Here is a 288,358-nt window from a genome sequence, read left to right as displayed (position 1 = left end):
TTCCCTGGTGGTGCAGTGGTTGAGAGTCCGCCTGCCAATGCAGGGGACACGGGTTCGTGCCCTGGTCCGGGAGGATCCCACATGCCGCGGAGCGGCTGGGCCCGTGAGCCACAGCTACTGAGCCTGCTCTCTAGAGCCCACGAGCCACAACTGCTGAGCCCGAGTGCTGCAACTGCTGAAGTCCACATGCCTAGAGCCATGCTCTGCAACAAGAGAATACACCGCAATGAGAAGACCACACACCACAACAAAAAGTAGCCCCTGCTCACTGCAACTAGACAAAGCCTGCGTGCAGCAACAAAGACCCAATGCAGCCCCCCCAAAAAAAGAATATATATCCTATGATACCATTTATGAAAAGATAAACATCTATATTTGCAATGAAAAAAACTGAAAAGAAATAGATCAAAACAATAACTTGAGTGGGATTACTGGTGATTTTCTTTCTTGTGCTTTTATAATGAGAAAAATACGAGTAATCCAGTATTATTCAACCATTTGCAACTTAGTCGTGTTGGAGGCATCATTATTCTTGCTTAGCTGGATCAGGTCCTGTTTTCTTCGAGTACAATAAGGAACATCCCTGGGTGATTCAGTGCATTAATGCTAGTGCTGGGGGTATTAGCTAAAGGAGACATGGAGGGAGTTGGTCAGATATCGGTACAGGAAGTTCTTTATGCTTCCAGGACTCGGCTCCTTGGTGTAGTCCTTCCCACCTCTGACCTCCAATATTAAACAAGTTAAATAGTAATTGTTAAAGTGCTCCTTACAAAACTTTTAGAAGACTTTTTTTTTTTTTTTTTGCGGTACGCGGGCCTCTCACTGCTGGGGCCTCTCCCGTTGCGGAGCACAGGCTCCGGACACGCAGGCTCAGCAGCCATGGCTCACGGGCCCAGCCGCTCCGCGGCACGTGGGATCCTCCCGGACCGGGGCACGAACCCGTTTCCCCTGCATCGGCAGGCGGACTCTCAACCACTGCGCCACCAGGGAAGCCCAGACCTTATCTTTTTAAAGAGTGAATTATTAAGGATTAGCTCAGCTGTGTCTCACAACCCTCCCCTACATCCCCGCCTCCACCCTCCCCCAGAAAACACAATGGTCATTTCCTCACTTTTAGGAAGTCCGGGGCTGTTAAGGCATTCTGAGGGTTAGGGATTTCAGTGACTTCTATCTAGTGGCTTTCTATCCTCAGCACATTGATTCCTCCTCGTAGTCTAAGCTCCAGCCATGACTGATGGGTAGGAAGGCAGAAGAGGAAATGAGGAGGGGCATGCCCAGGCTCTAAAAATCACAGGCAAGACTCCTGTTACACCCCATTGGCAGAATTTGGTCACACAGCCACTGCAAGGGAGTGTTATAGGAATCTGAGAAATGCAGTCTTCATTCTACCTGGCTCAACTAAAAGTTAGAGGTTAATTTTTTACGGAAAAAAAAAAGAGAAAATGGATACTGGAGGAGTAGTAGCCTCTCCAAAATAAAAGCCATACGTGTGGACATCACAGGATATTACTAGGCAGAGAACACAAATCAAGTGTAACTCTTTCAACATCTTTTACATTCATTCAACCCAGAAAGCATTCCCTGGTGCTTGCGTTTATTTGAAAATAGTCTACATGCTGCAGAATTCCGAGATACAGTCTCTGGGGAAGAAATAAAACAGCTGCAGCAAATAAAGCAGATGGGAATTAAGAATGCTGGAGAGTCTCCAAAATATGATCCCATTGTCCACTAAGTGCCAACTCTACAAAGAATGTGTGCTCCAAAATAGAAACTTTATGAAACTTTGAAGCATTTGATTAATGTAAACCATCATGAATAATGCAAGGCTGTGCACCAGGGCTTTTTGTGAAGCACAGATAGTAGAAAGATTAGCATGTTCATCTTGGCTTTTTAAAAAATTAAGAAAAATTCACAGAGAGAACTCAGGCATTTTGGGGTGATGGGTGTGCTATGAAAACGGTCACTGCTGACATGATCCTTGGGGCAGGGGGTGCTCAGAGCAAACACCAGCCAGCTTGCCAAGGAGATTTCCTCCAGAGGGTAGGCACAGCTTTCCTTCTTAGGGGCCCCCCAGGTCCAGCCCTGTATGCCATTGGGTAGAACTGTCGGGGCCAGTCATGCATATGTGACTGCAGGCAGGCCCCAAAGACTCTTCTTTGCCCTGAGATATCTTTCCCACCTACAGGTTGCTGGAAGTAGACATTCCTCCAGCAGACATTCTCTACTTTATATTAATTCATTATCTCCTGAATAAGCAAAGATCTCTGGGAGGAATTGCACATGCATTATGTTCCAAAATATTTCCCTTTCTATTCTGCCTCTAAAATGTTTTTTGCAAATTTTATTATAGGGACTTCCCTGGTGGCTCAGGGGTTAAGAATCCACCTGCCATACAGGGGACACGGGTTCAATCCCTGGTCTGGGAAGATCCCACATGCCGCAGAGCAACTAAACCCGTGTGCCACAACTACTGAGCCCACGCACCACAACTACTGAAGCCCGCGTGCTCTAGGGCCCACATGCCCAAACTACTGAAGCCAGTGTGCCTAGAGTCTGTGCTCTGAAACTAGAGAAGTCACCACAATGAGAAGCCCACGCACCACAACAAAGAGCAGCCCTGGCTTGCCGGAACTAGAGAAAAGCCTGTGCACAGCAATGAAGACACAACACAGCCAAAAAAATAAAATTTATTATAAAATATTTAAGATTTACAAAAGGTAAAGGATCACCCATCACCCAGCTTAATATATAAAATATTACCAATGGAGCTGAGGCCCCTTTGACCCTTTCCCCAATCACAACCTATTCCTGGCCCCTAGAAGTAACTACCATATTGAATATAATGTGTATCATTCTCAAGCATGGGTTGTCACATGAATGTATAATCTGCCACCAATCCCACATATCCTGTCCTTCTACTTGATCAGGCCATTATCATTTTTAACCAAAGCATTCATTCAGCACACTCTGAGTACCTACTATGGTGCCAGGCACCATAACAAGAGTATCCTTGCCTCCAATGTCTCCCTCCAACCATTTAATCTCCCACATTGCAGTCACAGTGTTGTATTCCTGCTTAAGAACTTCAGGTGGCTTCTTATTGCCTATATGATAAAGTCCAGCCTCCTTAGCACGGCATCCAATGTCATGTGACCATATTGCTAGGGTCCCTCCCAGAGCTTTGGAAGGGTTAGGGTAAGGATTAATGTGGACATAGGGTTATCATTAGCTTCACAGCAAACAGGGCTCTGTACATGTTTGCATGGCTGCAGTAATAGATTCCCTGTGTGTGTCTTCTCATTTTTAGTAGAAGGAATTTATCAGACATGTGTTCAAATCCCAGCTCTGTGGCTTGCCAGACCTTGGGCAAGTTACTTCACCTCTTTGAGTTTCTATTTCCTATTGCGGGTAAGACCATCTATGGAAGAGACTGCTAGCTAATCACCAAAGTCCCCTTTGCCCTTCTTCTATAGTTCTAGAATTGTAGCTAGTACACTGCTACCCAGCTAGGGGCCACATTTCCCAGCTTCCTGTGGAATTTGATTTTACCTTCTTACAAACTAATATCAATACATTAACTTGATACTGTTTAATTGATGCTGATAGAAGACATGAGACTCCTAGGTTAGAGACAAAGGATTTTATTACTCATTATATAGCAAGTGCATGAGCATATTTGCATCAGTTCCTCTTGCCCCCAGGTCTCATCAGTATGATGCGATTGACCCAGATGGATGTTATGCACCCAGTGGGTTTGTGTTACAACTGAGGAACACTGAGCTTGGGGAAACCACCATTTTTGTTTTTGTTTTTGTTTTTTTTTTTGCAGTACGCGGGCCTCTCACTGCTGTGGCCTCTCCCATTGCAGAGCACAGGCTCCGGACGCGTAGGCTCAGCGGCCATGGCTCACGGGCCCAGCTGCTCCATGGCATGTGGGATCTTCCCGGACTGGGGCACAAACCCGTGTCCCCTGCATCAGCAGGCGGACTCTCAACCATTGCACCACCAGGGAAGCCCCCCACCATTTTTATAGTAGGGAATAAGCAAGCCTTCTCATTGTCCTTAGCAGTGTGTGTGTGGAATGGGTAGATGTTCTTTCATTTCTTAAGGTTATTGTCTGCATAAAACAACCCTGAGAAATGACCTGGATAAAAGAGCAGTCAAAGCCTTACAGTCTTGGTGCACCCAGGAAGACATGTAAGAATGCAAGAGACCCAAGCTGTATTCTCCTATCAGCTCTTTTGAGATTAGATGTGACCATGTGAATTAGCTCTCTGCAATAGAGTATAAGAGGGGAAGAGGTGTGTGCCTTCTGGGGTGACACCTTAAGACCAGGCCATGCCGCATCTACTTCTCCTTCTTTCCCCTTCCTGTTGGCTGGGCAGTTGGAATGGAATGTTAATAGAGATCCCAGAAACCAAGTATTGAAGGAAGTAGAGCTGCCATCAGCCTGAGTCCCTGAATGACTGTGTGCAGCAGAGTTGCCCATCAACTTAGAACACTCACCTCAAATTGTCATGTGAGAAAGAAATAAACTTTTTATTCTGTAAGTCATCTAAAGAGTTAATTTGTTAGAGTGACCCAGCCAACCCTTCAGTAATACAGCATCTAGCTCAGAAGGGTTATGAGGATTAAGAAAAATTCCAATGGTTAACATTTATGCAGAGCTTACTGTGTACTGGGCTCCATGCTAAACACTTACATACATGATTTCATTAAATAATCAAAATAATCTTTCAAGGTAGTTTTCTTCATCTCCATTTTATAATTGGAGATCAAAGAGATTAAGAAATGTTCTTAAGGTTCAAAGACTAGAAAGTGATAGAAATGGAACAAATCCAGGTCTGACAAATACATGATGGTTTTGGTATGCCTCATGCCCCCAGGGTTTCAGTTGCAGATTCTTCTCTCCTTCTCTCTCCTTTCCTGTCCCATCTGCCCTTGATCCCCCCCTCTCTTCTTCCTCTCCCTCTTTCCTCTCTTTCTTAATATTGATTCCATTTTCATGCAAGATGGCATGTTATAATGCAATAAATACTTCAGTCAGGAGATCTGAGTTACGGTTTCAACTTTTGCAAGTCCTAGCTGCATAAACTTGGTAAATCATCTTATCCCTCTGAACCCCAGTTTCTTTGTCAGAATAATAGTTATGTCAATAATGGTTGCCTTATCCATCTTAGTTGATGACCAAAAGAAATTGCAAAGGTCTTTACAAACTGTAAAACACTCTAGAAATGGCAGGTGTTGCTCCCCACTCTACCCCCATCCCATATGCCAGTAGTTCACAAAGTACAGTCTCTGGACAGCAGCACCAGCATCACTAGGAACTTGTTAGAAATTCAAATACTCAGGCCACACCCAGACCTGCTGAATTAGAAAATCTAGGGGTAGGGCCTAGAAGACAGTGTTTAGCAAGCCTTCTAGGTGATTCTGATGGACACTCAAGATTGAGATCCACTGTCATATATATGTACACACACTCACACACACACACACATACTCACACTCATATCCTGATGAAATTAAGTTAAAATAAATATTAAATAGAAAAGAAGTTATATAATAGCAGCCTGAAGATAGCGTTTGGGAAAAGAAGTACCAGCAGTGCTAAGGATATGCTTGGGAGAGAAGGGTAGGATGAAGACATGGTTAGGAGCAGGACTTTTTTAGTTCAGTGGAATTTCTTTCTTCTTTCAGAACCAGCGCTGTGATCCATGGCTGAGCTATGTCAATGGAAGAAGAGCAGGAAATGTGAGTCTTGAGGAAATAACTCAATATTTATCAGGACTTCTTCAGTTGCAAGTAAGAGAAAGCCATCATAAACAGTTTTAAACAAAAATGTAAAGTCATTGTCTTACAAAATTTAAAAGTCCAGGAGTAGATTGGCTTCATTCACAACCTAGATTCTTAGGCTCAAACCTTGTCACTGGGATTCTCTGTTTCTCTCATTTTCTTGGCTCTAGTTTTCCCTGTTGTTTTCATTACTCTCAGGGTCTCCTCGTGTGGTGGTATAAATGCGTGGAATCGCTCTAGGCCCATATTTTATCTGCTTAGCAACTCCAGTGTAAGGAGAGTGCCTGGTTCCCCATGGTTCCAACAGAAATCCAAGGCTCCTGGATCCTTCTTGGGGCACATGCCCACCCTCGGGCTGATTAGGCCGACTCTGATCGGCCAGGCCTAGGTTACATGGCCAACCCTGGAATCCAACACACCCACATGCACTGAAAAGGGGAGCATGATTCTCTATGAGAAAATATGGCTGCTGTTACCAAAAGAAGGGTGGGTTGGGCTTCCCTGGTGGCGCAGTGGTTGAGAGTCCGCCTGCCGATGCAGGGGACACGGGTTCGTGCCCCGGTCCAGGAAGATCCCACATGCCGCGGAGCGGTTGGGCCCGAGCCATGGCCGCTGATGAGCCTGCGCGTCCAGAGCCTGTGCTCCGCAATGGGAGAGGCCCGCGTACCGAAAAGAAAAAAAAAAAAAAAAAGAGAAGGGTGGGTTGACACTGGGCAGGTGAAAACAACAGATGTTTACAAGAGACCTTAATTTGCTACCTCTGGGAAGACTAGGATTATGTTAGCCACAAACTCCTGCCAAGGTTTCCACCTTCTCTCCGTGTCCTGCGGAATTATCTGCGACAACAGTGACTGATACCAAAAAGGGAGGGGTAGCTCCTGGGACACAGCAGCTAAAAAAATCAGGCCTGACCATATCTCACAGTTTCAAGTTTGACTCAACTTCTCCAGTCTCAGGAATTTATCCAGAGTAGAATCTTTAAGCCTTATCCCTCAACAATTTCCATCTCCTTTTACAATGCTCTCCGGTAAGTAAAACTCCAGTTTCCTTACAAAGAGAGGCTTGGAAGCTTCACGGTGTTTTACGTTTGGATCCACAGTCTGTAGACCAGTGCTATGCAATAGAACTTTCTGCAGTGATATAAGTATTCTTTATCTGCACTAGCTAATGTGTAACCATTAGCTGCGCACGGCTAATGAGCACCTGAAATGTGGCTATTGTGACTGAGGAACTAAATTGTTCATTTTATTTAACTTTAATTTTCATTTTAACAGCTGTATGTGCCCATGGCTACTATCTTGGACACTGCAGCTTCAGACTCTGGGAAAGAAAGCTAGTCAAAAGCTCCGACATTCTGACTTCTACCAAGGTCAGTAGACAGGCTACAATTTTAGGCTACTCACCACCTGTTTGACTCTTTTTCTTAGTAATTAGGACTCCTGAGTTTTAGCTGGACCCATGCCCTCCTAGTAAGAGATTCTATTTCTCAGCTTGTCTTGCAGCTGGGAGGGGTGTGGGGTTGGAAGTCACACGTTAACATCAGGTTACTGGAATGTGGGGAGTGTGTGTGCAACTTTTTGGTTATCTCCTTAAAGTTGAAACTACATGCCCTGGACTTTTCTGTCTTCTCCTAGACCAGAAGGCGGATGTGGAACTGAACCAGCCTCAATTCTTCTAAGACAACACCTGAGGAGATGGTGGACCAAAAAGATGGAAAGATTCTGGGCCCCTGGGGCTTCCCTGGTGGCGCAGTGGTTGGGGGTCCGCCTGCCGATGCAGGGGACATGGGTTCGTGCCCCAGTCTGGGAAGATCCCACATGCCGCGGAGCGGCTGGGCCTGTGAGCCGTGGCCGCTGAGCCTGCGCGTGCGGAGCCTGTGCTCCGCAACGGGAGAGGCCACAACAGTGAGAGGCCCACGTACCACAAAAAAAAAAAAAAGATTCTGGGTCCCTGAATTATCTAATGGAGCAGAGATATCCCATCAGTCTTGAACGTCTCACCTTAGGACCATGTATTGAGAGATAAATAAAATGCTCCTTTATTTAAACCGTTGTGTTCTTGGGTTTCTATGTTAGCTTAGCCTGTTTGCTAACGTACCACATCCACCGAGGAATCCATGTGGGACAATGGACTGGGTATTTACAGACCTAGGTTCTCATTAGTTCTACAACTTGCTACAATGTGATCTTAAGTTTCAATTTCCTCTTGTGTAAAATAAGGCATCTGGACTGAATCTGAGACATGAAAATGGAATTCATCTTGAGCAAAAGAGGGAGAATAACAGCAGCTACTTTGTAGCGTTGTGAGGGTTAGAAGAGATAATGCATAAACTACACTTAGCCCAGTGCCTGAGACATAACAGATGCTCTATAACTATTAGCTATAATTATTGTTATTATTATTAAGTTCTGACCCTGACAGATTGCAGAAGGCTGCCTGGAGTGCTGTGTTGACAAGGATATGAGACCACTTCAGTGCTCACTGGAAATGAACGCCATAATCATCTAGCTGTGTCTTCCACAGGCAGAGGAGGGGGAGTTCCCTGTAATGGAGGGGATTCCTGGATTCCTAAGTCCTCTTCTTCTCTAACTTTACAGAATTTTGTCTACCTATACTAAGCTAGCACGTAAGAGTCTTTTCCCCTCTCTTCTCTACACCACACACACCACCAGATATACCAAGTAAAACACAAACACTCATGTCTTTGTCTCTCTGGCTGGCCTTCTTCTCACCCACTTTCTCATCTTCTGAGCCTAACCCCTGAATCTGCAGTCGCCAGACTTATGAGAGATGCCTCGGCTTCTCAGACTTCTGTATTTTTAAGTCTTTTTTTTTTAATTTTCCATTTGAACCATTTTTTAAATTTTTATTTATTTTATTTTTAGCTGCGTTGGGTCTTTGTTGCTGTGCACGGGCTCTCTCCAGTGGCAGTGAGCCCGGGCTACTCTTCATTGCGGTGCGTGGGCTTCTCATTGTGGTGGCTTCTCTTGTTGCGGAACACAGGCTCTAGGTGCACAGGCTTCAGTAGTTGTGGCTCGCGGGTTCCAGAGCACAGGCTCAGTAGTTGTGGTGCACAGGCTTAGTTGCTCCGCGGGATGTGGGATCCTCCCAGACCAGGGCTCGAACCCGTGTCCCCTGCATTGGCAGGCAGATTCTTAACCACTGCACCACCAGGGAAGCCCCCCCCCACTTTTTTTTTTACCTCCCTCTCACCTGACTTAATGCCTGGAAATTGCTGTGTTAAAATGACATTGTTCAGCCAGGCCCTTGTAGGAAGCATTTGGAGGACAGTGGTACCCAACAGGCACAATCCTTCTGGGGGTGAGTCTGCTTCCACTGGCTCAATCAGCCTGATAAATGTGGAGACCCAGAGAGAATTCTGATCCTCTGGGAATCCAATCACTAACACAGCTTAGAAAATAACCCAGGTCAGAGAATCCAAATCTGCATTCACATCCCCAATCCCAAGTCATTTCCAGGGAGAAATCTTATCTTGACCATTTTCAAAAAGTCACTGAAAGTAGAGAAATGATGTACGGGTGAATCAACTCTGGAAAATAGAATCCACCTAGTTTAACCAGTGCATGGCTTGAAAAGGAGAAACGCACTCTAACGCTCCTGTTCCTAAGTCTTTGTATCCCTTCTTTATTGGGGTCAGCAAACTATGGCCTGCTTTTGTAAAGAAAACTACCATTTTTTTGTAAATAAAGTTGTATTGGAACACAGCCAACACCTGTTCATTTACATAGAGCAGCAGCCTATGGCTGCTATAGCGCTAAAACAGCAGAGATGAGTGACTACAACAGAGACCGTATGGTCTTCAAAGTCTAAAACTTTTACTTGCCTTTCCCTTTACAGAAAAAGTTTGCCAATGCCTGTTCAATAGTATATCAACTTCATTTAGTACAAGTCACTATTGATTTCTGGTTTCAGTCAACCAACCAATCTAATGCAACCACCCACATGTGTCCATGTGGTGCACTTATTCCAATGGATCCATAGCAACTATTTCACTCTGGTCTATAATTATGTTCCTCCTTTCCTGGTCTAGCACCCTCAAAATCCATCCCCATACTCATGGATAGGAGAGATAAGGGGTTGTATCAGGGAAGCCATAGGTACAGCCTGCTTCTCAGACAGAGAGAGCCAGGAATTATAAACCCTGAGCCTATGGCTGTCTTTTGTAAGTTCCCTTGTTCTGTTAGATGAAGCCAGCCTACCCCACAGTATTGTTGGCAGTAGACATCCCTCCTCTGTTGTAGGGAGAATACACGAAAGGTGGAGATGGTCCAACTGAACAGTCCATGCTAATCTGGTATGGACACCACGACTCTGCTTGAGCTGATTATTGCTGTGGGGAAACAAAACCCACATTACCTGATGTTCGAATTTTTCAAAGAGAATTTGGAAATCTTTTTTGTTTTGCTTCCTTTTAATAGACAATCATAGCACACTGAGGTTTGGGCCTAATAGCTGGTGAGTTTGGACAAGTTCGTTAGCTTTTCTCAAGTTTGGTGTCCTCAGCTGTCCAGTGAATGGAAAGAAGGAAGGAGAGGTACTCTATCTCTGAAGGGTTTTATGATGATTGCCTGTGATAATTCATGTAATGTTCTATGATGGAGCCTGGCTGGCACAGAGTAAGTGATCAATAATTGTTAGTTTTCAGGGGTTTTTCTAGACACCGCAGGAGGCACTAGGTTGGGATCCCATCTTTCTTGCTCACCTCAGTTCAGAGTTTAAAGTGTCCTGTCTTCCAAGGCAGGGACAGCAGAGCCCACCCAGAGGAGAGATCCAGGGTTCAGTAGGAAGTCTCTAGATCCCCTTATATGAAGGGGTGAGGGAGGCCAGAGATACTTCAAAGAATTGCCCCAAACAACATCTGCTGTGGACCTCTTCTATTGGAGGGAAAATGAAGAAACAAGTAAAGACAAAAACGTGGAAGGAAAGAAAGGGGGAAAGAAGGAGAAAGAAAGAAGGGGAGAAAAGGGAGGGGGAAAATTAGATTTAGTAAAAACTCAAAGCATAGACCACACGGTAATTAACACAGTGGAAGAGGACCTAGAATTATGATATAAAGATATAAAAAATTGCTAAGCAAAAGTCATGTTGCAGATTATAATTAACGACATGCAAAAATATTAGACATATTGTTAATCCTAAAAATTAGGCTGTCGAATAATGTGTACTGAATGAGACTAATAGTGTATATGAATTTACATATATCTAAGTAGAAAAAAGACTGGAAGGATGGAAGGAAAGCCAACAAAATATACACGATGGTAATCTCTGGGTGACAGGATTGTGAGTGATTTTTATGTTTTGTTTTAATTGTATGAACCTCTTAAATTGTCTTCAAAAACATGTGTAACTTGTGTAATAAGATGAAATGAGAATTATTACAAATAATCACTAGGATTCTGAAGTTACTAGTTACAGCCAAACCATGAATTTCAGAGTCTTTTTCCAAACTTCCAGCAGGTGGCGCAATGGCGATGTCAACTTCTGGCTGGGTTTCTCTCCAGTTTAACACAGTCTCAGATGCTTTGCTGCTAGGTCCTGGCCCAGGGTGTTCATGAAGCAGAGGGCATTGTTGCCTGGTGGGGAGGGGCACTTGGAAGAAACCATCCAGACACAGGGGCTGCCTGCACTCAGATCCCTGGCCCAGGGTTCCATTTTTCCCACACTAGGAGAAACAATGTAATTAGAAATGCAATGATAGACTCTAGGTCCCTCCCTCCACTTACTTCCTCCCCATAATCTGGTCTGGGGCAAAATTCAAATTAGTCTTTTTATTGGGCATTTCTGGATTGGACTGGATTTGCAGCTCGTCCAAGCCCTGATATAAGTGAGATTTTGAGCTCAAAGGTGAAAAAAAAAAAAGGTAATTTTCTTGTCCACAAGAAAGGTGATTTTTTTAATGAACAGCAAACCTTGTGCAAAAAGATGATGGACATTTTGGACCACTGTCAGTCATGGGGGTGGGAGGGCAGGGAGCCTGGCACCCTGACTAACCAGCCTCCAGAGATTAAAGGGGACAGGGTCTCTCCAGGCCTGGACACCCCCAGGCGAATGAATGGGTTACAGCCGGGGCACGGCCTTTGCCTGGTCTGGAAGGGGAACCGTCCTTAGAGGAAACAGATCCACTTCATCTTTTTGACTTTTGTTTCACATCTTAAATTGTCTATCCCCAAGAAAACTACTCTGAATGGAATTCAGGGTTTAAAAAAGCCATCAGAGTCCACCAAAATGGTCCCCATTCCACCCAGACCCACAAAGATGCACACATCTGGAGACATGGAATGTTCTGAGTCCTCACTGCTATTTCTCACAGGCTCTTCAAGAAGCCTCCAGTGCCCTTCTTGGTGTTGACTTGGAGAAAAAGAAGGAAGGGAGGGAGGGAATGAGGAACAGAGTTAGGGACAGAGCTAGCAGGCTCCTCCTGCCTGGTCCCGGAAGTTTTCACTTACTGATTCTTATTCCTCTATTGTGGTACTTAACAGAGGACTTATTACTATTGTGGCCTTAACAGAGGACTGGCTTTCATGTGGCACCCATATGGGTTCTGAGTAAGTGAATCAAAGCCCTTGACATAGAGTAGCTTTCAATCTTAGACAACCCGGGCAATCAGAAGGAACCACGTAAAATGATGGGGAACAGGGACCTGGCAATAACTGTATGTGTATATGCAACATCACCACACAGATGTCCATTCCTGTTCTCTCTCTCTCTCTCTCTCACGCACACACACACACACAGGCATTCCTAAGGGCGCTAGAATGGTGAAGATTATATAACAACAGCAAGAAGAAGATAACTAACATGTATGAGAGTATATACCAAGTCATTTAGCTTCAAGTTTAAGAGCTTTGGAGTCACTCAGCCTGGGTTTGGGTCCCAGTCCTGCCACTTTCTAGTGTGATACTTTGAACAAATTACCTAAACTCTTTGAATCTTAGTGTCCACCTGTTAAATGATAATTAAAATGCCTACAAGTCACAGTGTTGCAGAGGGGATTCAGTGAGATCCTGCACGTAGAGCTATTAGAACAGTGCCTGGCATTGAGTAGTACTCAGTACTTGTTGGCTGTGATTATTTTCTGAAAGCATGAGGATAAAGGGGCAGTTTGAGATTGCTAAACTAGAGTTTGTCCACTCAGGGGAAATTTCATCTTGTCTAGTAACAAGACTTTTGTCGCTGAAATAATTTTTTAACGATGTTTAGTATGTTTCAAAGTATAACCCAAAGCTTTTTCCTTTTCTTTTTTTTTTTTTTTTAGTATACGTAAAACTGAGGTAAGAAACTTTAATTACACAGGAGATCTGTAGAAGGATTAATCATTTTAAGAGAAGAATCATTTTTCCAACAGCCCCACTGCTATGAACGATACCTTCATGAGCCTGGGCCACCTTCTCCAATGGATCCTGGGGACAAATTACTGGTCTCAACCAACCAACTTCCATTCCAGCTTGAAGGACTGCTGCAAACTGCTGAAATTCCTCCTTGGTGGATGAATAGAGAGCAACTTCTAGTATGCTAGATTCCTTTGCCTTGGTGTCCCGTGAGTTTATTTCAATAGGACCTCTGCTGCCAACAGCTATTACTCATCCTCCATGTGACAAAAGATTCAAATCATTGCTAAGATTTACATTAGCTAACGTTTCAGTAATCATATCAACTCCTTTTTCACCAACAGATTTCTTAATTTTATCAATGTAATTAGCTCCTTTGTGATTAAACACTTCGTGGGCTCCATTTTGCAAAACAATCTTTTGTCCTTCCTCAGTACCAGCTGTGCCCAAACCTTTAAGCCATAAGCTCTAGCAATCTGGCATGCTGCTATTCCAACCCCTCCGCTAGCCCCATGAACCAGAACACTTTCTCCAGCTTTCACACGGGCACTGGGCAGCAGAGCTCGATAAGCAGTAACATACAGCATCCTGACAGCAGCTCCTTGTTTCAAGTCCAGTTTTTATGGCAGCGTATAAACAGTGGCATCGGCTGCCAGAGCCTACTCTGTGTAGCCCCCAGAGATCGTGCCGGTAGTGAAAACTCTGTCGCCTTTCTTGAAAGCAGATACACTCTCTCCAACAGATTCTATTATCCCAGCCACATCTAAGCCAGGAGTATAGGGTAGAAGTGGTTTTCTACTGTTAAGTGCCAGAACGAAGATATGTGTCCACTGCGTTTATACCACATGTTTGGACTTTAATTAGAACTTCACTCAGTACGACAATCTCTAGGTCCATCCATGTTGCTGCAAATGACATTATTTCGTTCTTTTTTATGGCTGAGTAATATTCCATGGTATATAGGTACCATACCTTCTTTCCCGCTAGTGTTGTGCATGGATTTCTCAAATGTCGAAAATGAAAATATATTCCATAGAGAGGTCAGTATTATCTTGAAGCTACAGGGTCAGGGTAAGGCCGCTTGACCCACACAAAGGACTTTGTTTTGGCAGGAGGCAAAAAATGTTCTCTCTCCCCAACAAGCAGTCTGCATGGTAAAATAGGATAATTTTTTTTTTTTTTTTTGCGGTACGCGGGCCTCTCACTGTTGTGGCCTCTCCCGCTGTGGAGCACAGGCTCCGCATGCGCAGGCTCAGCAGCCATGGCTCACAGGCCCAGCCGCTCCACGGCATGTGGGATCTTCCCGGACACAGGCATGAACCCGTGTCCTCTGCATCGGCAGGTGGACTCTCAACCACTGCACCACCAGAGAAGCCCAAATAGGATAAATTTGAAGTGGCTATTTCCTTGACTGTTGCCCCACAAATACTGAGTCATGTCCCAGAACAGCTCTCATTGGTGGGATGTTCTAGTTTTAGCCAGGATGCCAGAGGAACTGCAGGAGGGCAGTAAGATTGAGCAAGCAGGCTTAGGCTTCAAGGTACCCCCAAACTCCGGAATTCCACACTCCACTCTCCTCTTCTACACAGGTCCTAAACAACCCAATGCTTTTCTTGTCACAGGTTCTGAAGTGGCTATCTGGGGGACAGCTGCGTGATTAGTTAGCTGCAAGGGTTGGGACGATCTTCAGACCAATTACAACCAGCATGGCAGGAGCACCAGCCAATGGAAAAGAACCCTGGCCCCAGTGCTGGAGCAGAGTCTAAAGAACCCCTGGGGGGCCAGGCCCCTTCTGTTGGATTGTAGGGAAATCCAGGGGACCCAGAGGACCTGGGCAGCAGGGATGCAGAGGGGCGTTTGGAGGTGGCTATTGACCAACTGCTACAGAAATATTTCAGCATGCTAATGACCTGTGTGGACATGCTGGTGCACCCTGGCTGAGTATCAATTCTAGGTCAAGGTGTAATGTTCAATCCCACCCTCATCTGAGCATCCCTTTGCCCATTGGCCAAACTGGGCAGCCTGTTTATAAATATGCCTCCTTTGGCACAAGAAATCAGTGGAGAATGTATGAACCTATTAAGAAGAAATCTCTTCCCAATTCTGAAAGGACAAATGGATGTCAAAATGGCACAGGGTTTGTTCTTCTTCTTCTGTAGCTGATGGAGGCAAAAATATGTGGGATCCCCACCTTCTAGCTGCTGGCAGTCTGGGAGGAAGCCTATTCCCAGTAAGGATGAAAGGAGAATCCGTTAATGCGGAGAGGAATTTCTGAGGTGGTCTTGGTGAGGGAATATCCCATGGGTTGTGAGCTCTTGGGGTGGGGACCATGACAGGCTCTGTGTACCCCCAAAACAGAGGGTACCCAGTCAGTACTCAGCGAGGCCAAGTGTAAGTGTGGAACTCAGGCTTTGGGTGGAAAGCAGTGATCATGTATCAGGGGGCAAGTTTCAACAGAGGTGAGGGAGATGAGGGGAAGGAATGAGAGCTCTGAGAGAGAAGACTTGGAAACCAGCCTTCCTGGTCATGTGTATGGTCTCCAGAGGGAACAAGGCTACCAAGAGAAGTTTGTCCACATATTCTTTGAGAGACCCTGGGAGAGCAAGGCAGTTGTCCTTCAGAATTGACAAGGATGGGGGAGGGCGAGAGAAGAGATCACTCCACCACTGCGGTGGCCCGGGAAGAGCTGGTACAACTGGGCCTTAAAGCCAGCAGGAGAATGGAGCCTCGCCATCCGGAAGGAGCTGTGGGCAGCAGCAACCGTGGAGACACCCGCTCTGGGCTTTGGAAGCCGTCTGGGGGCTGAGAGTCCTTGGCTGGCAGCATTTTCAAGATTTTGCCTAGGGCATCCCCCAGAAAACCTGTAAGGGATTTGAGGCAGAAACCAGAGGACCTGCGGCAGTGGGCAGGCTAGCCAGAGAAATGCCCGCTACTCATGACGTTTGGACGGCATCCTCCAGTTGACAAAGCACTGTCTCAATCCTAAATCTGTCCAGCAGAGATGATCATCCCTATTTTACAGATGAGAAAGCAAAGCCCCAGAGAGGTTAAGAGGTGGATCCAAGGTCCATCATGGTGATGCCAGGGCACACTGTGTCGCCATTCAGGTTCCCTGACTCTCAACTAGGTCTCCTTAATCGGAGTGGGATGCGAGTGAGGTGCCTGGGGTGCAATATGTAAGGAAGTGTGGTCCTTAAGAGGGAGGTGGCTGGGACACAAAATTTAAGGAGTCTGAAGTGGCTCCCCGGGTCATGTACATGCACGGGCTGCCTTCTCAGATTTAGCTCTGGGATGCCTTGCTGGCCTCACGTACATCCAGACCTTCCTTTAATCACCTGTCTCATTCCAGCGGTGGAGGGTTTTGCCAGAGAAGCGCACTGCTGGGATTGCAAGCAAGATTCCCTGGCCCCGCATGCTTGCTGAGCAAGCCTGGGGCTTCCCCACAGGCTACACGCTCACTGAGAAGTTGCCTAGAATCTCAATCTGTTCCTGCAGCGAGGAGAGGGGGAGAGGAGGAGAGAGTTGCCACCAGATACGCCGGGCACCACAAACAAACAACAAGAAAGATTCATGTGCTCAACGGAGCTGAATTTTAATTGATACTTTCCTCAAACAGTGATTCTGAACCAACATCCCTCAGCCCCCAAAGATGATGAAGGGGGTGCGGCTTAACGCCACAATTAGCAGACAACCCCACAACAAATACAGTAAACATTAATCATATTAAATATTGAACGCAGACCCTGGTACAATTGAAAAGCAATGGGTTTTTAAAATTTTATTTTACAGAAGACAAAGCAATGATTGTGGAGGAATTATTCCGATGTCAGTGCTGAAGGGAAATAATGTAACATTCCGGAATTTATATAAAAATTACAGCTTTGTTGTGTTTCACACTATGTATAGTAATTTAATCATTTGCAGCTGATTAATTTCACTGAAGGAAAGTGTAGCATTATGCATCCCTAATGGAGTTCCAAGGTTTGAATTCTAATCGTGAGTTGAGAACAGTTTAAGTCTAAATTAGCAATTAGCTTGGGCAAGGGACATTTAGGTTAAAATGGAGTCATCTATTGACATGTACTGAGTCAACAAGAGAGCAGGAAGGAAAATCACCAGAAAAGTGTTTGCCACAGAACACTCTTTGCTGGGTTAATGATTATAATTCCATACATTAGCAGAATGTGGTTGCACTTTAGAAAACATTTTCTTGTACATTTATCTCATTTGCTTTGGTCTTCATAAGTCTGTGAAGTGGGTATTTGTGCTCCATTGTACAGTGAGGAAACTGAGGCTCAGAAGAATTAAGGTCACAGTGAGGAAGAACATGTATTGTGGCAGGAGTTGAACCCAAGTGTTCCAGTTTCAAAGCCAATATTCTTTCTACTGCAAGGTAGTTTCTGGGGAAATTTGCTCTACCTTGAGATTCTCCAGAGGGAAGTGCAAAGGTAATAACAATATTAAATAAAAGTGAAACTTGGGCTTCCCTGGTGGCGCAGTGGTTGGGAATCTGCCTGCCAATGCAGGGGAAATGGGTTCGGGCCCTGGTCCGGGAAGATCCCACAGCCACAGAGCACCTAAGCCTGTGTGCCACAACTACTGAAGCCCATGTGCCTAGAGCCCGTGCTCCGCAACAAGAGAAGCCACCGCAATGAGAAACCCGCATACCGCAACGAAGAGTAGCCCCCGCTCACCACAACTAGAGAAAGCCCACGTGCAGCAACGAAGACCCAATGTAGCCAGAAATAAATAAATAAAATAAATAAATTTATTAAAAAAGTGAACCTTAACGAAACTCTCACTGTGTATCCAGCTCTGTGCTAAGCACTTTACAGGTATTAGCTCAGTTAATCTTCAAACACACCTTCAAGGGAGGTACCATTAATATCCCCACCTACAGATGAGGCTCAGATGGGTTAGGTTTCTTGTCCAGGGATGCAGCTGGGATTACATAGATAAGATTCTACCAGAAATCTACTAGAGCTAATCAGTGAATTTGGTAAAGTTGCAGGATACAAAATTAATGCACAGAAATCCCTTGAATTCCTATACACTAACAATGAAAGATCAGAAAGAGAAATCAAGGAAACAATCCCATTCCATTCACCACTGCAACAAAAAGAATAAAATACTTAGGAATAAACTTACTTAAGGAGGTAAAAGCCCTATACTCAGAAAACTATAAGATGTTGATGAAAGAAATCAAAGATGACAAAAACAGATGAAGAGATATACCATGTTCTTGGACTGGAATTGTGAAAATGACTATACTACCCAAAGCAATCTACAGCTTGAATGCAATCCCTATCAAATTACTAGTGGCATTTTTTACAGAACTAGAACAAAAAATCTTAAAATTTTTATGGAGAAACAAAAGACCCCGAATAGCCAAAGCAGTCTTGAGGGGAAAAAACTCAGTTTCTTCACTGAGTTGGAGGAATCAGACTCCCTGACTTCAGACTATACTACAAAGCTACAGTAATCAAGACAATATGGTACTGACACAAAAACAGAAATATAGATCAATGGAACAGGATAGAAAGCCCAGAGATAAACCCATGCACCTCTGGTAAACTAATCTATGACAAAGGAGGCAAGGATATACAATGGAGAAAAGACAGTCTCTTCAATAAGTGGTGCTGGGAAAACTGGACAGCTACATGTAAAAGAATGAAATTAAAACACTCCCTAACACCATACACAAAAATAAACTCAAAATGGATTAGAGACCTAAACATAAGACTGGACACTATGAAACTCTTAGAGGAAAACATAGGAAGAGCACTCTTTGACATAAATCACAGCAAGATCTTTTTTGACCCACCTCCTAGAGAAATGGAAATAAAAACAAAAATAAACAAATGGGACCTAATGAAACTTAAAATCTTTTGTAAAGCAAAGGAAACTACAAACAGGACAAAAAGACAACCCTCATAATGGGAGAAAATATTTGCAAACAACTCAACGGACAAAGGATTAATCTCCAAAATATATAAACAGCTCATGCAGCTCAATATTAAAAAATAAACAACCCAATCCAAAAATGGGCAAAAGACCTAAATAGACATTTCTCCAAAGAAGACATACAGATGGCCAAGAAGCACATGAAAAGCTGCTCAACATCACTAATTATTAGAGAAATGCAAATCAAAAGTACAATGAGGTATCACCTCACACCAGTTAGAATGGGCATCATCAGAAAATCTACAAACAACAAATGCTGGAGAGGGTGTGGAGAAAAGGGAACCCTCTTGCACTGTTGGTGGGAATGTAAATTGATACAGCCACTATGGAGAACAGTATGGAGGTTCCTTAAAAAACTAAAAGTAGAATTACCATATGACCTAGCAATCCCACTACTGGGCATATAGCCAGAGAAAAACAATAATTGAAAAAGACACATGCACACCAATGTTCATTGCGGCACTATTTACAATAGCCAGGTCATGGAAGCAACCATTGACAGACAAATGGATAAAGAAGATGTGGTACATATATACAATGGAATATTACTCAGCCATAAAAAGGAACGAAATTGGGTCATTTGTAGAGACATGGATGGATCTAGAGACTGTCATATGGAGTGAAGTAAGTCAGAAAGAGAAAAACAAATATCATATATTAACGCATATATGTAGAACCTAGAAAAATAGTACAGATGAACTGGTTTGCAGGGCAGAAATAGAGACACGGATGTAGAGAACAAACGTATGGACACCAAGTGGGGGAAGCGGTGGGGGCTAGGGGTGGTGGTGGGATGAATTGGGAGATTGGGATTGACATGTATAGACTAATATGTATAAAAGGGATAACTAATAAGAACCTGCTATATAAAAAATAAGATAAAATAAAATTCAAAAATTCAAAAAAAAAAAATACCTCGCTCTTTACCCTAATACATAGCTCCTCTCAAAGATGGCTCTTAAGTGCCAGGTTAAGGTGTCTTGATCTTGTAGACCATCGGGGCTTTGGTGTGTTTGGTTGTGAAGCCACATTTTGGAGCAGAAATGAAGCAAAGCCCCTCTGCTTCATACCCATTCCCCCTTCTCCACCGTGCTCTGTGCCAAGAAGAAGAAACTGGGGGGATCTGCTGAGTTTCGCCAGTGGGAGCAATGACGGGAGATAGGAGGGAGAGAGGTGCATGGGGCCGGAGTGTTTATTCTTCTGGTTTCCTCAGTACAGAGATGCCATGAGCTGGTTGTGTCCCTCACCCAGAGGTCACAGCTCTCATCAAGTGGCTACACTGCCCTCTTTGTGTCCAGGCTTAATAATGCCCCCTCTCCTTGCCCCTTAAGGCCCAAGGTGGTCATGGTGCCCACTCTTACCAGCCTCAGGGCACTGCCTGTCCTTTCTTGAAGTTTCCCTGCAGCCTGCTCTTCCTGTGACCAATGAACGACACAGAGAAGACCTGCTCCCAGTACAACCAGGCAGAGGTCGTTTTCAAGGAACTGGACACCGGAGAGGTGGAAGATAGGAAGTCATTCAGTATTTTATTTAAGCAGCCAGAGAAAGTCAAGACAGGAGTAAAGAGCCATAGCCGTGTTACACCCTTCAAGCAAATAGAAGCGTAGGTGGCGAGTCTCTAGATCCTCTCATCTCTTTGCTCGTGCAAACTGCTGACTCCTTGTGCCATCCCCGAATATCAGGGCTTTTTGGATGCAATGACACAAACTCAATTTAAATTGACTTAAGGACTTCCCTGGTGGCACAGTGGTTAAGAATCCACCTGCAAATGCAGGGGACATGAGTTAGATCCCTGGTCCAGGAAGATCCCACGTGCCGCGGAGCAACTAAGCCTGTGCGCCACATCTACTGAGCCTGCGCTCTAGAGCCCACGTGCCACAACTACTGAGCCCGCATGCCACAACCACTGAAGACCACGCAGCTAGAGCCCGTGATCCGCAATGAAGAGTAGCCCCCGCTAGCCGCAACTAGAGAAAGCCACACAGCAACAAAGACACAACACAGCCAAAAATTAAAAATAAATAAATAAGTAAATAAACAAATTGACTTAAACCAAAAAAGTGAACTTATTGGTTCATGGATTGAAACTGAGGAAGAAATAGAGTGGATCTGGGCTGAGGGAAGCCGGGATCCAGGACCTACAACGCCAGGAGGATCTGCCCTTCCTTTTTTATTTTCTCTCCCTGAACACTGTCTTTACTCCTCTGACAAATGCAGCCTTGTCAGTGATGGCGATTGACAGAAACAAAATTAAAACCCTACCATTCAGATCAGAACTGGTAATTTGGAGTGAAATTCACTGAATCAGAGTCCCAGCAGGAAGCAGAATTTCTCAGATGGTTTAATTAAGGAGATTTTTAATAAAGGGACTCTTTGTAGCAGTGTGGACAGCATTCAGTACACAAACAAGAAATATTAGAAAGTAACACACCATTGTAAAGCAATTACACTCTAATAAAGTTGTTAAAAAAGAAAAGAAAAGAAAAGAAAAGAAAAGAAATGTTGAAGCACCCAGACTGGATGAGGAGGAAGCTATTAACATGGTGCTGGGGCCAAGGAGAGCTGCACAGTGGAGAGTCACCAGGTGGGGACTCAAGTGATCAGGGAGGGATGCAGCTACTGACAGCAATGAGGGCTGAAGCAAGGGGGTTGGGGCACCCTGACCTTTCTCTTCTCCTGCCCTTGGATGTCTTGCCAGTAAACATTCTCCCATGGGCTGCACCTAACCAGAAACCCAATTGCAAGGGAATTCAGGTGGTGCAGGGTTCAGGGTCAGCCTCTCAGGGTGACAAAATAGAACAGTTAAGGCAGAAAGTGGAATTCAGGGGACAAAGAGAGAATAACTTGCATGTTCATCTTGTACATTTGCAAGAGTTGGAGGATTGGAAAAGTGAACATACTTAAGAGTGTTTTAGGGCTTCCCTGGTGGTGCAGTTGTTGAGAGTCCACCTGCCGATGCAGGGGACACGGGTTCGTGCCCTGGTCCAGGAAGATCCCACATGCCGCGGAACGGCTGGGTCCGTGAGCCATGGCCGCTGAGCCTGCGCATCCGGAGCCTGTGCTCCGCAACGGGAGAGCCCACAATAGTGAGAGGCCCGCGTACCGCAAGAAAAAAAAAAAAAAGAGTGTTTTAGTTTTAAGAGAATTTCCTAATCATTTCAACTTCAATGAAATAATTGACTCAAGCAGTGATCATCCACAGATGCTAAAATCATTGAGTAAAATTTTGGTTGGCCATCAGGAGGTTTACATGATCTCAGAGTGTCCTCCCAAAGAGTCCTTGTTCATTACAAAAGGGAAGGTATCTTCACAATGGAGAGATCTGCCAGAGAGCTGCTTAACGAAGCCATCAAACTTAGCATCACTCAGCGATCAAGGGACACAATGACACTATGTGCCTTCTCGTGAGATGCAACGGGAAACAGACAACCTCACCTTTGTTGTGTTCTTGCCAAAATGTTTAAGCTGAGTCTAATCCAGAGGAAATGACCAGATAAGTCCAGATCACAGGGCACTCTTAAAACAGTCAATGCCCTGAACAGCAGCAACCACGAAACACAGGGCTAAACAGAAAAGAGTACTGCACACAACTTGGATGAATCTCACAATGTTGAACAAAACAAGCTAGGTTCAAAACGTGTATGTAGGGCTTCCCTGGTGGCGCAGTGGTTGTGAGTCCGCCTGCCGATGCAGGGGTCATGGGTTCGTGTCCCGGTCCGGGAGGATCCCACATGCTGCGGAGCGGCTGGGCCCGTGAGCCATGGCCGCTGAGCCTGCGCGTCCGGAGCCTGTGCTCCACAACGGGAGAGGCCACAACAGTGAGAGGCCCGCATACCGCAAAAAACACCAAAACAAAACAGAACAACATGATAGGTATTTTTAAAAAAAAACAAAAATGAGGTCAATCTATGTGTTCATATATGCTGAGAAAAAAAAAAGAAAAAAAAACGTGTATGTAAAACATGTTTCTATTTACATACAGTTGGAAGACAGACAAAACCCATTTAGGTATTAAGAGTCAGGATAGTGGTTTCCCTCGCGGGGTGATGTGAGGAAGGGCACCCAAGAGAGAATTCCAGGGTGCTGATGATATTCTGTTTCTTATCACAGTGCCTGTTACAGGCATTTATTCACTTTGTGAAAACCTGTTGTAGTGAGTACACTCCGTGTGTGTGTGTGTGTGTGTGTGTATTAGGGAGAGAGATAACATTAATGTGGCAAAATACCACCAACTGATGAATCTAGGTGAAGGATCTATGAATATTCATTATTCATTATATTGTTTTTTACCTTTTCTCTAGGTTTGAAATTTTCCAAAATAAAAAGTTGGGGGGAAAATAGAAATGAGTTCAAATTATTTTTTAAATGTTCCACGATGTATAAATGGCTGGCATATTATTCATCAGCAATGTCCTCTACAGTGAGTTCACATTATTCACACACTTATTTAAATACAAGCAAACTGTTCACACTTAGCTAAAATAAAACAAGGAACAGAAAACACAGCTAGTTTGCATTTATTATGATTCCTAAACACAAGCCGAATATCTCTTCTGGTGCTCATGTACAGAAATAGCAACCTAGTCCCATGTTCACAGAAAAACTGCTGTGTTGGACATACTATGTTATAGCCTGGGATCCACAAAACCATACCAATGGGGTTTTGAATTCTCAAGCGTTAGTTTAATGGCAGGTAACCTTTAGTACGTTCACTGAATTTAGAAACCAACCAACTTAAGCTGTGACATCACTGGCAATGTTGACCAATATTAGAAGCTTGTTTTTCCTTTTTTTTATTTTTTATTTTTTTGCTGTATGCGGGCCTCTCACTGTTGTGGCTTCTCCCGTTGTGGAGCACAGGCTCCAGATGCGCAGGCTCAGCGGCCATGGCTCACGGGCCCAGCCGCTCCACGGCATGTGGGATCCTCCCGGACCGGGGCACGAACCCGTGTCCCCTGCATCAGCAGGCGGACTCTCGACCACTGCGCCACCAGGGAAGCCCAAAGCTTGTTTTTCCTTTAACAGTCTTGTTGGGGTACAAGGAGGAAGAAGATTCAGCTCCCCACCCTCCGATGTGTTCAGGCCCAGGCATGGATAGAAAAATCTCAGAAGAAGGCAAACAAAAGAAGAAAAGAGGGAGAAGCTCTACCTGTTTTAATTCACCTCTGTTCCAAAATAGCACACTAGCCAGAAGCCAGCAGAAGCTCCAATGTAGAGAGCAGTACACATGGAAGCAATGGTTCTTGCTCTCAGAGGTCATCATTGCATAATCCTTATGTATCCCTCCTGTCCTCATCCCTTTAGCCGCCAAAGCTTCAGGAGAGCAAGCACTGTGACCTCTTGGCACCTGGGTCTGAGGAAGAGGCAGAATCTGCCCGACTGTTCAGTCTTCCAACACCAAAGCAATAGACACCTTTGGTTCAGCCCAACTGCCAATTATCTGTGAGCCACTGTCTAGCACACTGCTGGAACATAGTAGATGCTCATTAAATATTTGTTAAATAAATGAATGAGCTGTGGAGAGAAAGGCTGCAGAAGAGGCTGAAGGAGTGGTTTTCATGGAAGAGTCTATGCAACTTGGAGGGATTTTTGCCCACCTCTGCTTAAAGTTCAGCTCCTGATTCTTTGAGGATGACAACCTGGGATCAGTAGAGACATACCCTTGGCATTTGTAGGGGACGGAGGCTCTGGCAGCATATGAGAGAAAAAGTCAGTGAAACTGCCAACTGCAGGGCTTGAGACTTCTCAGCCTCTGTCATCATGTGAGCTAATTCCATGTATATAAAAAACATATATGTGAAACATAGAGATTTATTATAAGAAATTGGCTCACGTATATACACACCTCTGTAACTTTAACTCAGTATTTCCTCCATTTTTTAACGTGTGTATATATATTTATTTGTGAGTGTATGTGCGTGTGTGCCTATGTGTGAGTACAATATTATCATATTCTGTTTCTCTGAAGAACCCAGACTATGCACTTAGATCACACAATTGTATGATAAACACCCCTGGTTGCCTGCCTACCAAGTTTCCTGAGACCCCCCACTTCCCCTTGCTAGTAGGACCCACCTCTCACAATGGAGACTCAAAATGGCAAACACTCCCCTTCCCAGCTGCCATTACATTCAGGCACAGGTGTGCAACCCAAACCCTGCCATGTGACCCTAAAAGAGAGCATACCAGTGGCTACAGGGAAAGAATTTCTTTCCTGAAAAAGGAGCCACCCAGGAGGAAATGTTTTCCTCCAGCTCTGTGGAGAGTTGCATATGCCCAGTGCCAGAAACCGCAGTAACATCCTGCCATCAGGAGGGAGACATTGCCTTTGTGCTGAGCAAAACAGAGCAGAAAGAAACAAAACATCAGCATTCATAAGAATACCGTAGAGCTGCTGAATTAACCAATCCAGAAATCACCCTGCCTCCAGATTTCTTATGTGAAATAATAGACAGTCTTATTGTTTAAGTCCTCTTTAAAGGGAAGTCTGCTTCCTGCACCCAAAAGCATCCTAATCTAATTAGCTGATTTTATTTTCCCTGCAAGAGCTCACATCAAAGGAGGTCTGTTTATCCAGTCAAAGGTATACTTATAGGTTCATTTAGTACGCTTCTTTATTTACAAATAGTCCAGTGAAATGAGAAATATATTTATATATCTACACCCATATTCACCCTTCATCTTTCCATCCCTCCATCCCTCTGTCCATCTCTTAATCTGTCTGTCTATCTATGAGTTCCATGGTCAGAAAAGTCTGGGAAGCTGTGATTACTGCATACTTCTGAAGAATCACAATCAATGTTAAACTATTAGAGCCTTTGAGAAGTTCTATAGAGAAGAACCTCCTTTAACTCAGTATTTCCTTGATTTTTAGTTTGTTTGTTTGTTTTTTAATCACAGAACACTTCTTTGAACACACATTTTAACAGCAACCCAATTTTGGAAACGTGAACATGACTGCATGACTATCTCTCTCCTAAGATCACACACACACATTGTAAGAGGACAATTGCTCCCTCTGAAGGCAACACTTGTTATTCTGAAGCACTGAAGCGAAACCTCCAGCACACTTGGAATTTGTTTAGCAGATGTTTACAGGTAGCTTGACATTAATTTCTATACAAAAGATATATTTCTGGGCTTGGCTTATCGTTCATGATTCACAACCACATTCTAGGAACCTCCAATCTCGCTCATCATCCTGTTTGAGCTAACCATATCTGACACAAACAGTTCCCATTCATGGTGGCCCCATCCCATTTACACCATCCGCAGTCCAAGAGGCAATCTTGTGCTTGTGTTTTAACATAAACTTCACATCACATGCATACTAACACTACTTCATGAGCAAGGAATTACCACGTCTGGTTCATTGACATTTACATCTGGGAACCATTTCAATCAGATTAATCCGTTTATCTAAATAATTTTCCACTCACTTCACAACATCAGAACTCACCAATACATTTTCTGTGGATGCTTCCAACCTTCCTTTTTGTAGACTGAGGTGCAAGATTCATTATTACCTGGAGTTCTGCAGTCTGGACCCTTATCCGGGTGTAAGGGAGACCAAATAATAATCTCTATCCCATCAGAGTTTTAGAAAAGGGAAAAAGAGTAGGGCAGATGGAGGTGTCACTGTCAGCCTCTTCCTGATAGGGCTGCTGGAGAAAGTGGCTTAGATGTGCAGTAACAATAGGCTTTGTGTTAGGACAGGCAGCTTATACTGCAGTAACAGCTCAGGAATGTTGCTGGCTGATAAAAACAAAGGTTTATTTCTGGTCCCCATTACATGTCCACTGTGGGCCGGCTGAAAGTCTGCTCCATGGCATCTTCACTCATGGAACCCAGTACTTAGACCGTTGCCAATCCTGGTGGCAGAGAGGAAAATGCGAGAACGGCAAGCCTCACACCGACTCTCAGAGCTTCCACCCAGAGGTGACCACATCACTTCTGCTCACGTTTCATTGGCCACATGTGAGCTGCATTACCACAGGCCCCCTAAGCCTGAGCCCCAGAGCAAGACAGACGTCTTCCCCGAGAACAAGCATCACTGGAAAAGCCACAGGCTTCATCCCACTGCCAGGTTTAACCTTCGGCAAAGAGGAAAGCCACGCATATGCTCTCTGCAGATAGGCAGATCCCAAAGAGAGTGGGTGATGGGGGTAAACTGCTTAACTGCCCAGTCAGGTGAGAGGGCAGATGATGACCAGGCAAAAACAGTCAAATCACAATACGACTTTTGCAAAACAGGTTTTCCACTTACTCATTGTCTTTCAGTTTCAAGTTCTCTGTTCACTCTTGAGCCCTTTCTTCTTCAAGTTCTCCACTTTATTCTTTGTTTGCTTTCCCATCATTCTAGCCTGCTTCATCCTCCTCCAATAAGAACCATGAATCCCACTCTACTGCTGGATGCCCAGCTACCTGAACCAATAATCCCACGCCTGAGTTACGAACAGAAAAACTTGATGTTTAGATCAGTCTGAGAAAGGTTTGTCCATGACTCGCCACCAGAGGCTTCCTACGGAAACACTGAGCAAGTGGATGAATGAAGAGACACCATCCAGTGTCTTCAGCAGGAGAGCTGGGTGGTCAGATGTGGTCTGGAGAAAGTCTGTCTGGATTTGAACCCCGCACTTGCTGCTTGACCTTGGGCAAGTCACTGACCCTCTGTCGTAGGCTGAATAGTGACCACTCAGTGATATCAGGTCTGAATCCCTGGAACTCATGAATGTTACCTCATGTGGTAAGAGTTTGGCAGATATGATTAAATTAAAGGTTTTGAGATGAGGCCGTTTTCCTAGATTATCTCCTTGGGCCCTGAATGTCATCACCAGTATCCTTGTAAGAGAGAAACAGAGATTATGCCCTCACATAGAAGACGGAAGGTGAAGTGATGATGGAAGAAGAGAGAGATGAGAAGATGGCTTTGAAGATGCAGGAAAGGGCCATGAGCCAAAAAAATGTAGTTCCGGAAGCTGGTTGAGGGAAGAAACGGATTTTCCCTAACAGCTTCTGGAGAGAGCACAGCCCTGCCTGCACCATGATTTCAGCCCATTGAAACTGGTGTTGGACTTCTGGCCTCCAGAACAGTGAGAGAATACATTTCTGTTGTTCTGAGACACCAAGTTTATGGCAATTTGTTACAGCGGCTTTAGGAGTCATGGTACGTACATGTGTGGTACATACATCCTCTCGGAGCCGTGGTGTTTGTGACCACCAGACACAGGATGGACGGGGGCAGGGAGCTGATGTGGAGGAGGGGTGGCAGTGACAGATAGGCTGAAAAGTGAGATAGGGAAGCTGCCCGCAAACTCCATGACTGGGCAGTTTCCCAAGGATACAGGACAGAGGTCCATGTATTCATTTAGCACTTCTTGAGGGCAAGACCCCAGTGTAACTCTCTCCACAAACCCTAGCGATATGGACTCTTCAGTCAAAACCTCACTCCGCCACTGGGTGACCTGGAGCATATTATTTAACCCTTCAAAGGCTCCATTACCTGAGCCTTAAAACATGCTGAAGAGGTAACAGTACAAAGTCCTACCTGGCACCGAGCAGGCACTTAAAGCTGGTTTCTGTCTGGTCCTCTCTGAGAACTGATCTTCCTCCCCCCTCGCATCCGCTTGGACACTAGCGAGAGGAGAAAAGACATGAGCCGTGATTCCTGCGGCTGTGCTACGGGGGACTGCCTGTCCTCACGGTCCCCCATGTCAACCTGCCGTCTGGGAATGGCCCTTGACGGAGCTCCTGTCAGCCCTTCAACAGTCAGTGAACACATATTCATTGAGCACCTACTACGTGCCAGGCACCGGTTAAAGCACAGCCCCCAGTGAAATGTTTTACGGTAGAACAGTGTAGTGCAGGGCTGCTGCCAGCTCCAGAAGTGCTTTGCGCAGGTAACAAAAGGTTGCCCTTCCTGGGCAGACACAGCCCCATCAGTACACAGCTTGGCAAGCAGGAAGCCCCTTGGTGTAAAGAAAAAAGTGCCCCTTCATTGGAGTGGACACAGCCCGGGCAGGGCGTGTGCCTTGGCAGGGAGAGTGAGGACTGGACTTAGGCCCTGCAGGCACCTCACCCAGGCAGCCTCGCCATGCACGAGCGTCCCACTAGGCACAGTGTCCCCACAGCCATGCACTTTCCTTAAAGATAAATGTGCTCTGTTCAAGGGCTTCTCTTTTATTCTCTCCTTCAGACATGTGAAAATGTCCCTTCTTGTATGAAATGTTGGTAATAGTAGATGGCAGTTGTTTGTCTTATCTCTTTTGTGAACTGTTCTTAGCAAAATAAAGTTGGCAGCTTTATGTCAGTACTCTGCTTTGGACATTTTTCTGGCCCATAAAATTAAAAACTTTGGGAATCACCTACTGATGGGAGGTGTTGTGTGGGAAGAAGCCCTCTGTTCGAGCAAAAGAAAAGCCCCTGTAAAAAACACAGAGCTGGGCAGGTACTATACTGCTGTCAGTGTCCTGAGCTGCAGTGATCTGCAGGACATGACATCTCAGAATCGCTGGGTTGCTATGGTTATCACGATATCTATGTAGTTACCTTGGAAGTTGCTGTCTTTGTGACATATGAGGTCCATGCCAGGCAGATATTCAAAAAAGAAAGATTTTTGTGTCTGAGAAATGTACGTGCTGTCAATAAACGGCATTGCTTGAACGCAGCTGCACGTACACGTGAAAATACTCATGCACATGGGAGAACCATTGTCTCTTGCATGCTTTGGTGATTTGGGACCTCACGTGAGGTCCACACAGCTATAGGAAGGCAGGCCTTGGCTCCAGTGATAAATCTGGACTTTCTCTCTTAGCCAGGATTCTCTTAGTTGCTCCAAACAGAAAACCGGTCTCACTTAAAGTGGAGTGTATTGGCTCACCTCACTGAGAAATGAGTGTTTGTGTCAGGTACAGCTTGATCCAGGGTCTCAGGGACAGTATCAGGACTTGCCTTTCTCCCCACCGCCAGGCAGTCTGCTTTCCTCTGTGTGCTCCCCCACGAAGGCCTCACCACACAGTCAGGTGGCTGCCAAAGTTCTAGCCTTGGATCCACCAAAAAAAAAGAGAGCTTATCTTCCCAATTGTTCAAACAAACAAAAGTTCGACACCTGGGTCTCAGCCTGAACTAGATCATGAGCCTATCCCTGGACCTATTGCTGTGACCAGGGACATGCCCAAACCTGGGGCAGAGGTGTGGGGAAGGGTTAGTTGTCTAGAATAAAGTCAGGGTCAAGGGATGCAGCTAGCCAAGCTTATTTTCTCTCCCTAAAGGAGTGAGTTCTAAGAAGTTAGTCCCCAAAGAGATAGCACCTGTGCTGCTTGTTCTCCGTTTGCCTCTCCCCAACCCCGCCCACCCATCTATTCTCCCCGCTACCCTTGCCCCACCTGCTCCGTGCTCTGTGCTCTGAGATGCTGTCCCTCCGGGGGCTTCCTCACCAGGCCCCTTGCCACTGGTCACTGATTGGATCAGACAAGGGGAGGCATAAGCAGATCTGAGGGAGGGAGGAGAAAGTGGTGGGTGTTTCTTCTCTGCCCCCTCCCTGCTCTAGTACCTCCCAAAGCCCCATTCTCACCACTCACACCATCTCCTCCCCCTGCCCCTCCAGGCTTTGAGGGAGTAACAGCTTCCTGTTGCTATAGTCTCATACCTCAATGCCCCTTGTTTGTTCCCCTGACCCTGCCCACGTATCTGTACATTGTTCCTTAAGGTCTTTTTATCTAAATCAGGAGTCAACAAACTTTGGCCCACAAGCCAAATTACCCCTCCCAAACCCCCTCCCAGTCTCTTTTTGTTTAGTTTTTTTGTTTGTTTGTTTGTTTGTTTTGTGGTACGAGGGCCTCTCAACGCTGCGGCCCCTCCCATTGCGGAGGCTCTGCACAGGCTCTGGATGCGCAGGCCCAGCGGCTATGGCCCACAGACCCAGCCTCTCCGGGACCCTCCCGGACCAGGGCACGAACCCGCGCTCCCCGCATTGGCAGGCAGACTCCCAACCACTGCACCACGAGGGAAGCCCTCCCAGTCTCTTTTTGTAAAGACAGTTTTACTGGACCACAGCCCCACCCATGGCCCATCATCTAGGTGCTGTCTGTGGCCAGTTGTGACAGAGATGGTATGTGACCTGAAAACCAAAAATATTTACTTTCCAGTCCTTCACAGAAAAAAATTGCTGACTCCTGGACAAACCATTTCTGATGGATTTTGTTTCCTGCTGGGACCCTGTCTATTATACTTCCTCATAAAATTTAGGAAGAGAATGCTACTTTTACTGTAAGATTTGTACATAAATTTTGAGAGGAAACTAATATAAAAGGTGAACCCATCTGGTTCAAGGGGAAACCACACAGGGGAAAGAGAGGTGTAGTAATCTTTTTATACAGTGAGCCTTGCTCTCTCCCAGCTTTTGAGTTGAGAAGTCTCAGGGCAGAGAATGCCCCCAACACTGCACCCCCAGCCAGCACTCATTCAGACAGCACACCTGGGTGCTCCGACTTCATCGGAGAATGCCAGTGAACAGGAAAATCAATGTGTAAAGAACCAAACCAAAGTGCCAGATGAAAAAGATGAACATTGCTAGGTTTAGAAAATAAAAATGTTCTAAACAGATAAACAGTAAGCAAAGTACTTTCATTTGTACTGTTTTCCAGTCCATAAAACCCTAATATCCGCCAACGTTTCATTAAGAGCTTCCATGCCACTCGGCACGCCTGCTGCAGCTTGAAAAGATTGCTGCACACATGTTATCCAAGCTGCAGACCCAATCGTTTGCAATGTTTTACATGGGTGCTAAATGGGGGAGAAGTCTGATCAATCGTGAACAGAACTCTGGTTTAGGGGAAAAGTAAATGTTGGAGTTAAATGAACAATATCTATCATTCTGCAATGTGGTTTTCCCAGTCAATCAAAAAAAAAAAACAAAAAACTTTGGGGCTTCCCTGGTGGCGCAGTGGTTGAGAGTCCGCCTGGAGATGCAGGGGACACAGGTTCGTGCCCCGGTCCGGGAAGATCCCACGTGCCGCGGAGCGGCTGGGCCCGTGAGCCATGGCCGCCGAGCCTGCACGTCCAGAGCCTGTGCTTCGCAACGGGAGAGGCCACAACGGTGAGAGGCCTGTGTATCGCAAAAAAAAAAAAAAAAACCAACAACAACAAAAACGGTAGGCAACAGCCATGAACACATGCAACCAGATCCTTTGGCTTTCAGAAACAGGAAGGATTTGTGTTTTGAATAATTTCCAGTGAAATAAATGTTCAAATTATGTTGGAAAATGGTTCATTTGGAGTCCTAGCCTTTTGTAATCTCCAAACCTAATAATAATGCAGTTTATGAGATCCCTTACTAATATAGCAAAGCCTTTTCATCTATTGTTACACTCATTCCTGAAGTGGCCCAACTGGTAGCTTTCTGAACCATCAGCCAGAATTGAAGGCACTATACAGAACTCTTTTCCTTGACGATTTCCATTTTGTGACTGCAAGGAAGAAGAAAAAACTCTAAACAATAAATCAGCAATGTTGAAGTGGATTCTGGACTGCAAAGCTGAGAAGACTTGGACAAATTCTTTTTATTTATTTATTTATTTGGTTGCACCGGGTCTTAGTTGCAGCAGGCAGCCTCCTTAGTTGCAGCTCGCCAGGTCCTTACTTGCGGCCTGCGAACTCTTGGTTGCGGCATGCACGTGGGATCTAGTTCCCTGACTGGGGATCGAATCCCGGCCCCCTGCATTGGGAGCATGATGTCTTAACCACTGCGCCACCAGGGAGATCCCCAAATTCTTAAATCACTCCCTGATCCTCAATTTCTTTTTCTGTAAAATGTAACCAACACTCCCTCCCCACCCCTGCCACCCAGGTTCTCGCAAATTCATCCATTCCCATTTGTTGAATACTTACTAAGCACCTTTTATGTGTCAGGAGGGTGCTGGGTGAAGAGGAAGATGCAGCCCCTGAAAGATGCCTCTTGAAGCTCATACGCCAAGGAGAGAACTGCCAGTGACAGTGTGTTATGATACGCTCTAGGACAGCAATAGAAACAGTTCTTTGAAAGCACCCAGGAGGTACCTGTGGGCCAGAAAGAGCTGGAAGGAAGGGATGACTAAATGTATTCTGAAGAATGAGTCAGAGGGGAGGGGTAGAATGGAGGATATTATCACCACAAGGGAGAAGAGAGAACATGACCTCTTAGGATTACTGACAGCATTTTTTTTCTTTTTTTCCTTTTTTTTTTTGCGGTACGTGGGCCTCTCACGGTTGTGGCCTCTCCCGTTGCGGAGCACAGGCTCCAGACGTGCAGGCTCAGCAGCCATGGCTCACGGGCCCAGCCGCTCCGCGGCATGTGGGATCTTCCCGGACCGGGGCACAAACCCACGTCCCCTGCATCGGCAAGCGGACTCTCAACCACTGCACCACCAGGGAAGCCCTACTGACAGCATTTTTGCTTGGCCATATCCTGAGCCTCAAGGTGGGAGAGGCAAGAGCCCTGGGGAGGAGGGTGAACTAAGCAAGACCAACATACCAAGGGCCTCCTGGCACTACTGAAGAGTTTGGACTTTTCCCTTGAAGGCAATGGGGGAGCCCACTGCAGGGTTTCTGCTGGGGGACGTGGCCTGATTCAATATGTTTCAGGAAGGCCATCCTCACTGCCAGCAGCAGCCAGGTAGAGAAGGAGTCAGAGGGGAGACTGGAGACAGGGAGGCCGTTCATCAGGGAGAGACGGCAGTGGCTGAAGTGGGATAGAGGGAGTGGGGATGAGGCAGAAGAGGAGGATGTGCCAGGAGTGAAGCTGATGGGGCAACTTGACCGACTGGGGAGAAAAGGCAAGGAAGGTGTCAAGGACACCTTTTGTCCAGGTTCCTACTTGGACAAAAGGGCAGGTGCTCGTTCTATGAACCGAGAGAGAGAGCACACTTGAAGGTGATCCTGGCACCAGGCAAGGTACACAGTAGATGCTCAGTAAGTGTTGACTCAAAGCAGAAACTTTCCTCTCCTAGCTTCATTCTCCCCTCTCTTCCGTCACCCCTCCCACCCCCCATGCACACACACTCTGTTCCCACCCACTCTACCTCACCCTGCACATCACTGCCTGGTAAATCTTCTTAAAACACCAATTTGTCTGTCAGATGTAAATGGCTCGTTTAAATGGCTCAGGATTTCCCCAGGCACCATTCAAACCATCTCCCCTTGCTCAGCTTCCTTAATCCAACTCCCCATGCCAAGCCAGCCCTGCTTCAATCCGGCTGTCCAGAGAGCGGCCCCCGTGATGTGCTGGCCTCCAGGGCTTTATTCATGCCACGCTCCCCTCCGGGAGCATTCACCTTTCCTTCACTCTGCCACTGCGAATTCAAATCAGAGAGTCACAGTGGAGACCAGGAAAAAAGAAAGCACTTCTGTACCCCTGTTCTGTTCATTCAAGACAGGCTTAATTCTTTGACATCCAGGCAACACATAAGAGTCCGCGGCTGAGGAAGTTTCAAGAGAAGAGGAACAAGAGGTAAGGTTATCTAGATTATAGATAAACCAGCTAATAAAATTGGTCTTATTACATCCTTCTAGCACATTCCAGACTCTCAGAGTCCTTTTGATTTTGAAATGCATTTTGAGAGCATGAGTGGATTATGATTGTCAGGGAAAAAAGCAATTTTCTTTCAAGGCCTTAAGCTATAAAAACTGCTATTCCTGTTCTCTCTCCAAATGAGCCCACTTTAGTATGTCCCACTGGGAAATGAAGGCAATTGCTTGATGCCTAGGAATTACCAAAGATTTACTTGAAAACGCTACCTCACACTTGGTAGGAAATAAGTCTAAATGAAAAGGAAAACAATTAGACCAAATGTGCCAACTTCAACAGTGTTGATTGGTTGGTCTGTTGATTTTGAAAGCCCATTTTTATTTCTGGAATCAAAAGTTGCAAAAACAAACAAACAACAATACCTCCAGTCTTGACAGTCCCTGGATGAGAAGCCCCTGGGGCAAGCACAGACAGGGTTACTTCGAAGGCCACCCACCTTTGGGTTTGAGCCCTTCCCAGGACTCTGGGAACGGTGTCTTACTGGACAAACTGGGCCATCAAATTGTAATCCCTCAGGCCAAGGAAGCTACAGAGACACCTGGAACAACAGAGGCACTCCTGTCCAGCAGGCTTCCCCATTGGAACATGACAGGCTTCCTGCCCCAAGCCAGCTGCACTCCCTTTCCAGACCCTAGGGCAGCATTTCTCAAACAGTGGCCCTAGAACCACCTGCACCTGCATCAGAATCACCTGGACCCTTTAAACATGCAGGTGCAGGCTCCCTATTCTGCACTTCCTGAGACCACATCCTTGGAGGTAGGTTCATTCATCAACACCACCAGTATAGCCAGATTAGCAAGACTTCTCTTTCCTCCCAACCCATTAGAATTTTCCTTCCATTGTTCTCCTTATCCAGCTAAAGGTCCCTGGTCTATTGTTTTATTCTAAACTTCCTTGCAATTCCACTCTGTTCCCCCCACTAAATTCACTCCCCACCCACCTGAATAACTTTGTCGTATCTCTTCCAACTACTAGTTCGCTTCCAACTACAATTTCCTGATTACCAATCCCATCATCTTGTAGCATTTGACCTTGCTCCTAATCTCTGAAGATTTAGAGGCTGCCCAATGAGAATCCCCTCCTCCTCTAGGTTCCAACCCCCCTCCGCCCACCCACACACATCTGTCTCCACTGGACCCATCCCTCTCCTTGACCCGGATCCCGGATCCCACCTCACCCTCCTTCTCAGAACTTTGCACTATCAATATACCTTCTCGCTCCTGTGTGTTCAGTCATATCCTTTCAACTCAATCCTTCCCTCTGGCTCTTTTTTTTTTTTTTTTTTTTTCCCATGTAGATATCACTGGAGTAACAAATTAGAATGGGGATTCTCTCCAATGTCCTAGGAGGAGAAGCATACATCAATAGGACATATTCTAGACTCAGCTACCACAACTGAGTGTTAACCTGATTGTTATCTATAAATACTTACTAGAATGAAGAATATGTTTCAGAACAGTTTTTAAACCTTTTGATTGTAGAAAATTTCAAATATATTCAAAAATAGAGAAACTGGTATGATGAACCCCTCTTACCCATCACCCAGTCTCAACAATTATTACCATTTTACCAATGTATTTTTTAAAGAAAATCTCATATACCATAATATGCATCTCTAACCAATATAGACTTTTTTTGGGGGGGTGGGGGTTGCATTGGTTCTTCGTTGCTGTGCGTGGGCTTTCTCTAGTTGCGGAGAGCGGGGGCTACTCTTCATTGCGGTGCGCGGGCTTCTCATTGCAGTGGCTTCTCTTGTTGCGGAGCACTGGCTCCAGGCGTGCGGGCTTCAGTAGTTGTGGTGCACGGGCTTAGTTGCTCCGCGGCATGTGGGATCTTCCCAGACCAGGGCTTGAACCCGTGTCCCCTGCATTAGCAGGTGGATTCTTAACCACTGTGCCACCAGGAAAGTCCCCAGACATATTTTCAAAGAGCATAATCCCCATGCCATTATTGTAGCTAAATAATTCGTAGAGATTCCTTAACATCATCCAATACCCAGTCCATATTCCATTTCCCCAGTTGTCTCAAGGAGGTCTTTTTATAGTTGTGTTGTTCAAATCAGGATTTAAACAAGATCCTAATATTGTATCACACTGTTATGTCTCTTACGTTGTTTTTATCCTATAAAAGTCTCCTTGCCATTTTTTTTAAAGTCATTTATTTCTTGGGCCATTTGTTACAGAGACTATCCCAGATTCTTGATTTGGCTGATCACATTGTTACAGGGCTGACAACCTGTGTCTCTATCCCCTGCATTTCTGGTAAACTGGTAATTACATCGAGGCTTGATTAGATTTGGGTTCAGTCTTCTTTTTTAGTAAGAGTACTTGATAGGCAGTACTTTATATATATGTATGTTTCAGGTGTACAGCATTATAATTTGACATCTATACACATGAAGTGTGACATGTATACACTGCAAAGTGATCACCACCGCGAGTCTATCTGCCATCTATCACCATACAATTGGCCCCCCTCACCCATTTCACCCCCCCTCAACCCCCTTCCCCTCTGGTATCCACCAATCTGTTCTCTGTGGCTGTTTGTTTTTGTTTTTATTTTGTTTATTCACTTTTTTTTAGCTTACACATCTGAGTGAAAACATACAGTATTTGTCTTTGTCTGATTTATTTCACTTAGCATAATGCCTTTGAGGTCTATCCATGCTGATATACATATATCCCATCTTCTTTATCCATTCATCCATCAATGGACACTTAGATTGTTTCCATATCTTGGCTATTGTAAATAATGCTGCAATGAACGTAAGGGTGCATATGTCTTTTTGAATTCGTGTTTTTCACATTCTTTGGATAAATACCCAGAAGCAGAATAGCTGAATCATGTGGTAGTTATATTTTTAATTTTCTGAAGAATCCTCATACTGTTTTCCATAGTGACTGCACCAATTTATAGTCCCACCAACAGTGTACGAAGGTTCCCTTTTGTCCACATCCTCTCCAATATTTTTGATTTCTTGCCTTTTCGGTAATAGCCATTCCAGGTGGTATCTCATGGTTTTGATTTGCATTTCCCTAATAATTATAATGCTGAATTTCTTTTCATGTGCTGGTTGGTCATCTATATGTCTTCTTTGGAAAAATGTATATTCAAATCCTCTGCCCATTTTATAATTGGGTTGTTTGGGTTTTTGTTATTGAGTTGCATGAGTTCTTAATATATTTTGGATATTAACCCCTTATCAAATATATGATTTGCAAATATCTCCTCCAATTAAGTAGCTTCTCTTTTCATTTTGATGATGGTTTCCTTCTCTGTACAGAAGCTTTTTAGTTTCCTTCTCTGTACAGAAGCTTTTTAGTTTGACGTAGTCCCATTTGTTTACTTTTGCTTCTGTTTCCCTTGACTTTGGAGTCAGATTCACAAAAACATCACTAAGACCAATGTCAATGAGGTCACCACCTATGTTTTCTTCTAGGAATTTTATGGTTTCAGGTCTTACATTCAAATTTTTAATCTATTTAGGGTTAATTTTTCTATATGGTATAAGATAGTGGTCTAGTTTACTCTTTTCCACGTGGCTGTCCAGTTTTCCCAACACCATTTATTGAAGAGACTATCCTTTCTCCATTGTATGTTTTTCCTTTGTTGTAAATTAATTGTTCATATATAGGCGTGTTTATTTCTGGCCTCTCAATTCTCTTCCACTGATATATTTGCCAGGTTTTGTGCTAGTAGCATACTGTTTGTTTGTTTGTTTTTTAAGAACGTGTTGTTTTTTAAATTTATTTTTTATTGAAGTATAATTGATTTACAATTTGTGTTAGTTTCTGGTGTATAGCAAAATGATTCAGTTATACATATATATATTCTTTTTCATATTCTTTTCCATTATGGCTTATAACAGGATATTGATCATAGTTCCCTGTGCGATACAGTAGGACCTTGTTGTTTATCCATTCTTTATGTAATAGTTTGCATCTGCTAATACCGACCTCCCAGTGCATCCCTCCCCCACCCAGCCCTCCCCTATGGCAACCACAAGTCTGTTCTCTATGTCTGTGAGTCTGTTTCTGTTTCGTAGATAAATTCATTTGTGTCATATTTTAGATTCCACATGTAAGTGCCATCATATGGTACTTGTTTTTCTCTTTCTGACTTACTTCACTTAGTCTGATAATCTCCAAGTCCAACCATGTTGCTGCAAATGACATTATTTCATTCTTTTTTATGTCTGAGTAGTATTTCATTGTATATATGTACCACATCTTCTTTATCCATTCATCTGTCGTTGGACATTTAGGTTGTTTCCATGTCTTGGCTATTGTAAATAGTGCTGCTATGAACATGGGGGTGTGTGTATCTTTTTGAATTTTTTTTAATGACTTATTTTAAACATTTTATCAAGAAGGAATTTTTTTTTTTTTTTTTTTTTTTGTGGTATGTGGGCCTCTCACTGTTGTGGCCTCTCCCGTTGCGGAGCACAGGCTCCGGACACGCAGGCTCAGCAGCCATGGCTCACAGGCCCAGCTGCTCCACGGCATGTGGGATCCTCCCGGACCGGGGCACGAACCCGTGTCCCCTGCATCGGCAGGCGGACTCTCAACCACTGCGCCACCAGGGAAGCCCCAAAATTATCCAATTTAGCGTGTCTAATCTGAAGTCGAAATGGACCGCTGCCCCCAACTGGGGCCTCTTCCAGAATTCTCCAGCTTCCTGGAGGATAACTCACTTGGCACTTAGTGGAATTGCCCTAGTTTTCCCAGTTGTGACCGTCCTAAAGGAGTTGTTAACCAGTCAGTCCCAGACATATGAGCAAGTCAGAATGGGCTCAGCCAACCACAGCTGACTGCAGGGGCAGAAGCGAGCCCAGCAGAGAACAGCCAAGCTGGCCCAGATCAGCTGAACCCCTGCAAACGTTTATTTTTGTATGCCACTGACATTTTGTGGTTTTCTCACTACATAGCATTATTTTGTCAATGGATATCCGATACGCTGCAGTTTAAACACTCAACAATTGAAGAATGGTGCAATGCCATGCAGCCTTTAAGAACTCTGTGTAGATATACAGTCATCCCTCAGTATCGGTAGGGGGATTGGTTCCCAAACCCGCCTGGAGATATCAGAACCCGATAATGCTCAAGTTTTTTATATAATATAGAGTAGTATTTGCATATAACCTACACATGCCCTCCTGTGTACTTTAAATCATCTCTAGGTTACTTATAATAACTATACAATGTAAATGCTATGTAAATAGTTGCTGGCACATGGCAAATTCAAGTTTTGCTTTTTGGAATTTTCTGAAAAAAATGTTTTGAAGTATTTTTCAGTCTCCAGTTGGTTGAATCCGTAGACACAGATACGAAGGGCTGACTGTAAACTGACCTGAAATGTTCACAATAAACTGATAAATTGCAGAAGGGAGAGAAGATTGAAAAAAATGTGTATAATATGACTCCATTTTCATAAAACATACATTTCTATATTGGCATATGGAAGTGTCAGGTCTAATATACAACAAGATGCTGACATGGTTATCTCTGGGTGATAGGACTTGGGGTAATTTTCATTTTATGTCACTAGTATAATTGTTCAAAAGGGAGAAAAACTCTTTGCCATAGAGTACATTTTGTTTGATTATCCTTTGGCTTATCAGTAACCACCTGAATGTTTTTCAAGTACCCTTTGCAGAGAAGGGCACTGGTGGTTATTCCTGCAGCATCCTATGCAGGCAACATGGAAACATCACATCTTCCAAGACTCACTAAGGACTGCAGGTAGCTGAACACACCTGTCGAATCCTACCAGCAAACCTGAAAAGAAAAGCTCTGTGGGTGGAGGTGGCTTCACACCAGACCAGTCTTCCCAGCCCACCATTAGAGCCAGGGAAGCCTTAGAGGTCCCTCCTAGTTGGGGAAACTGGGAGCAGAGTAGGGCACCTCCAGAACCTTCCTGCCTACAGGGCTTAGTTACATGCCGTGGGCAAAGAAAAGAGATCTTTTTCTAAGTTCCTTCTAACAGGGTGTCAAATTTCATATATTCGGAATAAGAAATCCAATGCCCCAGGGCAGGCCAAGGATATCTAATGTTCTAATCCTTCCAAAGGCTAAAAGGACTTTCTTTGTTTCTTTATTTTTCTTCCTTCCTTCCTTCCTTCCTTCCTCCCTCCCCTGCCCCCTCTCCTTTCCCTCCCAATCACTCACAGAGTCCCCTCTCTCTCTCTCCTTCCTTCTTTCTTTCTTTGTTTCCTTCCTTATCTAACATTTGGCAGGTAGGCCTTCATTTTAAATAATTCCTAGTTTATAGCAAATCTATGCCTGTACTTTCCTGGTCAATGCTCAATTTGCAGTAAACACCAAATCCTTTTTTTTTCTGCCACTACTGCTGCTGTTGCTAAAATCCTCCAGATAAAGCTGGTGAAAATGATACACCAGGCTGATGGACTGTACAGCAATCGTATATGATCTGATCCCAGCTGGCTGTGCTTAAGACACAGGATTTCCTTTCCTCATTCCTACTTATGTCCTCATCCTTTTCCCTAATGTGAGTTCCATCTTAATCTTTTCCATCCTTTTCATTCCGCAGCACCTCACGCTCCATGGAGACCCTGACTCCTAACATGTGACGTCCAACAACTGCCCTTCCTCCTCCTCCAAATGTCTCCGCCCTCCTGGTTTCCTGTTATCACACCCTCACCCCCACCCCGCCCAGCAACAGCAGCTCCCTTCAAAGCTCTTGGTCTCAGCCCACCCTAGGACTCCCCTAGGACAGAGGTTCTGTAAATGAGGGTCCAGGGGATCATGTGGAGTCCACGAGGCACTCCACGTGATCCGTGAATCTTTTGAAATTAATGAGGAATTTGGTCTTTTTGTCAGTTTCTAGGTGAGAGTCTCTAGATTTCCTCTAATTTCCAAAGGGCCCTGCCAATCTAAGACTTTTCTTCATCAGTTACTTGCTCTTTCCTGCATTCTTAGGCTCTCTGTTTTTCAACTGGTACCCTCTTCATCTACACACAACCTAGGTGTACCATGAAATATAATTACCAGATGTATTAGTCTGCTCTGGCTGCCATGGCAGACTACCACAAGCTGGGTGCCTTCAATAACAGAAATTAATTTTCTCATGGTTCTGGATACAGGAAGGTCCAGGATCAGAGGGCCAGGATGGTTGGTTTTTGGTGAGAACTCTCTTCTTGGCTTGCAGATCACCACTTTCTCACTATATCCTAGTATGGCCTTTCCAGGGCGGGTGCATGCAGGAGTGGGGGTGGAGGAGGTCTCTTCTTATTATGATGCCACCAATCCTATTGAATTAGGGCCCCACCGTTAAAACCTTACTTAATCTTAATGACCTCCTAAAGACCCTATCTTCCAATATAGTCACACTGGAAGTTAGGACTTCAACATATGAATTTCAGGGATGTTGAGGAGGTGGCACACAGTTCAGTCCATAGCACCAAGGATAAAATAATTTGATTTAAGATGTCAAAGTTGTGATCTTTGTTACAGTGGCAAGAGTTTCCTAACTCATCTTCCTGCCCTTTAAAATACCCTTCGCGCTGAAGCCAATCATACCTTTCAAAATCACAATGTTAGGAGAAACTTCTTCACTCTGATGTGTTCTGCTATGTGGAGAAGCAGCCACTAGGTAGCACTCCGGGCCTCTCACTATCTACTGACGCCCAAGGAGCCCCACATCAGTGGTCCAGTACCTTCCTCTCCCCTGCTTCTTGGGAATGAGCTGCCCACATAGAGCATCCTTTTTTCTCTGATCCTGTGTGCCCAGAGTCTTACAGGAACTCCCCAGTATTTTAGCATTTCCTTTTGGAGGTTTCCATCTCTCTGCCATTATTACCCACTCTTCTTGCATGTTGTCTACTTTTTCAACTAGAGCCTTTAACATATTAGTCATAGTTATTTTAAATGCCCTGCATCATATCTAAACCCTGTTCTCATCCTTGCTTTGCCTCTTCAGACTGTGTTTGTCCTTCCCTTTTGTCATGTCTTGTAATTTTTTCATTGAAAGGCAGGCATGACCTATTAGGTAATAATAACTAAGGTAAATAAACATTTAGTGAACTTTTATGTAAATCTGGCCAGCAGTTGAGTTGTGTTTCATGCTTGCTGTACCTGTAGGTGCCAAGGGCCTCAAATTTCTCTAGGGTCCTTGTTTTTATCTCCTGTGTTGTCTTTGGGTTTCCCTAAGAACTCCTTCTTAAATAGAGTCTGAGTCTTACAGTTCTTTCAGCTACAATCCACTTATTATACAAGAGCCCTGTTAATATGGTGGTAAAGAGTGGGGGAAGGGAAGTGTTGTACAAACTTATGATTAAATTTCAGTCTTCCTGTGGGTTTGCATCCCTTTACAAATTTTCTTTGCCACCCCTTCTCCCTTAGTTGTTACAAGAAAGCCAGAGGAGGCTGGAGACAGGAAACTGCTCTTCTCCCAGGTGAGATAAGGCTCTGAAAAGTCTTTTCCACTAGAGAGTAGTCCTGTGTAATGGAGAACATTCTGGGCATATTTCAAAATGGTTACTTTCCTTGTTTACCTGCCAGAGACATAGGTGATTTTTTTCTTGGCACTTACCATGAGAACCTGGTGGGGTTCTTGGAGGTAAAACCATGAAACGTCTGACCCCCTCCTCTCAAGACTACAGCCCCCAGGGGCGTCCCCGTCTCCCTTTAGTCCACACACAGCCTCAGCAATTCATCAAGGTTTTGGTTCCAGCAGCTTCCCCTCCAGGTCAGCTGATCTTGACCCTTGTTTCTCTGCACTTCCTTGTCTCTCCGGATTTCATGGTGGTGGTTCACCCTGCAACCTCAGTTTTCTGGCGGGTCCAAGAAAAGTCCCTGCTTTTCAGCTGTTTTCTTGTTGTGCGGTCAGGAGTGACAACCTCTAAGCTCTTTTCTTGTTGGAGCTGAAACTGGGAGTCCCAAGGCAGGCTAGTTTTTTTTGTTGTTGTTGTTGTTTTTTCGGTACGCGGGCCTCTCACTGTTGTGGCCTCTCCCGCTGCGGAGCACAGGCTCCGGACGCGCAGGCTCAGCGGCCATGGCTCACGGGCCCAGCCGCTCCGCAGCATGTGGGATCTTCCCGGACCAGGGCACGCACCCGTGTCCCGTGCATCGGCAGGCAGACTCTCAACCACTGCACCACCAGGGAAGCCCCAGGCTAGTTTCTGATTGCCTGAAGTTAGTCTTTTGACTGGCTAGTTTTGCTTTGACTGTGAAATCCAACAGTTGGTAGTAACAGGCCCATCCATCCCAAGAACAATACTTCATATTACTTGAATCCATTTAAATTTATTGAGACATTTTATAGGCCAGAAGATGTTCTATCTTGGCAAATTTTGTGCACTTGAAAATAATGTGTATTCTGCTGTCATTGTGTAGAATTTTCTAAAAAGTCAATCAGCTCAAGCATAGTTAGTGCTATTCAAGTCTACTATTTGCTGATTTTCTGCCTACTTGTTCCATCAGTTATTAAGGGACCATTTTTTAAAATCTCTGACTCTAATGGTGTATTTGTCTATTTTTCTTTGTAATGCTTTTTATGCTTTATTTTGCAGCTCTGCCATTAGGTGTATCAACATTTAGGACTGTGGTGCTCTCTTGATTAATTGACCCTTATGTGATTATGAAATGACTTTCTTTTCCTTGGCAATATTCTTTGTTCTGAAATGTACTTTGTCTGATACAAATATAGTCATTCCAACTTTCCTTTGATTAATGTCGGCATGTTATTTTTTCCCATCCTTTTACTATTAAGCTCATTTGTGTCTTTATATTTAAGATACATTTTCTGTAGGCAGCATATAGCTGTGTATTGCTTTTTTACACAATCTGACAATCTCTGCCTTTTAAACTGGGGTGTTTATATGATTACCTTTAATGTGATCATTAACATGGTTAGATTTGAGTCTTATCATCTTGCTCTTTGTTTTCTATTTGTCTCACCTGTTGTGGGCTCCCCTGTTTCTCTTTTGTCTGCCTGCTTTGGGATTAATTGAGTACTTTTTATGATTCCATTCTGTAGCCATTGTTGGCTCATTAACTCTAACTCTTTGCTTTGATATTTTTGTGTTGCTTTAGGGTTTAGGGTTTAAAGCACACTTATTCACACTACTAATGAAAGTTAAAGAGTTGATTGCTAAAGACTCACAGGACCCAAAATAACAATGTTTACAAACCTACAGGGAAAGGATACAATATACAACATTAAAGTAAAGACGTGTATCAAAACTAAGGCTATCTCACAGTCCTGGGTCTGGAAAAGTCAGAAGGAATCTCCTGTTGTACCCCTTTCCGTAAAAGCCATAGCCAAATGCACTTAATCTTTTCGGTCAGGAGCCACTGTTGTGTATACAGAACACCTCAGAACTAATGAGCCCCAAAGGGCACGCTGCCTGGTCCTATAAGCATATTCTTGCTACATAACAGCAGAGTCCTCCAGGAATCTCAAAAAACAGTGCTGACAACTGGTAAAAATCCGCCCCTCCCACCACCACCCCCGCCCAGATTCCTCAGACCCTTGGTTTCAAGACAACACAATGAATGGGTATGTTTCATGGTTTCATTAGGAGTCAGTGCTATGCAGAAACTTTAGCAAAACGACTCAGCCTAACCTGCTGGAATTAACCCTTACCACACAATCTTTAATATATCACAGTTTGTGATCAAGTGATATTACACCCTTCATATATAATATAAGAACCTTAAAACAGCAGTCTTCCATTTCTGTCCCCATGGCCTTCATACTATTGTTAGTATGCATTTTACTTATGCATATGTTATAAACCCCACAATACATTGTCATTCATTTTGTTTGAGCAGTCAATTATATTTTTTAAGGTTTTAAATAGTAAGAAAATATTATATAAGAAAGGTATCTTGGGACTTCCCTGGTGGCACAGTGGTTAAGAATCTGCCTGCCAATGTAGGGAACACGGGTTCAAGCCCTGGTCTGGGAAAATCCCACATGCTGCAGAGCAGCTAAGCCCGAGCGACACAACTACTGAAGCCCACACACCTAGAGCCTGTGCTCCGCAACAAGAGAAGCCACTGCAATGAGAAGCCTGCACATGGCAACAAAGAGTAGACCCCGCTTGCCACAACTAGAGAAACTCCCCCATCCAGCAGCAAAGACCCAACGCAGCCAAAAATAAATAAATTAATAAAAAAAAGAAAGAAAGAAAAAAGAAAAGTATCATATATTCATCGTTTCAGTTACCATTTCTGGTGACTTTCATTTTTACATTAGAACCAAATTCTATCTGGTAATGTTTTCCTTCTGCCTTTTTTGTTTCTCTAGTCTTCCTTTACAGCTTTCTTTTGTATTAAGTGAATGTTTTCTAGTATAACATTTTCATTCCTTTAATGATTTTTTTTTTTTTTTTTTTTTTTTGCGGTATGCGGGCCTCTCACTGTTGTGGCCTCTCCCGTTGCGGAGCACAGGCTCCGGATGCGCAGGCCCAGCGGCCATGGCTCACGGGCCCAGCCGCTCCGCGGCATATGGGATCCTCCCAGACCGGGGCACGAACCCGTATCCCCTGCATCGGCAGGCGGACTCTTAACCACTGTGCCACCAGGGAGGCCCCTTTAATGATTTTTTAATGATTTTTTTCCACTATTCATTTTTTAGTTTTTTCTTTAGTCCTTGCCCTGGGGCTTACATTATACATTTTAATTCATCAGGATCTACTTTAGATATACTAACTAAAGATATAAAGGTATACTATGTTATGGCTGAGTAGAGGCTCTACCTTATGAGTAGGGGTGCATGGAAGAAGAGACCCAACCTTTCAGCTGCAGTTGCCTGGATTTAGCTTCCATAATGTATAGTTAGGAGAGATGAGAAATGCTGATGGCCTGTTTCTCCTGAAAAATACCATACCCCTCTACTGGGAGCTGTGGGAGAGCCTGTGTTCTGGTCTGTGCCTACCTGGAGTGGAGTTTCTGCCATACTGAGCTGGAAGAGGAGCGAGAGGGAGTGGTTCATGGTTCAAATGCTACAGACTCTCCCTGTTTTTACCTTGATCCTTATCACATGTTTTTAAGTTTAAGTTTAAAAGTTTAAGATGACTTTTTTTCTCTGGCTGCTTTTAAGATTTTCTCTTCATCACTGGTTTTAAACAACTTGATTATGATGTGCCTCAATGGAGTTTTCTTCATGCTTCTTGTGCTTGGGGTTTGTTGAGCTTCTTGGATTTGCAGGTTATAGTTTTCATCAAGTTTGAAAACTTTTGGCCATTATTTCTTCCAATTTTTTTTTCTGTTTCCCCTTCACAGACTCAAATTACTCATATCATAGGCCACTTAAAGTTGTCCCAAATATCACTGATTCTCTTTTTATTTTTTAAAATTTATTTATTTATTTTTGGCTGAGTTGGGTCTTCATTGCTGCGCGCTGGCTTTCTCTAGTTGTGGTGAGCGGAGGTTACTCTTTGTTGCGGTGTGTGAGCTTCTCATTGTGGTGGCTTCTCTTGTTGCAGAGCACAGGCTCTAGGCACTCAGGCTTCAGTACCTGTGGCACGTGGGCTTCAGTAGTTGTGGCACGCGGGTTCTAGACCGCAGTCTCAGTAGTTGTGGCGCACAGGCTTAGTTGCTCCGCGGCATGTGGGATCTTCCCAGAGGGCTCAAACCTATGTCCCCTACATTGGCAGGCAGATTCTTAACCACTGCACCACCAGGGTAGTCCCCTTCTTTTTATTTCTTAAATTCATTTTTCTCTGTATATTTCCTTTAGGATAGTTTCTATTGCTGTGCTTCAAGTTCATTAATATTTTCTAATGCCATTGTGATATTGTGATTTATTTTGTGAAATATATATTTGGCCTTTGTCTCCTTCTTGACACAGAGCTAAGTGATAAGAATGATAAAGGTGTCCTTTGTTATTCATAACAAGCCCCTTTCAACTACCTCTGAGTTTATGTTAATAAAGTGACCTTTGGAAAGCACCTAAGGGTGAGGGCTGATTGCCAGGGCAACTAACCATGCGATTATAGGATTGGAACTTTCAGCCTATCCTCCAACTTCTAGCCTCCAAGGAGGAGAGAGGGGCTGGAGCTTGAATTAATCACTCATGGCCAATGATTTAACCAAGCATGCCTATGTAGTGAAGCCTCCATAAGTCCCAAAAGGACAGGGTTTGGTGAGCTTCTGGGTTGGTAAAGACATGGAGGTCCTGGGAGAATGGCAAGCCCAGGGAAAGCATGGAAACTCCAAGTCCCTTCCCACATACCTTGCTCTATGCATCTCTTCCATCTGGCTGTCCCTGAGCTACATCCTTTTATAATCCAGTAAATAAAATGTTCTCCTTGAGTTCTATGAACTGCTCTAGCAAATTAATTGGACCAAGGAGGGGGTTCAACCTACAGATGGTCAGTCAGAAGCACAGGTAACAACCTGGACTTGTAATTGTCATCTGAAGTTGGGGGTGAGACAGTCTTGTGGGACCGAACCCTTAATCTGTGGGATCTGACACTATCTCCAGGTAGATATGTCAGAATTGAGTTAAATTGTAGGACTCAGGTGGTGCTGCAGAATTGCTTGGTGGTGTGGGGAAAACCCCAGACACATTTGGTGGTCAGAAGTGTCAAAAGTGAAATACGGTAGTGGTATTCAGAGAATATTGTATGTGATGTAAATGAAAACAATAGTTTTTCTTTATGTCCATGCAGTGTATTTTTCATCTCAGGTAACATTTTTTAATCTCTGGACTTTCAATTTGTTTTTTTGTGTGTCTTCCTTGTCTCCTCTGAACCTTTTAGATATACTGAATACAATTATAACGGTTTCAATCTTCTTCTCTGTTCATTCTAACATCTTGATGCCAAAATCTTGGATCTCTGTGCACCAATGTCGAACTGAAATATGGAGATAGAGTTTTGGAGGAAGAGAAAGGATAGCTTTATTCTTTGCCAGGCAAAGAGGGAACACAGTAGGTTAGCACCTCAAGAACTGTGACCACCCCCTCCCTGGGGAATAGGAAGAGGTCTTATAGTTGGGGCTCATGGTCAGGAGTATGTGATAAGGATTAAGGCAGTAACAGTCTTGCATTCTTCTTTCTTCTGCAAAGTTTCAACACAACACTGGGTCTGGTCATCTCCAAGGGTGGGGTTGCTGACAAGATTAAGGTGTGTGCAGCTTCTCAGGTGGTTGATGAGCTTCTCTGGTCCCCTTAATCTTTCCTCAGGTGGTTTTGTGGCTGCTCCTCCCTTGATTAGCAACTGTTCCAATCTTCCCTTTGGAACTCAGGAGAGGTCATGGAGGCTGGAGTCTTGCCTCCAAGAAATGGGGAGCAAAAAGGCCTCCATGCCTGGGAGCCCCACAGGGCCCCACTTGGTTTCAATCTGTGTCAGTTCTGGGCCAGTTTTTATTGACTGATTATTCTCTTCATTATGGGTCATGCTTTCATGTCTTGCTGTATCTGATTGGATGCTAGTAATTGTGAGTTTTACCTTGTTGGGTGCTGGATAGTTTTTGCATTCCTGTAAGTTTTTCTTGAACTTTTTTCCTGGGATGAAGTTCAGTTACTTGGAAATGGTCTGATTTTTTTCAAGTCTTGCTTTTGCGCTCATTAGACATTTTCTGGAGTAGTGCTCAGCTTAGGACTAATTATTCCCCATCACTGAGGCAAGACCCTACTGAGTACACACTTTACCCAGTGCCCCATGAACTAAATTTCCAGTCTGGCTGCTGGGAACAGGCATTGTTCCTGGTACTCACTGTTCCTTCTAAACCCCCTTTCAGGTGGTTCATTCCTCAGGCTCATGGATGCACTAATCAGCACTCTACTGAATACTCAAGGGGACCCTCTGCTGATCTTTGGGGTTCTCTCTTTGTGCAGCTATGTGTTCTCTGGTTCTCTCTCCTAAGAAATGTGGCTGATTTGGTCCCTGGACCCTCACCTTTCTCTTTTCAACTCAGGGAATCTGCCAGGCTTCATCTTAGTTTCCCCTCTCTGAACCATGCCCTGGAAAATACGTGAAGGCAAGTAAACTGGGGTAATTGTAGAACTGACCTTACTTATTTCCAATGTCCTTCATTGCTGGTGTCCAGCGCATTGAAAATTGTTGTTTCATATATTTTGTCTGGTTTTTTTTTTTTGTTGTTTGTTTATTTGTTTCAAATGGAAAGGTAAATCCAGCCCCTTCCTTCACCCACCTTGACCAGAAGCAGAAATTGGTAGTTATTATTATTCTACTATTTATTCAAAATATCTGTTGGGTACCTACTTGCATGAGGCACTGCACTTGGTGCTGGGTATACAGTGATGAATCAACAATAACAGTCTCTGGCCTCAAGGCTAATCTGTCTTATGGGGATCAACTTGTGTGGAAAGGCAATAAATGTGCTGGTCCCTGGACTTATGCGCATACACACGAACCATATGTGGTCCTTCCTTTCAATGAATTCAGAATTAAGGGAGATGGAGACAGATTTGTTAATCCAAAGCAAACTGTGAAAGGTGTTATGTGTGAGATACAAAGCTCTGGGCATATTTAGGGAGAAGTAATAAGTTCTGACTGGAGGTGTAAGGGAAAACCTCATGGGGAAGGTGACATCTGAGTTGAGCCTTGAAGACTGTGTGCAATTTTGAATGGAGGAGTAGAAAAAGGTAGAATGCTCAAGGTGCTTTTAAACCTGAAAGCAGTTAACCATGATTGCTCCTAGCAGACACAGTCAATGGCTTGCTCTTCCTTGCCAACAGAACACTAATCACGTGCTTCAGAGGAAGCTACATATCTTCCAGCTCCAGGAAGTGAATCTTGATTTGCCTAAATCAGCACTGGAAATTCCATTCCCCTTGCCTGTCACTGGATCAGGCATAGGCCTGTGACACAATTCTGGCCAGTGAGATGTGAAGGAATGTCTGCTGGGAGAATTTTCTTCTTAATAAAGAGAGGAAACACTCCTTTTTTTCCCCCTGCTTCTGAGAGAAAAAACACAAAACAGAAAATCTGGTTTCTTGATGATGACATCAACCCACTTGGAAGAAAAAAAAAAAAGCACCACTTGAATTAACCACTCTGAAATGGATCAAACATGAGACTTCTTGTTCCATGAGACGACAAAGTTTTCTTATTGTTTTAGTAACTTCTGGTTGGACTTTGTTATCTTTGATGATGTTACTTGCAGCCAGAAATAATAGATCAGCATACCCCAACCGATCAGCCCATCTTCTTGAAATTTGCTTTTCCTTTCCACTGGTACAAACTGCTGCTAAATGTCACTCCTCTTGCCTCTGGTTCCTTTGCCTCATCAATAATAAAGATTAAAAAAAAAAAGAATAAAGATTAAAAATGACAATATACTTAGTGATACATGCCCATAGGAAGAAATAAAAGGCAATTTTTAAAATGAAAGAAAGCAATTACACAATGAAATACCTTGACTATTTAATATCATCACTTATTCCTGATCCTTTGGTTGAGAGGACTTGTTTAACTCTCATAGGACAGTAGAGGAATGAAAATATAAAAGAATAGAATGTAGGCAAGCCCAGGGGAAATGATATAAACTTCCACATTCACAGCAGTGCTGGAATTCTCTGGTAATTCCCATGGGAGCCAAGACTACCCCTGGAACAATCTAACTGTTGGAAATCACTAGTGTCTGGCAGGAAACCAACTAGAACAGGGTCAAAGGATGTGCCATTCTCATTCCTGAGAGTCTGCATCAATCCCGGGGGCCCAGGCCTGCCGCTAGCAACATTGCAAATAAGCAAAGACTGGCTCCAAACTCCACCCACTTTCTCATTCCCTTCCTTATCCTCCTCCTCTTTTTCTAGCTTTGATCTTCTTGGCTCTGTGCCTCCTCTCACTCCTCCCCCTCACCCCCCACTCGACAAATCACATCCTGCTTGCCAGATGAGCACAGAAGGTACTAAGCCACCTGCCTCGGGGCCCTTGCGTTTCAATCCGGAGCTCTTACACACCCAAAGAAATGCTTCGTATTGCTTGAAATCCAAGCCTCTGGACAGGCAGTGGGGGACAAGCCACTCAAGCATAGCACTTCCTGTCTCATGCAAAGGCAGTGCAGGTGGGGTGAGGCACCAAGGAATACATCCAGGTCTCGCTGCCAACCAGTGGGGATGCACAGGATCACAAGGACTTTACCTCAAACTCTAATGCTCTCTGCCCATTCACACAGAACTTATCCTCCTCTCATATATTCAAACCCCTGCTGTCTGGCTTATCCCTCTCACCTTCTGTCTCAGTTTAGATGTCCCTTCCTCCAGGAAGCCTTTCCAGATCGATCCCCTCTGACATAACCCATGACACTGAATGCCTACCTCCCCAACAACTTGTCATGCTGATTTGCCATCTGTGGCTACTCAGTAAACCAGTGCCCAGCGTAGCCCTGACATTTAGCAGGTGCTCAGTATATTGAATGAATGAATGAGTGAGTCAATGAATGAATTAATATTTGTTCACATATACTATAGTTCTCCAAAAAACATGACTGTCATGTTCCCCAGTGTACCCTCAACACCCAGTCCAGTGCTTAGGCCATGGAAGGCACACAATCATTATTCACTAATTGACTGAAAGAAGTCTTCAAAAGACAGGTACTTGGACCTATACTGCTGTTGATAATGTCCTGTTATCCTTTTTTTTTTTTACTTTTTATTTTGAGTTAATTATAGATTCACATGGGTTGTAAGAAATAATAGAGGTTTCCCCCTAACTGGAAAACAATATCTAGCCAAACTGTAGTACAATATCTTTTTGTTTTTCTTTTCTTTCTTTTTTTATTATTAGTTTCTGCTTTATAACTGTCCTGTTATCCTTATTGCAGGAGCAAGAAGCACAGCCCAGTGACCTTTTCTAGAGGATCAGGGATGGGGGACGGAGCAAGATGAAGGAAAAGCTCTGGGAGTTCAGCTGCCCAGGGCTATAGGGGAGGGCTCCTCTTCAACCATAATTTTAGATTACTAGAGGTTCATAACCTGGGGCACACAGTGGGGCTTCAGAAGATCCGTGCACCCTCTGACACTTTAATCAAACATCCAAGCCTGTAGCTGTATGTACATTTTTCTGTAAGAGGGTCCATGGCTTTCAGTGAGCCTCAAAAGGCTGTAACACACAAAGAATCATTGCTCTACCTGAACCGTCCAATATGACAGCCACTAGCCACATGTGGCTATTTAAGTTTAAATCTAAGTTAAATTTTCAATGCCTCAGTTACACTAGCTACCTGTCAAGTGTGCTCACTAGCCCCTCCCTATTGGACAGCCCAGATATAGAACGTTTTCATCACTGCATAACGTTCTACAGAGCTTTTCTATAGCGGTAGCATTACTCCGGATTCAACGTACAGACAAGATTTGTTTAAGACATGTAGTCCTTTTGTACAGTGAGTTGCCATCCTTTAGAAATGAAAGCAGACATCCGAGATCCTGACTTCTTTTGAGACCATCTGCCAGCTTGGGGCCAGGACTCCTCCTGGCAGCCGGAGTGCACAGGGCTGCTCTGTTTAGATGGTCCCTCGTCATGTTGACGTCATCTGCTTGGCCCTCCACATTTGAGTTTGCGACCCTTGTTTCTAGGAGACCTCGCCCACCTGGGTCTCATTCCAGTCTCTTTGCGTTTCTAATCACACTCCAAGCTTGGGTAAGTGGGGTTGAATTTGTCTTAAGAGCACTTCTTGGGGCGGTGTCTGGGGCTGAGATTCGGGCTCCCAGCTGGAAGTTGGGGAGAGCCAGTGCTTCCCTCCGTTCAGTTCTCTGGAACCGAAAGGGGAGAGGGAATTTTACCCCGAACATCTGTTGCTTGACAAAGAACTTCCCGGTCTTCTTACCAGCCCGCCAGTCCCCGGCCAAGTCCGCCTGGGCCCGCCCCTCGCGACGAGATCGCGGGGAGGGGCCGAGTCGAAACCCGAGCCCTGCGCCCACCACCCGGGCGGGCGACGTGGCTCCGCGGCCCCGGCTTCCCCCCGCAGCCCGGCGGCCAATGGGCGCGTGAGCAGGGCCGCCCGGCGCTCCCCTGCCCGCCGCCTGGGGCGCGCCCCTCCGCTCTGGCACGGGGGAGGCGCTGGCCGAGGGGCCGGCCCGTCCCCTCCCTCTTCGCGCTGGCCCCAGCCCCGCCGCCGCCGCCGCCGCCGCCGCCGCCGCCGAGCACGCATTCCCGAGCCGCCGCCGCTCTCGTCGCTCGCTCGGTCCCTCCCCGCGGGCCGCTCTCGGCTCCCGACGATGGCGCGCGGCGGCCGCGGTCGCCACCTGGGGCTGGCCCTGGGGCTGCTGCTAGCGCTGGTGCTGGCGCCCCCGGCGCTGCGGGCCAAGCCCACGGTGCGCAAGGAGCGCGTGGTGCGGCCCGACTCGGAGCTGGGCGAGCGGCCGCCCGAGGACAACCAGAGCTTCCAGTACGACCACGAGGCCTTCCTGGGCAAGGAGGACTCCAAGACCTTCGACCAGCTCACCTCGGAGGAGAGCAAGGAGAGGCTGGGGTGAGGCCGCGCTCGGGGGCTCCGCAGGTGCCCGCGGGGCCACTCGCGCGGGAGCCGCGCGGACCGCCCTCCGCAAAGCGAAAGAGAAATCGGGCGCCGGGACCCAAGGGCGGGGGCCCGGCGGGCCCGGCGGCTGGGCTGGGGCAAGGTTGCCCGCGGGCGCCGGGACCCTGCGTGCTGATCGCCGCCGGGGCCGGGGTGGCTTCCCGCGGGGAGGCGAGAACGTGGCAGCGGTCGCGGGAGCCAGGACGGCCAGGGCCCGCCCCCTCCCCTGGGTTGCATCAGAAGGGAGGGGGGAGAGCGTACAAAAGAAAAATTTGTCCACGGTGGCCTTTTGGTGACATGAGTTCTTCCCCACCCTCCCGGTTTCTCTCTTCCCCCCGCATTCCAAGAGAGGAGGGCATGAGACACTGCTAAGGTCTCAAGGATTATCATTAAAGGGTAAAAGATGAGGGGGCAGCCGAAGGAGAGGGTTGATTCCTGACCTATGTCCCTGGGCCGGGACTGGAGTGTTCTTGCCTTCTGCTTAATCGCCCCAATATCGGAAGTAAGGGGTATAAAAATCCTGTTGTTAAGAAGGGAGGGGCATTTGGGGATGGGGGGGTGGAAATGGAAACTGGTCCCCTCCTTTCTGTTTCCAGCAGTTTCTGATGGCAGCAGAGGCACCCAGTCTTTTGGCAGCTGAGGGCAAAAAGCTGGAGGGTGGTGTGGTGACAGGTTGTGAATTTCACTGTTCAAGGCAGTTGAGTCAGGAACCAAACCTGGGAAACATAACTTGGGTACATCTCAGTGCACCCTCTCCGCAGCCCCTGGGGAGACACTTGAGCTTTGTGCAAAGGTATCTGGGAACCCTTCCACAGAGGAATCAGCAGTCAGCCTTATCCCAGATGGAGTAGGGATGGTCCCAAGAGCCCTGCCTACTGGGCGCCAGGCCTCCAGGAATCTGGTTCCTGGGGGTGGAGGGTCTTTCTGGCCTGCTACACAAAAAAAGAACACAGCCATCCTTGTGCTGATGGGGGCTACCAAAGGCCAATGTGATTGGTCAGAATATGAGGCTAAGTTATACCTATTGTGTAGGTGCACCATCTGCCTGCTCTGATAAAAACATCTTTGAACTTCAAAGTCATCTCCCAACAGTCACCTTTTATTTTGCAGAGAAGTACTTTCTCTTCTAGTTTGGGCTTTAACAAAGGGAGCCATTGATGAGTTCAGTCCGTTGTATTGCCTTGAGGCACTTGGAAGCTGATTTATTCTGGGGCCCTGGGTGGCAGCCGTTTTTCACCGGGGAGAAGGAGGAGAGGTTTGAGGGATTGGAGTAGGGAACTCCACTTTTCAGTCGTAAGGCTTCCAGTTTAATGCCTTCATCATGATGAGTAAGAGAGCAAGTGGTGATGAGCAAGTGGTAATGGAGTTGGTCTGCATTTGACCCTTGTATGAACACCTTAGCTGCATTCGTTTATTTTTTTAAATTTAATTTCATTTTTTATACAGCAGGTTCTTATAAGTTATATATTTTATACATAATAGTGTATATATGTCAATCTGCATTCATTTATTCATGCAACAAACATTTGAATGGCTACTGTATTCCAGGTACCGTGTTAGATACCTGACAACTACAAAAATAAAACCTTACGTTCTAGGCCATAAAGTACTTATAATCATATGCAGAGGAGAGAGATTCAAGCAGATGCTATGCATAATTGCTGTGATGGTGGCATGTAAAAGCCACAATGACTGCATCTAGGAGAAGGAGCTCCCTAAGGCTTCGGGTTGGAGAAAGTAACTTGGGGGTTTGGGAAGCCACCTGACCAGAGCTTGTGGCACGACTCAAAGGTTACCAGACGTATGAGCAGGGAAAGGCATACTGAAGAGAGAACAGCCTGCTTATACAGGTTTTGAAATCTGTTCTTGTGGATTCGGGGTGTTGGGACAGTAAAGGGACAGGGCGGGAAGGACCTCTGTGAGGTGGAGATCAGACATTATTCTGTACATGGTAGAAATGTCATCATCCCCAAAGTTTATTAGGAAAGTTGGACTGGCAGTAGGGCAGAGAACATAACTGAGCCACAGATGGCAAGACCAGGGGCACAGGGTGGCCGGGAGCGCCTAAATCAGGCACAGCGGGAGAGGGTAAACCCAGAGCCATGTTGGAGGTGGAACTGGCAGCGCTTGCTTTTGGCTCAACGTCGGGGTGGGGGAGAGGAGGGGGCAACAAAGGGTGGCATCCGTTCTCTGGCCTTGAGCCACTGGATGGGTAGTGGACACACCGCTCACCAGTAAGGTAAATCTGGGCTAAATGCAGAGGAGGCCGGAGCGTTGGAAATGATGGGTGCGGTATGGGACTGGCAGAGCACGAGAAGCCATTTCTCTGTCCACAGCTCCTGGTGCAACAGTCCCCTCCAAGTCCGGACTGCAGAGGCAGGAGCATGACTGGATCCAGGCAGCTTTGTCACCACCATCTGCCCATAGATTCTGAAAACGTGACAGCTCTAAGGCCCCTGGAGACAAAAAAAAAAAAAAAAAAAAAAAAGTGGGGACCCAGAGGCTTCATGCAGTCACCAATGTGCTGCACAGTCTGAGAAAAAAATGTAAATTACTTGCCAACATTTAACATCAAAGCGATTCCACATACAGCCCCCGATTTCCGGCTTCTCTTGACACCCGTGGCCCATTTTTCCATGAGGCCGTCATTGTCTAGAGCAGAGCTGGGCAGCCTTGTTGGCAGCTGTCAGGGGATCCCCGGGCTCCCTGGACGCTTTGCTTACTTCCATTACCTGTTACCTGTTTGTTGAGTTCTCCATCCACCTGTGGTGGGGACCGTCATCCTTAGTGAGGAAAGGCACACATTCTCTCCTCTATTCCTCACAACATTCCTTGTAAAGTAGGTGTTCCATTTACAGATGGGGAAACTGAGACTCAGAGAGTCAAGTCAGTTGCCCAAGATCACACAGGACTACAGTCCAGGTGTTCTAATTATAGCGTTTGGTCTATTTACATCATAGCCTCCTTTCCCTAGAGCTCATGTTTGATATTTTTAAAGAGAGAGGTTAAGATTATATATGCTTCCAACAGATATTTATTGAGCTCCCACTACGTGTCAGGCTGAGCTATGTCCTGGATATTTCTTTGGCATAGATTAGATGCTGTCCTTTCCAGAAAAACAGGTTGTATACTGTCTGACGTCGTTTGGTCTTTGCTGGTTTGAGATTCTGCTTCTCAGTTGGCTTTGGATAACCGATGGGCATGTCACCACTGTGTCCCCAGGACTGCAGCAGTGTCTGGCGCACAGTAGGTAGGCTGAACACTGCACTGTGTGGAAAGAATTCTGCTGTGTCTAGCTGTGATTTCCTGGAAGGAAGATACTTGAGGTTTAGTCTTTCGGTCTTGAGACCTGTTAAAATTGCAAATGAAGGGACAAGTCAAAGCTGTTAGTAAAGTTTCCACCTTCCTGAGAAAGAGGAGCTTGGGCTACCCAGGTTCGGGTAGGAGTGGAGATTTAAGTGCTAATGAATTCATTTCCATTTCTAATTGATCAAAGAGTAACTGCCGATTTGAACTTCTGTTCACAGTAAGAAGGATAAAATTCCAGCCCAAAGCAAAGAAACAAATCCCTAATTAGCCTGTATGACATCACCCCAGGTAAATGGACTACTAGGGTAAAACCTTCTTAAACATTGGAAGTAGCTTGCAGGTGTCTTGGAAGTTTCCTTCAGGGATGGCATCCCTAGCTTGGGGCCCTTTGGCCTACAGATGGACACTGTTGAGTTCCCAGCCTGAAGTTTGCTCTGGACAGGGGTTTGGGGTGCCTTAGTGAAGTCCAGTGGGGAATTGCTGGAACCTGGGCCAGCTGTGGAGCAGGAGATGCCAGTGGGCATAGGGGTCTTCAACCTAAGAGCAAGGGGCTGAGGCTCCTGCAGCTGCTTAGCTGGTCAAGTTTCTTGAATAGGTTCTAAAATGTCAAGGCTCTTTCATCCGTGACTTTTTTTTTTTTTTTTTTTTTTTTTTTGGCTGTGTTGGGTCTTTGTTGCTGTGTGCGGGCTTTCCCTAGTTGTGGTGAGCAGGGGCTGCTGTTCATTGCAGTGCACAGGCTTCTCATTGCAGTGGCTTCTCTTGTCGCAGAGCACGGGCTCTAGGCGCGAGGGCTTAGTAGTTGTGGCTCGCAGGCTCCAGAGCGCAGGCTTAGTAGTTGTGACACACGGGCTTAGTTGCTCTGCGGCATGTGGGATCTTCCCGGACCAGGGCTTGAACCCGTGTCCCCTGCATTGGCAGGCAGATTCTTAACCACTGCACCACCAGGGAAGCCCCTCATCCCTGACATTTTCTGCTTTGTCCAAGATCTGGTCTCCTCCTGCTTTAAGTTTCAAGTCTTCGAATCCAAAGTGGTGAGCTAAAAAAAATAAAAAAATAAAAAAACACTTATTTTTTGGTTGGTTTAGTTAGAATCTTCCATCTTTTTCATTGGGCTTAGAGTCAGAGGACATGAATTCTTACCCCAGTGGTACCAAATACTCCCTCATTACTCTAAAATGAGGGAGTTAGACTCTATCAGGGATGACTGCTAGGTTTCATCTTACAAACCAACTCACTCAGTTTCTGCAGAGCACTGTGTTGAGAAGGATTCTGAGGCCACATCAAGGTTTTTTATCCGGACAGAAGGGCCTGATCCACTAGTAATGTCTGCCATTGGCATTGGGTGGTTGTGGGGAAGGCATATCATCCTTGGAAAAGATAAACTTCAAGATCCTTTCCAGCACCGTCGGATCATTGACTTTATTTTAGCATTTATGCATCTTAGATTCTGCAGGTGTTTGATCTCTTTCTGGAACAGGATCACACAAGCCTTGATAATAGCCTTTGTGGGTTTTTTTTTTAACTACAGGAAGATTGTCGATCGAATTGACAGTGATGGGGATGGCTTTGTCACCACCGAGGAGCTGAAAACCTGGATCAAACGGGTGCAGAAAAGGTACATCTACGATAATGTCGCCAAAGTCTGGAAGGATTATGATCGGGACAAAGACGATATAATTTCCTGGGAAGAATACAAACAAGCCACCTACGGTTACTACCTAGGTAAGAGGTGCTGCAAGAGCGATCACACAGCTGGGGCCTGTGTACCAAGCTTCTTGTGGGAAACTGTACTGTCTTATCATATCTACCCCCTCTGGGGAGACGTCTCAACCTCCTAAGTAAAAACTGCTGTGTAACATCCTGCTCTGCTTACTAAGAATACACCAAGTTGCTTACTGTGAGTGAACTTGTAGGTGGAAGGGGGCAAGGGTCTAATAAAAAATAAACTGCTGCCTAACCTGAGCTTACAATCTCAGAGGTGCACCCAGAGAACAAAGCAGAGAGGAAGCATGTTTTGTGTTACAGTTTCAGAATGCTGCCGAGTTTCAGGTAGCAAGGACCGAGTAAGCTGGAACAGTCCAGGAAGGCTTCCTGGTGGAGGGTGGCTTGGGAACTGGGCCTTAAAGAATGGATTTGTATCTGGAGAGGTAGAGACGGGTGGGGAAGGTGGGTCAGCTGGAGGGGCAAAGGTGCAGCCATGCATTCAGCAGTGGGCAGGGTTTGGACATAAGTCATGCTTGTTTTGGGGGAATCATGGAGGGGGTGTGTGCCCAGCACTGGGTGCAGACCCGCTGGGTGCCTGGCGGAGCCGAGAGGGGACAGGCCTGAGGAGAACCAAAGACACATACACTCCCAGCCAGATTAAGAGAGGTCTTGAAAAGAGTCGAAGGAACATTTAGAATAGATGTCCTGGGTACTAGGGAGCCTCTGTATGTTCTGGGTCAAAGAATATGATGAAAGTAGGGGTCTGCAGAGAGAAGTATGGCCTTAATATGGTCTCAAGCCTATGCTTTTCACCACTTGCTGTAATACCCCTGACAAGTCTTTAGGGCATGGACTGTAGGGTGGTATGGAGGGACAGACACTAGAGGCATTCTGAAAGAAAATGTTTCAGAGAACTCGATAGGTCAGGACCTTTTGTCTTCTATGTACCATTTGGCGTGAAGGAGGAGTGATCTGGAAGAAAATGCCTTAGGAGCCCGGTTTTCATGTTTCTGTGTACATCCTGCAGGAAACCCCACAGAGTTTCATGATACTTCAGATCATCACACCTTTAAAAAAATGCTGCCACGTGATGAGAGAAGGTTCAAGGCTGCAGACCTCAATGGTGACCAGACAGCCACCCGGGAGGAGTTCACCGCCTTTCTGCACCCTGAGGAGTTTGAGCATATGAAGGAAATTGTGGTTTTGGTAAGATATAGAAAGAGCCTGTGCTGGCAAAAGACCAGGACAAAAGCTGCACGGAAACCTTGTCCCTTCTTGCAAAGTGAGAACGTTCTTCAGCCTGAAGGGAATGGGACAAGGACCCTGAAGTGGAATACACCGGAATACCTGTGTACCCAGGAGATGAGTCAGGGCAGGGTAGCTGCCGTTGCAAGTAGCCCCCAATCCCAGCCATTTAACACAATCGAAGGTTATATCCGGTCCTGGGCAGATGGTCCCAGTCAGGTGGATCTCCTGGGCAGTCCTTCTCCAGTGTTATCAGGCTCCCAGTCTACTTCCATCTTGTCCTCCACCATCCTGTGGCTTTGAGGTCATCCTGGCCACTACCAGCTGGTAGATAGAAGAAGAGAAGGACTGAGGAGGAGGCGTGGCCTGCCTTTACTGTTCCGAGGGCTCCTGCTACATATAACAAGGCAGGGGAAGGCAGTCTAGGTGTGTGCCCAGAAGGAACAAATGCATTTAGTGAGCAACTAGCTAGCCTCTGTCCTATCTGTCAGCTCTGAGGGAACAACAGAAAGACTCAGAAATGGAATGCATTGTACTGTTAAATCATATGGAAACTTAAAGTCGGACCATGCTTGGAAAGGATGCTCCCCTTGGAGTATATTTGCTTTCCAGTGTCTTGCTGGGTCCCACCTGTCTTCATTTTCCACGACAGTAAAATAAATGCCATCACCTGTTTTCAGGACAGATATCCCAAGGCAGTTCCAATTGTTTTGATGCTGGGGGACAACCAGCTCTGGACTATTTTAGTTACAGAGTCATGGATGGGTTCACTCTTGCCTCATGCTTCATCCTTATGACTACAGTGACCCCAAAGACTGGGCATTGGCTTTAAGAATCATTCCTTTTTACCACCCAACATCTACTTAATGATAGCTAATCTGCCAGAAGACAATGAAGATGGGGAAGTGGATTAGGGGCTTCTGGATTGGCTCTGTTCTCAGGTTGGCCATTTTCTTCAGGATGCCTTTGAGTTTCTGTGACTCACTTAATTACTCACCTTAGCAAAAAACCTAGTTAAGAAGTCAAATGTATTGATACTAAATACACAACATAATACATTCGAAAGTCAGATATACTTTTATTTTCTAATTGCCCACAGTTCCATATTTTTCTGACACCAACTCGGTGTTCATGGTCCCTTTAGCACTGGAATCTGTCTTTGTGATCATTTTAGTCCAGCGGTTCTCAGGCTGGGTTCCTCACAGTACACAGAGATGATCTGGCCGGAGGGTGGAGACGGTTGACCTGGCAGGGCTTCCTGATATAATTAGAGTTCCTCTGCGCTTGTAGGTACATTTTCAGTTGCAGAGAGGATGCTGCTTTTAAAATCTCCCCCCGCTTTGCTTCCTAGGAGACTCTGGAAGACATCGACAAGAATGGGGATGGCTTTGTAGATCAGGATGAGTATATTGGTAAGTGCTGGCCTGGAGTCTTGCTCCAGTGTCCTAACTGGGCAGTGTCCTCCACCCACATGTCTGGCTACTTTCCTCAGATGACTTTTCAGCAGCAGCTGCAAGTCTGTAGGTGTCACTCCTGTGACTTCCCAGTGAGAGGGGCTTGTCACACCAGCCCCTAGCGGTGCAGATTCAGGGAGGCATTCCTAGTGGAAAAGAGCCCAAAAGGCTGGCCACACCCCAGGGCTGGCCAGCAGTTGACCCCACGGCTCTGAGAGGTGCCCTTCATCACACCGTGTAGTTCTACCTTTGCGAAATGGGACTGGAGATCCCAGAGATGTACAGTGAAGCCAGAGCGGACAGTCTCAGGGGACAGACTTTACAACAGACTGTTAGCCAGCGGGGCCTAGAAACTGGGCAGACGGAGCTGTGGTCAACAGAACTGTTTACATGCCCGAGTTCTCTGCAGAAAGGCATTCCTTCTTAGGTAAATCCTTTTACAAAGTGCACGATTGCCCCATAATATAGCCGTCTTACGCCTCTGGTTTTTGGTCTTTCATTGGGAGTACTGTTCCTAGTTTTTTGTTCTGAAGGGCTCCACTTAAGCAGCATCAAGAAGTGTGTTTGGGGCTTCCCTGGTGGCGCGGTGGTTGAGAGTCCGCCTGCCGATGCAGGGGACACGGGTTCGTGCCCCGGTCCGGGAGGATCCCACATGCCGCGGAGTGGCTGGGCCCGTGAGCCATGGCTGCTGAGCCTGAGCGTCCGGAGCCTGTGCTCCGCAACGGGAGAGGCCACAACAGTGAGAGGCCCGCATACCACAAAAAAAAAAAAAAAAAAAAAAAAACAAGAAGTGTGTTTGCAGGTAACTGAGCCCTGGCTGAATGAGGCTCCAATTAGTGCCCCGGGTCACGCCGCCCAGGAGCCCTCCCAGCATGAAGGACTAGAGGAGGCGGCAGGGGTATTTCCGTTTTGATCCTCAGCGGCTGCCACTTCAGTGCTTTGGTGCGTGGCCCCAGCTGCAGGCCACCTTCTCGTGATAGCTCTTCTTTTCCCAAGTCTCAGTAAAGTAAAAGCTGGAAAATCATTTGAAGGATGGGATGGATATAATCTTTGTGCAGATATTTAACAGAGGCAGTTAATTACCTTTCAACATAGAAGAAGAGCCCATGTTGCCGTCGGTCTCTGGTGTGTGGTTGTACTACTTTGCCCCCCCATACAGAAGAATAAGTGCCTTCTGTAATGCAGAGCAACGTTTCTTCTAATCATTTGGAATTATATTTGGTCTGAAGAACCAAACGCTGTCCCCCTCTGTCTGTGGTAACAGACGGGCAGCTCTCGCCACAGTAATTAAAGCCATCTCGGTGGCACTACCTTTCTTTGTAGAATAACCAAGGCTGACAGCCCCGTCATCGGTGCAAGCAGCAGAGCCTGCCTCAGGCCTGGTACACGTGCGTGTGCGGGAAGGTTCAGAGCCCCGGACACCTTGACAGTGGTGGCGGAATTAGACTGACAGGGAAGGCTGACTGATTAAAACGATGTAGCACTTTTGATTAAAACTAGGTGCTCTCCCCACCCTCCTCCTGATCTGCATTGAAAGGGTGCAAAGTCAGGGGCAAACTCTTTGAGTGGCTTTGTCTAAAAGAAACATTCCATTCTTTACACTGGCAGAGAGGGAGGTCGGCTCATTTTTCTTGAAAACTGAATTCTAGGGGCTTCCCTGGTGGCGCAGTGGTTGAGAGTCCGCCTGCCGATGCAGGGGACATGGGTTCGTGCCCCGGTCCGGGAAGATCCCACATGCCGCGGAGCGGCTGGGCCCGTGAGCCATGGCCGCTGAGCCTGCGCCTCCAGAGCCTGTGCTCCGCAACGGGAGAGGCCACAACAGGGAGAGGCCCGCGTACCGCAAAAAGAAAAAAAAAAAAAAAAAAAAACTGAATTCTGAGTGACTTGCAGTCAGAGAGACCGGACGTCCAGACTTGTCTAGCAAGTGACTTCAATTTACGGAGGAGCCTTCTTGGCAGGTGATGTAGCGTAGTGGGAAGAACACTGGAATTAACAGTCCTGGCTTCTCCGCTTACTAGCTCTGAGACCCTTTGGGAGTCGTGTAATCACTCAGTATAAGCCTCAGTTTCCTCATCTGTAAAACAGAAAGACACAGCACCCATGTTTCCAGGGTGGTGTGGGTCTACTTGTAGCTGAACGCAGGGTCTTGCCTCTCTTTTTCCTTCATTCACTACCTACTGTCTCTACCACCTGACATTTCCAACCTGTTTCCATCAAAAGAGAAATTGCCCTCAGGGTATTTCTCTCTTCCAAGAAGGTCTAGTGGCCCAGCAAACAATGGATAAACATTGCCTTCTTTTTCCTTTCCCTGCCATTTTCTAAAATGAGGATATTTATCTACCTTAGAAAATTGCTATACGGATGAAATGAAATATATGTGAAAGCCCCCTGGAAATGATATAAACAACAATTGTAGTAAACACAGTGGTTAAGACTATGGGTTGGAAGCAGAGTGCCCATGTTCCTGTGTAGCCTACTACATTCTCATACTAGCTGTGGGTCCTTGGGTTAAGGCTGTGCCTCGGTGTTTTCATCTATAAAGTGGGAATAACGACACCTAACTTCATAGGATTGTAATGAAAAATCAAATTTAAAAAAGTATGTGCTTTACATAGCATCTGGACCATAGAAAGGGCTGATATTGGTCATTGTTATTAGTTTTCACCTGTATAGTTCCAGGCTGGGTTGTAGAGGGCTTTCACATTTGACCTTCATAATAACCTTCTGAGTAATAAGTTATTGTCCCCACTTTACAATTGAGGCACTGAACTAAGTCAAAAGCCAGGATTCACCTTCTGGCTCCCAAGCACGGTTCTTTCTCGCCCACTAAGCGGCCTTCATAGTGGATAAATCATTGCATTATTTACCCAAGAGACTGCCCCCAGGTGTCTGGTTAGGTCTCTTGATTGCTAGAGGTCAGGTTTTCTTGGACTTACCTTCCCACTTGTCTTTATAACCAAGAACAGCCTTTCCTTCCAGCTGATATGTTTTCCCACGAGGAGAATGGCCCTGAGCCAGACTGGGTGCTGTCAGAACGGGAGCAGTTTAATGAATTCCGAGATCTGAACAAGGACGGGAAGCTGGACAAAGATGAGATTCGCCACTGGATCCTCCCGCAAGACTATGACCACGCACAGGCTGAGGCCAGGCACCTGGTGTATGAGTCGGACAAAAACAAGGTATTTCACCATCCTCTGGAATCATTCCTTGAAGGGAGACAGTTTACGTAAGATTGGTTCTGTTTGCTTCTTTGATGTTTGCCTTGGCCCATGTGGCCGTGTCCTTATTGACTTCTCTCATTCCTGCCCTACATCAGAGACCTGTGAACTTGAGCCAACACCGTGATAACCCACGGTGAGCTCATTAGGCCCAGATGTTCCTGTTCCTGGAAAGTCTGCTGTGGGTCACACTTACGTTCACTGCCATCTCCTAGGATCGCAGAACCGGTCACTTTGTTGGCTGTGGGCAGGCATGGATTTAAGAGGTGTGCCCTGTGTTGCCCTAGGATGAGCTTGTTCATCCATTCATTCAGTCAGCAGACACTCATCAGACACCTGCAGCATGTGAGGCAGGAGGAAGACCATCACATTAAAAGTCTCGGCATCCTCAGGCCAGCTCACCGTGCTGGCTCCGAGCCAATATCTCTTGGTCAGTATCCAAAGAAATAAAGAAATAAGATGTAGAAAGAAGTCCTGCCTCTTCCCATTTTGATCACAGCTGCAAATTCTCGGGAGACAGTCAAGTTTTGCAGTCAAGCCATAAAAGGGAAGTAGAATTCTTCGGGGCCTGTCTTGGGAATGCCAGCATTGTGTGTAGACATAACAAGACTCTGGCTTCTCAGTTCCTTGAGGACTTTTCTGATATATTTTAGCACAGCTATTGTAGCAGGAGGCTGTTCCAATTTGGGGTTTTGCAGGGCAGTGATGGTAGATGAAGGAGGTACCTCATAGCTTATTATGAAATGTAATATCTTAAATGTTGCAGATCAATGAAATAACATGAGCTTCATGCTGCGATGACTCAGAATGACCAGAGTTTCTGTGACAGAGCTCTTTTCTCTCTCCTACAGGATGAAAAGCTCACTAAAGAGGAGATCTTGGACAACTGGAACATGTTTGTTGGAAGTCAGGCTACTAATTATGGGGAAGATCTCACCAAAAACCATGATGAGCTTTGATGCACATTCACCATAATATGACAGACTGTCATAGGCTTTCTTTTATTGTCCTGGATAATTGCTACAATTATCTCATTTACAGCAGTTGTGTCCCCCAAAAAAGCAAGTTTATCACCTCAGATTGGGGTTAAAATTATTTTTTACTCAATATTTGCTGGAAAATAGTCATCACTGATCTTTGAGTAAGGTTTCTGTCCAAACACATTAAAATCTTGGTAAATTGCAATGCTCTATGGGGATACATTGCTAAAACATGACTTTTTAGCTTTTTCCATTAAATTTGAACTGAAGGGGAATAAAATTTGAAAAAGCCCTATTATTCAGAAGTTGGGTGAGCGGGGAGAGGGCAGTATATGGAGTGACTGCTATGTATTTTAACTGCAGAGTTGTTACATTTGCCACTGTTAAATAATTGGTGAGGGAAAATTCTCATTAAGCTTTGGTGGTATCTCATCCTACACAGGCTTCTTTCAGAACAAGGCTGATATTTCAGATTCTTCTTCTTGACTTTGTACTCTGAGCTGTTACTGTAAATGGCATATAAATCTCTGTGCATTCTTCTATATGGACCTGCTAATGTGCACGACAGATCCACCCATCTTTGTTTTTTGTTTTTTGTCTTTGTTTTTTACAGTAAGAAGCAGTTAAGAAAGGTTATGTGAAAAAGAAAGGAATATTAAAGGTAGGGAGAAAAGATGAATGTCAGGCATTTGAAGAACTATAGGAAAATGGTAAACACTTTATCATACTTGAGAAATTTTTCTTGACATGTAAATGAAGCAGTTCTGATCTTTGAAAAAGTGAATAGAAATCCAATCCATTTCCTTGCTGATCTCTGATAGGAATAGGGAGTAGGGTCCTAGGAAAGCCTGCTTAGTGGAGCTCTGGAACCCATCTCATCCAGTCCTGGTGAATCCACAACCCTCAAACCTGCCCCGGGACCACTTACACCATGTAATTGACAAAGCAGTGTTCCAAGCCACTGGCTGAACTGGAAGAAATAACTTTTACAGGTTGAACTTCCACCTTTTAAGGAGAAAGTGAATGAAATAAAGGATCCCTCTGAGGATTTTCTACTGTGTCCTGTGGTGTTTGACTTCATATGTACCATTTGTGACATTATTCACTGTTGATATAGAATTTAAACCATTTGTGACATTATTCACTGTTGATACAGAATTTAACAGTGGGATGAGATGACATGAGTAAGATTATAAAAGTTTTACATTTTAAAAATCCAACTATTAGAATGTTCAGAACATATTCATATTTACTTATTTAATACATATATACTTCTCTATGCTAATGAGAGAACCTGCAGGTCATTTTAATGGTAAGACCTTTCAGAGACAGGTTTCAGTTGGAGGAGAATCTGGACTTCTTATCAAGGCCTAGGAGGCCCTATAACAACTGGTCCCTTCCCAACTCATCAGCCCCACTCCCTTTCACCTCCCATAGCAGCCCCACTGACTTTCTGGTCCTCAAACACACCAAGTTCATTTCCAGGTTGGGCCCTTTGCACTTGCTATCCTTCTGATTTGGAACCCCCATCTCACACATACTGGGGTAACTCAAAACATACTTCCTCAGCAGGACCTTCCCGACTCCATTATTTGTAGCAGTCCCATTTGAGTCCCCGTCTCATTTCCCTGTTTTATTTTCTCCTTGGTATGTACCTATTGCCATTTATATTTGTTTCCTAGGGCTGCCATACAAATGACCACAAAAGAGGGTGGCTTTCAACAACAGAAACTCACAGTGCAGGCTGGAGTCTGAAATCAAGGTGTTGGCAGGACTGGGCTCCTGAATGCTCTAGGGGAGAATCCTTCCTTCCTTGCTTCTTCCTGCTTCTGCTGGCTCCAGGCATTCCTTGGCTGTGGCTGCATTACTCCACTCTGCCTCCATCTTACGGCCTTTTCTTCCTCTCTCTGTGTCTGTCCTCTCTGTGTCTCTTATAAGGACACTTGTCATTGGCTTTAGGGCCCACCTGGATAATCAAGGGTGATCTAATCCTAGATCCTAAATTACATCTGCAAAAAGCCATTTTTCCAAGTAAGCTCACATTCACAGGTTCCAGGAGTTAGGAGGTAGACATATCTTTTGCGGGGGGTGCCCCATTCAACCAAATGTACCATTTGACATTATCTTGTTTGTATGTTGTCCACCTTCCCCGAGCTAGAACATAAGCTCTATGACAACAATAGCCTGATTTGTCTAATTTACTGCTGCTTCCCAGGACCTAGAACTGTAGAGCCTAACCTACAGTAACTACTCTGTAATTATTTGCTGAATGAATGAGAGGTTGTAGCTTTAATCAAAGAGAATACTCCTGGGGGGATACTACAAAAAAATTTTACAAAATAGCTAATATTTGCTGAATGAAAAGTAATTTGCCCAAGATTCCAGAGTGATTATATGGCAGGACCAGAACTCGAATCCAGGTGTTCCTTGCTCCAAAATCTCTGCAGTTCAACACTAAATTTTACTGCTCCAAATCTCTGAATCTATGTTCTCTTTATTTCTTTGCTCACCCACAGTATATGTGGTCAGGAAATGAGAATAACTCCTCTTACCTAGAAATCGGCTGACACATATTTTTCAAGCAATGAGAACCTGTCTTTTAAAAAATGAGAAAATAATATAGTGTAACCCAATTATAAGTGTAACACTTTTAAAAGGTGCTAACGTTATTTTTCCCCCAAAAGGGAATACTGGTTGGTTTATTAAGTTATACATAGTAAGACATTAAATATATTTTGAGCACTAAGTTTTTCCTTTCAAGTCAGTGCACATAAGAAGAGAACCCTCAAAGAGACTAGTGCTTCTGGGGCTGAATTTAACACTATTTAAGGAAAGAAAACCTTAGCTAGGGGACATAGCTGTTAACATGGTGATTTGTAAAGCCTTAGATTTCTAATAGGGTCTGACTGTTTCAAGGAAAACATATTTTGTTTCTAGGTAACATTTCAAGTCTGATTATGAACAAATGCTACAAAATTGATCTGTAATGGGAAATACTGTTATGTCACAAAGCATTATTTATATGCTTAATGTGACTGAAAGCATTAATTGCTAGGAGCCACAATCTGTCCAAGCAAAACATGAACACATATTTTGTACCTCTTGTCTCTTACTGTAGATTTTTGAACGAATTCGAGTGTAACAAAGATGTAGTTAGAAAATCTGCACACCTGAAGGTTTTCTTTACCCGCTTGGATTACTACTGTACTTGTTCCTCGTTAGCAAACGCAGGAGTCATATCTGCTCAGAAGTGCCCAGCAAACAACAGCTACATGCCTACTTGTTAGCCGCTCAGCAAAAACATCGTGTGGCGTAAAGTGGTGAACCGCTGACTGGATTTTTAAAAAGTCTAGATTTATTTTGCCACCTTTGTAGTAAAATCTAGCTTCCTCCAAGTACATGCAACTAAAGATTTGGCTCTCTCAGTAATTTTTTTTATTATTATTCTTTCTGTATTCTTTTTTAAAAGATTTTTTTGATGTAGACAATTTTTAAAGTCTTTATTGAATCTGTTACAATATTGCTTCTGTTTTATGTTTTGGTTTTTGGGCCCCGAGGCATGTGGGATCTTAGCTCCCGGACCAGGGATCAAACCCGCCCCTCCCACATTGGAAGGCAAAGTCTCAACCGCTGGACGGTCAGGGAAGTCCCTCTTTCTGTATTCTTAAAACAAGTTCATAGTGCTAGAACTTCCCACTAAAAACCAATGAGTGCCATAACACCCACCACTTTGGCTCACATTCAAGTTTTAAAATTTTGAACAGTGGAAAGATTGTGTCATCAGCACTTTAACTCATGAGATTTACATGAAATTGGAGCTATTTCCAAGAATCCATCTGCACTCTCAATTCTGGTCAGTTCCAGGGTCTGGGTCTGGGGAAACACTCAAACTGGATTTGAGGTAGTTATAAAGATGAGGTAAGTAATGCACATGCAAGAACTGCAAGGACTGAGTTTTCCCTGATGACCTTCCTCAGGTGGTCAAATGCCAGAGGTCAGATAGATCAATGCCTGCAAACACCAGGCTGCTGGTTAGTGGTCTTGCCAAGATTTAGAATTCTTGTGGGAAGTGTTTTAAAACCTGAAAACTGATCTATTACTGAGTGAAACCGAATGGATTAAATGACAAAGGAATAGCTTTTATTTTTTTATAAATTTATTTATTTATTTTTGGCTGTGTTGGGTCTTCGTTGCTACGTGTGGGCTTTTCTCTAGTTGCGGAGAACGGGGGTTACTCTTCGTTGTGGTGCTCAGTCTTCTCATTGTGGTGGCTTCTCTGTTGAGGAGCACAGGCTCTAGGCACACGGGCTCTAGGTGCATGGGCTTCAGTAGTTGTGGCTCGCGGGCTCTAGAGCGCAGGCTCAGTAGTTGTGGTGCACGGTCTTAGTTGCTCCGTGGCATGTGGGATCTTCCTGGACCAGGGCTCAAACCCGTGTCCCCTGCATTGGCAGGCGGATTCTTAACCACTGCACGACCAGAGAAGCCCAGGAATAGCTTTTAATGTTGTTTTTGTCACGGTCAGGGTATTCCAAAGCTAGTTATATGTAGTAGGGATTTGGAATGTAATTCAAAAGCAGATCAAAGACTCTCTGCACATTCAAAAACATTCAGAGACCCAGCTGGGAAAGGTTATATTTTATGAGGAGGAAACTGAGGCCCAGAGAAATTAAGCCTGTGCTTTTCCCTTTCTCAGGACTGAGGCAGAGGTTGGACTAGAACACCTTCGCCAACTCCAGATGTTCCCTTTAAAGCTTTAACGTTCTCATCTGAAAAATGGCGACAATAACTCTTACCTTGTAGAAGAGAAATAGGATGAATTAAGGTAACGAACATAAAGCATTTTGTGTGGTCAGTGCTCAGGAAATGGTAACCATTTTTATTATTACACCAAAATAAGGTCCTTACGTATTTCAGCATCAAAGATTTTGTTTATTTGTGGTTAATTTTAGATTTCCACGTGTGGCATTAGTGACTGATGGAGGTTGTGGATTTATCAGAAAATTCTCAAAGGTGTTTGCTGTTTTAAATATACGAAAGAAAGTTTTTGGTTTTTTTTAAAGTTCACAACTTAAAAATGAAAGAGTTCACATGGTTATTAAGTATAAGAAGCTGAGGACATTTGATGACTCACATCAGATTAGCGGTCCTAAACTACAGCAAGTATGTGGCCGTGCTGCTAAGATACTTGAGACAAAGAAAGATGCCCGTAGAGAGCACGCCCAGGTGACTTGAGAGTCAGACCCACTCACTAGCTGAACGACTTTAGGCCAATTACTTCCACTCTGCAAGCCTCCTTTCCCTCTTCTGTAAAAGGAGGCAAGAGCAGCACCAGCCCGGCTGGGTGGTTGTGGGGGGCTCAGTGAGGCCCTGAGTGTGAAGCGCTTTGCCCAGGCCTGACGCAAGGAGATGCTTGATCGGTGGAGCTAGGTGACTCTCATAAAGGGTAAAAAATACCCTCTCCTAAGGGTGAAAAAACATGCTAAGGAATAAAAAGAAACCGTCTGGAGAATGAAATACTGCCATTTGCGGCAACATGGATGGACCTAGAGAATATTATACTTAGCGAAGTAAGGCAGACAGAGAAAGACAAATATTATTTGGTATCACTTAATAGTGGAATCTAAAAAATAATACAAATGAATCTGTATACAAAACAGAAACAGACTCACGGGCATAGAAGACAAACTTTTGGTTACCAAAGGGGAAAGGGAGGGGGTAGGGATAAATTAGGAGTATAGGATTAACAGATACAAACTACTCTACGTAAAATAGATAAGCAACAAGGATTTACTGTGTAGCACCAGGAATTATATTCAATATCTTGTACTAACCTAAATGGAAAATAATCTGAAAAAATATGTATATGTATAACTGAATCACTTTGCTGTACACCTAAAACTAACACAACATTGTAAATCAACTATACTTAAATTTTTAAAAAAAGAAACTGTTTAGAGGATCATCTACACTTTATTTTCTGGCAGGCGCGATTCCCATACAAACCTTCACACTGGAGCCGGGCTCATCAGCCACAGGAGGCCCCGCCGGAAGTCTTCAGGAAGGCCCACCAGCTTGCTGATGGCTGGATTCACAAAGACATGGACTGAAGACCCAGTGGTACAGGCCAAAGCGGCAAACTGCGCCAGCTTGGGGTGGCCAAAGAAAAAGCCATCACTGAGGTGCCGGAGATCGACGGAAGGCGGCTCCTTGGTGGGCTTGGGGGGAAACAGAGCAAGGCGGTAATGCACGCTGGAATGACCAACTTTCTCCATGACCAACACAGCCACTGGGATCTGAGGAAAGCCGACTGGTGAGTGGAAGGTGCACTGATTGGTCACTATGAACCCCACCATGGGGGACATCAGCAAGCCCGTTTTCAGGCCGCAATACCTGGAAAGTTACATCACAATGCTTAATCTGTATATAACATTGTATATATTGTATACATTTAATATATTAACAGTTGTTATACATTGTATAACATTGTGTAACATTTGTTATATAATTGCATATACATTGTGTATACATTGTATAACATTTAATATACTAACAGTTCACAGATATGGTAAGTTCTCATTAAACATTGGCTATTATTATTATTGCATCCATCTTGTCCTCGCTTCTTATGGTAAAATATCAGGTACTTTTGTGTAAATGAAAGAGAATTATTGTGTCTCTTTTATCTGCTACTAGATTGTAATCTCTTTAAGGACAAGGACTTTGTCTTGTTTCTGAAGTTTGTTGATGAGAAATGAGGCTGTGCTTGAGATAAATGTGGAGGTTGAGCAGAATCGGAAATAAAAAGCATCAGGCTGAGTTAGTTTCTTCCCTCCTCTCCAAAGAGGCCTCCTTGTGATTTAAAATTTTTAATCACATTGTCTTATTGTCTTCTTTTTTTTTTTTTTTTTGAGAAAATTAAGACTGAATGTGAGAATTCACTGTAAGGAAACAATTGTGGGTTGTATTAAGTTCGACTACAAAGCTGCTCACTGAATCATGGTTCACAGAAACAAACTACAAGTCTCCGTCCAGGGAGGGCACCATGGGTGCCTGTGGCTGGCTACCTGAGCATCCACTGATGTCATCCATCATGACATTAGATACATTCATTTACTGACATGGAAATCTGTCCATTGAAAAAGATCACATTACGGAACAGTACGTACCATTTGATCTTGTTTGTTATTATAAGAATATACTGGTTTATGTCCTTATTGCTTAGAAAAAACTTTGAAAGGATAGCCTCCCAAATGGTGTCAGTAGTTATCTAGCAGTAGAATTTGGATAATTTTTTTCTTCTTTTTGCCTCTATGAATTTTCCAGAATGAACATGATTTGCCTTTGAAATTAAAAAAACAAAGTGTTATTTTTTTTTAAATGTCAGCATATGAGTTTCATTAAAGCACTGGAGAGAGAAGCAGACTGGAGGAGCAAGGCTCCTTCTTCTGCCCGTTGGGATCCTGTCTCTGGCTGCCCTCCCTGAGAAGCCTCCCTCCTGAGCAAGTGAGAAGGAAAAAGGAACAGGAAAAGAAATCGCTGCTCTTCAGTATGACTCCGAGATCCCGTGAGAACCAAATTCATTTCCCATGCTTCTTTGCTGCAGTTGCCTTCCTAAGTGTCCTGCCAGCTTTTCCTCATTCTCTTAAGGCACTGACAGTAAAGACATAGCGCCTCTTCCCACCGGGAGTACAGTATGACCTGAGCTCCCTGTAACTCTGAGCCAGGCCGCGAGACCTTTAAATAATTAAAATGCAGGAGGACTTTTAAACAATGCCATCGATGAGCACCTGGTCACCAGGGCTGTGCTGGGTCCTTTACATTCTGTATTCAGTCTTCAAAGCCATCCTGCAAGGTAGGTCTCATTTCCCCCATTTTACAAGAAAGAAAGTAAAGCAGGGAGGCTGAATAAATTTTCCAAAGGCATGCATGCAGTAAGTGGTGGTCTAGGCCCAAACCTCAGGCTCTCTACAGACCAAGTTCACATTTTCTCCTTCATTCTGGCTTACTAGGTAAAGCCAAAATCTACATTTTAGTCCAGTGAAGGAACTGCATTTTCTTTAAGTGTTCCTGTGACTTTAAGAATTATATTTTCGGGCTTCCCTGGTGGCGCAGTGGTTGAGAGTCAGCCTGCTGATGCAGGAGACACGGGTTCATGCCCCGGTCCGGGAAGATCCCACGTGCCGCGGAGCGGCTGGGCCCGCGAGCCATGGCCGCTGAGCCTGCGCGTCCGGAGCCTGTGCTCCGCAATGGGAGAGACCACAACAGTGAGAGGCCCGCATACCGCAAAAAAAACAAAAAAGAAAAAAAAAACAGAATTACATGTTCTTGGACTTCTCTGGAGGCGCAGTAGTTAAGAATCCGCCTGCCAATGCAGGGGACACGGGTTCGAGCCCTGGCCCGGGAAGATCCCACATGCCGTGGAGCAACTAAGCCGGTGTGCAACAACTACTGAGCCTGCACTCTAGAGACCGGAGCCACAATTACTGAAGCCCATGCGCCTAGAGACCGTGTGCCTAGAGCCTGTGCTCCACAACAAGAGGAGCCACCACAATGAGAAGCCTGCGCACCGCAACGAAGATTAGTCCCCGCTCGCCACAACCAGAGAAAGCCCGTGCACAGCAACGAAGACCCAACGCAGCCAATAAATAAATAAATAAACAAACAAACAAACAAACAAATAAATAAATGTTTTTTAAAAAGCAAAGGTTAAAGTCAAAGAAACAGATCCAGGGTGGAGTCTGATTTAGCTCTTCCCTGTGACAATCCAAGAGACAACACAAATCCCAGATGGCTGGAATGCAGACTGCGGGGGAGGCTGGGGAGGAAGCAGGAGCCAGACTGGGGAGGGTCTTGGTAAGGAATTTGGGTTTTATCCTGGGGCCCTGGGAAGCCACTGCAGGCAGGGGAGAGGCAAGATCAAATTTATTTAGTAAAACTGTTGCAGGAAAGGGGACCCCTTCCAGGCCCCAAGAGTGGTCTCTGGTCTCACACTTGGAAATGAACTGTCTGAGGAGACACACATGCTGACAAAGCAAGAGACTTTCTTGGAAAGGGGCCCCCAAGGCGGAGAGCAGGAGGGCAAGGGAACCCAGGAGAACTGCTCTGCCACGTGGCCTGCAGTCTCAGGTTCTGTGGTGATGGGGTTAGTTTCCAGGTTGTCTCTGGCGAAGCACTCGGACTCAGGGTGCTTCCTGGTGGCACACACATCACTCAGCCAAGATGGATTCCAGCGAGCAGGATTCTGGGAGGTTGGCAGGACATATGGACTGGACTCTCCTCTCTCCTTTTGACCTTTCCCAAATTCTTCCATTTGGTGGTAGTTGTTGACCTCCTGTTGTAAGGTAACTCATGCAAGTGGTTACTATAGTGCCTGGCGAGGACAGGCAGTTTCAGTCAGTGGTTCCCCTAACAAAACTGTGGCTTCGGGGCTTCCCTGGTGGCGCAGTGGTTGCGAGTCCGCCTGCCGATGCAGGGGACACGGTTTCGTGCCCCGGTCCGGGAGGATCCCACATGTCGCGGAGCGGCTAGGCCCGTGAGCCATGGCCACTGAGCCTGCGCATCCGGAGCCTGTGCTCCGCAACGGGAGAGGCCACAACAGTGAGAGGCCCGCGTACCGCAAAAAAAAAAACAAAAAAAACTGTGGCTTCGAACTGAACAATGGGTTAGATGGAAACAATAATGTGTGCAGGAGAATAATTAGGTAACTACATAGTTCTGGCAAAAATGATGCTGTCTGGGACTAGAATGGTGACAGCAGAGATGGAGAAAACTAGATGGAATCAAGAGAGATTTTTCATAAGCTGTGATGATGAAGCAGAATGAAGGAGACAAAAGAGCCCAGGGCCACTCCCAGTCTAGGTGACTTAATGATGAGATCATTTGTGGAAAGAGGAAACGGGGAGAAGAGGCTTGGGGTGAAGGTGAGGAAAGTGATGAGTGCTGCTTTGAACAGGTTGAGCTGAGGTGCCTGTGAGACCCTAAGAAGAGGTGCACAGCAGGGATAATAACACCCCTAGCTAAGATTTATTTAGCCCTGTACTACACGCGAGGCCTTCTGTTAAGTACACAAACTGGATTATCTATCAAGAGGCATCTGGATCTATGGGGCTAATGTTCAGAAAGAGGTTCGGGCTAGACACAGGAGTTGAGCTCAGATCTGACGTCAGGGTCTAGGCAGGGAGGGCGAAGAGCTGAAGCCACTGGTGTAACACACTCGGGGTGGCAGGTCCAGGGTGAGCTGGAAAGCAAATGCCCAGTCTGACCCCGCACAAATTCAGACTTTTAAAAAAATACTGGCATGAAAAAGAAAGCTCAAGCCCCAAATGGTGTCATTTGCCCCCTCAGACAGCAAACCAAGGCTTAATTGCAGTTTCAATCCTTCCTAGAAATTCGACCTTTGAAACAGTCAATCTGAAACAGTCACTCTATGGGAACAAGGTTATCTGCCTGATAAAGACCCCTGCCATTCCCCTCCCCCCAAAGAAGACAGTCTGGCCTGAAACAGTCCTTTCTTTTCTCCTGCTAATACCTTCCTGACCCACCCTCCTTTCACCTATAAAAACCTTTCACTTTGTACAACTCCTCAGAGCACCCTTCTATTTAACTACATGGGATGAATAAAGCCAATTCGATCTTCAAATTCACTCAGTTGAATTTTGTTTGTTTAACACTGGGCGGACTAAGTAAAACTCATGTGTGGCCTGCCTGGATTTGTCTTTCTGGTCCCCGGTTTGTGACCGCTCGTAATTAAACCGGGGGACAGGGAGGGATGTGGGAACAGATGTATATGTATGACTGGTTCACTTTGTTATAAAGCAGAAACTAATAAAAAAAATAAAAATAAAAAATAAAAAATAAATAAAAAGAAGAGGGTGAAATCAAGCCCAGAGTTTCAGCCTAACATGCAAAAAGCTGGCTTTGAATAAGCTCCCAACTGATATTTCTCAGGATGCAACAAGTGACTGATAAAGTGTCTGATTCTAATGCTGCCTAATAATTGAGGTGAATGCCTGTCTTCTATGCTTTCTTCCACCTAGTTTAGTAAACTTTAGCATAAAGGGACGTTTGAGCTGGAAGACCCCTTGGGGCTCACTTCGTACAGGGGCTCTCCAACACTGGTGTGCGGATCAGAATCTCCTGGGGAACCTGCAAAATGTCCAGACCCCCAGGATCCTCCCAGACCTTCTGAATCAGTGTACAAGGAGGGCCCCAGGCACCCTGATTTTAACAAGGTCCCAGGTGATTCTGATGCACACACCTAGCATGGGAGTTGTTCCTCTAGGTCTACCCGCTCAGATAAGGAAATAGCCCAGAGAGATGAAGTAAGTTGCTCACCTGCAGGCGGCTAGAGAGGGGCAGGGTCTGTCCACACTCTGCCGGTCACTCTAGCCCTTTCCATTAACCTCCCCATCCCCAAACTCAGGCCCAGGCCAGGCTTGGAGATCAGTGGGTCTCTGGGGCATTCACAACTCAGAATCAGATCTGCAGTGTTCATGATCTCACCCTGATTTTGCACCCAACTCCAACAACTGGGTTTGGTCTTATCTTACTCCCACTCCCCAAGCTCCTTCCTTGGGTCTGTTACTATGTTCTGCCTTGACCCCAGGGCTGAGGCCCTGCCTTGGTGCCTCCCTACCCCTGGCTGCCTCTGGAGCAGGAGGCGTGCACACAAGAGGGACACAGTGCCTCTGGGTCAGTGTGAGGAGACAGTCCTGTTGCATCCTGAGGTCTGGAGAGACGTGCCTGTCAGATGGTAGGAGGCCAGGGGGTATATGGCACAAATACACCTTTCAGAGGGGTGAGGTTATTTTTGTCACTTGCTATAAATAGTATAGGATGGGCCATGGCTTGTGGTCAGTTACACGGCATGCCAAGGCAGGATTCTGGCAGGAAATCCATCCCCACACTACCTGAAACTAAGAATAAGCACAAGCTGGGCAGCATGACCCCATGACTGTGCTGAGTCCCCAAGGAGCATCACATGAGCAGCTGAAGGGAAACTCAGGCCTTGAGAGTCTGCACAGGAGGCCCCTGCCTGGGTGGTGTTAGGAGGTTATGTGGTTACAAGGAGAAATACATAAACATTTAGAAATACAGACCTGGGGAGAAAATGCCTTAAATGTGAGCATGTATAAAGTTAAGAGATTAAGATGATGAAACTAACACTTAGGAATATACTCTGTGTATCTTTATATAAACAATCTATCTTCAGTCAAGCCTCTTTGGATATTGCCTTTACAGAATGATTTTGGCCTACAAGGGCTAATTGAAATTAATTGTATGCAAGTCCCCATGTCAGCCATTTCCGGTGACCTTGGCCTGCAGTATAAAATACTGGTTAAAAGCTAAAGTCATTAGACCTGGGTTTGAATCATGGCCCTGATGCTGTTGGACTTCAGTGAGTCACTAAACATCCTAGAGCCTCAGTTTTTCTCATCTCTAAAATGAAGACAGTAGCACAGACATGATAGGATTTTCGTGACAATTAAATAAGGCAATGCATATCTCATACATCTTGGCTGATTAGGGCAACTTAAAGATTTTTGTTGTTATTTTTGTTTTTTAAGCTTTTTGAACAGTTTTGGTCTCTAGCGGTAGAAACTTACATTTGTCTTTGGGCCAAACATTTCCTTTATTTGGGGAAGACCCCTTGTGTCAAAACCCTGGTAGCCAACCGGGGTGTGGATATGGTGATCTCACAGGGGGACTACTGACAAGGCCACTCTGTTGTTCCTTCAAGTGGTTTCCAGAACACGTCCACTGGGACATGAGAATCAGGTGAGTAGAGCAAGAGGGAAAGGACAGGATGGATGAGGCGTGGCAACGGTTACACTTTAGGAACTTCCAGGAAGAGCTGAGAGATGCTTTGAAGGGGAGAGAGGACGGGTGCAGCAGTTGAGCCAGAGTAAGTTCGAGCCAATGTAATTTGCATAGTAAATTATTACAGAATTTAATGATTGCCGCATTGTCACAACAGACAGGAATTTACTCAAGAGGTACAATGGAAGGTGCTTGGTCCCTTTGTGGCAATGATGCAATCATACCAATTTGTGGAGCTAATCCTTCTCAACAGAAAATGGTAAATCAACCTAGACCTCACCTTAAGTTTTACTGACTTAACCAATCACTGGGTTTGGTGCCGGTGATACGGCAGTGATGGATTCTCTTCCTTGGCAGAGCTTACACTTAATCAAAGAGAGACCATGAGGAATACATCAATACACACTGAGGGGAAGTGCTCTGCAGGAGATGGACATGGTTGTGTGAGATGCTATAACAAAGGAGCCTGACCCAGATGGAGGCAGGTGGGAGGATAGAGCTTCTGAGGAACTGAAGGGAGGCCAGTGAGGCCCCGTGGCTGGACCACAGAACAGGAGGGGAGAATGGTAGTGGATGAGACAGGATAGAAAGACTGGACCCATTCCTGTACAAATTGGATTTTAGCCTAACAGAATGGGAAGCTGCTGTGGAGGTTTAAAGAGGAGAGAGAGTCATGATCATGTTTGCATTAGCCCTGTAGGGAATGGACTGGTGAAGGCAAGAGTGGATGTAGAGAAAGGAAACTACTGAGTTAGGAAACTACTGAGAACTGGATTTGGTGGCAGTAGTGGGATGAAAGCTCGTGGCTCCAGAGATGTTTAAGGAGGGGCTCAAAGGACTGATACCTGGGCCTTTCCTGGCTGACTCGCTTCCACCTCTTACAAAGGTCAGTGTTTGACAGTAACAGTACCTATAGCAAAAACAGGGGCCTCCACCATCCTTCTAGTCTTTGAGGCTATGATGAAATGGGTTCCTCACTGTAACACCACACTCTCCAGGTTGATTTCTACCTCAGTTACCTATTGTAAGTACCATTTGCATCTCCCCCACCTAAATGTAAGCAGCTCAAGAAAAGGCACTGTTGCTTTATCCATTTTTATTTCTTGACATCCAGCATAGAGCCTGGCCCAGAGCAGAACCAAGAGTTGTTTGAAGAACTAAACATGATACTAGGAAAGGGATGACTATTTTTGTAAAGAATTATAGCAGTTCAGTGCAGAAATGGCTCTTGGAAATCATCCAAGTCAGTATCTCCCTATCCAGATTCCAAGCCAGTCAGCCAGTAAAGGCACAGGTATCAGTCCTTTGAGCCCCTCCTTAAACATCTCTCTGGAGCCATGAGCTTTCATCCCACTACTGCCATCAAACCCAGTTCTCAGTAGTTTCCTAAATGGTACCTCTGCATCCTCAGTTACCTATCACTTGGCATGGCTATACCTGTGGTCTTGTCTGACTTTCTCTCTGAGTATAACCTTAGGTCTAGGTTTTTCACGTAGTTAAGGAAGATTATTCCAAACCCAAGGGAAATGACTACATAGACAAATGAATTTATTTGCAAACTTTTAAGCTGTTTTGCTCCTGAAAGGGATTGGAGGTAGTTAAGATAAAAATAGGAAGAAATATTTTCTGACCACTTCACATTTTGAACAACCATGACCTGAAGAATACTGAATTTTTCCTTTGGTTAGTTTCATGTTGCTTTTAAGCACATTTTGGCTTTATTTTATAGGACAAATGATATCATAAGTAATAAGAAAGATTTCTAAGAACTAAAGTTGAGTAAGATACGAGATTGAATAAATAAACAAGGCTTTACCACATGCTATGTTTACTTGCCACTTGGCAATATTTTTTTTAAAAATGAAATCTATATATAAACTCGGTTGCCTATCTCCAAACATAAGAAGCTAATATAATGAGCTGGCAATAGGTCACATTAGGAAAATGCCCAGACCCAGCTGCCTGCAGATCATCGCTACTGCAATTTTCAAAGTGCCCGCATTGGGTCTCTAAACTCAGCAAAACTAATGAAAATCATCTGCTGTCAGAGTGGAACAATTTCTTCATAACACTGTTCTCCCAGGAAGTTCATTCTGGTAAATCAGTGTCAAGATGACAAGAAAGTCCAACATATCTCAAGAGGCACAATATATAACAAGCAAAAATCTTTAAATCCGTGCTCAGAGACTGAATATTAAAGGGTCTGATGAAGAACTCAAGACCCAGAAATGAAGGATGTGAAACAAATTCATTAAAACATTTTGAATAAAAATAAGAAGACCATGACATGATGCTCAATTCACAGGAAAACACCATCTTAAAGGGTAAATGTGGTAGATGATGATCTGATGTTTTTGGACATCCAGAAGTAGAGTCAACCATGAGTGACGGCCCTGAGAGAGTGGGTTAGAGGGACACATTAATGATATCACAACTGCTGTGCTTTTTGTCTTTGTTGTAGTTGCTCTCTGAGTGAGAGAGTTCAAAGAAAGCATCTTTGAAAAGTGACTATTAGATCTTTCAGGCCCTCCCCTGAAATTCCTCGCCAGGAATGTGGCGATCGTTCCTGGGCCTGCTGAGAAAAAGGGAGAACGGAAGTTAAGGAAGGTGCTTATTCATTCCATGAGGTCCTTAAAATCCAACATCTTCCAATTAGTTATGGAAAAGTCCAGGAGCCTGTGAGGAGCAGCAGTTAAAAACCTATTTTAAATTGACCAGGGAGCAGAAAACACTTAAAACACGTGGAGAACAGTTTAGAATACCAAATACACCAGCAACAACTCTCTGAGAGCTTTCCATCTAGAGAAAGCCAAGTTGGAGAAGACAGAGGATGGAAGATAAGGAGTTTTTTCTTTTTCTTTAATTCACCACAGTGTGATTTTGGAAGCTGAAAGGACTTGGAGCTTCTGCCGCAGAAAGAGGCTACTAAAGCATGCAGGTACCCAGCTCAGAGGGTTCCCAATCAGTCCACACACTTGGGTGGCTTTAAGTCTTTTTTGTCACTTGTTTCTTCAGGATTTTAAAATAATTTTTATTACATAATTAATGCATGCACATTGTAGAAAAAATAGAAAATATAGATAAACAAAAATAAAAAAATTTTAAGTTCCCTTTATTCCGTAACTCAGAGATAACCAAAATTAACATTTTGGTATACATCTTTTCAAACTGTTTTTCAGAAAAGGAGATTTTTGTTTTGTTCTGAATAAAACAGATCATACTGCAATTTGCTTGCTTCAATCAATTATATATTATGAATTTGTTTCTATGTCAATAAATATATTTTTAATGGCTGTCAAATATACCCTTGTATGGATATAACAACATTTATTGAATCAACCCCAAGGCAATTTAAAAACTTTTTTGTTTAGAAACACTTTCAAACTTACAGAAAAGTTTGCAAGAACAGTACATAGGACTCCTCATGTCTTTTATACGGAGTCATCCATTCTTAACATTTTGCCACATGTGCTTTACCATTAATGTTTATTACTTCTGAACTAGTTGAGAGTAGGTTGTACATACCATGCCACTTTTCCCTAAACATTTCAGTGTGTGTTTCCTAAAAACAAGGATAGTCTCGTCCATAACCACAGTACAGTTATCAAATTCAGGAAATTTAACAATGGTCTTAGCAATCTACAGTTTATATGCCAACTTTACCAGTTGTTCTAATAAGGTGCTTTACTTAATAAAAAGAAGAAACTTCTTTTTCCTGGTGCAGGATCTAATTCAGGATCATGTATTACACTTAGTTGTCATAGCTTTTCAGTCACCTTTTAATCTGGAACAGTCCGTCAGTCTGTCTTTATCTTTTATGACATTGATATTTTTCTGATGAATACAGGTCAGTTATTGTATATCAAGACCCTTAATTTGGGTCTGTCTGATGACTCCTCATGGTTGGATTGATGTTGTTTTATGCTGAATGAATTATGCAGAATGCTGCATAAATGCTTTTCAGGCATCACATCCAGAGGCACAAGATGTCCATTTGTCCTTATTGGTGATGTTAATTTTGATCACTTCATTAAAGTATTTATTGCCTAGTTTTTCTATTATATAGTTTACCCCTTTGTCTACTTTTTAAATTGTGGTAAAATACACACAGCACAAAATTTACCAGTTTAGCCATTTTTAAAAGTGTATAGTTCAGTAAGTACAGTAAGTACATTCATATTCTTATGCATCTGCCCCATAGTGTTTATTTTTCCTTTTAATAAGTAATTTGTGGAGAGACACTAAGATGATCTTAGTCTCATCTTCAGATACTGTCCTTAATAACCTTTCCTCCCACCTCCTACTTCTCGATCTAGGACTTGCGGATGATTCATGCTAAGACAAAAGATTAAGGCCTTACATCAACTCCTGCCCTTTCCCCCTTGCCTGCCCCTCATTCCAGAGAAAAAGATACAAAGTGTTCATAGTCACTGGCTCTGGATCTGGAGAGGGAAATGCTGACCTGGATAGTTTCCAAGAGCCATTTCTGCATTGAACTGCTATAATTCTTTACAAAAATAGTCATCGCTTTCGTAATATCATGTTTAGTTCTTCAAACAACTCTTGGTTCTGCTCTGGGCCAGGCTCTATGCTGGATGTCAAGAAATAAAAATGGATAAAGCAACAGTGCCTTTTCTTGAACTGCTTACATTTAGATGGGGGAGACGCAAATGGTACTTACAATGCAATGTGGCAAAGCAACGTGACACTCTGGGCATGGAGGTGGCCCAGAGTACAATGGAAATGCAGGGAAGGAGCAAATCTCACAGCCAGAGTCAAGAGTCATGGAGGTGAACAATGGCAAGGATGTGTGTGTACATGTGCATGTGCGTGTGTGTGTGTGCGTGCGTGTACAGGTGGACTAGAGGGGAGCCAGGGCCAGAGCATGAGGGCCTGACCTAAAGCTTGGACTTGATCCTGCAGATGAGACAGTGTCCACAGGAGATAACATGACTGACAAGGTTTGATGGATCAGACGGGAGGCAGCAGAGAGGCTGGGTCTGAGGGCAGCAAGCCTGGAGGCAGCCGATCAGTTGGTAGGATCACTGCAATGAGCCTGATGAGAAAGGAAGAGTCTGGCCTGACCAGGACAGTGGGAGTCGGAGTTGTGAGGAGACAACAGATTTGAGAAATACCTAAGAGGTGCCTGAGTGTGATGATGATGATGAAGGAGGGATTCAGGTTGACTTCCAAGTTTTCAACTTTCCAGAGAAGGAAAAATTATGAACGATAGTACTTATCTCAGGTTGATCTCTTTAACAACCCTGTCAGAGAGATAGGGCCAATCACTATTATTCCCATTGTACAGATTAGTAAACTGAGATTTAGAAAGTCAAAGTGACACAACTATGCAATGACACAGCAGAGATACCAAGTTCATCCTAGCGCATGTACTAATGGATGATATAAAATTATTCATAATGCTGGAAGTGGAGAACCATATGCAAAAAATGAACTTGGATTCATACCTCATATCCATATCCATACATCATATACAAAAATTAACTAAAAACTAATTATAAATCAAAACTTAAGAGCTAAAACTTAAAAACCATAACAGAAGAAAACATAGGAGAAAATCTTACTTGTTTGCAGTTTAGCAGATTTTCTTAAATAGGACACAAAAAGTAACAAGCTATCAAGAAAAAAAATCAATAAACTGTACTTCACCAAAATTAATAACTTTTGCACTTGAAAACCCACTATTACAAAAATGAAAAGGCAAGCAACAGACTGGGAGAAAATATTAGACAAACCTATCCAAAAAAGGACTTGGATCTAGAATATATAAAGTACACTTACGAGTCAATAATAAGAAGACACAAAACAAAATTTTAAATGTGCAAAATATCTGAATAGATACTTGACCAAAGAAGACATATAAGTGGCATAAGAATAAGAAAAGATGTGCAATATCATTAGTCATTAGGGAAATGATAATTAAGACCACAATAAGATACCCATTGCACACCACCTTGAATGGCTAAAATGAAAAAGATAGACTGTATCAAGTGTTGACAGTAATATGGAGGATGGATTGGAGTTCTCATACACTGCTGATGGGAATGGAAAACGTTATAGCTGCTTGGAAAAATACTTTGCCAGTTTCCTGATGAAAAGGCAAAAATACACCTACCATATGACACAGCCACTCCATTCTTAGGTAATTACCCAAGAGAAATAAAAGCATGTCTACACAAAGGCCCATACATGAATATTCACAGCAGTTTTATTTGCAATAGCTGGAAACAGCCCAAATGTTGGTCCACAAGTCCACAAAGTGTGGTACATTCATACTACAGAATACTACTCATCAATAAAAAGAAATGAATACACAACAACATGGATGAAACTCAAAGTAATCATGCCGAGTGAAAGAAGTTAGACCAAAACAAAAGTACATACTGTATGATTCCACTTACATACATTTCCAGAAAATGCAAACTAATCTAGTGAAAGAAAGTAGATAAATGGTTACCTAGGGATGGGGGGTGGAGAGGATTGGGAGGAGGGATTGCAAAGGGAGCGCCAGGGAACTTTGGGTGATGTTCCTTTTCTTGATTGAAGTGATGATTTCACAAGTGTGCAAATATGCCAAAACTCATCAAATTGTGCACTTTAAATATGTGCAGCTTATTTTATGTCAGTTATACCTCAGTAAAGCTGCTTGAAAAAAATCATATAATGGAGAGAAATATGCCAATATCTTAGCGATAGCAAATATACTAATATCTAAATAAAATCAGTCTCTGATTATGGGATGGTGGGCTTATTAACAATGATCATTTTCTTCTTATCCTTTTCAGAATTTTCCAAATTGTCCAAAATGAGCAGGTTATACTACTTAAATCAAAAAAAGCTACTTTGGGGACTTCCCTGGTGGCGCAGTGGTTGAGAGTCTGCCTGCCAATGCAGGGGACATGGGTTCGAGCCCTGGTCTGAGAAGATCCCACATGCCGTGGAGCAACTAGGCCCATGAGCCACAACTACTGAGCCTGCACTCTGGAGCCTGTGAGCCACAACTACTGAGCCTGCACGTCTGGAGCCTGTGCTCTGCAACAAGAGAGGCCACGATAGTGAGAGGCCCGTGCACCACAATGAAGAGTGGTCCCCGCTTGCCGCAACTAGAGAAAGCCCTCGCACAGAAACGAAGACCCAACACAGACAAAAATAAAAATAAATAAATAAATAATTTTTTTAAAAAAAAGAATCCACCTGCCAATGCAGGGGACACAGGTTCAATCCCTGGACCAGGAAGATCCCACATGCCGCAGAGCAACTAAGCCCGTGTGCCACAACTACTGAAGCCCGCGTGCCTAGAGCCCATGCTCCACAACAAGAGAAGCCACCGCAATGAGGAGGCCGCACACTGCAATGGAGAGTAGAACCCGCTCGTTGCAACTAAACAAAGCCCGCATGCAGCAACGAAGACCCAATACAGCCAAAAAAATTTTTTAAAACAAGGCTACTTTTGCAGAAAAAGAAAAAGTTAGATGTACAGAGAAATTTGGAGAAAACAGTCTGTACTTATGAAGTTTAAGACTATTGGGTAAAATAAAATCAAAGACATGACACTTTTCAAATGACAAAAGATCCTCTATTCTTTCAGAAGATATGGTAGGCCAGAGGGGACCATGAGAAGGTTTATATGTAGCACAAGAATAAAAATATCTAAGTCTAAAGCCACCTATGGAAAAGGTACCATATTAACAGAATGGATCATTTAGCTGGACTGTCCAGCTCAAATGTCTTTCAAATACATCAGTAGGAGGCAGACGCAGGGAAGCAGGAAAAGGAAGAGAGAATGCCAGACAGCAAGGAAAGGTGAATTTTTACATGATGTCATGACCCATCATTTCTTGAGTTCACTCAGGAGTATAAGGATTAAGGAACAATCCAACATAATTAGCAAGTAACCTGAATTGTATATCCTTAAAAAGAATACATACTGCAAAGGACAAGTTAGGCCATGGAAAATGCTATTCCACATCTGACCAAATACGGTCAAGAATCATTAATCTGGGTTTCCACTCTTGGAAATGTTTGCTAAATCTGTCTGTACTGGGCTAAGGATTCACTCTGAATTTTTATTAATAGTGAAAATAATAATTTTACAAGCTTTCAGGGAACATATCTAACCTACTTAGATGATAAATAATTTTGTAAAGCCCTCAGTGCATTAATTATTTGAATATCAAGGACTGAGGCTTATCAAGTAATTTTTTATGTTCATTTATTCAACAGAAGTCACTGTCAGCAACTATGCTAGGTCTTAGGTTATAAAGAAACAAAAACAACCCATGCACTCTTAGAGCTCTTAATCTAGGGACTAAGAAATCTGTAAACAGTTGCAATACAAAGTGTCCATGGCTTGGGAGAGTGAAAAAGTTAGAGAAGCTTACAGAGAGGAGGTAACACTTGAGGAGGATTTTGAAGGCTATGTAGGAGTTCTCTGCTTAGGAAAAGAGGGACTTCCTTGGCAGAGGATAGCATGAGACAGAGAGGCATGAGAAAGCTGGATTGTTTGGTAAATGGTGAGAGCTTCAGTGAGGATTATGAATAGGATTCACCTGGAGGGGAGAGGCCCTGAGGATGGAGGCCCTTTACCCCATCTAGAGGAAATGAGGAGGTGTGTTGGTTACAACTCTTTCATTTTAGCAGAAATGAATTTGTTAGAGAGAGAGCACGCAAGCATTGTTCCTCTATCTTTAGAGCCCTCTAGGACTTACTGCAGTCAGGCCTAGAAAGGGGATGGACTTGGGGAACTGGAAAGTTAGAGTAGTCTCCTCTACCTTTTGTCTTTTTTCTTTCTCTTTTTTCGGTCATAAGTGACAAAAATAACCCAAGTAATTCAAGCCAAAAAGGGAATTTATTTACTCTGTAAAGTGAGAAGTCTAGGCACATGATACAACATAGATGAATCTTTTTTTTTAAGCTTTTATCCCCTTCACCCATTTCTCCTACCCCCCACCTCCTGCCTCTGGCAACTGCCAATCTGTTCACTGTATCTAGGAGTTTGGGCTTTTTGTTGTTGTTTGTTTGCATTCCACATATAGGAGAAATAGTATGGTATTTGTATTTCTCTGTCTGACTCATTTAACTTAGCATAATGCCCTCGAGGTCCATCCATGTTGCGAAAATGGCAAGATTTCCTTTTTTTTTTTTTTTTTTTTTTTTGTGATATGCGGTCCTCTCACTGTTGTGGCCTCTCCCGTTGAGGAGCACAGGCTCGGGACGTGCAGGCTCAACGGCCATGGCTCACGGGCCTAGCCGCTCTGCGGCCTGTGGGATCTTCCCAGACCGGGGCACAAACCCGTGTCCCCTACATCGGCAGGCGGACTCTCAACCACTGCACCACCAGGGAAGCCCTTCCTTCATTTTTTCTGGCTGAATTATATATATATATATATCACAGCTTCTTTATCTATTCATCCATTGATGGATACTTAGGTTGTTTCCATATCTTGGCTACTGTAAATAGTGCTGCAATGAACATGGGGGTGCACATATCTTTTCGAGTTAGTGTTTTTGTTTTCAGATAAATACCTGGAAGTGGAATTGCTGGGTCATGTGGTAGTTCTATTTTTAATTTTTTGAGGAACCTCCACACTGTTTTCCACAGTGGCTGAACCAATTTACCTTCCCACCAACAATGCACAAGGGTTCCCTTTTCTCCACATCCTCACCAACACTTGTTATTTCTTATCTTTTTGATAATGACTGTTCTAAAAGGCGTGAGGTGATATCTCATTGTAGTTTTGATTTGCATTACCCTGATAATAATGTTGAACACCTTTTCATGTACCTGTTGGCCATCTGTATATCTTCTTTGGAAAAATGTCTATTCAGATCTTCTGTCCATTTTATAATCAGATTGTTTGTGGGGTTTTTTTTCTATTGAGTTGTATGAGTTCTTTATATATCTTGGATATTAACCCCTTATCAGATATATGATTTGCAAATACTTTCTCCCATTCAGTAGGTTGATTTTTTATTTTGTTCATGGTTTCCTTTGCTGTGCAGAAGCTTTTCACTTTGATGTAGTCCCACTTGTTAATTTTTGCTTTTGTTGCTTTTACTTTTGATGGCAGGTTTTAAAAAAATCATCACAAAGACCTATGTCAAGGAGCTTACCACTTATGCTTTTTTTTTTTTTTTTAATTTTTGGCTGTGTTGGGTCTTCGTTGCTGCATGAGGGCTTTCTCTAGTTGTGGTGAGTGGGGGCTACTCTTCGTTGCGGTGCGCGGGCATCTCATTGTGGTGGCTTCTCTTGTTGGGGAGCATGGGCTCTAGGTGCGCAGGCTTCTGTGGTTGTGGCACACAGGCTCTAGAGTGCAGGCTCAGTAGTTGTGGCACACGGGCTTAGTTGCTCCACAGCATGTGGTATCTTCTCCAACCAGGGCTCAAACCCGTGTCCCCCGCATCAGCAGGTGGATTCTTAACCACTGTGCCACCAGGGAAGTCCCACCACTTATGTTTTCTTTTAGAAGTTTTATGGTTTCAAGTCTTATATTCAAGTCTTTATTTTGAGTTGATTTTTTTGTTTGGTGTAAGATAGCTGTCCAGCTTCATCCTTTCAAATGTGGCTGTCCAATTTTCCTTACATATTTATTGAAAAGACTGTCCTTTCCCCATTGTATATTCTTGGCTCCTCGGTCATAAATTAACTGACCATATATGCATGGGTTTATTTCTGGGCTCTGTTCTGTTCCATTGATCTATGTGTCTGTTTTTATGCCAGAATCATACTGTTTTGATTACTATAGCTTTATAATAGGGTTTGAAATAAAAAAGCATGATGCCTCTAGCATTGTTCTTCTTTCTCAAGACTGCTTTGGCTATTCAGAGTCTTCTGTGGTTCCATACAAACTTTAGTATTGTTGTAATATTTCGGTGAAAAATGCCATTGGAATTTTGTTAGGGATTGCATTGAATCTGTAGATTGCTTTTCTATTTCTATTTCTTCATGATTCAGTCTTGGTAGGTTGTATGTTTCTCAAAATTTATCCATTTCTTCTAGGTTTTCTAATTTGTTGATGTATAACTGTTCGTTGTCATCTCCTACATAGTAGTCCTTTGTACTTCTGTTGTATCAGTTATAGTAGCTCCTCTTTCATTTCTGATTTTATTTGAGTCCTCTTTTTTTTAATAGTAAGTCTAGCTAAAGGTTTATTAATTTTGTTTATTCAAAGAACTAGTTCTTACTGGTTTGAAGACATTTTGCTATGTCAAATAAGCTACTCACAAATGAAAAATATTGTATGATTCCATTTACATGAGGAGTTGTCAAATTTATAGAGACAGAAAGTAGAATGGTGGTTTCCAGGGGCTGGGGGAAAGAAAAATGGGGAGTTATTGCTTAATAGCTTCAGTTTGGGAAGATAAAAGTTTCTGGAGAGGGGCTTCCCTGGTGGTGCAGTGGTTGGGAGTCCACCTGCCGATGCAGGGACGTGGGTTCGTGCCCCGGTCCGGGAGGATCCCACATGCCACGGAGCGGCTGGGCCCGTGAGCCATGGCCGCTGGGCCTGCGCGTCCCGAGCCTGTGCTCCTCAACGGGAGAGGCCACAGCAGTGAGAGGCCTGCATACCGCAAAAAAAAAAAAAAAAAAAAAAGTTCTGGAGATGTATGGTGGTGATGGCTGCACAACGATGTAAATACACTTAATGCCACAGGACTGTATACTTAAAAGTGGTTTAAATGGTAAATTTTATGTTATGTATATGTTTTTTTAAATACATTTATTTATTTATGGCTGCGTTGGGTTTTCGTTGTTGTGTTCAGGCTTTCTCTAGTTGCGGCGAGCAGGGGCTACTCTTCATTGCAGTGCACGGGCTTCTCATTGCGGTGGCTTCTCTTGTTGCAGAGCACGGGCTCTAGGTACGTGGGCTTCAGAAGTTGTGGCACACAGGCTCAGTAGTTGTGGCTCATGGGCTCTAGAGCGCAGGCTCAGTAGTTGTGGAGCACGGGCTTAGTTTCTCCGTGGCATGTGGGGTCTTCCCGGACCAGGGATCAAACCCGTGTCTCCTGCATTGGCAGGTGGATTCTTAACCACTGCACCACGAGGGAAGTCCCTGTTATGTATATGTTAACAATTTTTTAGAAAGTGGGAAACCTAGGAGGAAATACAACTTCAGGAACTGCTAGATTCATGTATCAAGGGACATCATCGAAATTCTGTCATTCTCTATTTTGCTCCACTTTCTTCTGTGTCGTCTTCATTTTCAAGAAAGTTTAGTGGAGGTAAAGATGGTCACTCTTATCTTAAATTATCTATAGAGCTAAGGACCAGAGTCAAAAGAGAGCCTCTTGCCTGACAGTTCCAGCTGAACTTCAGGGGATGACTGATTGGCCTGGTGTTGTGTCATAGAACCATTCCCGAACCAATCACTGCAGCCACGGAGTAGAGGACTATGATTGGCCAAGCCTGGGTCATGTGTCCAACCTTGAATCAATCACTATAGCCAGGGAGTAGAGGACTATGATTGGCCAAGCCTGGGTCATGTGTCCAAACTTGAACCAATCACTGTAGCCTGGGAAGCAGAGTCCTCTGGCAAAAGCCAGCTCCTCTTGAACCACATGGACTGAGAATGAAAGAAAGGTGATTTCCCAAGCAGATACTGGGTAGTCAAAACATGTCCATCACAACTTCTTCCTTCCTTCTCTGCAGAGCACTTTTCTGTCTTTTCAATCAGTATGGCAAGAGAAATATTGCCACCCTCAGCTCAAGTTACACCTTCCTTATTCAAGAACTTTTAGCTCCAATGCAAAATCCCTGGGAGCATCTGACTAATGCAATTTGTCAAATTAACTGTTTTGGTGGGAATGGAAATAGTCTTAGGGATAATATGGCTGCTACAGGCCCATTTCTGTGAGTATATAGGGGTAAATTACAAGGATCAATAGGCACAAGACAGATACCTCAAAATGTGTCTTTCACAACAAATAACAGACAATTTTTACAGGAATCTGATGTGAACAGATTGTATGAAAACAGTTCTGGCAGCTAAATGTAGGATGGGTTGGAGCAGGAGAATTTGACTGCAGGAGGACTAATGATAGGGCTATTGCAAAAAGATGACTTTGAAATTTCTAGCTTGGGAGAATGAAAATATGGTGATGTCATCCACCATGAAGGAGACTATAAAAGGAATGTCTGGTTTGGGGTGGGCCGAGAAGAATAAGGAGATGAGTTTAGCTTCGGAAGTGTTTCCTTCAAGATGCCTGTGGAACACCCAGGTGACGAAGCTCAGTAGACAATGGGAGATAGAGTTCTGGAGCCGAAGAACGAGGGTGTATGTAGTTGGGGATAGAAATTTGGGAATTACTAGTATAACGCTGGGTGCTAAAGTCATGAAAGATATGAGATTGCACGTGGAGACCACTGAGTATAAGGAGAGAAGGCAGCAGAGGAGAAAACCTGCATTTAAGGGACTGTGGCAAACGCCCTCAGTGCCCTGACCATATGTGCTCAGCACTTACTGTTTCCAAATGTGCCAGGGGCATCCCACTGAAACTCTCCTCCTGGGGGCTTTCTCCCAGGTTGAGGCTGGTGCAGGCTGGAAATGCATCTTTTGCCAGAGTAGCTGCATTGGACCGGAGTGGATTAAAGTAACAGCTGCCTGAAGACCCCTCCCACTTCTCTCCTTTGCTTCTCAGGCTCTGGGACTGCGTCTGACACTTGCTCCTTAGGGAGAATTCTCTTTCAAGGGGCCAGTTCTCTTCCTTTGCTACTAAAACAAAGTAATAAATATTCAAAGCTCAACATGCTTAATTAGTTTACTACATTTCACTATTACGTATGCCCTTGAGGCTATTTACATCTACGGTCTCTGTATAGCGAGGATGCTATATAATGGGATGCTGCACATCTCTTCCCAGCTCTGTCTTCAGTAAAGTTAAGTTAGTCCTTGAACTTATTGGCCATGGTGGGAGTATTTACACCACAGAAATCAGCAAACACTACAAATTTATTGTTTTGATTTCTTCATTAATTTATCGTTTTATTGATTGTCAAGACAGGGAAGGTAGGCCAGCAAACATTTTCTGTGAAGGGCTGGGTGGTAGATCTTTTAGGCTTTGTGGGCCTCTTGGTCCCTGTTACAACCACTCAACTCCACTCTTGCATCATGGAAGTAGCCATGGACAATACCTAAATGAAGGTGCATGGCAGTGTTCCTATAAACTTGATTTACAAAAATAGGTAGCAAGCCAGATTTAGCCCAAGGGCCATGATCTGTTGATCCCTGGGCTAGACTAAAGACTTGAGACCATGTTAATAATACAGATTAAATTTTAAAGTACATCATGTCTGTAGTGTGAGTCATGCAAAACTTGAAGAAATATTCTTCCAGTATTCAAAAACTCTTATTTCTTTTAGCTCACAACATACTTCTTACTCGTTAACATGAACAAAAATATCAACCAACATTCATGTCAGAACTAGACTTGTCAATGCAGCTAAAGGTTAGCTAAGAATAGAAGAATCTAGTCAAAGATGAATGAAAGCATTCTGTGAGAACCAACTGGCTCTATGGAATTTATAATAAAGAGGATTGTATATTTTACTACAATTTGTACTTGCGTGCCAAGAATCTTTTTTATCAGTAAAATGTATGATGAACTTACGTATGTACATATATGGTGGTTGTTAAAAACATTTACCAGCACGTGACTCAAAAGGCATCCAGGGCCTCCCTGGTGGCGCAAGTGGTTAAGAGTCCGCCTGCCGATGCAGGGGATACGGGTTCGTGCCCCGGTCTGGGAGGATCCCATGTGCCGCGGAGCGGCTGGGCCCGTGAGCCATGGCCGCTGGGCCTGCGCATCCGGAGCCTGTGCTCCGCAACGGGAGAGGCCACAACAGTGAGAGGCCCGCGTACCGCAAAAAGAAAAAAAAAAAAAAAAAAAAAAAGGCATCCAGTCCTGATGCAAAACAGTAGATGTAAATAGATCCAGGAGGAGGGAGCGGTTCCCAAATGTCACAAACCAACTATATCTGAACCTCCTCTCAGGCCTGCCTGGGAACCCTAGCACATCTCCATTTTATAGATGAGAAAACCCAGGTTTGTCCAGAGTCACATCACTAGTGATTGACAGCACTGACATCCAGACATAAGTCTATTTGACTCCACGGCCCACCCCTGGAGACCGCCTCATTAGACACCGTGTATTTGGTTCAGAAGAACATGGAAGTTGTAAGTGAGCCCCGTTTAGAAATGGCCTAGTGGAGGCGTGGCGAAATTCCAGATGAGTCAATACCCAGGTGAAGGCCAGGCAGGCTTATGGAAAAGGAAGGGGTGGCTCTGATGGGGCCACAGGCATAGGTGCAGATTTTAAACGTGGCAGACAGCAAACATTTGGACACAGAGATGGGGATGAATGACTTCCTATGTCAGGGCTGCAACAGTAAGCACATTTCTTCTCATCAATGGTGGTTTATACTGATGAAGAAATTGTGAGTGCAAGCATCTATAATCCCATTAAATCGTTTTGTGATAGGAAATGGAGCATGCTTTCTAAGTGGTATGCAGTCAGAGATGAATGGGCGGTGCTGGGCCATGGCTGGGAGTAGGGCACGTGGGCTGTAAGGTGCACTGCACTTGTGCTGATGCAGCAGCTTGGGAAGTAAGGAAGTAAGAGAGTGAAAGTGGGCCTCCGAGTTCTGCCTACTTTCTGACAAAGCACGAGCAAGAGAAAACAGAACAGCACCGCGACAGCATCTTTTGGGGCAGTACCTCCCATGGCCAAACGGCTCTGGCTGGGAGAGGTCTTCACTGGGACTTTCACCATGCTGCACCCAAGCACCTGACTAGGGGACACTGAGTCCCTGTTTTCCTCAAGGTTCTTCCAGCGACAAGTGATAAAAAGTCCGCTCAAAGGCTTAAACAGAAAAGGAGAATGTATTGGCTCGTGTAACTGGGAGGTTTAAGAATGGCCTCAGGACACTAAGGACTGGAGCAACGTTCTCAGAAATTAGTTCTGTCGGGCTTCCTCTCTGACTGTGCTTCTCTTTGCTCCTGTAGACACTTCCTCCTGCAGCAGGTAGAAGTCATGACTGAGACAACTCAAGGTTACATCATCCCAGCTTAACACTCACCCAGAAGGGAGAGAGCTCCAGCCTGCCAACATCTCGCTGGTCTACCTTCAGCCGTGTGCCCATCTCTGGTCCATCAGTGAGGCCAGGCAAAGGAGTATTATGTCTGCACAGGCCTGGTGTGATGCTGAATTGGTGGCCTCACCAGAACCACACGGAAGAAAGGGGCATTGCCCACCAAGTAAAGGGATGCTGTTACTTAAAGGAGGGAAGGGATTCTGGACAAATAAAAGCTGAAGTCCCTTGATTTGCAGAACTCTACAGGGGATTCTCAGACCCAGAGCAACTGCTAATATCAAGGCTGCAATTATTAAGACGCAAGGGACTCAGTGTCTTGACAAGGCAGGGAGGGAGGGATGGATAACAATCACTGGATGGCCACTGTGTGAGGGACTGTACTTGCTGGTACACTCGCTGCCTCATCTAATTTTTGTTATTACGTCATCCTCATTTTACAGATGAAGAAACAGAATCAGAAGGTTAAGTAATTGCCCAAAGTAATACAACTAATAAGCATCAGCGCTGGTAGATGGAGGCATGGGTCTTCATCCTCTGGCAGTGAGGAAAGCGCTGATTTCTGACCCCCTCTCTTACCAGGTCTCAGTGTCAAAGCCCTACAAATATATTTTATGGCCCTTCAGCCAGATTTTCTTTGGGCTATTTCCAAAGCTCAAGATGTAGCAAGATCTTGGGAGGGTGGGATGTGCTATATCAATGTCCCTGAACAGACACAGAAAGAAGTAAAAAAAAAAAAAAAAATGGGGCAAGACGGTGTTGTTTTCACTGCACAGGTGGTCACTGGATCCCCAACAAAATTAACCAGCACTCGGCCTGGCTGTGGAGCTTCCCTGTTCTTATACCTTGTGAAACAAATAGCATGGGTGTTGCAGAGTCAGCAGGGGGATGGAGTCAGTCCCAACTTGTCCCTAATTCCTGCTTCTGACACTTGTTGGCTATATGAACTCTCACAAATAACAACACCCATCAGCCTTTGTTTCTCATCTGGAAAATGTGAAGGATCACACCTGTTTTAAAGATGCACCAAAAAGATATTATTATCCCCATTCTTCTTATTCTGCCCACAACTTCTGGCCCTTTTCACCACAGTGGAAAAGGGACATATTCTTCACACAAGGGCAGAACGCTCATTAGCTGATAAGAAACCACTGATATGCTACAGGGAATTTCAACTAAGAAGGGTAGAGACTGTTGCCAAGTCAGTGGTGGGTGCTTGAGGTAAAAGGCCCTGGTGAATGGAGTTGGAACAGCTATTTGGGCCCAAGCACAAAACAGATGAGCAGAGGATGCTATTCAAGAAAAGAGAGAGCTTTGAGGTAAACAGATGCTATAAGAAAGAAAGAAGCAGGATGAGAACAGTAACGTGGCTCCTGAATGATAGAACAGAGAAGAGCCTACCCCTGGTTCTTTCTTCCTTAGATTCAGTGATCCCAGTCTCTGTTTCATCTGGGCCAGCCTGAGGAAGTGTCTACGCCTTATATCAAAACAATCAAAACAGAACATTGAGAGGAGAAAAAGGACCACTGTGAGCATTCCATTTCTGACACCCAATAAGCGTTAGAACAGTTCTTTTCCTGGACTTGATTGAGGGAGATTAAACTCTTTCAAATTAGCCCCATGTTCCTATAGCCAGATCTATATTTGGATCATCTTCCCTCCTATTCCAGAAAACATGGCCAAACCAACTCTGCAAGATATACTGCACAATTAGTGTGCACCTCTTAGCCTTGGCTAATTACCTCTTTTATCAATTAAAAATATTTTCTCATTAAGCCAAGAAGTTGAGAGGGAGAGAGGGTCTCCTCTCTATTTTGAAAGCCTCTGGAAAATCCAGCAAGATAATGTCACTGATTTGGTTAATTTCAGGTGCACATCAGGCCATTCAACCTAGGTGAATTTAATGACTCAGGACAGGTCGGGCGATGAATGTCCCTGTAAATCATTTACAATTGCAAGCATAAAAATTAAAAATCAGTCTGAAGAGCAAGATAACGTAATGCTAATGACGGAGGGCAGTAATCTGAAGATAGAGGTTCCCCGCTTTAATCAAGCCCATTCGGATGACAGAGCGCTAAGCCTCTAGGGGATTGTTCTGGAAACAAAAGGCTGAGAACCTACTTCAGTCTTTAATGACTCACCATGATAAAAGAAATTAACTGAATTTTCATATTATAATTATAAAATTTAATAGGGAATTTTTTCCCCTTCATACTTTTTATTTTTCTCCTAGTCAAGATAAACCAACATACAGCCTGTTCTCCTCACAAGGATGGCTTTAAAAGGCCACATCATGTTGAAAGTCCAGTTTATAAATTATGTCCAGGATGAGGAATCACCAGTGCTGTAACAGAGACGGTTTCTAGAGGCTTTAGGAAGTTAGAAAAATCTTTACCTTGTTTTCAATGTTTATACAATACTGTAGCCCTCCAAGTCAGTCAGAATCAAAAATGGGGTGAGCAATAAAACATCAAATTCCTCCCTTGGGATGTTTTCAAACTACAAACCAAACACTCTCCTTTGCTTGCCTTTTCATCCAGTGGGTACCTAATCATATTTCCAAGTCTAATTCGGGTGGAACTTCATCCAGGACTTATCACACTGTACTGTAATGTACAATAGTAGGATCATTGCATTCTCTCCTCCAAAACTGTAAGTTCTTTGATGGGAGACCATTTGGGAACCATGACTGACTGACCCTCCAAACACCTGGCACTTTTTAGGCATCGATAAATATTTGTCAGCTGACTGAGTTTTACCTTATCTCTAGGCTAACTTAGGATAAAAATGAGAGAAAAGTCAAGAAAGCACCAAATCTTTTGCAATGAAGAATAAAAAATACAAAGAGAGATGGGGGGGGGAAGGTGTTTGTTTTTTAATAGATAAGTTTCATTAAATACACACACACACATTCTTGCTCTTGATAATAAGAAAAAACCATGAGGTATTTTCTCTGGAGTTTCTAAATCGTTCCAAGAGCCCTTGATAAAATTATAGTCTTTTCCTCAGCAGCTGGGGTGCTATCGCTCCACATAATTTCCTCTCTGAATGAACTGTAGATAGTCATATTGTGAAGTGAATGAGTAAGGATTTTTTTTTAGTTGCAAGCAAAAGAAAACAACTTCAATCAGTTTAAGGGAAAAAACAATATGTCAGGGTGTATTTTGTTATTAGGACCTAGAAGTATTTCACCAAAGCCAAGGGCAGGAACGTGGCTGGGCATCGGGAAGAATGGAACCGGGAGCTGGGAAGTTACCTCATCCACAGGGGTTCCAACTCTCTCTCCCGTCAATCATATTCCCTGGGTCTCTCTCACCCTCTACATCAACTTAATGTGTGTCACGATCACTGGGAGGACCTGTTAAAATGCACATTGCTGGGCTCCTCTCCAGAGATGTCACATCAGTCGGTCTGAAGAGGGGCCTGAGAATTTGCATTTTTCATCAGTTCCCAAGTGATGCTGCTACTGCTGGTCTGGGCACCAACTTTGAGAAATATTGCTCTACATCAGTTAGTGCACAGAGCAGGAAGATGGCCACCAGAGCTGACACATTTGTAGGTCATAGCTCTAGCCACCAGGAGAGACTCACCCTTATTCCTACTGCCCACTTCCTGGGAGATAGGACTGCCTAGCCCAGTTGGAGTACTGTATCTGCCCTGAGCCGTCAGCTATGGCCAGACACATGGCTGACTATGGGCATATCACAGTTCCCAGGGAAGGGGAGCTGGCAGAAAACCCAGTGTGGCTGCTATGAGGCATGAGGAGGTCTTTCATTTTTACTGGACTAGTTGAAGCCTCCATCACAGCAAAAGTTCAGGACTCAGGAAACCCACCCTCAAGTGAAACACAATTTAGAGTGATTCCCATCTCTGCAAACAACAGCCTCTATCAAATGTATAGGGGCAAGGAGGAATTGGACTTCCATCAGGCTGTGTGAGACACTCCAGCAGAGGGTGGGAGAGGGTCTAGAGCAGTGGTTCTCCACTGGGGAAGACTTTGCCACCCAGGGACTCTTGGCAATTCCTGGAGACAGTTTTGGTTTTCACAACTTGGTTGGGGGCGATGAGAAGCTTCCAGCAGCTAGTGGGTAGAGGCCAGAGATGCTGCTAAACATCCTACAAGGCACAGGACAGCCCTCACAACAAAGAATTATCTGGCCTGAAATGTCAGTGTGCTGAGGTTGAGAAATCCTGGTCTAGAGCCTACAAGATCCTAAAAAAATTATAGTCTTCTCATCCACAGCAGGGGCAACAGCGCTCTGCATAGTTGAATCTCAGTCCCACCTGCTGAGCTGGGGTCCTACACTGCTGCTTGCTGGCTGAGTGAGCTCAGGTAAGCCACAACATCTCTAAGCCTCTGTTTCCTCATACCTGTGATGGGATAATAGGGATGATGGAAGGAATTCAATGAATTAATAGCTGTTAATAACTTGGCCCAGTGTCTGGCACATAGTGAGTACTCAATATAGGTCATTATGTACCAATATTATTATTGTTTATTTTGAATGAAAATGTGGAGGAATTACTCCATGGCTCTGTGATTTGGGGTAGATAGCTCAACTAATTCAGGAAATTTTACAGTGGTAGAAAAAACTCTAGAAGGTAGTGATGTCAGCAAGATGGTGACACAGGTCATTTCCAGCCTCAGTCCTCCTCACAAGAAGACCAACTAGCAACTATCCATTGACAAGACATCATTGTGAAAATCCCAGAACTTGGACATGAGGTTGAAGCACCCCCCATCCTCAGACCACAGAGATCTCATTAAAAGGTGTAGCACCACAGTGAGAGGGCTTCTGTGAGCCTACAGTTTCTGCAGTAGGAAAATGAGAACCCAAGGTAAACATCCAGCTCCCCCCAGCATTGAGATATGCTTCCCAAGAAGCCCATACAGGTCTCACCTCACAGGGGTCACTGGGGGAGTGTGCAGGGCTTGACCAATGGGGATCAGATAGAGATGGAGAAGGAGGGTGGAGCCTACAACAACCAGTGCTCAGATCTTGGCAGACTGCTTTGCAGCTTGCAGTGGTGCCTGAGCAGAGATTCCAGACAGTGGCTCTGCCCATCTGCCAAGCCAAACCAGTGACCGAATCTGACTAGGGAGCTCAGTTAGCAGTTCTGCCTGATTTGGGACCCCTGCCAACCAGCCATACTGACTGTGGAGTCCATTCTATAGCCCTTCCCAGCAGGGAAGCAATTCTTAGCCTGCCCAAACTGCTGAGTATAGCCTCCAGTCCTGCTCAGTCAGGAAGCCTGGCCAGAGAATCTGGGCAGCTACAGAGCAATCCTACAACCCCACTTGGCAGAGACTCAAGCCAGCAGCCCTGCCCAAATGTTAAGTATAGCCTCAGCCCTGCATAACCAGGGGGCCTAAATCATGACCCTGGACAGCCTTGGAGCCCAGCCTACAGCCCTGGTCCACAGCAGAGCCTTGCCTACAGTTTTGCCCAATTGCTGAACACAGACTGCAGTCACATTCAAGCAGGAAGCCCTGCCAGTGACCCCCACCCAACTGAAGAGCAGTTTCTTGCCCCACTGAACCACAGGATACAGCTGGTGACCCCACCTGACTAGAGAACATGGCCAGCAACCTTGCCCAACAGCGCAACACAGCCACTAGCCTAGCTGATTGTGAAGTCCAGCCTGCAGCTCCATCCAACTTTGGGGCATAGCCTGCAGTCTCACTGGATCACAGAACATAGCCTGAGGATGCATTCAATCATGAAGCCCTGCCTGTGGCCCCACCTGAACACAAAATCCAGCCAGCAGCACCATCCAGTTAGGGAGTACATCCTGAGACCCCATCTGAGCAGGATAGATTTCAGAGCTCAGCCCATAACCCTGTCAAATCTCAGAGTCCAACCAGCGGTACCACCCTGGCAGGGAACACAGCCTGCAACCTTGACCAACCAGAGGTGATTACGGAGCCTAACTAGTGTTCCTACCTGACTGTGGAGCACAGCTAACAGCCTCACCCAATCAGGGAGACCACCTAATGTGGACATGAATGTGGAGCCCAGCCAGCAGGATCACCTAACTGTGGAGCCCAGCCAGTGACACCTCCCTGACTTTAGAGCACAGGCAGTGGCCTCACCCAACTAGAGACCCAGGTAGCAAATCCTGCTTGCTCATATATGCTACCAGCTGACCTGTCTAGTACACCAAGCTGAGCTGACTGGTAAAGGTCTTTCCCTGACAAAGAGAAATTTTAAAGACTGGAAGAGGAGATCTCTTACTAAATGCACAGATACCAACACAAAAAATCAAAGATCACAAAGAATCAGGTAAATATAACAGCACTAAAGGAAACTGACAAAGCTCCAATAACTGACTCTAAAAAAATTGAGATCTATGAACAGGCTGACAAAGAATTCAGAACAATCTCTTAAAGAAGTTCAGTGAACTACAAGAACATACAAACAAATAAACAAAATTAGGAAAACAATTCATGAACAAAACGAGAAGTTCAGCAAAGAAATAGACATCATAAGAAAAGAAAAAAAAACCCCAAACAAACAGAAAATCTAGAGCTGAAGAAAACAGGAACTAAACAATTTGATAGAGACCTTAAGCATCAAACTTGACCAAGCAGAAGAAAGAATAAGTAAACTAGAAGATAGGTCATTTGAAATTATCCAGTCAGAGGAGCAAAAAGAATGAAAAAGAATGAAGAAAACCTATGGGACTTAGGGGACAATCATCAAGAGAAACAATATGGGAATCCCAGAAGAAGAGAAAGAGAAAAAGAGACAGGTCTATTTAAAGCAATAATGGCTAAAAACTTCCTAAACTTGGCAAGATAAAGGGACACCCAGATTCATGAGGCCTAAAGCACACCAAATAGGTTGAACTCAAAAAGGGTTACACTGAGACCCATTATAATTAAATTGTCAAAAGTCAAAGACAAAGAGAGAATTTTGAAAACAGCAAATAAAAAGCAATTAGTCACATATAAGGGAGTCCCACCACAATGTGCCCCAATAATACTATCAACAGACTTCTCAACAGAAACTGTGCAGGCCAGGAGAAAAAGGTATGACATATTCAAAATACTAAAAAAAGAATATTGTCAACCAAGAGTACTATACCTGGTTAAGCTATCCTTAAGAAATGAAGGAGAGATAAAGACTTTCCCAGATGAATAAAAGCTGAGGGATTTCATCACCACTAGACCAGCCTTATAAGAAATGCTAAAAGACATTCTTTAAGCTGAAATAAAAAGATGCTAATTAACATCATAATACGTATGAATGTGTAAAACTCATTGGTAACAGTAAATATATAGTCAAAGTCATGGAGCAACTAAGCCCGTGCGCCACAACTACTGAAGCCCCCGTGCCACCACTACTGAAGCCCACATGCCTAGAGCCCGTGCTCCGCAACAAGAGAAGCCACCACAGTGAGAGGCCAGTGCACCTCAACAAAGAGTAGCCCTTGCTCGCAGCAACTAGAGAAAAGCCCATGCACAGCAACAAAGATCCAACGCAGACAAAAATAAATAAATAAATTTATTTATTTATTTAAAAAGAAAAAAGGAGGCTAAGCTTTTCTGGAAAAGAATAAACAGGGGTGGGGGAAGCCTCTCATCTTTTGAAAAGGGGACCCTAGACCTTGTGAGTGCCATCATTCTGCATTCTCTCTCCATCTCCTAGCAATGTGCTCTTATCTTGGCACTTTTCATACTGAATTAGGGAAAGTGAATATCAATCTGAACTGATACTAATCACCCACGACAGAAAATTCCCACCCTGATCAAACTTTCATAACATATTAGGAGTAAAAAGCCCTCTCCTGCTTCTCACAGGTCAATCTCCATGCTGCCTATAAGTGTATGGCAATAACAAGCATGTGTCCATCTGCAAAAGGCTCCTTACCATAGGGCAGTGACAATGTGAAAACTGAGACTGCAATCGAAATGTTAAATGGCCGAGTGACAAGGCCAGGCTCCATGAAGTGGACAGTAGTATACACTGTTTGCTTGATTCTCCATAATGCCAGCACAAAGCTCTGCCCACAAAGATGTCACATCCGGGAAAGCATTAAATCTTGGAACTTAGGAGTTGAAAAAAGCTTAGGTGTCTACTAATCCAATTCTCTCCCTTTTGAGCTATCAGTTCAGGGAAGGGAATAGATGAATTTATCTAACCACAAGATATAATCTTTTGTAGGAACTGGACGTTAGCTAGAGCAGAGGAATAATCTGAAAGTCCTTCCCTCCCAATGCAATTTATGATAGTTCTTTAAAATTTGGGGCCAGAATCTAGCTGGATTTTGAAGTGTTTTATTTCATTTTGATCCAATCTGATAGTCTCATTTAATCGGTTAGTTACATTTCTGAATTGTTTCTGCCTTATTTCTGAGTTGTTTCTGTTAGCTAATCCATTCTTCTCAGCTTATTTCCTCACTTTTTCTGATTTCTTTTAGATTGACAAAGTTTTTATATATATATATATATATATATAATTCCTCTTGTTTATTTTGTTGGTTTAAAAGCTATAGATTGTATTTCTATTCTTCTAATGGTTATTCTTTAATATTTTAACCTACCCACTTAACTGTATATTGTACAATAAAGTCTCAAATTACTCAGTATTTCTGTCTTCCTCCCAAATGTGACACAGATACTAGCATGCAAAAATGACCTTAAGGCCCCGAAGCCTAAAATATTTACTATCTGGCCCTTTCAGAAAAAGTTTGCAGACCCCTGCTCTAGAATAATAGTTTTGTGGGGTAGAAAAATTTATGTTGACAGTTATTGTTCCTCAACACTTTGAATATATTACTTCAGTGTCTGCTGGCCTTAACTACTGCTAATAAGAAATTGTACTTTATGTATTACAGTTTTACTTTAATGTGTCTAGCTATGATTTTTTCTTTATATTTACCGCTTTGAATTTGGCACGCACTTTGAACTTAAGAAAGTCAGATATTTGGGATATATGTATACATAGAGCTGATTCACTTTGTGGTACAGCAGAAACTAACACAACACATTGTAAAGCATTTATACTCCAATAAAGATGTGAAAAAATAAAAAGTTAGGCCTTTCTTCAATTTCTTGTCAGATACTGTTTCTCTTCCATTTTCAATGCTGTAGTCCTTGATCTATCCTCCATGTCTCTTGCCTTTTTAAAAATTTTGTTTTGTTTTATTAAAATATCCTTCTTGTTAGTACCATATTCTGCTTCCTCAGTGCTATCTTTCAATTCACTAATTCTTTGTTCAACTGTGTATAATCCAGAGTTTATCTTATACTTTTTTCAGTTCAGTGAAAAAGCCAAGTATATTTTTTATTTCCAAGATTTCTAATCAGTTCTTGTTTCATTTATTGGTTTGTTTTGCCTCTCATTGCTTGTTCAACTTCCCTTGTCTGGGAGCTTTGCAATTACCTCTATGCAGGTTACCCCCAGTCAGAACTTTTAATGGCATTTCAGGGCACCTGTTTCCATGTATTATTGGGGAAACGGAGATCCAGTCATGAAAAAGTGGGCAACTTGGTTAAATTCCTACTCTGGAGGGTCTGTGTTCTCCAACTTCCATCATTCTTATAGCCCCATGCTTCTCAACCAGGGATTACTTTTTCCCCTAGGAGACATTTGGGAATGTCTGGAGACATATTTGGCTGTCACAATTGGAAGGAGGTGGTTGCTATTACTGACATCTAGTGGGTAAGGGATGTTGCTAAACATCCTACAATGCACAGAACAACCCCGCTGCAAAGAATTATCTGGCCCAAAGTGTTAATAGTCCCGAGGGTGAGAAATTCTGCCACAGCTCCCAGGCAGTGGTCGGTACTTGCCAGCCCCTTTCACAAGGGAGCCACGTACCAGCCCCCAGCTTTAAGCAGCAGAGAGTGTGGCCCAGTGAGTGCTGGTAATTTTTTTTACCCTCAGAAGTGGACTTCTACTCATCCTTGTTGACTTCCAGACCCAGAGTCAACAGGCCCCAGGATTCAGCCCCTTTCATTTTGCATTTCTTGTCCATAGAATTAAGCTCATATCTGAGCCAGGCCTTTTATACCTTCCTGGTTTTCTACTTTAATATTTTATATCTCATTACTACACATGTGAAGCAGAGACACTGGCCCAAAGCATGAAGTCACTGAGCTATCTTAACCCAGGCCAACTTTCTAGTGGAGCAAGTCTACATGAATCAACCATTTCTTGTTCCTTTTTTAAAATTTCTTTTTTCTATAAAAATGTCAGATACCTTGCAATATGTTCTGATACAACCTGCAGTATAATGAGATAATACTTCCTAGAGAGAACCTTCTCAGTTATTTTTCATCAGCTAAAATAGGCCTTTAAAAAGATCACCATAACTTGATGAATGCCTGCACCTTTCACAGGAGCTTCTCCTACATTCACAGGACACGGGGCGTTCTGGTTTGAGATTTCCCTTTTTTTTTTAATTTTTAAAAAATATTTATGTATGTATGTATTTATTTATTTATTTGGTTGCACCAGGTCTTAGTTGCGGCAGGCAGACTCCTTAGTTGTGGTTTGTGGGCTCCTTAGTTAACAGCATGCATGTGGGATCTAGCTCCCAGTCACATCAAACCCGGGCCCCTGTATTGGGAGCACGGAGTCTTAACCACTGCGCCACCAGGGAAGTCCCTGGTTTGAGATTTCTGAGAGTTACATTTCTTTTTTTTTAAATTCATTGTTTATTAAGAAATTATGAGATAAATGCAGAGTTTAAAATTAACATATGTGATATGAATTATCAAGTAGATATCTATGAGTTCACATATGAACCTCTTATATGAAGATCAATAAGATCTCAGTCAACATGTATGATTATCAAACAGATCATAAGTTCTTTACATAATGGTAAAAATGATAAAGACCCTACTGATAAACTTATAGAACTATCACTAGGGAAAAAAAATATATATATATACACACGTGTACTTTTAGTACAAAAATTTTAGAACACAATAAAGAGGAAAGAATCAGCTGAGAGTTATATTTCAACAAACAGAAGTTCCTTCCCCTGTGACTTATATTCCTGCTTCCCTGTGGCTTGGTGACCCAGTGAGATCTACAATATACAGCAAGAGGACAGCTACAAAACACCCAAGGCATGAGTCTCAGTCTCAAATGAGATTATAGGAATGTAATATGGAAAGGATTGACCCCTTTATCATTATATAATGACCTTCTTGGTCTCTTTCCACAACAGAAACCCTAAAGTTTTCTGATGTTGGATGGAGCACAGCTGTTGTCATCAGAACAAGAACAAGAACATCTTGTTCTTCCAAACCTACTGGGTCTGAGCAATTTAGATGTAAGACCAGGACTCAATTACACATAGCATCCCACACAGTTCCATCTGATTCAGATGCCAAGCACCCGCTACAGTGTCTCGCCTCTATGGAATGCCCCAGCCCAGGCACAGACGGGTCTCCTAGAGATCTACAGCGTCTCCTCCCACAGCCCTATTCATCCTGGGTCTGTTTCTCACCCACCCAAGACACATTCGAGTGAATGAAGAATGGACACCTGGCCCAACTAACTTTTTTTCTGAGGAAATTGGATTTGGGTCACAGAGACATGATCATTTACCTGTGGGGAGCATAGCTATAAGGTCACATTGAATTGGGAGTTGAAAACACCCTTTAGGGTTTGCCAAGATAAGGCTATATGCAAGCAGGGCCATCATGTACACAGGCACCCAAATGAGAGGCAAGTGAGCACTGAAACCCAGTTTGCCACGTTGTGTGCCCTGGAAGGGCACAGTTGTCACGTAGGCTAGCAGTTGTCCTGTGTGTAAATAGATGAGCGTGTAGAGAAGGTGGTCAGCAAAGACAAGAATGGAGGAATAGGCCACAGTGATGAGAGACATCAGCCCCAGGGAGGAAGAAAGCGACAGATGGAGAGAGAAGTTGCCTGGGTCCTGAAAGCTATCAAACACTTTGTTCCAGTCCCTGTAACACTCAGCTCTGTTCCCTGCCCTAGGCTTGTAGGAGATACCCTAGTGTCCTTCTAATAAATTCCCTTCATTGGCTTTGTTGAGTGGCTTTCTGTTTCTTGTAATTAAAAATATCCTGTTGTGATTAAGCTTCAGGAGGGCAGGGGCTGGATCTTGTTCACTATTGTGTGCTCAGAGTCTAGCACAGTGTCAGCACATAAGAGTTGCTCAGTGAAGATTTGCCAAATGAATGCTTGGATGAGAAAGTTGTGACATGCATGGTTTGAGAAAGTGGCAGCCTTTGAGACTCCTCATCAAGCCCACCTGGAACAATAGAAAGATGAGGGTTTCTTCAGTGAAGTTAAATCAGTAATGTTTTTCACCAGAAGTCGCTGTCAAAATTTCAATAGTCCAAAGAAAACAGTGTGAATCCTGATATTCAAAGGGCTCTGATGCTCCCTGGGCAAAAAGAAAATTTATCCCTGTGGTGAAATAAAACCCAGGATTTTAAAAAATGACCCTGAAAATGTTTTCCTAAATAAATAAATAAATATTAAAAATTTTAAATTCTTTCTGTAATCATAGATATTAAAACTTGGATGGTCTGCAAAAGATCAGTCCATCCAGCACTGTTTGAAGCAATAGCTCAGAGAGGTTCAATAACTAGCATGAGGTCACACAGCAAGGGTAGGGGAAGGGAGACTGGACTCCATGTCTTCGGCCTCTTAAGGCAGTGTTTCTACTATAACCAGCTGCCCTTGGCAAAAGAGGTTCTTATCCTTTCTCATTTCTCTGCTACTACAATTAAAAAGACACCTTTTACGATACCCATTGAAACGGTTCCCGTTTACTACTCTCGGTCTTTTAACCCTGGTCAAATGTTTGGACTAATGACTGCATTTATGCATTTATAAATTGAGCACACATTTAAGAAACAACAACCCGTCAAATACGTCAGCTTCATTGCAGCTCCATTAAAACAAAAAGTTTTAAGTGACCAGGTTACCGAAAAAAAAAAAGTGCAATTTTCAACTGTATTATTGCCTGCGAAACATTACAAGTGCAAAATGTAATTACCTTAATGCTATTTTTGATATCATATCAGTAAATTACGCCGAGTCCCCACTGTGACACTTCTATCAGGGTAAGCATTATCCTGTTGTGAGTGTCAATCCCCAGGGAAAGTGAAGTCGCTCAAACGGTTTCGATGCTCCAGCAATCAGCCACCTCGAGGCTGCCAGGAAGGGTGATCTCCGAGACACTTATGAAATGTTTAACCTATAAACATCTAGGACATTTACCTCCTGTTTGATTTTTCCCCAGTTAAGCCCCAGAGAATCCTCTTTATGCAAAGCAAAGCATCATTTTATGTAATAAGAACTTTTCTCCCTCTATTTTCCTTCTTAATCATCAGCAAATCCCCTTTGCTATTAAAATACACACCATGAAAACTGGAAAAAAGAGGTAATAAGTATATATTGTACTGAAGACTAGTACCCTAATATCATGAGAAGAAAAACACACACAATGTGATGTGTTGGAGGATTAGCAATCTTCATGTCGAGGAAACAAAAATAATAACTTCCAGCAACCTTTGGAAGCCAGTGATTTGTTTTCTGAAGTTCAGAAGCTTTATTAGGAGATTAGAAAGGATGCAAAATACAGACACACAGACACACACATACACACTTAAGCTTTGCAAAACAGCTCCATTTACTTTGGGTGTGAAAACACAGTGTGCTAAAGTCAGGTCCAGCTTATAGGTTAAAAACTGTTCGGGCGGGCTTCCCTGGTGGCGCAGTGGTTGAGAGTCCGCCTGCCGATGCAGGGGACACGGGTTCGTGCCCCGGTCCAGGAAGATCCCACATGCCGCGGAGCGGCTGGGCCCGTGAGCCATGGCCGCTGAGCCTGCGTGTCCGGAGCCTGTGCTCCGCAATGGGAGAGGCCACAACAGTGAGAGGCCCACGTACCGCAAAAACAACAACAACAACAAAAACTGTTCGGGCAAAAATGCCTTTCTGTGTATTTAAGGTATCAATATCATGCACAATTTCAAACAGTTTCTCTACCAAAATGAGGACTCTGCTCTCAGTACTCTTGGTGAGCTCTGTTAAAAATTAACTTTGATATAAATGCAGTAGTAAGTTGTTAATATAATCCAGCTTTGTGATTGAATTTTGTAAAAATAAAATTTCTGAGGCTGGAGATTGTTCATAAAGAACTATTTTCTCCATGGTATAAAACAAGTCTTTTGGAAAAGGAGCAGGCTTTTCCAGCTTAGCTGAAAAGATGAAAAAATTAAGGTTGGTTACTAGATCTTCAGCATCTCTGCATTTTCAGTGTTTATTTTAGGTAGAAGATCATCCCTTAGGCTGCCATTCCATCTGGAAAATGTAATTAATAAATCATCAGCTCTCAGCTCTGCACACTGCCTTATAAAGTGCACCAAAAAAAAAAAAGAGAGAGAAAGACTAAGATCTATTTATTATGTATCGGCCCCTAGTGCTGCCTTGCACTTTCTATCCCTGGTTCTCTAGGAAAACAAGGTGCTAGGATTTATCTGGAGAAACTCGGCTCTCTCCTTTGAGCACAAAGAATTGTCCCTGCTCTTTCCAACCACTGGATCCCCAAGCCCAGGCTTATCACTCATCTCAACCTCGTAGCTTGAATGAGGGAGGGAGAGGCTGAAGAACAGTACTCCTCAAGGGGGCTCCAGGGCCTGATCAAAGCCCTCCTGTGACCAAAGGCACATTCTTTCCCAAAGGGGAAAAGAGCATCCTCAAATCAGAATCAGACTTGAATAGGTTCAGACCCAGGCTCTATGTTGCCCTGTGAACTTGGTGACTTACCCTTTCTGAACCTCTGTCCCACTTCAGAGTAAGCACTTAGCTATTAGCTATGACGATGATGAAAACAAACTTATTAGTTAGCATAGCAGCAAGAGCCTCTCACCCCCAGGAAACACCTCCTAGTGGGTTCTGATTCTTCAGGAAAGATCATCCCAGGACGCTTGGTAGAAGTTGCTCAGCAATACAAGCCAGTATTTTTATTTGCATTTCTTTTTTTTTTTTTTAATTTTTTTTTTAATTTTTTGCTTTATAACAAATTTAATCAGTTATACATATACATATGTTCCCATATCCCCTCCCTTTTGCGTCTCCCTCCCACCCTCCCTTAGAACTTAATTTTTTTAAATCCTAAGATTTTTTCATCCTACAGAGTGGGAAATACAGCAGTGATTTACTAAACTAGTATTTCTGTTTTTGAGAGCTAAACATTGTCATTTTGGGGTCAGAAATCTCATTTCTAAGTACTGTTTCTGGTTGTAAATAATTGATTGTTATTTGCATTTCTTACAGAGGAAACTGATGCTCAGAGATGTAAATGGCCAGACCAAGGTTAAGATGGTAGCTCAGCTCCCTGGTTTAAAGTCCCGGCCGAGACCGCAGGGTCCCAACCTCATGAAGGATTCGTTCTTCCCAGCTAATCTCAATGTCTCTCTTGCGTCCTGAGGCCAGAAGAACCATTTTAATGCTACATTAAACCGAAAAGTCTCACCTTTTCTTCCCAGCCCTTTTAGCTTCAAATTTACAATATTTACTCAACTCTGCACGCAGCCCTGATTAATGTCTGAATTCGACCAAGGCGGTTGTGCGTGTATATATATATTTTTTACATACAATTCCAGTCCTCCACAGCTAACTGGAGTGTCATCTTACTTGGCTTCTGGGTTTCTGTACCTCCCTGATTCAGAGTGCCAGGTATTTGGGATTAAATCCAGCCTGAAATGTTATTTGCTCTGTTTAGCGCTTTTATGATGATTCTCTTATTATCTGCATGTGCTTCAGTGCTAATTGTACATTACAATGGTTGTAAGCAGGCAGCCTGTGAGCAAAACAGGAGAGGGGGTTTTGGAGCGAGCTACTGTTCCATGGAATCCAGACAAGGGAAGGGCCAAAGGGAGAGATGCCAAAGGAACAGAGAAAAGCAAGCAACCTAGTTTGCAGCTCTCAGAAACCACGGCCTTGTGCTGCCCTGAGGGCCAATTTAACTGTTTCAGGGCATTTAGCAAGGGTTCCACCAAGAAAATGCAAAAAAGAGAAAAATGAATGTTATTTTTAAAATCCCATGTGGTTGTTCAAAATAAACCCGAATCTTCAGACTCCAGAATTCATGTATGATTATATTCAAAAAATGTTTGTAAAGGGAAATATACCATATAAGTTGTTAAAATAGCCCAAAGAGTTGGATGATGGTTGACACACTAATTTAAGCATGAGGTTTAAAATGGCCAAATAATAAATTCCCAGCCCTGGGTTTGAATAGAAATTTTAAAAATCATCCTTCTGATATTTATTAGATCTCACAGGAGCAATTTTGCTCCACCCTTTACGAAAACATTTCCAGTACTTTAGAAATCACAATGAGTCCTGAAATCACGATCTCTAGTGAAATACACTATTATGTTACACATAGTTTGCAAATTATTTTAAAAGACAACATATGACACTGAAATGCATCTATAGAAGTATGATAAATTGAACACAGAAACCAAATTATGTGGTAATTCTTGGCACTTCTATTAGCTTAAAAATGATTTTAGCACTGACATTTTGCTCAGTGTAATGAAACACAAATTATTATTAGAAAACATCTTTGGTGTTCATTCTCGAATTCATCTTTTGCAATCCCTAGTTTTCTGACAACTGCTCAGCGACTGGAGATGAGGGACAATCAACCATTACCAGCTTTAAACTTAACTTCCCCATCAGTCTCTAGGATTTCAGCTCCTTGCGCGTTTCATGCTGATCTGGAGAAGGGGTGAATTGACATGGGGTTATTGAAGCCTGAGCTTCAGGGCCCTTCACTCACCGGGGCCTCTCTCAAGACCATGGACCTAATTTTGTGCTCTTTTTTCTTATAAATAAGTTCTCTCAAATGCATAAATTTCAAGCCCCATAAAAATTGCCCCTGGGTAGAATGGATGAACCTTCTTTAAGCATCTGAGCCATGCCAGGAATCACAAAATGCCAACCCTTCCTAATCCCTTCACAACTGGGGCTTGGCTGCCTTGACATTATCATACCACAGACAGGCACCACGTGGAGAGCAACTGGTACCACGAGTAACAGGGTCGGTGTGCGCCGCTCCATGTACGATACAGACAGATACTATAGTGAAAGATGGTTTGATCTGATTTTTCTTTTGTTAAAATAAGCATGTTATCAACACTTTGTTAGCCTTTGTTTTTGCTATGCAATGAAAATTTGCAGATACCTCTGAAATGAACCTTGGTATTCCAAAGCAATGATTCTGACCAGTTTTGAGGAAGCATAGGTCTTTTAAAATTTTCAAACTTGCCAAATGGTAGATAGTTTGGCTTCTGCCTAAACATTTGAAATTTTCCTAAAAATTCCATTTCTAATTTTACTCTGATTTAAAATTTTAATTTATGTACAGCTCAATCCCAAATGTTCTGCAAACTCCATAAAAATATCTAAAATTTCTGCCTCTTTTTCACTTTTTCTCAACTCAGTAATCCAAAGTTTGCAGATTTCACAAATTATTTCTCTAAAGACTGTCTGGAGTCTTTTTTAAATCATTGTGTAACTACATTTCATCTTAGAGTTTCTTATGAATACAGCATTAAGAAATTGGGTAAAAAGATCTAATTTTATTGATCACCTGACTTTTCCCAGGTATTAGTATAAAGCTAATATGAACCTCAGAAAAATTCTATGAGGTAAGTACCATTATCCTTATTTAATAGCTGTGGAAACAGGCTCAGAGAGGCAAAGTAACCAGCTTAAGTTCAGTCATGTAACTAATTAATAACTGAGTAAATGTGGAGTCTGATCAATTCCATCACACTAGACAACTAAATATTTGAATCTACCCATGACCATTCTCACTTAGAGTATACATGAAAAGAATCACTAAGAAAAGCCCAGAATTCATTCCCAACTGTAGTTCTCAAAAATTAATACATGTAGTTTGATAACTCCAAAACAAAGAAAGTGAGGTTTAGGGGAGATGGAAACAACATCAGGGAGAAAGATGAGGGAAAAATGACTCTTGGGCTTCCCCGGTGGCGCAGTGGTTGAGAGTCCGCCTGCCGATGCAGGGGACGCGGGTTCGTGCCCCGGTCCGGGAAGATCCCACATGCCGCGGAGGGGCTGGGCCCGTGAGCCATGGCCGCTGAGCCTGCGCGTCCGGAGCCTGTGCTCCGCAACCCACAACAGTGAGAGGCCCACGTACCACCAAAAAAAAAAAAAAGACTCTCTACAGAGTAAACATTTTCCAGTTCTAGCCACATGCTATCAGTGGTGACAAGCAGAAACTGTGAAGAGTTGTAGATAGAAGATAATGCAATAATTTTTTTAAAAAAGAGTGCTGAAGTTCTTGGGCTGCAGGTAAAAACTGATCAAGGTTACCAATTCCTGCATCCTGGAAAGTATGCTTGATGCTTCACATTTAAGAAAGAAACAGGCACTAATAGCAACCAAGACCAGAAAGTAGGGGAAATTCTTTTTAGAGGTGCTAGGCTTAGCACCAGACCATATACTCCAAGGAGAAGAGAGGAGAGTGTCAGGGTGGATCAAGACAATATCAGTTCAGAAGTAAGTTGAGGCTGTAAGTCAAAGATCAGGAAACAAGGTCACTTATTCCAGAAAGTGATGTCGTTGAGATGTCTCCAATGGGATTCAGTGGAAATGGAAGAGTGTCCACCCCGTTTTAAAGCTAGAAACTGACAGGTTGAATGGAAACGGACAAAGGCTAAAACACCAAATCAAGGAAGTGGACCTCCAAAATGAGTTTGGGGCACAGGGTTGATTTCACGTCTTTTGGCATGGATAAAAAATGACACCAGTGCTTGATCTGATCTTGAGAATCAATGCCAATTCCTTATTAAACTGTCAATCTTAGTGTCACCCTTTAAGATCTTGACTCAGTGAATGCGCCAGTGAACCTGAAAGCTGTGAGTTTCAACAGCTCTCCTTGAAGAGTAAACACCAGGCTCTCACCCAGAATTTCCAGAGTTTCTGGCATCATTCAGTGCCACCATCATACTGATTTTCCTAACAAGCTACACTGAATTGTTTACTTCATGAATCATTGTCAGAAAACTCCTAATCTTGGGAACTACTTTAAAAATAAATAGCTGGTACCGATTTCCCTAGAGCTCCCCAAACAACTAAAGCCTATCTCTCCCCAGCCCTGCACTGGGGAAAATGGTGAGAATGGCCATGCTGGTAATCTGAAAAGTTATAAGACCTTGATAAACATCAGTGATATTGTCCAAACCATTTTCCTCTAAAGGATAACTCCTGTGTCATCAGTCCACTTGAGCTCCTTTGGGGTTATGGAGAAGCTAGGGAAGGGATTCAACTCTGATCCCTCTTTGGGGAGTCTGATATGGGGAACTCCTTGGCTTCACAGCTCCCAGGATCATGCAGTGACTTGGGTCACTCATTTGTCTACACCAAGCTTTAAAAGGTAGGCAGATGCAGATGACCCAAAAGTGAAGCACCTGCCTGTGTTCAATGGCCATTTCAATCTCGACCAGGTTGTCGATCTCCACGCAGAGGGGCAGAAGTTCTCAGGCTTCTCCTTCTCCTAGGGACGTCTCACTCAGCTCTGCTGCTATGACTAGGGCTCAGCTAGCCCAGACCAGCGGACCCCACTCAACAAAGGCCAGGCAGCAACGTGATCAGGCTTTGCTTAAGGACGTTCACAGAGGGACACACACAGGTAATCTGGATTGTGAAGCTGAGCTCTCTCTCATCGCACACTTGGTCCCTGAAGACCCCGTCCCCATCTGTGTCCTCCCACCTCTGTGTCGCAGAAGCCACATTCTCTATTCCCACTCCATGAGTGCCCTCAGGCATATCTAGAACCCTCTTTGTCTAGATCCAAAGAGGTGAGGTCAGGGACAGACAGGACTCCCTGCTCCAGCTTCCAAAGCCCCATCCCGGTCTGCGGCTCCCCTCTCTCCTGGACTTTCACTCTACGATGGTCACCTTCTTCACAGGGGGGGAGTTAGCCTTCAGCCTCTCAGCATGGGCCTTACTCAGGACCCCACCAGGTCAGGATACAACATACACACAAAGGTCACAGACACAGTGGAACACAGACTGTGGGTATTTGCTGACGAGGCTCTCAATGGCAGGTTTCAGTCATGAGTCATCCACTTAAAAACAGCATGGAGGATGCTCCCTGGGTCAGACACTGACACACAAAGCAAATGGAATGTCGTTTCTCCTCAAGAGAGGCACTAATAGAAATATACCATGAGTCATGTAGGTAAGGTTGAATTTTCCACATTAGTAGCCACATGAATACAAGTACAAAGAAACTACAGGTGGAATTAAAGTGAATAGTATATTTTACATAACTCAATATATCAAAATATTATAATTTCAACATGTAATTAATATCAACAATTATGAATACTTTACTTTTTGTTTTGTTTTGTACTACCTCTTCAAAATCCCACATGTTCTTGACACTTACAGCACATCTCAATGCAGACTGGCCACATTCCTTGACAGCCACTGGTGGCTACTGGCCCCTGTACTAGACAGTGTAGCTCCAGAGGCTGACATTTCAGTGGCGCTGGAAGACGTTCCCATTCTAAGCACCTCTCCCTGTAAAGTGATGTCCAGACTCAGAATCTGTCCCCTCCCTTAGTGCTCTATGCCAGGCAAGGGAACAGATGCAAGAGTGGATCACAGCCTGTGCTCGGCACGGTTAGCACCCAGACTGCCCGACCTCCGACAGCATGCCTTCCTTGGGATTACTCCTATAGCTACTTTTTACAAGGTGTAAAAAGAGCCTGTTGATAGGTAGGTAGCTGAGCTACGCCACCCAAAGGCTTTCACAACTGCTGTCTTTGACTAAATTCCATTCCACTATTGATCTCTGACCAGTAGATTCTAAGGTATGACACTCTGGATATTAGTAAAGTTATCAGTTAGGAACTCTTCAGCAGCACGTGACAATAACCAACTCAAATTAACTCAGGTAAACAACAGGCGAAGGGCATGAGTGCTTTATCAGCCCACCTAACTAGAAAGCCCAAAGGAGATAAGCTTCAGGCAAGGCTTCATCAGTTTCACCAAGGACCTGACTTCACATTCTCTCCATTCTGTATTCTTCCACGTGGACATAAGCTTCAAGCTTCATACGGTGGTCTCTAGCAGCTCTAGGAACCCACCTTGACGTCTCAGAGTGGCTTCAACGCAGATCACCACACATCCGGTGGAAGAGAAAGAGCCTCCTCCCTAGCTCCCACAAATCCTAGGATCATCCTCTGCCATTGGCCAGAACTAGGCCACATGTCCATTTCTGAACCAATCACTTGTGCAAGTGATTGCTGGCTTCCCTAACTGGCTTAGACCAATCAGGGCCCGTCCCAGGAGCTGGAGGAGGGTTTATTCCACCCAAACTGTATGGCAGAGAATGCAGAATGGTACAGTCCTCAAAGGAAAAAATCAAAGTCCCTCAGTGTGAGAAGCTGGGGGTAAATATGGAGAGGCCCCAACAAACGTCCACCATAATCAACATGATGTGTCCAAGGTTGTTACTTTATCTTGCCTGATGTGTGGGGATTCACCTGGGGAATTACTGAATTCTCTGGTAGCTTCAACCATGCCACACAAAATTAATTTCAGCCCTTCCAGAGAACTGTCATAACCAGTGGACTCCTTTGGCTGGAGAAAAATCTCCCCAGCACAACGCTTTTAAGAAAACCAGCCCCCCGTCCTGGATGGGATTTCCCCCAGACTGCTCTATTGAAATCCTGAATACAATCCAGGGATATTAAGATATAGATGCTTCATAAGAGTTAAAAAGAACAAAAAAGATTTTATGGACAAAGCTCAAGTGTTATCAGCTACTACCCCAAGATGACACAAATAAAGCCTGGTCAAGCATGAGATTGGCACATCTTTCAACATCTAGTAAAAAAATTTAAGGAAGCTTGTGATGTCAAATTTCTGTGAAGAGCTCTTCAAATTTTTCTCTTAAACTCATAGTTTGCTGTGCCACCTCCTTCTGGTGACAAGAGGGCACTGTGCATGTAAGGGGTGGGGCTGGGGGGTGGGGAGAATCTACAGGGATAAGGAAGCAAGGGATGCACTTTGCAAGAGAATAATTCTTGACACTAGAGCATCCCTCGGTATACTGCTGCTCCAGAGGTCTTTAAAGTATCACATTCATTTGAAAGATGGAACGCTCCTCCTACATTTATAATCTATAGCAATTACTGTAATTAATAATCAGTGACATCCATATGGGCAGGAACTGTGTCTGTTCTGTTCACCACCGGGTACCCAAGTCCTGGAACACAGTAGGCACTCAGTAAATATTTGATGCAGTGAAATCAGACTGAATTTATTTTGTAGAACCAGCCTATTTTAACACACAGATTCAGTCTGAAGACTATTCCATGTGTTCTAATGTAATTCCTCTAGGTGGTTGGACTGAGGTGGAGCGGGTAGTGGTGGTGGTGGCCGTGACGGAGGAGCTGAGAACAGAGTGCTTAAATAGGACCTAAAAGCAATCACTCCAACAAGTCAACCCTCAGTTGCCCAGTGCTGGGGATCCAGAGACGGAGAGAACACAAGTCCACAGATGTTCAGGGCAAGAGGGGACACCGAAGTAGTGACAGCGCAATGTGATAATATATAACAGAGGGAAGTGAAAAGTGATGGGGCACAAAGGTGAAAGGACAATTAATTTTCCCTAGAAAGATCAAGGAGGATTACAGGAAAGAATTTTGGATTGTAACTGGCCCTACCAGAAGCTTCCACGAAGACAATACTTAAAGTCTCCAGAGACCCAGAGGAACGGTGAGTAGCAGGTGGGAAGATCAGAGGTGCCCTGTAATCCCTGGAGCCTTTAAAAGTGGCCAATTTGTCTTCACAGATGGATGAGTCCTCCCACTTCTGCCCCAGGAACCTTTGTGTTATGTCCCCATCACAGGCCAATGGGTTCCCAGTCTGCCAGAACAAAGCCCCAGCCAGCAGATGACACGGTGTCCTGAGGAGGTCAGCAGGGAGGGACGGACAGTCCCTGCTTTGAAAGGAGGCTGTGGGTTGTTTTTGCCCTGCTATTTTGTTTCTGGTGAAATTTAATAAACAGTGGTTCAGAAGAAGGGACCATATCCTCTCCGCTAGATAGATCTGTTTTTGCCACATGGTTTTCAGTGTTCCTAAGGAACTGTTATTAACAAGCTGTCAATTAAGTGCACAGATTAGGAGAGATGACATGGAGAGGTTTGTACAACAAAGCATACTCCCCGGCTGCAAACTACAGACCCTTCCAGAGAGCTCGAGGGCCTCTTATTTGGACCTTCCAAGGGATACCTTTGACCCAGATGGGGAAAATATTGCAATTAGGTCTTGGTTTGGGGTGGGGGAGGGTGTTTTAAGATATGAACGAAAAGTGAAATAAAATTTTTTCTCATTCTAAGCGTTGAAAATCCTCTTGGCTTATGGCAAATCGAACAGTTAATTCTCTGCTGCAGCTCGTAAACCTGTTTTACTTCAATGGGTGCGGACAGAAGACTTTATTCTGGGTGGCTTTTATTGTCATTTCTTTTCCAGCTAATTGGTTCTGTAGGCTTTCTGCTGTTTATCAGGCCCCTCTTCTGAGGGAAAAACTCCACACAAAGGAAGAAAAGTACACAAATGAAGAGCAAACTTTATATGTAATTATCTCTGTTCTCTGCCTGCTGCTTCTTCCCCAGAGTCTCCTAAGAAAGAATATATCCTGGGCTTCCCTGGCGGCGCAGTGGTTGAGAGTCCGCCTGCCGATGCAGGGGACACGGGTTCGTGCCCCGGTCCGGGAAGATCCCACATGCCGCGGAGCGGCTGGGCCCGTGAGCCATGGCCGCTGAGTCTGCGCGTCCGGAGCCTGTGCTCCGCAACGGGAGAGGCCACAACAGTGAGAGGCCCGCGTACCGAAAAAAAAAAAAAAAAGAAAGAAAAGAAAGAGTACATCCTGTTGGAGGAGCGCTGATTCTGGCCCGTTTTATTGCCAGAGATGGGAATTAAGGGAGCGGCTGAGAGCAGCGTCAGGGGTGCTGAGAAAAGAGAGGAGGAAGCTTAGCTCACTGCGGGAGGGGGCTGTGTTTAGTGACACCGAGGGACGTGAACGGTTTTCTGCAGACCCTAAAGAGAAAGGAAACAAAAATCACAAGTGCTCCCTCGGTGAGGGCTGTTGGAAGGGTTCCTCACACAGAAATGGGACAACAAAAAGACCAGGTACTGGTTAACTGTACAGAAGAGCCGGACACACTGGGGGAAAGGGCGGCATCTTAATACGGTGAACGAAATGGCCCCGTTGCCAGGTTTGTCAAAGGGTCGGTAGGAGTGAATTCTGGAAGGGAGGCCACCAGGAGGGGCAGTCTCTGAACACAGGGAGCCGTTAGGAAACAACTGTTTCCATTCACACCCCCAGAGTCAATCGTTTCCCCCAGAAAGACATGGGAAGCTCTGCTGGCTGGGCCCTGCGGTTTGCAGAGCTGATTCCCGACTGGCTCAGCCTTCTGGGACTCAGTTTCCCCACCTGCCGAAGGACTGGAATGATGATGAAGGGAGATGCCCAGAGGCAGGACAGAGGTGGGTCTGGGAGGAGAGCTGGCCAGCAGTCAGGCCCCTGAGGCTCCCGGTTCCTCCTTTCCTTCCCAGGGCACCGGTGCCTCCTGCTGTCCTGACTGTTATATCTCAGGTTTCTCCCTCCCTCTGGTTCAACACCACCTCCCTCCCCTTCAAGATTTCTCTTAGAGTCACCCATGACCCTCTTCAAGCCCGATCTTAGGCCCTTGCCCTACCCTGCTGTAAGGTGGGAGCCCTAAGTTTGGAATCTGAAAACCCAGGCTGGAGTCCTAGCTCTGCCGTTCACTGGGTGACCATAAATGCATTTCTTGACCTCTCTGAACTTTGCTTCCTTTTCTGAAAACAGATCACAGAGGAAAAAGAGTCTGTTATGAGGCTCTTTTTTTTTTCATTTGAAATAACGGAAAACTTTATAAACGAGAAGGCAATAAACTAGAAAATTTGAAAATCTCCCTCTCTCTCTTTTTTTCTCTTTTAGCAGCAGCAGCCTCTTCTCCAAATGACATCCTAATGTAAAACAGAGGAAAGGCACACGGTTCTGGTAGAACAGGGACAGAGCCTCCATCTCCTTGGCCACATCCTCCAGGTTTTATTCCCTGCTTCATAGTGTGAAAACCACTGCCCTCAAGTCATAGCCACTAAATTACTAATCAAAAGTCTTTTGAAAATAAAATTCCATGCTGTTACCAATAACCTGAATGGAAGATGGCCAAACAATGCCTTCGAATGCTTATTCACCTTGACAGGTATCAGTCCAAGATGGGGCTGGCTCCCACCTATTTAAGTATAAACTTATAACAATAACCTGGTGTCGTTTAAGCTTCCTCATGGTGACCCCTGTTCCATTCACCACCACATCAGTGTATGACCCTGCTCCCTCTATGTCTTATACTCATGGCTGTTTATCCTTTAAAGGAGGTAACTTCTGTCCATTTTGTGACTCACTTGTGCACACACACACACACACGCACACACACACAAACTCTTAATAACTAGATAAAAGTTTAAGTTTCTTAAAACCAGTCTAAGAAAAATAAGCTACAGGGGCTTCCCTGGTGGCGCAGTGGTTGAGAGTCCGCCTGCCGATGCAGGGGACACGGGTTCGTGCCCTGGTCCGGGAAGATCCCACATGCCGCGGAGCGGCTGGGCCCGTGAACCATGGCCTATGAGCCTGCACATCCGGAGCCTGTGCTCCGCAACGGGAGAGGCCACAACAGTGAGAGGCCCACGTACCACAAAAAAAAAAAAAAAAAAGAAAAAAAAAGAAAAATAAGCTACAGATTCATTAATAAGAGCCCTTTGGAACCCTGCAATGATCCCTACCATCAGCCACGTTTCCACAAGTGACCACTAGTAATTGTCCGTGGCTGATTAGTGTCCCTGTAGTCAAGAAAGGAGTTTGCTGGACAGAGGAGGGGCTGGCAGGTTTATTAGCAGAGCTCCTCCGATCAGCTTTGCCTAGGCCCGGTTTTAATTCAAAGTATTCCTGCAGGATTCACCATTACCTTCCCCTTTTTGCACTCTGCCTATTTCATTAAGCAGTTCTCCCAGATCTAAATGCTAACTGTCGTGGCAGGCTGCAAAGCCACATTCCCTACCCGCAGCCCCAGAGAAGCCCAGAGGGAAAGTCAGCAGGCACAATTATAGCTTTCACGTGTCTTTCTGGAGAGAAGGCTTACGTGTTATTTTATATATTTTCTCTGCACCATGTCAGTGATTTTCTCCAGAAGCACAAGCCTCGGGCTTTTCCCCCCGACAATGAAAATTTCATGGAAAAGTTATCCAGACTAAGGAAGGCAACATTTTTCCCCCCTCAGAGGCATGTGGTCTGCTTTCTGCCTCATGCTGCTACTATAAACACAGAGTCACAAATAAATCCAAGAAAGCAGAAGAGGGGTGTAAAATATGAACAGAGAAGGGAAAAAAAGAGGGGAATCAGAGAAACTGAGACAGCTCAGCCTTTAGAAGAAAAAGGAAACATAAATTGCTTTCCTTACAAATGAGAGAATCAGGCCTACAAGGGGCCTTTCCTACTTCCATTCCTAATCCAACCCACCAAGCCAAGGGCATTCATGGCTTTCTTGTGCCCTCTAGTGGGCAGATGTGGTCAGTGTTTTTCCTTGAGTGACAGCCACAGTCTCATGCACTTGTCGGCCTTCTTATTACATCATGAATTTTGATAAGCCCATTAGCCAGCCAGGCAGCCAGGAGGAGGATGTCTTTCTCACTTGATGACTACACAATGAGGAGTAATATATTTTAATTTAAACACCATAAACCTATTGAGTGCTTAATTAACTTTAACCGTCTTTAGGGGAATGAAGCCAATTTGAGGGGGTCAAAAGGAGTTGTTTCAATATCAAACAGTTTTACATAGTCAATCCATTCATTCGGCCTACAGCTACTGATTAACACACAAAATTAACATGTTAGTAAAAATTCATATTCAGGCCTCTGGGGAAATTAAGATGCGCATGCACAGGGCATGATTAGCACAGCTATTGTTTTCTCCCAACAATATAATTTAATGGGTTTTTAGAATTACAGAAAGAGAGACTCGGTGCTGGTTTGAATTGATTATTTACCACAAAGCTTTGAAATATAGAAAAGATAGAAAACATCTCAAGCCAAAAGGGCCAGGGAACAGAGGCATTCAGGCTCAGAGTGAGTGTATCTTACTAAGGGGCTTGGCCAGGACGAGCTGATCCAGAGGCAGGCTGAGTGCCACAACCAGACAGGAGCTGGGGCCAACAGGAGTGGAGAGAGGTCTCTCGGCTGCGTGGAAAAGCACAGTAGGAGCTACATTCCCAGGAAGAAGGAAACTATTTCATTTAAGATTTAATCATATTACACACCCAGACTATTTTCCAGAAGTATCTGAGGCATTTACATTATTCAAACACATATAAAAAGAATAAATAAAAAGCATATAATTGGGCTTCCCTGGTGGCACAGTGGTTGAGAGTCCGCCTGCCTATGCAGGGGACGCGGGTTCATGCCCTGGTCTGGGAAGATCCCACATGCCACAGAGTGGCTGGGCCCGTGAGCCATGGCTGCTGAGCCTGCGCATCCGGAGCCTGTGCCCCGCAGCGGGAGAGGCCACAACAGTGAGAGGCCCGCGTACTGCAAAAAAAAAAAAAAAAAGAATAAATAAAAAGCGTATAATTTTGTTAAAAAAAAAAAGATAAGGAGTCAGAAAGAGAGCAGGGAGTAATAGAAAAGGTAGTTATCCATTTGCAAAGCAAATTTAGTTCTGAGCTTCCTGGCAGCCAAGGGAAAAGTGCTAAGTGCACTGGGATATATAGTTATCATTATCTGATGCCCTTTAAGTAACATATAAGTTTGTCTGGAGAGACATGTTTCCCTCTTCATGCTGAATTTGAGAGAAATTAATTGTGTGGTTAGTTACAGAAAGCTCACTGTATAAGAAGATCATCAATGTGTTTAATTACAGCTTAGCAAAAGATATGGAGATGTTTTTCAGAAAGTGCTCCTTGTGTTATCACTCCATAAAGGTGAGCACAAAGCTTTAAACTGAAACTGGCAAACTCATTTCTGTAGGGAACTAAAATAATACAGTCTAGGTATATGCTTTCTGATGATCTTTCTTGAGTTCTTGTGATAACAGTAGATGTAGGACCCAGACAAGCAGGAAGGAAAAAGCACTTTTTCTCACACAGAAATTACAGGGTTTTATAAGAACCTCATAACTGACCCGGTAGCCTTCAGTCTCCTCCCCTCTCCAAACCGTCTCTACATGGCCAAGAACCGAAGCTTCCTATAACATTTACTTTAAGATACCCATCTTGGCTCAAACTCAGTGCTCCTTCCTCTCCACACAGGTCTTTTTTCAGCCTCATATCTCAACACTGTCCCACACAAATCCTCCAGCCAATGCCCAACCAGGCCTCCGGGCCCTGTACACACCGACCCCCATCCCGCCCTGGGCTGCCTTTCCACTTCTTCAAATCCTTCTTTCTCCACCAAACCTTTCCCCACTCTCCTCAAAGGCTAATTTTCTGCACAATAACTACTCAAGGCCCTTCACTGTCTGACCCCAACCCTGCTTCTGCCATTACCTTCTGTGTGTCCCAAGCTCCAGGCTACGGAACTCCTGCTTTTCCCCAAACTTACCACCAATGTTCAAATCTCTGCCCCTTTGCCCATACCATCCTCCTGCCTCGCTGTCTCTCCTCTTTCAACCTGGCACACTCCTCCTTCAAGACCCAGCTCATCTGATACTTTTTTTTTTTTTTTTTTTTTTTGCGGTACGCGGGCCTCTCACTGTTGTGACCTCTCCCGTTGCAGAGCACAGGCTCTGGACGTGCAGGCTCAGCGGCCATGGCTCACGGGCCCAGCCGCTCCGCAGCATGTGGGATCTTCCCAGACCGGGACACGAACCTGTGTCCCCTGCATCGGCAGGCGGACTCCCAACCACTGCGCCACGAGGGAAGCCCCTGATACCTCTTCTGTGAAACTGTTCTGACCCTTCAGGAACAATTAGTCTTTTCTGCCCTCTGCCCTCAAAGTGCCTGCCCTCACCTACTCTAGAACCCAGCGCAGCTGACTGCGAATATCTAGGTCCGCTTGCGTCTTTCCTGCCACACTGGAGGCTCCCTGACGACAAGGGGCGTGTTTTTAGTGCCCTTTCTTTCCTCTCCTTCCCTTCACTTCCCCTCCCTCCCTCCCTCCCTTCCTCCCTTCTTTCCTGTGTCCAATGATGCCTGGCACTTAATAGGGCTCAGAATATGCTAGTCGAACTAAATCACTCCATGATCCTCACTCACACCTCCTGGGTGACAGGGTCTCATGGATTTGCTTCTCTGTGTCCCTCGTGCTGGTCCTCATGTTGGGGGAAAGTGGTCACAGTCTCTGCTTGCTGTGGTAGGAAGACCTTTCATTGTCTGTCTGTCTGTCTGTCTGCCTGCCTTCTTCTCTCCCTTCTCTCATAGGTTTTTCTTCACCAAGGAAGCCTGGCAAAGAGGACAGGTATAAGAAACCAGATAGAGAAAAAGATAATGGTTGAGAGGACCCGAAGAACACAGTCTTTTTCCTCAGAGATAACTTGGGCCCAGATGGCCTTGTTTCCTGGAGCTGGGAGAGGCCCAAGGTCAAAAGATACTAAAGCCCAGTCCTTCAGCAAAGTGAGCAGACCAGCAGCCAGGTCACTTTAACAGGCTGGGGTCAGAATGATGGAGACAGGGGCTGGGTTGGCTCTAGCCCAGGAGACAGGACTGGGACTCCTGAGCAGGAGAGCTGGGGTCTGGGGACTTAGCATGTGTCAGGATCACTGGGGCAGCCAGCAGGGCGGGAGAAACCTCACGGTGGGCTCGCAGGCTGGAATAGGTTGGCAGGTGGTTCCCGTCAAAGAGGAGAGGGCGTCTTGATGTCCCAGTGACCTTGGCTTGCTTCCCTCCTCCTAACTCTTTTCTCCGTTAACCACTTGGTGTCCACTCTGTTTCTCCACAGGTATCAGAAGATGCAAACATTGTCAACCAAATATGTTCATAGGGAAGTTTTTCTACTATTGGCTGAGGGCAGTGGAGCGAAAGCTGCTCAGAGGCACACACCAAATCCTCTGGCTTGTCTCTCTGTTGGGCTTCTTTTGCTGGGCACGTTGCTTCCCTGAACCATCCGACAGAGGAGGCCAATCCTATCCTGTCATGTGCTTTGGGGTTCACACTCTGATCCCCCCTCACTCCCCCCTCCCCATACTGCACTATTTCGTTACAGAATAAATGTATGCATACTTCATCGCCATTGGATGCAATGAGTGGTTTGGGGCTATAGCAGTTACAAAGCTACCTGAGGTTCAGCTCTTCATCTGAAGCACAAAGGCAGGATGGCTCCCTGGGTATCTGAACTGACCACCCCAAAGGGCACCCTCCACATCGCTGGGGAGGAACTTTCTGGGGGAGGTTTCACACACTAACCTAAAGTCTTAAAAATGTGTGTGCATCCTTAGGACCCTCTATTTATTTAGAAATTTATGCCAAATAAATAATTGTGGATGTGTTCAGAGATTTAACTGTATGGGCATTCACTACAGTATTACTTAGGGAAAGCTGGAAAGATGCTCGACAATAGATAGATTCCTTAATGAAACTATGGTGTCCAGTCAATGGAATACCAGCAGTCTAAAGTAGATTAATATTTATCTTAATATTTATCGGCAGAGAAAAACATGTTCATCCTACCTTATTAAATCAAAAGATACAGGGTTTCCCTGGTGGCACAGTGGTTAAGAATCCGCCTGCCAATGCAGGGGACACGGGTTCGAGCCCTGGTCTGGGAAGATCCCACATGCCGCAGAGCAACTAAGCCTGTGTGCCACAACTATTGAGCCTGCGCTCTAGAGCCTGCGAGCCACAACTACTGAGCCCACGTACCACAACTACTGAAGCCCGTGTGCCTAGAGCCCGTGCTCTGCAACAAGAGAAGCCACCGCAGTGAGAAGCCTGCGCACCGCAACATGCTTGCCACAACTAGAGAAAGCCCGCGCACAGCAACGAAGACCCAACACAGCCAAAAATAAATAAATTAAATAAATAAATTAAAAAAAATAAAAGGTACAGAATAAATCAGTTTCTACAGTGTAATCCCATTTTATTTAAAAATATATGTATAGGGGGCTTCCCTGGTGGCGCAGTGGTTGAGAGTCCGCCTGCCGATGCAGGGCACACGGGTTCGAGCCCTGGTCTGGGAAAATCCCACATGCTGTGGAGCAACTAAGCCTGTGCACCATAGCTATTGAGCCTGTGCGTCTGGAGCCTGTGCTCCGCAACAAGAGAAGGCTGCGACAGTGAGAGGCCCGCGCACCGCGACGAAGAGTGGCCCCCGCTCATCACAACTAGAGAAAACCCTCGCACAGAAATGAAGACCCAACACAGCCAAAAATAAATAAATAAATTCATTAAAAAAAAAAAAAAAGCTCTAAAAATATATGTATATATGTGAATATACAGAGGAAGTCCTGGAAGGATAGTTACGATGTTCTCAGTAGTTATCACTATGTCATGGAGTCCTGGTATTTTTTCATTGTAATCTTTCTGCAAATCTGCAATTTTTAATTTTCTAACAACAAAATTGTGTTGCTTTTGTAAAGGAAAAAAAAAAGAGTTATTTTAAATTATTTTTTAGAAACCTAAACATGCAGCTATGAGCTATTCCTACTCTTATTGAAATATGATCCCCAGATTTTAGGAAACTGTTATCTTGCTTGGCTAAGACTCTGCCACCCAGCACCCATTCCCTCCTTCTTTGGTAGTGAAACCCCAATGTTTTGCTGGGTGAAAATCATTCAGCTAAATGACTAAATTTTCCAGCCTCCCATGCAGATGGTGTGACCCTGAGTCTAAGTGCTGCTCGAGGAGACATTTGCAGAAGTGTTATGTGGGGCTTCCAGGAAAACTCTTCAAGAAAGCTGACTCCACTGGAAGTTTTGCCCATCTGTCCTCCCCGCTTCCTTCCTTCTTGTTGCCCTGATGGTTGCAGCTCCAACAGCTTTCCTAAATCATGGGTGACTTCGGGTTGGAGGCCTTGTGATAGAATGGTGGAGCAGAAAAGTAGAAGGTGACTGGGTCCCTGTCATCCCCACCATGTCCGCACATCTCTGGACTTCTTCTACATAAAAAAATTACATTCTTGTTTATGTCCCCATTATTTGGATTTTCTGCTATATGCAGTCATCCCTACTCCTCCCTGTTACAGTGGGGTCAACAGTTACTTAGAGGAAAAGTAAAGGCAGTCAAAGGACTCAAAATTCTAAATTGGGGTGGCAAAAGAAGCCAGCAAATATTTCAGAGCTGGGCTTTTATGTGCTATTATTTAAAATCATAAATGCTGACATTTATGCAACTGAGGGAGAAAATGCCATTATTTCAAGCATTAATAGCACAGAGCTATGGCAAGTTATTTCACTTAGAAGATGTTTAACACAGGTACCATAATTGTCAGTTAATGGGTCAAGGAACCAAGAGAGACCTGCCTTTGTGTGTTAGGGCCTCCTCTCTGCAGACCACAAATATTTCATTTTATGATTAGGAAATGTAATTATGTCTAATGCAAATTACAAGCCAGAAAACCACCACAAAGTCATATTGCTTTTGTGGCACTTCAGTCCTTCCATTATATTACAAATGCCACAGCCCCCCAAAGGTAAAGCTGAACTCCCAAGACCCTGTGGAGAATACGTAATTGTGCCCATCACAGAACATTGGGCAAAGCTTCCAAGGCGACTTTTTTTTTTTTTTTTTTAATTTTGGCTGCGTTGGGTCTTCGTTGCTGCATGCAGGCTTTCTCTAGTTGCGGTGAGCGGGGGCTACTCTTCGTTGCGGTGCGCAAGCTTCTCATTGCAGTGGCTTCTCTCGTTGCACAGCACGGGCTCTAGGCGTGCGGGCTTCAGTAATTGTGGTGCCAGGGCTCAGTAGCTGTGGCTCGCGGGCTCTAGAGCGCAGGCTCAGTAGTGGTGGCACACGGGCTTAGTTGCTCCGCGGCACGTGGGATCTTCCCGGACCAGGGCTCGAACCCGTGTCCCCTGCATTGGCAGGCGGATTCTTAACCACTGTGCCACCAGGGAAGTCCCAAGGCGACTTTTTAACCACAGCCTTCCCCAAACTGAAGCTTTCAGGTACCTCCCTCTTGCCTGACTTGTTCTTTGTCTTTTAAGACTCTTGTCCGGTGTCCCCTCCTCCAGGCAAAGCTCCCTGGTGTTCCCATAATACCTACCGCTCACCGCTCATAACAGCTGCTATCTATTGGTCCTTATTAGGCACCAGGTGCTGTGTTAATTGGTGCTCTACGTGGACTATCTCATTTAACCCTCATAACAGCCCTGTGAGGTAGGTGCGTGCACATTTTATAAATGAGGATATGAGGCTTAGAGAAGCTAACAACCCACCCGAGGCCTTGCAGTTATGATCCCAAGATTACAACGTAATGATTCAACAAACTCATCCGGCCCTAGAGGCCAAGTCATACCTTCTTGTAAACCAGAGGCAGCCTCTTATTACACTGTGTACTTCCCATTCCTGCGGGGCTCAGCGTCCAGGAGGCACTCAACAAACGTCAACAGAATAACTGACTGCTACAGCGTCAGTTTATTCCTATCCAACCACACAGACTTGGGTTAAAAGTCACCAGATGAAATTGAGAATTAGTCTCTGTGCCTGGAAGAAGCAGCCCCAGAGCTGGGGTTCAACGGGAGTCTGTTTATGGGCAGTGTGACCCACCGTTGAGGATGGAAGCTCATTTCATGACGCGCCCTCATACTGCCGAGGGATGCGTGGTTGGGAAGAGTCCACCCTTCTTCCTCACGATTCTTCACGGAAAGAAGACAGAACCAACGGCGGCTTAAAAACACACGAGGAGGGACCTCCCTGGTGGCACAGTGGTTAAGAATCCGCCTGCCAATGCAGGGGACACGGGTTCGAGCCCTGGTCCGGGAAGATCCCACATGCCGCGAAGCAACTAAGGCCGTGCGCCACAACTACTGAGCCTGCGAGCCACAACTACTGAAGCCTGCACACCTAGAGCCCGTGCTCCACAACAAGAGAAGCCACCGCAATGAGAAGCCCGTGCACCTCACGAAGAGTAGATCCCACTCGCCGCAACTAGAGAAAGCCCCTGCACAGCAACAAAGACCCAAGGCAGTCAAAAATAAAAAATTAATTAATTAAAAAAAAAACACGAGGGACAGCACCCTGGGGGGCAGCCCCAGCCCTCTGCTCGGATTCCAGAAGACAATGGCGCCAAACTCAGAACAGGATTTAGAGGGTATCCATGAAGGGGCTCCAGAGCCTCCCGGCGGAGATTCGGCTGAGGCCGGGGCCAGACAGGGCCCAGGCAGCAAGGCTTCCCCTGGTCCCACAGCGAGGATGCTCCTGGCCTCCCCATAATACTGAGCACTGACTAAACTCCTGTTTAGGGCCAAAGCTGCTACCTATTGAGTCCCCATGACACACCAAGCACGTGTTCCTGCCCTGGGAGGCTGCGCAGAATTGGGCAGGAGAAGACCTCTGTTTCTCCTCAGGAGACGCTGAGAAACCACGAAGTGAAGTATCAGGAGAAGAGGAGAGATCATGTCTGTTGCCACCCCTCCTGGGAGCCCTCAGAGAGAGCTTCTCCACGGGGCCTTCAGATGCCTCTCTCCCTCTCTCTCTCCGCCACCTTGGTGAGCCCCTCCCTGCTTGTGGCTGTAGTGCCCTCCGGGGGGAGCGAGCCTGGGCCCTGCGAGGCGGGCACAGGAAATAGGCGGCACGACGGGGACCTGCCAAGGGGAAGCACCGCTTCCAGCGGCAGCAGCATCTGGCCGCCTGGCAACTCCACGACCGGGTCTGGAGTTGTGCCTGAGATTTTGGACATCTCCCCCCACCACCCCCACTTTATTTTTTTCCTAAAAGCATCCTCTGGAAAGCCACTCCTTGCAGCCCTGCGAGGGGCCGGATGGGGACGGTCCTGAACGGCTGTCCTCGGTTTACTACGGAGGCTACCTCTGATTCCTTAGCCAACTATAGGCTAAAATCTAGCGTTCTTGAAACTGCAAGTTTGACTTGTGAAGTGAAAATGAAATCCCTTTTCTTCTGGCGGTCTAACAAGGTCGCTTTGGTTAAGGTTGTATGCTTATGGGCAGCTATTCAGCTCTGCAGTGGACAAAGGGCTGGGTCATCACTGGTCTTATAAGTGACCACTGTGAGACCTCAGCACCCTGAAGAGGAACGGGGCAGGCTGGGGACACAGAGACCCAACATCTCCCAGGTAGTCCTCCTTCCTGTGCATCCACAGTCACCAATCTCCGAAAATTCCATGTCTCCAATGGCTATTTTAGAGCCTCTTCTCTACGCACAGCACCAGAAACGCCAGCCTCCAACACCTTTTGCCTGGGCTTGTCCTAAAGGCTCCCATCCCTCCTCCCTCTCATCTCTCCTCCACACGGCAGACCTAAAGCACAGCGTGATCAAGTCTCCCCCACTGCCAACCCCTCAACACCACCATCTGGCCCAGATGCACTTTTCTATCCTTCTCCTCATCTGTAGAGAGGTACTGTACTCCTGCTTTCTACCCTAAGGACACGTGCTCACCTGCTTGTGGTGTCGCCCCTAAAGTCTGTTCCCACTCTCTGGTTTGCTGTGCTCATTCTTCAAAATCCAGTTCACATCACCCCCTCTGGGATGGAGACCGCCTAACCTCACACTGCCCACTCCAGGCTGAATGAACTACTCCCTCCTTTGCGCTCTGTTAACTGCTTCATACCTTGTTTGCCTCCCCCGTGGGACTGTCAGCTCTTTGAGTCTAGAGCCTGGTGTGAATTCATCTGTGCATCTCCAGCACCGATACTGCACCACTCCCATGTAGGGACCCACAGTTTTGAGGAATGCATGACAGTAAAGGGAAGAGCAGACTTTGTGCACAGACACCAACCTAGCAGCCAGGCTCTGGCGAAAGAGGAAAACTCGCCTGAGATACCCAGAAAGACCCTCACACTCCTCAGCACGTGCCCCCTGCCAGAGACAGGTCTTTGTGGGATTACCCAGCCCTCATCGGTGAGCTTGAACTTTGGAGCCTTCCCACTTTCCCTGGTCAGATGACCCACATTCCCGAGTCACACCTCTCCCCTTTCTGAACTTGCTTCTTCAAACATTTTCTTCACCAGACTGCTCATACGACCCCTGTCCCCAGTTGCTTCCTGGCTGTGCATTTGGTGCTGGTAGAATTGACCTTGGTCTGCACCCTGCCTCTGATTAACTCAGCTTCCGGGAGAAAAGGCCTGGGCATCTTCCTCTACCAGGTATTCTTCAAAGGACAGGATGAACGTCTCATTGTAGGTTGTATGGCATCCGACTGTTACTGTGAAGTGCTCCTGGGTTAGGGGACAGGAGAATAGGATCTGGCCCTCTCGGGTGTCCTCTCTCACTACAAACTCATCTTGATGAAACTAAACTCGTTATCTTCAGTTCCTCCATCCCCAATGCCTCTGACAGTTGATCAGCAACTGGGTTATGTTGGTCTCCCTTCCACAGGCACACATATTCATCTCCCCTTCCCAGGTCCACTTCCACTGCCCTAAGGAGGACCTCGTCATCCTGCACCTGGACCACTGAAGTGACCTCCTATGAGCTGATCTCCCAGCATCCAGTCCCTTTCTCCCAGTCCACCCTTCACATCGGAGATGGTTATCTTCCTAAAATACAAGGAGATGATGTCACTCTCCTGCTCAAAATCCTTCAATGGCTCCACACTGCCTACAGAAGAAAGCCTTCACCTGCCATTTAAGATTCTCTCATGATTTAGTCCTGACTTGCTGCCTCACCTCTGAGCACCGGCCTACAAGGAGCTTGACCTCCTTCCCAGCAGAATTATCACTGTTCCTCTCAATCCCGATAAAATATCCCCTCCTCTCTGGGCAAAATCAATCCCTCCATTCCCAGCATTTGCACAACACACAGTTTCTTAGCTGAGCACTCCTTCATTCTGCCTGTTATTTTATTTTGTTGCTTATATTGCAGACCAGCCCTGCTAGACTGCAAGCTCTCAGGGGCAAGAATCTCACCTCATCCACCTCTGTGATCCTCCACAGTTGCTTTGAGCACAACAGAGGCTCAGTGCATTTCCATTAACTGCAAATGAAACAAATGAATCAAAGAAGTTACCAGTTGTGTTTAAGTAGCTTCCTACCTGTGGTCAGGATCATGGTATGAAGCAGCTCTGGAAGAGAAAATGGCTCTCAAGGAGCTCATAGTATATTTCAGATAACATAGGTGAATTTCCAGTCACTAAAAGCCACAAAGTAATGTAAAGAAAAACAATGTTCTTCAAGCATGCATGCAAAATGAAGCAGAGATTGCACACAACTTATAAAGCCTGTAGAGGTATTTTCATGCCATGATGAAATCACATCTAAGATTTAAAATACTGTTGACTTTGTTTGGGGAAACAAAGACTCTGAAAAGTCTTAATATTGTTGCATGTAACTGTTAGATTATGTCATCATGATCAATTCAAACAGGGGACTTTTCTGGCACATTATAGACTAGTGATTAAGAGCCAGACCACCTGAATTCAAATTCCAGCTCCACTGCTTACTAGCTGCTGTTGGGCAACGACTTAACCTCTCTGTGCCTCATTTTTTTCCTCCTGTAAATGGAGGGCATAATAAATACTTACTTCATTGGATCTTTGAGAGAACTAATTGAGTTAACACATATAAAGTTCTTAGAACATAGTAAACCCTATGTCAACATTGACTATTATTTTTAAATATACCAAATTTCCAGAGAGGGACAAAGAGATTGTCCAGCTAACAAGCATTTGTGTAATACCTGGCATTGAGGTACTATTCTTTCCTTCCCATTTTTTTTAGGAACTAACTTCTAATGAGAAGGTTTTGTTGATTTTTTTAAGTCATTGCCATCCATTAAGGGTTTAGTCTTTTCATGGAGTATGTATATAAATTAATCATGTATTCAAAAGGAACACAGTATAGTTGCTAAGAGCTTAGCCTCTATAGCCAGGCCTCCTGGACTATTCGTAGGTGTCTCCACTCTGTGACTTAACCTTCTGCCTGATGCCTCCCTCAGCAGGTGCTGGTCACCACCTGTGACCTCTCTAATCTGCTGCTTCCTTCTCTGCCTTTACACACAATCTTGTCTCCCCTGCAAGACTCCAACCATATTGTGGGCCTAGCACCTTCTAATACAGTGCCTTGCTCACAGCACAATAAAACCCAACAAATGTTTGCTGGTTGACTAGTTTTCTGATAATGCAAAGTACCGTAGGGCTAGAGAAGTAGTTCTCACCCCTCAGCCCCGGGGGCTATTTTGCCCACAGGGGACATTTGGCAATGTCTAGAGACATTTCTGCTTGTCACAACTGGAAGGGTGCATTACTGGCATCTAGAGGGTATAGGCCAAGGATGTGCTAAATGTCCTACAATGTACAAAACAACCACCTCTCCACAATAAAGAATTATCATGCCTAAGATGTCAACAGAGCTGATGTTGAGAGACTCTGGGTTAGAGTCATAAGAAAAATAAAAAGAAACAAGATTTGGGAAATACACTTACAACAATAACACATTGTTAGAAATGGAAGGTTCAGCTAGATTCTATTTCTCTGAGTACTGCTCATAGTTTTAGAAAAATTACAGTGAACCCCTGTGGTCCCAAACCACATGATAATGCTAATTTGGAGATATGGTAATCAACACTTGGCAGCAAACTCACCCCAGCCTTTCCATTCACCTCTCAATAAGCAATAATGTGACCCTACATTTTATGGGGTGGAATTCTGGGCCCCAGTGATGGCATTATGGTAGGGTTAGATTGTAGCTCCATGGTGTTAGCAGAGGTTATGAGCAGGCTAATGCCATTGTGGCCAGTCGAGTGATTTTTTTATCCAACCTGTGGGGCTTCACTGGGATTGGTCCTATTTACCTTCTTTCTTAACCTGAATGGCATTTCTCCTTTCATGTCGGGTTAAGCGCATGGGCTTTGGAGATGGGCAGAGCCACACTGCACTCTCTGTTCTTCCAGTGGTCTGTGCACCCCAGAAGGGTAGGGATGGGGCTGTGTCACGACCACTGCATATTCAACCCCTGACAAGTGATGGCACCCAGGACACATCTGTGGAAGGACTGATTGCACTCACTCGCTCTTACCTCATTCAGACTCACTTTGTTCATCTATAAAATGGAGAAAATAGCACCTAGGGCAGCAGTTGTTGCAAGACTGCAATGAAGTGAGATCAGGTAACAACAACAGTTCAAGCTGTTTCAGTGAAGGCTGCTATCCCTCCACCTAAAGACTAGTAACCACCTGCTGGCTCTTTCAGAATCCTGAAAGGTATCACGATTTCCTCCCTGAATCCTCTGTTCTTCAAAGAAGCACTGTCAAGCCAGAGGAAGCTCTAAAGCACTGGGGTGCGTTTATTTTTCCGAAACTAATTAAAAATCAAAAGTTCTGCCATGATTTCTAAGCCAAATTTATTCTCACATATGGGCTTCCCACTTTAAATTTTAATTTGATTATGCACATTTCAGACTAGCAACCAGAATGGATGAGGGCCAGGGTCCTGTCTTTTTATATTTTCTCAGCATTACCTACCTACAGCAGGTGCCTAATAAATAGTAAATGAACAAAGGAAAGGACCGTATCCTCAGGTTTCAGCTACCAGATTCCCTAAGGGTGAAGACTAGTTATACAAACATCAAAGCTTATCTATTTGTACTCTGGTTCACAACTGAACATAAAGCTACCAAGATGAAAGAGTTTAATTGTAGCGTCAACGCTTCAGATAAAACGTTGCAGACCCCATGGCTGCTGAGAGAATTTCCATAAGGCAGCGTCTGTCAGTACACAGGCCAGGGAGGCAGCATGGCAGAGCAGAGCGGGGGGGAAAGGGCGGGCTCCACACCCAACTGGGTTCAATTCTTGGTTCCACCCGTTTCTAATGGTGCAACTTCAAGTCTCAATTTTCCCATCTGTAGAAAGGCAATAGTACACCTGCTGCTTTGGGCTGAATTGTGCCCCCGTCCCAAATTCATAGGTTGACATCCTAACTCCCAGTACCTCAGAATGTAACCTTATTTAGAGATAGGCTCTTTACAGAGGTAATCCAGTTTAAATGAGGTCATCAGGGTGGGACCTACTCCAATATGACTGGTGTCCTTACAAAAAGGGGAACTGTGGAGACAGACAGGCACGAGGGGAACTTTGGAGACAGGAACACAGGAAAAATGCCAGGTGAAGATGAAGCAACAGATCGGGGTGATGCTTCTACAGGCGAAGGAACACCAAAGATTGCCAGCAAACTACCAGAAACTAGGGGAGAGGCGTGGACAGATTCTCCCTCACAGCCCTCAGAAGGAGCCAAGCCTGCAGACACCTTGATGTCAGACTTCTGGCCTCCAGAACTGAGACCATAAATTTCTGTTGTTTACGCCACTGTTTGTAGTATCTTGTTATGGCAGCGAACTAACACATCTGCCTTGTAGGCTTATCATGAAGAGTCAAGATAAAGTTATAAAAAACACATTCCACAGCTAGGTGACAAAGCTGGTAGTTGTTGTTATTACTACTTAGAATATCACAAGTTGAGGGACTTCCCTGGTGGTCCAGTGGCTAAGACTCCGTGCTCCCAATGCAGGGGGCCTGGGTTCAATCCCTGGTCAGGGAACTAGATCCCACATGCCGCAACTAAAAGATCCTGCATGCAGCAACTAATAGATCCCGCACGTGGTAACAAAGATCCCACATGCTACAACTAAGACCCGGAGCAGCCAAATAAATAAATATTTTTTAAAAAAAGAATATCACAAGTTGAAATAACATAGATATCAGACACACCTGTATGCTGAACACGGGAAATAACCTATTGTCTGAATATAAGTCAACTCCCTAAATGCGAAATTTCCCATTTGTTTCCAATGAGAAAACCAGGGAAAAAACTTTTAGGAATATAGACAAAATAGCCAAACGCCTACTTATAATACGTAGTGTAACTGAGTGACACATACACGTGCAAAATCGCATACATAAAAAATCATAGATTGATTTATAAATAATGCTTTTCCCATTTCCATATTTCATGAAATAATTTTATTCTAACATCACTCTTCATCACCTAGAATTTTCTTGAGTCTGTTTTCAAAAGAACTTCATCTTTGTTTCCATCTAAGTTACTTGAGATGCTGCACTTTTGAGTCTATGTATGACGCTAACACAAAAATTTTATCCTACACCACAGTACTATTTTCCCATACCATTGTAACTGTTGTGGGTTTTTTAATTTATTTGTACTTATATGTCTATTCATTACCTTCACAGCATGATCACATTGCTTTCTAAAGTGATTGCTAAAAGGTGCATTTATGACAAATTCTAACTGTTGCCATTGTGAAATCATACCCAGAAGAGTAATTCCTAAATCAGTGTTGGGAACCTCTCTAAGCATTGAAAACTAAGGTTGATTTAGGTCAATTCAGGCTACTGTGATTTTTCAAAGTAAAACAATTGAAAGAGAATCCCATTACATGAGATAACTTGAGAGACTTGAACATAAGTAACTTCTTTTCTGAGGGGCAATTCCAGGGGAAAAACCCAACACTTTAGTTCAGACTATAAGCAGCTTATGCACAGCTGACTTTATCAATCCCAAAGCTTTTTCTTATGTCCCACTGATTCTCACCCTTCAGGGCCAAGTTCAAATGTCCCTTCCTCTATGAAGCCCCTCCCCCATGTAGTTGGAATGACTCTCATCGCTTAGCTCCCACCACTGTCCACCTCCCAGAGTTTCCTTTAGCGTGGAACCTGGGTGCTTGTGTTAGTCACCCTCAGGCAGCACCTTGCTTTGCAAACAATACGTTCCTTTTTCTTTAATGAAGGACAGAAAATAACTTTAGTCTTTTCCTCTGGCTATAAAGTTATTACATATTTATTATAAAAATTTCAAATTTCATAGAGATGTTTCAAGAATACAGTCCATTCTAAAACTCCCCACTTGGGCTTCCCTCGTGGCTCAGTGGTTAAGAATCCACCTGTCAATGCAGGGGACATGGGTTTGTAGCCCTGGTCCAGAAAGATCCCATATGCCATGGAGCAACTAAGCCTGTGCGCCACAACTACTGAGCCTGCGCTCTAGAGCTTGCGAGTCACAACTGCTGAGCCCAAGTGCTGCAACTACTGAAGCCCGTGTGCCTAGAGCCCATGCTCCACAACAAGAGAAGCCACCGCAATGAGAAGCCCACGCACCGCAACGAAGAGTAGCCCCCGCTCACTGCAACTAGAGAAAGCCTGCGCACAGCAACGAAGACCCAACACAGCCAAAAATAAAAATAAAATAAATAAATAAATAAATAAACTCCCCCACTGTTCAATTTTTTGTGTATGTACTTCCAGAATTTTTGCTATGTACACCCAGCACATACATACTCTTACATGTGCATACACATACATATACATTGAGACACATTTTAAAACAGATGAGGAATCATGTTATAACAGGTTGTTTTGTAACTTGCTCTTATCACTTAATAAATTATGCACTCTTCCTATGTAAAGAAATACAAATTTATATTATAATTGTTAATGGCAGCATAGTATTAGAATATCAAAATTGACTTAGTCTTTCCCCTACTGATGGACTTTGTTTCACATTCTTTTATAATCACAAAAAATGCTACAATGGAAAGCCTTGAAAGTACAGCTTAGAAAAATGATCATTTTCTTAGGATAAATTCTGAAAAGTAGTATGCTAGTTCAAAAGGGTATACTTAATGTCAGTTTTAGCTACTCCCAGCAACAGTGCAAAAGAATGCCTGTTTCCCCCAGTCCTCAACAAATTAGAACTACTATTGTTTTTAATCCTAGCCAAAATGAAAGAACATAAAAAGTAACATTTCATTTTTTAATCCCCATTTTTATTACTCGTGTGTTTGAGCATCTTTTTGGTTAATTCAGTTATACAGTTGTTTATTGCACAATACAGTTATTTGTATTGTATTAAATATATTTAAATCCAGTACAATTGTTTATTGTACAGTGTAATTATCCATTGTATTCATTATAGTGTATCATTATTAGGTTCTTAATAAATATTTGCAGAATAACAATAGCTAATACTGGTTATGTGCAAGGCCTGTTCCAAGCACACCTCCACATGGTCCCACCTCCTCTGGGCCATCTAGGTGCCTTTACTGTTGATTAGGTGAAGGCTGTCATTTAGTTTGAACAGGGGTCTGTATTCGTATGTTTGAAATATGATTACTTTTTGAAAGAATGGTTATATTTGTTAAACATTTTACATAATTTTCCTCATTTTATTCTCCCAACAACCTTGCAAGGCTGGCACCATTACTATTATAATTTTCACTTTGCAGATGAAGGAATTGATGCATGGGGGCCTTAGGTGACTTGCACAAGGACACAGGTCTAAGACACACAGTCACAATTTGAACCCAGGTTTTCTGATTCCAAATCCTCCATCCTTAACCAGTACACCAGACTGCTAGTGACAGAAGTCCCTGTTAGGGACACAACATCCCCCAACAGAAATAGTAGCTGGCTCACAGGCCCCTCAGGGCCTCATCTCTTAAGTCAGAAGGGACATTTAAGCCTTTAAACTAAAAACAGTACGAGTTAGAGACGTATCGGGGCACTGGAAACCCCCATGCTTCCACCCAGCTCTTCGACCCCTCCATCAGACACAGAAGAATCCCTGAACTACAGACAGTCCAGGGCTGGACAGGGTCACAGAGGGGAGTGGATTCCCTCCATACAGAGGCAGGAGAGGTCGGGCAGCACCACCGTCTGCACCGACAGGCCCATTCCATTTAGAAACATAAACTAAGAAGCTTTGTTAGCCAAGCAAAGAGAGCAGGAGAGAGCAAAGTCAGGAAGAATAAGAGTGAAGGAGAGGGCTTCCCTGGTGGCGCGGTGGTTGAGAGTCCGCCTGCTGATGCAGGGGGCACGGGTTCGTGCCCCGGTCTGGGAAGATCCCACATGCCGCGGAGCGGCTGGGCCCGTGAGCCATGGCTGCTGAGCCTGCGCGTCCGGAGCCTGTGTTCCGCAACGGGAGAGGCCACAACAGTGAGAAGCCTGCGTACCGCAAAAAAAAAAAAAAAAAAAAAAAAAAAGAGTGAAGGAGAGAGGGAAATAAATAAGGCGACATTTTCCGAGTGCTTACTAAACAGCAGGTACTGTGCTATGTGTTTTTGGTAAGTCGTATTACATAGTCCTCCCAACTATCATGTGAGATAGGAATTAACATATCCAATTTGCAGATGATGGCTGTGCAAGATCACACAGCAGCAGAGCAAGGATTCAAAGCCAGGTTTCTGATTCAAGACTAGGAAGGATCCCCTTGGGCTCTACAGATGTGCCTGGGTGGGGTGAAGAGCAGACTTGTGGGACAAGGTTTGGGCTTCTGACATCACATCAACAAGCACCCCATTTTGATTTGCTTTGTAAAGAAAGGGCAGCTCCAGACAAGGGTTTATTGGAATGAAAGGGTTCCATTGCTAAAAAACCACAGTACCATGCCACATCTGGTTCACACCTCCCTTTAACCATCAATCAATCCCACTACACAGGCACATACTAATCACTTACTGTGTGCAAGGCTTCCTGTGCTGGCAGTGGCGTTATGAAAACAAACCAGACATCAAGACACTGCCCTGATCTCTCACTTTCTACATATTCCAGTAGAGAAGTACTGCACCTGACAGCAACAGCACAATGCAAGTATGGTAAATGCGAGTGCAGAAGCCGGCAAATGAAACCAACTGCATGAAATAAGGGGAGGTTTTGCTGAAGATGCATGTTAGAGAGGGTCATAGGATTCATTTTTAACCAGGAGGACAGAAGGAAGCAAAGGCAGGAGAGTGTAGTGCGAGGTATGTTTGGGGGATGAAAAGTCATCCTTATGTCATGGGCACCGTAAAGAACACTTGGACACACAGGGGGCATTTCAGGGATGAGGAACCCCCAGACCAGCGGTCAAAGCTCTAGTAGCCTTTGCTCCCCTTGTTATGCTGAGGAAGATGAGTGAAAGCTAGAGCGAGGTTTGTACCTGACGACCTTGCTGAGTCTGAAATTCCTTCTCAGGAGCCAGGTGTGAACAACATCTTCCCTCCAGAAGATGAGGCCAGAAGAGCCTTAAAATGAGCAGAGATTGTTTGTTTGTTTGTTTGTTTTCAATACAAAATGTAAAATGTGCATTCCTTTTGACCTGGAAAATTCTCCTTCTGAAGAAGAGATCTGATTACAGAAAATATTGTAATCACATAAATATCCAATAGTAGTGTGCCTGGTACATATATTAAGACACCTTCCTATAATCGCACACTATACAGCTATTAAAATTAACGTTGGGGAAGAATACCTACTAACATTGAAAGATGTCCATGATATTTGTTAAGTAAAAGAAATTAAATTATGAAATAGTGCTAGAATATTATTCAATTCTTACCCAAAAAAATAATGTATGGAGAAAAACACCAACGTGTTCATAGAGGTTGTATGATTATTGATGACTATGGACTTACTGGTGATTTCGGCTTATCTATATTTTCTAAAGTTTCTACAATAAACATTTATTATTTTTGAAATAAGAAAAAAACCCAAGAAGTCCATTTTAAATGTTCTTTCTACCCAGTATAAAGACCTAGAAAAAGTATGTGGCTGGCTGTGATTCCTGGCTCTTATTTCTGTGACCTGGCTTGTTCCTAGGCACAGAATTCGAGGTCGGATATCAGAAAGTAGAGACTGAATCCTCACACGGCCCCTGTCCACTGGGGCATATGCTTCTCAACCTCTCCATTCCATCACTGCTATTTCATTTAATGGGAAAGAGGTATTTGAGTCAATTCATACCTAGTGTGTATAGGCTATTATTTAATAGTAAGAGCTGTCATTTATTATGCATTATTTCCATGCAAGGCTCTGTGCTAAACACCTTCAATTTACCTCATTTAACCCTTCAACAACTGTGAAAGTTAGGTATCATTATTTCCACTTTACAGCCGAGGAAACAGAGGCCCAAAGATATGTCACTAGCCTAATCCCTAATGACCAGTAAGTGACAGAGCCAGGTTTCAAACTCTGGTCTGACTCCAAAACCTTCTTCAGTCTTTACAATTATATGATTCTGTCCTTGTAAGGAACCCATTTATTAATCTTTATAGAGAATGCATATGTGTTGAAAGAGGTCTTCCAAATGTCCTGGGACTGGAATGAAAACCTCCATCCAGGAAATTGCCAAATGTGAGGTAATAGGTGGCCGCTGTGACAATAAATTATATTAAAAAAGGTATTAAATGTACTGTTCAAAACTCATCACCTCCTCATTAATTTGCTACACTTTCCTACCAACTATGGTCTTACACATGTGGTGGAAATACTATAAAATGGTACGCTGCTGCGTATCTCTTCCCAATTCTGCATTCCATGACATCTTGTTGGTAGCTTGAAATTGGTTACGGTGGGAGTATTTACACCATGGAAATTAGCAAATGCTATGAATCAAGGCTTGATTTTTTTGTTTTGTTTACTGTCTAGACTTAAGAAGGTGATGAGGGCTTCCATGGTGGCGCAGTGGTTGAGAGTCCGCCTGCTGATGCAGGGGACACAGGTTCGTGCCCCAGTCTGGGAGGATCCCACATGCAGCAGAGCGGCTGGGCCCGTGAGCCATGGCTGCTGAGCCTGCGCATCCGGAGCCTGTGCTCCACAATGGGAGAGGCCACAACAGTGAGAGGCCTACGTACCGCAGAAAAAAAAAAAAAGAAAGAAAAAAAAAAAGGTGATGAAGAAAATGTTAATAATATAAATTAAACTGTGCTATCTTTGCCTGTCATACTGTGAGTAGTACAGAAGAGATGAAAAAATATTCTTCCAGTATCTAATATCTGCCTCACTACAGAAGTATCTCATGTCATTGACAACTGAATAAAGTACTGATATACGTCTTTGTTGGGTCATTCATATTGGAACTGTACTCATTCATCAATGATGTGAGCAACTTCTTTGCTGAATCAGATTGTAATCAGACATTTATTTGCAGTCTAGCTTTGTCAAACTATGCTTGGATTACTACTATAGGTTGGTTACAGATACAGGAGTTCAGCAAAAATCAACAAAAGCATTCTGTGATAATCAGCTGACTCTATGAGATTTACAATAAAATGTGTTATATTATTATTTGTAAGTTGTGGGCTATATATCTTTATGTCAATATAACTTTTATGTTAAACATTTAAAGCATACCCTTGGACAGAACCACGGACAACCTACATAGCTCCTCCAGCAACAAATTCTCATAGCTGTACAAAGTCTTCGGGGATCCCAAGGAATCCCTAGGGGAGTGACATTTCAGACCTGACCCCTTCTCAAAAACACGTGTCCCAACTCCCAACTTCTTAAAGTCACTTGATCTCTAGGCCCATTTCTCAAAGAGCTAACCACAGATCTCTTAATAGAATTAGAAAGGCTCCCCTGGACCATGAGCTGGAAACAAAATAAACTGGGTTGGAACCTTGGAAAAACTCAATCACAGCCTCTTAGTTACATGTGAATATTTCATTGTCACACTTACCAGGTGACACAGTTACTGATTTACATGTCAATCTCCCCTGCTAGACCATGACCTCCATGAAAACAGGGGTGTCTCTCATTCATCCCATGCTCAGCTAGAGTTCAGTCAATGTTCTTGAGCTCATGCATGAAGGCCTAAAGAGAGGGAGGAAGTATCTCCTTTACAAATCTGGTGCTGGCAGAATTAACATCTGTCTCACTGTGTTATTTAGGTATTTCCTGCATGGTTCAAGAGCAATGTTTTGATTGTGATGCTACATCCAAATAGATGCAGTAAGTCATCCAAATTCAATTCAGAAGTCATCCAAATTTTTCAAAATATACTACACATATACTCGTTGTTCCTACTATATAGGATACATGACCATCACAATTAATGAACAATATCCTTGGAGTTCATACAAACAAATAAGCTGCCTTTGCAAATATAACCCCCAAATTTCCAAACATATGGACTAAAGACGCTTTACAAGTACAATGTAGACTTGCCTCTTCAAGTTTTGTATTTGTAGAGTAGGGGCAAGAACAACCCATGGTTGTGTGACTCTGTGTGATGGGAGCAGGTCCCACATGGACAATTTTATCCAGGGGGTATCACGACTACCTGTTTCAGAGTATGTAGGAATCCATGCCCAGGGCACTTTGGGGACAGGAGACTGAGATGCAGAGAGGTGACTGCTATTCTCCAGAACACAATTGATCCTGAGAGCAATAGCAGGCAATACCCACACAGGGACTGCTGCAAAACCAGCCATGGCTTAGACAGTTTTCTAAGTTGTGCATAGAATTAAAAAAAAAAAAAAAAGAAGGATACCAAGTCATACACTTAAGGTAATTAAGTCATTACTTAATTCAATCAATGAAATAACAGACATCAAAACAGGACCGGAATTCTCCTTTGAGATCCAGATGGATATTGGTACTGGCCCAGCAACCTGAATTCCAGGCTTTCCACAGCTTTTAATTTTTCCTTTCAATGACTGGAAACCAAATACAGAATTTTATCCTCCTTAATTCTCTGTCACTAGAAGTTGGGAATTATGTGACATAAGAAGCTAATTAAAAACACATTATTACTGCAAGGGTTGCCTTGCAACTCACCTGGCATCTAGGGGTTAATCTCACACATTTAATACCCCACCTTAAACAGGAATTATAGGAGCCAGGAAGCAGCTTTCATGACAACCTTCCTAAGATGGTGCTACTTCTTCAGAGCACAACAGTCTAAAAAAAAGGCCATGCAAATGGAGATAAATGGTACGCAGGCCACCGAGGTAATTAAAAATGTATTTTCCATTTCCTAGTAATTGAATTGTGTACAAGCTGCAAGTTAATGAGGTCATCTACCCTCGAGCACTGACAGGGAAGCAGGAATAATTATCTTTCCATTTTTTCTGATGTAGCAATTAATTTTAACCATTCGCCTACACCCCACCTCCACTCCCCTCAATCCAGTCCGTCAAAGTCATGGCTAAACCGAATTGACAAGCAATTGATACGGTGGCAGCACCGAGCTGCCGAGGCGGGCAAGGTAATCAAGGGGCTGCAGCTGTTGAGGGCAAAGCGCTTCCAGGTGAATGTCGCCTGAGATTTCGCATTCTGCCACTCGGAGGACACGGGACACACAGTGGTGGCTGACAGAACATCTGGTGCCAGGTGGGCTGGGAAGAGGCACTGCTGACTTGGGAAGGCAACAGAAGGATGGACAAGGATTGATGGATGGACAAGACTTGGAAACAAAATGTCACTTGCAAAAACCGTTACCCCAAACCGGGAGAGAAATGCTCAGCCACTCGTCACACTTGCCTTGCGCTTACAGCATCATCAAACTTCTTGGAGCTTTTTGGCTGGTTGACTTTGGAGTGGGGTCCTAAGGGCCGATGCTTCTAGAACTCATGGGCATAAAAATTTCTTATTTAGCTCAACAAAAGTTCACTTCTCTTTTCAGTCATCCTCCTAAGGCCAGAACATTGCGAGGTTGAGGGGGAGGGCATTTATTCCCGTTCTGCTGCTATCTGGCTGACTCAGCCCAAAATGCATCATGTTATGATAGGTACTGTCTGGAGTCTGTCCATCTGTGACTCTAGTTCGCCCAACGTTTAGATCAAGTCCTGGCCACCCCACTCGACCCCCACTTCTCTAATTGGTGAAATTAGAGCAAAATCTAAATACTTAAGAGAAAGAGAGAGAAAGAAATCAGGTCTTAAGAACAAGGTCCTAGGGCTTCCCTGGTGGCGCAGTGGTTGAGAGTCCGCCTGCCGATGCAGGGGACACGGGTTCGTGCCCCGATCCCGGAAGATCCCACATGCCGCGGAGCGGCTGGGCCCGCGAGCCGTGGCCGCGGAGCCTGTGTGTCCGGAGCCTGTGCTCCGCAACGGGAGAGGCCACAGCAGTGAGAGGCCCGCATACAGCAAAAAAAAAAAAAAAAAAAAAAAAAAAAAAAAAAAAAGAACAAGGTCCTACTATATAGCACAGGGAACTATATTCAATATCCTGTGATAAACCATAATGGAAAAGAATATGAAAAAGAATGTATATATATTTATAATTGAATCACTTTGCTGTACAGCAGAAGTTAACACAACATTGTAAATCAACTATACTTCAGTCAAAAAAAAAATCAGGTCTTCATTCACTTACCCTATTCAGACTTATTAAGCACCTAGATAGCTCTTAATACTAAGTAGAGTGGGTTACGTCTGTTGCCCTGATATAATTATTAATAGCATCTGCTTTCACTTTGAAAGTATCCCATAATGGATGATAACTTATACAGCCACCTGATCATAGGGTGCCACGGAGTGAAAGGTAGATATAGTGAGATTAGCAAGTTTCCCCAAAATTATAAGCTCCCCTCGCCACTCCTTGAGAGCTGGTGGCCATGACTTACTCTTCTTTCCTTCCGTGTGTCCCCACGGTACCCAGCACCATCAGGGAACACAGCAGCCTCTCACTAAATTCACATCAATCACTTTGTGAATCCCACGTGAGATGCAAGTCAGTACAGGGAACCTACACCAGGCAATATCATTTTCTATTAGCCTCCTGTGCTGAAAAAAGCAGACCTGAGATAAGGCTAGTTTCTCCATTCCCAAATCAAGGTAGGCTTTATGAAGAATGACAAACCAGGAAGAATACATGGTTGGAAATTTTTAGGTTTTCCCAGACATTTGCAAAAAGGGAATTTCCTTTTGAAAATATGGACTTATAGTTTTGAATTAGAAAGATTAGCCCAGAGCAAAATGAAATTTCTCAAAAGCTACTCATTAGGACAACAGATATGAACTGAATGTCTTCAAGTTGAGAAGGGCAAGGTATGTCGCCTTTTTTCTTTGTTCTTGAGGCTTTTGTTGCATCTTCATTCTCATGATGTCTATGTCATTTCCCTCAGGGGACCACAGAAGGAAGAGCACCTTGGATCCGGCCTTACTCTGATCAACGCAGGTATGACCCAGGTGGGCTCAGAGATGCATGGTGGGACAAAAGAAGAAAGAGTCTCCCTCAAAAGCTACGAGGCATGGCAGTCCTACTCCTACCCATGTCCTGAAACAAATGCAGAAGGAGAGTGCAAGGGGAAGCTCTCCCAAGCCACTTTGCAAAGGTGAATGGCTTGTTACAGGTCTGCTGCTCCTGCAGTTAAATGCACATCTGCAAACCTAGAACACAGGGAAGTCACCATGGAAAGATGCACTCTAGCCCACAGTTGCTGCGACTTCTCATATAGGTTTAACTCTCACTGTCCCTGCCTACCCCCAAATAAATCTCTCTCTTAAGAGGATAAGGAAGCTAGCATTGGTTTAGCTCCTACCATGTGCGAGGCAGGTTACATGTGTTTATTCACTTGATTTTCATAGCTATCCTATGCCCTATTAAGGCATCAATTTACAGATAAGGAAACTAAGGCTTGGAGAAGTTAAGGGATTTGCCCAAAGACACACAAGAAAGATTTAAGCCAAAGGTTTAAGACCCCGAGCCCTTTTCCTTTTCATCACTCAGCTGGACCAGGTGGGTAAGGTTTTCATCTTTTTCTCAATTGCAGGTGGCTCTTCTTTAGTGCTACACTGTTACCAGACCTGGTTTTCTGGACATGTGAGGTGACATCCCCACTGATGCCTGAGTGTCCATTCTTGGTGATCTTTGTGTTGAGCATTGCCCTCTTCCTCTTCTACAGTTGAGCCCCACGTGGGAGGGGACACATCTGTCTCTAATGCCTTGGTATGACAGAGTTTAATGGGTCACTTTTCTCCTGAATTATGCAGCTGTCAGGATAAAAGTTCTATGAGAAGAGAAGAAACCCAGAACCAGGGAGAAGGACATACACGACCAGGCTGAGGTTGAATAGTATATTGGTCAGAGTTTTCCAGAGAAACATAACCAACAGGATACAGATATAGATGTAGATAGATAGATAGATAGAAATTTAAGATATTAGCTCAATCAACAATCAATTGTAGAGGCTTGGTGAGTCCAAAATCTGGTTGGAGACTCAGGAAAGAGCTGCAGTTCAAATCCAAAGGAAGTCAGGCTGTAGATTCAGGAAGAGCTGATGTCATAGTTCAAGTTTGAAGGCCATCTGCAGCAGAATCCCCTCTTGCTCAGGGGAGGTCTTTTTTTTTTTTTTTTTTTTTTCTTTTTGCGGTACACGGGCCTCTCACTGTTGTGGCCTCTCCCGTTGCGGAGCACAGGCTCCGGACGCGCAGGATCAGCGGCCATGGCTCACGGGCCCAGCCGCTCCGCGGCATGTGGGATCTTCCCGGACCGGGGCACGAACCCGTGTCCCCTGCATCGGCAGGCGGACTCTCAACCACTGCGCCACCAGGGAAGCCCAGAGGTCAGTCTTTTGATCTATTCAAACTTTCAGCTGATTGGATGATACCCACCCACATTATGGAGGGCAATCTGCTTTACTCAAAGTCCACCAATTTAACTGTAAATCTCATCCAAAACACACTCACACCCTCACAGAAACATTCAGAATAATGTTTGACCAGATATCTGGGCACTGTGGCCCAGCCATGATGACACATAAAATTAACAATCATTAGCAAGTAAGGAGGACTGACAAAGCTGGTGTCTTCTCAGAGCATCTCCTGAGCCAAGACCTGGAGGAAGTAAGACTGCTGTGCAGCTTTTATCCTTCACATCACGTTTTTGGTTTCCCCAGAATCCCCGCCCCTATGAAATTGAGGAAATAAAGCATTAAGGATGTTTATTGCAAAAGATACATAATTGATTAAGGGTGATGGAAAAAGGTATTAAAGATGGGAGATAGTGGCCCATGTGTCTACATTGGCAAGAATGATCCTCTGGAGCGGGAGAGAGGGGTAATTCAGGAGGGACAGGCAATGGCCAAAGGAACCAAGACCTGTAGACTAGGACGCACTGGTAGCATCACAGAACCTCGGAGCCTGAAGAGACTTCGGAGTTCCCCACACGTCCACCCGTCAGAACACCAAGGTGAAACGACAGGCAAGGCTACTGAGCTAGTTACTGGCCAGGACTGGGACCCAGATCTTATCAATGACGTACTGTTTGTTGAGCACTTACTATGTGCCAGGAATTTATTTCACAGAGCAAGAAACTGGGGCTCAGAGAGATGAGTTGTCCAAAATTACACAACTACTAAGGGTTAGAGCTGGGCTTCAAGACTGACAGTGTGTGATTCAGAAACTCAAACACTTATTCTCCACATTGAAACAGCCTCCCAGGCCAGGGTCCCCACGCCTTGCAGGGCTGAGTCACTGAGTCTCTGGAATGGCTCACCTGGAGCTACTCACATCCTCCTCAGGGAGAAGAGGAATGTCCTGACCTCTTGGAGGGCGGTTCAGACAACAGGTAGTGGTGTATCCGTGACACACAGACACACAGCCTCTCAAGGTGGCAGACGAGACGAAGATCAGATCCTTGGGAGAGTCTATAAGAACACCACACGCGGGCACGCGCACACGCACACGGAAGTGCTCACCAGCAGACAGCAGGGTTTCACGTGGCTCTGTGAGGAGGAGGGGCCGCCAGCAGGACGCTCCACCATCACCTGCTAATGACAAGCTGTTCCATCCCCAGCAGAGCCCTGGAACCAGTCTGCGTGCAGACACAAAAAAGCCCGACTTCATTTTAGCAGCCAAATTGCCATCCAAAGAAAAGATTCCCTGGGACAACAGATTTCTCTGAGGAGAAGGCAAAAGGGTGGACAGGTGGTTTCCCATCGAAAAGCATCACCCTTAACTTCCTCTCCAGACTCCAGGCTGCCTGGTCGGGCCCAGAGAGCAAGAGAAATGCTGGCTCAAGACACAGAGATCTTTTGAAATGGAAATGTACCTTTGGAGTTATTTTGGCATTTTGTTTTGATAGATAAAGGAAATTTCTTAGAAAAAAGTAAATGATGATGACAGCTACTACTTACCAAGCTTAATAATGGTAGCTGCAATTTATTGAACACCTAGCATATGCCAGGAACTATGCTTTACATGCTTTCTCTAATTTGCTCTTCACAACAAGTGTATGAAGAGTATTCTAGTCATATCACCATCTTATAGAGGAGGAAATGGCATCTCCAAAAGGTTACTTCACTGCTCAAAGGACACCCAGCTAGCAAGTGCAATTGCTGGGGTTTAAATCCAAATCTACCTGATTCCAGAGCCTGTGCCCAATCAATGTATATGGGTGTGGGAGTGCATGAGTGTATGTGTATCTGAGTGTGTTGTGTTGTGTGTGTGTGTGTGTGTGTGTATGTGTGTATGTGAAATGATCTAACATAAAATGCAAAGCACCCCAGGCAACTGAACATCCAAGAAGCAAGAAGGACTTCAGGACTTCAGCTTGTTCACAATCAACATGGTCAGAACTCAGAGGAACATGTGACTACATTGGAGGGTCACTTCAATACAGGGCAGTGGGCCCCATCCTTTAGAAACCCAAGTGGCAGAGTGGAAAGAGACTTGAATTCTGGTTTAGGTTCTACAGTTAATTATCTGTGACCCTGGACACCACTTAACCTCTCTGGGCCTCAATTACCTCAAAGGGAATGATAATATCTGCCTTCTCACCCTACAGGGTCTTCGTGAGGCTCAACTGATATCATAAAGTGAAGGGTCTCTGACACATGGAACACACCACTCAAATGCAAAGAGAAGCAACAGGAAAGATAAACTTAGGGAATCTTCAGTAACGCTAAAGTGATTAATTCCTGCTCCCACGCTGATGGAGACACCTTGATGGAGGCACCTGGAGGGAAGAGAGGGTCCCAAATTCTGATCCTCAGAGCAAACTGGCTTAGGTCAGGTGGTGACATCAGCCACTCCTTCTCTGACCAGCCGCTCCCTTTCCCCAAACCCAGGTACGTCTCCATCCCCTTGAGGAGTCAGCTAGGAAGAGCTGGGAAAGGGGCCCCTCTCACACAGAAATGGGATTTTATTGGAGAAGCTCTAAAACCAGTGAGAGGAGGAGAGGACTGTGTGACTGGGAAGGGGAGAGGTTTGGAGCCATTCAGAGTGCACCAGCAGGCAGCTGGCACTATTTGCAGAGCACAGCAGCGATGACGTTAATAATAACAAAAGCTAACACTTTTCTATCGCTATGTATGCACCAGGGATTCTTCTAAGTGCTTTGCATAGGAGTCCCCTAAGGTTAGTACCATTATTACCCTCATTTGCAGGTGAGGAAGGGGAGGCTAAGGCCTTTTTACAAAATGCCACAGTTCCACCCCAGCCTCCCGCTCCAGAACTTGCACTTGTAAATCATCACCCGACACAGGAACAAGAATAAGGATCTTCCCATTGCCCAGGGTTTCTCATCCTTACAGGACTCCTTCCTCACAATTACAAAACTTCCAAAGCATGTTAGAAATGCAGCAAACCTTCGCCACTTTTAATCCATTGGGCTTCCTTTGCCAGGAACAGCAGGACTAAGAAAAAGAGCTACAGAAGCAGGAGATAACCAGTATATTTCTTTTAGTAATTTTCCTTTGCCATAGGAGCCGTTCTTCCCAAGGTGGCTCCTTAACTATTTTATTCTTGTATCTCTTATCCTTCTAAGCAATTAAGGAGCATGGTCACAGGCACAGGGGGAGGAAGTGTGACCAAGGGTCCATACCACCTGACTGGCCAGCAGGCTGTGAACCCTTCCATCAGCCTAAATGCCCAGCTGAGGGCTTGGCACGTATATTACACTGATGTCAACCAGGCTTTTACATTAAGCCACTGAGAGGACATTTCTTTTGAAATAAACCCTATGGGCTAATGGTGGAATGAAATTCAATTCCTAATGGAAAGTGAGGGAGAAGCAAGTATGTTTTCTGCCTGTGAATTATTTTAATTCACATTTAATTCACCTCATATTTAATTGAATTATTTTAATAATTAAATAAAACACTCCAAGACAAATACCTTCCCCGAATCCGTTTACTGAAAAAGTTCAAGAAAAATTTTTTACTTCCAAAGCTCATGAGCAAATAGAACGAACCATTCCTACCCTGCCAAGTTCATGCGCAGAGTTCCTCCCTGCTGTGGCTGCAGACTGGTGAGGTTGTAGGTGAGGCTGGTAGTCACCTGTTTACTTTCTTCTAACTCTGCTTTGTAATCTTTTATCACACAGTCATAAAGTTTAACAAGTGTGTGTTTAATTCCAAAGTTTTGGGAGGATTTTGGAAGATCTGCAGGGAGAGAGGGAGACCCTGCAGCATTAGCTACAACCACCTCCAAAATCTTCAAAAATAAGAAAATTGTTTTGGTAAGCCAAGCTAAAGAGGCAGTTCTTCAAGTCTTCTAGAGTAACACAAACCCATCCTGTGCCTTGAATCAAAGTTGTTTTTCCCCACTGGGCACCTCAGCAAACCAGGGAGTCGGTGCTTCTTACCTCTTGCTGTTGGGCTGAAGACGAAAGAGGCAGACATTTCCACTGCAGTAGTAGGGACTGAATTGAGTTCTCTTGCAAAATATAGCTGGAGAGGACTCAGAAGTCACTGGCTGCTTCACAGCACTTGTGGAATGTGCCATGGAATAACCTAGGCCTTTACTGCCCCTAGGCAGACACCACGGTCATCATCATGGCTGTAGTTACTGCTCTGTGGTACCATACATTTCTATAGTCCCCATGTAGTTTACAGTGAACTTCGTATATTAGCAGAGGTGACACAGGGGCGCGTTTCCTAGTGCTCCTTTCTCCTGACCAGTTCAACCAGGCCACGCTCCAGTCCCCCCAGCAGGTAAAGCAGTGAGGTCTTCTCAGCATACTCACACTTAACCTTGCCCTGGAAAAAGAGCCTGGATGCTGAAGTTCAATGCTCCTACTTTGAAATATCTACTCTGCAGCTCAGGCTTGCCTGACCCCCACCCTTGCACTCGAGTCTCGTTTTCATAAAATGCAAGCAATAGGTAGATTACCTCATAGGGTGGTTGTGAGGATTTAAGTATATTATATATGTATGTTAATCAGGATTTTTCATTGCAACCCATAGAAATGAAGTCTGGTGGATTCAGGAAGAAAAGTGATTTATTAAAAGGATTTTGGAGAGCCCACAGAGCTCCAGAAGGACTGGAGAATGGATCTAAAGTTTATGTTGCCAGGAACAACACCTGAAATCACATCCCAGAATGAGTCCCCAAAGAAAACTCTGCCACGGCCACTATCCGCAGACACACTCTGGATGCTGACACAGGGTCACTGTCATGGCTGCTATCTCAAGCGGGATGTAGCTGTCATTGGTCCCCCATCTTGGCCAGAATGGATTCTGCAGTCTCTACATCAACACATCGGTAGATGCTGCTCCACAGCCTGAGGCAGGTGCACTGACAAAGCCTGGGTCCTATGCCAGCATCTTAGGTGCACAGGAGGCTGGGAGAATAAGTACCTGGCATTCTCAGCTTCTAAACGTGTGTGTTGGGAGAGAGGAGTTTTCTGCAGTTATAGGAAATGTGTTCAGTTGCTAACAGCCAAAAAGAATGACTAATATTCACTAACAAATGAAATAAACCAGTACCTGATCCGTTCCCTGTCACCCTTATACCCTATCTTATCCAAGTCTGGGTTGAGCACAGTATCAGAATGCTGTGTTGTAAAGACATTCACAGCCACCCCACGTGACCCCAAAACCCCACAAAACTTCCCACCTGTAACACCCACCTGTCTCCACATCCCAGTCTCTTTATTCTTGTCTCCAAGAAGCCAATGCCTATCTGATAAACAAATCTATGCTAAGTGCTGATGACTGAAAATGGGTTAGTTAGTGCCTGATTCTTTCCGGAATCTTCCTATTTTCCCTAGGAGATTCCAGGGGCCATAAAGGTTCAGCCTGAAGGGATTTAAAGCAGTTGTGAAATTTACCTTGGAGAGGTTCTGGTCAAGCAAGGAGGTCTTCTGACTGAGGCAACTACTCTTCAGTAAGTGACCTGGAATAAATCAGTATCACCAACTCCCCGTGAGCAGACCCACATGCTTATGTTTTGTTTTCTTTTATTTTGTTTTTTGTGGTACGCAGGCCTCTCACTGTTGTGGCCTCTCCCATTGCGGAGCACAGGCTCCGGACACGCAGGCTCAGCGGCCATGGCTCACAGGCCCAGCCGCTCGGCGGCATGTGGGATCCTCCCGGACCGGGGCACGAACCCGTGTCCCCTGCATCAGCAGGCGGACTCTCAACCACTGTGCCACCAGGGAAGCCCCACATGCTTATGTTTGATGTCACCCGATCTTCCCCCAAAACCTCATATGATCTTCAGGGTAAGTATAATTTTCTTCATTTGATAAATGAGATACCCAGAAAGGTTAAATGAATTTCCCAAGGCACTAAATCTGTTAAACAGCAAAGCTGAGACTGGACCCAGAGTTTCTGACTCCTATCAGGTGCTTTTCACTTTCTATAACTCCTGGCTCTCCTTCTCCAGGTCTTGAACAACCCCAGGGCTGTGAGTGAATAAGGGACCAAAGAAACCCAAAAGGCAGTCCTCTGGGAGGCAGGAGAGGATGGCAGGGCAGAGGAAAGAACCCCAGGATGATCCCCTTCCTAGCGCACATCCCATGTGCTTTGATTTGTCTCTGAGTGTTTTCAAATGGGTTCTGATTCCAAAATATTTACATTCACCAGGAAGACTAAGTACAATAGCTTCCCTTTTGTCTAAAAAAATTGCAAAAATTAGGGGACGTACAACAACCACAGATGGAATCCAGGAGCTGAGGTGGGGTGGGGAAAGGAACACCAAATCTGCAAACCAGTGTGAGCCTTTTCAGCTGCAGTGATGGGGAAAGGGCGCCATCTCTGAGCTTCATGATTAAAGCAACTGCAAATTAGTTTCTGCAAAGGTCTTTCCCCTTAAACTGAAAAGCACCGTGTAATGGAATTTCATAGACACTGCTTTGCAAATGACTTCATACCTGAGAGGTGGCCGCATGCTGTGAATCATAAGAGACTGAGGCTCTGGTGGGGCTGCCGAACCTTCCTCCGACTGACTTCGACATCTAGACACAGACTACTCTCCCCATCCCTTAACCTGAAAAGGGAATTAGTGAACTGAGAGCACTGGAGTCACCGTTACATGATTAGTAGCCTATCCCTCCCCCTAACCAGGCTATTTACCTGCAAACTGTGCTTTCTACCACCGTCAGGCTCCTAGGGGTTGCTAGCTGGCTGTGGATTGCCCAGATACACACAGTTTAAGTAAAAGGCTTTGGAAGTCTGTGGGGTTTCTGAGCTCTAATGAGATTTCCAGTAGAAATGACTAAGTCAGGCTGACAAGGCTATACCGAATGCCACACCATTTTCACCAACCACCTTAGCTTTCTTGGGGGTACCCCTTGAGCTTAATGTAGGAATCATATTTCCTAATTGTCAGCAGCTCTACAGTGAATCAAACAGGTTGCATTTCAGTGTCAAGCCTGATTGACTAATATTTCCAGACAGCCCAAATCTCTAATTCATTCACGCAAGAAAAAGGTTTTAGCACCTACTACGTGCCAGGCACTATGCCAGGCCCTGGGATACAACTATGAGTCACGGCTCTCGTGGTGATTACAAATGACAGAGACAGGACACTTTCAAATAGTTGTTCCAACGAATGTAAAACTGCAACACTGACAATGTGATACTGTGGGCGGTCCTAAGAGAGAGCCCAGGAGAGGGGAATTAGACCTGGTCAGGGCATCCAGAAGACATCCCTGAGAAAGTGACCTTTCAGCTGAGAACTAAAAGGTCAGAAAAAGCCAAGAGAAGAGAGAAGGGAAACCCTCAAGGCAGAGGGCACAGCACAGGCAAAGCCCAATAAGGTCAGGGGCTTGATGAGAACTGGGAAAAAAAGGCTAGTTTACATTAAGCTTGGTGAGCAAGGGGAACAAGGCACCAAAGGAGCCTGAAAAAGGGGAGACCCTGCAGGGCTTTTCAGGACATGCGGAGGAGTTTTGTCTTTATTTGAAATGCAAATTGGATGCCATGGAAAAGTTGTAATGGGGATGAGGGCCATTAGAAAACGTCTCTCTGGCTGCAGCATGGTGGCCATATTAGAAGGGATGGAGGGGTGGAGTTTCCCATCAAGGAAAGGAGGTGCTCAGAGTCTCACCTATCCTGGCAGTGACCTGAGTCCCCAACAATCACAAGGGCAATGGCACAGCCAACTCAGGAATTCAGGACCACAGTGTGCAACCCCAAAACTCTTGCCACTACACAATCGCCTAGTAGCACAATTTTAAGGTGTGATGTGGTCACATTCCTTCACCTCTCTGTGAAACTACCCATTGACACAGACAACAACACTGACAATAACCAGTGCTAAGGTACCAAGTCCAATGATGGGTTATCGGCACACACATGGTGGTCTCTTCCCAACTATATGTATATATCCTCTGCCTAAGAGAGAAGTTCAAGTGTATGCTCTTTAAAACGGTAATAATTTAAAAACTTAACCTTCACTCACTGTCTATTTAGTGATTCTCAACCAGGGCAATTTTGTCCCCCTCCCCTGAGGACATGTGGCAATGTGTAGAGGCATTTTTGGTCGTCACCCTGGGAGGATGTCCAACTGGCATCTAACTGTCTAGCCAGAGATGCAGCTAAACATCCTACAATGCACAGGACGGTCCTCCAGAGCAAAGAACTACCCAGCCCCCAAATGTCAATAATCCCACTATTGAGAAATCTGATCTACAGGGGCTCGAAGCCACGAGGTGGGTTCTTGAGTAACTGCATGAACAGAACATCACACACACACACATACACACACACACACACACACACACTGACCTCCATCTGACAGTGACGTAAACAAGAAATAAACTTTCGTTGTGCTAAGTCACTGAGATTTGGAGGCAATTCATTACAGCAGCTAGCGTTATTTACTTTAACAAGTGCAACTGGTAGAGGTTAGTCCTTCTAGGAGGACAAGTGTACCCTAGCAACAGAGCCGTATCACTTGGCAGGTGCTGGGAAGGTTTCTGGAATAAAGTGAAGGGCTGTGGACACTGGTCCTATCTTGTAAGTCATGAGGCCTCACAGTGCCATGGGGGTTAATAAGTCAAGAGCACAGTGGATCCTTCATAGCTCCCTCAATCCTAATGACCAGAGGCAGTGCCTTTGCAGAGAAACTTTTAGCAACTCAGTGGAGGAATGCAGCAGGAACCCTCACCACAAGAACACCCGGTAACCTCTCTCATTTTCCTCTTTTCCTCGCCCTTTTTTGGTGAGACTGGGACTAGCTACCATAGTCAACAAGGTCCGTTTAGTGTATGATCTGGTCTTGCTGTGACTAACAAGATGATTGGTTGTATATATCCTCTTTATGGTTGTTCGTTATATCACCCTAACATAAAGTAATTTAACTTCAGTGGGATAATTAGGGTACTTCTAATCTAACTGATAGTCTGAATGAAATGAGATTTTCAGAGGGAGATTTATGTATCAGGAGACTGGTGACCTCTGGCCCCAATTTTCACACAATGTATTTATCTGACAGCCCGACTTCCCAGGCATACTGAATCCGTACATTTCCAAGCCTGTGCCTTATAGAACACACCCACAAATGAGATTACTTTATTTATAATGAGATTTCCATGGGCTCAAGGAGGTAGATCATAATATTTTAACTGAGGCCTTCAGACTGACGGAGAAACTGTATGTTAACAGAGCCCCCTGAGGTGCCTGCCTGACTGGGACAGCCCAGGGCCACCCCAGCAGGGCAAACCTCGTGCTGGGAGGGCCACAGCAAGGCGGTCTTCACCTGCCCCTTGGGGAAGATGCAGAAAGATTCTGCTCAGTAAGCCTGAGATAGGGGACCAAGGAAGGATATCTGGAAAGCGGAAGCAATAGAGGCCGGCAGGGTCAGGCCAGCATCCTGAGCAAGCAGGCAGCTGACAGACCTACCGCCTGCTCCCCAGTCCCCCAAACACACCCCCAGGGGCCGACCCACTCACTGTCCTCCACGCTGGCTCCAAACCTTACCACTAGAGTCACGCTTTTACACCTGTCATCAGAGGCAGGATGCCAGCTCTTAGGAAAATATGCCCATTTTTCATTCATTCATTGAGTACCCACAGATAGCAAGCACTAGTCAGTCTCACAACAGATGAAGTCTCTCTTTCCAGGCTATTTACATCCTTCTGGTTGTGTTGCTCAAGCCTCCTTAGTAAATTCCTTTAAATTCCCTTTAGAATTTAATTTGAGAGAAAAAAGTTTGTTTTTCTGGAACAAATAATATGTTTTCTTTTATCAGATAATGAGAACTATGCAGCTCATCTGGTTCCCCTTGTTTTCTTGGGTGCCAGGAAGCTCAGAGGTTAATGTTATACTCAATCGTAGAATTAGGTTGATGTTTTGGTCTTTTTCTTTCTTATTTTCTATTTTTCTTATTTTTCTATTTCTAGTGAAAAAGATTTATTTAATGCTTTTATTTGTTAAGGTATTTCGGTATTTCAGTACTCCTTTGGAAAGGAGTACTTTATTAAATATATTTATTAAAACATTAAAAAATAAACAAAGACAGAAGCATTGACTTAAAAAAGCCCACTGTTAAAAATCCTTTAGTATTTACTAAGTACCTATCGGTAGCAAACACTGGCTGAGCATGTAGCATGGGCCCTTTTCTAAGCACTTTGTACCTCACAGCAGCCTTTGCGGTAAGTAGTATTATCCCACTCCAGAGAGGAAAGAATGAAGAACAGAGGCCTAAGTAGGTTGCCTGAGATTACGCAATCAGTAAGGAGTAGAACCAGGATCAAAACCTGGGCAGTCTGGTACCAACAGCTGCCCTCTTAACCATTGCTTCTCAGCATATACAACTTACTGCACTGGGCAAAGGAAAATGTACAGTATACGTACTGGACGCCTCTACCAGCCTGCCTTATCGCCTCTGGTGCCCCATTTTGTATTCCAGCCGTCGCTACAGCAACCGGCCATGCTGGTGCTCAGGTGTGACCTGGCAGCACCTTGCCTGGACAGCGTGCAGAGTCTCTCGCTTTCTGCCCTAAAGTTGCAGAAATCTGCTCAATGATTCTGACACATGCACACACTTGGAAGAGGGAGGGACCTAACACCCCATGGGGCAAACCTTGACCAGTGAGGGACGGAGCCAGTGGATAAATGCTCCTATTTCTGTCCTGTGGGCAGAGAATTCTGAGGCCCATTCTACACAGCTCCTCGGGATCCCAGTGGAATATAGCTGCTGTTGCCCACCCTGCTGATCAGCTCAGTAACGCTGGGTTGGCCTTCCTTCTAGTTCACTCCTCCTAGGTCCCACTCTTCCTCCTTGGGATCCATTTCTAATAAAACAAACTACCTGTAAGCAAGAGCTTATCTCAGCTCTGCTTTGTGGGGAAACCAAGGCTAAAACATTACAGTTCATAGCTTGAGGAGTTCAGATTAGGGTGACACGTCATTACAACAGGAAAAACTCAGTAACGATGCATTAACAATCCATGATGAAGCAGCCACAAGAGTGACTTGAACTGTAAAAGTACAAGAGCATGGAGAAGTGAAATAAGCAGGGAACTACAATAAAGTTTTCTTGGAGCGCAGACACACATTCATTTACATGTCGTCTATGGCTGCTTTCCTACCACAACAGCAGAGCCTCGTAGTTGCTACAGAGACCCACGGCCCACCAAGCCAAAAATATTTCATATCTGGCCGTTTACTGAAAAGTGTGTGGACCTCTGATACAGAAAAGCCAGGATCCTATGGGGATACAGAGAATGGGCACACATCCTATTTCTGAGGGTAGCTGGGAGGGTTGGACTGTTGAAGAACAGGAGCAGGGGCATTCCAGGTAGAGGCAACAGCTGAACAAAGGCACAGCGTCAGCACGCTGCTGGCGAGGGACCACGGGTGGTTTACCACCGCAGGAGAGAAAGAGACCATGAGAGGAGTGCTGGGACATGAGGCTCAGGCAGAGATTTAAGGTCTCTGCTGCTCGGTTATTTCTCTCATTTTAGGATATTTCCTTCAATAGCCAAATATACTGTAACAAAGAGTAACTCCAGAGCTGGGTGTGTGCCTTCCACTGAATGGAGTTTATGGGGAGTTCGGGACAATTCCGTTCTTTTGATGAACAGCGGGAGCCCGTCTCACAAAGCAGCCCTCTTTGCACCTGGGCATCCCTGACATTAAAGGCCCACTGCCCTGCCCTCCTCAGGGGGAATGCCTCAGGATGCGCCAGCTCAGCCCTCCTGCCCCTCTCACTGCTAAACCACACAGAGCTGACATGTCACCATGACGGTCAGCCCCAGCTGAGCGCTCTGACCTGTCTCCCTGCAGGCCTGCCTTTTGGTTTCCTGGAACGAGGATGCGGTAACAGGCGGCAGGAAAAGTCATGGGGGACTGAGACCTGTCCCATGGCTCCGAGAGGTAGTGCTTCTTTGTGCCACTGGGAAAGGAAAAACCCTGGAACAGGATGGTCTGAGGATGCGTTATTTTGTTCAGTTCTTTCAGGAATATGTACTGAGGAAGGACAAAATACATGCCAGGCAGGGCAGCTTCTCAGGATTCAAAAGAATGATGAAGGCCCTCTCCTGCCCTCAAGGGGCTCACAGTCTAACTGGGGAGGTGGACGTGCTATTCCACAGCAGGGAGAGGCTGCCAGCTCCCCTCTGATGGGCGTGTAGCCCTGAGAGGTAAAGCGTGGAGAATATTAGAAGCTCAATAAACATCCTAAAAGAATCTGCTTTAATGATGATTTTGGAATGAGCTACAGTTACCACACCAACTGCTGACATGAAAGTACATGCATAAAGTACTGAAGAATACTCCAAAATGGTTTATTCCCCCTCAAGAGATTTTCCTGACAATACTTATCTATACCAGTTGGGTGAACCATTTTTGAATAAGCAGTGCAAAGGTGAATTTCAGTCCCAAAAGGACAGACTTAAAGATAATTTGGAAAACAAACTGGTAATGCCAAGCCGCTGGCATTTAGATACCCATTTCCGTTGTTTCAGGTTTGGCTTAGATGGAAATGTTGAAAACCAACATTGATTTTTTTCAAAAAGAAAAAATAGTTAACATTCACTACGTACGGACATTTTGTCAGGCACTGCTATGGCTTCATATGTTTTATCTCATTTAATCTCCCCAGGAATTCTCGAGGTCGATTTTATTATTATTACTGTCTCCACGTTACAGATGAGGCAACTAAGTCTTAAACAGACTAAGTAACTTGTCCCCCAGCCATCATTGGAGGAGGCAGATGTCACCTGACAGTTTATCCACAGGGGCCAGACCCTTAACTACCACACCAACTGTCTCCCCTTACTGACTAGTCCCCAGTTCCTGCCTGGGACATCTTTTTTCAGCAGTTTGGCCCAGAACAGATCTCAGGATAAGTTCCTTCTTTGTGATAAGCAGGGCCCACGATCTCTGACAGCTGTTCCCCGCTCTTCATCATCATCTGAAACAATCAGTAAGCATTAGAGAGTACTTTTCCCTTTACAAAGGTGATAATTAGATAACAAGCTGAGATTAAAGTAATTACAGTTAGACAGCTGGCAAGGCAGTACAGTCATGTTGAAATATTGTTGGTACTTCAGCATCTGGTTCTAATAACAGCATAGGCTAAAGGATTTTACATTCATTACAGAACATAATTTAATATAAACATATTTAATTACAATTGATGAGCGATAAACTGTTCAAGAATGACTTAACCCCTTCCGCGTGTCAAAGTGATGGGAACTTGGGGCAGTCCGTGGCCTCTTCTGCTGTCTTTCTCTCCCTCCCCTGCCACGCCCTCCATTTCTCCCTGGTTCCCTCTCCCGGAGAAAGCCCCCCCCCAAAGAGGGAATCTTCTAGACAAGGATGTTGCTCATTGATGATCCCATGGTGTTTGGTACCTGTACAGTGCCACCTATCCTTAGAAAGCCAAGTGGGAGGAGGCAAGTGTGCAAGCCAGGCTGGGATGCATTGCTTCCACCTGACCAGCTGCCTTCCTCACATTGGCTCACACTGGTGAAATGAGGCTGCCTCTCCCTGGCTGGTTTTCCCAGTGTCCTCACACCTCTATGTGGTGCTGGCTTGCCTTTTGACAGTCAGTGAGCCACCTATTGAACAATCCTCAGATCTCTTAGAAAACGTATAAAGGTAAACTCATTTTCTGTCATGATCCGGAAGTCCCTGACCACAATAGTTAGGGTATTTTCACAGTTTTGGAGTCCATGTGTAATACCTGGAGGCCTCTACATGAAACAGGACACTATTCTGGCAGAAATTCTTCCTTACATGCTGCCAGCCCCCATCCCTACCCCCACAATTGGCAGAAGCAGACCTTGGATGAAACGGTTTACAACAAACTGAGACCACACAGACACAACCTCCACTGGATAAAGGACTCAATCATTATCTGCACATTGTCTTTCTAGAAGCCCCATTTACAAATGGAAGACTTCAAAAGTCACAAAAGCCATGTTGTGGATGGCATGCATGTCTGTGTTCTCCCCAGATCATATATTGAAACCCTACCCTTTGATGGAATGGTATTAGGAGGTAGAGCCTTTGGGAGGTAATCAGATTTAGAAGAGGTCATAAGGGTGGCTCAATCTCTCTTCCCTCGGTCATGTGAGGATACAGCAAGAAGGCGGCTGTCTGCAAACCAAGAAGAGGGCCCTCCCCAGAACTCAACCGTGCTGGTACCCTGATCTGGGCTTCCCAGCTTCCAGAATGGTGAGAAGTAAATTTCTATTGTTTAAACCACCAGTTTACAGTGGTTTACAGTTTACAGTTTAAATTTCTATTATAGCAGCCCAAACTGACCAAGACACACCACTAGGTCTCAACTGCAATACAATTGAGAGTCAATCCAAAGAAATTACAAGGCTGATCCTTCCTTAGAAAAGAGTAAGTAGCCCTGGAGCGAATTGGGAAAATTCATTGTCAAGTTTCCCTATGACAAATGATGTGAAATTACAAATAGCCTCAAATACTGTTTTTACCTCCTGCTGTGGATTTCAAAGTATAAAGCACACATTCTCCTAAAAGCTATCATGAGTGCTGAAAAAGACGGTTTATTATTCATAAGTAAGCAAGTACAAGCTACTTCTAGAGGAATCACTGACAGGTGCATAAAAAGTAAAATTAGTGTGACAATTCAGGGCCACATAGCATCCAAGAGAACGAGGTACTCTTCAAGTGAAAGCATATCCTTTCGAAGAAAAAAAGAATTAAATTTCCCTCACATAGGAAATATGCAATGCGAGTGAGAACTATAAGGTACTTCTTTTAGGTGAAGTGCTCCTGCAGAAACGAGGAAGGGACAGGAAGGGAAAGTAGCCAATAAAGCATTTGCTATTCAAACAGTTACCACTGTCATCAACATTAAAAGCCTGTGTGTGTCAAAGGACACTAGCAAGAAAATGAAAAAACCTACAGAATGGGAGAAAGTATTTGTCTTCCTCTCCCTTCTCCCTTCATCCTACCCAGTGACGTGAGGATCTTTTCTTGCACCTTTGCTTGTATGAACTCTTCTGCCAGCTTTCAGTAGGTATTCTGTGAGAATTGTTCCACATGTAGATGTATTTTTGATTTATTTGTGGGAGGGAGTGAGCTCCACATCCCTCTACTCCACCATCTTGATCTCCAGGGGAAAGTATTTGTAAATCATATTATATGATAAGGGTCTAGTATCCAGAATATATAAAGAACTCTTACAACCTAACAATAAAAATACAAATAACCCAGTTGAAAAATGGAGAAAGGATTTGAATAGGTATGTTTCCAAAGAAGATGTACCAAAGACCAATAAGCATGTGAAAAGATGCTCAACATCATTAGTCATCAGGCAAATGCAAATGAAACTCAAAATGAGATACCACTTCATACACACCAGGATGACTATAAGCAAAAAAGGTAAATAATTACAAGTGTTAGCAAGGATGTGGAGAAACTGAAATCCTCATACATGGCTGGTGGGAATATAAATGGCACAATCACTGTGGAAAACAGTTTGATGGTTACTCAGAAAGTTAAATATAAAGTTACCATATGACTCAAGCAATTCCATTCTAGGTACATACCCAAAGGAACTGAAAACATGTCCACACAAAAACTTGTATACAAATATTCATAGCAGCATTACTCATAATAGCCAAAAAGTGGGAACAACCCAAATGTCCATCAAATGACAAATGAATAAACAAAATATGGCTTATCCATACAACAGAATAGTATTTGGCCATAAAAAAAAAACAAGCTTGATGCAAGCTGCAACGTGGACCAACCCTGAAAACATCATGCTGAGTGAAAGAAGCCAGACACAAAAGATTATATATACTATGATTCCATTTATACGAAATGTCCAGAATTGACACATCTATAGCGACAGAAAGGTTGCCAGAGGATGGGAGGAGAGGGGAACTGAGTGACTATGAACATGTAGGGGGCTTCTTTTGAGGGGTGATAGAAATGTTCTGGAATTAAGTAGCGGTGATGGCTACACAACGTTGTGAATATACTAAAAACCACCGAATTGTACACTTCAAATGGTTAAAATAGTAGGTTTTGTGTTATGTAAATTTTATGTCAATTTTTTAAAGCTTCCACTCTGGGAACTGGAGCCTAATCCCACTAGGGAAGGCTGGGAGCCTGTATACAGTGTGCAGCTCAGAGTTATCTCATCCAAGAGGTAAGGAAGCTGGGGTATTCATACACTAACTCCCATCAGTCAGTGACTGAAGGTTGCTTTTGGGGAACATTGATTCCTTGCACTCTGGCCTGCCAGCCAAAGGGGCTCTGGTGGCCAAAGAAAGTCCTTAGGCAAAGAAATGCTAGTGCTGACAGTGGACGGTCAGACCAGTGTGCCCTGAAAGTTACAGGCAAGGAGGTTTGGGCAGTGGACCAACAATCTGCTACTCTCTCATCAAGTTGTTTTAGGATTAAACAAGAAAGGCTGTGTAAAGGCTTTACAGTGCCAAACAAAGAGAGAGCTCTCAATAAATGCAAGTTATTTTTACAAAAGATGCAACAGGTTAAATAATTTATCCAAACCGCACAGTTAATGCAAGGTGGAGCTGGGATTTACACAGATCTCTCTATGCAGCTCAATCTTTCATACAGACAATTATATTAACCAAACATGCAGTAACCAATCTTGCAAACACACCTCCAATGGCAATTGTGTCATCATGGCATTCAGAGGCTATAATAAACATCTTTACTCTCTCTCCTCCCCCTTATGTGCCCTTGGTGGGGGAAGCAGCTGCTTTTCTCACAAAAAGGCCTTGAGGGCTGAAGTTACTGTCTGCTCAAACTCCACGGTTTGAATATTATGTAGCTTGTTGTGTAGTTGTTTAATTGAGACTCAAAGCTTGCACAATTGCTGACAATTTAGCACAAAGGACCAAGACAGACAAACACCTGCAACTGCAGGAGCAGCAGGACACTATCCTCACTAACCTATCGGTCCTGCTGTTCTCCAGAATAATCTGACTTTCGGCTGGCTCAACAAAGGAGGTATACTAGCAGAAACAATAGAGGAATCCCCTGCATGAACTCCCACCAGAGAGCATGCCAGAGGGGTGACATGAGGATGGGGGCTGCAAAACCCACACTTACCTCATCAGGTACTGGTTGATAATCGTGTCTAAGTAGCTGTAGTACACAGCATTGTTCCCATGGCCGTACGGTCATTGTCCTGCCGCCTCATCTGGATGAGCAAGAAGTACCCATAGGCCTCGTGGTGCTGGCGGCAATCCTCAACTCTCTGATTCTCTGATGATGTAGCCAAGGAACAGACATTCCTAGGAAGCAGCCTCAAAACCCAAAAGGTCGTAGCTGGTAATTGCTGCCTTGGAGAGTACCTTCAAGAAAAAAAGCAATAGAGGATAAGAACAGTCTCCGGAAATCTTGATTTTAGTTTTACAAAAGCTATTGCATTACATTTTGGCCATTGGTTTCAAAAGGAAATTAGAGGGGACTTCCCTCGTGGCGCAGTGGTTAGGAATCTGCCCGCCAATGCATGGGACACGGGTTCCAGCCCTGGTCTGGGAAGATCCCACATGCCACAGAGCAACTAAGCATATGCACCACAACTACTGAGCCCACGAGCCACAACTACTGAAGCCCACACGCCTAGAGCCCATGCTCCACAACAAGAGAAGCCACCGCAATGAGAAGCCTGCACACTGCAACAAAGAGCAGCCGCCGCTCGCCACAACTAGAGAAGAGCCCGCGTACAGCAACAAAGACCCAACACAGCCAAAAATAAATTAATTAAATTTTAAAAAAAGAAGGAAATTCGATTTTTTTTTTTTTTTTTTGGCTAGGAAATAAATCTTCCCTGATAATCCAGGTCCTTGCCACAAACCTATTTATTTATTTATTTATTTTGGCTGCGTTGGGTCTTTGTTGCTGCGCACGGGCTTTCTCTAGCTGCGGCGAGCGGGGGCTACTCTTCCTTGTGGTGCGCAGGCTTCTCATTGCGGTGGCTTCTCTTGTTGTGGAGCATGGGCTCTAGGCGTGTGGGCTTCAGTAGTTGTGGCTCGTGGGCTCAGTAGTTGTGGTGCATATGCTTAGTTGCTCTGTGGCATGTGGGATCTTCCCAGACCAGGGCTGGAACCCTGGGCAGGCTCAACCCGTGTCCCCGGCATCGGCAGGCAGACCCTCAACCACTGCGCCACCAGGGAAGCCCAGGACTCCTTATTTTAAAAGGCTTTGGCACACACTGACAGAAGCAAGTGAAGCCTTGGCTTGAATTTGACTAGTAGGAATTTAAAGTACATTTGTATGGAGGTGCTCTATTCCACAAAGTATTTCAAGGAGGGTACTGTTTCTGACAAAATCTGTAACATCACCAAGGGCATAAAGATAGAGTTTGGACAACCAGTATAAAGTAAAATGTTTACCAGAATATATTATCAATTGGGCCTATCAACTATAAGGGTTTTTTCTTTTAAGTGCATTAGTTTTCTTTCAGAACAAAAGTAATGTCCTATGGAAAATGTTTAGATTATGCACAAAGGGGAAAAAACCCCCAACAACCCAACAATACCAACAATGTTAATAAGCTATTAACACTTCTGTGTGCATTATTCCAGTCTTATATTTATATATCTATGTACACATTCTTAAATAGGACCGTACTGCTCATGTTGTTTTGTAATCTCCTGTGCTTAACAATATTCTCTAATGTTAAATAGAGAGAGTGTCTAAATATGCTTAAATATTCTCTTATATCACTTGCAGTGCTGGATTCTGTTATATTCCATTATATTGAAGCACCAAAATTTCTCAAATATTCTTTTGCTGCATATTGAGAATTTTGATTCCAAGTTTGTTAAATGGCATTGGAATCTTTGTAAATAAACCTTCGCACACATCCACGATCATCTTCTTAGGATAAATACTTAGAAGCAGAATTGCTGGGTCAAAGGGTAAGTGAGTTGTTAAGGATTTTGATATAAATTAATGCCCTCCAGAAAGGTGGTACCAATTCATACCCTCCACAGCAGTGTACGAGCAGGCCAATTTCCTTGTCAATTTTAAAATGCTTTGTCAATTTGACTGTGTTCTCTCATTTCCATACAAATTTAATGAAATGTGCTAAGTGGAAAGATGACTGGAATGGAATACCAGCTATGATGGAATAACCGGTATCAGAATAACCTCTCTGTTCGAGAACAACTACAGGAGCTAGATGAAACATAAAAGAAGAGCTGTTTGAACATTTGAGGGAAAAAAATCACAGCAGCAGGACTCTACAGTCTGTACCCCCAGGGACAGGGTAACACACTGGCCTCTGCTGTTTCTCATCAGGGCACTTGCCAATTCACCACATGGGGAATAAAGGCTGAAGAGGTAACAGCAACCTAGAGCTTGCAGTGGTCTTGCTGTGTTGGAAGAGTTGACAAAAACTGAAAGGCCAACATCCTGGAGAAAGTGAGCTGCAGAGAAGTGAGCCTAATAGGGCAAATTCCCCTCAAGGACTTTACTGACTCACAAGCTGCACATGCTCAGAGAAAACAAAGAAACCAGCAGAAGCAACTGTACACGACTAAAATCTCAGGAGGAAACAGGAGTCTCATTGCACTGAGAACCCAAAAATGAGCTTTCAGAGCTGCCAAGGAGGAGGGCAAAGACCCCAGACTTTCAGTTTCAAAATACCAGGCCAACCAGGAAAGAGGAACAGAGGAATTTTTTTTAATAAAATAAAATAAAAATAGTCCCACAGACTCACACAGATTTAAAAATAACTATGAATAACATACATCACAGATAAAAGGCCCAATACATAAAGAACTCTAACACTGAAGGGAGAAAAAGATCAAAAACCCAATAGAAAAATAAGCAAAAGTCACAGACAGACAATTCACAAATAAAGATTTTAAATGACCTTTAAACATATGAAAAGATGGACAACTTCAGTTATAATGGAAATTATAACTGCATATTATAACTATGCTGAGATACCATTTCTCAATGATTATATTTGGTAAAAATTACAAAGCTTGATAGCACATTCTCTTGACATAGCCATGAGGAAAGAGAGTTTTATACACTGATGGTGCGAATGTCCCCCCACCTTTATGGGAGGAGAATTTGACCATATCTAACAAAACCACAAGTGAGTTTACCTTTTGAATTGCATCTAAGCATTTACCTTGAAGATACACCTTCAAGAATGTAAAAACAAACAAAACAAAACAAAACAAAAACATACGAACAAAGTACATCACTATTTGTGATTGAAAAATACTGGGAAAAAACACACGTAGGAGATTGGTTGAATGAGCTATGGTATATTCACACAATGGTATATTATGCAACCGTAAATAAAAACTATAGAAGGTGTGATATGGAGTGATTTCCAGGATATATTTGCTGTCAATCAATAAAAGCAAAGTGCAAAAGGGTATATATAGTATGATACATTTGTGTAAGAAAGAAGAGGAAATAACATAATATAAATGTATTTATTTGTATTAAAAAAAAAGAAACTCAGGAAGGATGAGCCAGAAACTAATAAGGGTGCATTAAGGTGCATGGGGTGAGAAAGGGGAAGTGACACTCCTCTCAATATAGATTTTTGTGTAATTTTGAGTTTTGGAAGCATGTTAATGCTTTACATACATAAAATAATGATGATGATGAAGACGATGAAATTAAATTAACAGTGATGGAGAGGAAAGAAACCAAAAATGGAATATAAACAAAAACAAATAAGCCTATAATTCAAATGAATAACACTGAAGGGAAAAATAATTACTTCTGAATACAGAGTTTTCATTATATACCCTCAGTTTGAAAACAAAAATCTTTTAACAAGTATTGAACACTGGTTAGTTGGTATGATTTTTTATAGTGGTAGGGTTAGCAATTCTGAAACACTTTCTGTGAATCTAAGCCTGGGCAAGTGAGTAAATATACTGAGGATAATGTGAACCAAGTTTGTCACTTGGAAAAAGGACTTACAAATATGGAAAAGAAAAAGACTAAAATGAACCTTCTGATGTTAGATTAGATCTGGGAGCATCAATATGAACTCCTCGATTAGAGGCAGAGATAGAGATTTCCTAGCCCAGCTGAGCCTAGACATAACGGCACTCCAGTAGAAAATCAGCACACTTAGCGCCCAGATCTTAGTTTGTAAATACCTATCTCCACAAAAAGGAACCAGGGCTCCTTAAAGAAAACAACTGATTCTAATGATGGGACAAATAAAGTAAAAGATGATCCTGGAATATCTTACTGTGCCAGAAAGTAAAGAAATGTTCAAAGAATTATGGGCATGTTAAAAGTTCATGGGAGGGGATTCCCTGGTGGCGCAGTAGTTAAGAATCCGCCTGCCAATGCAGGGCACATGGGTTTGAGCCCTGGCCCGGGAAGATCCCACATGCCCCGGAGCAACTAAGCACGCGAGCCACAACTACTGAAGCCCGCGCGCCTAGAGCCTGTGCTCCACAACAACAGAAGGTACCGCAATGAGAAGCCCGCACACCGCAACGAAGAGTAGCCCCCGCTCAGCGCAGCTAGAGAAAGCCCGCACACAGCAACAAAGACCCAACGCAGCCAAATATAAATTAATTAATTAAAAAAATTTTTTAAAGTTCATGGAGCCTGCTTGAATGAGTTCCCAATGGCCAAATCCGAAACATTTGAGCATCAAATTTCAAAATGAGATCAATGCATTATAACCTTTTGAATTAAATAAGAATTAAGTCTACCAATTTAATAAAAGGGGGTGAAGGAAAGTTATCCCTTACATATATAAGTATGCTCAGTAATAAATGTAGAAAGGATAATGGAGTTAGAAAATCATCATTTCGCAAATATCTTAGTAATAATTGATTCAAATATCATAGTAATAATTGATTCAGTCAACAATCATTGACAGATGCTAAGATATACTGGGTACAAGTTTATACTGGGTGAGGAGCAGATTATTTGCACTGTCTCAAAGTATTTCCCCACAAATTATTTACTCACTACAAATTAATAATGGTACGTTTATGTTGGCTCATACTGGTAAGATAGCTCCTTATCCAAGTTATCAAAGTTAATATCACTAATAATGAAGCAAATGAACATCAAATGCCTCCTGATATGATGGACTGTGAAGGACACCGTATCACTTTTGTGTTATTTCTGCCAACAATGCAATATCTGAATCTAATCATGATGAAACACCAGAGAAACCAAAATTAAAGAACATTCTACAAAGTAATTGTTCTGTACTCTTCAAAATTATCAAGATCAGGGCTTCCCTGGTGGCGCAGTGGTTGAGAGTATGCCTGCCGATGCAGGGGATACGGGTTTGTGCCCTGGTCCGGGAAGATCCCACATGCCGCGGAGCGGCTAGGCCCGTGAGCCATGGCCGATGGGCCTGTGCGTCCGGAGCCTGTGCTCCGCAACGGGAGAGGCCACAACAGTGAGAGGCCCGCATACCGCAAAAAAAAAAAAAAAAAAAAAAAAAAATTATCAAGATCATGAAAGACAGATAAAGAAGAATTGTTTCAATTAAAGGAGACCAAACAAACATGACAACTAAATGCAATGTATGATCCTAGATTACACACTAGACTGGGAAAAAGATGTTGCTAGAAGGGACATTATTGGAATAATTGATAAAATTGTAATTTAGACTGTAGATCAGGTAACAGTATTGTATCAATATTAAACTTTCTAATTTTGAAGTTGTACTTTAATTGTATAAGAGAAATTCCTTGTTCTTAGTAGATACAAACTGAAGAATTTAGGAATAAAGAAGGATGACATCTGCAACATCTTGCCAAATGGTTCAGAAAGAAATAATGTGTATGTGTTGGGTGGGTGGGGGGATAATACATGTGCATGGAGGGGAAGATGATAAAGTAAATGAGGACAAAAATGTAAAAAATTGGTGAATCTAGTTAGAAGATATACAGTAATGCTTTCTGCTATTCCTACAAGTTTTCTGTAAATTCGAAGTTATAAAAAAATCAAAAGTTACCCTGAAAAGCTATCACTAATATGTTCAAAAAACAGATTAAAAAATTTGATAATTTTACCAGAGCATTGGAATCTATGAAATACAATCATTATATTATGAATTCAATAGATCAGTTACACAATAGACTACTTACAGAAGGGAGAACTAATTAACTGGAAGATAAATCAGTCTAAATATTTAGATTGAAGCACAAACAGATAGAAGGCTTTAAAATACAAAACAAACATAAGCAACAGACAGGACACTACTTTTTTAAAAAGTAGGAAAGAGAGAGATAATGGGTAATAAGCAATATTTAAAGAAATATTGGCAGAAATTTTCCCCAAACTGAAAGAAATGAAGCCACAGATTCAAGAATCATTATGAACACAAGCTGCATAAATTAAAGAAAACCAAACATAACAAAACTGCTGAAAACAAAGACAAAGACAATCTTAAATACAGGAAAAAAAAAAAGACACTTTACCTTCAAAGCAACAACAATATGACTTATTCAATGGAAACAATAAAAAAGACAAAAGAGTGGCACCTTTAAAATTCTTAAAGTAAATGATTGCAGAGCTAGAATTCTACACCCAGAGAAAACATCTGTCAAAAATGAAAGCAAAATAAATAGTCATTTTAACAAAAACTGAAAGAATTTATCCCAAACAGACCTACACTAGGAAATGCTGATGGGCACTCTTCAGATAGGAGGAAAATGACCCTCAATGAAAGCATAATAATGCAGAAAAGAATAAACAGCAATGGAAGGAGTAGATAGACGGGTAAATTTAAATTAATAATGACTGCTTAAAACAATATTAATAATATCTTGTGGCATTTAAAATATATATAGAGGGCTTCCCTGGTGGCGCAGTGGTTGAGAGTCCGCCTGCCGATGCAGGGGACACGGGTTCGTGCCCCGGTTTGGGAAGATCCCACATGCCGCGGAGCGGCTGGGTCCGTGCGCCATGGCCACTGAGCCTGCGCATCCGGAGCCTGTGCTCCGCAACGGGAGAGGCCACAGCAGTGAGAAGCCCGCGTACCCCAAAAAAAAAAAAAATATATATATATATATATAGAATTAAAATATCCCAGAACAGTAGCAAAAGAGATAGGAGGGTAAATTCAGTTATAGTGTTATAAGATCTTTTCTTTTTTTTAGTAAGTGATAACAATCCTAATTTAAGGTTGAGTATAAGTCAAGGAAGCATGATGTAACCTCTAGGATAATCAGAAAAATATTAGAAAAAGAATATTTAATTAACAAAGGGAAAACTAAACAATAAAGATACTTTTCAAATCCAAAAGAAGACAATATGTCAGGTGAAAGGACCAAAAAATAGATGAAACAAACAAAAACAAACAGTATAGTGGATTTGAATAAAACTTAGCAATAATTACATGAATTATAACAAACTACTCCAAATAATAGGCATAGACTGTCAGAATGGATTTTTTTAAAACCCAACCACATGTTATTTATAATAGACACCTTAAATATAAGGACACAGAAAAGTTGGTAGTAAAATGATGGAAAACATACAAACATAAACAAGAAAAAAGGCTGGTGTAGATATACTAATGACAGACAAAACAGATTTTAAGGCAAGAAGTATTACTACGTATAAAAGAGAAACTTTCAGTAAAGATAAAAAGGTCAATTCAAAAAGATTTCATAACACAGACTCAAATATAGTAAAAACTAACAAAACTAAAGGAGTAATAAACCAATTCCCAATTGCAATGAACAGCTCTAACACACCTCTCTCAATAGCTCAAAGAAGAAGCAGAAAATAATCTATAGAAAATTAGAACAACATAATTAAAAACTTAACAAAGGACCCACTTGATTGTAGAATACACATTATTGGGTTTTTTTAAATAAATTTATTTATTTTATTTATTTATTTTTGGCTGTGTTGGGTCTTTGTTGCTGCACGTGGGCTTTCTCTAGTTGAGGTGACCAGGGCCTACTCTTTGTTGTGGTGCATGGGCCTCTCATTGCGGCAGCTTCTCCTGTTGTGGAGCACAGGCTCCAGGCACACGGCCTTCAGCAGTTGTGGCTCACAGGCTCTAGAGCGCAGGCTCAGCAGTCATGGTACATGGGCTTAGTTGTTCCACGGCACATGGGATCTTCCCGGACCAGGGCTCGAGCCCGTGTCCTCTGCATTGGCAGGCGGATTCTCAACCACTGCACCATCAGGGAAGCCCAAATACACATTATTTTTAGGCACATATTGAAGTTACCAAAATAAAGCATATACTGGGTCATAAAACAAATCTCAACAAATTTTAAAGAATTAAAAATCAGAGTCTATTCTCTGACCACAGTGGAATTAATCTAAAACTCAATAACAATAACTACAACAAAAACACAATTTTAAAACTCCCCAAAAGTCTGAAAATCAATTAATAAAGTTAAATAAGAAATCACAATGGAAAATAAGAAAACATTTTCAGTAGAACAGTAATAAAAATATGACATATAAAAACTTGTGGGATATACCTAACTTGCAGTTAGAGAAAACACAATAGTTAAATGAAAATCTAAGGATGAAAATGAATGATCTAAGGATCCATCTCAACAAGCTTGAAAAAGAGCAGCAAATTAAACTAAAAGAAAGGATATGAGAGCAATAATGAAGATAAGGACAAAAATCAATAAAATAGACAAAAAAATAGAGAAGAAGTCAGTAAATTTTTTCTATAAAGGGACAAATGGTAAATATTTTAAATTTTCTAGGCCATAAGATATGTCACAACTACTCACCTCTGCCACTGTAATGCAAAAACAGGCATAGACAATACATAAATGAATGGAAATAGCTGTGTTACAATAAAACTATATTTACAAAAACAGGTAATGGGTTAGATTTGACCCATGAGCCATATTTTGTCAATCCCTACAGTAGAAAATACAATAAAGCCAAAAGTTTTTTCTTTGAGAAAATAAAACAAAATAAAATTCATAAAAACCCCAGTAAGACTGTAGAAAGAAAAGAGGGGACAAATTATCAATGTAAGAAATGAAAAAGGGACATCACTACAGATATCAGAGGTATTAAAAAGATAAAATGTTATAAATAACTTTAGACCAATAAATTTGATAATTTAGATGAAATGGACAAATTCATATTTAAAAATACTAACTTACCAAAACTGACAAAAGAAGAAACAGAAAATTCAAATAGTCCTATATCCATTAAAATGTGAATCTGTAATTAAAGCCTGTCCACAAAGAAAATTTCAGGATCAAATGGCTTCATCAGTAAACTCTTTAAACATTTCATGGACTATCACCAATCTTATACAAATTATTCCAAAGAACAAATAAAGTGAAGTCATTTCTGAACACATTTTATGAGGCCTGTACAGCCTTGATACTAAAACTTATCAATAAAGAAAAAGTATTACAAGAAAGGAAGAGTATAAAGCCAATCTCTCTTATAAACATAGATGCAATAATTTGGCAAAATCAAATTAAATATTGGCAGATCAAAGCCAGTGATATATAAAAAGAATAGGCCTCAACCAACTTAATTTATAACACTAATACTAAGCTGGTTTAAAACTTGAAAGTCCATCAATATAATTTACCCCCATTAACTAACTAAATAAGAAAAGTTATATAGTCATTGAATATATGAAAAAAAGCATTTGATAAAATTCAATGCCCATTTGTGGTGTCTAAAAATCCTAACAAAGTAGGAATAAAAGGAACTGCCTTAACTAATAAAGAATATCTTTTTTAAAAATCTGCATTAAATATATTAATGGTAAAATAGTGAAAGCTTTTCCACTGAAATTGGGAATGAAATCAGGATGTCTGCAATCACTTCTATTAAACACTGTACTGTGACCCAAGGAAAATAAATTTGTTTTTAATTTTAAGAAAAAAATCACCATTGTTCACAAATGCTATGAGTATATGCCTAAAATATTCAAAATAATCTACAAATAAATTATTAAGGATTAAAAAGTGAATTTAGCAAAGTCCCTTAAAAATCATACTTAAAAATCAATTGTATTCGTAGATACTAACACTAAACAATTGGAAAATGCAATTTTAAAACAATACCATTTACATTAGTAAAACATAAGCTACCTAAGAATATCTAGCATCAAAAACACCAGATACCTAGGAACAAAACTAGTCAAAAATGTGCAAGACCTGTACACTGAAAACTACAAAACACTGCTAAGAGAAATTAAGAATGACATAAATGGAGGGATATACCATATCCGTGTACTGGAAGACTAAGTACTGGGAGGATATCAGTTCTTCCCAATTGATCTAAGTTCAAGGCAATAAAAACCCCAGCTGGCTTTTCTATGAAATCTAATAAATTGATCATACATTTTACATGTAACTGTAAAAGACTTAGAATAGTCAAAACAAACATGAAAAAGAATAAAGTTGAAGAATTTACATTACCAAATATTAAGATATATTATAAAGTATAGGGTAATTAAAACAGTGGTATTGGCACAGGATAGACAAATATATTGATGAAACAGGGTCTAAGGAAACAGGCCACTCATATAAGACCATGCAATTTATGAAAAATGTGCCACTGGAATGCAATGGGGGAAAGGATAATATTTTTTATAATTTATATTTTTTAATGAAACTTTATCCCACCTCAAAACATGCACACAATTCAATTCTATATGAATTATAGAACTAAATGTAAAAGGAAAAACAATAAAGTTTCTAGAAAGTAATACAGACTATATTTTTAGCATTGGGGTAAGCAAAATAATCCCTTATACGGGATACAAAAATCTCTTATTATAAAAGATTAATAGGGCTTCCCTGGTGGCACAGTGGTTGAGAGTCCGCCTGCCGATGCAGGGGACACGGGTTCGTGCCCCGGTCCGGGAAGATCCCACATGCCGCGGAGCGGCTGGGCCCGTGAGCCATGGCCACTTAGCCTGCACGTCCGGTGCCTGTGCTCCGCAACGGGAGAGGCCACAACAGTGAGAGGCCCGTGTACCACAAAAAGAAAAAAAAAAAGAGAGACGTTTCTTAACTTATACATCTTTACTTGAAACTTTCCCAAGGAATCAACCTTCATCGTCTGCACCTCTTGGTAACACACAGGCTAAAATTCATCCACTTGAGCAAATACAAAAATCTCAAAATAGAAGAATGCTCTGCATGGTACTGAGTACCAGCTGGCATTTTGACTGACCACTAAGAGAAAGCAGAGGGAAGTCATTTCTTAAAACAACTTTAAAGAACTATGTCATTAAGCAGCAAAGCACACTGGCATAATCCAAAGGAAATCAATTTTGACAACTGCTTCACAAATATTCAGACTTTACAAAAAATATTAAGGGCATTCTAAATCCTTTGGGAATGTGTCTTGACTCCACAGAGAAAGTTGCCACAAATGGACACTTTCCTGAAGTGTAAATGTGTGGGGGAGGAGGAGCCTGCCGTGCAAAGAAATTCTCAGGAAGCTGTGAAGATATTAGCTATTTTACTCAATTTATTCCAAGCTGAAACATAATAGTACATTATAAATCTGTTTTGATTGTACTTAATCTAATGAAAAAATGTTCATCTTTTTGATAAGTGCTCATTAGTCATTTTTTTCTGACATAAACAGACAAGAAAGATGTTCTTGTGCTGCATTTAAAACACAACTCAACTAATTACAGTGCAATGACTCAAAGAACAAAATCAACGCGCTGAAGTTTCTCACTTGAACTGTCTTTATAGTTGAATTAAAAATCTAACCAAAAAAATTTAAAGGGCCCTAGCAGTGTGTTTTATACTTAGGTTGAATAACGTTTAAGTAAACAAAGGCTAAATTTTAGCACATTATATACATTTTAATATTTTCTGTCAATTGCTCTCTAAGAATAGTTGCTGAATTTACCAACAAAGGGGTATGTGTTGGGGGCGGGGTGCTCTCTGTTTTGGAAGTGGTGATAAATTTGCATAAGCAATTCATTCTGTTTCATTCATCCCGGTCCCTTAGAGACCAAAAGCCAACGTGTAGATAATACCTGGTCAGGGTTGGAGCCAGTCAAGGGCCAGGGAATAGCATGAAGCTAAGTGATCATATAAGAATCAAGCCTATTTACAGCTCAGGCTTATGCCCAGGACTTTTAGAAATATCAGATGTTTTGGGCTTTTTGGAATCACAGAGTATTAATCTGCTGAAATATTATCTTGAATGAGTCTAACAGAATTAATGCCATTTCCTAAAATGCTTAATTTATGCTCCAGAAAGTATTTTAACTAATCTTGACACTTTGGGTATCTTATAGCTGGCTATGACTCAAGTAATCATTTAATTGATTCTTTATAATTGATTTTTTATTATAAAATATATTAACCTGAAACTAGAAACTTTATAAATTATTTTAGCTCTATGACACATTCATTATGCATATTGTATGCAAATTCCCAGGCTAAACATCACAAAGAGCAGTAAGTAAAATGAATTACTTAAATATGTTACTTCTTCCTACCCTCTCTAGGAAGTCAGTATTTAAACGAATATATGCAACTTTTTAAAGGCTCATTTGAATGAACAAACAAAGCCAGAGAACAGTCTAGCACTGAACTCATTCAGTGGATGGTTGTCAGAGCCACCTTCATGAATGATTTTGCTGGCATTTTATAGTCTTTAGACATTGGGAACTAAGAAAAAACACACATCTTGTGTCCAGCAGGAAGTCAAATTGCTCTAATCTTTGTTAAGAAAATGGCTATCCCTCATTAACAAAGCTGTAAACACAGTATAACCATCTTAAGCAAAAAATCCATAGCTTGGAGGTCAAGAATTCAGGGTGGAAAAACCAAGATTCAAGTCCCAACTCCACCACTTGCTCTTCAAGGGAACCTGGACAAGATTTTTCACTTCTCTAAGATTCATAAATGAGTAGATTTTGGGGGAAAGAACACCCACATTGCTGTTATGAACATTACATTCAATAAGATGACAGGTGGAAAGCACTTAGCACAGGACCAGACATAACATCAGAATTCAAAATTTAGCTGAGATTAATGAACCACCAATAGGACTTGAGTCTCAGGGACCTTTCTAGGAGTGAGGAGACACCTTTCTTCCCTTTCATCCTGTGTCATTTTCAATACTCCAGCATTGTCTGGAATGAAAAGGCAGACCATTTCCCTATATCACACTAACTGGTTGATTTCAGGCATCAAACCTACAACCTTGACCTTGTTATTATCATCCCAGCAGAACCAGCTCTCTTTATTAGACCTCACTTCAAGGTGTCAGCATGTAAGAGAAATGCAGTACATGGTGCATTTGGTCATTATGGGTCACCACACCTTTTCTGTAATTCTACTTTTGGATTTATATTTCCATTCATACTATTTGGCACAAAGGGAATGTTTACCAACTTATTAAGTAATGGAATGGGCCATATTCACTTTACTCTGACTTTATCTAAAGCAAATAAAACCATCAGCGTTTCTCAACCCTGTACATGCTTATCAAGGCTGACTCGAGTACCTCATTCCTCCCCATTAATATAAAAAGTTAATAGTCAACTGTTATTGAATGCTTACTAAATTCCAAGAACTTTATGAAACTCTTTCATGGACTATCTCATTTAATTCTCAAACAATCCTAGACAGTAGGTACTGACATCCTTACATTAGGAAAGTGAGACTCAGAGAGGTTAAGCAACTTATTGAAGGCCATGCAGCTAGTAAGTGACGGAACCAGGATTCAAATTCAAGTTGGTATGACTCCAAAGTTCACGATCTTTATCACAAAACTGTAACACCAGAAAGAAGTCACAGAGATTATCAGCAAACACATCCAGGGGCATTCACATCAGTAAAAACTAATTGCAGGGCTTCCCTGGTGGCGCAGTGGTTGAGAGTCCGCCTGCCGATGCAGGGGACACGGGTTCGTGCCCCGATCCCGGAAGATCCCACATGCCGCGGAGCGGCTGGGCCCGCGAGCCATGGCCGCGGAGCCTGTGTGTCCGGAGTCTGTGCTCCGCGACGGGAGAGGCCACAGCAGTGAGAGGCCCGCGTACAGCAAAAAAAAAAAAAAAAAAAAAAAAACTAATTGCAATGAGGTCAGAATTCGCCACCAGTTAAGTGTTATTCTTTTCACTTTGGGGTCATCTGGACACTGCTTAGCAAGTTCATTCTTTCATTTATTTCTGTATGTATTTACTGAACAACCACTATGTGCTGGGTACTGTGCCAGGTGAAAAATGAAAACAACATATTTCCTAACCTGGATTTTCAGTTACTTCTCCCAGGCCTCATCCAAAAGTGCAGGGACATCCACTAGGAGTCCTTTCCTCAACTGCCATGCTTTGGACAGAAACAGTGGACTTGAAAATAGAGGAAGTAAGATTTTCTACACGTTATACAAGTTAATCACGTTCTCTTTTCCAGTTCTTCAGGTACTGTTGCTGTCTGCAATTCCCCAGCATTAAACAAAATATATGAGGGGCTTCACAATCTTCCTCAACTCACCAGACTCTTCTTCCATTGTTCTCCACCATGTGCCCTAAGTTCCAACCATGCTGAGCTGCTCATATTTTCCGAACACATGGGGCTCCTTCTCACCCTCCATACTTTTACATATGCTGTTGCTTCTGCACAGCATACCTATTCCTCTTAATATTTCAATTCACCATGTACAAGCCAGCTCAAACATCACCTTCTTTATGACATCCTTCCTGATCATTCCCCACAGTCTGTCTACAACCTTGAATAATCAGACAGAGTTTGATGGTCACCTCTTCCATTCTTTCAACAAACTACTCCTGCAGTTGAAACAGATTTATGAACAAACAGACCAATATCCCTGCCCTTGGGAAGCTGACATTCTTGTGGTGGGAGAGAAAATAAATATAAGAAATAGGCAAATTATATGGAATGTTATAAGCTGATAAGTGGCATGGAAAGAGATGGGTAGGGTAAGGAGAGTGGGACTGAGGGTTGCAGGGAGGACTGCACACAGGAGGAGTTGCAATTAAAAGCAGTGGTCAAAGTAGAGCCAATTAAGGAAGTGAGAAAGACATGCAGAAGGTGAGGGCCTCTGAACATTTTGCACTACTTCTCCCCACATACATTTCGCATCTCTCATTTGCATTTCAGTCTTCCTCATTAAGCTGGGAGTTCTCCAGGGGCAGGGACTAAGTGAATTATCTTTTTCCTCCCCAGTGTACAGTTCAGCACCTGGCAGGAATTGCTCAATTTATTGTTTGTTCAATGAACAAATGAAAGAAATAAACTCTTCACAGGCTCCACAGTCAGAGAATTGGTCACTTCTCCTACCCCTACATTTTTTAAATGGTGCTTTACTTTGTTTGCTTTCAGCATCCCCAGTAATCTTCCTGCCTTCTTCACCAGTAATCTCCAAAGTATGGGATGTGCACCAAGGGGTTTCCAGGATCATCCAATGATGAGAGGCCTGGAGAAGCAGGAAGGAAACACTAGAACTTCTATTCATGCGATTTTTTAATATCAAAACTAAGAGAAAATAAGCACTACTGAAATATAATATATGGGTTGATGCTGATAGTCTCACTCACAGTGGGCCCTGAAATGCCCAAAGGGAAGGAAAGCTTCACTCAAGAATGACATCCCGGGCCTCCCTGGTGGTGCAAGTGGTTGAGAGTCCGCCTGCCGATGCAGGGGATACGGGTTCGTGCCCCGGTCTGGGAGGATCCCATATGCCGCGGAGCGGCTGGGCCCGTGAGCCATGGCCGCTGAGCCTGCGCGTCCGGAGCCTGTGCTCCGCAACGGGGGAGGCCACAACAGTGAGAGGCCCGCATACTGCAAAAAAAAAAAATAATAATAAATAAATAAAAAAAAAAGAATGACATCCCCACTTGGACAGGGCCCATTGCTGTCATTGTTTTTGTTTTTCTTTACATTATACCCCCATCCTAGCAAGCCCTCAACAAATATTTGATGAATAAATGAATGAATATTACAAATAGTGAAAGTTCTGGAGAACTGAACCAAAACTTGTCTTTGCACCTCAGTGACCCCTGGTAAGGGCCAGGAAGAACACAGATGTCAGAGACAAAGAGGGCTACACCCGTTATTCAAGTCAAGACTTTCCTGTTACCTCAGTCACCTCAGACGAGGAGCAGCAGCCCTGGTCTATTAAGGGCTTATAGGAGGGGGAAAAAGGATTTCTTCCTTGTGCTGTTGACTTGTCGAAAGGAAGCTTTTTCATCAGGCTTTTCCTTACCTCCCAACATTCCCTTCTTTATAAACTAGATTCTGATACCTGAGAGATTCTCATGTTGAGCAGGACTCATGCAGCCTCTGTCTTGATGGAAAATAAGTGGTGTGCCACTTAATAAGGATACCAAAGTAAATCTTTTTTTTTTCTTTGCGGTACACGGGCCTCTCACTGTTGTGGCCTCTCCCATTGCGGAGCACAGGCTCCGGACGCGCAGGCTCAGCGGCCATGGCTCACGGGCCCAGCCGCTCCGCGGCATGTGGGATCTTCCCAGACCAGGGCACGAACCCGTGTCCCCTGCATCGGCAGGCAGACTCTCAACCACTGCGCCACCAGGGAAGCCCCAAAGTAAACCTTTGACTTTCGTATCCTGGACGTGGCCAGGCAGGGCTGGTAATTAGAAATGGTTAGCCAACGCAGCCTTGTGGTACAGGCCCAACAAGTTCTCCCTCAAACCTTCCCTGGGAACAACAAAGCAAGGGTGTACCAAGGGTACTCAGTGACAACTGGGCTACTGGGTTCTGATCAAACTGTGTAGACTTTCTTCCTCCTTCTCCCCTCCTCACGGGGTTGGAGACCTAGTACATGAAGATGACAGAGGAAGGCAATCATTTCAGCACAATGATAGTATAGGAGACACCCAATGAGTTGTTTCTCGTACTTTGCAAATAACTCCCCACCCAGAAAAGACACTATGAAAATCCCCTTGAACCCCATCATTCAGTGCCTTGGTGCCATCTGGTCAAGAACACAAGGGAATCAACCAGCATAGAAAGAGGTAAAACTCTGAGGATTGGGAACAAATGAATAAAAACTGAAGAGGGCACCAGGGAGACAGAGAAAAGGTAGGAGATGAAGAGAGGAAAGACTTACTTAGCTTCCCAGAACCACTCTCCATCTATAAAATGGGAATAATTATTGTAAAGTCCTGAAACTAGGTATAAGTTGACACCTGCACAAATATAGAGAGGAGAATCTCTGATAAGAACCAGGGATTTGAGTTGACTACAAGGTCAGTATGACAGTGTGATGCATGCGAAAGTTAAAAAAAAACAAATACAGTTTCCAGCTGCATGAATAGAAGTAAAACTGTTTGCAATAAATAAGGCAAAAACATCTCTCTTCTCTCTGCATGGCTTTGAGGTACAGCATTCAGTCTCAAGAGGAACTCTCTTAAGTTCCAGGGTAAAATGAACAGCACAGCAAAGGCCTAGAAATCACAGTACCTGGGATGATCATGGTGAGACCAGCAGGGATGGCTCCCACAGTAAGTGCACAAAAACCCAACCCTGCTGACCACCTTGCTCTTGCCTCACCACCTTTTATGCGAATCTAGCCATTGTTAACCTCTTCCTGATTATGAAACCACCCTCGGACAACAAAGGATTTCACTCAACAGGTCAATCTGATCTAATATTTTTTGTGTATGTATGTGTGCCTGTTTAAATATATAAGCATTTGTTTATATCCTGCCTCGTTATATAAAAGGGATTCAAGGTGGTTTACAGTGATATATACGTAAAATGCAAAATAGCATACAGTGGAGTATACATAAGAAAGATAAATACTCTCTTATTCTACCTCTTCTCCTCCCCCATGCCCATTTTACCTTGGGTTCCCAAGTCACAACTGCCATCCAGTTTGACCCAACATCTACTCCCCATAAGCCTGCTTCAGCAACAGCAGCCTGAGTCAGATTTGTGTATTCAGCGTCATCTTCTCTAGCACACTCCTTCAATCCCTACTTAACACAGTTGGTTAGGAACCAGAAACATAACAGTGACAAGACGAGGCCACCGCCCACAAAGATTTCACAGTCCAGCAGCCCACCTTCTTCCCAATGGATAGGAAGTTTAAGAAACTGGCCATGTTGTTTAGATAGTGCAAATTTAGGGAGACTGGATTGCTGTTTCCAAAATTTGAAGGGCTCCAACAGGGTTTACCTTTCCTTTCAGTTTTTAACTATGCTATTTTATGTGCACTTTTATTTGAAGAGACCTTAACTTCCTTTTGGATCTAAGTAAGTTATAAATTAGAAATGAGTAAATATAGGGCAGCAATATAGCAGAGCAGTTAAGTGCAGAGGTTTTAGAGTCAGCTATTTTGGTTTCAAATCCAGGCAGCCCTGGCTATTAGCTGTGATTTTTAGATTAGATTCATTTAGATAACTAAGATTAGACTTTGGACAAGTATTTAACATCCCTTAGCATCAATTTCCTCATCTTTAAGATGAGACTATCAATACATTGTGAAGATTAAATGGCATGATGTATTGGGTTGGCCAAAAAGTTTGTTCAGGCTTTTCCAAACGAACTTTTTGGCCAACACAATATGTGAAGCACTTCGAGCAGGAGCTGGCACATAGTAAATGGTCAAGCACTGGTAGATAGTTATCATTAAATGTAAGCGTATTTGAAGACATATTATGCAGAAAGGGAAATCTTGATACCAGTGAGCTGAATTGTGACTTTATTATCATCAGCTCTAGAAACAAATTCTGGGTTTTCTCAAATTGATATTTTTACTTATTAGTATATGGAATAAGTTTCTAACTACCAAAACATTTTAAAAACTACAACAACATAGGGGTAAACTCTCTGTTGTTACAAGTGGACAAGCAGCAAGATCCCCTCCATCATGACTGTCATCGGAAGGGAGTTGGGTTCCATGTCTTATAAATTTCTTTCCTACTGTAAGACCCTGAACTTGAATTAAATCTACTGTAGAGTGAGAACAAAAGAATCATGCTAGCTTGACCTCAGAAGACGAGATTAGAAAAACTGGAGAATGGAGCCTGAGTTTCCACATAGCTGGAACTCCTGGCTCAGGGTCTCTTCCCTCTGCTGTCATTGAGCTGCCCTGGAGCCCAAAGGGAGGGTGGCCTCACTGAGGCTGCCGGCTCTGGAGGGGCCTCACTAGCCAAAGACACGACCGTCCTGGGGACCGTGGGCCAGTTCCCTGAAACTTGGACCTTGAAGGCCACCTTTATTCACACAAAGAAGATTTTTCCACTTGGAGGTCAACATGCCAGAGGAGATTGGATCAAGATGGTGGAGTAGAAGGAAGTGTGTTCACTCCCTCTTGCGAGAGCACCAGAATCACAACTAACTGCAGAATAACCATCTACAGGAAGACACTGGAGCTCACCAAAAAAGATATCCTACATCCAAAGACAAAGGAGAAGCCACAATGAGACGGTAGGAGGGGTGCAATCACAATAAAATCAAATCCCATAACCACTGGGTGGGTGACTCACAAACTGGAGAACAATTATGCCACAGAGTCCACCCACTGGAGTGAAGGTTCTGAGCCCCACATCAGGCTTCCCAACCTGGCGGCCCGGCAACAGGAGGAGGAATTCCTAGAGAATCAGACTTTGAAGGCTAGCGGGATTTGATTGCAGGACTTTGACAGGACTGGGGGAAACAGAGACTCCACTCTTGGAAGGCACACACAAAGCAGTGTGTGTGCATCAGGACCCAGGGGGAAGGAGCAGTGACCCCATAGGAGACTGAACCAGACCTACCTGCTAGTGTTGGAGGGTCTCCTGCAGAGGCTGGGGGCAGCTGTGGCTCACCACGGGGGAAAGGACACTGGCAGCAGAAGTTCTGGGAAGTACTCCTTGGCATGAGCCCTCCTGGAGTCCGCCATTAGCCCCACCAAGGAGCCTGTGGGCTCTGGTGCTGGGTCCCCTCAGGCCAAACAACCAACAGGAAGAGAACTCAGCCCCACCCATCAGCAGACAAGCAGATTAAGGTTTTGCTGAGCTCTGCCTGCCAAAGCAACACCCAGCTCTACCCATCACCAGTCCCTCCCATCAGGAAGCCTGCACAAGCCTCTTAGATGGCCTCATCCACCAAAGGGCAGACAGCAGAAGTAAGAACTACAATCCTGCAGCCTGTGGAACGAAACCACATTCACAGAAAGACAGACAAAATGAAAAGGCAGAGGACTATGTACCAGATGAAGGGACAAGATAAAACCCCAGAAAAACAACTAAATGAAGTGGAGACAGACAACCTCCCAGAAAAAGAATTCAGAATAATGATAGTGAAGATGATCCAGGACCTCAGAAAAAAATGGAGGCAAAGATCGAGAAGATGCAAGAAATGTTTAACAAAGACCTGGCAGAATTAAAGAATGAACACCTAGAAGAATTAAAGAACAAACAAACAGAGATGAACAGTACAATGACTGAAATGAAAAATAAACTAGAAGGAATCAATAGCAGAATAACTGAGGCAGAGAACAGACCAGTGACCTGGAAGACAGAATGGTGGAATTCACTGTCATGGAACAGAATAAAGAAAAGAGAATGAAAAGAAATGAAGACAGTCTAAGAGACCTCTGGGACAATATTAAATGCACCAACATTCGCATATAGGGGTCCCAGAAGGAGAAGAGAGAGAGTAAGGACCCCAGAAAAGATTTGAAGAGATTATACTCGAAAACTTCCCTATCATGGGAAAGGAAATAGCCACCCAAGTCCAGGAAGCCACAGAGAGTCCCAGGGAGGATAAACCCAAGGAGGAATATGCCGAGACACACAGTAATTGAACTGACAAAAATTAAAAACAAAGAAAAATTATTAAAAGCAACAAGAGAAAAATGACAAATAACATACAAGGGAACTCCCTTAAGGTTAACAGCTGATTTCTCAGCAGAAACTCTACAAGCCAGAAGGGACTGGCACGATATATTTAAAGTGATGAAAGGGGAGAACCTACAACCAAGATTACTCTATCCAGCAAGGATCTCATTCAGATTCAATGGAGAAATCAAAAGCTTTATAGACAAGCAAAAGCTAAGAGAATTCAGCACCACCAAACCAGCTCTACAACAAATGCTAAAGGAACTTCTCTGAGTGAGAAACAAGAGAAGAAAAGGACCTACAAAAATAAACCCAAAACAATTAAGAAAACAGTAATAGGAACATACATATCTATAATTACCTTAAGTGTGAATGGATTAAGTGCTCCAACCAAAAGATACAGCCTTGCTGAATGGATACAAAAACAAGAACTGTATATATACTGTCTACAAGAGACCCACTTCAGACCTAGGGACATATACAGACTAAAAGTGAGGGGATGGAAAAAAGATATTCCATGCAAACGGAAATCAAAAGAAAGCTGGAGCAGCAACACTCATACCAGATAAAATAGACTTTAAAATAAAGAACATTACAAGAGACAAGGAAGGACACTACATAATGATCAAGGGAGCAATCCAAGAAGAAGATATAACAATTATAAATATATATGCACCCAACATAGGAGCACCTCAATACATAAGGCAAATGCTAACAGCTATAAAAGAGGAAATTGACAGTAACACAAAAATTGTGGGGGACTTTAACACCTCACTTACTCCAATGGACAGATCATCCAGACAGATAATTAATAAGGAAACACAAGCTTTAAATGACATAATAGACCAGGTAGATTTAACTGATATTTATTGGACATTCCATCCAAAAATAGCTGATTATGCTTTCTTCTCAAGTGCACATGGAACATTCTCCAGGAGAGATCACATCTTGGGTCACAAATGAACCCTTGGTAAATTTAACAAAATTGAAATCATATCAAGCATCTTTTCTGACCACAATACTATGAGATTAGAAATCAATTACAGGGGAAAAAAACGTAAAAAACACAAACACATGGAGGCTAAACAGTATGTTACTAAATAACCAAGACATCACTGAAGAAATCAAAGAAGAAATCAAAAAATACTTAGAGACAAATGACAATGAAGACATGATGATCCAAAACCTATAGGGTGCAGCAAAAGCAGTTTTAAGAGGGAAGTTTATAGCAATACAATCCTACCTCAAGAAACAAGAAAAATCTCAAATAAACAATCTAAACTTACACCTAAAGTAACTAGAGAAAACAGAACAAACAAAACCCAAAGTTAGTAGAAGGAAAGAAATGATAAAGATCAGAGCAGAAATAAATGAAATAGAAACAAAGAAAACAACAGCAAAGATCAATAAAACTAAAAGCTCATTCTTTGAGAAGATAAACAAAATTGAGAAATCTTTATCCAGACTCATCATGAAAAAGAGGGAGAGGACTCAAATCAATAAAATTAGAAATGAAAAAGGAGATGTTACAATGGATACCGCAGAAATACAAAGCATCATAAGAGACTACTACAAGCAACTCTATGCCATTAAAATGGACAACCTGGAAGAAATGGACAAATTCTTAGAAAGGTATAACCTTCCAAGACTGAACCAGGAAGAAATAGAAAATATGAACAGACCAATCACAAGTAATGAAACTGAAACTGTGATTAAAAATCTTCCAACAAACAAAAATCCAGGACCAGATGGCTTCACAGGTCAATTCTATCGAACATTTAGAGAAGAGCTAACACCCATCCTTCTCAAACTCTTCCAAAAAATTGCAGAGGAAGGAACACTTCCAAACACATTCTATGAGGCCACCATCACACTGATACCAAACCAGACAAAGATACTACAAAAAAAGCAAGATCTTTTTTTTGACCCACCTCCTAGAGTAATGGAAATAAAAACAAAAGTAGACAAATGGGACCTAAGGAAACTTAAAAGCTTTTGCACAGCAAAGCAAACTATAAACAAGACAAAAAGACAACCCTTAGAATGGGAGAAAATATTTGCAAACGAATCAACAAAGGATTAATCTCCAAAATGTATAAATAGCTCATACAGCTCAATATTAAAAAAACAAACAATCCAATCAAAAAATGGGCAGAAGAACTAAATAGACATTTCTCCCAAGAAGACATACAGATGGCCAAGAGGCACATGAAAAGCTACTCAACATCACTAATTATTAGAGAAATGCAAATCAAAACTACAATGAGGGGCTTCCCTGGTGGCACAGTGGTTGAGAGTCCGGCTGCCAATGCAGGGGAGGGACGTGGGTTCGTGCCCCGGTCCGGGAGGATCCCACATTCCACAGAGCGGCTGGGTCCATGAGCCATGGCCGCTGAGCCTGCGCGTCCGGAGCCTGTGCTCTGAAACAGGAGAGGCCACAACAGTGAGAGGTCCGCGTACCACAAAAAAAAAAAAAAAACTACAATGAGTATCACCTCATACTGGCTAGAATGGGCATCATCAGAAAACCTACAAACAACAAATGCTGGAGAAGGTGTGGAGAAAAGGGAACCCTCTTGCACTGTTTGTGGGAATGTAAATTGATACAGCCACTATGCAGAACAGTATGGAGGTTCCTTAAAAAACTAAAAATAGAATTACCATATGACCCAGCAATCCCACTACTGGGCATATGCCCAGAGAAAACCATAATTCAAAAAGACACATGCAGGGCCTCCCTGGTGGCGCAGTGGTTGAGAGTCCGCCTGCCGATGCAGGGGATACGGGTTCGTGCCCCGGTCTGGGAGGATCCCATATGCCGCGGAGCGGCTGGGCCCGTGAGCCATGGCCGCTGGGCCTGCGCATCCGGAGCCTGTGCTCCGCAACGGGAGAGGCCACAACAGTGAGAGGCCCGCATACCGCAAAAAGAAAAAAAAGAAAAAAAAAAAAAGACACATGCACCCCAATGTTCACTGCAGCACTATTTACAATAGCCAGGTCATGGAAGCAACCTAAATGCCCACCAACAGACAAATGGATAAAGAAGATGTGGTATATATATACAATGGAATATTATTCAGCCATAAAAAGGAATGAAATTGGGTCTTTTGTAGAGACATGGATGGACCTAGAGACTGTCATACAGAGTGAAGTAAATCAGAAAGAGCAAAACAAATATCATATATTAACACATATATGTGGAATCCAGAAAAATGGTACAGGTGAACTGGTTTGCAAGGCTGAAATAGAGACACAGATGTAGAGAACACACGTATGAACACCAAGGGGGGAAAGCGGGGAGGGGGGAGGTGATGGTGGTGGGATCAATTGGGAGAATGGGATTGACATATACACACTAACATGTATAAAACATAACTAATAAGAACCTGATGTATAAAAAATAAATAAATAAATCAGGAGAAAAAAAAGAAAAAGAAAAATTGAAGGCAGTTTTCTGAAGCACTGCAAAGATAAGGGATTCCTGGACCTGGGAAGACTCATCTGGCCAGAGGCCAGAACAAAAAGTGCTGAATTATTTTCGTTGGTTCCTGGAAACCAAATGCAAATCTAACCAATAATCAGTCAATATTTATCATATCCAGGATTATGAAAAGCTCCAGACATGGTCCCAGAAACAGAATATGAGGTCATTAAGGATGACAGTGACCATGAACCTGCCTTTTAATTTCAGGATCTGGGCTGTGTCCTCTGAGGCACAGGTCAACGGTGGTGCTTTCCGTTGTAAGCTGCCAGGCCTAGGTCTCACTCAAATTTGCTCAGAGATACCATTCTTCAGTTCCTCTCCTAGACAGTGAAGCACATGCTTTGAAGAGCTACAGCATTTAATTCTGGAGACAGTTACTGTAAGGCTGGTGATGATATTCCCAAAATATGGTTCCCTTGCGAAATATTGATCAGAAGATTGAAGGTAAGGAGTAACAGAAGAGCCTCTGGCCTGAATATTTTTAAAGTTTGCACCTGAGTGCCTGGAGGAAAAATACATCAAATCAAAGAAATTAAAAAATCTGAAAAATACTTGTCTTTATCAGATAATTTTTAAATAAATTGTTATTTTTAAAGCTACTTTCCAGTTCCTTACAGATGAATGTTAACTTTGTTCCCAGTCAAAAGCTTTTTTATGCATTTGGTCCCAAATTGTCATGCTGCCTACAATATTTGCAATAAAGCAATTAGAAGCCATAGAGTAAACAAAATGTGTTCAGTAGGATGGCAGGCTCAGGAAGCAGATCAGAAATATTCACACACTGTCTGTCAGGGTGTTTTCTGGCTTTTTCTCTGTTTTATTCATTTATACTAACGTGTGGACAAGGGGGTTGAAAACAGTTTGCTAAGAATGAACCCCTGAGTTTTATATGTAATTTCTAAGCTTATCCTTGGGAAAGAAGCCACAATCTGTTTTCAGACAAGAGTAAAACACTTGCAATTCCGCTTGAAAAACAACGTCCAATCTTCCCTTAAATTGAGATGCCAGAGCAACTAGATTGCGATTTAAATCAGAGAACAAAATTAGCCCAGGTACACTAGGGTGGAAGGAGAGGCAGAACAGACACTGGTAGATAGCCTATGAATTCAAAATGTAGAGCCTTCCTCCTGGCCCCAGCCGATACTGACTTCCAACAAATTATAGAAATATATTGGCAGTTCACCTACGATTCACTGGTAAACAAACATATTTCACCAGCTACTTCGTGACCGTCTTTTGAGCTGAGCCTTTTTAAATTCCATAAAGGACTGGGCTGTAACAATAACTGTTGGAGTGCACAATAACCCTTGGCAGGGCTCTAATGAAAAACAAAAATCTCCACCTAATTCCAACAATTTGCCATAGTAACGGAAGCCTTCATATTATTAATATTAGCATGGCCTGAGGAAGAGTTAGAACCTCAGTGAGGGGCAGGGACTGACAACAGCAGCTAAAATATTGCATCTCCTGGTTAAACCCAATGAGATTCGAGTTCCAAGTTGGGTTCAAAAAGCACAAATTTGGACCGGTATCAATACCAAGGATGGACTTAGCCAAACAGCTTCATGTGCAGCAGAAATGAACTGATCATCCTGGTTGGACAGGGGCTGGGCCAGCTGAGACTTCTTTGTGCTATGGGTGGGTAAGTGGATCCGTTTGTTGGTTCTTCTTTTTTTTTTTTTTTTTTAACATCTTTATTGGAGTATAATTGCTTTATAATGGTGTTTTAGTTTCTGCTTTATAACAAAGTGAATCAGTTATACATATACATAAGTTCCCATATCTCTTCCCTCTTGCATCTCCCTCCCTCCCACCTTCCCTATCCCACCCCTCTAGGTGGTCACAAAGCACCGAGCTGATCTCCCTGTGCTATGCGGCTGCTTCCCACTAGCTATCTATTTTACGTTTGGTAGTGTATATATGTCCATGCCACTCTCTCACTTAGTCACAGCTTACCCTTCCACCCCGCCCCCATATCCTCAAGTCCATTCTCTAGTAGGTCTGTGTCTTTATTCCCATCTTACCCCTAGGTTCTACATGACTTTTTTTTTCTTAGATTCCATATATATGTGTTAGCATACGGTATTTGTTTTTCTCTTTCTGACTTACTTCACTCTGTATGACAGACTCTAGGTCCATCCACCTCACTACAAATATCTCAATTTCGTTTCTTTTTATGGCTGAGTAATATTCCATTGTATATATGTGCCACATCTTCTTTATCCATTCATCGGACGATGGACTCTTAGGTTGCTTCCATGTCCTGGCTATTGTAAATAGAGCTGCAATGAACATTGTGGTACATGACTCTTTTTGAATTATGGTTTTCTCAGGGTATATGCCTAGTAGTGGGATTGCTGGGTGGTATGGTAGTTCTATTTTTAGTTTTTTAAGGAACCTCCATACTGTTCTCCATAGTGGCTGTATCAATTTACATTCCCACCAACAGTGCAAGAGTGTTCCCTTTTCTCCACACCCTCTCTAGCATTTATTGTTTCTAGATTTTTTGATGATGGCCATTCTGACCAGTGTGAGATGATATCTCATTGTAGTTTTGATTTGCATTTCTCTAATGATTAATGATGTTAAGCATTCTTTCATGTGTTTGTTGGCAATCTGTGTATCTTCTTTGGAGAAATGTCTGTTTAGGTCTTCTGCCCATTTTTGGATTGGGTTGTTTGGTTTTTTGTTATTGAGCTGCATGAGCTGCTTGTAAATCTTGGAGATTAATCCTTTGTCAGTTGCTTCATTTGCAAATATTTTCTCCCATTCTGAGGGTTGTCTCTTGGTCTTGTTTATGGTTTCCTTTGTTGTGCAAAAGCTTTTAAGTTTCATTAGGACCCATTTGTTTATTTTTGTTTTTATTTCCATTTCTCTAGGAGGTGGGTCAAAAAGGATTTTGCTGTGATTTATGTCATAGAGTGTTCTGCCTATGTTTTCCTCTAAGAGTTTGATAGTGTCTGGCCTTACATTTAGGTCTTTAATCCATTTTGAGTTTATTTTTGTGTATGGCGTTAGGGAGTGTTCTAATTTCATACTTTTACATGTAGCTGTCCAGTTTTCCCAGCACCACTTATTTAAGAGGCTGTCTTTTCTCCACTGTATATTCTTGCCTCCTTTATCAAAGATAAGGTGACCATATGTGCGTGGGTTTATCTCTGGGCTTTCTATCCTCTTCCATTGATCTATATTTCTGTTTTTGTGCCAGTACCGTACTATCTTGATTACTGTAGCTTTGTAGTATAGTCTGAAGTCAGCGAGCCTGATTCTTCTTACAAACTGGATTAAGGGTTTCACCTCCACATTCCCATAAAAGTAAGCACACCTGGGGATAATCATAATCCCAGATTCACCCACTCTTCTTTTGAGTTCTGTAACCAGCTGAGATCCCTGCTGGCAGAGAATTGAGGGTTTAGTGGGAAGGGAGGGAACACGTTCTGATTGGAGGAGTTTCTATTCCACAGAGGTGCCTTTATCTCTGCAAATATGTCCCACTGGCAGGTTTGCTGGAACCAGATCTATCTCTCCAAGGCAAGGGCATTTCAGGACTCAGCCTAAGGTGGCATCTATTTACTCCAAAAATTTGCCATCAATAGAGCCCACAATCTGCCTAGCAGGGCCTGTGTGGTTCTCCCACCCCCACCCCAACCCCTTCCCTGGTGAAAGGCACTAATCCCAGGTGAGGGGAAATAGCCAGAGTCGAGAGAGAGAGCCTTCACAAAATAATTTTTGCAAAGGTTCAGGTAGTGATAAGGAATGGGGCAGGGTGGGGGGGATGACTGGCATTAATCTAACATCCTAGCATTAAATTCAGTCCAAGTAGGCTTTTGTCAAAAATCATACCAAGTGCTGGGAAATGATAATCAACTGAAAGCAAAGTGGTCCTTCCTTACAGAACAGTTTCAAATTCACCATCTTTGTAATGGGAGAGGAGGATCTGGAGATAGGGAAGTGGGTTTCTGAAAGACACTGCAGATCACAAATGTGCTGATCTAACACTATCAATGACATCTCATCCCAGATGGCAAGTGAAGGAGACACTGGGATTTAAGGCACCTCGACACTTGCCAACAGAATATGAAGACATTAGGGGGAAAAAAAAAAAAACAAGAATCCTTAAATTGCGTTGTTTAAAAGGCATAGAGATCTAAAATTAATCTAAGGAACAAGTTCAAGAATAATAAGCATCTAAACCTCAGAATAATGTGAACTTCCAAATGCAGAGAATGGGGATGCTGACTAAATTCAAATCTGTTCAGAGACTTTATTCCAGGGCACGAGGCTGAGCTGCTGTCATGTACACAAGTGGGGTGTAAAGTCAATGGGATTACATTTTCCTAATTATTTTCTGCTTGAGCTTTACAGCACACACACAAAATGAGATCAGCCGGGACCTGCCTCTCTAACAAATCACTCCGATTTAAACATTGCTCACATAAACAAAGGGGGTGGGGTGGGGGAGAGAGGCACAAGGCTGGGAAAAGACAGAGAAGGGCTTCTTCAATCACAGTTGCAAGGAACAAAAACCTGGAGGGGGAAAAGAGTTGTTGGACCGCCACCAAATCTCTCCCACTGGAGACAAGAGCCCATCTGCTGAGCTCGGCAACTTCGCTTTAACTACCATTCAGCTCGCGTCTCTGCAGAGATCTGTCTGCAGAACTGGCAGATGGACCCCTGCTTCCCTGAGTCGCTGTGTTATTTGTTTAATAAATTTAATTAATATCCATACTGCATTGGATTTCTCCCAGAAAGGAGGCCGAAGTGCTCCCTTTCCCAATAGCTACATGATGAGTGATTTTCCGGAAAAGAGCAGATAACGGTGCCCCGGGGCACACTGAAAAATTTAAAGTACTGTGTGCGTACGTTTCTTTACATGTATTAATTTTTTGCTATGCACTAATATAGTTTTGATGGGTATTTTAACTTCATGAAAGTACGCAGTTCTAAAAAAAGGCAGATTATCACTTTTTTCAGATCAGTTATATTTGTTGGAATGTTTTTTAAAGAATCCAATTCAACCACATATTTAACATTTTATCTATTTCCCCCCCAGACGGTGGGTCATGAATGCTAAGGAGGTTCCCTTTGGCAAACAGCTAGCTCCACGACCATTGTTAACAAACTGAAAAATCTCCCTGGTCATGTTGAACTTGTATGATTTCCTAAGCTGGAAAATGTAGCCATTGCAAAATGGAGAATAGAAAAGGTCTTAAAATCAAGGCAGTAGCGTGCTCCCTCGTCACTAACTGCAGTGCCAAGCTTCTTGGTGACAGAGTCCCTGCAATCAACAAGTATGAATTAAAAGTGTTTTACTTGCCTTGTTATTCAATGTCATCCTGTCTTTCTTGGCACTATATTTCATCTTAATCTAGGTTTCCCAGAGTATATTCCAAGAAAGAATAGATGCTTGAGGATGAAAAAGTCTAGGAAACATTATGTCAAAGAAGGTTAGACAGGCTTCTTCACTGCAGGACTTCCCAGAGCCTTTAACGTGCTAATAGGGATTGTGAATATTCCTGTAGAGGAGGGTGGGGTTCAATATAAAAGGCAGCATTTCCCAAACCCAGGCCTGTTTGATTCATCACTATATCCCAGGGCTTAATATAGGGCTTGGCAAATAGTAGGTACTCATTAGTATTTGCTGAATGAATGAATCAAAGGAACAAATGAATGAACAAAGAAGTAACTCCCCCAGTGGTTTTGCTTAGGGATAACCCTTGGGCACCTGAACCTGACCACTGATAATATTTTATTAAAGAACAAATGAACAAAATCACCTCCATCCTAAGGAAGAATTGAAGGAACTTAAATCAAATATTGAATTTGCAGGGTCTCACTTTCAAGGTGCTATTTTCTTATATTAGGTTTATTCTGCATTTAAACCTTCCTCCACTGTTCAATATCCTAAACAATCCACCTTTCTTTTACATATCAAGAAAACCTGATCTTGTAGAATTTTGTGAACTTCTCAGCTCCTTGGCAGTACCCTAATTTACTTGTGTTTGATATGCATAATCTCTTCCTAGGAACTGAATAATGAACTCAGTTCAATCGCAGGCATTGAGCTGGTGATAAAGATAAAAAATTACTCCTTTCAACAGAATTATTTTAAATGAAAAAGCTAGCAAAGGCAGAATTCTTTTGAGAGTTTATTGATAATCTCAATGTTAAACTTGTCAAATTGAAATTAAAGTTTTATTTAATAGGAAAAAATAGCAATTATTTTAATGTAGGTTACCCCTTCTGCATTTTGTCTAAAACAATCCCCTATTGCTCATTTTCCTTCCATAATTTTCCTACAACATTCCATCCTGTTGATACAGCACTGAATTCACTCATCTTTCTCCTACAATTTCAGACAACTACAGCCCTTCCTGCTAATTAGATATACTCATAGAGAATGCAAAGAACTGGCACTGGATCCTACATGTCCAGAATAACTAGATGATAGAAATCTCTCCTCTAATTCTGCTGGCTACTAATTTCTAAACTTAAAGAAAAAACCTTCTGTTACCTAGTGATTTCAAGCTGCTGACTGCAGTTTTATGCTGAAAGATCTCAGAAGGCTTCGCTAACATTAAAACCTTTAGAAGTAAAAGGAGAAATGAAGCCTTAAATAAGCATGCATTTTTTAAATTTCCTGCATCGAAATATTTCTTGAATTGGGTGAATAAATAATCAATAGATAGAATTCAGAAAATATTATGGGCTAGATTTTAGGAAGTAGGGGGGAAAAGAAGGCGCAGGAAACTTGATATTAATTGGATGCCCACTTACATGCCAGCCACAGGGTACAGTACTTGTAATAAAAATAATCAATGAGAAAAAATAAATAAATAAAATAATCAATGAGAGCTAACATTTAGTTATGTGACAGATACTGTTATAAATCTTTATATGGAAATCTATTCCTGCCAATAGGTACTATTATTATGATTTTAAGGTGAGGAAACTGGGGCTCAGAGATGCTAAGCAATGTGCCACAGGTCATACGACTAGTAAGTGGAGTGGGGGAGCCCAGATTTGAACCTGGCCAATCTGACTCCAAGGCTTATGCTCCCAACCACTATGTGTTCCCACCTCTTGCATGTATTACCTCATCTCAGAGGCTATATACAACAATATCGGATGCTCTTGGCCTCTCCAGAATGGAAAAAGACATGATGAAAATATTTTGCATTAATACTCCAAATATATGGTAATGTAAGAAATTTGTTATAACTTGATGTTTGATGTTTATGAAGACAATCCCTGAACTAAAATTTATTAACTTCATCAAAAGCCAAGGTCCCTCTGCACTGACATAGCTGTCTTTTCCTCTACCAGATTTTCTAGCCTATATTTCAATGTGATTTTCTCTTGCAGGTATCATTTTCAATAGTCTACCTAATGTGATGTGCTGTAATTGCTTATATCCCCCGCCAACCCCCTCCTCATTTTAGGAGCAGCAATTAATACAGGCACCTCTATTCAACAATAAACTCAGATGAAAAACAAATAAGTACCTCTCTACAGTTGTCTACCTTCTCCCCAAAAGACCTCATTTTACTTTAAGGCAACATGATATCTTTTGTTTTGTGTGTGTGTGTGTATTGCTGGTTTTTTAAATAAACTTATTTATTTTTGGCTGTGTTAGATCTTTGTTGCTTCACGCGGGCTTTCTCTAGTTGTGGTGAGCGGGGGCTACTCTTCGTTGCAGTGCACAGGCTTCTCACTGTGGTGGCTTCTCTTGTTGTGGAGCACGGGCTCTAGGCGTGTCGGCTTCAGTGGTTGTGGCATGTGGGCTCAGTAGTTGTGGCTCGTGGACACTAGAGCTCAGGCTCAGTAGTTGTGACACACTGGCTTAGCTGCTCCGTGGCATGTGGGATCTTCCCAGACCTGGGCTCGAACCCATGTCCCCTGCATTGGCAGGCAGATTCTCAACCACTGCACTACCAGGGAAGTCCCTTTTTTTTTTTTAATTGGAGTATAGGTGATTTACAACGTTGTATTAGTTTCAGGTGTACAGCAAAATGAATCAGTTATACACATATGATATATCCACTCTTTTTTTAGATTCTTTTCCCATGTAGGCCATTACAGAGTACTGAGTAGAGTTCTCTGTGCTATACAGTAGGTTCTTATTAGTTATCTATTTTATATATAGTAGTGTGTATATGTTAATCCCAGAAAAATTTAACAAATATTTTGGTTGGTAGACAAAATGAATACTAATAAGCACACACTAGGCACCATCTGAGTGCCCTCTCTCTGCTACTACATGCCAGATTGGATACATTCAGTTATCCTTACTTCACATAGATACTGTATTAGTTTATTCATTGTAGTATAACAAATGACCCCCAAACTTTGCAGCTTAAAACAATAAACATTTATCATCTCACCATTTCTGTGAGTAAGGAATTTGGGCACAGCTTAGCTGGGTGTCTCTGGCTCAAGGTCTCTCAAGAAATTGCAGCCGAACTGTCAGGGGGGGCTGCAACCTCATCTGAAGGCTCTAGCCAAGCGGGGAAGGATGTACTTTCAAGCTCATTCACATGGTTGTCAGCAGGATCTATTTCCCCAAGAGGAGTTAGATTGAAGGCATCAGTTCCTTTTTGGCTGTTAGCCAAAGCCCACCCTCAGTTCCTTGCCACATGGCTCCTCTCTGTAGGGCAGCTCCCACTGTAGCAGTTGGCTTCCCTCAGAGAGAGAGAGAGAAAGAGAGGGAGAGAGAGAGAGAGAGGCCAAGATAGAAACCATGGTATTTATGTCACTTAATCTCCGAAGTGACATCACACCACTTCTGCTATATTCTATTTGTTATAAGTGAATGTAGGTCCAGCCTACATTCAGTGATAAGGGATTACATAGGGTTTGAAAACCAGGAGTCAGGGACCATTGGGGGCCATCTTAAAGGTTGCCTACCTACTTCCAATGTTGCATTTTTGTGCCCCTAAAGGGACAAAGATACACACACACACACACACACACACACGAAAATCTATAAAATAATTCTTATTTCCCAATATTTCTGTTTCAAAACGAAATGAACACATTTAGAAAAAGTCATTCAACAAGTATTTAGAGTGGCTAACAGGACCAGACACTGTTATAGAACGTTTTCTAAAAGAAATAACTAAAATGGTGTTGTAAAACTTCTCCAGGACCACTTCTTTGCCCCCAGGCAGAGACACAGGAGAATAAAGGTTATGACACCCATTGTTCGTTTCTAATTAAAACCACCTCAGCATTTACTGTTATAGACTATTTTAAGAATGTCTTCTGAAGCTAGAGCAGTGACAAGCAAATCCACTTGCCCACAGATAAAACACATTCTCGGGGCTTCCCTGGTGGTGCAGTGGTTGAGAGTCTGCCTGCCGATGCAGGGCACACGGGTTCGTGCCCTGGTCCAGGAAGATCCCACATGCCACGGAGCGGCTGGGACCGTGAGCCATGGCCGCTGAGCCTGCGCATCTGGAGCCTGCGCATCTGGAGCCTGTGCTCCGCAACGGGAGAGGCCGCAACAGTGAGAGGCCTGCGTACCGCAAAAAAAAAAAAAAAAAAAAAAATTCTCTAACACCAGCTTTAATAATGATAGCAGTGCTATTTTGATCCCCATATGCCTTCCTCTTCTGTCTTATAGCTCAATTGATCAGAACTGAGCTATAACGAAGAGGGGTATTATTTACTGATTCCCTTCAAAATTCAATATATTGATACTTTAAGCAGGGACCATCCACAGTAAATAGTACAAACTAGACACCTTGTTCCTGATGCTAAGAAAACACTTAAGCGTCTCCAAAATTTTAAGTGCCTCAAGGGTGAATAAAATGAGAAGGGTGAAAGGAACACATTTTTTTAAAGGTGTGTATTTATTTATCTATTTATTTTTGGCCACGCCCCCTGCAGTGGAAGTGCAGAGTCCTAGCCACTGGACTGCCAGGAATTCCCAGGAACACATTCTTAACTGAAAGAGCGTTTACCAAAAAGAAACTGAGAAATAACCTGTATGGGAAAATAATCTGAAAAAGAATGGATATATGTATCTGTATAACTGAATCACCTTGCTGTACACCTGAAACTAACACAACATTGTAAATCAAATACACTCCAATATAAAATAAAAAATGTTTTAAAAAGAAACTGAGAAAATACAGAATTACCTGAATCTACCTTGATTTGGCAAGACCCCCCCCACCCCCCCACTGCCACCAATCAAAACGGGGACTCACGAGATGGCTTAGGTTCAACTACAGAGAAATAATATTCCATTTTGCACACCTAAGTTTTTGAAAAAGACCTATTACCCAAGCAAATAAATACTTTACAACCTGTAATAAGTGCCAAAAAGGAAAGAGGGGAAAATGATAGAGGGAGAGTGATAGAGAATTGCTTTGTCGAGAAAGATCCCTCTAGAGAGGTGATATTTAAGCTGAGACAGGATGGAGGAGAGAAGTTTCCAGGCATGTAAAAAGTAGGACAAGGAGTTTTCCAAGTTGAGAGTGAAACCGAGCAAGATCCTGTGGGGCTCCCGGGCATGGAAGCCTCCCTGTCCCCCGTTTCTTGTAGGCAAGACTCCAGCCTCCATGACCTTCCCTGAGTTCCAAAGGGCAGATTCCAACAGTTGCTAATCAAGGGAGAAGCAGCCAAGAAACCACCTGAGGCAAGATTAAAGGGACCAGAGAAGCTCATCAAGATTAGGAGACCACCTGAGATGAGATTAAAGGCATGCAGACCCTGCACACACCCTAATCTTATCAGCAACCCCACCCTTGAACTATTGCTATAAAACTCCTCTTCAAATCCTCCCAGGTTGGGACACATAGTTTTTCAGGGCAGGAGCCCATTGTGTCCCCCTTTGCCTGGCAAAGCAATAAAGTAATCCTTTTCTACTTCACCCAAAACTCTGTCTCGGAGATTTGATTTGGCACCGTTGTACAGAGGCCGAGCTTTTGTCATCAAGAGGATAGCATGTTTCCTGATAAGAGGAAGAGGCTGGCATGCTGCAGGAATCAAAAGAAGGCCATCTCTGGATGAGGCAGAGAATGGAATACAATGAGATCACACCAGCTACTCTGAGGGAAACGGATAGGGCATGACTGGCAGTGGAGAAATCAGTTATGAGGCTGCTGCTGGAATTTAGGTAAGAGATGATGGTGGCTCAATCTGGAGCATTGTTAGTGGAAACAGACGTTAGAGGCAAGAAATATTTAGGAAGTAAAAATAAGCAGTGAGACTGGATAGGAGGGTGAGAAAGAGGTGGAGAGAGAAAATGAGAAAGCGAGAGAGAGAGGAAGAAAGATAACTTCTATATGGACAATTTCCATGTGTCTGGATTAATAACGTGGTGAGCGGTATGCTTCAACGTGACCACCTCTTGGCTTTGAGAAAACAGCTTCCCATGTGCCTCAGGAAAAATTCTGAAGAACCCAACCCTCACTTCTTTTTATCCTGTCAGCTACAGGCGAAATCTTCCATTCATTGGGAAATCAGACAGGAAACAAAATAAAATGCCTCCAGAAAGAGGGCTGAGAAGTTAAGAGTATGCACAGAATCCAGAAAGGGTCTTCATTGACCATATATTCCAACCATTTTATTTTAACAGATGAGGAAAGCTTGACTCAGAGAAGTGAAGAAGCAGGACAAGTGAACAGCCAGCTAAAGGCAGACGAAGGCTAGAATCCAGTTCTTCGGATTGGACCAAATACAAATGGAGCAATATGACAAATGAGTACAATGATTACATGTACTTAGTAGCCATGTATCCATAATTTCCTTTCCTCCCTCCTCCAACCCTTGGTGAAAGAGGTATGGCATTTGAATGCAAATTGCAGGGGGTGTGGGCAGGTAATATTTTGCATCGATTTTTGAAGAGAGCCTGCTAAACATACTCTGTGGGACACTAAACTGTAGAGGTCTAAATGTTATTGAAGAAAAGGAAGGAAAGATGGAAGGGAGGGAGGGAAGGACAAAAGGACAGAGGGAGGAGAGAGAAAGAGAGAGAGAGAGAGAAAAAGCTGAAATTTTTAACCTCAAATTACGTTGTTGACAATGAACAAATTTGGACCCTATACGAACCTTAATGTGATGCCTCCTTTGCTTTACTAGGTTATAAATGATATGAAATTTGTGTGAAAACTTTTACTATTTCAATTCCTAAGTCTAAGAATCTAATTTTATAATCTTTTCTATATTTTTCTAGTCTTCCAATTCTAGTAATTTTCTAATATCAAGAAAGAAATGGATTATGAATTCAGAAATAGGTAACCAAAGAAAAGAGAGATGATAAATGCAAGCTATTATGATTTTAGCTCTAGTATTCCCTTCCCAAATGATATTTCAACCCTAGAGGCTTCTCAACCCACTCCCCAATCCACTGACATTTACTTTTAAGTCTCCTTTACAAACCCATTCCGATACAAATTTAGAGAAAAATCTATGTAAAAGATTTCAAATTGTTATTCATCTCACAGTAACATGTTTGACTAAATTCAAGTTCTCAGGAAAAGACAACACTGAGTGAAGTCTTTCATGCAAACTTACATCTCCAAGCTTTCCAAAAAAAAAATGCTTATGTCAACAGATACAATTTTACATGAGAAACAAATAGCTTTCATGCACATTTACACCCACCAACAGAGAAAACAATCTAGCCTAGAGCAACCTACTTTTCCTAAAATTATGGGTACCCTATGCAAGTTGAAAATGTCTGTTTGAAAGCTTTAAAGCCAGAATTAATTTTGTTTGTTTTAAGATAGCCACCAAGCATCTTTCCTCTTAACAGAAAAGTTAGTTCTTTGGATTTGGGCACATTGCAAATTTGAAGTTTGGATAGACCAGTTGCTTCTCTTTCTATATTTCATGCTCTCACACTCAAAATGGCTGGCTCAATTTCGATAACATTTTCCTCCAAACACCCCTCATTGTAAAAGCACAGTGTGACTGCTCAGAAAGTTATGAGTCATGGAAAAGAGGAGGTTATAAAGCCTTTCTCCTCTAAACTAAATAAAAGAATTTACTGCCAACCACAGGAGAGGAAATTCAAATCAGTCTTCCTGCAAGCCAATGAATCAGTTCTATATCCTCCCACAAGATTCTTCTCAAATAATTTGCAAAAGAATTAGCACAGCCTTCACCAAAGGAGTTGAAAAAACATCCCACTGTGTTTCTGTAATTCACTGATGAATTTATGAGAGTTGATAATTTTCTTGCCAATTCAGTTTTGTATGTAAGTGATACCTTGCAGTTTAAATAATAAACCTTAATCAAGTAATGAAATAAGGCAACCCCTGGCATTTTACTATGTCATAAACAAATTCAACCCCACCACATTCCCAGACTATCTCAGGACCAATGTATAAAGACTCAGTCCACAGCCAAGGGATTCGTGGGCCTTTAATCCCGTCAGACTGGGGAGAAAAGAGGAAGAGAGACAATGAAAGGTCCAAGCCTACTCTTTCCCTCATGCCTTTCTCCAGTGTTTTCTGCCAAGAAAGCAAAGCAGTTTTTAAAATATTTTCATGATAGTAATCTATTCACAGGGACCCAAAAGAAAGTAAGAATCCATGATTCTTCTTAATATAGAGAAATAAATACTACCACTAGCTACTGCTAGGTGAGTGCCTCTTCCACAGAGGTAAGCATTTATTTGTTTGTTTGTTTGTTTGTTTGTTTTTGCTAAGTTGTTCATTTTTTAAATATAATTTATTTATTTTTGGCTGCGTTGGGTCTTCGTTGCTGCCCACAGGCTTCCTCTAGTTGCGGCGAGCAGGGGCTACTTCTCATTGCGGTGGCTTTTCTTGTGGAGTAGGGGCTCTAGGCGCGTGGGCTTCAGTGGTTGTGGCACATGGGCTCAGCAGTTGTGGCTCGCGGGCTCTAGAGCACAGGCTCAGTAGTTGTGCATGGGCTTAGGTGCTCCGCAGCATGTGGGATCTTCCCGGACCAGGGCTCGAACCTGTGTCCCCTGCATTGGCAGGCGGATTCTTAACCACTGCGCCACCAGGGAAGTCCAGCATTTATTATTTACCTAGTTTTCGACTCAAGGGCTATCCCCACCCCCAAACCTACCTCCATCCCAATCTCCATCCCAATCTCCATCCCAATCTCCATCCCAACCTCCATCCCATCCCCATCCGCATCACCCAGTCCACTGCCAGGACAGAAGACAACACGCACTGATCTGACTTGTAACGTGGCTCCAGGAAAGTAGTGCGTCAGGTGACCAATCACGGGCCGCCCTCTAGCGGTGCCTCAACAGTTCCTCTTTAGACCACAACTTGGGGTAAGTGGTAAAGGCATGTGGCTCAGGCATGTGCCAACTGACACCACGCTAAATTCACCTGTGGGCTTTCCCATCAGTTCCACCTGTCACACACGTGGATGGGGGGTGGCGCATGTTTCACCTGAAAGACGGTGCCTGACATTGACAAATCAAATTCCAGGAATCTCAGGCCCAGTTGGTGTCCACACCAAGAAGCACCCGATTTTTTAGGAACATCCTCAGATCACAGCAAAATATTAGGGGTGAATGAGTTGGTGGAAAAGAAGGGCCTAGACTTTCCCCTGCTTGGGCCCACTCCATCCTTCAAAGCTCTAAAGAGGATTTTATTATCCATTTTGTATTAATATTTATTTACACACCCAACACTGCAACACATGTTGTCTTCAAAAAAATCCTTAGGCAAATGGTAATTTTCCATAATATCACAAGGTTATGCAGATGTCACTGGTAACTGTGGCACCCTAGGATTTTGCACATATATATTCCTTTTATAAGTATTACATTCAATTTTGAAAAGCTTACCTATCTGAGGTCCAGATCTGGATTCCTCCCTCCAACTAGAAAAAGTAATAGAACTAGTAAATTTGTGTGTGTGTACGTGTGCATGCATGTGTGTGTATATGTGTAGGAGAAGGCTGTTAAATGTTAGCAATGGAAAATGAAAATTCTGGGAAAGACTAGTGGTTCAATCAACATAGCCCCCCAGGCCTAGGTTAAGAAATATCTTAGGTCTGAATGGTGCTTTATAAGCACATCTTTATAGTTTATAAGCATATCTGTTTCTTCACAAGAAGCCTCATTTTGCCTGAAACTACCAAGATGTGCCATGGTTTAGTACAAGTTGTAAACAGAATCCTATACCCAAGTACCATGTTTCTTCAGGCAGTTTGTACTGTGAGTAGATCTTTATCCCCCGACATTCACAAATGTGGGAGAGAGCTGGGAGAAATCTTATGACCCTAAAGAGTCTTAAAGTCTCTAAGTCAAAGTAAACAGGCCAAATATGCTAATCATCAGACAAATGTAGAAGGCTGAGACCTCCACTCAGAGCTTTATGAAGATATTCTAAAGTTCACTTTATTGCACGTAGGATTTTCAAGATATGAATTTCACTAAAGCACAAATGGAATAGAATCGTGCTGGTATAATCCTCACATATTTCTGCCAGCTGGGATCCTGGATGTTGAGATGTGACTGCCTCTCCATGGGCCTGAAACCACCAATCTGTTTCACCTGTGTTGCTGCACAGCCATCAGATGGGAGACACTATGTGGTCACTACCCTAACAAAAAGATCCAAAGCACCAACGTCTAGGGAAAAGGCTACAGCTCCCATTTCCAATCTCCCGAGCCACCCCAGTCCCTCTGCGATGGAGTATCAATAGAGAGACTAAATGAATTGTTTACTTAATTGTGCTGTGCAAGCTGAATAATTGCACGCTTTCCAGAAAGGCTTTGTAACCAGTGAGATGGCACTGGATCTGCCAAAACCTTTACCTTGAAGCCAACATCCTTTCTTTCTACAGGCTGTCTCCTATCACAAATAATGGCAATCCTGATATTATCTCCAGAGAAGGCAAAACCATGGCAGGAACATCAAAAATCATGTCTTTCAAAATGGAAAGATTTCCATTAAGCTGCTGCTAAGAACTGCTATCTCCATATATGCCAATGTGAAACCTTTAGTCACAAACCCTGATTTAGTGCATTACACCCTGAAACAGCCAACAAATGGCAACATTAATCTACATTTAGGGTGAGCAAAATTGGTCCATTAAATATAATGACCACATTTGAAAGAGGATACAAGAAATGTGATGAGGTAAAGCCTTCAAAGACATGGTTCAAAATTGAGAAGTCTGATCTCAATTTTGGAGATCCACTGGAGACCCTGATCTCCAGCCAGCCATCCCTCTTCCCAGAGGCAACCACTGTTTCTTGTTTCCTTCCAGACCAGAGATCTAAATATTTTTTATACTCCATTTTATAATAATTTTCCTTCAATATGTTCTTGCCTATTTACTACCTTGTTCTTATCTCTGGCAACAGTTTTTCATTAATAATAATCAGGGTCTTTTCTCCTTGATAGGTCTATGTTTATATAGTTTGAGATTCTCCAATTGGCTGTTTCTTCTCAGATGCCATAATCCCCCATGATACAGTTTAATCAACATGTCTCACTAACAGGATTAGGACTTTAGAAAAACAGTATGCATCAGGATCTGACAAGAATGCAAAGATGCTATTTTTCTACAAATATCCTTCAAAAAAACAAGAGATTTAACACAAGTAGAAAATACAATGTGGAGCAGCCACCAAACCAAAGTTCTAAGCAGGTTTAACTTTTGACAGGACAGTGTTATCCTGATTCAAGCACCAGCTGGCTTGGATGTTGAAACATCAACCGCTTCTGATTTTTCAGGTTTGGATTGGTCCAGAGAGATACAGTTCTGCTTTTCAAAAGTTTGCTTTATACCACTTTGCTTTTACAAAAGACCTACATTTGTACATGTTTGCACTAATCAAAAGAAATCTGAACAGGATTTTCGTTTTTATGAAAAAGAGAAAACAGCGTTCAGCATTTGTTCTGTAGGCAGCTGTTACAGAGGCAGCTCGAACCCTAAGCAGGGAGAGTGGCACCTCCAAGCTCCTTCCCCAGGAAATACACTGGGCATCTCAGCATCAAGCTGACACAGCTTTGAACTGTGCCTGTGCTTTATCTCAGTTTATTTTGTGCATCCATTAGCAACATGTATCCTAAGTTAATTACTCCTTCACGTTCAGCCATTTCGGCTCAGGAAGGGTTTCATAGAAACGCTCTACTTTCTGATAGCGGGGGGAAACCTGTATTGGCCTGAGTGTTTAGAAGTGGGAAAGAGATGATGGATGCTGGGAGGGAAGCTAAGCAGGGTGCCACCCACAGTCGGAGGGGCCTTCCAAAGAGTCCTTGGTATGAGAATACCCAAAAGGAAGGTAACATGCACATTTCAAACACTCTAGGTCAATTTTTTTTCCTTCCCCAATTCAACTGAGGCTACGGATAGTTAGGGAGGAAAAAAAAAAAAAAGACCTAGGTTCTAGTTCTGGTTTTGTCATGAATTCAATGTACCCTTGGCCTAATCACCTTCAATTCACTCTCCCCGTTTATAAAATGAGGACCTTGGCCATGATGAGCTCTGAAGCCCTTTTCACCTTTAACCTTCTCAATCCACGATGCAATTTCTCTCCATGTATTGACTTATAGGCCTGTTATATGGACATAATTCTTTTTTTATTTCCCACAAATGTATTTGCCATGAAACAACAAATTTTGCATAAATATTTTAAAATCCTCATCAGGGAAAAGAAGTGACAGTAGTGGGGAGCTGTCCCTTTGAAGATGTCCATCATCCATTCCCCCTCCTTGGCAGCACCTAGGTTTCTTTAGGGGGAAGTATTTGTGCACAGCTGGGGGGAGATAAGTCCAAGTGTCTATCGCCTCCCCCAGTACAAAAGCTTAAGAGGAAACTGGAAGTTCCTTCTGCCAGATTCTCCTCTCATAAATCAATACATCCATAGGATGGACACGTGACCCATCAAATTTTCTCCCTCAGGACTCTGAATCTGTAGAACAATGCAAGAACAAGAGAAACAGCTGGAGTGCATTCACTCCAGAACTGATACCCAGGCAAGACTGTTGAGTAATTCCTGCTACAAGGCTTTCTATTGTTTCATTCTGAAGTTTTCCCTTCAATTCTACAAACGACCCTGTATCATCCCCATAAATTATTTTTTCTGTTTAAGTTAGTGGTTTGCTGCATAACAATCCACTCCAAAACTTAATGGCTTAAAATATTAACAATTTATTTACTCACAATTCTACAGACTGGCAATTTGGGTAGGGCTCAGCTGGGATGGCGTATCTGTGCTCCATGTGGTACCAGCTGGATTCATTTAAACATCTGCAGTCAGTGGGTAGATCTGCTGGGGGCTGACTGACCCTGGATTGCCTCCATCACTCACTTATTCGGAAACTGGCTGGAGTTATCGATTAGAACACCTCAGTTCTCCATGTGGCATCTCACCTTCCAGTAGGCTAAACTGGAGAAATGTTCAGAGAGAACAAAAGCAGAAGCTGCAGCTTCCCTTACATCACATTCTATTGGTCAGATACTTTCTTTTTCTTAGTTTTTATTGGAGTATAGTTGCTTTGAAATGTTGTATTAGTTTCTACCGTACAGCAAAGTGAATCAGCTCTACATATACATATAGCCCCTCTTTTTTGGATTTCCTTCCCATTTAGGTCACCACAGAGCACTGAGTAGAGTTCCCTGAGCTATGCAGTAGGTTCTCATTAGTTACCTATTTTATACATAGTATCGATAGTGTATATATGTCAATCCCAACCTCCCAATTCATGCCATCTGTGCTCCCCCATCAGATAGTTTAAAACCAGCCCAGATTTAAGGGGTGGGAGAAGAGACTTCATCTGTTAATGGGAGGAGTGACAAAGAAACCTTCCCAAGTAAAGGGGCTACAGGCAGACATGATCCACTGGGAACCATTACTGTATGAATCTACCATGTTAGAGTTAGTTTCTGTGGCTTGCAACCTAAGAATGATAACTAATCCACCAATCAGTGGAATGTGACATGGAACACATTAGATTTGGGAGACTTCAACCTTTAGGATATTTTCCCTGATTCTACATCACATGTTAATGAGATTATTTGGAAAGAATGTGGTGTCATGGTAGTGGGGCTATAAGAAGAATGAATTTAAAGTGAAATTATCATGGTTCAAGTCCAGCCGGTTATTTAGCTGTGTAATTTTGAACCTACATAATCTCTGTGACTTCACTGACATATATGAATGAATAAATGAATGAAATGGGGGTGATAAGATTTGCCTGAGTTGCAAATATTGTTGGGGATATGAAACAGTGCAACTCTGAACCACAGGCAATCCTCACTTTGCACTGTAGTACAGGACCATAAAATGATCATGCAAGTTGAGACTGTGCAAAACTGTCTTAATGGGAAACATTACAATTGTTTCGTGACCTTTAAAAATTTTTGCGAAAGCATTAAAAACTCTCTCACTATTGGTTATAAATGTATAAGGAAATGAGAAAAAGAATAAAACTAATGTTTGCTTAGTACACTATTATTTAAAGTATTATACTAAAAACACTAAAAATAAAGTGTCTTATTTATTTGTACAAAAATTATCAAGATTAGCTTGGGTGGTGCTTGCCTTCTTGTCATCATATAACTGACAAGCGACCACCTTTTCTATGCCTTGGCAAATCGTCACACTGCTTTTTAAGTTGGAAGCATCTGTTTCTTTTTTCTTAAATTTTATTTATTTTTTATACAGCAGGTTCTTATTAGTTATCTATTTTATACATATTAGTGTATATATGTCAATCCCAATCTCCCAATTCATCCCCCCCCCGCCCCCGGCTTTCCCCCCTTGGTGTCTATACGTTTGTTCTCCATATCTGTGTCTCTATTTCAGCCTTGGAAGCATCTGCTTCTAACATTTTATCCCTTGTATTTTTAATGTCATGAAATATTTCCAAGAGTTCCTTTTATGTAGATTTTTTGCTGGTGTCACTTCCTCTAGGACATTTTTATCCTTTCATACAACCACCTTCCTCATTTATGTCAATAAATTTGCCTTCACTAAGTTCCTTCGGATGCATGTCTTTCAAAAGCCAGTAGTATCAACATTCCCACAATCCGCTATTTCTTCTACTCTCCATTTATGTTTGATTCTAACTTCACTTTCAGCATTATTACTTTTGTTTCTTTGTTGCACTTTCATTTTTGTTGGATAATTCTCTTCTAATTTTCCATATTTGTAAAATGTCACATGAGTTTATCACTGGGAAGCCAGGAAGCAATACAAGTATACACTTTGCTGTCTGTTTGTGAACTCAGTAACAGATGCATAGTACCAATCACTGAAAGAAGTGACAAGATTGGTCACTGATCATGATGTGCATCTGTCACCTATGTAGTGACTTGTGGACTAAAGAGCCAGCAGCAAAGTTTGTACTTTATGCAACTTCTCAGTGAATACACTGGTAGCTGAAATTTGAACTGTGTTGTTGGCAGACTGGTGTTATTTAAATTGCAGTGACTGAAATTTGTGCGTATCAGAACTATGCAGAGTAAGAACTTATTAAAGATTATGTTGAGTTTAATTATTGTCACAGTTGTTATTAAAGATAGAAAGATAGACCTCGGGGGCTTCCCTGGTGGCACAGTGGTTAAGAATCCGCCTGCCAGTGCAGGGGACACGGGTTCAAGCCCTGATCCGGGAAGATGCCACATGCCGCAGAGCAACTAAGCCCATGCCCCACAACTACTGAGCCTCCGCTCTAGAGCCTGCAAGCCACAACGATTGAGCCCGTGTGCCACAACTACTGAAGCCTGCTCGCCTAGAGCCCGTGCTCCGCAACTAGAGAAGCCACCGCAATGAGAAGCCAGTGCACCGCAACAAAGAGTAGCCCCTGCTCGCCACAACTAGAGAAAGCCCGCGTGCACCAACAAAGACCCAACGCAGCCAAAAAATAAACAAATAAATTTATAAAAATAAATTAATTAATTAAAAAAAAGAAAGAAAGATCTCATTCTTACTGTATTAAAGAAGGAGTTCAATTTAACTCAAATACTATTAGGCTCCAACCATTTTCATCTTTGCCACTGCAAGGTCAGCAGATTAGTACTAAATGCAAGCAAACAAGAGGGGAGGAGGGAGGACTGAAGAAACAACTGTGTTTTAACCTTTCCACATAGGCCTAGAGGAAAATAGAGCACACCAAACCCAAAGGTCATACAAAAGTGAGGAAAGATATTGTCCAAATTAAGTAGCTCTTTTTATTATTCTTTACTTCCAAGGCCAGAAGGAAAATGTTTCCATACAGCTTTCCAGGAATGTGGCTGGCAGTCTCCCAATATCCACTTTCTTTTCTTTCTTAGTAACAGCACGCCAATTTTTGGCTGGTTATGCTGCTACCCAGAATATTTCCCAGCTTCCCTTGCAGCTAGTTGTGTCCACATGATTTCATACTGCCCAGTGAAATGTAAGTGAAAAGATTGAGGGGATTGGGGGGAACTCCTTAAAAGGAGCTTGTTCTATTAGGAGAAGCAAACTTTTGTCCTTCCTACCGTCTAGAATGAGGGCAAGATATTAGAAAGTCATGTTAGACTATGAGGCAATGTTGAGAATGGAAGCCAGGCGTTGGGATGGTGGAACATAAATACCGACGGAGCCTGAGTCCTACGTGGTGTTATGCAAACATCATACCCAGCTCTGGGCTGCCTCTCTCCACATGACTTTATGTGGAGACTTTCTTACCCACATCTGAATACATTTCCTAACTGATAAAACGAATACTCTCACCTAGTCAATGGGCTATGTCAGTGACCCACCAACAGTGAGTGACTTTTACACAACAAAGGTCCCAAATGAGTCAGAAACACATAGGCAAAACAGTACCCTCCACATGGTGTTGGATATTTAGGGGAACAAAAGCTTACAGTTGTTTTGTAAAGTCCTAAAACAGATTCAAATAATCAAAACTCAAACACAGACCTGGCTTAAGAACTGTTTGGACCAAAAAAAGTGGGGGAGGGATGAGAGGGAGGGAAAGTACTAGCTCATAGCAAGCTTGTTATGAATCAGAAAGTGTGGATGGGAACTAGAAGCCCCAAAATATAATTCGGTATAAGGCTGCCCTCATATGAGTGTCTAGAGGAAAACAAAGGAGGTCCTAGCTCAGGGCTGGTCTCACATTAAAAGGGACATTTAACAAACAAAGTAAGTTAAGGTGACAGCAACCAAGGTGTCTGGATTCCCCATTTTGTGAAGGATGGGAGAAGGAACTGGAGTTATGCACCTGGGGGCAAAGAAGACAGAGAAGAGATAGGATTGGTGTTTCAAATACGTGAAGTGCTATCTTGTAGAAGAGGACTTTGCTTTAATCTGCATGGTTTCAAGCATTAGAACCAATGAGTGAAATAAAAATAAAACATATTTCAACTTAATAAAAGAAAAAACCTTCTGAGAATTAGAACTTTCGAAAACTGGAATGCACTACTTTGTAAGGTAGTGCGTTATTTGACATGGTAGTGGATTTTTTAAAAAGTAGCGATGGGGCTTCCCTGGTGGCGCAGTGGTTGAGAGTCCGCCTGCCGATGCAGGGGACACGGGTTCGTGCCCCGGTCCAGGAGGATCCCACGTGCTGCGGAACGGCTGGGCCCGTGAGCCATGGCCGCTGAGCCTGCGCGTCCAGAGCCTGTGCTCCACAACGGGAGAGGCCACAACAGTGAGAGGCCCACGTATTGCAAAAAAAAAAAAAAAGTAGCGACGATAATGGAATTCAGGACTTCTTCTGAAACTCAGGATAGGAAATAAAACACTGTTGTATCTTGAAACCCTTGAAAAAATGAATTGATTTTGATTCTAAGGTGACTATCAATGAAGAATAAAGAGGAAGAGAGCTCTGCATTGGATGGGAAACTGGACCAGGCACCCCTTCTATTCTTACTGTGCCATTAATACTGTTATTAATAATTAGTATATTCCTGTTACATGTGAAGTAGTTAATATGCAATGCAGGTGATGAACAAATGTTTCCTGAGGAAAATGATAATGATTGTAGTGGTCAGAACTCTTCCACCTGTAAGTGGATGAAACAAACTCAGAATAGTCTAGGGGTAAAATAAGAAATTCAATGGCAGGGGTAAATCTCATTTCAGGCTCAAACAATAGGGTCAGAATCTTTCTCCATCTCTTGGATCAATTTTCTCTGAGCTGGCTTCAATCTCAGGCAGACTCTTACCATGTAGAAGCCCAGACCACCTCTGTCAGCTTCATACTTCATTCCCTATAGAAATTTCAATGGGGCTTACCTGGTGGTGCAGTGATTAAGAATCCGCCTGCCAATGCAGGGAACACAGGTTCGATCCCGGGTCCGGGAGGATCCCACACGCCGTGGAGCAACTAAACCCATGTGCCACAACTACTGAGCCCGCGTGCCTAGAGCCCATGCTCCACAACAAGAGAAGCCACTGCAGTGAGAAGCCCGCGCACCGCAACGAAGAGTAGCCCCTGCTCACCGCAACTAGAGAAAGCCGCTCGCAGCAACGAAGACCCACTGCAGCCAAAAATAATAAACAAATAAAATTTAATTTAAAAAAAAAAGAAATTTCAATGGACAGAGAACTCCTTTTACTCAGAAGTCTTACAGCTGACTTGGACTAACCTGGCTTCAAACATAGCCCATTGTTTACCCAATTACTGTGGGCTTTGGCCAGTCTTGGGTCACATGAACTGAGAATAGGGCAGGGGTGGTTTCCACAAGGAAAAGAAGCTTCTGATGTAAGGATGCTGTGAAGTTAAAAATAATAAATGGGGCTTCCCTGGTGGCGCAGTGGTTGAGAGTCCGCCTGCCGATGTAGGGGGCACGGGTTCATGCCCCGGTCCAGGAAGATCCCACATGCCGCAGAGCGGCTAGACCCGTGAGCCATGGCCGCTGAGCCTGCGCGTCTGGAGCCTGTGCTCCGCAACGGGAGAGGCCACAACAGTGAGAGGCCCGTGTAGCGCAAAAAATAATAATAATAATAATAATAATAATAAACGTCCACTACAATGACAACAATGAATGTGGTAGATTTTTTTAATGGCAACTTCAGTGGAATTCGGGGCCTATTCTGAATCTCAAAATAGGAAATAGGAACACTGTTTTATCTAAATATCCATGAGAATACGAAGTGAATTTGATTCTACGCCTTAATCTAAAATCCTAATACTCAGGCAAATAATAATTTTAACATGTCTGTCTTTTCACGAATTCCCTCTTCTTTTCTTAAGATGCCTCTGTTCACAGACAGCCTCATCAGACAAAGTAATAGCAAATGAAGAGAAAAGCATAAAATGTTTATTGAAGTGGATGAAGTCATGGCATGTAAAGAAAAATTATTCATTAATAGCTGAAAAAATCTTTCTCTATATTTAATATTTAGGTGACATATTTCTATTTCAAGTGAAGTAGACATTATAGTCATGAACAGCAAACAGACACACAAACTCCATGTATTTTCAAAATAAACTCATTTTCTTTTCATATCAATGCAAAAAATGACCCAGTGCCATATGTTCCATTTGCCATGATTCTAAGACAGCAAAGCTATACAATTTCTAGATCATTAACTTGTCTTCCTATTTTTCCATGTCTTATGGTTCTGCTAGGTAAGTGTTCGTTCATTCACTTTGATAATGCTACCTTTTATAGGTTTGGGATTTCATTTGCTCAATTACTCCATGCAAAACTGCAGCAGCCAGTGAGTGCGTGTGCGGGAAAGAAAAGGACCCACCCCACAGTTTCTCTAAAAGAACAAGAACTCAAGACTACACTTCCAATGGTTTCAAACAAAAGGGGTTTTGTCTTTTGCTAGTCTCAAGTTTGAAAAAGGCATCTATACCCCCTCATTTTATGTCACTGGAGCCAGGCTGAATGCCACAGTATTCAGGATAGCACAATGGTACAACATAGCAGCATGTCAGCTCTGTAAGTAGTGGGTGGCAAGATGGAGAACAGGAAAGTGTCCCTATAGTCACATGGGAATCATGGAAGGGTCAATGGAAGGGAAGAGGAGCAATCATGGGTCCACAGGTTATCTGCATAAACTCAGAGAAGTAGAATTCTGCAAATAAATCCCAAAATTAGACCTGAAAAATATAATTCAGCGTCATTGCAATGATACAAGAGAGAGATATCCTGAGATTAAAGCAGCCGTGTATCATCCCTGAGTTTTCCATTTTTATTACATTGCTTAGCTATCCACAGAGTTTTCTTTGGGCCAGCTTAATCCATTCAAAATGGCTGCATGAGACTGAGACCATTATGAAAAAACTGTGCTCAGCTTCTGAGACAAGCTGTAGAATTCACACTAAATAGCCCAGTCTATGTGACTTAGAATATAAAGTCATCAGTAGATGCTTACCCAAGAAAGCAAACAGGAACTAGTATACAAGCTGCATACGAAACGTGTTAAGAGGATGACGGAGCAAAGCAGTAACAAGAGGTTTAAGAGAATGCAGCAACTCATGACAGGTGCATGCTTACACAATTAAATTTATTACTTCTTTTTTGAAGATAAACTCAGGAGTTTCTAAAATGAACAGGCATAATAATAACTACAAAAACGCCATCGTGATTTATTGAGCATGAATAAATCATTTTAAAAATCCAGCATTGGGGGACCTCATTGAATTCTTTCTATAGGTCGGCAATAATAGCATCTCCATTTTATAGAAGAAAGTGGATCTCTGAGAATTTTGTGTAATTTCTTTAAAAATCACACAACTAGCAAAGGCAGAGCCAGGATTTTTTTTTTTTTTTTTTAGCTGTACACGGGCCTCTCATTGTTGTGGCCTCTCCCGTTGCGGAGCACAGGCTCCAGACGCGCAGGCTCAGCGGCCATGGCTCACGGGCCTAGCCACTCCGCGGCATGTGGGATCTTCCCTTACCAGGGCACGAACCTGTGTCCCCTGCATTGGCAGGCAAACTCTCAACCACTGCGCCACCAGGGAAGCCCAAGAGCCAGGATTTTAACTCTGCCAGTCTGATTCCCAATTCTGTGCTTCTAACCACCAGTGCTTTTTTCTTAAGCACTTTGCAAGAACTCACTCATTCAAGTCTCATAACAATCCCAATAAAGTAGAAATTATTATTTCTATTTTTCTAATGAGAAAATCAAGATGATAAATCATTTGTTCTAGGTCACACGGCTGGCCAGTGGCAGAGCCAAGACTGGAACTCATGTCTGTCTGACACTAGAGCCCACTTTCATAGATAATATGTCACAGGCTGCTACTTGCCCATCAAAATCCATTCTCCTCTTCTTCCTGGGTATGAGTCTGCTTAGCCAAAAACTACACTTCTACACTTCCTTTGCAGTTATGTATGACCATTTGACTAAGTTCTTACCAAAGGAACATGAGTGGAAGTGACATGTGCAACTTCTGAGTCAAAAGGAACTCCATGGTCACAGACCTCCTCTTTTCTCTTTCTCATGAACTGGACCTCAGAATAGCAGGGGCAAAGCTTCAATCATACAGACAAGGACTATATCCTAAGGGATGACAAAGTTCAAAAGTTGGAGGAGGGACTTCCCTGGCAGTCCAGTGGTTAAGACTTCGCCTTCCAATGCAGGGGGTGCAGGTTGGATCCCTGGTCAGGGAGCTAAGATCCCACATGCGTCGAGGCCAAAAAGCCAAAACATAAAACAGAAGCAGTGGGCTTCCCTGGTGGTGCAGTGGTTGGGAGTCCGCCTGCCGATACAGGGGACACGGGTTCGTGCCCCGGTCCGGGAGGATCCCGCATGTCGTGGAGCGGCTGGGCCCGTGGGCCGTGGCCGCTGGGCCTGCGCGTCCGGAGCCTGTGCTCTGCAACAGGAGAGACCACAACAGTGAGAGGCCCGCGTACCGCAAAAAACAAAAAACAAACAAACAAACAAAACATGCATGGGAATGTGACATGGATATGACATGCCATCTTTAGGCTAGAGAAAGAGGTGAAAGAGAGGCGGTAGGTTTTAACTTTCATTGTTCTATTTTCTTTCTTTAAAAAAGAGAGGCAAAGGAAATTTGAAGTAAATATAGCACAATATGGAATCTGAATTGTGGGTACATGGGTTTCTAGACAATTATTTGCTTTTCTAATTGTTTTAGATATTCAATAATTAAAAATTTTATGCCATGTGAACTTATAAATAAGAAAAGGTATTATAAAATTAGTGTTTCTAGGTATATTTCAAGAAACTGAATATTCAGACCTTTAATAGATACTCCATACCTTCACTGATTCCACTAAATGGATGACTGCGTGCGGGGATGGGCAGACGGAGCCATGGACAGATGGATGGATGGATAGACAGATGAACAGGTGGCTGGACAGACTGACATTCAAATATATAAATATACAGAGACAGAAGAAATAAAGTAGCTTAGTGAAGTGAAACGTTTTAATAAAGTTGTATAAAATGAAGTGCTCAGGCTTCGGAACTGGAATCCCAGCTCTGCCAACCCTTAGACTGCTGCCTTGGACAGGGTCACCATGTGAACTGCACACCACCAAAGGGCACCATCTACATAGACGACAAGGTGAATGGCGCCCCCTGGAGTTGTGTGACGCCCCAGCCCTGATGGATAAATGCCGTTACCTCTCTGAGTCCTCATTTCTTCATCTATAAAATAAGTCCAATCATACCTGCCTCACAGGGCCTTTAGGAAGACTAATGAGACAATGTATGTGAAGTGCTTAGCACAGAATGCAGCACATGGTAAGGAGTGAGAACATGGTAACCATTATATTATCCAGGTGGTACTAGGAGAATGGACACTAAGTCTAGTGTTCAAGAATAGGTTAATGTGCAACAGCAGCCCTAGGAGCTGTCTCCTTAGGATTTAAAAAAGTCATCCACTTTCAGTAGGAAAGTAACTAACGGCATACCTAGTCAGTTCAGGATCTTGGTGACTGTAAGTTTTCCAGCAGGCACTGGAGTGTGTTAAAGCAGCAGCCTTCCAATCCACAGTTCTGGGGTTCACTGGAGCACCTCAAGTTCAAGCGAGTAGGGTTAGGGTGGGCTGTTGAGGGCCCAGATCCTCCCCCTGCCGTCATCAGAGCAAATGGTGCTTTCTGTGCCCTTAGATGCAGGCATCTCTTGGCTGATGTGAGCAATGTAAGACTGAACAAATACAAATCCGATTCTATGTAACACTTTGCACAAAGCATCTATAAAATGTTCACGGTGCATAAACATACACAGCAAGCTCAGCCATGACGTGTACGGTGCACAGAGAGAAGGGGGCGGGGAGTGGGCAGGAGGGAGCAGCAACATGGGGCAGCTGGAAGCCATCTCTTCCCTGTTTACACTGGCATCATGCAGAAACCAGTTTCACAAGTTAAAATAAGCTGGCTTGCGTGCACGCACACACACACACACACACACACCAGACTTAACATAAGGTCTCCCTGAAGGGCACCTCTTTCAGTTCTATGTCTACATAACAAACCACTCCAGAATTTGGTAGCTGAAAACAACAAGGACTGACCAGCTCTCCTGACTGTGCACTTTGCTGGGTGATTCCTCTGCTTTACTGGAGGGTTTGCATATCCTACTGAAATCAGCTGGCGGGCACCTGAGCTGGAGGGTCCAAGATGCCTCCCGGCACTCAGGGCCGGGTGCTGGCTGGGGGGGCCTCAGGTCTCCACGTCTCCTCCGTGTCTCCTCCCAGCCTCTGGTGACTAGAGCAGCTTCTTCACCCGGTGGTCTTGGCAGTCTCAGGGCAAGGACCCAAGAGGAGGAGTGGGAGCTGCAAGGCATCTAGAAGCTGGGGCTGGGCTTGCAGTGTCACTTCCACACATTCTGTTGGTCAAAGCAAGTCAAAAGGCCACAAGACACAAGGGGAAGAGAAGCAGATTCCACCCCTTGATGCTCTGGAGAAGCAGCAAAGTCCTCTTGCAGAGGGGTCTGCAGGGACTGTGGGAGGCATCTTAAGAAACCATCTGCTACAGGGCCCTTGGAAGTCAGGCATGGACTGGGTGGGGCTTCTGCCTATGATTTGTAAAATCCACTCCATTAGAGCAAAAAGGCCAGAAAAGACTATGAAAATAGGAGTGAGGAGCATTTTTTTTTTCTCCTGAAGAAAAGTCTTCCTGGCAGGAGCAGCAGGGTTCCCGAGGAAGGCGAGATTTCTCCTGCGCTGAGCAGACGGTGGAAGTCATATCGATGTGGCCAGGGAAGACGGTGAACAAGTGACTGGGGGAGGGGAGACTGGTCCTCACTGGAGCAGGTACCTAAGACCTGTCCTCCTAGGACAATGACCATGGAGCGTGATGCTCGTGTGTTGAGAGGCCAGGCTGTCAGGTGAGAGAGAGGTGGGGCAAGGTGAGGGGAGCCCGCTGGCAGGGGAGGGAATGGCACTGAGAGAAGCAAATGCAGAGAGAGGCAGAGCTGCTCAGGGCCAGGGACACCCCTCACCGGAGGGACAAAAGGCTGAAAGTGACCCTCCGGAACTCTTCCTTTCCTCTTTTGGAAAGAGAGCAGTAAAAAATAAGAAAGAGGCTTTGTCAAAATAGAAAAGCCTTATTAATACAATAATTGGACACTAAGTAAATGAGAAGAGAGTTCATAATGCCCTGACAACTCAGAAGAAAAGGACGAAGGAGAAGAGAGCAGAATAAGACTGAGATTCAGACAATAACCAAGCCATCCCCCCCCCCACCAAGAAACAATCCAGCTCCCTCTGTGGGGACAGGTGGACACGTAGAGTCACACTTGTATACGTGGGTTTATAATTGGTTTCATTTTATTCCACAGTAAAGTGGGTTAATGGTACATCCATATTGTGACAACATTCTCTAGCAAATGTCCTAATTAGGAACCCTAACTAGCTTTCCATTATTTCAAAACTGTCCAAATCTGGGTAGACCCCAAAGACCATCTGGAACCTGGACTTCTGCCCGGGGAAGCAAGGGATTGTCCTTCATTAGACCTCTCCATGCCCCACCTCTCTGAGAGAGAGAGACAGCGTGATGGTAAACACACTGGAAAACAGCATTCCCTGCTCAAACATTTGGTTTTATGATTTTATCTTCCTTGTAAGTGACCATGTTCATGAAACTTCAAAGGAAATTTTTCTGGTGCTTTGGCTATTTAAAATTAACTGGGACATGCATTTGTTTAAGTATGCATTGATGTCTGCGTACATATGCAAAACACTCATCCAAGAAACAGCCGAAAGTACTGCTATCCTTTATTTTATCTTTAAACTATTTGAGTTTGAAGGGGAAGCTTTTTAAAAACCAAGAATAACTTCAAAATCCAGAGGGAGGAATTGCCCATAAAGTAAAACCATTCCCATTGATTTATCATTGTATTTCTGCAACCATTGCTTGCTTCGTAGCTTGTCACTGTAGTGGGTGTGTGTAGGGGGCGGGTAGTCATATGGATCTCACATCGCATATAAAAGCTGATTTTAAAAGTCAATCATAAAGCTCCCCCAAGCGGATACTTTTTGAACTACATCAAGAAATGAGCCACTGTATATAGGATTGTGATCAACTCTGAGGCCCCCTATAGGCTTTTGATGAGCAGCAGTGACCTGGCTTATCCATTATTTTGTACATAATTTAATAATATCTGCATCTTGGGGAAAGAATTCTGTAAATGTTAAAGAGCATCTGCAAAAACACTCCCCCTGGCTTCCTGGGAACTTAACTCAGCCTAGAAGCTGCCTGTGGCTACTCTTGATCTTACCTGGACTCAAAGGATCCAGGGATACAGTGATTTACAGCTACTCAGGGGTGGAAAATCTCCCTGTGGCCCCTCTGGAAAAGCTCCCTGTCCATTCAGTTGTGTTCCTTATTCCACTAGCTGGGCTGATTATATGAATTCCTTGGCACCCCTGTTAAACCTGTCACTTAGATTCCAGAACAAATTAAGTTTGTTGAAGGCTCTGCTCTTTCTCTCTATTAAAATATTCATATCTACTCTAACAACCTGATAAAAACTGGCTAAAAGCCTTGCGGTATCCCCTACAGGGAGTGCCATTTTTAATGAACCCGCAAGCATCATAAATAAAAAATAACTGGTCTTAATAAAGAATTGATAGAGCAGCTCTGGACCCAGATGGGTGTCAATGGGGAAGCTACTCACAGCCTTGGGAGACCCAGTTCAGCAAATGAGTCTCCCAGTTAGATAGGGAAGGCCCCCATCCACCAGCAAACTCCACACAAGGGCAGCATCAATGAATAACCTTCCATAAAATGGTTCAATCTAATGGGTCTCAGTGGGGGTGGATGGTAGAAGGGTGACATGAAGGTCCTTCCAGGGGTGTATAAGAAAGTGTTGGGGGGGGCTTCCCTGGTGGCGCAGTGGTTGAGGGTCCGCCTGCCGATGCAGGGGACACGGGTTCGTGCCCCAGTCCGGGAAGATCCCACATGCCGCGGAGCGGCTGGGCCCGTGAGCCACGGCCCCTGGGCCTGTGCGTCTGGAGCCTGTGCTCCTCAACGGGAGAGGCCACAATAGTGAGAGGCCCACGTACCACAAAAAAAAAAAAAAAAGAAAGAAAGTGGGGGGAGGAGGACAGGGCATGGGTGGTGATAAGAGTAATAGCTAACATTTCTTGAGCATTTACCACGTACCAAGCATTATCTTCTCAGCAAACCTACCAAATGGGCAGTGGTATCCCCTCCTCACAAATGAAGGCTGACAGAATTTATATAAGCAGCCCAAGACCTGAATTCCAACCTAGGTCTGACCCTAAAGCCAAGTCCCTGCACTAAAGGCTTGATAAAAGCTTCAGAAACACTGCTTAAAACTCTTAATTCACTCCAGTTATTTTTTGGCAGAAGATGGGACATGAGGTCAGCAATCACAGCCTCCACACACCCCTGGGGCCCAGGACCCTGGCTGGAATCCTGGCCCCCTTCCTACCAGGCCAGAAGGCTGCTCACTCTGACCCCATGCCAAGGCCCCACAAGGTAGCATGGGACCCAGAATCCTAAGCTCCAGAAAATAAACTAAATATATACTCTCACCACCTCTGGAATCAAGGCAGAACTGCCTCTGTCATTTGGGGATTGTGTTACACTAAACAAGTTCTCTCATCTGTCTGAGCCTGCAAACTCATCCATCAAACAGGGATGACAGCCTTAACTGTTCACACCCAGCCTTGTTCCAAAAGGATTTAAGACAGCGAATAACACCGACTTCACTGAGAGGTGGTCAGAATAAAACATGATTTTACTACCTATTTATGACAACAGCACTTGTTTTCAGAGACTCTCCATAAAGAGCCCAGCACGGAGCCTGGCTCACAGTGGGCTGGCAGTAAATATGTCCCTGCCTCTTGCCCTGGACCACTCACGATCCTCCCAGCCCTCCAGCAGTGCCTTCCCAAGGGCTCCCCCCCACCCAGCATCACCACCCCAATCGCATAAGCCTCCCACTGCATTGCTGTGCCTGCTCCTCCCCAGCTCTTCATCCGTTCGTGACCTTGGGATGGCGGGGAGGAAGGTCAAGAAAAAGGAGCTGAAATCACCCTGGCTTTCCGGATCTCGCTCCTCAAGTGCGTTCACAGGACAAGTGCTTAATTGGACAAAGGCTATTGTTGTAGTGATGTACCCTGCAGGAGAGGTTGAACTCACTTAATTCTAAACCTCTTTCCCACATAATAAGGGCAGGAGGACAGGGGGAGGCCGCACCTGAGGTAGCCCAGAGGGTGACATCCACACAGAGTGGGGCGCTGGCACAGGCAGTCCAGATTAGCAAATTCTTTCTTCTTCAATCGTACTGTTGTGTTTAGTTACAAGTTTCAGACAAGTACCATTTTCGAGAATGCTAGCACTCCAGACTCCACAGCCAGACCACGTTGTGGAACCTCAGTTTTCTCATCCATGATACTGGGATAGTGATAAATCATACCTCGTAAGGTGGTTGTGAGGCCTGAGTGAAGTAATCCATGTGAAAGCGGGGCACATAGTAAGTGCTCCATAATATTTAGTTTTTATCGGAGCTAAAATAATCTTGTGCTAGCCTCAGAATCTGGCTGCCAGTTAGAATGCCACCGTTGATAAGGAAGAAAACGTTCGAAGATGCAAATCACAGGTTTACAACGAACTTTTGACAATTTGAGTTGTTATGAAAACAAAGAAGTTACCATTCAACTTTTAAACAGTTAACTATATTAGAAAAAGACTGCCTGTTCAAAATCAATGCAGAAATGTGGGACTGATTACCAAAGATGGTGTTGCAACAAGCAGTATCCTTTTCTTCATCCAATGAGTCTAGCGTGATCAATTTTTTTTTTTTTAATGTATGCCTCTCATAGCATCATGTCAAAAACGTTTCTTAGGGCTTCCCTGGTGGCGCAGTGGTTGGGAGTCCGCCTGCCGATGCAGGGGACACGGGTTCGTGCCCCGATCCCGGAGGATCCCGCATGCCGCGGAGCGGCTGGGCCCGTGAGCTATGGCCGTTGAGCCTGCACGTCTGGAGCCTGTGCTCCGCAACGGGAGAGGCCACGGCAGTGAGAGGCCCGCGTACAGCAAAAAAAAAAAAAAAAAAAAAAAAACGTTTCTTAGGTTCAGGGTGTGAGAGAACCTAGCCACCCTCAACCCTCACCCCAAGGCCATCTTTAAAGTCTAAGTGGCATCAGGGATCTTCATTCAGTGACAGCAAACAGCTACATGACTGAAAGTTAAAAACATTTTTCAATGGACTGTTGGGGTCAGAGAGAAGAGCATTCCTTCCACCCACTACCCCGGTCAGAACCTATGCAGGGGTAAAGCCAGGAGGCCCAACCCTGGTCTTGTCTTAGGTGGGAAGGAGAGAGGCCAGGATTCTTCTTGCTCAAAAATAGCTCCCTCACAATCCCACCAACTGGTTTCACTGAGTCTACAGAGTTCTCCTTTTAAAAGCAAATATTACATAGTAAAGGATTCTAAAGAGATGCTCCACAGTTTGAAACTAGTTTTCTCTAGGTAGTAGGATTGCAGGTGATTTGGGGTTTCTACATTTTTGTCTACCTGTATTTTCTAGTCTTTTTACGGTGAAAAATTAAAAGTTAATTTTGATTTTGAAAAGGCCTTTCCTGGAAGGATTAAATAAATTACATTTGGCAGGAATTACCTTAAAAATGGCAGAAAGCAAATCACAATGAGATATCACTCCACACTTATTAGGATGACTATCTTTTTTTTTTTTTTTTAACGAAAAATAATGAGTGTTGACAAGGACATGGAGAAACTGGAACCCTTCTGCACTGCTGGTGGGAATGTAAAATGGTGGAAAGCAGCCTGGCAGTTCCTCAAAAAGTTTGACTTAAGGTACCATATCACCCACAACTCCCCATCTAGGTATATATTTAAGAGAAATGAAAACATATAGCCACACAAAATGTGTACACAAGTGTTCATGCAGCATTATTCAGAATAGCCAAAGAGTAGAAATAATCCAAATGTCCATCAATGGACAAACATAAATAAGATGTGGAATATCTATATAATGGAATGTTATTTGACCATAAAAAACAATGAAGGGGCTTCCCTGGTGGCACAGTGGTTGAGAGTCTGCCTGCCAATGCAGGGGACACGGGTTCGTGCCCCGGTCCGGGAAGATCCTACATGCCGCGGAGCGGCTGGGCCCATGAGCCATGGCCGCTGAGCCTACGCGTCCGGAGCCTGTGCTGCGCAACTGGAGAGGCCACAACAGTGAGAGGCCCGCGTACCATGAAAAAAGAAAAAAAAAACCAACGAAGTACTGTTACACACTACTACATGTGTAAACCTTGGCAACATTATGCTAAGTGAAAGAAGCAGTCACCAAAAAACACATGTTACATGATTCCATTTATCTGAGATGTCTAGAATAGGCAGATCTATAGAGACAGAAAGTAGATCAGCGGTTGCCTAGTGCTGGGGAATGGGGAGATGGGGCAATGGTAGCATAAGGGTACAGGTTTCTCTGTGGGGTGATGAAAATGTCCTCAGATTGACTGTGGAGATGACTGCACTTATTTGTGAACATACTAAAAACCTCTGAATTATTCACTTTAAATGGTAAATCATATGGCATGTCAATTATATCTCAATAAAGCTGGTCCCCCCACAAAGGGAAGAAAGCAATCTGAGTAGGGTGGGACTGCTGACTTGTTTGAGGAGGGAGCGACTTTGGGTCGGGAGCACACGGTGGGAGATCGGAAGTCCCTGGAGAGGAAGAGCACGGCGAAGAGACTGCAGGGCACCAAAGACAGGGTGTGATATGCAGCCAAAGGATCAACCTGCACAGACTGGAAAAGTCATCCCTGGTCCTTGGCACAGGCCTGGGCTGCTTCTCCTACACACGTCCAAGCATTTTACAATTAATGAATCAACATTACTCCCCAATGGCTCACCTTAGGCACCAGGAAACTACTGGAAAGAGAAAGGCAGAGCCAGGAATCAGAAACTGACTCCACCAAAATCACACAACTCAGGCTAACTCAGCAGTGATTTCCCAAAGCTGGCTGTCCCTCAGAATCGCCCAGAGGGTTTGTTGGACTCTCTGCTTGTTTTGAAATGTCGACTGTTGGGCTCCACAACCCAGATATTCTGATTCCACAGGTCTGGGAGACAGCCAGGAATCCTCTACCCTTTAGATGTTTCCTCCATGTTTCTGACCATAAACCAGGCATAGGAACTTATGAAGTGAATGACAGCCCCTCTTAAAATACTTTTTAAAGGAAAGAAGAATAAACACATTTTTAATTTAAAGAAAAGCTTTAGCTTTCAGACAAAGAGAATATATAGAAACTGCTCAATGATATGTTTTTGTGATCCCTGGTAAAGCTGCAAAACTAACTTTTAGAAGAATAAAAATATTCATGTCTCCACAACTTACCAATTCTCAGTTTTACCCAGGTATCACAATCAATTCTTCTAAACTGTTCCTAAACCACTGCTTAAATATCATAGAATTTAAAAGCTGAAGAGCCTTGGATACTCCTTCAGCAATCTCGCGGTAGACAAGACGCAATGTCAGCCACAGAGATGAAGTGTCGTGCTCAGCCAGGGAGCCGACCCAGATCAGAACCAGGTGGGTGTGCTCAGAGTCCAGGCCTCGCTCCGCTACATCCTAGGACATTCTGCAAGAACAGCTTACACTGGGTCTGCAGTTGCAGTAACCTTAATCTCTGCGGATACAAAGAAATGGCATTTAAGCTATGCCTCAAACTATAGAATGTTAGGCCCATTCTAACAAGAAGGAATCTACAGGTTGCAAGACCAAAATCTACAAAGAACAGGTGACCCAGTTCCATAAACCATAACCAACCAACAACAAATGATACCGGAGAATAAGGGCTTGAATGGAAGTCTTCTGAGAGAGATGACTTATTAACCCTCCCAGGCCCCAACCTCCCACGCCTTGTGAATTATGCCGCAGGTGGCGTTGGCGTTGAGGGGCACCACTGCAGCTGCTGCTGCCCCTGCAAATATGTGGCCACCCTCACTCTCCAGGCTTGTACTCACCTGTCACCTTTCCAAGGCCACCTGGCAACCTCAAGGAGATTTGCCCTGAACTCAAATGGAATGGAATATTGGGTTTGTGATTTTTGAGGTCTGTCCCATGTGCATGATCAGTAACAAGCCCTGCCAGTTTCCCCCTGGCTGTGTCCCCAGCAACTCCTCTGCCTGCCTAACTGGCCCTGAAACTAGGAAACCAGATGTGTCCCAGTGATTGCTCACATCAGGACACAGGTGGCTGGTGGTGGGTTTTTTTTTTTTTTTTTTTTTTTTTTTTGCGGTACGCGGGCCTCTCACTGTTGTGGTCTCTCCCGTTGCAGAGCACAGGCTCCGGACGCGCAGGCTCAGCAGCCATGGCTCGCGGGCCCAGCCGCTCCGCGGCGTGTGGGATCTTCCCAGACCGGGGCACGAACCCGTGTCCCCTGCATCGGCAGGCGGACTCTCAGCCACTGCGCCACCAGGGAAGCCCCAACTGGTGGTGTTTTGATTCATAGGAATGAGGACAGTTCACTTACAGGAAGTGGGTGGAGTTTATATGGAAATGTCACTAAAAGACATCATTGGTGTAAGAGTGACACTGGCGCAATGGAAGCAAAGGTTCCCATCAAATAACTGAAGTCTCTGGGTGACAATTCTCCTCTATCCGCCCTGGGAACTCCGTCACATTAGTTAAGGGCTCTGATTCCCGTTTACTCCTCTGCAAAATGGAAGGGACAGTTAAGATGTCTTACCTCCCAGTTTCAGTTGAGTTCACATTTGTAAAAAAAAAAAAAAAAAAGAACTTTGCTAAACTCTGTAGTCTACGCATGTAAATTGTTATTGTTACTACATTGTGTTGGGTTAGGAGAAGGGTGATAGCTATCCAAAAAAAAATCCACCAGATAATAACAAGAGCTACTATCCATTGAACACTTACCAAGACCTTTGCCAAGTTCTTTCAATGTACTCCTCCCTAAAATCCTATAAGGAAGGTATATTATCATTCCCTCTTCAGAGGGGAAAGGAAACAAAGAAACATTCGACCACTTGCCCAAAGCCCCACTGCAAGGAAGGAGCAGAGCTTGATTTTGAACTTAGGCGTCCATCAAGTTACCAGACAAGCAGTCATCCTTTCTTTTTTAACTCTTCTAATGATGGATAGCAGATGCAAAGCTTAAAATGCATAGCAGTGGCACAACTCTTTTTTATGATTTTGGGCTTAAGGTCGGAGGGGCGCTCCTTTTTACTGCAGTTTTAAATAGCTGTGTGAATCATGGCACGGGGCTGTGTTCCCAGGTTCTCTTACGCTCTCTCCATAACGTAGCTACTCTTTCTGAAAAGCCCTGCCCACTTCTGGCTGCCTGGCTCAGCAGTTCTCTCATGCGCTCCAATGTTGCACTTTCATCAAATTGGCAAGGGCTTATCCAGATCTGCTTGATGGGAAGGAACCGGCTGCTTGTGTCTAAAATCATCAGAAGGAACAAGCCGCTTGTCACTAGAGCAATACCTTACATGGTCTGGGCACATTCGCTACAAGGTGAAGAATTTTGCAAGAGGAAACACGCCCATGTTTTTTAATCCACAGAAATATCTCCAAGCAGAGAAGCTCAAAGAAGAGTCAGCTTTCACCAAAAAAAAAAAAAAAAAAAAAAAAGTTTTTTAAGTGATTTGTGAATCAGCATCTGAGGCCACAATGGAAACAGAGGCATTACTCTTCCCTGCTGCCCCCAGCCAGGGGGACAAGGGTGTTTATCATTTGAGGCTCAAAGGAGCCTTCCAATCACCGGAGCCAGAAAGATTCCCTCACAGGAAAGGCCCTCACAGGCACTGAGCTGTTGGAGGTGAGCTAGACACCCATCCTTTAAACAAGGGCAAGCACATCCCAAAGCCTCCATCTTCCCCACGGTTCTCCTGATCACAAAGATTTCTCAGCCACTGCCTCCGCATGGGACAGGGGCCTGCTGGAAGTCCCAACCCTCAGCAAGGCCTCTGAGGCCCCTTCGTGAGGCTCCTTCACGAGCCAGCCCCTCACGCGTCTTCTCCCTCCCCACCGCCTGTACTGCAGCCTGACGAAACTGTTGTCTATATCCTGACTCCCACTCTAAGCCACAGTGCCTGGCACACAGGGACACAATGCAACCATCATTTGCTGTATTGGTGAATACTTGCATCTCCCTTAAATGAGCCCTGTTCTTTTTTTATCTCCAGGTCTTGGTTCAAGCTAACTTCTCTGATTGAACTGTCTTTCCTATTCCTCTAACTCCCTCTCTGTTTAAAAGAATCAGCTTTAGAGTTCTCCTCACTTGGGAAATCATCTTTGACCCTCTCTCTGAGCTGGGTGAAGGACACCAATAACCACGAAGATCCTGGGTGTGATGGAGAAGAAATGGGACCTGGTTTTGCTTTAATGAGCACATCTGAATTTACATTCCAAATGAGTGGTGTCCCCTTTAAAGAAGTCATTAGTCCATTTTAAGAGATCAGTTGGGTTTACGGTGTTAGTAACCCTCTTAGAAGGCTAAGAAATACATTAAACTTCCCAGAACATCACACCACTAAGGGTGGCATCACTCTTCTTGTCTCCCAGAATTCTGAGTGAACCAAACAGGCAGGGCTGGAAGTTAACTTGGAGATCATCTCAACTCCCACCCAGTTTACAGATGTGGAAGCTGAGGTCAGGTTGAGGTCATCCCAGAGCTCAAGTAGGAAGTTGTTGGCAGCATTCAGACAAGACGTCAGCTCATCTTTAAGCCAATCACACATTCAAGACCTTAATCTTTTCATCCCACACTCAGGACAAAAATCCAATAAATTTCCCCCAGTACCTGCTTTGAATCACATTCACAAGTTTTTGGGGTTTTTACGTGTTTGTTTTTTGCTTCACAAGTTACAGAATAATACTACAATGCTGAAAATTTAAAGCAAAGGTGGAAAGTTGTAAGAGCTCCAGACGGACTCATAATATAAGACATATTATTTCAAGACACAGGGTCAGCCCCAGTGAACAAAAGCAAATCCCAAGGTTCTAAAGCAACCAGTCTTTAGTCCAATGTTCCTTAAACATCAGTGCTTCGCATATGCTTACCTCAATTTTTGTCATATTTGAATACCACCTTTACTATTATTTATTTACGTATTTACTTTAACTCACTTTTCAAAACATAAATATCCAGTTTAACCTCAGCCTAAGCAAAATAAATAATAAAGAATCCAAGAAATCACAGGTTTGGTATGCTTTTATGTCTTCCTAGCACATTTAAGATGAATACGTAACTATTAAGACAAAAAATATTTATGTGGCCCTTAAAATCACCCTGTGTACTTCCGGTAGTACACATGTAACATTATAGGAAATTGTGCTTTTACTCTAGAGCACAGCTGATTCCATCCAAAGCGAAACTATTCTCCATAGTTTCTATTCAGTCTTCTGTATGCACCTATTTTATCTGAAATGCCAATCAGTGGCAGCACGTGCAGATCCCACACTCAAGCTTATCTCTGCACTAATAGCTTTTCTTATCAACCTCTGGATCACTATGCCTTCCACACATTTGATCTGTCACTTTGTTTGAAATAATCCTTTACCCTAACGTTCTTCACTGACTATTAATATATTACGAACAAACAGCAAAAATAATTACCCTTTCACCTAGGAAAACACTGGTGACTACGACTTAATGGTCTACCAGTGACATACGGCTTTTACCCAGCATAATGGATGCAAACGTGTAACAGGATATGGGTAAGTTATTTTCACACAAGCTGTCACTTGTCACACAAATTACATGGGCTTCTATTAGCTGTTTAATTCACAGATTTAAAAATAAAAACAACCAACTCCATTCACAATACCTGCATCAACCCTGGATCTCCTGGGGAAGGCAGAACCAACCCACAAAGCCACTGAAGAATAAAGGCTGTGGGAGGAACATTTTCTGTATGTACGAAATTCTGCTGTGTGTGGATGGCAGTGTTAGTCAGAGTGGTCCAAGGATTCCGAAGTCTTCAGAGGAGAAGAGGGAGGCCTGAGATTATGAGAGAAGCCCAAACCTGGATGCCAGGTCAGAGCAAGGGACTCAGTGGTTGATGAGTCAGCCAAGCCTGAGCCAGTTAGGCTGGCGGGGCGCCGCTGACGCCATACAAAGGCGATGCTAAAAGGTCGGCTGCTTTACATCATCAATCTAGACTGGACAGAGCCCTCAGAGAGGGGCGTTTCATGCACATTCCTGAGGAGCGATGTCCGGGGACCGAAGGCCGAGGAGCCTGTGTTGCTGGGGGCCCTGGGGCCTGAGGCTGCAGCTGTGGGGCCAGCTTTAGCCCTGGGCTCTGTAACCATTTTAGGAAACCGGCAGATGCCTTTGCACCCTGATCTGGTTTTATTCATAGCCCTTACATCTTAGAGTTGGTATATTTTACATTTTCCCTCCTTATAGTAATAATAATAATAATAGCTAATATTGATCCAGTACTTAGCATGTACCCGGCACTGTTCTAAGCAACTGCAGGTATGAACACATGTAGCATCACTGAAAGTTGGACCTGGAAGGAGCCTCAGCTATTGTGGTAGCAGGCACCCTGGACCTACATCAAGAGACGAGTACCTTGCCCCCTATCAGCTGTGAGATCTTGAGTGAGTCCTGCCTCTCCCTGGGCCTCAGTTTTCTCAACTGGTAAGACGGTGAGAGAATGAGAGGATGAACAGGCTTCTATCTGAATGCCAACCCTGAGCCCATGGAGCTGTCCGGGGCACAATGTTGGAGTGGGATTCCATTCCCCAATCCATTAGCAATGGCTGCCACCATGGGCATGGGAGCAGGGAGTAGGTGTGTCACCTGTTCGCCATCTATAAGGTCCCTTCCTGCTCAAATTACTTGAATTTATGGTTTCAGCCGAACTGCCTCACTAAGCATAGTCTCTTTATAAATTAAAAAAGAGCAACAGAGTAAGAATTAGCTTTGGAACCTTGGATACCTCATTTCTGTCATAGAGTATGTAGCCTTTGACAAGTAGTTGAATCTCCTTAAGTCTCAGTTTATTCAGCTACAAAGTAAGGATAAAAATATTTAACCTGCACAGTAGTCTTAAGGATTAAATAAATGTGTAAAGCAAGTAGCACGGTGCCTGGCACAGTGCTAATGTTCAATTAAGTAGAAGCTATTATTGGTATTTTCATCACCATCATCATTATTAGTCTATCAACCCCAAACTGGATTTACAAAATTTACTGAGCCATGGTTTGTAACTTAAAGAACACATGCTTACAATGAAAACTGACTATCATTCTTGGAGAATAAACTTGAGCCCCTTCCCAAGGAAATATAATTTAGATTTTTTATTATAGAATATTACAAAATATACAAAAATAGAGGATATTATAATGAACTTCCATGGACCCATCACTGGGCTTCAAGAATTATCAATTCATGGCTACTCCTGTTTCATTTATTTCCCCAAACACTCACCCCTCTTCCAGACAACCTGGATCTTCTTTTAAAGCAGGTCCCAGGTTTCATATCATTTCATCTGTAAATATTTCAGTATCTATCTCTAAATAACAGAAAAAGATTCATTCTTTGTAATTTAAAAAATATTTGTTTTTAATTAAATGAAATGGCAGCAAGGCATAATTAGGAAATTATTTTCTCACATCTCTAATAACACACCATAAAAGTCGCTACAAGTGTATGTATTTTAAAAAGTAATAATAAGGGGATGGCTCAGGAGGCCACGTGGGGACTGTGGTATGCATGATTTATTATAGCTACACAAAGTGAGTTATTTCATTCTTTCAGATATTTATGACACCGCTAAAACGCTGAATACATCAACATCAGAATTAATCATGAATAATATTTAATTAGTGCTTGACAAGGATCAATTTGGCAACTCTTTTTGTTCTTTCTCCTTCCCCCAAATAGAAAAATAGTCATAAACTAAAGTGTTTTATTTTTTCCATCTGCTTCTGGTAAAGCGCATCCCTGAATTGCTAACTTAGTTGAGATCTCCTGAACTTTCATATACCCAGGTAATTAGACTCAGATGCTGTCCGGACTGGGATTATAAATCAAGTCTGTGTATGTAAGCAGAAAACAGACCTCTCACACCAAGAGAGGGTGTTCTGGCAGGTCCGTTTCTCACAGACCTGCCCGCAGAGCAGACGTCTCAGCAGAGCAGAAAGAAGCTTTCATATAGGTCCCGTGTCATTGAACCCCTTCTCTCACTGCTTCAGCCCCCAGAAAGCACTGATTATCAGCTGAATTCTTTATTTACAAAAGACAAACAGTCCTTTTAATTCTGCCCAGAGCTGCGCTAGTAGGTACGAGCCAGGAGACTAAGGCACGCCGGAGGTATGCGGTGATGGCATCTTTCCAGCCAGACTGTTAATGCCCAAAGCGCTTGGTGCCCAAAAAACTTGTGTACCACTTCCCAGTCAGGGAGTTTCATCCTACAGCAGAATGATTAGAATTTTCAATCCATCATTTTGTACCAAGATACGCATTCACTGAATTTTAACAGAACAGCAATATTTGTTTCAGTTAAGTTAGTATTTTAAACTGTGGAGCCAAAGGCTCCTGGGTTTTTGAAGATGTCAGAAAGGAAGTGTTAAATAGTTGTTTTTCACTTAGAGGGGGGTGTCATTCTAAGGGGTTGCCTTTTCTTTATCTCTGACTTACATCAAGTAAAATGAAGTTGAAATGCCTATTGGAGACAGTACATATGACCTTAGGAGACTTGGGGATTTGGAGATCAGCTAACATTTGTTAAATTTTATGTGCCAAGCCTGGTACATCCTGCATCTCACAGAAGCCTCACAACACCCCTGGGGTTGAGGGATATGGTCATTAACTTACGGATGAGAACACAAAGGTTCAGGTGGCTATAGGAGGTGTCCAGAGTCACTGAGCTAACATGGATGAGGCAGGAGTCCAGATTCAGGCCTTTCTGATCCCCCAGTCCAGGTGCATCCCACCCAAGCTGATCCTATAATGGATCTTTCATCTTCAAATATAATAACTAATATTTATTGAGCATTATGTACTAGGAGCTTTATATGCACCTCGTTTAATCCTCACCCAATGTTGTCCTTATTCCCATTTTACAGATTAAAAAAATAAGGCTTAGAAAGGATAAGTGCCATGCCCAGGGTCACAGAGAAAGTTCATCTGACTGAAGGGCCCTTCCTCTTAACACTCTGCTACACCTCTCTGAAAGGCAAATTGGGCCACAATCTTCCCTGATGGCACAGTGGTTGAGAGTCCGCCTGCCAATGCAGGGGACGTGGGTCCGTGTCCTGGCCTGGGAAGATCCCACATGCCGCGGAGCGGTTGGGCCCGTGAGCCATGGCCACTGAGCCTGCACGTCCGGAGCCTGTGCTCTGCAACGGGAGAGGCCACAATAGTGAGAGGCCCATGTACCGCAAAACAAACAAACAAACAAACAAAAAAATTGGGCCACAATTGTAATACAATAATGTAAATACGCTATATTTCAATTTTTAAAACATTGGGCCACATTCATGATTTTATGAGAGGTACAATACTCTGAAGTCCTTAGTTCCCATAGATTTGTAAATATTGCTCACTGCCTGAGCAGGCGCACAATGATTTCACACTGTGTAAGGGCACAAATAATAAGAATTCTAAGTCCTCCAACAGAGAACATTCAACACACACACACACAGCTCATAAGGACACCAGCAAAAACGGGTACAACTGAATGATTTTTTCACAAGGGGGAGGAATAGTAAGAAAGGAACTGGCCAGAGTTTATTGTAAAAAACTAAGCTCTTAGAAGATATGATTGAAATAAAAAATCTATCTGCTTTTATCCTCCCTACACCAAATGCTGAATTTCCCTCCTCCGTGACTGGGGAGATGAGGTCAGTGGATCTTGTTTCTGCTCCACTGACTTCTCCACATGCAATCTGATAACTTCTGGAAACAAACCAATGATTACAAGATCATTAAAGTATGTTATTTTAATTAAAGGAGGGTCCTACATGGAGGGGGGAGGGGCAGTAAGCCTGTAAGCAGCCACCCAAGTATCAGGTGAGAATCCACTCAACATGGTTGGGCTCACCAATCCCCTCTTCTGGTTCTGCCTCCACATCACAGCCTGATTGGGCCCAATTCTGCTTTGAACCCACATCAAACTGGGTCAGCCCACCTAGAGCCTCACATGTGACATTTTCCAGATACACCTTGAGCAGAGAAAAGTTAGTGCATTAAAGCAGTCATCACTGCAAGTGCTAAAAGAGAGGCTTGAAATTTAATAGGGCTTTGAAAAAGAAAAGAATGAAAGTCTAGACTGCCAAAAAATAAATTGGCATTGTTGTAAAATTGTGTTGCACAGCGAGAATACAAATATTATTCATGTTAAGGAAAGGGTTGACCTACGATGTGATTTATAGGCACTTCAAATGCAGTACAGGAAGTAAACGGAAAAATTAGGGTGTGGGGTCACCGAGTAGACAAGAGTCAACTTAAGGGTAAAGTTAAAAACTTTAGGAAGGGAGCACACAGTTCAGCTTGCCGTATAAATTAAGATCTGTCCTCACTTTGAAAAAAATGGAAAAAAATTAAATATTAAGGTACACATGTTACTAAAGGGATTTTCTTCTCTACACACAAGAAAATAGAAAATTTGTTATAGGGTGAGAAATGCCAAAGGGATATTTCATAAAGAATACAGAGAGGAGGTTGATGCAGTCCAAGAATCAACTGGGTTATCAGTCAGTAATGTAAACGAACCACAGTTACAAGGTAACAGGCTGTAGAGGCACCTACTGAGCAAGAACAAGGAATCCAAACTGAGTTTCGTTTTTAGGGATGTGTCGTTTCATTTTTTATTAAAATAGTCTAAATTGGTTTGGACAGTTCCCAAACTAGTCAAGGGCCAGGAAAGAGTGACTGAAGCAGAAAGAGGTGTTCAACAAAGTGGAGCTCCAGGCACTCCGCTCTCTGGCCATTCTATTTAAAATACCATTAGCATGTTAGCAATAAATGTTGCCTTTCTTCTTTTCTTTTTCCCCAGAGAATATGACTGTTTCCCAAAGACCCACTAGAGGGCAGAGCTTTGAGATGTTCTGAAATTAATAATTGCTCAACCAGCCCAGCTTCCTGGCTACTGCCAGGGGTAATCACAAGAATGGCTGAGACCGCAATCCTGGAAAGCTTGTGACTGTCTCCCCTGGGCCAAAGTCCACATAAAACGAAACAGTCCCAATCAAACAAAACAAAACAGGGCAAGACCCTTGAAGGGCCCTGTACCCTCCTGGTAAAAGGAAACCAGGGCTGTGGCTGTGTGGGGCTCAGTTACTGCCTAATGCAGGGCCGCCCAGAAGGGGGCACTCCATGCCGAAGGGGTCAAGACACAGCCAAGGCTCAGACATCCAGTGTGCACCAGCATCCTTCTCTGCCTGGAAAACAAAGGCGGGTGGGCAGGGGCTTCCCCACCGAGCACTCCACTCACATGCCTGAGACTACTTTTCACTGCAGTCCTTCCCCCCTTGAGTAAGGCCTTGATGTTCATTTTACTGTCATTTCATCTGCATATAAAAATATTGGGTGAGGGGCTTCCCTGGTGGTGCAGTGGTTGAGAGTCCGCCTGCCGATGCAGGGGACACAGGTTCGTGCCCCGGTCCAGGAGGATCCCACATGCCGCGGAGCAGCTGGGCCCGTGAACCATGGCCGCTGGGCCTGCGCGTCCGGAGCCTGTGCTGGGCAACAGGAGAGGCCACAACAGTGAGAGGCCCGCGTACCGCAAAAAAAAAAAAAAAAAAAAAAAAAAAAAAAAAAAAAAAATTGGGTGAGAAAAGCCAGGATATCAGGAAAATACACTCCGGGCCTAACGCAGCTCTTACTTTCAGCCCTCATTGAAAACTCTCCCTGGCCTCTGTTGTGCTGTTAGCCTGGAGCGGCCAAAGTTGGAGACAGTATCCTCAGGGCCGCTGTGATACAGAGAAAACAGTGCCTGGGAGAAATCTGAGCTCTGAAGCACTCCTAGGCTGCCACGGATGGCTCCTACAAAACCCCACAAAACCCAGAGGTCACTCTGGCCTCTAAGAGGCATTCTCATGTTGGAAGACAAGGAAGTATGTTCCTGGGGCCCCGAGTCCCTTCACTGGGAATTAGAACTAATTCCCAGCCATCATCATCCACCCCTGCAGTAAGGGTCCTCATTAACCCATGTCCTCCTAGCGTGTCTATCAGAGAGAAATCTGATCTCAGCTAAGAGTGTGGGAAGGGGCAATGGGAATTTTCTCTTTCTTTCAAACTTTGAGTTAGAGTCCCACACCAGGTGTAATTAAAATTCTCATACAGGCAGCCTCTGCCGAACTGCTCTAAGCCTCAGTTTCCTAACCTGTTAAAAAGTAAGAATAAGATTAACTGTGTCATGGGATCACCAAGAGGCCAGAATGTGGTAATGAGGTATAATCCGTGCAAAGCCAGGAGTGCCGGTTACTTTTTGGTCAGCCTCTATTCGCAGACCTCCGTCTGCCCACCACCTCATGGGATGGTCTGCTTTTCCACCAGAAACTGTGAGGTGAAGGAGGGTGACCTTAATCTAAGCAAGTCTATTTCTGCGCATCACCTGGAAATGACTCCAAATTCACCTTGTGATCTCATAAATAGATGCCTGGTTTCTTCATCTGTAAAATAATACATAATTCTCTCTTAGTTTCCTTAGGGATCCCAGGACAATCCGTGGTTCAGAACTATTTCTAGGATTGCATCTGTGGCTTCAGTAGCCATGTCCCATACATAGCTGGTTCATCTTAAGCTTGTGGACACTTAAGAGCCCCGTATCTTTTTCACATGGGCTACCCGTAAAGCAGGCCTCCATCGCCTCCAACTGAACATGTGCCCTTAATACAGAATTGCATATTTTTATTCTTGCAGGTTTCAGTGCATGTTTCAGCCTGTTAAGATCATTCTGAATCTCCAGTGGGATTCTCCCCCAGCTTTAAGTCATCTCTAGCTTGCAGGGGGAGGCGGCATGTCCAGGGCAAACTATATGCATTTAACATACAATTTTTTTCATGGTCAAATCACAGAACAGGAGAGGGATTTTTTTTTTTTTTTTCTGGCGGTATGCGGGCCTCTCACTGTTGTGGCCTCTCCCGTTGTGGAGCACAGGCTCCGGACGCGCAGGCCCAGCGGCGATGGCTCACAGGCCCAGCTGCTCCGCAGCAAGTGGGATCTTCCCGGACCGGGGCACGAACCCGTGTCCCCTGCATCGGCAGGCGGACTCCCAACCACTGCGCCACCAGGGAAGCCCAGGAGAGGGATTTTAATATCTAAAGCTAGGTACCAAGGGATAAGGGGTAGAGGGCATTGATGGGCGATGGGGGTCTCTACCTGTAGGGTGCACTGTCAAAGTGAATGAGACAATGTGGGTGAAATATTAGCATAGGGGCTAGCACGTATGGTAACTATTGTTATTACTGTTTTTATTATTATTAATGTGTAGTTTGGTCAATTTAGGGCCTCTTTTGCTCCTGTTGTTCAGCTTTGACCACGTGTTCACACCCAAACCCAAACATGGTGTGGTGCAGTGGGACAAGCACAGGTTCAGAAGCTTCATGACCTTGGGCAAGTTACTTAATGTCTCTCAACCTTAGTTTCCTCATGTAGAACACCTCTAGAACTGGTGTGAAAGGTAAAGATACGATTATATGTTTGCATACGTGCCTAGTACAATGGGCACTTGCTATGTAATAGTTATTACCATTATAAAAGCAGGTACTTGGGCAACTTGTTAATTGTCTCGGTAGAGGAAAGATACTTCAGAGAAAATAGACTCGTGTGTAAGGCTACACTAGGGTTCTGTGGATTTCAATAAGTAATTCAGGCAGGCTCTTCTTTCTAGCCACTATCCCCCATACCCCACCCCCAAGACGCACACACACACACTCACATGCACACGCAGAAAACTCTAAGAGCTTTCCATCAGACTGGAATAAAACTTGAAATCCATCCAGTGCTGGGTCTGATGCTACCTGGATGAACCTGGGCAAATCAGTGAAACTATCGAAAATCTACTTCAGTAAAGAAGTTGTAAAGATCCAGTTAGAAAATACATGAAATACATGTAGAAAATGACTTAAAAAATCAAAAGTATAATTATAATGAACCCTCCTCCACTGTACACATAAAAGCAGCCCCCCATGAAAGGACGTCATATAGGGTGTTTTGTTAAGTGACCCAGCCTGGTGAGGGAACTGAAATAAACTTTTTAAAAAAACTAATATGTGTCACCATAGTTTAAATGAAATCTACATTTAATGACTAACGACCAAATCATGTCAGAGCTCAAAATTACACACCAGTTTCCTCTTTGCTGCTTCCAACAGGCTTTAGCACCAAACCTGGTCTAACCGTGACTGTTTTAGGTGTTGTCATTGTTAATTGCTTTTGTTTTAAGCCTAGTTCTCCAGGGGGCTCGGCTAAGAGGGAGTAAGCCGCGGCAGCTCCGTGTGTGATGCTCGCCCGTCACAGGCTCGGTTCTGGAGGCTGAGCGCACGCCCCAGGGAGAGGACAGCAGCAGGCTGGGTCACCCCATGGCAGGGAAGGTGGAGGAGTATATGACCCAGGTTGCTAGAACTGGATAAACAAACCATCAGCACTCAGATCCGATGGCTAAATCAGAGCAAAGAGGGTCTTCAGAAAGAGCCCAGGGTGATGCTAGGTTTATTTAAAATTTCCTCCCAGAGCTATTCTTATAATAACCCAGGCAGTGGTTTCTGTAAAAGTCAGATTAGATCGTCCTGCCCTGCCTTTTAGAAGTTTCCACAGCAGATGGAGGGACACAGCTTTAGAGGAAACCCCAACTCACATCCGTCCGCATTCATTATTGGCCCTGTTCTCAAAACGCTATACGTTATCTTGAGCCTGTTTGTTTTTATCTGTCAGAGTGGTTTATTGTTAGGGAAATGTGGTGTCAGCTGTCTCTTCCCCACCATCAAAGCCGCTTCATTAAAGTTAATAGTGTTTGACTTGCAGAGATCTCTTACCGAGGTAACCCAAGAAAGCTCCTGCTGGCTGTTATTTTTCCGGCAGTAAAGGCACCAAATGGATGCAATAACTGCATTAATCTTTGAGGAAGAAGACGAAGAAAACCATACAGCACGACTCTATCTAATAGCTGCTTAATAAATGCACCTTGAATTCACGAGGCTAACTCTACCCTTCAGTTTGGGACAGGGTGTCAAACTATATGACCTGTGTCTTGACTTTGCCACTCAAGGCTCTGGGGCCTGTAGCTTGTCACTTCCCCAGTCTGAGCTTCGGTTTCTCTATCTCAGAAATGAGGGGGATGGATTTGAAGGAAGGCTTTTTTCTTCTAACCGGAGAATTCTTTGGACAAAAGTAATCTGACAATGAAAACTGATGTATAAAGCAGATACAAACAAAAGCTTTCTAGCTACAGGTGAGGAGAGAGACCAGAAGACCTACCTTCTCGGCATCTTTACCCTCCTCCATACCCACCCCCTACCTAAATCCATCCTCCCCCCTCCCCCAGGGGGTCCTGAGCAACCTCTGTGGGCTGCCACCACCCCTCAGGACTTCCTGGAACATCATTTGAAACCTACTGGCCTAGGAAGAATTATCTTTAAGGTCTTTTCTGCTCAGACTCTGGATTCTGTGATGAAGTAACTGAAGGCAAACCACATGAGGACAGTTTCTAGTTAGGGTAATAACTTTATGGAAGTCTCTGCTCAGTGCCAGACAAACATGAAAGTTTGGGTTTTGCTTTGTTTTCTGTCTTTTAATCACTGCTGTCAAATCTCCCTTCCCATTTGGAGTAGTGGATCTCAAGCAAGTTCCATTACCTCTGGGTTCCTGTCACTGAGTGCTAGTTAGTTCCGTTGGAAATCTCAAACTAACTCGATTGAAATCTCATCACCTCCCTCTCCTGCAGGGCAGGCTGGGGCTGGACGTGTGATTCTTCAGAATGCTCCCTCACCGAGTGGGCTGCCCTCACAGGTGGGAAAACCAGCCAGAGAGTCAAACGCTACAACAGTGCACGCCTGACCAAGATAAACTCAGGCATCCTCGCCCCCTCAGCATCCTGCCATCCCGCTCCAGCCCTCTCCTCTTCTCCAGACGGCCAGGGGACAGATCTGCAAGCCCAAGCAGTAGGGAAACCTAAAGCCAATTTTCCCTTCTTGCAAGCAAGAAGGAATTTCCACCCTTTAACCTGTTGAAGGAATTACTCCTTAGCCTCTGCTTCTCCCTCGCTGAAAGAGGAGAAAATCATCAACACTGCTCTTCCAAAAGGCTGTGGCCAAAAAGACTCTCTCCCTCTCTCCCTTCCTCCATAACCTCCATAAAAGGCCTTCAGGATGGGAGAGGAGACTGGGTCAATGAGTGGAGGTAGAGGACCAAGTAGGCTGCCCCAAAGTAGGGGGTGAAGGGGAGGCAGGGGATGGCGAAGGGAAAGGGAGGGGCCACAACTGTCACTGGCTTTCTTTAAAATGTTGCATTTTCTACCAGGGCTCTAGTTGCCAAATCCAGTACTGCAGGAAAAAAAAAAACCCACCAAACACCCTATACACATGTAATACTAGGATGTCTACCAGACTATGTTTGTGTTTATACATGTGGCTCAGACTTGGATGGGTACCAGCACGTGCACCTGTGTAAAACTCTAAAGAATTCCAAATCACACATTTCGTTTTATTTTTTTGACCCGAGTCTCTGACAGAGAAAAATAAAACTAGAGCGAAAGGAACCATTCATTCATGCTTCCATGCATTCAGCACTGTCAATGGAATCTTTCCTTAACACCAGGCACTTGAGCGAGGCAATGACAAATAAAGTATGTTCTCTGTCTGGCCGTGGTTATTCAAAGCCACAGAAATAACTCCATTTGTATAACACTTTAGCATTACTTTTCAAGAAGGTTTTTATACACAATAGCTCATTAGAGTCCTCACAACCATGAAATGGTTACGGCAGATATAACCATTATTTTACAACCAAAAAAACCAGACACATGGGAAGGTTAAATGACTTGTCTAGTCCCACAGATAGTTAAGTGCATGGCAGGGATTAAAATTTAAGTCATCTGACTTCTGGTCCCAGGCTCTTTCTGTTTGATCAAACTGTAACCAAATGTATCCTGTGATTTCCTTACAGCTGCCATTACAATGACTGTAGACTCTGGACTTTCAAGGATCTTTTCAATTTCAAATGTTCTGTTCCCTTGTCTTCCAATCTTCCAGATTTTGCTTGTCAGACCACTTGAACTAGTTCTGAAAATATAGTCATTTGTACCAGCTTTAGGTTTGAAAAATATAGCTTTTGTAGTTCAAATGGACTGAAGTTAGATTTAGCCTTTATAATATTAAGACAAGGCAAGAGCCGCAGTTTTTCAATCAAACCACCCTTTGGTGTAGAAAATTATTTTGCTACACACATTATTTAAACTGTTCTGAAACCTACTCTGACGTTCTTTTTATTAATCTTTTTCCTGTTTCAAATCCTTCCATCAGGCATTTCTGTCAGGCTTCTGAAGGGTCCCATATGCATACTTCCAGTGCAGAAATTGTGTTCTTTTTTGGTTCATTGGAATCCTTCAGAATGTCTGGCACTGAAATATACTGGCTTTAATTAAAAGGCTATGATTTCTGTGAATTCCCATTAAGCTAGTGAAAAAAATCTGCATTTGAAAAATACAGTTAACATATTAAGATACAGTTGTACTGAAAAAATGGTTCATCTTTTAAAAACTACTTAAGCAGATGAAACTAAGCTGCTTGTAATAAAAATATGCTCATTTTTAGTAAAATCCTTCACTTCTAAATAGAGGGGTTAGCTTAGTATATATGTGGCCAATTAGCCATAAAAACTCAACTAGACATGAACCGTGCAATCCACTAGTTCGCCCGCTGACGTTAAAACACAGATCCTATTAACAGGAATGTAATTTAAATGGTTAAAAAGTGATAAGAGGGCTTCCCTGGTGGTGCAGTGGTTGAGAGTCCGCCTGCCGATGCAGGGGACACAGGTTCGTGCCCCGGTCCGGGAAGATCCCACATGCCGCGGAGCAGCTGGGCCCGTGAACCATGGCCACTGAGCCTGCGCGTCTGGAGCCTGTGCTCCACAACGGGAGAGGCCACAACGGTGAGAGGCCCGCATACCACAAAAAAAAAAAAAAAGTGATAAAGTACATAACTATAATCTGATAGGGTTTCGAATATGATACTGCTGTATACCAATGACAGATCAGTTTTTTTTTTTTTGCGGTATGCGGGCCTCTCACTGTTGTGGCCTCCCCCGTTGCGGAGCACAGGCTCCGGACGCGCAGGCTCCGGACGCGCAGGCTCCGGACGCGCAGGCTCAGCGGCCATGGCTCACGGGCCCAGCCGCTCCGCGGCATATGGGATCCTCCCAGTCCGGGGCACGAACCCGTATCCCCTGCATCGGCAGGCGGACTCTCAACCACTTGCGCCACCAGGGAGGCCCGACAGATCAGTTTTGAATTATGACTCCAGCAAAGTTTGAAATAGCTCAAGCATGATAATTAGGGATCCACAAATTCAAGAACTGCATTATATTATGTTATATATTATATTCAGTCACACCTCTTTGCCCATGAACAGAAGCATATTCTCTAACATTCAGATAAAAAGGCCACGTGAATCTTTCAAAATTCTAGGTCCTGGATGCCCTAGAAACCCCTGACTTAGTTTCCCTATTCAACTTACTTACCTTTAAAATGTGATATAACTCAAGATAGTTGCTCAAGAAACAATATGTAAGAGGGCCCATGAAGTGCAGAAATGTTCACTGGTTCCTGGGGAAATGCACAAAGAGTGGTCAAAATAATCACTTCTCTCCACATCAGGGACCCTCATACTCCATAGGGACATGCCTACACGGGCACAGGAGAGCCAGTGATAAGGAAGACCTGGGAGGAAGATGTCTGACCCACTTATTATTAGCTTCATAAGAGATAAATGTGAGCTGATGTGTCTTACTCTTTATTATAAAATAACACCCTTTACATTTATGGGATAGGCTTGAGCCCATCAAGAAGAGCCTGATGGCTTGCCAATGAATTGGTGACCTCGCTCTGAGAATCACTGCTCTAGTGATTCTCTGCTTATAATATTAAAGGTAGGATTTCTTTTATAAGCGTTCATAAATGTAAGTAAAGTGAATTATTTTGGAAGACACACTAAATTCCAATCATCTCAATTAATTGTCTCATCTTTTTAAGTGGCCACAAAATAGTGTGCTGCAGCCCCCTTGATTGTGCAATTCCAGGAAGCTCCCATCCTTAGAATCAGCTCCTCGGGTCTAATCCAAATCCCATTTGCTTAGGATCAGCACATTCCCTCTGGTTCTATATTCATTGGAAAAAGAGACATCTTGTGACATCATTCTCCAAATACTATGCCACCATCACAAATTTAGAGAATGGCTAGGAATCATGTGCCCTACCAGAGGACCTGGGCCCTGCCAAAATGACCAGATCATGTGGTCAGCTAATGTGGTCTAGCTGGTGTCCTTAAGAGAACCAGTCTCTTGGAGGAGAGGGAGGAAATCAGCATGTGAACACTGGCAAATCATTCTATTTAGTTCGTGTAGAATAAACCCACTGGGTATGAAGACCTCCATTCAAAGTTCACGAAATGTTACTGTAGTGTTTTACATTAACAATAAAAACATAAAACTCAAGAAAGAGATCCTGTCATTGCTGGCTTTCTAACCAAGCTCAGATCCATTCCCTCCTCTCCATTTTCTGCTGCACCACTTGAGGGGCATTATATCTTGCCTGGACCATTGCAGTAGCCTCTTAACTGGCCCCTCTGCCCTGAGCCTCTCATTTTTCACACTGCTGAAAAGTTAATCTTCCCAAATCCAGCTCTGATAAAATTACTCCCCTGATCAAAAAATTTGAATCATTGCTTCCCATTGCCTGTCAACAGAATTAAGATCACATCCCTTAGGCTGGGATTCAAGGCACTTGCCTCTTTCTAATGTCGTTTCCCACATCACTCCAAGCAATCTGCAAGGCCCACCACTCCTCTCTGTACAAACTCCCAGCGTCTGCTCTTGCAGTTCCCCCACCTGGAGTACTGTCCCCTGCCCTCATTCCATCTCCTCTTCACCCCTCTAAGACAAGATTCTACCCATGTTTAAAGGCCCAGAGGAGGGAAATTCTATCTTTTCTATAAAAAAGTGCAAAGAGCAGTTCCTGGTTCATAAGCACTCAATACTCCTTATCTGTTACCATGGTTGTTGTTGCCATGAAGTCTTTAATCTTCAAAGATGAACTAACCCCTTCCTCGTATGGGTAGCTCTCTTCAGATATGCCTAATTACATGTTATTCCCTTTCATAGTTATTTAACTATATAGTTCATCTCCTCTTACAGACTGTAAGCTCCTTAAAAAGATCTTATTTCATTCACTTTTGTAGCCTCCATGTCAGACTACGAGGCCTTACACACAAATTTGAAGAAAAATGTTAAATATTGCCCTACGCCACAAGGGGGCATGGTTGAGCTACTCTAATAGTGGAATCATCCTACAGTCCGTAATAAGGCCTTTAGAATTGAAAGGCTTTTCTCCCTTGAAAGCATATTTGTAAATCTGTTTAAAGTAAATATATACACATCATGTGTGATTACAACTCTACTCATGTTAACATGGAAAGATAGCCGCAATATAGTGAATTTTAAAAAGGAATAAGCAAAATAGAATTTATATGGTCCAATTTTTATAAATATCTATTCTTAAACATACACAGGAAAAATCAAAGTCTGGAAGAATATCCACCAAAATGTTAGCAGCTGTTATCTCTAGTGGGGGAGAGGGAAAAAGAGGGTGGTAACATGGAGGTTTTTATTTTCTATTTTGTACCTTTCTGGATTTTTTAAATAATCAATACATAATAATTTTATAATAGAAAAATAAAGCTACTTAATTCAGAAAAATCTCAAAGCAGAATGTTTATTTCTCTTGTCATCTCATCTCCAGTCCCATATTTCATGTATTTAAAAGTAAATACACAACTTTGAGAATTTTCTGATAGACTGAAGCAAAGATTTTCAAAATCTCCGGTGGTGTCCCAGTAATTTTTTATGGCACCCCTGGGATGAAAGAAATACCTACCAGTTCCACTTGTTAAGTAGTTAAGTCCAAACAACTTACTATTTATGTCCTAGTAATTTAGTAGCCATTTAAAAGAATAATACAGATAAACTGGAAAAAAATTTTAATTTCATTCTTAAATGATCACAGTTACTTATTCATGTACTGTGTACACCTATGGGGCACTGTACAACTTCTTGAACTTTGGAATCAGATGGGACGCTGCTCCCCTCATTTCCTACTCCACACTGATTCCATCCCCATACTCGATTTTATCACAGCAGCCACCAAAAACCCAACTCCGCAAAGATGTGACATCATTAAAGGAATGTAGCATGATCTAATGGTCAAACTACGAACACTTCGAGCTAGTGGTTCTTGAGCATCCACAGATGTTGAGTATAGCTCTGTTTTCCTTAAAAATTTAAACTATCTCACAGCACCCTGTGAGTTTACTGCAGCACCTCCAGGCACCGCAGGGCACAATTTGGGAATCGGTAGATTCACATGATAAAGCTGGTTGTTCTCTGTGAGGCTGGCAAAGGGGGAAGAAACCTCATTAAATTTCCTTGAAATTATTCCAACCTAATAGCTCAGTCAAAATTATTTTGTTTTCTCCAAACAAAAGCCTTCAGGGAAGGAGAAAAGGATGGTGTGGGAAGCTGAGCTGACCGCTGGACTCATAGCTTCCACGTCCCCCCATTCCACCAAAGTCCTCTTCTAATCCGTTCTCTCCAACTCAAAACTAAGTACCAACAGCAGCCTCCAAAGCAGCATGTCCCCGGGAAACTCCCAAATTCTTCTCCATGGTGTCTGAGCCTGGATCTCCAAACATCCTACTGACTTTTCCACCTTTCTACCCAATTGTTTTGAGGCCATGCAAAGAGGTAGGAAAGCACAGCAGGCCCTACCACTGAACTGCTACCAGTGAGCTAGCCCTGGTCCCTTTCCAAATCAAGAGGGATTTTCTCCTGCCAGGAATCACGAGTTAGCTCCTGGGACCAAGCCCTCCAATCAAGTCCAGAACTGCTATCCAAATCCACTTGAAATAGGGATTAAGAAGCATTTTTTTCCCTCTAAAGTTTAATGAATCCAATTTCACATCTTGATTTAATGAGATGATTTGTGATTTTCTATTATCAACTCAAATATAATTAAAACAAACCCCAAAGTCATCACCAACTTGTGCGGAAGGAAGCTCCATGCAGGGACCACTTAAAAAACTTAATCAAGATCACAGGTAGGTGGAAACAACCCAAATGTCCACAGATATCAACACATGTGGCATATACATACAATGGAGTACTATTCAGTCTAAAAAGGGAGGAAATTCTGACTCATGCTACAACATGGATTGCTAAGTGAAATAAGCTAAACACAAAAGGACAAATACTGTATGATTCCACTTATATGATGTCCCTTGAGATCAAATTCATAGAAAATAGAATGGTGGTTGCCAGGGGCTGGAGGTTGGGAATGGGAAATGAGTGGGTATGGAGTTTCACTTGGGAAGATGAAAAAGTTCTGGAGATGTATAATGGTGATGGTTTGTACAACAATGTGAATGTACTTAATGCCACTGAATTATACATTTTAAAATAGTTAAATTTGTGTTTAAAGTCGTTTTTTAAAAATCATGGAGATGACTTTGTGGTAAGGGGAGCCTTTGATTTAACTGGAATCATGTCCCTAAATGTCACTTGGAGAGCTTTCAGCAAACCTAGAGATGAGTCCATTTGGATGATTTCGTGTTAAATACATACATGAGGTTTCAAAACCCAAGGACCCTGTTCTAAAGGAAATGATGTCTAAACAAGAACAGTAGCAGCACACCAATAATAGAAACAGGGCTTCCATGTCTTCTAGCCCCTCAGAAGGAAGAGTAAAGTATTCCTAAGAAAATTCAAAATCTCCCCCGAATTTCCCAACCCTTCAGGAAAGAGTGTGAAATTCTCACTCATCTTCCACTCAAAGTTGATACTGCACTTTCCCTTTGCTATAAATCCAAGACATGATGAAGTGGTACCTAGAACAGCAGCCTGAAGAGAGGGGCAACTACTACCTGACCTGGGTCCCAGAACCCAGCGTCCTGGGTGTGAGGTGTCCTATGAGGTGTGTCCTGGCTGTACTGTGGTACTGATGTTGTTAAAGGTCCAAAGTACTCGGCTTGCTCTTTCCTCGCAGGCCTGGTCTGCTGATACATTTCCAAACAGCGTTCTGAAAATGTCTGGGGAGGAGGAAAGGGGCTTTCTGTGGTCAGCTGGGGAAATGGTGTATGACGCTTTCTCCAAAGGCTCAGAGAAGTCCTGCAGGATAGAGATTTCAACTCCAGCTTTCTCACATCCTCATGCACTAATTATTTAAAAATATCCCTAGCTCCTCCTCTTGACTTCTCTGTTTTGTCAATGGCATCCATCTCAAATCTTTAGAGTCTTTTTTTAATTTCTCCTTTTGTCAACACATTCCATCAGTCATCAAACTATAAATTCAGCTCCAGCCATACCTCTTCCGTCAAAACTTTCTTCTTCTATGTCCCCTGCCATCGTGCTACTTGAAGTCCTTATGATTGTCCCTCTTGACTATCCCTAAAACCTCCTCACTGGTCTCCACATCTTGTTTTCTTCCCTCTTAACAACCACCATCAGAAGAATGTTTCTAGGCTGAAGTGCTGAGCATGTCACAACTACGCTTAGGAACCTTCAGTGGCTCCCCACTGCCAACTGGATAAGGAAAGGCAGACCCCTCAGTCTGGCAAGTGAGGTTCTTCGTGGTTCTCACTCCAACCTGCCCTCCTGGCCTCATCTCCCACCTAAAGTTCTAGTCAACTGAACTATTTACAGGTCTCAAGATTTCCTAACCCCACACCCCACACCCCGCATTTGCTCTCCTCAATGCACCTTCTCATTTTCCCCTTGTCTTTATCCAACTTTGAAGTCCAGCTCAAATACTGGAATTGCTGTGAAATCATTGATCTTTTCTTTGCATTCTCCCAAACACTTCAATTGTTGGAATCTCAAAATTCATAATACAATCAGTTTTGATTAGCATCATGTCTCAAAACAATCCATAGTATATTAACATGTTACACATTGAAGGACTACAAACAACTTTGAATATCAAACTATCCTATTCATCTCTGTATTCTCCTTAAGTGCCTAACACGATGCTTTATACAAAAAAACATTTAATAAATGTCTGTTGAATGACATTTAGCTGTTTCATACTATCAAATTTTTAAACCTCAATTACATTCTTTTTTTTAAGATTTTTTTGATGTGGACCATTTTTAAAGTCTTTATTGAATTTGTTACAATATTGCCTCTGTTTTATGTTTTGGTTTTTTGGCTGCGAGGCATGGGGGATCTTAGCTCCATGACCAGGGATCGAACCCACACCCCCTGCATTGGAAGGCCAAATCTTAACCACTGGACCACCAGGGAAGTCCCCTCAATTATATTCTTAAACCAGCAATAGTCAATTTTCTTTTTCTTGCATCCTGGACCTTTCTTCTGTTGAAACCTTAGATGGAATCCCAATACATATTTTATAGAGAGATTTCATATGTGTTTTAGATAAAAAGTAAATAAAACACATATAAGTGGCATCCCATTTTATATGCATTTATTTTAAATTAAAATATATAGCATTTTAGCATTTCTCATTATTAAGTGAACTACTGAGAATAGTAGGCAGTTTTGATGAATATAAAGTTTCAAGTAGAGGGTTAGAAGTGGCAATTTGCAATCAACCATTTCTGGATCAAGTTTATTTCTATATTTTGTCTTGGTTTCACAGAGTTGAGAATATACTGATTCACACAGATAAGCCATAATGTGCAATTTTATGTCAGTGGACCATTGGTAGGGTAATGAATTTCATTATTTCTAAAGCGTAGATACAACCTGCTATCTCAGCAACACATAAGAAAGCCATACAGAATTTCGTTATTTCTAAAGCATAGATACAACCTGCTATATCAGCAACACATAAGAAAGCCATACAGAACAGTCAAGAACACAGACTGATTTAAATCCGGGATCTCTTATTTACCTGTGCATAACTTAAGCAAGTTATTTAGCCTAAGTTCCCACATCTGTAAACTGGAAATAATAATAATTCCTCCCTTATAAGCTTGTGCAAGAAGAAGACAGGTCACATAAATAGGAGACATCAGAGTGTGCAGTCTTAATGTTTTATCATATATGGAGCAGTTACTAAAACATTTATAAGATGTAAAGTAAAAAGAATAGCAATATCACAAAACCCACCCAGTTTAAGAAAGAGAAAATGACGGTTACTTTTGAAATCCCCAGCGTGCCCCTTTCTGACTCCATTCCCGTTTCTCCCCCATGAGGTAACTGCTACCTTTCCCATATTGTATTTTTTAAAAATGTGTTAGCACCTACTCTATTAGTATGTGTCAGGCTCTGAGTATACTACTTTCTAGTATTTACTCCATCTAACCCTCATAAGCACCCTATGAAGTGGATAACATTCTTAGCATCTTACAGTGAGGGGTGTGGGCCATGGGGATGCTGAGGGACAGTTTGCTGGCGGAGCCACCAGAATCTGAACCCAGGCAGTGGACCTCGAGAGCCCCTGTCCACCGACACAGCCAGGCCTGAAACACAGTTCGATACTTGAATGAACATTTATTAAACACACACCATGTGCCAAACACCATGCTGGGCACTGCGGAGCTTAAGGAAAAGCTTCTTCCTTGCTGGCAACTGTCAATTTCCAGAACCTCGGGGTTCCTCCCCCTGCTGCGGTCTCTAACTCCGCCCCCAGGACGTGCAGGGCAGACTGTAAGGCCCCGGGAGCCCAGAGTGGCCTTGAGGAAAGGCAAGCGGACCCAGACACTCTACCTCGGTGTTGCCCAGGGTGGTTCTCAACCACAGTCAATCCCCGAGGAACCACGGGAAATTCCAAACTTTTCTGCTCCCACTCCCAGCATCTTTGTCATCCAGGCTTCCTCCGAGAAGTGAACCACGTAGGAATCCAGAGCCTTTGCCAGCAAGAGGCCAGTCGCGGCTCCGTGAATGACCCAGCCCACAAGGAAAGACCTCGACTTTAGTGCATGTCTCTCCCCTAATTATTCCCTGTGCTGGGAGTCCAACAATAACAGCGCATCTTTCATAAGCAGCTCCCACCATGAACTTTGGAACCTTATGCATGCAGCCAAGCACTAGGAAGTGCTAAAGGGTCAGGGGGTTTGTGTGGCCAGCAGTCCCAGCCTCTGGGGGAGAATCCCACTCGCTCTCTAGTCCAAGATCTGGACCCAAAAAAACTGCCTGAGCTGCCTCCAGGGCCTATTTCCTGGGGTTGGTGGGTCACCATGTGTGGGTCCTTAGAAGGGCCAGTGGGTCACACAGCAGCTGCGCCCAAGCTACCCAGGGGGAAAAGGGGGGGTGGGCGTGGGGCAGGAGACGTTTCCTTGAGGGTCACAATCACTTAGCAAATGCTCCCAAGGCTACACTCTAAACTGCAAACTTTTTTTTTTTTTTTTAATATTTACTAAATACGAGTCCTGGTAGAACCCGGGAGTTGGCCAGTGTATGGTTCTAGGACATTAACAGCAAATAAAACAGCCAGGTCCCTAAATGACTGCAGTGGAGCTAGACAATAATCAAATTAATAATTTCAGATCATGGTAAGTGCCTTGAAGAAATAAAATATCTTTGGTGCATGACGGTGGGCAGGGAAATGGATATTGGAGCAGAGATCTGAGTAAGGCCGAGCAAGCGAAGCAGAGACAGGAGATAATCATTCCAAGCAGAGGGGACATCAGTACAACCATGAGTTCTCTGGTTTAACGCTGATTAGGGGTTTAAGAAATGTTTGCTGAAAAATTAATGTTCTCAAAATTCTAGTACAAGGTAGAGTTGAGTTCTTAAGAGTGCAAAGATCAAAGTGCTATATTGGAAAATTTGTTCTTGGCTTTAACTGAAGAGCAAAGAAAATGTGTGTGAATATATATGTCTCACAAGGGTCTTTTTAAAAAGCCTTTCATGTCCTTTATCTTTTAAACTTTTATAACATAGGTTGAAAGCATGATACAATCTGTAACTTCCAGCTCACGTACTGAGAGATCTTTTGCTCAGAACTAAAGAAGACTTCCGTTCTATTAGGAGGTAATTCACCTCCCTTGTTCCAGAATTTGAAATAAGAATGCCGTGTACCTCTAAATGCAACTATGTAAACATCTGTGTGCACATGGACTAGGCGGTGGGGAATATGGGACAGGGGCAAGGTTGTTTTCAATATTCCTTTTTTGTTACCAAAACTGGGTAGAAAAGAATACATTGTGCACAACTGTGCAAGCTCCTTGTCCTCTGATGTTAATAGATGTGTTTTTAACTGCTGTTTATATCCCATTTCTAACATCACTACCATCCACATCCTCTCCAAGCCAAAGAAAGTTGAAAAGTGCACGAGGCCTTTACAGCCTTGTACAGTGAGTGCGCCTGCTCAAGTACAATCCGTGTGCGCCCTTCTTTCTCTCTCCAGACAGAATTTCTTGGGGATTCTTCAGGTCCCCGGCCGTATTTCTCCCTAGGCTCTTATTAAAACCAGGTGCGCGGGAGGCGGGCCTTTTTGGACAGAAAAGCCTTCTCTAGGCCCAAAGCTCCCCCTTCCGGTCTGTTTCCTAGAGGGGATTCATGAGTTGAGCAAAGAGAAAGCAGGCAGCTGGTCCTGGCTGGCAAGCGGGGGTGAACTTGTCGAGACGGGCACGCGGCCTGGCTGGGCAAGGGCATTGTGTACAAGGGCAGAAAGTGAGGTTGGGCTGGGGGTAAACAGCCGGTGCCCAGGGACATTTCCGCCCAGTCCCACGCAGGAGCGTTGTCCGCGCGCAATGAAAGGCCCCCAGGTCCACCGCGCTCTGTAAGGCGGGGAGGAGCGGAGGGAAGGTGCACAGCCGCCGCGTATCTGAATTTGAAACCCGGGCGGGCTCGGGTCAGACGGCGGCCTGCGCCCGCGGCGCGCGGAGGAGCCGCCGGAGACCCCGACTCCCTCCCGGGGCTCGCCCGCGGCCCCGCGCCGGCTTCCAGAACGTCCACGGGATTCGCAGTGCTTACCCTCGCTGTTTTCCAGGGACCGGGGCGGCCCGGCGGGGACCGGTCGTGAGTGATGCGGTGGCCCGGGCCGCGGAGCGCTCAGAGCGACCTCCCAGAACGCCGCAGCCCGGCGCCCGAGAGCCTGAGCTTCCGGGGACGCGGGGCTGCCCGACGCGAGGTCCACGTGGGCTTCTCTGCCCGTGACCGTTGACCCGAGAGCCTAGGAGCCGAGCAAGGCTTCAGCCGGTGGCCGGAAGGGGCAACAGTTGGGGATGGGGAAGACAGTTGGGCCGCAAAGGCGGCGCCCCCTTTTCGAGCTCGCAGTAAAATTCGTGCGAGCGCTTGAGAGCTTCACCCCGCAGCCTGAACGCCAAATCCGGCCCAGCGTCTGTGAGGGCGTTGGCTACTTATTAGGGTCAAAGACTGGAGTGCTGGCGCTTTGATCACCCTCTAGAGTAGGAGACAGGCCTCAGATGAAAGAGGAGCATGTTAGGGCATAAAAAGTTAAGGTGCAGAGAGGAACAAAAAGACCCCCAAAAATGTGCTTCCGAATTTTGAGTAGCCATTTCCTATTCCTTGGACCAAACATCAAGCCGACCTGTTTTCTCATTTTCTCTAATTGCTATTTAAAATTTTGAAGTCCTTTGCCAGGGCCTGTATAGCCTTTCAGCCTGACAGCCTTGTTTTCTGAGGGGGTTGTATGAATTTTAAGTGAGCCCAGGAAAGACACAGCCAGCCAGACAAGAAGGTTAGAAAGCCCTTCCATCGCAAACGTTTGCCTCACACAACTGGGCTCCGTAAAAACCACACCAAAGTGGGTCACTCCAGCACATCTTCTGGGCTTGGTGCCCTGTTTGATGGGAAAAAGTGTTCTCAGCCTTAACCCCAAGATCCTGTAACAACTAACAAGGAAACTCCAGAGAAGTTTCCAGATTCAAGCAACCCTAGTGATTTCTGGCAAAATACTGCTGATGCCAGTTTCTCAAATTTTGGTCCACGAACCACCTACAGCAGATTACTGGGGGAATCCTTGTTGTAGGTTCAGGATTTAGGGCCTACACTATAGATGACGAGTTAGATTACCTGCGATGAGCCCAGAAATCTGCATTTTTAACAAGCTTGCCTTGTGAAATGTCTGCTTACTATAATTTGAGAATTACTAGACTTGGCCCTTTGTTTGACATTGCTGAAATGGTGCTTGTTTTTTTATCTGGAGCCCTCTCTCAAAATTCTTAACAGTATTAAACATTCTTTTTTTCTGTTTTTTTTCCCAAGTGTAGACTATGAAGTTTGACTTCCAAACAAACTGTGCCTTATTTCATGAACTTTTTTAAACGAAGTTATGCCAAAAGCATTACTTCCCGCTGTATAGAGCTCTGAGCACATCCTGAGGATAAGTAGGTGGGCTATACTTTGTGCCGTCTGCTAAGGCACAGAGGGCTGTTTGGGCTGTTTGTCTTTTTTTTTTAATTTATTTTTAGCTGCGTTGGGTCCTCGTTGTTGCACACTGTCTTTGTTCTAGTTGCGGCGAGTGGGGGCTACTCATCGTTGCGGTGCGCGGGCTTCTCATTGCGGTGGCTTCTCTTGTTGTGGAGCACGGGCTCTAGGCACGCAGGCTTCAGTAGTTGTGGCTCATGGGCTCAGTAGTTGTGGCTCGTGGGCTCAGTAGTTGTGGCACTTGGGCTCAGTAGTTATGGCTCGCGGGCTCTAGAGCACAGGCTCAGTAGTTGTGGCGCACGGGCTTAGTTGCTCCACGGCATGTGGGATCTTCCTGGACCAGGGCTTGAACCCGTGTCCCCTGCACTGGCAGGCAGATTCTTAACCACTGTGCCACCAGGGAAGCCCCTGTTTGTCATTCTGAGCCACACATATTCCTGCCATGCTACAGGAGGCTGAATGTTTTATGCCCCCTACCCGCTCCCCCGGCACTGCTTGCCAGATTCATTTGTTGAGACCTAATCCCCAGTGTGGTGGTATTTGGAGGTAGGACCTTTGGGAGATGATAGGTCATGAAAACAGAGGCCAGTGGGATTGGTGTCTTTGTAAAAGAGGCCCCAGAAAGCTTTTGCACCCATCCCGCTATGTGAGGACACAGCTAGTAGATGGTGCCTATGAGCCAGGAAGTGGGCTCTCACAAGACACCGAATCTGCCTGTGCCTTAATCTCGGACTTCCCAGCCCCCAGAACTGTGAGAAATAAATGTCTGTTGTTTATAAGCCACCCAGTCTATGGAGTTCTATTATAGCAGCCCAAAGGGACTAAGACACCTGCCAGTTTTTCTTCTACTGCTTCACTCAGGCCTCAAACTGCACAGCTTTTCTTGGGTAAAATAGAAGCAGAGTCTATGATCAAGATGGTTTCCAAACTGAACTGCACAACAAAAGCATCTATGGAGCTTTTTAAACTACTGACCCACACAGAATCTCAGCAATCCCAAACATATTTGTTTGCAGAACCTATTTCACAAAGCATCTCATGGGACTAATGAGCTGTCAAAAGTATTGACAGTGCTGACAGAAGTAGCACTGCATTGAATTTGAGGAAATAATTAAAGGCATAAACAGAATATTTGCAACAAAAGTGTTCAACACACAGTTGCTTATAGTATAAAGAATTTGGAAATAACCCAAATTTATCCAGCAGTAGAAAGTGGGTTAAATAAATGATGGTACATTTATATGAAGGAATACAAGGCAACTATTAACATAGTTTACAGAATATTTATCGACTTGGAAAGATGTTCTTGATGAGTAAAGTGAAAAGTGCAACATGAACAATTGCTCTCTTCTTGTTTAAAAAAAAAAAAAAAAAAAGTCTAGTGGTAACTGACAGAAGACCCAAGAAAGCAGACTCCTAAGCTGATGATAATGAGCACTGAAAAGAATCCTAATTTGCACTGCAGAACTGGAAAACCGCAGAACACAGAGCTATAGTTGGAAGGCTACTGAAGAAGCAATTCAATGTCCTCTCCAAGTCATTACAACTGGGTGACTGTCCTCCACCCCAGCAAAACACTGGAGGCTTATTTCCCAGAGAGGCTACGTGCATTAAAAACAAGAGGATTAAATGAAAATTTAAATACTGCCCAAGCCCTCTTCTCCAGCAGGCTGGAAGCCTGACATACGTCTTCCAGAGAGGAGATTGCAGAATTCTTCTCTGGTGAATCTGGCCTGCCAAAGAGAAAAGAGAAAAGATACTGACATGACAGGCTCTTGATCAGATCCAAGCCCATAGCTGACAAACCCCATCCACACACACACAACTTCCAATTCGCTTTTTTTTTTTTTTTTTTTTTTTTTGCCCCACTTGGCAGATACCAAGAATTACTTGTTGTTAGAAGAAAGATTCTAATGTTAAAGAGATGGTAAGAGCAGACAGCAAAAACCAAGGCTATTAATGGAAAAGAAAACCCGTTTTTTTTTGTTCATGAAAATTCTCAGAGAGATAAAAGAGTATATATGCACCCATGAAACAAGAACAAGCTGTTTAAAAAAAAAAAAGGAAATGAGAACAAGGCAGAGCTCTTGGACATTAACTATACGGAAAAAAATGACTAGGGATAAACGATATAGGTGAAAATAAAGGACAGGCCAGATCAACTAAATGATAGGAGTTCCAGAAAGAGAGGACAGAAAAAAATAGAGGGGAGGCTGTCATTAAATAAATAAGTTAATTAATCAATAGGATTTCCCCAAATTGAAGGACAGGAGTCTCTTGATTGAAAGGACCTCTTGAGTGTCCAGAATGGGTGAAAATAAACCTACATGAAGGAACATCCTTATAAAATTTCAGAATATTTGTACAAATAGATTTTAGCCACTTCTAAAGATAAAGAAATGAGTGACCTAGAAAGCATCAAGAATCAAAACAGCTTCAGACTTCTCAACAGCAGCACTAGAAGTTGCAAGGCAATAGTAGCTAATAGTTCAGGTAGAATCTAGCTATATTATACTGTATTAAGTGCTTTACACTTCATCCTCACAACAACCCTATGAAATAGGTGCTATTATTACCTTCATTTTACAGGTGAGAAATCTGAGGTACAAAGGAGCTGACAAACTTGTCCAAATGATAGAGGTAATAAATGCTAGGATTTGAATCAGGCAGACTGGCTCCAGAGCCCATGATCCTAATTGGTATATCATACTGAAGCAGTGCCTTCAAAATTAAAAGGGAAAAGTTTATGCAACTCAGAATTATATATCTGGCCAAGTTATCATTAAGTGATAAAGTAGATAACTTTTGGATATGCATATTCTCAAAAATTATACCTCTCATAACTCTTAAGGACAATTATTGTACAATTTCACTTATATAAGGTGCCTAGAATAGTCTAATACGTAGAAACAAAAAGTAGAACATTGGTTACCAGGGGCTGTGGGGAGGTAGGAATGAGGAGTTGTTGTTTAATGTGTACAGAGTTTCAGTCTGGGATGATGACGTGGAGATGGATAGTGGTATGGTTGCACAATAATGTAAGTATAGTTAATGCCACTTAAAAATGGTTGAAATGGTAAATTTTATGTTATGTTTACCAAAAGGAGGAAAAAGCTCCTATAGGAAAAAGTACGCCACCCAAATGAGGGAGTGAAGCAAGAAAGAGGAAAGTTAGGATTCAGGAAGCAAGAAATCCGACTCAAGAGTAAGGCAAAAGGAATCCCCCGGATAATGAAGAAGGGAGATCCTGGGATAGCGGCTGTGCATTAGGCTCAGAAAACAACCACTTCAGAAGGTGCAGGGAGTGAAGTTTCCAAAAAGATGAGATTGATAGAAGACATGATATTTTTCTGAACTTACTGAGAAGATATACAGCTAACTGGGAGAGAATTTGAAGCTAAATTAATAATTACATAAAAACTTAAGCAGGGACTTCCCTGGAGGGGCAGTGGTTAAGAATCCACCTGCCAATATAGGGGACACGGGTTTGAGCCCTGGTCCGGGAAGATCCCACATGCCACGGAGCAACTAAGCCTGTGCACCACAACTGCTGAGCCAGTGCACCACAACTACTGAAGCCCGTGAGCCTAGAGCCTGTGCTCCACAACAAAAGAAGCCACTGAAATGAGAAGCCCGCTCACCACAACGAGGAATAGCCCCCCTTGTCACAACGAGAGAAAGCTCGCACACAGCAACGAAGACCCAACGCAGCCAAAAAAAAATAATTAATTAATTTTTTTAATTTTAAACTTTTTTTAATTAAAAATGTTAAAAAAAAAAAAAAAGGGCTTCCCTGGTGGCGCAGTGGTTGGGAGTCTGCCTGCCGATGCAGGGCACACGGGTTCGTGCCCCGGTCCGGGAAGATCCCATGTGCCGCAGAGCGGCTGGGCCCGTGAACCATGGCCGCTGAGCCTGCGCGTCCGGAGCCTGCGTGTCCAGAGGCTGTGCTCCACGACAGGAGAGGCCACAACAGTGAGAGGCCCGCATACCAAAAAAAAAAAAAAAAAAGTTAAAAAAATGGTTTAATTAAAAATTTTTTTAAATCTTTAATTAAAATTTTTTTAATTTAAAAAAATTTTTTAATTTTAAAACAACTTAAGCAAACAAACAAAAAATAAGATAATTATTAATCCCAGGAAAACTTAGTGTTGTGATACAAAGGAAAAGTAATCTTCATACTTTTTGGTACTACATGACTCAGTAGTGAATTGCATGTTATCTAGTCGTGATAATGTGAACACTAAATATCTATCTAACCAAAGGTTTATGCTAGATCTGCATCAAGAAGATGAGGGTGTGAGTGTTGCGTACCAGGGTGGGCAGGTGAGGATGGACACTGAATTCTTATATGCCTTAATGGAAATCAACAGATAATGCCTAAAAAAGAAAACTCAAGAAGTGACTTAGATATATGTGTTAAATACCATAATAAACAACCATAAGATTTAAAAGCAGTTGCCTCCAAAATAAAGCAGAAAATTGAGGAGATGGAGTGGTTTGGAAACTGCTGTTTTTTTGTGGTAAATCTTGGAGAACTGTTTGACTCTTTAAACCATGTGAATATATAAGTTTGGTAAAAATCGAAACTAATTTTCAAAAAAGAAGAACGACACAACTCTAAATCTTCTCCAGAAAGTCCAGAAAAGCCTGTTTCTACCTCTTTGTTTTCTCAAATCAAGCTTACTTTTTTCCAAGCAGTAGTTTTCTGCACAATTCTTCTGTGATTTTCTGCCATTGTACACACATTTTCATAAAATAGGCTTTTGTGAGCTAGGCTGGGAATTTAACCATTGCTTATATTACTTCTCTGGAGACATGTATTTCAAGTTCTAACCAAACAACTTCCAAAAATCCTTTCAGAACTTCTCCTGTTTATTAATTGGGGACTGTATTATCCATTCCCATAAGACTTTACATACAATACAGCTAAAAAGACATTTGAAAAATCACAGAATATTATGATTGCATTTGACACTGTGCCAGCTGGTACAATCAGTGAGTGATGTGGCTACTGGAAAGAAGAAGGGTAGGAGGAGAGTCATCAGGGGAGACTGTGTCAAAGAGCCTCAGTTCAAGCTGAACGTGCAAAGATGGATTGTAGATTGTTTAAATGGTGGCATCAATCAGGACTTTCTATGAAAGTGACAGACACTTAACCCAAACTAGCTAAGCCAGAAATGGAATTTTTTGGCTCACCTAACTAGGACATCCCAAGGGGTCTGGCATCTGGCAAAGATTGATCCTGGGTCCAAAAGAGTTGCTAAGCTCTCTTCATCTCCATTATTCTCCTCTACAGCTCCAGTCTTACTTTCCAGCTTTGCAGCATGGGGTGCTGATGAGGTGGATGGGTAACTCTATTGGCTGTACATCAAAATCCCAGGGGAAGACCCTGATTGGTCCTCCATGGTTTCAGGTGAATGGATACTATGATTGGCCAGGCCTGAGTCAGCTGCCAGAAAGGGAAGATGAGGAATAACCTGCTGGGCTGCCAAAAATAATACCTATTACATCCCAGTATAATTGTACATACCAAATATGCTCTGGTGGAGATTTATTAGAGCCTGGGCCAATTGGCAGCGTAAGTAAAAATGCCTCATAAATGCTAAAGCACCATGAAATGTTGGTTGTGAGTCAGTACTAAATGTAAGTCTACATTGGCCCTACCCAGCCAAACTGCAATTACGCCTGGATCCTCAGCTCTCTGAATGTTTTAAGTTTTTCTTTCCTCCTAGCAGATTCATTTGTCACAGTTTCCCCGGGTATTGGCCTCTTTCTTCTAACAGAATCTGCTTCCAACTGCAGTGAAAAATTTGTTCATGTCATTTTTCAAAGGAAGTTAGGAGGAAAAAAAATGTCCACAGTTGGAATAGTTCGAAACTGAAAACATAATGGATGTATGTGCGTGTAATCAGATTGTTCTCAGCATCTTTCACTCTACCGTTTCTCTAATCTATTGAGTCACTTTCTTGGCCTCGTTGAGCCAGTCCTCAAATAAGCCAAAAATATTTTGCTGATACTAGCTGCAATTTACTGAGTGATAGGATATTTGTAATGTACTTTGAGACTGAGCTTATAGCCCTGAAGATTAGGCAATTAATTAGTAGAGAAATGTTTTCCCCATCTCGAAAAAGCAAACTTCAGATTAATTAACAGGCTATACTGGAATTTCCAATTTTTATAGGCCTACTTTAGATGTCTGATTTTTAACTAGGTGTGAGGTGTTCCTTGACTGCTGACAATGTAAAGTAGACTGATGCCTAAATGGGTTTCCAATGAACCTCTCATTGATGTCAACACTTGAATACCTAATGCTACACTGAACTTTGCATTTGAAGATAGTATGGATGAATGCTAACTACTTGTGAGTCTGAGTTTTGCTGAAAAGACCTTAAACCAGATTTTACAGATTCTCTGTAATGGATACTAGTAAAATCTTAGGGCAGGCCTTCACTTCATTTGCACAAAAATACCAAAACAAGACATTACTAGATGATTACCCAAGGCCATTCTCCATCCATTTTTTCCTTGCCAGTCTCTTCCCATGACAGAGACTGAATATGGCAGGTATTCACTTTCCCAGCCTCCTGTGCAGCTAGCGATGGCCATATGATCCAGGTCAGGCCAGTTGGAATGAAGAGAGAGATGGCTGGGATATTTGGGGGAGAGATTTTTCTTACCTCAGTGAAAGACAAGAGGCATGGGTAGAGAGCCTTTTTATTTGCATCCTTCCTGCTTCTTCCTGTTTGGGTCACATTTGAGAAGGTAATGCCAGGAGCTCTAGCAGCCACTTGTGACCATTGCTGAAACACTGAGCATGAAACTGAGAAAAAGCCCAAGTCACTGGGAATATCACTGAGCCACTACACCCACTGGAATGGCCTGCTTCCGCATTTCATTCAAAGTGAGATTAATCATCTCCTACGTTTCAGCCATTGGGCATTCTATCACTTTCAGCCAAAAGCATACTTTATCTTTAAATGATTCAAGGATACGAATCATTTACCCAGTGCTCATTCTGTTGATATGCTCTCCCCTTCTTGACTGTACCCAGATTTTATTTGGGTATCCAACCTCTCTCTATATCCCATGTAGCCAGTGGAAGCAGATTCTTCCCTTGTTTATGGGGTGATCCTTGGTTGGCTTAAGTCAGTCAATAAATTCCACTCCCCTGGAACTGAATGGAGGATTCCATTCCAGGGTTAGCTACAACTTAAGTTGTCCAACCAGAGTGAATCTTTGGATTCTTGCTTGGAATGCTGGAAAAGAAGTGCTCTCTTACCTTCTCAACTACTCACATATGAAGCCAAGAATGCTGTTTTGCCACCATGAAGTAAATTAGCCTTTGGAAGAAGTACATGCCTCAGAACAGAAAGACAGAAAGAAACTAAGCCTATGCTAACGTTACCGAGGTGTTGGATCACTGTAGTTTTGGACTTGCCATTACATGAGGGCAAAAATCTCCTTTATTGGGCTTCCCTGGTGGCGCAGTGGTTGAGAGTCCGCCTGCCGATGCAGAGGACACGGGTTCGTGCCCCGGTCCGGGAAGATCCCACATGCCGTGGAGTGGCTGGGCCCATGAGCCATGGCCGCTGGGCCTGCGCGTCCGGAGCCTGTGCTCCACAACGGGAGAGGCCACAACAGTGAGAGGCCCGCGTACCGCAAAAAAAAAAAAAAAAATCTCCTTTATTAAAGTCAGTTTGAGTTGGATTCTCTGTTCTTTGCAACTTCAGAATGCATTCTGATTTGATATACTTCCTATCTAGACGGTTAGGCGACAGGCAAAGAGGAAAACCAAATGGCAATCTTCTAAGAGGCAAAAGCAAAAACACCTCTCCACAAATGAACCATATTGGGTAGGTGCGTGGTCATCCATCATCCTTTTCTTCTCTCATCAAAGATAGAGAAAAAAACGATGTATTGAACCGCCACATGTAATGTGCTCTGCCGCTTAGCTCTGTTGGGCTTTGAGCAAGTTACTTAAACTGCTTGTGCCTTGGTTTCTATATATGTAAAACGGAGACCATGCTAGTATCTGCCTTGTAGGGAGGCTCTGAGATTAAATGAGATAATACATGTAACGTGCCTCTCATGGGGTCTGTTCATAGTAAACACTCAGTAGATGCTAATTATTGTGATTATCAGGATCCTCAGTCAACTGGGGATTGTGCTAGAGAGGACCAGTGTCTCCTGCCAAATCTTCCAAATGATCTCTGTACAAGACACTCTCCTGTTGCTGAAGAGCTCACACCTCTTTTTTTGGTCAAAAGAGAACAAAATAATATTCCTGCAGATTTCCAGCTGCACAACTCCTTAGCTCATGCACAGACTCTCTTACTCAAACCTCGGTCCTGCCTTTCAGAAGGGCCTGGAGCACTGATTCTCACCCTCCATGAAAGGAGGTGAAGAACACCCCCATCCTCTTGCCCCAGGAATCCAGAACTAGCCCTGTTCATGGCAGCACACCAGCACACCAGCCCAGCATGAGGCGAAAGCCCACCCTGGGGGGGGATGTTTGTACTTGGCAATTGCCCACCTCACCCTGCAGTCCCCTGGGACAGACCAGGATGGATTAGTAAACCCAGAGGGAAAGGGAGAAACCCAGAGACTGAGAAGCAACCTTTGTAAACAGGGTTCATGGAACGGCTGCATTGGTGATTTCATCCCTGACCAAGGATGCCATAAAAAAGAGAAATATTCAGTGATCACCATTTCATGTCACTGTAAAAGACTTAGAATCGGGGCCCAGAAAGCTCAGGTTCCAGCAACATTCTGCTTTGACAGGACCTTAAAATGCTTTCTGGAGTCAAGTCAGGGAGAAAAATTCTTAAGGTAACTGAGTGCAGCACATAACTAAGTATGAAGAATTCACTCTAATTGCCAAAAAGGAATACGGCCAAGGCTCCTAAGGAAAGGGGGAAAAAAGTGAAAAAGAAAGCAGAAAGAAACATTATGATAAGAAGAAAAGGGATGTTCATTTTCAAACAGGAGATAAGATATGGATTAAAGTTCATCCTCAGAATAATGTAGCAAGAAACTTTATAGTCAAACTGACTCCAACCGGAAAGGTCCCTGTTTCTCGGATCTCTTTGAATTATAGGGAAAACTAATTGGATCTTCATGTTTACCATGGAGGAAACCAAGTGTTACTCAGGATGTAAATCCTGGAGGTACTTTAAAAAAACAACACTGACCTTTACAAGCCTCTAAACTTATAGGTCTGTAAGGAGAAAAGAAAAATTGATTTCCTGACCTTTGCCTGGTTTCTTGTCTTTTTTTTTTTTTTTTTTTTTTTCCTCTCTACACAGGGGCCTCCAATCCCCTAACTCTCTTCCTGGTGTTAATTTTCTGACTGTGCTCTCTGTCCCTGGTCAGAGCCAGGGGAAGGGGATGGGCCCATTCTCCATCTAGACTCTACAGAGGCCGGTCCAGGTTGACGGATGACTCTACCACTCAAGGACCCTGGGTGAAGCCTGCTACCTCTCAGCATCCTCCACTGTGTCTAGAAGGTGGCTCACCTCTTCAGCAGTCCCACGACAATGAGACTAGCCATCATGTTTGAGCACCTACTGTGTGCTGGGCATAGTGGTATGACATTTTTAGACATTGTCTTTTTGTTTTTTTGTTTTTTTAATTTGAGCTTTTATTCTTTTTAAGACAATCTATTTATTTATTTATTTTGCTCTTTGGCCATGCCACGCAGCTTGTGGGATCTTAGTTCCCCAACCAGGGATAGAACTCACATCCCCTGCATTGGAAGCTCAGAGTCTTAACCACTGGACCCACAGGAAAGTCCGACATTGTCTTAATTAATTAATCCTCACAACAACCCTATGAGTTTGGGCCTCTAACTGGCTACACGTCTCTCTCCCATTTCACAGATCAGTAAAACCCCTGTTCCCTCACCATTTCCTCTCTCCTCCTCTCTTTAGCCCACCTTCCCTGTGAGCCAAGAGGTGAGATCAATGAAGGCCAGACCATTTGAACTCCCAGAGTCCTCCGGGTTGGCGGGGCAGTTGTTGTAGAGCTGAGGAAACTGAGGCCTAGAGACGGAGGCCCGCCAGGTTCCCAAGAGGCAGGGTGAGAAGCCCCCAGACCAGCATCGTTCACTGCCCCACACAGCATTTTTTCATTCACTGAAGTCTGGTCTGGGAGGCCACAGTGACTCACCATTCTTCCGTGTGAAGTAATTCCTTTGCGGTATCTGGCATCTTTAGTGTCTGAGTCTACAGTGAGAAGAGAGGGGAACTTTAAGGTCATTTCAGGATTAGAGGGAAAAGTGGGTAGCAAGGGGGAAGAGGAACAAATGGGCACACCAGGGAGAAGCCAGACCATGGGAATGTTGGAATCCTAGGGCAGGCGATGGATGAGGCTAAGTGATTTGTCAACATGAATTTATCCCTAATCCTCGCGCAAAGATGACCCTTCTCATAATAGGCAAAGAGCTAGGCAGTGTGATCTGAGATATGCCTGCCTCAGGGGCCTGTATAGGGGCCCAAATCATGACTCTTTGCCACTCAAATGGTTTACAGCAATGTCTCCTGCTTTTAAGTCATTTGCTTACCATGATGAAGATTTTTGTCGTATTTGTGAACCATCTGCAATATTATTTGCTTAAGAGTTTAGCAATTTTGGGGACTTTCCTGGTGGTCCAGTGGTAAAGAATCTGCCTTAACAATGCAGGGGACGCGAGTTCAATCCCTAGTCAGGGAACTAAGATCCCACATGCCACGGGGCAACTAAGCCCGCACGCCACAACTACTGAGCTCACGTGCCTCAACTAGAGAGCCTGCGTGCCACAAACTACAGAGCCCACGTGCCCTGGAACCTGTGTGCCACAACTAGAGAGAAGCCCTCACACTGCAACAAAAGATCCCGCATGCCTCAACAAAGATCCCCCGTGCCAGCAACTAAGACCCAAAGCAGCCAAAAATAAACAATAAAAATAAATAATTTTTAATTTATTAATAGTAAATTTATTATTAATAAATAATAAATAAATCTTTTTTTAAAAGAGTTTAGCAATTTTTAAAAACATAAATAGATACATTTTAGGAGAAATGTATCAGTACTGTAAGGAGAAATTCAGTATCATTTGCCATAAATAGTGTCATAGTAATAACTACAATGAAAACAAAACAAGGTTATTAGACTCTTGCTGGCTAGTTGCCTGTCAGAGACTCTGAGCCTGAGCTTTGTTCTTTCTTTGTTATAGAGGTTACCAAGTGTTAGGTGTTAAACACAGGGCCAAATGGAAATTATCTCCTTGACCTGAACCAGAAGGATTGACAGGAAGTGAAATGCTGTTGAACATCACCTAAATCATCTTGAGAACCGCCAGTGGTCTTGATCTCAGACATTAGGGAATTCTGTGGGCTCCTTTCATGTTTCTCCAAAAAGCAGCAACAGTTTTACATAAGAAGGAACAATTCATCAAAGACCTATTATCCAGCTGTGAGTTGGGGTGATTCACTTCTCTGGGCCTCAGTTTTCCTCATCTGCAAAATGGGAGGGTTAGAGCAGATAATGTCTTTCAGTCTTTTCCAGCTCTAGATCCTACTGCCTCTATAACCTCAGGAAACAAATATCGGATCTGGGACACAGGACAGCTCGGGTGTAATGGGCAACCACAAGGTCATTTGAAAGGTGGTAGAGAACAGACTAGCGGCCCTGAACACTGGAGAAAGCGAAGTGTTTAGAAGTACCACAGATAAAAGTCACCCTCTTCCCAGCCTTACCCAGGGCCACCAAAATAACATATGCATCCCAAGAATGCTCAAATGGTGAAAGTGTTAAACTCTGATCTTTTCATATTCAGCACTTGGATTTCAGAGCTAAATTGCCTAATTTGCAGTGAGAAAATTATTCATTTTCCTTTAAAAAAAAGTATTATCTTATATGGAGCATCCTGAGTAGGCTGGTTTCTGTTTGACTAAGAGGTGGTTTCGAGCAGTGGTTAGGAACTTGGCCTGAATTCCGTCACTCACTAAGGGTATGACTTGGACAAGTAAGTCCCCATCTTAAAAGCGGGGTTAATAATGATACCTACATGTGGTTCCACTTGTGGTGGCTAGCATTATTCAACTGTCCTGGTTGGATGAAGAAATATGTGTAAAGTATTTAGCACGGTATCTAGCAAACAGTACATGTATAAACAAAAATAGTAGCTGTCAGTATTTCCTGCCTACCTCATCTCGGCCCTTCTACTTGCTATCCCAATGCAGCCTCTCTCCCACTCTCTCTCTCTCCCCGCCCTGCCCCCGCCTCCACCCCACTCTAGTCCTTCCTTCCTGTCTTGGTGATCACCTTTCTCATGCTCCGGCTGGTACCTCTCTATATGTCTGTCTCCACGTCCTTTGCCAGACACAGTCAGCACTCAATAAATCTGTTGAATTGTGTAGAGGCCCCTTTGAAAATAGTGGAAGCAGCCTCTAGCTGAAAACAGGAAGGATTTTACAGGGACGTTTTTACACTGCCTTCAGACTGGCTGCCGAAAAACCTAGGCCGAAAGCGTGTTATGTACGAGGGATATTTGTGGGCATATGCCATCTTTATAGGACTTAGTTGAAACAGTTCCTTGTTTGCTCAATTAAGATGAGGAAAAGAACGTAATCTCCCACTTCTGTTTCATTTCACCCCAGGATAAGGAAGAAAAGAGACTGCAAGTTTCCTAACTGTCCTGGTTTTCTTCTTAGGTTCATCTCAGTGTGTTTACAAAATATACACAGTGGATTCCTTAGTAACACACACATGATTAGCCCCTTCTGATATCTGAAAGATATATGAATTGCTGAGCTGCTGATGAGAAAGATCCACGAATAGTTTTTTTAATTGGTTTAGTAAGATTATTTCCAGTCAACAATTCCCTAGTTTAGTGACAGAGGATAGATCTGTTTTCCATAAAAAGTGAAATGCCAGACTTTTGAATCACTCCAAATAAAAAACATTCCCTTAAAGAGTCACTTGCTATCATTTGTTTTATAGCAAAAACTAAAAGTCAAGATAGAAACTCTTATCACAGAAGGGCCTGCTGAAGAGGCACTAGCAGTGATAAGAACACACACAGTTCTCAGTCCTTCACTAAATTCCCAACTACTGCTGCAGGATATGCTGTGCTTCGCTGGAAACACATAAACATAAGCCAACTTGCCCTCATTTGTTTCCATCAGCTCAATAAAGCCTGTTGTCTCCTACTTGTACAGCACTTTAGAATAGAAAATGCTTTCCTGTCTAATTTTTATTTGGTCTTCAGAACATCCCTGGGAGGCAAATAGGGTGGGTAAGAGAGGTAACATCAGAAACAATCCACATGTCCACCAACTGACGAATGGATAAGTAAAATGTGGTATATCCATACAATGGAATATTATGGGACAATAAAAAGGAATGAAATACTGATACTGCTACACCCTAGATGAACCTTGACAACGTTAGACTAACTGAAAGAAGTCAGTCACAATGGACCATATATTATATGATTCCATTTATACAAAATGTCCAGAATAGGCAAATCTATAGAGACAGAAAGTAGATTGGTGATTGCCTAAGGCTGAGAGAGCACGGTGGGGTTGGCATAGGAAGTAGCCAAAGGGTAAGGGGTTTCTTTTGGGGGGTAGTGAAAATGTTCTAAAATTGATTGTGATGACCGTTGCACAACTCTGTGACTATACAAAAAGCCAGTGGATTTTAAATGTCAAGTAGGCAAATTATGTGGTGTCTTGTATCACAATAGAGCTGTTTTAGAAAGAGTGAGAGATGACCCTGTGGAGTCTGCTTTGGGCATTAATGTGGCTTCCATCTCAGGTTTGCCACTTAGGTACTACGTGACCTTAGCCACTTATTTCAACCTTCTGAATCCAGCTGATCTGTCTCAGAAGTAGTAATGCCTCACTTGCAGGGTGGTGTGGGGAACCCAGGCAAGGCCCACAGAGTGCCTGAAACAGTGCTGCATGTGCAGTCTGCTCGACACACGGCGGCCGTAACCAGGACCATTCTGACGGTGAGCTAGCTGAGGCTCAGAGTATAAAAAGCCTTGGCAATGGATACGAAATGGGCGCAACTGGCCTCCTGACACATGGCACTGACCTGCCTTCTTCATGGTTGAGTCAGAACAGAAAATCAGAAAGAACGTCAGATTTGGAAACTAAAGAACTAGGCACTTACTCCCTACTGCCTGCTAGCTCTGTGCTGGCAACGAGGGCTCAGTAGAGGGTTAGGTAGATGTGGTCCCTGTCCTAATGGAGTTTACAGAGTAGCAACTAGGAGAACCAGACTTGCTTCACAATCCTGGTCAAGTTATTTAACTTTTCTAAGGTTCAGTAACTGCCAAGTGTCAGATGAGAGTAATAGTCATGCATCATCTATAAGATTGGTGTGACCATTTAATCAGATTATCTATAAAAAGTACTAAATACAGGGCCTGACACACGATAAACACTAAAGAAATAACTGTCATTACTATTTTATTATTATCATCTGCAGTAGCATTGTATCTGTACTAGAGGACAATCTGTTCAACTTCCGTCGGCGTATTTCTTTATTTATGAACTGGAGATATTAATGGTTATCTCTAGCTTTTTATGCAAGCCAGATAAGAAAATCTGAGTAAAAAGCTTTTTTTTAAACTTTTTATTTTATATTGGAGTATAGTTGGTTGACAATGTTGTGATAGTTTCAGGTGTACAGCAAAATGATTCAGTTATACATTTTCCCATTTAGGTTGTTGCATAATATTGAGCAGGGTTCCCTGTGTAAAAAGCATTTTTGATATGGGATTATTATTTTCATTCCATGAAAGTAGCACTACTCAGAACCTTGAGTGAACCAAGGTATTGCTTTGTTTTGCCTCAGACAGCAAGCCCTTCTAAATTACAACCCTGGGAAATCAAGATGATAGTAAATTATTCAGGCCATCCCCTGGCCTGGGGGACTTAGGGTTAGGGTTCAGGTAGTAAGTCCTAGAGTAAGTGGACGTGTAGCCAGGCTGCAGATTGATGAGTGCTGAGAGGAGCCGGTTATTTGATCCCCAGGAAATGTTTCTGTGCCGGGGTCACTGTTGCCAGCTTTTGAATCAATAAGGCAGCACCTTTCAGACCAGAAAGTTCAGTTCTATTTATCAAGTCAAGAGAAGTGAGAGGAGCAACAAGCATGATGAAAGCCGGGCTCTAGCTAAGCCTACAGTAGGCTCCAGTGTGAGAGGGAGGGACCCAGGCAGAGCAGCTGCAGCTTTCCAGGGGCTTCCCAGGATTTCCGGGGTCTTCCTTCGAGAGCTCCACCAATTTCTCACCTCTCCAGACACTGATCAGCACATCCTGATTCATTCCATAACCCTTTACTGAACACGTAGCAAGGGCCAGGCACTGTTCTAGGCACAGGGAATCTTCATTCATGTATTTGTTCAACAAAGAAATATTGAGCACTTACTGTGTGCCAGACACTCTGATAAATGGAACAATGGCTGAGACACGGCCCCTCCCAGAGCTTCCAGTGTAGGAGGGAAGAGAAGTAAGTCAGCAATTACAGAGCAAAAACAGCATAAGGGAGGACAGCCCAGGGTGCTATCAAAGCACAGAGGAGGGACACCCAACCCAGTTTGGAGGCTGCCTCCCCCGTCTGAAGGCCTGAGTTGGCCTTCAGGCCTCCAGGAAGTCTCTGTGCCCAACGGCCAGAGCAGGCACACATTGTCAACAGACACAAGAAAGAAACAACCACCCAAATACGGGTTCTCTCAGTGACCCTCTGTTCATAACTTGAAATCAAAACACCCCCTTTCACCCCCTTCCTACTCCCTCTCCAATATGTTGACTTGGCCTTTGAAGTCACTAAAAACTCCCCAAAGGGAGGAGACCCCTAGAGGCGAGCTGGCCCCGTGTCAAGGAAATGAATCAAACTCACACTTTTATGTTATGGCATCACATCCCTCGGGTACTTTTCCCAATTCGTGTGTTATCTGGCCTCCATGGTTCTCCCGGGGTTCCCATCTAAAGTACTCCCTTGAGCGGTTTCCCATCAACCGTTACTGAGATTTTCGTGCAAGGAGGCACTTGTCACATGCCGGGTCTGGGGCAGAGGGGAAGGATGCTCAGCAGAGCAAGGGACTTGGCTGCCTGGGTGGGGCAATGGGCAGAGGATGCTGGCTTTCCTTACTGGAGTGAAAAAGGGCAAAAGAGGAAAGGCACAAGATGAGCTAGATTAAAAGATTTTCCTTGGGAGACAGATATGTATTCATCTCTATTCTTTTTTTTTTTTTTTTTTTTTTTTTGCAGTACACGGGCCTCTCACTGTTGTGGCCTCTCCCGTTGCGGAGCACAGGCTCCGGACGCGCAGGCTCAGCAGCCATGGCCCACGGGCCCAGCCGCTTGGTGGCATGTGGGATCCTCCCGGACCGGGGCGTGAACCCGTGTCCCCTGCATCGGCAGGTGGACTCTCAACCATTGTGCCACCAGGGAAGCCCCATCTCTCTATTCTTGACTGTGAATGGAGTGGCTTAAAACAGTGCTTCTCAAACTTAAGGTGCATGTGAATCATCTGGGGTGGGGTCTCGCTAAACTGCAGCTTCTGATGCAGCACCTCTGGGGTGAGGCTTGAGGTCTGCATTTCTCAAAGGCTCCCCGACAATACTATGTTAATTACCTATGGCTGCATAACAAATTACCCCGAAACTGAGCAGTGTGAAACAACAAGTACTTGTTATCCCACACAATTTCTGAGGGTCAGGAGTCTGGGAGCAGCTTAGCTGGATGACTGTGGCTTGGGCTTTCATATGAAGTGAAGAGCCAGCTTGTGAAATGGCAGCAGGCTGCAGTCTCTGAAGGGACTGGATCCTCCGCTTCCAGGCTCAGGCACGTCAGTCCCTGATGGCAGGAGCCTTCAGATCCTCACCACGTGGCCTCTCCATAGGGCAGCTCGTGGCATGGCTTCCCTGAAGACGGAAGCCACAGTCTCTTTACACATAATCCCAGAAGTGACATACCATCACTCCTGCATATTCTATTCATCAGAAGTGAGTCATTGGGGCTTCCTTGGTGGCGCAGTGGTTGAGAGTCCGCCTGCCGATGCAGGGGACACGGTTCGTGCCCCTGTCTGCGAAGATCCCACATGCCGCGGAGCGGCTGGGCCCGTGAGCCATGGCCGCTGAGCCTACACGTCCGGAGCCTGTGCTCTGCAATGGGAGAGGCCACGGCGGTGAGAGGCCCGCGTACCGCAAAAAAAAAAAAAAAAAAAAAAAAGAAGTGAGTCATTAACTCCAGTGCACACTGAAGGTGAGAGAAATTAAGCTCCAGCCCTCGACAGGCAGAGACTCAAGACTCTGTGGACATATTTTAAAAGCCATCGCAAATACCATTGCTGCTGGTCCTCGGCCCATACCTGGAGAGACAGGGTTTAGAACAGCCTCCGTAGTCATAGAGCTGAGGTTGGAAAGTACCTCATCTGGTAAATGGGCAGAACCATGGCACCTCTCACGTAGGGTTGTTGCCTTATGAGATAAATGCACAGAAAGTGCTCGGCACAGTTCCTGGCATGTAGAAGCGCTCGGTTAATGGTAACCAACGTTATTATTGTCCATAATGTTATCGTTTGAGAAGCTGACCTGCTTCCCAGTGTCAGGCCCAGGCGGCTCCGGGCTTGACCCTCTTTGCTCCTTGGTCCCAGTCCCACGCAGCGCAGGTGAGCTAACGCAGGAGGCGTGGACTGCACTGGGCCGGAAGTCCAGAGAACCCTCCCTTCTCAGCCTCCCACACAGGGCTGGGGGTTGTGGGCGGAGGGAGGGGAGCAACGCCTAGACAACATGAAACCAGTGTTTGGGGTGCAGCACAGATAGCCTTGAGGTGGTGATGGCAGATCTTAAGGGTCGTCTTAGAAGAAGACCCACTGCATCAGAATCTCTGGAGATGGAGTCAGCTAAGCTACATTTATAACACACTCTCTGGGGTGCACACTAGCCTTTGAAAAGCACTGCCGACAGATGTGAGAGATTTATTTACTCACCTGCCTCCCCCCTCACCTCCCAAAGAACAGGAAGGCTTGACTTTGAGTTCCTGAGAACAATAATGAGCTGTCCTCTGGGGGCCCCGTCCGAGGCCAGAGCTGGACTGGCCCTGGGGTTGACCCGGTGCAGAACTTCTGTCCTGGTGACTAATGATCCAGCGCGGCCCAGCCTGGCTGCGGTTTGTCTACAGGCCCCATGACAGGCCCATCCACCCAGATAACTGCAATCTTGCCTTGTGGGATCAAATACTGGCTTGGGATTTATGAGTCCAAGAAACGACATGGCTGTGCTAGCGAGGGGGTGGTGGAGGGCGGGCGGCAGCCACTTCTCCCCCAGGAGTCTTGGCTCCTTACCTGGCTTTGGGTTGCCTGGCAGGCCCAGAGGACAGGCTGCTGGCTGTTTTGGGTCTGAACAGGGTCAGGGTGCCGGTGAAAAGCAAAGCAGCTGCTTCGTGTCTCCACTCAGCCCCTTCCACTTGTGTCGGAGGGAGAAATCATTGCATGGTACACGCTGGTGCATTGTGTCATCTTAGAACGAAGACAAGGTTAAAAATAAAAAAGCAGCATTCTCCCATTCTATAGCCAGGGAATGGAAAAGACGTTTGTCCTTCACACCCCCTCAAAGCTGGAGTTGATGGCTTGCTGAGGGCTGAGCTGCTGCAGGCCTGAGTTGTGACTAGCAAACGGGCATCTTTCTCTTCATTATTCCTTTGGGAACGTGGGCCTGTGTCTTGACAATTAGGAAGGGTGAACGACTCCAACCTCGCTTTCCAGGCGTTCAGTTCTCATTGATTGTAGCAGGGCAGCATTCATTCACTGATTTATTCATTCATTCAACTGACTTTGATTAAGTTCTGTTTGCCAGGCACTTTCCTAGGCAACTGAGGAAACAGAAACTACCAAGACAGATCACATTCTGGGGAGGTGCCAGTGGAGACAAATAATACACAAGGAAGCATAAATTAACGAGATAATTTCCAGCTGTGATGAAGCAGGGGTGGAGAGTTGCTAGGAGAATTTTTAACAAGCATTAACCTGTGCTACGTTTGGAGAAAACAAAGAAGAAAGTGATTTGCAACCTAGACTTCAAGTTCTTTCACCATTTCTTTTCTGAAATGGTTACCTGACTTAAGGACCATCTTTCACTCGCCTTTCACTTTCCATTTTGTTTGGATGGAACATCTCGCAGCCTCCCAGCACAGGGACCCCATTAATAGCACAGTTGTTACTACACAGATTTGTCCAGGTCAGATTTTATTGCTTTTGGCCCAAGGCTGCTGCAAAATTTACAGAGCAAAGAGAGGTACAATGTGGTCTACTGAGCAAGTTACTGAGTTAGAGTGAGTTTCTGTGCTTAAAGATACTTAGCATTTAAAAGCAATTTCATAAAAGTCATCATTAGACTAATATATCACCATGCCAATTCAACAATGATGTCTAAAAGTTTTAACTGTGATTTTAGAGCAGCCAGTACCAAAAAAGCCTTGAATATGGGGTTGGGGTGTTTTTGTTCATACGATTTGGGGGTGATTGAACCCTCTGAGACGTGTAAGATGCCGTGAACTGTGGAAAATGCATGTGCATTCACATAAAATTTCAGGGTGCATGAACTCCTAAAGTCCATTCGTGGATTCCCCTGGGCATCCACGGGCCCCTGTTTCCTGCTCTAAAATTTACACTTATGGAAAGATATCCAAGATATTTTTTAATGAAAAAATAAATAAATTGCAGACAGTATATACAGCACGATTCTGTTTTTCTCTTAAATGTTATATATATATGAACATTCCATACCTGAGGCGAGTGGGATCAAGGGAAAGGATTACTTTTACCGTTTATTCTATACACTTCATTTTGAATTATTTCAGATAGCAAACATTACTTTTGTAATAGTAATTTTCTTGAAAATTTCGCCTCCAAAAATCAGACAGTGCATGCCCATGACTGAATCAGACAGTGCACACTTACCATTTCTGGGCAACTGATCTTGACTGAGGACCAATACTTACTGGAGACTGTGGTGTGGACCAGAATAGAAGGGGCTGAATACGAGGTCATGTGGAAGGTCTCTCTCAGGGCAATTTAGATATAAGGTTGCTGGATTTAAAAGAGTTCAGTTGGAAAGCCATGGAATAACTTGGAAGTACATTTCTGAATGCATTTGTTTAAACTGAGGAAAGAGTAAATTAAGCATGCAGAATGGTCTCCTCAGGTGATTTTAGGTTATATTGCAGAGGTCTACAACACAAAGCATTTTGATCAAAGATCTCTGTTCTTAGAGACTGATGCCAGTAATAGCCCACGATGAGGCCTCATCAGAAAGAAGCAGAGCTGGGCTTCCCTGTGGCGCAGTGGTTGAGAGTCCGCCTGCCGATGCAGGGGACACGGGTTCGTGCCCCGGTCCGGGAGGATCCCACATGCCGCGGAGCGGCTGGGCCTGTGAGCCATGGCCGCTGAGCCTGCGCGTCCGGAGCGTGTGCTCCGCAACGGGAGAGGCCACAACAGTGAGAGGCCCGCGTACCAAAAAAAAAAAAAAGAAAGAAGCAGAGCTGACACAGGCAAGGGAGCGATGAACCCAGCTTCCACAGCTCCAAACCTGGGCACAATTCGCAGGGAAGGCTTACATCTAGGGGGTATTTGACGATGCAGAGAAATTGGGTATCTCATGTTTTAAATCATGACCTCCCTCCCATCTGACCCAGAGCTGCTCCCTGCTAAGGTGGTGAGTCGAACAGATAAAAGTATTAAGGGGACTTTGGTGGTCCAGTGGTTAAGGCTCCGTGCTTCCAATGCAAGGGGTGAGGGTCGATCCCAGGTCGGGGAGATAAGATCCCACATGCTGCGGCCAAACAAACAAAAAAGTACTAAAAAAGGCACTTTGCATTCAGGAACATTTATTGCTCTGAGCGTGGATTTTTACAAAACTATTCAGCTTAGCATATCACACGGTATATAAAAGGGAGCTCAGCCGTGCAAAGAAGAGAGACCGGGCCCTCCTCTGAATTAAGTCCCGGTCTGCCTTTGCTGCTTTCCTCCCACCGTGAAACCACGAGCTGCTGAGAGCAGGCGTGGGTCAGCTTCTGCTCCGTTTCCCCTGGCCTTGGGGAATGGAGGCCAGTTACATTTACTGGAGCCACTCCATCTGCTGTGCACATGCCCAGGCCTCTTGAGCTTAAGCTGGACAGGGTTAATCACCACACTTCAGAATGGCTCTTCCAGGGGAGGCAGGAGAATGAGGTGATTAAGTTAGCTGTTATCAATGTGATTTTAGTGATACAGCAGAGCTGCTGCAAGACAGGACCTAGGTCTTGCAAAGGTCTACCTGGCATCTCGGGCGAGGGTGACACTTCTGTCCCACGTCCAGAAAGTGAAAGCATTTATGGAGTTAAGATCATTCTGACCTCCCCTATCTTCCATCCCCTGTCCCTCCTTGAGACCAAGGCCATCAGAGGGTATTGGGATGGCCCATGGTATCAATAGCCTATTATCCAATAGCTCATTCATTACTGCCAACATCTTCCATCCCTAGAGTGCTTTCCAGCCTACACAGTACAGCACCATGAATTAGTTATCTAATTTGAACCTCACAATATATCAGTGAGCACCAGATGAGTGTCCCCACTTGACAAATTAGGAAACTGAGGCTTGGAGAGACTAAGGAATTTTCACCAAGTGCGTTCATCTCATTAGTGGAAGAGAAGGCGCTTGAAACCAAGTTTTCTGACCCCAAGTCCAATGTTCTTTCCCCTCCACTAGGTGAAATTAGGCAAGTCACCACAAACAAAGCACAGTCCAGCACTGAACCAGAAAGCAAGCATCCCTGGGCATGATCTGTGTTTTTCCTGGATACAGCAAAGGAAGCAATCCTTTGCCCTCCCCCAAACAAAGATAATAATAGCTGGCTACATAGTTCTTACTCTGTATCAGATGCTTCATGAATATTACCTCTCCTGATCCTCAAAACTACCCTAAATAGAAAGTACCAATACTCACTTTATTAATGAAGAGACTGAGGCTCAGAGACATCAGATGACTTGTCCATAGTCACAGACTAAAAGTGGCGGCGTCAGGACTTCATCCAAGCTATGGGACTCTTAACCACACACTTGCCTCCCACTCCCAGTGCGCTTGTTCCTCAGTTCACTTGTCAGGCCACCCACCCCAGGCCTGACGCCCTCAGGACCTTTGCTTGGTAGCAGTTTACTTGATTGAATCGAGCAGAATGCTTCCACCTCATCTGTTAACACCCCTTCAGCAGTGGCGCGTTAGGGCCCTTAAACCAGCAACACAAAATCCTCTCTGCAAAATTGATCTTTCAGATCAGTCCATGAGGACACAGAGACAGATTCCTCAAACAGAGTCTCACTCGGCAGCATAATTAATAAATGTCCTGAAAAGGGTCAGGGGAAAAGATTTGCTGCCGTTTTGCTGGGCATCTGGGGAGTGAAACACAAGCAATTCAAATACATTTTTTATTTCCACTCATTACCTTTGTCAAGAACCTCCATATTCCATAACGCCAGATGAATTAGGGTTTTTTTTTTTTAATAGTTCCATGTTTAAGTGAAATAAGACACCTCCTCCCACCTCCGCCTGATAAAAAGAAAAACCACATACAAAGAAAGAGGAAAGGCAACAACCTAAGCCTCTGCTGTGGACAAATGCCAAGGAAGAAAACTTCCTTTTGTCCAATACACTGTGTTTCAGAAAAGAAACTTTTTTTCTGAAGAAAATCAATGCAAAGTTGATACAATTTTGGTGGAGAGAAGTAAACTTGCAATGGATTGCCCCCACAAAAATGTGCTGATAATGAAGGCGGGATTTAAGATTTTGGAGAGGGTTTATGCCAAAAAGAGAAAGCAATCCCTTTGCCTGTGACCTGGAAGTCTCAGCCCTTCGAGCCCCGGAGTTCAGCTTCGGGTTTTGGTGTTCTCCTTGAAGACTCCGGATGATAGCTGGTGTCTCTGCGGATACAATTTGAATGAATTCCCAGGATAATGACCCGGCCTCCAGTGATTTACTAACCTCACCGCTGCACAGCCACCCCATCAGGGCCCGTTAATCCTTTAATGGTCCCTGCAGTGTGTCCAGGGCTGCGCCGAAAATTCCACAGCCCTCCCTGGAACACTGAGGGGAACTGAATGCCCTCTCCCCTCCCCTCCACATCTCCCCAGCCTCACCCCTTATCTTATCAGGTAGCTAATTCCCACAAATTATTGTGATTCAGGCAGAAAAATGAAACTGCTCTCAAATCATAAATTTGTCACTTTCTGGACAGCTGCTAAGTCAAGAAAATCTTGACCAAGTGGCGCTTAGTCATTGTTCTGGACAATTAAGACCCATCAGTGCATTTGGTAATCTCTCTCTCAAAGCAATGTTTATTGATGGGTCGGAAGAAAACCGTTTATATAGAGATTTAACATGGTATCCACTCTTAAGTGGAGTGTAATCCTTCATCACGGGTAATGGGACTCCAGTATGTTGCCCCAGGTGAAAGGTCTCTGTGGCCCACAGCACCCCATCACTGTGGCCATCCTCGGGCCCAGTACTTGCCTTGAGATGAGCAATACCCAGGCTTCCTAGATCTAGTCCTGCTCAGTGTTGAGAGAAACTATCAGGACTCTCACAGAGAAAGCCCATGGGGTCCCACGAGAACTGAGCCTCAGAGAGGACACCGAGGAACTTTTCTTTTAGGTTGTATATACAAATCTGCCTGTTTCTCAACACCTCCACCACTACCAGCCTGTCCAAGCCACCTCTCTCAGGTTGTGGCAGGAGCCTCCTTACAGATCTTCATCTTTACCCCACTTCGGTCTGTGCCCCATACAGAAGCCTGAGGGATCTCTTAAATTTTTTTTTATTGAGTTAAAATTCACATAAAATGAAATTAAACATTTAAAAGTGCACAATGCAGTGGCTTTTAATGCATTTACCATGTTGTGCAACCATCACCTCTATCTAGTTCTAAAACATTTCATCATCCCCAAAGGAAACCCATACCTAGTAGGCAGGCACTCCCCATTCTCTCCTTCCCCCACCCCTGGCAGCTGTTAATCTGCTTTCTTTTTCTATATAGTTGCCCATGCTGGACATTTCGTTTAAATGGAATCATACAATATGGGACCTTTTTTGCCTGACTTCTTTCACTTAGCATGCTTTCATGTCTCACTCATGTTATACCATGTGTTCTTTTTTATAGTTGACTAATATTATATTTTCTGGATAGACCACATTTTGTTTATCCATTGATTAGCTGATGGACATTTGGTTGTTTCCACCCTTTGATTACTGTGAACAGTGCTGCTGTGAACATTCTCCTACAAGTTTTTGTTTGAACACCTGTTTCCTATATTTTTGGTATATACCTTGGATTGGAATTGCTGGGTCACGATCGTTTTAATTTTTAAGTCAGATCATGTTACTCTTCTGCTCAAAACTCTCCAATGGCTTCCCGGCCAGAATGAAAACAAAAATCTTTACAATTCCCTGCAAGCTCCCTCCATGATCTGGCTCCTGCAACTTCTCATCCATTACTTGCCCACTTGGCCCCAACAGACTGGTCTCCTTACCGGTCCTCAAGTACATGATGATGTCCCATCCCAGGCCTCTGCACTTGGCTGTTTTGCCTGGAACACTCTCTTCCCTCACTTCCCTCGGATCTCTTTCCAAATAACGACCCTATTTAAAATGGAACACCTATCCCCTTTACCCTGATTTGCTGTTCTTCACCTGACCTAGTAAATATTCATTTGGGTTAGTTGTTAATGTTTTTTCTATTTCCCCCAATAGAATGTAAGCGCCATAAGAGCAGAATTTTTTGTTTTGTTCATTGACATTCCCAGTGTCTGGAACAGAGCCTGCACAGGCTAAAAACAACTAGCCTGACCCACCAGCAGAGTGCTTTTCATATCAAGCTATTGTCTCTCTTTATCTCCAGTTACAGCACGCGACATTAATTCAATCTTTATGCATATATCAGATTTTTTTAAAGGTTCAACCAAAGTAAATTAGGCAGCGCATGCAAACAGAAGTATTCTACATATATTAGCTCAAATAATCTTGACAAGAAGCCCATGTGTTAGCCTAGTTCATAGGCTTCTTATAAAGAGGTTAAGTGACTTGCTCAGGGTTACACAGCTAGCAAGAGAAAGAGCAACGATTTACACCCAGCAGAGTGTTTGTTCTTAAGCACTATACTATATAATCTTGCTATTTGAATGCACTGAACTAATGAATGAGCACACAAAAAAATATTAGGCTTAGAGATCCAAATTTTCATTTCAAAAATCAAAAAATAGGCTTAAATCACTTGCTGTGGTATGGGATATTAAAATATATTTTCTTTGACAGCTAAGAAGGAGTTTTACATTGTGGCAGGAGAGTTACTGAAGCCATAACAGAGTTGACTTTTGCAGATATGTGAAAGCAATAAGCACAGACATCAAGCCATGGAGTGGTTCGTTCATTTGATGGATGCGTGTGGTGGGTTTGAATTTCAACCCACACATGCAAGAGCATAAGAAATATAACTTTATTTTCTTAGAATGGAACTTAATTCCTATACGTCAAACTCCCACATCACTGAGGTCTAATCTTGGTCAACGTTAAAAGTTCTAGCCTATGTTTCAGGGGACTCACTGCCAAAGCATGGAAGGTGGTCTTTCTGCTGTTCCAGGAATCTGTGTGTGTAGGTACCCACTGAGATGCTTCTCCTGTCTGCCTGGCCCCTGCAGGCAGGCCGGGAGGGCACTGGATCTTCAGCTGGGCTGCCTAGGGTGCTCCTCCACCCTGACTACCTAAGACACATCACTCAGCCATCCCCTCCTGGGGGCTTGCCTTCTCCCTTCTCAAGCCGCATTTTCTTTTTCCACCTCCTCCTACCTCAAGGAATGTTTTTCTGGTCTTCAAGAGAAATCCCTCCTTCTTTTAAATCTTGGTAATTTCTTCTTAGAGTCATTCCCTTCATGACTTTTTGGCAAATACAAATATAAAAATACATAAAAATTCAAAAGCAGGACCAGCTGGCCATTTCTTCTTGTCATACCTATTTCCTGAGGAAAAGAACCCAGGGACTAGCTGCTACAGTAGGAAGAGGGCAAGCAGAAGGCTAGGAGGAAAATAAAGAGGATAATATTCCCAAAATAGCATCCTGCCACACGTTATTGAGTACATACCATGAGCCAGTCACTGTTCTAGGTGCTAGTGATATAGAGGGAACAAAATCTGCACAGAGGATGTGTTTGTTTTCTATTGCTGTTACAGGAAATTACCACAAACTTAGTGGCTCAAAACAACATAAATATTTTTATATTATACTTCTGAAGATCAGCAGTCCAAAATGGTCCTCACTAGGCTAAAATCAAGGCATCATCAGGGCTGCATTCCTTCTGGGAGCTCTAGGGGAAAATCTGTTTCTGTGCCATTTGCAGCTTCTAGAGGTTGCCCCTTGGCTCATGGCCCTACATCGCTCTGAGCTTTGCTACCTTTATCGTATCTCCTTTTCTGATTCAGACTCTCCCATCTCTTTTCCTATTTATATGTAAGGTCCACCTGAAAAATCCAAGATAATCTCCCCATTTAAAAATCCTTAACTTAATCACATCAGCAAAATGCCTTTTGCCTTGTAAGGAAACATATTCATAGGTTCTAGGGATTGAGACATCTTCGGGGAGCCATTATTCTGCGTACCATAGGAGGTTTAAAGTCTAGCGTGGCATGGTAAGTGCAATAATAGGAGAAATGTGGGATTGTGTGAGGGGTCACAGGCGTAGCAGGATTGGGAATCAGGAAATGCTTCTCTGTTTAGGCTGAGACCTGGAGGATGAATAAGAGGGGTTTGGGAGAAATGGGAAGAGGAAGCTATAGAGGGAGGGATTCAAACAAAGATTAGAACAAAAGCTCAAAGATGAGACAGAATAAAGTAGATTACTGGAGCTATGAGTTTTGGGGCAAGGTAAGGTTCAGGTGTTCAAAGCCCTGGTAAACCCCTGGGAAGTTTAGGCTTTATCCTAAGGGAACCAGGTGATGAGGTGAGACGACTTGCATCTTACACAAGTCCCTCTTGGCTGCTGAGCCAGTAGAGATTACAGGGAGCAAGACTGATGAGGGAGAGAACAGTTATGAGGTTGTTATGATAATCCAGAGACAGATGATGGGGTTGGGGGCTGGGGACAAGTGGAAGCAGTGGAGACAGGTTTAGATTTAGATTTAGGGCATCATGATTGATTGGATGTCGGATGGGGGCATAAAGAAGGAGGAGTCCAGGATGACTCCCGGGTTTCTGGTTGGAGCCACTTTGGAGCCACTGAGGAGTAGAAGGAGGAGGGTTGGGGAGGAAGATGATGGGTTCCATTGTGAACATGTTGATTTGCTGATACCTGTGGGAGATCCAAGTGGAGATGCCTCAGAAGCAGCTGTGTCATTGGATTGTGGGGATTAAAAAATCTACGGAAAGCACTTAGCCCAGTGCCTGGCACATAGTTAAGTGCTTAATAAATATGAAGTGTTGTTACTATTTTTTAGTTTTATATTCCAGTCTGGGCTATGCTTCAATAAACCATGCTCTGGGAGCCATCAGAGGGCGGGGTGGTGGGGACAAAAAGAAGGCAAATAAATGAGAGGAGAGCAAGGAAAAGGGTTATTCCATAGCTGTATCCATGTCTGTGCTCTTTTTCCGAATCCCTTGGATTAACAGATAAAGGATGGCAGTTTGCCTGCTGAAGTGGGGTTATCAATTAGCATTAACCAAATACAGAGAAAGCAAAACTACCCTGAGTGCACTTTCGGGAATTTGCCAATACCCCCTGGAGGAGGCAGGAGGGAAATTTGGGTCCATTGCTAGGATTAACTCCAGGCTTGTTTGTTTTTGATGGGGAGCTGGGTGGGCGTCAGAGGTGGGGTGGCCCTTTCTCGGCAATATCATCAGCAGCGACAAAAGCAATGAGGAGTTGATTCTTTTCTTCACTCATTTCAATCTCATGTTGTCATCAAAGAGAGTTCTTCGTCTACACATCTGGGCACACAAGGACTTGTAAGAAGACTGGGGCAAATTCTCCTAGGGTTTTAATATTAATCTTTTCCCCTCAGAGAGAGAAATTAATTAGTACTTGCCCCTCAGAGAGAGGAATTAATTTTCCGGGGCAAAAGTACCATTTGGTACAAGGGAAAGTTTTGATTTATGAGGCACCAGAGGCAATTTATTTCCTTTAAATATTATCATTATGAACATAGCTACTTCATAAGAGAAAAATGGAATTCAAGGGACATTTACCTCTAAATAGTTACAGCATTTCAAATTCCTGTCCTGTCTTCATTGTCAATAGGATCACTTTGAAAGTTGTGAGCACAAGGTCAGACAATGCAATGAGAAATATCCAGGATCCAGCTGGGTGTTGTTTCAATATCTTTTATTTGTTGTTGGACTCCAACACTGGAAAAATATTAAAAGAATGCAGGATTCTACCAAGTTTAGAGGTCTTTAAAACTAGACCAGAGACATTTAAATATCTTAAGAATCAAAGAAATGCAAAATCCAGTCAAGTGAAGTAACAGATTGGGAGGTATACAGACTTCTGAAAGTAGAGACAAGGGTTAGGCATTGTGTGACCTGAATTCAGGGGAGCCTGAGATACAGGACCAAAAATAAAGCTCACTGGGTCCCATCAGTCTCATGGAAAGTTCTGTAGTCAGCATCCAGGCTCAAACATACCAAAGGTAACCCCAAAAGTGTTTGGGATAATGAAATTGTTTCCTTGGAGAGTAAAAGCTTCCTTAATTCAAAAACTAGGGGGACTTTGAATACTTCAGTATAGACATGGCAAGAGAATCAAACAAAAAATACCATTATTTTTGTGTTAAGACATCTGTATGGGGCCTCCCTGGTGGCGCAGTGGTTGAGAGTCCGCCTGCCGATGCAGGGGATACGGGTTCGTGCCCCGGTCTGGGAGGATCCCATATGCCGCGGAGTGGCTGGGCCCGTGAGCCATGGCCGCTGGGCCTGCGCATCCGGAGCCTGTGCTCCGCAGCGGGGGAGGCCACAACAGTGAGAGGCCCGCATACCGCAAAAAGAAAAAAAAAAAAAAAAAAAAAAAGACATCTGTATGTATTTGGTGTTTAAAGTGTAATGCTTAAGAGAATCTGTTCTATCAAATTTGTATTTCAGATACAAGGCACAAATAAAATCCATTCTAGTGAATTTTCTTATATTTTCAGCTGCTGGACGCACTTCCTCTCACTAATCTTTCTTGGGTGCTTTCCGGAGATCAACGAGCTCTATAATTATGTAATCTACAAATAAGCGATATTTTGGATATATTTTCCTGTGCATCTTCCTCGATGAAGTATCTGTTCAAACCTTTTCTATTTTTGTGTTTTCTATTATGCCGTTATCTCTTGTCTCTATATATCCTTGAATACTCATTGCCAGTGTTGCCAATTCCTGTTAACTAGCAGTGGTAACAAGGGACATCCTTGTCTGCTTCCATTATGAAAGAGAATTTCTTGGGTTCTTCTACTTTGGCTTTTGCATTTAATTTTTTAAAAATATTATGGAAATTGGGCTTCCCTGGTGGCGCAGTGGTTGAGAGTCCGCCTGCTGATGCAGGGGACACGGGTTTGTGCCCCGGTCCGGGAGGATCCCACGTGCCGTGGAGCGGCTGGGCCCGTGAGCCGTGGCCGCTGAGCCTGCGTGTCCGGAGCCTGTGCTCTGCAACGGGAGAGGCCACAGCAGTGAGAGGCCCGTGTACCGCAGAAAAAAAAAAAAAAAAAAAATATATATATATATATATATATGTATATATATATATATATATACATATATATATATATATAATGGAAATTTTCAGCATGTACAACGGTAGAGAGAGAAGTACACTAAACCGCCATGTACTCAACAACCAGCCTCAACAATCTTTACCACATCTCCATTCTTATTTTATCTACTGACCCTACTCCAAACATTCTTTTCCCTTCCTCCTCCTCAAAGATGATGAGGCAAACTGGAGTATTTTTTTAACTGAGGTAAAATCAATGAAATGTATTGATTTTAATTGTACAATTTGATGACTTTTGATAAATGTATACACCCACATAATCAAAACCTCAATAAAGATATAGAACATTTCTATCACCCTAGAAATTCCCTTATGCCCTCTTCCCCACTCTCCATAGGCAACCACAGTTCTGGTTTCTATCTATGAGTAATTTTGCCTTTTCTTGAACTTCATATAAAAGGAATCATGCAGTACATTCTCTTTTATTTCTGGCTTCTTTCATTCAAAATTTTTTGAGATTCATCCATTTTGCTGCATTGATCATTCATTCATTCTTTTTTTTATTACCAAATAGCATTCCACTGTATGAATGTACCACAATTTATTTATTTATCCCTTCTCCTATTGACGAATCAACAGGAATCAAGAGGACAGATTCCATTTACTGAAAGTTACCAGGCATTGTGATAAAGACCCTCCATGGTCTCTTTCATTTAATCTCTCAAACAACTCTTTGAAGTCTTGCTCCAGTTGATCAATTTATTGCCTCTCAGCTCCAAATTCACCCTTCAGTACCTGCTTTGCAATGATAGACAGGATTCTTGATGTACTTCTTCACACTAAGCACAGTGTTAAGCTTTGTCAGTAGAGGGCAATGGAGAGACATTACAGGAGGAAGAAGTTTTCCTGGTTTTGATGTGCTGTCTTGCCTTTGTTTGTTGCTACTTCTCTGTGCATCTGCCCATGCACGTATGGAGACATCTAGTGGTGTTCTAGCCCACCCAGGGTGCCTAGTTCCTCAGCAACCTTGAGCCCTGTCCGGAGCCCAGTGACCACCTTGCTCTGGCCTTCCTGATGCAAACATTCCAAGTGTTCCCCAGGCTCCCTAATCCCCTGTACATCTGCCCACCAGCCTCTGCTGGCCTGTGCCCTGGACAACTGTTTACCATGGCCTCCCAACATCAACACCATGAATTCCAGCCCAAGTGTCACCTTCCAGGAAGTAGACTCCCAACACCCTACTTCTCTTTGCCCACCCACCTTGGCTCACCTGTACGTGTGCTGTTTCCTACTGCCTGGCCACTGGAACAGCTCTGGGCCAAACAAGCCAGCAGACCAGGTGGGCTCCACCCATACCTTCTCCAATGGAGTGTGAACCTCAGCCACAGGAAGGCCATGTTTGTCCTTCCTTGGGTAGTTGCCCTCAGCCCTGGGGTCCCCTTTAGGATTCTCTTTATATCTTTGTAATTAAGCACCTATCTGAGTTTAATACTTCTTTAGATTAAACCACCCCTGTTCAAATCACTATGTGCTTTCTGTCTCCTGATTGGACCCAGACTGATACAGGCCAGTTCTATTATTATTTCCTTTTGGAAGATAAGAGAATGAGATTGAGAGAAGCTGCATGATTGCTCAGGATCACATGAGGAGTGTGGCGGCAGAGCTGGATACAAACTCGGGACTGTGGGCTCTAGAGCCTCGGGTTTTCACCACTCTGTTCCACGAACTAGGAGTCAGTGTAAAGATACCACATGGGACAGAGCGATGGGCTCACCTCCCCTCGCCCCCTCCTTTCCCATGCTTATACGTCCTGGGTGTTTCAGGTTAAAACAAGGGCAAAAAATGCAAAAATGAGACCAGCTCCTAGAGGAAGATTTTCAAGAGTCAAGAATGTCAATAGTCATCTCGAGCTAATGGCCAACATAAACACACAAGAATAGAAAAGGGAAAAAAAACCTACTTAAAAATCACTTTTACACACTTTACATATGGTCAATATTCTTCTCCAAATACATTTGTTTTGAGGCTATTTGATTTTTGCCAATTTCCCCAGCTTTGTCTTATCTGCTACAATGCCTCATTTTGCTAAAGAGAGCTGAAACCTCAGTTTCGGGTCTCGTCTGTATTTGTATTTGGCTCAAGGCAGCCAGATTTCTGGATGATGTATGTCCCATAAGCTCTCAGGGACTCTGGTCCCCACTGGGGTTGTGCTCAGAGGCAACGTGTAACAGCTTCCATATTCCTGGAAATGAAGCCCCAGCCTTCTTTTACAGTTTCTCCCTTGGGGAACACAGCAATGTGAGCCCTAATTAGCCTCAAAATAACAAACCCCAGTACTAATGATCTTCCTTGAGGGTTGTTCTGGTCTTCCAGCTTCGGTAGGAAAAAAAAAAAAAAAAAAAAAAAGCCCTGCGCAAGGATTAACCATTTCCTGCTGATTAGATGCAGGGAACTCTGGACTATGAGTTAGGGTACCTGGATTTGAGTCCTGCCTCTGCCACTCATTATGTGGCCCTTTGTTTTTCTGCAAACAAGAAGATTGGATTCTAAGCTCCCTTCCAGTTCTATGGTCCTTTGACTCAGAATCCTTTCAAGCCTATTTCATCACAGCAATTTAGATCATAGCAGCTTCCATCATTGAGGGCTCTCAATGTGCCAGGCAAATTGCTAAGTACCTTAAATGCACTATCTCTTATGATACTCACTGCAAACCTATTATTATACACATGTTACAGATTCAGAGAGATTAGAGCATAGTGATAATACAGCCACAGCTGTGAGTTCTCTCCACAGATGGGTCACTGACTGTTCCCCTAACCTAACGAATGGGGTCCAGCAGAAGAAATGTAGGTAGATCGGTCACTGATTTTTTTTTTTTAAGTTAGCATCAGCCTCAATTCACTAAATGAAGATAAGGCAGGGGTGTGAGTAGTCAGGGCAATAGGGGAGGGAAAAAGACATTAACTAGCAAAGCCAGGTACTTTGTACACATAGTTTAGTTTAATCTTTACAGCAACCCTATGAAATGAGCTCGTTATTCTACTTCCACGACACAGATGAAGAAAATGAGGTTCAGAGGAGTCAGATAACTCGTATACGTTTGCCACCACTGGTCAGCAGCAAAGCCACGGTCTGAACGTGTTTTGTTTGACTCCTTCTCTCACACTGCACTGGGACAACTGTTTGTGGCCACAGATTTCAGGGCCTGAGCAACTATACACACAGTTATCAAGGCCAAGCCTATGGCAACTGACAATGAAATAACTGGTCAGTTCAGTGAAAGGAAGAAAAATATATTTCTTTAAAAAGTCAGTCCTTTCTCTTTTTTCTTTTTGCGGTACACGGGCCTCTCACTGCTGTGGCCTCTCCCGTTGCGGAGCACAGGCTCCGGACGCGCAGGCTCAGCGGCCATGGCTCACGGGCCCAGCCGCTCCGCGGCATGTGGGATCTTCCCGGACCGGGGCACGAACCCGTGTCCCCTGCATCGGCAGGCGGACTCTCAACCACTGCGCCACCAGGGAAGCCCAGAAGTCAGTCCTTTCTTGACTTTGGCTGCGCTGGGATCTCGGGGTCTGAGGCCCAGCCCCTGCCCTGCAGGATCTCTTTCTGGACAAGTGCTGTCCCACCCACGAGAGAGGAAATCAAAGGCATGGAACTGATCACAGGGGGGACTGACTAGGTTCTAAAGTGACAGAGGCTTTAGAATAGGCACATGGGAGGAAGTGCAAGAACATAGGCAGGGACATAGGCCTCGCAAACCAAGCCATCTTCAAAACAGAAAGAATCAGATTGTTGTTCTATTTCTCTTTGACCTCACCCTTTAGGAGAAGCTGTTGAAGAAGAGCCACACAGCCGGGCCTCCCTGGGAGAAGGGAATAACTGACTCTGAGTACAGAGAGACACATTGCCCAGACTCTACTGGGATGTAACTACACACCTACTGCCCAGAGTAGCCTACAGCAGTGTGTATAAACTGGCTCTCTAAAAAACAAACTAACAAGAGCCGTCCTGCTTTGCAGCACTTGCCAATTTCCACCGTATAAACACTCCCAATTCAAGCTACTAATGTTTTGACAACCGGCTTGCAAAAGTCCTACATATGTAACAGCTGGCTCTCACAAAGCAATGGAAGCCAGGTCCACGCACCACTGGGTAGCCAGCTCTGAGGATATACCATCTTGAGAAAGCAGGAGTGTTTTTGGACATGGCCTACTGCCTTCCTTCCCCACCATGGTTCCAGGTGTACCAAGATATTCCCGGTCCTTTTAATTCTTACAGTTCCTTCTGCCTGGGGTGTTCTTCCACTTCTTTTCCTTCTAAGAAAGGAAGGAATGCATCCTTCATGTCCAGGCTGAAAAATATCGTCTGGTAAGCCTTCCCTAGCCTCTTTAGGCAAAGCTCATTCTCGATCCTTTGCCCACACCTGTATTATCTGCTTACATTTCTGCTTCTCCTACTAGATTGTGAGGTCCCTTGGGGAGAGGGCCATGCTTGCTTCATCTCTGAACTAGGAGCCAGACACATAGGAGGCTCACAATATATGACTGCTAAATAAATGAAGTTATAAACTTATCTCTGATTTTAAGTTAGGCAGTGAATGACATCACTCCTTAACCTAGTTTAAATGTCCCTGTCTCTGGAAGGTCCATAAAAGCAGTTCTACTGGTAGTGGTTGGACAAGAGTGGCGAGCAGGGTATGTCTTTTCTCTAGCTGTGGGTAGGAAGTGCTCACTGCAGGGTAAGAGCTCCTTCTGGCCAATCTCAGCTCCGAAGGGATGTTCTGGGAAGACCCAAGCCACTACAGTTGGCCTTAAACTTTCTGGCAATCACAAAAAGGCGGCGGATGAGGTAGATGTGAAGGCAAAAACTTGATCCTTCTCTTAAGCTCCCCCCAAACCTAGGAGCCTTCCACAAGGATGGGATGTGTCCTCTAAGATGTCCCCTCAGGACTGACACAAGAACCCCAGAGTCAGAAGGAAGAGCTAGACTGACCCTCTCCAACTGGGAATTTCCAACCTGCAAGAGAGAAGTGGAGGGAGGGAATGAGAAGGGAGAGAGTGAGAGGGGAAGGATAAAGAATAAGAATGACCGCAGAGAGTAGTAACATTCCCCATATACACAGGTGATAAAAGCTGATAACAGCAATGACAAAATTAAGAAAATAAAAACACTGCTCTGAAGATTTTAGACCAGCTAACACAGAACTAAATAGGCAATAACTCGGGCTGATAAAAAGCAACAGGGCATCAACCACATAAACACCCGGCCACTTCAATGCTTCTGTCTGTATGATGATGACACCACACCGTCCCCATGACCCCAGGCACCAGCAGTGGTGCCTGACTCACGGAGGGGGGAAGTTGTGCGGGGCTGATGCTGACGAGGAGCTTTTTGGGAAAGACAAGTTATCCTTGACTGGATGCAGATGGCCCAGTGAAAAATGAAACCTGCCAGCAGAGGCTGCCTTTATCAGCTGGAGGGGTTCAGCAGGGACGAGACTTCCCCATCCCTGGCCTGCCTGAACGAGCCTCCGGTTTCAGCACCATATCACAGACTGTCCTAATGAATTCTTCTGACGGGCTGGAGCCTGCACGTATCTGCTTCTAGGAGTGCATCCTGGCAGGCTGGGGCGTGGTACGGAACTCGCCTGGTGTTTGCATTCCGCCTCATGGAGTTGGCAAGGAATGCTTGCCACGGGGAAAGAGCTGTCAGATTCACCAGGACTGAATGCCCTTCCTAAACCGGCCGTCCTGACACTATCCTGGGCTCCCCTCACTGACTTCCAGTGGGCAGGGGGGTGCCCAGGAAAGGTCAAGAGGCTGCCCTGGGCATGCCAAGCCAGACACCCAATGGGTGCCCACAGTATCAAAGACAAAATTATAAGAACAAGCTGTTTATTAACTGACTTCCCATTATGTGCCGAGCCCCACACCAGGCACTTTGCCACGTTCATCCTGTACAACTGTCCCGTGGG

General features: G+C 43.7%; 1 protein-coding gene, 1 long non-coding RNA gene and 1 pseudogene across 3 annotated transcripts; 1 reads left to right on the top strand and 2 right to left on the bottom strand.

Moving 5' to 3' along the window:
* Positions 1-13,127: 13,127 nt before the first annotated feature.
* On the bottom strand, positions 13,128-14,039 carry LOC132494141 (zeta-crystallin-like; annotated as a pseudogene).
* A 39,674-nt stretch (positions 14,040-53,713) lies between these two features.
* Positions 53,714-67,092, top strand: RCN1 (reticulocalbin 1). Its single transcript, XM_060105548.1, has 6 exons — positions 53,714-54,077; positions 58,960-59,153; positions 60,163-60,341; positions 61,732-61,792; positions 64,814-65,013; positions 65,904-67,092. The coding sequence occupies exons 1-6, from the start codon at positions 53,824-53,826 to the stop codon at positions 66,009-66,011; spliced, it is 996 nt and encodes a 331-aa protein (XP_059961531.1). The 5' UTR covers positions 53,714-53,823; the 3' UTR covers positions 66,012-67,092.
* LOC132494441 (uncharacterized) lies at positions 55,576-251,544 on the bottom strand. 2 transcript variants are annotated; one of them, XR_009533064.1, is made up of 3 exons: positions 251,213-251,544; positions 164,583-164,827; positions 55,576-58,467 (listed from the first exon to the last, which is right to left on the bottom strand). It is a non-coding gene; the product is annotated as an uncharacterized LOC132494441 (long non-coding RNA). The 2 variants fall into 2 exon arrangements; XR_009533063.1 differs by lacking the exon at positions 55,576-58,467 and adding an exon at positions 72,722-73,371.
* Between the last annotated feature and the right edge of the window lie 36,814 nt (positions 251,545-288,358).

The sequence above is a fragment of the Mesoplodon densirostris genome, chromosome 7 (assembly GCF_025265405.1).
Source record: "Mesoplodon densirostris isolate mMesDen1 chromosome 7, mMesDen1 primary haplotype, whole genome shotgun sequence".
Lineage (NCBI taxonomy): Eukaryota > Metazoa > Chordata > Mammalia > Artiodactyla > Ziphiidae > Mesoplodon > Mesoplodon densirostris.
This window is presented reverse-complemented; position numbering and strand designations above follow the sequence as displayed.

Coding starts and splice junctions, on each gene's coding strand:
- RCN1 (XM_060105548.1), top strand. CDS start 53,824: ATGGCGCGCGGCGGCCGCGGTCGCCACCTGGGGCTGGCCCTGGGGCTG. Junction 59,154..60,162: donor CACCTACGGTTACTACCTAG/GTAAGAGGTGCT, acceptor TACATCCTGCAG/GAAACCCCACAGAGTTTCAT. Junction 65,014..65,903: donor ATGAGTCGGACAAAAACAAG/GTATTTCACCAT, acceptor TCTCTCCTACAG/GATGAAAAGCTCACTAAAGA.